General features: G+C 40.7%; 1 protein-coding gene across 1 annotated transcript; it reads right to left on the bottom strand.

Annotated features, from left to right (window-relative positions):
- Window positions 1–13,920: 13,920 nt before the first annotated feature.
- Window positions 13,921–239,264, bottom strand: LOC126354840 (putative aldehyde dehydrogenase DhaS). Its single transcript, XM_050004816.1, has 12 exons — window positions 238,791–239,264; window positions 194,585–194,817; window positions 162,463–162,632; window positions 132,127–132,283; window positions 131,865–132,025; window positions 93,509–93,606; window positions 78,524–78,721; window positions 63,783–64,031; window positions 56,663–56,762; window positions 35,497–35,602; window positions 18,484–18,618; window positions 13,921–14,709 (listed from the first exon to the last, which is right to left on the bottom strand). The coding sequence occupies exons 1-12, from the start codon at window positions 238,878–238,880 to the stop codon at window positions 14,178–14,180; spliced, it is 2,229 nt and encodes a 742-aa protein (XP_049860773.1). The 5' UTR covers window positions 238,881–239,264; the 3' UTR covers window positions 13,921–14,177.
- Between the last annotated feature and the right edge of the window lie 49,094 nt (window positions 239,265–288,358).

Raw genomic sequence — 288,358 nt, forward strand, 5'->3', positions numbered from 1 at the left:
TAACATTGCGTTTCTTTTAGCGACTCTGGCCGCAATTTAACATAACAAATGAAAAAACAACTTATGCTTATACTTTCTAAAGTACAAAATGAAGATACCTCTTCCTATAGTGTGTCGAATTCTCTTCTGGTACCGCATACTGACATTTCTCGGAAACACACTGTTTTTTGTGTTGTTTTGCACTGTTGTCTTCCTTCTCTAATATACTAGCTATCTCAGCAAGCTGAAAACCTTTTCAGTCCAAAAATGTCATTTTTGTACAAATGTGGACTCCAATATCCATGTGTATAAGCTATCACACACTGTGAATGTACACTTAAAGTGTAAAAACTATTGAAAATCATCTTGCGAAGATCACAAAGTCAGCAACATGTTAATGATGCTTTGTGTACAACCATTGAAAATGAACATTTCAAATCATATTATGTGAAAACGTGATTCAATCTAAACTTTTTGTTAAGTGAACTGATTCAAAATGATTACGTTCAATTTAAAAATTAAAAAGGCAGTGGGAAATGATTTCAATCACGACTGATTGTGGAACATAATCTAAATACTTGGGTCCTGCAGTCGAGAATTTAACATATTTCATTTGGCTAGGAAGAAAAAGTTTTTTTTCGCTTCCGGCAAAATTATGATCTGCGCACTTAATGATTTGAAAAGATGCTCCTCAAATACAATCATCGCCTTTTGAGCAATATTTTTGTTTTTAAACGAAATTTTTGGTCGACACAGGCAAATCCAAACGTATTTTTATGCATTGGCTTTAATATAATGTTCTTTACAATGATGTTTACTGCTCCACTGCCTTTTTGAAATAGTAAAATATTACAACCCCAAACTCCACCAGTCTCCAAATAACTACCCCAGTGCCAACATTAAACTTCTATAGAGAGGTAACTAGGCTATTAAGGTTGTGCATACATATTTGTAACTTAACATAACACTAGTCAACGAATTGAAATCGATTTTCCTCTTATTTCTTGTTATGGCCAGTTCATACTGGCCAGCACAGCACCATCACTTCGAGGTGTTTTCACACTGTCTGTCATGTCATGGCACGTAAAGGTCCCTGTAAACGATCAAAGATGTTTGACAAAATTGGTGGCATCTAGCCACGGAGTTGCCAAGCAAGCCTTTACATGTTCAAACTATGTTTGTCAGCTTAACCTCACTTCGAAGCACACACTATTTGTGTCCATGTGCATGTAGCAACTACTACACACTGACACTGCAGTCAGCATGTGTGATAGTCACTCGCATCAAAGTTCGTGCGGGTGCAAAATGAAGACAGAAAATGCCGTCCCTACACCGAGTGTTTTCGCCACTAGGGGTGCGGTGATCGCCTGCAGCAACGCACCACATTTGCTCTTAGAATAGCAAAGCAAGTACTGATTTTTACTCTTTTGTTTTTTTGTAGAGATTCTGTGACTCTTGTTGTTATAGTAACACTTGTACACAACTGTGAATGTGGAGAGTTAATAAATCTGTTTGATGTTCCATCTTGTCTTTGATTGTAAGGAAGTTCAAGTGCGGCAATTTTTCACATAGTTATACCGATCACACCTGGCAGTGTGTCTCCCACCCTTTTGGCCCCACAATCCTGTGTTGTGGTATGCTCAGGTGGAGGCAAGCTGTTCCTATGCAGGAATAACTGGTGGTAACACAAAATTTTCTTTGGTAGTAACCCAGCTCAACCAGTGATATGCTACGGAGGTCCAAGAGATAATAACAGCTCCTCCGATGGAAAACGCCTATGATAGATTAAAAGCAGCGCTCATACGTCATATAGCACCTTCACAGGAAGATCACATTCGAAAGGTATTGACTCAAGAAGAAATGGGCGACAGGAAATCCTCACAAAAAATTGGACATCAGCAGCATTCCTGACGACCTCCTGCGCACCATTTGGAGCAACCGTCTGTCGGCTCAGGTAAAACTCATCTATGCTACGCAGTCAGACATGTCACTGTATATGTTCGCAGAACTTACTGATTGCATTCAAGATGCCATCACACCGTGCTCACAGGTCAGTACAGTAACTGTTCCTCCTAGTCTTATGTCTGTAACCCCTACAGTGTCGCATGCCGATTACGATGCCCTGGCCGCCAAGGTGGATCTCTTAAGTGCACAGATGGCAGCTTTGCTTTCACTTGGTAATAGGAGCCACCATAGTGGACATAGCCGAAGACGTTCAAGGAGTCACTCAGCATACCGCGTCAGAGCCTGGCCCCACAGTTTGCTGGTACCACTGCAGATATGGCGAGCAGGCAGAAAAGTGTACAAGCCTATGCAAATTCCCAAATGGGAATAGCGGTCGTCAGTAGACACCACCAACTGCCAAAACTCCTCTTGATGCCTATTTATAACGGATCGGAGCTCAGGAAGGAAATATCTAACTGATACTCGATCTGATCTGAGTGTTTTGCCGAGAATGTCACCCTGCTGCTGCAGGCCATGCACGGCAATCAACTTAACAGCTGCTAACAATATGGAGATCCCAGTTTATGGTACACGGCCTGAGGATGTGAATCTAGGACTACATAGACAATTTACATGAATTTTCTCAGTAGTGGATGTGGCTGAGCCAATAATAGATACTGACTTCTTAGCATATTTCAGACTTTTGCCTTATGTATCTAATGCTTGCCTTGTGGACAGCCTTATTGGTCTGACAACCACTGGATATCACTGCAATACTAGAACCATCAGCATCAAGCTTGCGCAAGTAGCAGATGAAGAATACCGCGCAATTTTGCAAGATTTTCCATCCTTAACTGGACCACCAGGAGCACCGCAATAGGTGTTGCATGACACTGTCCACCACATGAAAACTATTGATGGACCGCCTATGTCATGTTGTCCATGCAGATTAGTGCCCCGACTCCTCGCAATAGCAAAGGCAAAGGTTAATCTTATATTGAAGGAGGAAATTATTCACCCATCATCCAGTTCGTGGGCATCAGCCTACACATAGTGGAGCCTGCCTTCATTGTGGCAATTATCAAGCTTTGAATGATAGGACTACTCTTGACTGCTTCCCCTGTACCATTATTATGAGACTACAATCAGCTTTTCATGGTTCAACAACATTTAGCATCATTGATTGTGCGAAGCCCTACGTGCAGATCCCAGTCACAGCAGAGGATATTCCCAATATGGCTATAATTACACCCTTCGGATTGTTCGAGCCGAAGTTTATGACTTTTGGGTTGTGGAATGCTGCACAGACCTGGAAGCTGTTTATAGATTTCATCTTGCGAAGGCTACCTTTTTGCTTTGCGTACCTGAATGTCGTGTTGGTCTATTTGGAAACCGCAGAACAGCACAACAGTCACTTACATGAGGTTTTTAAATGACTGCAGAAGTACGGTGTAGTTTTAAACACCGTGAAATGCGTTTTTGGCCAGCGTGAAGTTGAATTCCTGGGCCACCACATATTGTCCTCTGGTTCGGTACTACTACCAGAAAAAGTAGAGGCCATCTTACAACTGCCAAAGTCTACCACTGTAAAAGAGCTCCACAGATATCTCGTGATCCTAAATTTTTACTGTGGTCAGTTACTACGTATTGCCCAGCAACAAGCACTGTTAAATGCAACATTATCAAGTGCAAAGGTACGAGGTAATGTTCCCATACAATGGAATGAGAGTATGGATGTGGCATTCAAAGCAACAAAAGACAGCCTTGCTGAGGCCGCCCTACAAACTCACCCAAAACTTGATGCTCCGCTCACCTTAGTGGTTGATGCCAGCCAGTTTGCAATCAGCTCGCCTTTACAACAAGGGGTAGACGGTGCAAGGCAGCTGCTGGCATATTTTTCACATAAACTGATGCCTTCACAGCAGCACTGGAGCGCTATGACAGGGAGATGTTTGCCATCTACCAATTGATCAAGCTCTTCAGACCACAGGTCGAGGCACGGATTTTGCTGTTTACACTGATCACAAACCATTGGTATAAGCGTTCAGTACGAACAGTGATGAGTGCTCACCATGTCAGTACTCTCAATTCGAGTTTATAAGCATTCACTATGGACTTGCAGCACATTTCTGGACTGACCAATGTGGTGGCCGACTGCTTATTCAGAGTATCTGGTGTTTCACAACCACTGAACATGACAGAGCTAGCAGTCACACAGCAAGTAGACTCTGAATTACAAGCACTATTACGCGACAACAAAACTTCACTAAAATTTGCAACTGGTCGACATTCTGAGTGAAACGGGCGAGGTCTATTGTAATGTACTGTGCGGTAAACCATGACCATATGTACTGACAGCATTCTGCTAGACAGTGTTCAATAAGCTCCATAACCTGTGTCACCCTGGAGTGTGCATAACGGGTAAGCTGGTGTCAAAGAGGTTTGCTTGGCCGGGCATGGATAGAGATTATCATCAGTGGACTAGAGCCTGTCCATGCTGCCAGTTATGCAAAGTTGCCGGCCACATGCACATTCCAATAGTCTAGTTCCCAGATGTCAGCACGTATTTTGCTCACGTTCACATAGATGTGGTAGGACCACTGCCTTCTTCAGACAGCCATCGCTGTTTAATGATGATGATCACCAGGTATACGCATTGGCCGGAAGCAGTGCCTACTGATGACATTTCAGCAGAAATGCTAACAGCAGCTTTCACGTCAACATGGCTAACCAGATTCAGTTGGCCTCTCCATATAACAACCAACAGGGGGAGGCAGTTCAAGTCTGAATTGTTCATGCAGCTAGCCAAGTTCTGCGGATACTCGCACCATAAGACTTCTGCCTACCACCCAGCAAGTAATGGCATGCTGGAAAGGTGGCACCACACTTTGAAGGCAGCACTGCTGTGCCACGGGACCACATGGACTTCAGTACTGCCCATTGCCCCACTTGGTCTGAGGATTTCATTCAAACCAGACACTGAGGTTTCACAAGCAGAGCTTGTATACAGAGTCACTGCATCTACTGGGTCACTCGCGTCGAAGTTTGCACGCGAGTGCAAAATGAAGACAGAAGAATGCCATCCTTACACTGAGGATTTTTGCCACTATAGAGGCACGGTGATTCACCTGCAGTGATGTGCCACATTTGCTCTTAGAATAGCAGATCAACTACTGAGCTTTACTCTTTTGTTTTTTGTAGATATTCTGTGGCTCTTGTTGTTATAGTAAAGCTTGTACTCAAATTGTGAATGTGGAGAGTTAATTTTGTTCATAACCTCTTCAAGCGTAATATATGGCTGGGAAGATGTGATACCTCCACCATTTTGGTAAGTGTCAATGCTATTTTGTTTTTATACTTGATTTTAGTTTTCATGGTAGTGGAAACTCATGGTCTGCCATTTTGTCAAACTTCATGTCAATCAAAATTTCTGCACCGTACACAGTCAAATCTTTGCAAGCACAGTTAAGTTTGAAAAAATGACTGATCATTAATGGGGGCCTTTAGGCCATGTTCACAGTGGCACCAACAATGGTCATCAAATGCTGTCATCAAAAGTTGTCCGATAACATCGGCCGACAGTTTGGTCACTGAGTGTCTCATCTCATTCATCAGTTTTTGACGGCCTCTAAGAAGTTAGGTTAGGTTATATCTATTTAATGTATGAAGTAGGTTATAGTTTAACCTCCATGGATGGGAAGGATACTATGATGCATCTGTGCTTGGAGACAAGTGCTGCAGAGCAGCTTTTGCTATTAAAAGATGCATGTAAATCAGATGTAGCTGTCTCAAAACGAACATGGTGAATACTGTACACTCTGTCCTCAGGCAAATTTTACAAAAACATGAGATGCATGGAAAAACATCATGCCACAAAAGTTAAGAGCACTTTAACTTTGTGATGCCACTTTCCTTCTGTCACCAGCAATTAAAGCCAGAAGGGACCATCACCTTACATCAGAAGGGACCATCACTTCACAAACTAGCAGGCCGCAATTCATGTATTATGAAAATATGTAGTTTCAGTAATACACTGCACTAAAGACATCTCCAAAACATGTACCGTAGTACAGAGTGTGGTTTATTATGCTACACTGGCGGGATGTGCGACTTTGATCAGTAAAGTTTTTGCCAATGAGGTTATGAGCATATAATGGTTAATTTACGTGATGAAAGTATGTGTTAAAAACTGTATGTAAGGAAGCAAGTATTATCTAATTAATCAAAGGTAGATTTGTGGATTTTTGGTTTGACAGCAGCTCACTTTATTCTAAAAATGGTGAAAATTAATGCAGTACTGCACGAGTATTAGGCTATTAGATTCTAGTACACTTCACTGCTCTCTGAACACTTACCCAATGGATCTGAGAAAGGAAGTAACAATATTCCTGGGGGCGGTGTTAGTTCAGATTGAGTGTTGCTTTAATAAAGAAAATCAACAATATTACAGTGACTTTTGTGCACTTGAACAGCTTCAAAATACGGCATAGAAAAAATTAAAAAATTTGTAGTACATGTATTTGAGGTGCAAGAGTGAAAATATTACATTTTAAACTAGTATTTAGAGCATTGTAAATAACATCTAATATATCACACAAAAAATTTGAAACTGTACTTTTCAGAACATGGTATACGCCCAATTATCAGAGAATTTTGGAAATTTGTGGTAAGTTCACACTAAAGACAACACACACGCCCATGCCTGAGGGGGGACTTGAACCTCCAATTGGGGGAGCCACGTGAATCGTGGCAAGCCACTCAAACAAAAAGTATAAATCTTTCTCACATGAATAACACACCAATGTGCTGACATTAGAAATTTCACTGAAAACGATCATTTGTAAAATACATCAGATGTTATTTATTACTTACTAAGCTTCTCTTTCATGTTGTCTTTTAGTTTTCAGAACTCTAACTCTTATTCTACTTCATTTCAATCGCCCTCCCATGGGTAAATATCCCTCCACGGTTATCGAAAGTGCATAGTCATGAAATCAACACCACACTGTGAGCTGTAAGATGAAAATAGCAGAAACAGCAAGCAAAAGGCTGGGCTAGTAACGCAGGCTGTGAAACTTGCCCTGAACATAATACATTTTGAACTATTGACTGCGATGTACATGTGACTCATGGTTTTCAACAATATATTACTATGGGAAAAAATACAAAAAGATCCAATCTGACTCAACAGCATTAAAGAGTATACCACAATTGCAGTGAAAATGCGTCAAACTGTATGTTGAACTTCGCTGCATTTAATATGTTTTGAAATTATGCTCCTCATTTCTTTAAAACAGTTGCTCAAAATTCTATCATTAGCAGCTCATATGACAAACTATCGACCAATCTTGTCAGCTGGGTGGTACTCAATTACGAAAACCAGATCAGATATGGAACAATGGGGAGGAGTTTCTGGAGAGAGGAAGGGGTATTTGATAACAGCACATTTTCCAGTTAATTTGTTTCTAACAGATTTTTTCACTAGGCTGCTTCAATTTGTCTGAGCTCTTGTGCCATGCGCCCACCTCCCCTCCCCCGTCCTTCCCTCTCTTCAATCTAAAACCATTTCCCCTCTTGTAATACCACAGCATCTGAAGCCAGGACAGTTAAATCTTAAAAAATCCATGTATTCATGGACTACCAAATGACGATACATGCACAGTTAAAGGAAAACCATGCAGTATCAGAATTCCATTTATTGGAACAATGTACAACAGCCAGTTTTTTCCCAAATTCTCGACTGTCCAGAGTAGCTCTGTGCATTGGGACACTGAATTAGCAATATCTGTATCTGGAGGGGAGGTGGTTCCAATTCATCCTCCGGCAACCTTGAAAATGGTTTTCTGTGGTTCCCCATTTTCAGATCAAGAAAGTGCTGTGGTTAGTCCCTTACTATAGGCCATATCTAATTCCTTCCAAATTCCTTTCTTTTCTGAAGGATTCCAACTACCTTAAAGATGCTTCAATCAAAAAAGCTATATTGAAGGTGAGACAAACATCCCTTCCAAGGACGTACTGATATATCATACCTTCAAATTTTACTACAAGAATGATGTTTACTGTGAAATGTCTTGTTTGTAATGTTCTTGGAACAGTGAATCCAACTTACAACTCTAACATGTTTTAATACAAGGTATATGCAGAGCAAAAACTCTGAAAATGCACTATGAATTGTGACCACTCTTTATCGGTAAGGCGTCTGGAGCAATCTTTACAAAGGCCTATAAGGTGAAAGTGTCAATGTGTTGCAATATAAACTAAACACTGCAAAAGATGTGGTGTGGTAGCCCTGTTTACACTCATCACTTCTGTACAAATAATACAAAGCATAAAATATCATGTAATTTACCGGACATTTCATTCTGTTGCCAATGTCTCTTTCTTTGCGTGTCCCTCTATGTGGATTTCCTTCTGCTGCAAAATTTATTATTTTTCTCGACTCTTCCTTCTTTGTTCTGTACTTCTAATTCCAGAGAGCAGACAGATAATATCCATACTTTCACACCTCTCTCTCTCTCTCTCTCTCTCTCTCTCTCTCTCTCTCTCTCTCTCTCTCCTCCCCTCCCCTTAACCTCTGCACAAGAACATTATACATCTTCAACACTAGCAAAACATAATATATTATGTACACTGCTGGCCATTAATTGAATATTGTGTACACAGTGGCGCTCCATACTATCATGGCAGGTGCTGCAAGCAGACTGAACATAGTCAAATTTCATAAATAATTTAAGAGTATAGTAGTGTCATTTATTTGTTGACAGCCACATGAACTAGTTTTCTATCTTTCAGACAAATACTTTTTTTAGCTAAAGTCCACCAGGACACACACACACACACACACACACACACACACACACACACACACACACACACACACACCTATATGGCTACATTGTGCTGGGACTGCTGTTCCTATGCCATATGGTCATTCCTTCGGTGGTTTGCATAGCTAGTAATTTGGACAGCTGCCATATTAAGACTGGTGATTGTGCTCTAACTCTGAGGTCTTCACAATGCTACCTTTCAACAAAATAATACAAGATCATATGCTGGCCATTCTGCCCTGACATACCTTTAAACAGAAGTTGCTCAACTGTTGTTCTGACCAACACATTCTCCAGTCCTACCATAGCTAAAAACATTTGGTCATGGACGACTGAGAGACTGGTACAGCACCACTTGTCAGCTTGTATGATTGACAAACACTGGCGCAGAGAGAGAGAGAGAGAGAGAGAGAGAGAGAGAGAGAGAGAGAGAGAGAGAGAGAGCAGCATGGAATGATGTACCCATATGCATCACCCACACTCAGTGTGATCATTGCTCATTTGGGCTAGAGCTATCACTGCTGCAGCATTTGGAAGGTCTGTGTACTAATTTTCGCATCCTGTATATGCTGTATCACCTACACATTAAATTGCACTTTTCCTGTTATACTGTACACTATGTAAAACTCTGTTACTTGCTACCTTTCCTGGTGATGTAATTTAAATTGTCAGCGGTGTACATAGTGTTCAACTATATAAATCACTTCCTTTCTATATTTTTTTTTATCTTGTTCTGCACATTAATGTTTTAATTCTGTTATATCTTGTGCATCTATATGCAAATAAATTGTTATGTCACTCACTGAATAAATTTTAGCTATTTAGACACTAACCAGGAAAGTACTTGGGCTCAAAAAAACAGGCCTGTATGAACGTTTGGTTTCAGGACTATTATGTACCTCTGAATGTGCTGGTGGGTGTCGTTTTTCTGCAAAACTCTGCAGTCATACTCTAGATATCACTGTAGATGTAATTGTAGATGCCATACACAATGCAGCAATCTTAACTATAAATGTAAATGCGCAATGTCAATAAAATGCTGTGAGCAATACAAATGACTGCAAAACGCACTGTGAAGAAATGCAAGTTGATTGCATGGCATATTTGCACATTCTATAATATCAGTGTTGAACGCCACGTCAGTGACACTTTTGAAGTTGTTCACTGGTTCACCAATATCATAGCCAGCATTCTGCCATGCATAACGAAGCATTGGTCTGTATACTCCCGCAGATAACTGATTGTAAATGACAGAATGCCTATTCATGATAAAGAATCTGTCGTGTGATTTCGGCTGCATTTTACTGGAATGTTGTTTAATGAAGTCTGTTATTCTCTTGGCATATATTTTATATTGCCTGAGGAAATACACATCCTGAGGTTGTTCATATTTTGTAGTTTTAGGCGGAGTGATTTTTAAATCTACATGTTTTCCACCAGATGCTTCCAGTAGTACTCGCTCATCCTTATGTCCAGACCAGGAGTCACAAAGTACTAATGACTATCTTGACAAATGTGGATTCAAAACTGTCAGAAAAAATGTCTTCAGATGATGTTTTGTCATCTTCCCACTCACACTTGCATCGACGATGACATTTGGAGGGCACCGCATTTCTATTTCCCTTGAAACGCAGGATCCAAACTTTCCACTGGATTCTTGGAAGCAAATATAGAGTTTGTCTGCCAATTGTCCATCCATTGATATAGCAACATCGATCGCTTAACTATGGGTTGCACACTTAACTGATTGCAACACCGTGACAGTGTTCTCTCCCCTTTCATGGGTAGTGTTCTGTCACAAGAAAGCTCTTAGTTGAACTGACTCTGATCACAGTTCCATACAGAACTAATATCGATGTTTTCTCTCATGATATGCTCACTGACGTCAGCAACAAACGTTTGAGCTCTTTCAATCAGCTCTTCTATGTCAACATTATCTTTTCATGCTTGGAGCATAGTGATATGGCGTGATGTTATCCTAAACTCCTTTTTCAAATTAGTAATAAATCCAAGTGAAGCTGTAAAGTTTGTACACCTGAGAGTTCTGGCTATGTCCAATGCCCAATGTTGTAAATGCCAATAATGAAGGGCGGAGCCGCATTCTCGCGCTTCATCGAATTTCACCATTACACGCTCCTTGATAGCCTTGAACAGCAGTGTACGATTTCCTTTGAAAACTGTATTTCCTTCTCTTTTCTTTGCCACATAATCCAGTATGTTTTTAATATTGCTTTTAGACTTCAGTTTAGGGTATCTTTTCAGAAGCTCGTCGTATGTGTCAAAACCTCTTATGTAATAATCATCGTACATGTTCTCCAGTGTGTTGTCATCAAACGCCGTGATGATACTTGTAACTTTAACCTTCTTGTTGGGAGACGGTTGGTATTCACTGTCACTGCTTCCATCGCCTCTTCCCGCACTTGCCGTAGCACTACCGTTTCCAATGAGTTGTTCGTCATTATCATCTCTATCATCATCATTATGTGTTAGTGTTACAACAGTATCTGTTTCTAACTTATGCTCATCTTTCTGCACTATAATAGATACCAGAAAACATGCGAATGATTCGTCTTCTACACCAATACCATCTTCACGAAGAAGGGTTCTTTGTAACATCATCTAAACCAATCGCAATACATTAGCAGGATTGATTACCAATCGCCGAGCCATCTGACACTTCAATACACAAATAATGACACAAAACACAATTTCAGAGGCACACTGCACCATCCTTACTGGTCCCGACTGGCGTACCAGCAGGTCAGTGTGCAATGCGGCATGGCATATGCAGAGGCCTCTAACGGACGACTGCAGAGATTTGCAGATACGGGAGTATCACTAGTGCAATAAGAGACCTTTACATTATTTCTCACACGATTTTGGTGTATTTGTGTTTGTTCGAGCCCAAGTACTTTCCTGGTAAGTGCATATAAATGCTCCTGATGGGAAATGTAAGTAATCCAGTCAGAATTGGAAAACTTATGTTACTCTTATAAAGCTAATGATCACTATTGGCTACTGTAACCTGATTATTATTGCTCTTATGGGGGCCAATTGTTGGCAGTGAAGAGATTTTCATTTGTTAGTTCTGAATCTGTTTCACTGTTAAGTATTTTCAATTTACGAACAAGGAAGGTAACTGAAAGGTGCTTCTATCATGTTATTAATAACAAAGCCTTTACCTTAAAAGTACTCAAAACAGAAAATATCTACTTTATAGAGGCACTGAAGTCACAATTAAAATGATATAAATGGTATTTTCTGTGAAAAATTCATATTAAGCAGTAAATGAACAAACTTATGAAACATGTTAGCTGTCCTGTTTCTTTCGCTACAGTAGAAGAAAACTAATTCACTTACAGTAAGTATTAGGATGGCACATATGTTAATAGCATTTTTGCTTTGCATGTTGGTGTTCCGGTTGCTATAGCTTTATTTATCAATTGTGTGTTTTCATTTGTAGTTTACTGTTGCTATTTGAGTTTATGTATTGTAATTTGGAGATAGTAAGTGGAGCTGTGGACCTAGAGAAGTGCTAAGTTGATAAATCAGAACATTTCTGACATGTTGTTCTGTTTGTGTTCAATGGAGGAGTGACAGCAGCAGTGGCAGCCAGAAACATCTGTGCCATGTTTGAGGATGGACAAAGAATGGCAAGAAAATGGCTTTCTCATTTTAAGGAGGATTGTTTTGACATTAGTTACTCTCCATGTTCAGGAAGACCTTTCAGGTCTAGTGAAGATCATTTAAACACATTAATCCACAATGGTCTACATCAGTGTACTCAAGAACTGATGAATGTGATCATTCCACCATCTTGTGACATTTGTATGCAATGAGGATGGTTCAAAAATTGGGTGTATGGTTACTGTTTGCTCTAAGCTACAATCACAAAAATCTGTGAGTGGCCATATGTGCACCTCTGCTTGCTTGTCACCAATTGGCTTATGAGCAGTACTGACCATTCCTATCTTGTTTGATTACTGGTAATGAGAAATGGTATCTTTATGTTAACAGAAGGACAACTGAGACATCTCACAGATGTGAGATGGAAGAACACCACAAACTTATGTATCAACCCAACACTTTTTGCAAGCAAAGCCTGATGACAAGTGTAATCCAATTCCAAGAGGGTACATTGACAGGCATATTTCACATGTGGATCCATAGCCTTGACATAATTGCTGTATGCTACAACCATTTTAGATATCCAATGTAGGCTGTCAAGTTATTTATACAGATGAACTCTACTGCATCCAACAACAATCAGGATATAATGTGAAGTGGTGCTACTCCACAATGATGCCCACCCCTGTTCTGCAAGACTAACAAAAAACTCTTTACAAGAGTTTGGTTGGGATGTCATTCCATGTCCACCTTATTCACATGGTCTTGTACCATCACATTTTCATCTTTTCTGCTCTCTATTGAACAACTTTCATGGAACTTGCTTTCTGGATGAAAACATGCTCTGAATACGACTTGATGAGGTCCTTGCCTCAAAGCCATTTGCTTTCTACAGTCGTGGAACTGAAAAGTTACCCCATCATTAGCAAACTTGTGTGTGTAATGAAGCATAATATATTATTGATGACTAAAGCCTCTGTTATGTGTATCTGTTGTGTTTATTAAAGTTATGGAACAACACTACAAACTTATGTATCAACCTAACACTTTTTGCAAGCAAAGCCTGATGACAAGTGTAATCCAATTCCAAAAGGGTACATTGATAGTCATATTAGTCTCTTCATATGTGGATCCATAGCCTCGATATAATTGCTGAATGCTAAGACCATTTTAGATGTCTACTGTAGGCCTGTCAAATTCTATATGCAGATGAACTTTACTGCATCATCCACTACATTACTGGCCAGTAGTTTTGACATGTGGTTATTTTCAAACGCAGTTGTGTAATACTAAATAGTTTTCACATATGACACAAATTTCATTGAAACTGGCAAGTAATGTAATACTCGATGTAATAAAGTTCATCTGTATAAAGAATTTGACAGCTTAGGATGGAAATTTAAAATCGTTTTAGTGTTCAGAAGTTTGTGACTTTACTGCTGTGCACCAGTTTGGCAAAATAAAATGTTGGCTTAAATTATCAAAATGTTATGAGTAAAACTGAGAAGCTTTCAGATAGAAGGCTACTGATGAAAACAAAATAAAAACTTAAAAAATACCTTTCTTACAGGTTCTGAATTACATGTATGAGATATTTATGACAAGTTACAAAAATATATATATGATGAAAGCAAAAACCATTTCAATTTGTTTCAATGAAACTATTCAGCTGTTTGTACAGTTACACTTATATATCAAAATATCACACACCATAGTTTTTCACATTGAAAATATAAATTGCATCTTTACTACCACGTGTGCTTTTTACAATGTTTATATGTTTTTCCATGAATCTACTGTTCAAAATCCTTCAGCAGTGGGTACCCATACTGTTTTACTTACAGTGGAATTATGCTCCCATATTTCATGTGGAACTGTCGATGGTATCTCCCACACTCTTTTCATACCCCAACCAGCCACTTTATTGAAATACTCCCTTCTCTCTGTATCTTCTTTTCTGTACCAAATGGCATCAATTGCTTGATGTTCAGTAAGGGGTGCCACTACCTCATTTCCAGTCAACACTGTAATGACACCTGCTGGTACACCTGCTGCTTGGAGAATTGTTTTCAGCTCATATAACAATAAAGAGCAACTTGCAAGCACAACTAAATTTCCAAAGCATATGGAACTAGCCAAAATGTCAACTCCTAGTTTTTGATCACCGTGTGACAGTATTGCTGCCACAATGCCGACAGGTTCCTTGTATGACAATACATGTTTCTCTCCCACACAAACAGATGAAGTGAGCTGTTGCTTGCCACACACTGATGCCCAGAATGTAAGCCGTTCCACACACCAAGACAGCTGAGACTCTGAGAGCTTAGTCTTCCTATAATGCATAAAACAAGAGTTTTAACAAGGGCCAGGTAGCAATAAAATTATAAAATAAAATAAATGACCGAAAATAAATACATCATACTTCCCCCATGCACACTCACACTGCTTATGTATGAGGGGTACCCATAAAAAAAAAGAATTATTTTTTAAAAGATATATATTTTCAAACTGTTTACAAAACAACCTTATCCCTTTCAAAATACTCTCCATTACAACTAATACATTTGTCCCACCGGTTTGGTCATCGTGATGACTTTTTGTGTGCTGTAGCTACTGTTGATTTTTCACATGCAACAGCTATGTGCAATATCTGACTGCTAGTAGGGGCAAAAGCAGAAATCACTGTAGGTACTGAAAGTTGTCTAAGATGGAAACAAGTGGAGTTAAAGTTTTTATGAAGGACATAAAAGTGTTTAGAAAGGATAGATAAAATTGAGTTGGTGGTGGCGTGTTTGTTGATATTATCTTGAACTCAAATTGAAGTAGATAGTTGCTATGAATTATTATGTGTAGAGATTATACTCAAGAACCATAATAAATTAATAACTGGGTCTTCTACCTCCACCCCCTCCCTCCCTGCCCCCTCCCAAGTCAGATGATACAGTTGCTGAAAGGTTTAAGGAAACGAAAAGGAAGGGAGGTTAGGGTTTAACATCCTATCAGCATACTCAAACTTTGTCAAGGATAAGGAAGGAAATTGTCATGCCCTTCCAAAGGAACCATCCCAGTATTTGCCTGGAGTGACTGAAGGAAATCACAGAGAACCCAAACCTGGATGACCAGATGTAGATTTAAACCATCATTGGGGAAATATTTGAGTCTCATTTCGAATAGGTACTTGAAATGTACAAATCAAGTTTGTGGTGACTTCAGTCTATCTCCAATATGTTGGCAAAAAAACATGTTTAAAAGTGCTGGTAGGGATAAAACATTGTCTGAAACTGTACTAAATGCTTTCTCCACAAGTAATTTTGAACAGTTAGTTGAGGAGCCCAATTGAAGTGTAAATGGCTGCAATAACGTATAAGATCTCTCACCAACAAGTAATCCTGAGCAAATAAGGAGCACCATGGTGGATATGGGAATAAGTGGCAAAGGTTGTTGTAGCAAGACTTACTACTGTAAAATCAAAATCCAACAAAGATAACTGACTATGTAAGCACCAATCACATGTGACTTAAATTCAAAGAAATATTGTTGTCAGCAATTGAGAGTTTTATGCCAAGTAAATTAATAAAAGAATATATAACCTGTGGTACACAAAACATGTCAGGACACGGTTGCAGATGCAATGAGCAAAGCATGCCAGGTTTAAAAGCATGCAAACTCTGCTAGATTGGCAATGTTTTCTAGAAGCTCAAAATTCAGCACAAACTTCCATGTGATACACTTTCAGCAGTTTCCATAACAAAACTGTATCAAAATAGATAAGTCGCAAAGATTCTGGTCATAGATAAAGTATACAAGCACTAAGACACAATCCATACCTTCACTCTGCCATGGCAATGATAATATTACCGAAGACAAGGTCATTAAAGTACAGTTATGAAAGACAATTTTCCAAAAATTTTTCACCAAAGAATATGAAGTAAATATACCATAATTCAAATCTAGAACTGCTGCCAACATAAGTAGATGCCCTCAGTGTAGTGACACAACTTAAATCACAGTCCTGACCATGTATCAGTTAGGTTCCTTTTGGATTATGCTGATGCAGTAGGTCTATTTTTAGCAACAATATACAACTACTCAATCAATGAAAGATCCATACCTAAAGACTACAGAACTGCACATGTCACACCAATACACAAGACCCAAATCACTTACATCAATTTGCAGTAGGATTTTGGAACATATGCCATCTTCAAATATTATTAAATACCTTGAAGAAAACTATTTATTGGCACATAACCAACATGGATTCAGAAAATTTTGTTCTTGTGAAACACAACTGGCTCTTTATTCCCACAGGGAACCTTACATTGAGTTCCTATTTTCAGATTTCCAGAAGACTATGGACACTGTTCCTCACAAGCTGTTTTCAATCAAATTGTGAACCCATGGAGTACCATCTCAGTTTTATAACTCACAATTCATCATAATTGACATAACTGACATAATTCATCTAGTGAAGCAGAAGTAATATCTGCGGTCCTCAAGGAAATGTTAAAGGCTGTCTGCTGTTTTCAGTCTATATAAATGAACAAGAAGACAATCTGAACATCCCTCTTAGATTGTTTGCAGACGATGGGGTCATTTACCATCTAGTAAAATCATTAGAAGATAAAATCAAATTATTTAAACACAACCAGTGACCCCACCCCCCTCCCCACCACTATCAATTCTTTACAGAATCGAACTACCACGTATAAAACTGCTTAGATTCAGATGTGTGATTACTACACAAATGAGTTAATGTGTTTAATATTTGATGTTAAGCATGAGAAACCTTAATTGTTGAAGATGTTAAACTTTGTTTTTCATGAATTTCAATGTTTATGACAACACATCCTCTGAACTGCAATTCACTATGATATTATTTTGCAAGTAAATCCACTGGCATATGTGGATACTGTTACAAAATCTGTTGTGAATAGAATTAGTAGTAAAGAAGTAAAAGATTAAAATGTCATATTCTATGCTGAAGTTTTACTGCATGAAAAGTGAGGTTATCAGTGAGAAAAAGTTTTGAAAGGTATGAAATTATGTGTGAAGTTTGTTGGAAGCAGCTATGTGCTCTTATTCTAAAATACTGGGTGAATACAGTTTGGGTAATTTGCATGCTGTGAGTTACACTTTTTCAAGACATATGCACAGTTTCTAACTTAAATACTTGACTTATTGTGTTAAATATTTAGCACAAGTTTGTATTGCTTAACAAGCAGGCTATGACAGCATTTGAATTTTTAAATTCAATCAATAATTATATGAGATACTGCAAATCAATTTTTCTTTCTCCCTGAAAGTCATTAGATAGACATATTGCAACTGATAATGGGTGACCTCAGCCATTTAGTTATACAGATATTTCTATGATGTGAAAAGTGGCAACTGATACTAAAGACACCACAAGAGTACATAAAACAGTTTATTAAATTTTCATGACACGTTAACTCATAAAAATTTAAAGATTGCCAGTTCAACTAAATATCCAGGGACTGCAATTACAACTTAAATTGGAATCATAACACAGAAAACTTTGGGTAAGAGGTGAACTAAGGACTGCATGTTATTGACAAAACACTAAAAAGATGCAAGAAATCTACTAAAGAGGCTGTCTACATTACATTTGTCAATGTGTTTTGAAATACTGATGCAGAATATGGGATCCTTACCAAGTATGGCTGACAAAGCATCAAAGAACTTCAAAGAAGGACAGGTTATTCTGTATGATCTTACAAAATAAAGGAGACAGTGTCACAAATATGATACCTGAGATGGGGGTGGCAATCTTCAAACCAAAGGAATTTTTCATTTCGAGGCTCTCTCTTCACCGACTTTTCTACTGAAAGTGAAAATATTTTATTGTGTCCCACATACAGAAGGAAAAATGACCATCATAATAAAATAAGAGAAATTTAGAGAGCTCCCGCAAAAATATGTAGGTGTTCATTTTTCCCACATACTATTTAAGAGTGGAAGAAATAGTCTTCAAGTGGTCCTATGAACCTTCTGCCAAATGCTTTAGGTTCAATAGCAGAGTAGTCAGTAAATGCAGTATTCATTATAACACTTACAAAATTTATCAGTACTGTCTATTAGTTACCTCTTAAGGTCATCAGCTCGAGATTGCATGATGTCTATGCACTTCATCAAAATCTCTGTTTTCAGCTGACATGACTTTTTCTCCCACGAGTTTTTTATGTTAAGTGAAACATCCACAGCTCGTGAAACATCATTTCTGAAATTAATAACATTTGCTATGAGACTTTGCGTATGGTTTAGTGTCAAAAACAAAAACTTAATGTTACATTCTAAATGATGTGGTGAAGTGGGAGTATGGGGCAAGGACAGAGGTGGAACTGTTATTTTGGGCTAAAAATGTAAATCAGAAAAAAATAATGCCATCATTATGAGGGTGTTTTACCAGAAAAGAACATGTGGAATCTTAAATTATTTGACCTCTTTAGATAAGTGGCATGCAAAACAATACTAATCACTTTTTAGAACCCAAATAAGTGAAAACTGAATTCCCAAACAAGAAACACATATATTAAAAGTCAAACATGGCAGTATAGGTATAAAATAAAAACTGAAATAAGATAATTGGGAGAAAATAAACGTTTACTATGTGTAGAAGAAGAATTGGTTCCAGGTGTACAATGAAATGTATAAAATAAATAAATAAAAATAAAATACAGGTAGTCTAAAAAACAACACAAGAACAGTTAAAATAAACACAGACTCATGACGACATATTTTATGAGACAGATGTGTGTAGTAAATTCCAACAGAGTCCAAAATAGTGCAGCTTATTCAACATCTACAGTTTCATTTACACTTACAACAGTGCTGACTTCTGCTCAAAACACAATTTGGCAAATAAATAACTTTCAAACATGAGCACTTTTTAGCTAAATTTGGGAACTGCTAGACTAATACTTCAAATATTTTTTTCAGAGTGGCATATGACAAACATTTGCGAGTACTGGATATGGAATGTGTTCACATATATGTGAGTGGCTCAAAGACTTCTTAAGTTATAGAACCCAGTATGTTGTCCTTGATGGCAAGTATTCATCAGAGACTAGGGTATCATCAGCAGTGCCATAGGGAAGTGTGACAGGACTGCTTTTGTTCTCTATATACTGGTACATAAATGATTTGGTGAACAGAGTGGGCAGTTGTTGGCTGATGATGCTGTGATGTACAGTAAGGTGTTAAAGTTGATTGACTGTAAGAGGATACAATATGACAAAATTTCTAATTGGTGTGATGAATGGGAGCTGGCTGCAAGTATAAAAAAATGTAAGTTAATGTGGATGAGTAGGAAGATCAAACCTGTAATGTTTGAATACTATATTACTAGTATCCTGCTTGACACAGTCTAGTTGTTTAAATATCTGTGTGTAACATTGCAAAATGATATGAAATGGAATGAGTATGTGAGAACTATGGTAGGGAAGGTGAATGATTGATTTGTTTATTGGGAGAATATTAGGAAAAAGTGGTTTACTGTAAAGGAGACAGCATACTGAACGCTGATACGACCTATTCTTGAGTACTACTCAAGTGTCTGGGATTCATAACAAGAAGGATTGAAGGAAGACATCAAAGCAATTCAGAGACGGGCTGCTATATTTGTTACCGGTAGGTTCGAGCAACACGCTAGTGTTATGGACATGCTTAAGGAATTCAAGTGGGAACCATTGGAGGGGAGGCAATGATCTTTTCGAGAAATACTACTGAGAAAATTTGGAATATCAGTATTTGAAGTTGACTGCCAAATGATTCTGCTGTTGCCAAAATACATTGCACAGGAGGACCATAATGATAAGATACAAGAAAGTAGGGTGATAAGATATGAGAAAATAGGGCTCATACGGAGCCATATAGATAGTTGTTTTTCCCTCGGTGTATTTGCAAATGGAACAGGAAAGGAAATGATTACTAGAGATACAGGGTACCCTCCGCCCTGAACTGTATGGTGGCTTGCAGAGTACCTATGTAGATGTAGATAAAACAAGTGCTCCATAATGAACTCATTAAAGGGATTATTTTCAACCTTGGGGGTTTGGAGCAAGACTAAAGGTGCAAATAAAAGCAATTCCACATAGATCTTTCAGATTTTTATTACAACAGCTCATCATAGCATTGACTTTGAATTATACAGCAAGATACTACACTTATTTAGAAGAAAATACTAAGCTTGATGAAATACATACTGCACCTATTTTTAATTATACAGGAGTATATATCATGCAAAATACAATCAAAATCATTAACCCACAAAGTGTTACAAACATTTTATAGTATTTTGTGTTACTTAATTTCAGTCTTCATTTCAGCAGTATAACTGTTTGTGACTATCCCAAAATATCTAACAAATTACATGTGTTGTTGTTGTCTTCAGTCCTGAGACTGGTTTGATGCAGCTCTCCATGCTACTCTATCCTGTGCAAGCTGCTTCATCTCCCAGTACCTACTGCAACCTACATCCTTCTGAATCTGCTTAGTGTACTCATCTCTCGGTCTCCCTCTACGATTTTTACCCTCCACGCTGCCCTCCAATGCTAAATTTGTGATCCCTTGATGCCTCAAAACATGTCCTACCAACCGATCCCTTCTTCTAGTCAAGTTGTGCCACAAACTTCTCTTCTCCCCAATCCTATTCAATACCTCCTCATTAGTTACGTGATCTATCCACCTTATCTTCAGTATTCTTCTGTAGCACCACATTTCGAAAGCTTCTATTCTCTTCTTGTCCAAACTAGTAATCGTCCATGTTTCACTTCCATACATGGCTACACTCCAAACAAATACTTTCAGAAACGACTTCCTGATACATAAATCTATATTCGATGTTAACAAATTTCTCTTCTTCAGAAACGCTTTCCTTGCCATTGCCAGTCTACATTTTATATCCTCTCTACTTCGACCATCATCAGTTATTTTACTTCCTAAATAGCAAAACTCCTTTACTACTTTAAGTGTCTCATTTCCTAATCTAATTCCCTCAGCATCACCCGATTTAATTTGACTACATTCCATTATCCTCGTTTTGCTTTTGTTAATGTTCATCTTATATCCTCCTTTCAAGACACTGTCCATTCCGTTCAACTGCTCTTCCAGGTCCTTTGCCGTCTCTGACAGAATTACAATGTCATCGGCGAACCTCAAAGTTTTTACTTCGTCTCCATGAATTTTAATACCTACTCCAAATTTTTCTTTTGTTTCCTTTACTGCTTGCTCAATATACAGATTGAATAACATCGGAGAGAGGCTACAACCCTGTCTCACTCCTTTCCCAACCACTGCTTCCCTTTCATGCCCCTCGACTCTTATTACTGCCATCTGGTTTCTGTACAAATTATAAATAGCCTTTCGCTCCCTGTATTTTACCCCTGCCACCTTTAGAATTTGAAAAAGAGTATTCCAGTCAACATTGTCAAAAGCTTTTTTTAAGTCTACAAATGCTAGAAACGTAGGTTTGCCTTTTCTTAATCTTTCTTCTAAGATAAGTCGTAAGGTCAGTATTGCCTCACGTGTTCCAACATTTCGACGGAATCCAAACTGATCCTCCCCGAGGTCTGCATCTACCAGTTTTTCCATTCGTCTGTAAAGAATTCGCGTTAGTATTTTGCAGCCGTGGCTTATTAAACTGATAGTTCGGTAATTTTCACATCTGTCAGCACCTGCTTTCTTTGGGATTGGAATTATTATATTCTTCTTGAAGTCTGAGGGTATTTCGCCTGTCTCATACATCTTGCTCACCAGCTGGTACAGTTTTGTCATGTCTGGCTCTCCCAAGGCCGTCAGTAGTTCTAATGGAATGTTGTCTACTCCGGGGGCCTTGTTTCGACTCAGGTCTTTCAGTGCTCTGTCAAACTCTTCACGCAGTATCGTATCTCCCATTTCGTCTTCATCTATATCCTCTTCTATTTCCATAATATTGTCCTCAAGTACATCGCCCTTGTATAAACCTTCTATATACTCCTTCCACCTTTCTGCCTTCCCTTCTTTGCTTAGAACTGGGCTGCCATCTGAGCTCTTGATATTCATACACGTGGTTCTCTTCTCTCCAAAGGTCTCTTTAATTTTCCTGTAGGCAGTATCTATCTTACCCCTAGTGATATAAGCTTCTACATCCTTACATTTGTCCTCTAGCCATCCCTGTTTAGCCATTTTGCACTTCCTGTCGATCTCATTTTTGAGACGTTTGTATTTCTTTTTGCCTGCTTCATTTACTGCATTTTTATATTTTCTCCTTTCATCAATTAAATTCAATATTTCTTCTGTTACCCAAGGATTTCTAGCAGCCCTCGTCTTTTTACCTACTTTATCCTCTGCTGCCTTCACTACTACATCCCTCAGAGCTACCCATTCTTCTTCTACTGTATTTCTTTCCCCTATTCCTGTCAATTGTTCCCTTATGCTCTCTCTGAAACTCTGTACAACCTCTGGTTCTTTCAGTTTATCCAGGTCCCATCTCGTTAATTTCTCACATTTTTGCAGTTTCTTCAGTTTTAATCTACAGGTCATAACCAATAGATTGTGGTCAGAGTCCACATCTGCCCCTGGAAATGTCTTACAACTTAAAACCTGGTTCCTAAATCTCTGTCTTACCATTATATAATCTATCTAATACCTTTTAGTATCTCCAGGGTTCTTCCACGTATACAACCTTCTTTCATGATTCTTAAACCAAGTGTTAGCTATGATTAAGTTGTGCTCTGTGCAAAATTCTACTAGGCGGCTTCCTCTTTCATTTCTTAGCCCCAATCCATATTCACCTACTATGTTTCCTTCTCTCCCTTTTCCTACACTCGAATTCCAGTCACCCATTACTATTAAATTTTCGTCTCCCTTCACTATCTGAATAATTTCTTTTATGTCATCGTACATTTCTTCAATTTCTTCATCATCTGCAGAGCTAGTTGGCATATAAACTTGTACTACCGTAGTAGGCATGGGCTTTGTGTCTATCTTGGCCACAATAATGCGTTCACTATGCTGTTTGTAGTAGCTTACCTGCATTCCTATTTTCCTATTCATTATTAAACCTACTCCTGCATTACCCCTATTTGATTTTGTGTTTATAACCCTGTAGTCACCTGACCAGAAGTCTTGTTCCTCCTGCCACTGAACTTCACTAATTCCCACTATATCTAACTTTAACCTATCCATTTCCCTTTTTAAATTTTCTAACCTACCTGCCCGATTAAGGGATCTGACATTCCACGCTCCGATCCGTAGAACGCCAGTTTTCTTTCTCCTGATAACGACATCCTCCTGAGTAGTCCCCGCCCGGAGATCCGAATGGGGGACTATTTTACCTCCGGAATATTTTACCCAAGAGGATGCCATCATCATTTAATCATACAAGTAAAGCTGCATGTCCTCGGGAAAAATTACGGCTGTAGTTTCCCCTTGCTTTCAGCCGTTCGCAGTACCAGCACAGCAAGGCCGTTTTGGTTAATGTTGCAAGGCCAGATCAGTCAATCATCCAGACTGTTGCCCCTGCAACTACTGAAAAGGCTGCTGCCCCTCTTCAGGAACCACACGTTTGTCTGGCCTCTCAACAGATACCCCTCCGTTGTGGTTGCACCTACGGTACGGCCATCTGTATCGCTGAGGCACGCAAGCCTCCCCACCAACGGCAAGGTCCATGGTTCATGGGGGGGAACAAATTACATAATAAAATGTAATTGGATAGAAAAAAAAATCTACTCACCAAGCAGTGGCAGGAGAACATATACAGACAAAAAGGTTTAACTTATTCAAGCTTTTGGAGCCAGTGGATCCTCCTTCCAACAGAAGGGTTGAAGGGGAAGGAAGGGGGGTGAAGGAAAAGGATTGGAGAGATTCAAGAAAATGGGCATATATTGTGGAAAAGTAACTCAGCTAGAGGACAAATGTAAGGATGTAGAAGCTTATCTCACTAGGGGTAAGATAGATACTGCCTACAGGAAAATTAGAGAGACCTTTGGAGAAAGGAAAACTACTTGCATGAATATCAAAAGCTCAGATGGAAACTCAGTTCTAAGCAAAGAAGGGAAAGCAGAAAGGTGGAAGGAGTATATACAGGGTCTATACAAGGGCGATGTACTTTAGGACAATATTATGGAAATGGAAGAGGATGTAGATGAAGATGAAATGGGAGATACAATACTGCGTGAAGAGTTTGACAGAGCACTGAAAGACCTGAGACGAAACAAGGTCCCGGGAGTAGACAACATTCCATTAGAACTACTGATGGCCTTGGGAGAGCCAGTCCTGACAAAAGTCTACCATCTGGTGAGCAAGATGTATAAGACAGGCGAAATACCCTCAGAATTCAAGAAGAATGTAATAATTCCAATCCCAAAAAAAGCAGGTGTTGTCAGATGTGAAAATTACTGAACTATCAGTTTAATGAGTCACAGCTGCAAAATACTAACGCGAATTCTTCACAGAAATATAGAAAAACTGACAGAAGCCGACCTCGGCGACGATCAGTTTGGATTCCGTAGAAATGTTGGAACACGTGAGGCAATACTAACCTTACGACTTATCTTAGAAGCTAGATGAAGAAAATGCAAACCTACGTTTCTAGCATTTGTAGCCTTAGAGAAAGCTTTTGACAATGTTAACTGGAATACTCTCTTTCAAATTTTGAAGGTGGCAGGGGTAAAATCCAGGGAGCAAAAGGCTATTTACAATTTGTACAGAAACCAGGTGGCAGTTATAAGAGTTGAGGGGCATGAAAGGGAAGCAGTGGTTGGGAAGGGAGTGAGACAGGGTTGTAGCCTTTCCCCAATGTTATTCAATCTGTATATTGAGCAAGCAGTAAAGAAAACAATAGAAAAATTCGGAGTAGGTATTAAAATCCAGGGAGAAGAAATAAAAACTTTGAGGTTTGCCGATGACATTGTAATTCTGTCAGAGACAGCAAAGGATTTGAAAGAGCAGTTGAACGGAATGGACAGAGCCTTGAAAGGAGGATATAACATGAACATCAACAAAAGCAAAATGAGGATAATGGAATGTAGTCGAATTAAGTCGGGTGATGCTGAGGGAATTAGATTAGGAAATGAGACACTTAAAGTAGTAAAGGAGTTTTGCTATTTGGGGAGCAAAATAACTGATGATGGTCGAAGCAGAGAAGATATAAAATGTAGACTGGCAATGGCAAGGAAAGCGTTTCTGAAGAAGAGAAATTTGTTAACATTGAGTATAGATTTGAGTGTCAGGAAGTCGTTTCTGAAAGTATTTGTTTGGAGTGTAGCCATGTATGGAAGTGAAACATGGATGATAAATAATTTGGACAAGAAGAGAATAGAAGCTTTCGAAATGTGGTGCTACAGAAGAATGCTGAAGATTAGATGGGTAGATCACGTAACTAATGAGGAGGTATTGAATAGAATTGGGGAGAAGAGGAGTATGTGGCACAACTTGACAAAAAGGAGGGACCGGTTAGTAGGACATGTTCTGAGGCATCAAGGGACCACAAATTTAGTATTGTTGGGCAGCATGGAGGGTAAAAATTGTAGAGGGAGACCAAGAGATGAATACACTAAGCAGATTCAGAAGGATGTGGGTTGCAGTAAGTACTGGGAGATGAAGAAGCTTGCACAGGATAGGGTAGCACGGAAAACAAAAACAACAACAACAACAACAACAACAACAACAACTCAGAACCCTAGGTCAGGGGAGACCTACCGGATGGGATGAGAAAGAAAGACATAATGATTTAAATTTGAAGAGCCATTTTTCTTATTAGTATTTTACATATAAATCAATTCCAAATTTAGTAATAACAATTTCACATGCAATATTCATCATTATTCAAATTTCTGCCTAAAATATTTTCAATTTTTTTATTTTTAATAAAAATTTATTGAAAAGCCATTGAAACAATGCATATCTTCTATCTATGAGCAACTATTTATGAAATGTAAAATATTTTAATAACTGAGACTAGCACAAAATAAATATAAAATATGCAGAAAACATTTAACTGCAGTTCAAAGAAGTGAAAATAAACATCTTTTGTCAGTAAAATAATTACCATCAGAGACCAAAAGCATTTCCTTGTTGATGTAGGCATTGTTCTCTATCCCTCATCACCTTTATCATCTGGCTGTAGTGGCTACAGTTCATTCCACTGATAACATCTTGTAATATGGATGCTCCATGTCTTGGGTTTTCCCCAACATTTTTCCTTCTAATATGTTTTCTTATGAAGTTGTTATGTTGAGGTACCTGTCCATTCAATGTAGTTTTTCTTATTATTGTTATTTTGATCACTGTCCTTTTCTGTTTAGTGTTTGTTTATTAGATTTTCTTTCAGTCTAGGAACTTTGTGTAGCTCTTCTGTGTATCCACACTTTTGTTGTTTCTAAATTTTTCCTCTTCTTGTTTCCCCAGAGTCTGCTTTTCACAAGTATAGCTTAAAATGATTTAAATAAATGTCTTGATGAATTTATTTCCTGTTTCTGTGTCAAGGTGGTTGTTTGTTAATAAATTACTCATATTTGTGAAGGCTTGCTTAGACACTGCAGTTCTTCTTTAAAAATTCGTTACAGTTCTGTTGCCATCTATTGTTGTACTTCTAAATAGCATTTTACCATTTTATTTCTTATCTTAATGTTTACCTTTACTTGTCTGTTCAACTCGGGTATCACCATTATTTTAGTCTGATGCAGGTACAAAAAGTATCAACAACATTACTCTCGGTATCAAGTTGTTTATCAATCAGAAATCATAGTCTGCTTTTGCAATTCTATATTGACACTTCCTTTCCAAACTGCAGGAAGGAACAGCACATGGAACTGCTCAGTACAATTGCAGCACATTTACTTAGTCCTCCAATTCACTCTCAACAGCTGGTAGTATTCTGGCTTCTGTCTGTTTCTCATTCTCTCCATTTCCAGAAGCATGAGAAGACTGGGACTCATATGTGCAGTCATTACAGCTGTGCTTTGAGGCTTACCAGATACATTATTTGGATGTGCAGAATCTTTCAATTGTACATAAGCTTAAAAACTTATCTGTTGTTAAGCGAAGTTAGCTTTGCTAACAAATTCAGTAGGCTAGCCTATCAATGAAATTTCTGTTACCTAGATCCTATTATCGCAAGATTAGTATTGTTGTTGTTGTTGCTTTAGAAATCCATCAGCTACATAAAAGCTTAGGGCAGTCATCTTGAGACTAGGCTGCCAAACTATGAAGGTTAAGGAATAAGTGGAATTTCAAATGTGCAAACTCTGCTTGTCAAAAGATCTATGTAGACTGTCTCATACATGACATCATTGTTTGCTGTTTCTGGTGGGGAAATCCATCAGAATCACATGCAGTTAATGGGCCCTACAGTAAAAGAAGTAATGTTTACTACTCAAGAATGTGAATTGTCACAAGCAGCAGATCAACATCTTCAACAATTATCAAAGGTAGCACCAGTAAATTCCATACCAAAACAATAAGCACAGTCAGTATCACCTCCATCTGAAAATACAGTCCCTTAACATTCCTCAAAACAGATTTGTATCACCCTTTTTTCAGATGAAGTTTTGCATGTATTAATGGTAGTATTCATGCTGTTTTGCTTGTATCACTGGAAGGGCACCACATAACTTTTAAACACATTAAGAACAGCCCAACCTGTGTACATTATCTCAACGATATCATTGTAATGTGTGACACTATACAGGAACATGTTGTAAATCTAAAGATATTATTAATGAAGTTCAAACAAGCAGTCCTAAAATACAACTTGCAAAAATTCCATTTTTTTTTTAAATTAATGTTAAATGCTTTGAAAACATCCTACATAACAAAAGCATGAAAGCCACACAATAAAATGACACAGTGACCAGACAAGCTGCCAAAGCCATTAAGTTAACATTTCACTTCTTTCACAATGTTAATTTTATCCTATGCAACAGAAGTCACACACCTATTAAACATGTGTCTGAAAAGTGGATGTCCTCCAGCTGGGTAGCATAGTGTGGCAAAGCAATTACTACAGACTCAGTCTTCAACAAGCCTTGCAATTTTTAGTGCTGGAGAACAACTGGTACTCCCAAAAGATACCTCATATCTCAATATCACAATATCATAACTCTACCAGCACATAAAAATTCCATAAGATCAGTGCGATCACTTGTGTGCATCTCCTAAATAGATAATTTACTATAGACATCAAAATGCTTACAGACACCTCCAAACAACCAGACCACTAAGTGCACAACAAAGAGCCAAAATGTCTAATTACCACAAAAATAGCCCTCTCAGAAACTGCTCCATGCTAGACCAGACACTTGTGACAGTAAAATGATCCTCAGTTCATTTCACATCTATTTAAAACACTTTGTGAAAGAAATTATGATTGTTCCACAATTATATGCTGAAGTTGCAGCACCATTCGCTACAATTCCACTTCTAACACGAATACTTTTCCAATTATTTTCTGTTCCCCTTTTCCATACACAACACACATACAAGCATATATGAACTCTCCAAATTCTTTTTTTTTTTTTAGGTTTTTTAACTTTATTGTTCAGTGTATAATACACAGCCTCATGATGATAAAAATGTAACTGTAAAAACACTTTGTTTAAAGAGATATTGAACACCTTTCATTCATGAAAACTATGTTGTTGTTGTTGTTGTTGTTGTTGCTGTCTTCAGTCCTGAGACTGGTTTGATGCAGCTCTCCATGCTACTCTATCCTGTGCAACCTGCTTCATCTCCCAGTACCTACTGCAACCTACATCCTTCTGAATCTGCTTAGTGTATTCATCTCTTGGTCTCCCGCTACGATTTTTACCCTCCATACTGCCCTCTAATGCTAAATTTGTGATCCCTTGATGCCTCAAAACATGTCCTACCAACCGATCCCTTCTTCTAGTCAAGTTGTGCCACAAACTTCTCTTCTCCCCAATCCTATTCAATACCTCCTCATTAGTTACGTGATCTACCCATCTAATCTTCAGCATTTTTCTGTAGCACCACATTTTGAAAGCTTCTATTCTCATCTTGTCCAAACTAGTTATCGTCCATGTTTCACTTCCATACATGGCTACACTCCAAACAAATACTTTCAGAAACAACTTCCTGATACATAAATCTATATTCGATGTTAACAAATTTCTCTTCTTCAGAAACGCTTTCCTTGCCATTGCCAGTCTACATTTTATATCCTCTCTACTTCGACCATCATCAGTTATTTTACTACCTAAATAGCAAAACTCCTTTACTACTTTAAGTGTCTCATTTCCTAATCTAATTCCCTCAGCATCACCCCATTTAATTTGACTACATTCCATTATCCTCGTTTTGCTTTTCTTGATGTTCATCTTATATCCTCTTTTTACGACACCGTCCATTCCGTTCAACTGCTCTTCCAAGTCCTTTGCCGTCTCTGACAGAATTACAATGTCATCGGTGAACCTCAAAGTTTTTACTTCTTCTCCATGAATTTTAATACCTACTCCAAATTTTTCTTTTGTTTCCTTTACTGCTTGCTCAATATACAGATTGAATAACATCGGGGAGAGACTACAACCCTGTCTCACTCCTTTCCCAACCACTGCTTCCCTTTCATACCACTCAACTCGTATGACTGCCATCTAGTTTCTGTACAAATTGTAAATAGCCTTTCGCTCCCTGTATTTTACCCCTGCCACCTTCAGAATTTGAAAGAGAGTATTCCAGTCAACATTGTCAAAAGCTTTCTCTAAGTCTACAAATGCTATAAACGTAGGTTTGCCTTTTCTTAATCTTTCTTCTCAGATAACTCATAAGGTCAGTATTGCCTCACGTGTTCCAACATTTCTACAGACTCCAAACTGATCCTCCCCGAGGTCCTCATCTACCAGTTTTTCCATTCGTCTGTAAAGAATTCGCGTTAGTATTTTGCAGGTGGGACTTATTAAACTGATAGTTCGGTAATTTTCACATCTGTCAGCACCTGCTTTCTTTGGGATTGGAATTATTATATTCTTCTTGAAGTCTGAGGGTATTTCACCTGTCTCATACATCTTGCTCACCAGCTGGTAGAGTTTTGTCATGACTGGCTCTCCCAAGGCCATCAGTAGTTCTAATGGAATGTTGTCTACTCCGGGGGCCTTGTTTCAACTCAGGTCTTTCAGTGCTCTGTCAAACTCTTCATGCAGTATCTTACCTCCCATTTCGTCTTCATCTACATCCTCTTCCATTTCCATAATATTGTCCTCAAGTACATCGCCCTTGTATAAACCTTCTATATACTCCTTCCACCTTTCTGCCTTCCCTTCTTTGCTTATAACTGGGTTGCCATCTGAGCTCTTGATATTCATACACTTGGTTTTCTTCTCTCCAAAGGTCTCTTTAATTTTCCTGTAGACAGTATCTATCTTACCCCTAGTGAGATAAGCTTCTACATCCTTACATTTGTCCTCTAGCCATCCCTGCTTAGCCATTTTGCACTTCCTGTCTATCTCATTTTTGAGACGTTTGTATTCCTTTTTGCCTGCTTCATTTACTACATTTTTATATTTTCTCCTTTCGTCAATTAAATTCAATATTTCTTCTGTTACCCAAGGATTTCTAGCAGCCCTCTTCTTTTTACCTACTTTATCCTCTGCTGCCTTCACTACTTCATCCCTCAAAGCTACCCATTCTTCTTCTACTGTGTTTCTTTCCTCCATTGCTGTCAATTGTTCCCTTATGCTCTCCTTGAAACTCTGTACAACCTCTGGTTCTTTCAGCTTATCCAGATCCCATGTCCTTAAATTCCCACCTTTTTGCAGTTTCTTCAGTTTTAACCTACAGGTCATAACCAATACATTGTGGTCAGACTCCACATCTGCCCCTGGAAATGTCCTACAATTTAAAACCTGATTCCTAAATCTCTGTCTTACCATTATATAATCTATCTGATACCTTTTAGTATCTCCAGGATTCTTCCATGTATACAACCTTCTTTTATGATTCTTGAACCAAGTGTTAGCTATGATTAAGTTATACTCTGTGCAAAATTCTACCAGGCGGCTTCCTCTTTCATTTCTTAGCCCCAATCCATAATGAGCTACTATGTTTCCTTCTCTCCCTTTTCCTACTGACGAATTCCAGTCACCCATGACTATTAAATTTTCGTCTCCCTTCACTATCTGAATAATTTCTTTTATCTCATCATACATTTCATCAATTTCTTCATCATCTGCAGAGCTAGTTGGCATATAAACTTGTACTACCGTAGTAGGCATGGGCTTTGTGTCTATCTTGGCCACAATAATGCGTTCACTATGCTGTTTGTAGTAGCTTACCCGCATTCCTATTTTCCTATTCATTATTAAACCTACTCCTGCATTACCCCTATTTGATTTTGTATTTATAACCCTGTATTCACCTGACCAAAAGTCTTGTTCCTCCTCCACCGAACTTCACTAATTCCCACTATATCTAACTTTAACCTATCCATTTCCCTTTTTAAATTTTCTAACCTACCTCCTCGATTAAGGGATCTGACATTCCACGCTCCGATCCATAGAACACCAGTTTTCTTTCTCCTGATAACAACCTCCTCTTGAGTAGTCCCCACCCGGAGATCCGAATGGGGGACTATTTTACCTCCGGAATATTTTACCTAGGAGGATGCCATCATCATTTAATCATACAGTAAAGCTGCATGCCCTCGGGAAAAATTACGGCTGTAGTTTCCCCTTGCTTTCAGCCGTTCGCAGTACCAGCACAGCAAGGCCGTTTTGGTTAATGTTGCAAGGCCAGATCAGTCAATCATCCAGACTGTTGCCCCTGCAACTACTGAAAAGGCTGCTGCCCGTCTTCAGGAACCACATGTTTGTCTGGCCTCTCAACAGATACCCCTCCGTTGTGGTTGCACCTACGGTACGGCCATCTGTATCGCTGAGACACGCAAGCCTCCCCACCAATGGCAAGGTCCATGGTTCATGGGGGAAAAACTATATGCACTTGAAATTTCATCCCCAGCAATAATTATTTTTTAGAATTGATGTACCTTATTTGAGAGTCCTGATTTTTTTTCTAAGGAACTTGTTGTCTCTTCAGAAAGTTCTGTAATTTAAGAAATATATTCATTGAAAATTGTTACCATAAGAAGTCTGAAATGTTTGAATCCTGCAGTGTAATCCTTTCAAAAATCCATGTTGTAGTATTATAACCACTAATTTTCTTGTTTCTAAAAATGAATGATTTTACTAAAATAAAATGTTGGTCAATAAAATATTTAAATCAGACAATTTCTTAGTGGGCCCATTAAATATGGGGGATAAAAGTGCACATCCAAAATTTCACTCACAATAGTACAATCTGCTATTTGTAATACTTTAGAGATATATAATGTGGTGCACATTCAAAATTTCAGTCACGAAATTACAATCTGCTATTTGTAATACTTTAGAGATATATAATGTGGTGCACATTCAAAATTCCAGTCATGAAAGTAGAACCTGCTATTTATACTATTTTAAACATAAGTTATCAGTTGTTAATTAAAATAGCTTCACTGCTTAGTGTTTATAGGTATTCTTTACTTTGACTGCCTTTTATGTCAACATTGAAAATGTAATAACTCTATATTTTACCATTTTGTAAAAGCTGTCTTTTGCATATCGTAAGTAGGTGCTGTGGACAATGCTACAGTCAGCCTGTGTTTAGCAATGATTATGTATAGTTCTATGTGAGTCATTTGTCACTGAGATATAGCCATGTACAGGCATTATGTTAGTCAGTACTGGCTCTCCTATATCTGTGCACCATGATGCATACCAAACCCAGAATAGTGTTAGTACCTTGATCTGGACACAAAAATCTGGTACTGGACAAGCTGTAAACTGCCATTTGACACATGAGCAGTATATATTAATAGCCAATGTCAAGAGTGCTGATCTCGCCAGACACGAGAACCCGCTTCATCTGTGGTGGATAGACAACCTGCAGTCTCTGCTGCAGCTGCTGAGCCAGCAGATACCAATACCGCCACTGCCACCACCACTTTAGCTCCCAGTAGCAAGGTATGACTGGGATCAATTGACAGCATTTACTCTTTCGATGGGACACCACATATCCAGTGGACCACATGCTACTTAGCAGTGGTCTATATCCATCTTTTCTCAGCTACCATGTCACCCCTATGGCAGAGAAGCCACAGAAATGGTTACTTCTGCTCTGTGTACAGGCATGGGGAAACAGTCAGTTTGTGGCCTCATCACAGAATGAGGATTTCAACATAGGGCACTTGACGGTGGGTTGCAAAAATTGCAGTGCCTTGTGCCAATGTAGGAACTGTTCTATTTGTTATATCACAGTGTGTTATCTCATACTGGAGTCCATCAAATCCACACTATTTTAAGAATAATAATTATATTTTAGGGTACATCTGAAGAATGAATCCAATAATGCTGAATGAAAAAGTCTTGCACCTCTGAAAAATTAAGAATAAATGATACTGGCCTAGTAAAACAAATGAATGTCTAGGAGAACTTGGTTTGAGCCAAAAATAAAAGTGAACAATTGTAAACATTACTTCACTTGCACAGTTGCTAAAATGTGTTCCCCAGTTAGTCAGTTATGAACAAGTTGACAGCATTTACACAGTTCAATTTATGGTACAGTATAAAAGCAGCAAAGAGCAAAATAGAATATCATCAATGAAGATGGGACAATGCCAACATTGAGATGCTATGAATGAACAGAGGATTTCCAAGAAATGGACAGTAATAGTCTTCATTATCAATTTGACTAAGTCATTTGATGAAGGGGCATACTGAAAACAAGAGGAAGCTATGAACCATTGAATAAACCCAACATTAAGTTGTTTATGAGTCAGGCTGTCAATTTAGAAGGAAAGTCATACAACACTGTATTGCCACCCAGATGACACATTTTCACTCTTTATATACTGTTATGAACATTGGTAATACTTTTAAGCTGTGTGCCAAATTGGGACATCAACACAGTTTCCTGCCCTTTGTCAGCCATGTGGCACCAATTGGCATTTTTCACACAGACTGACTCAAAGCTTCAAATAGACTCTGGTTCCCCTCCATAACTTCCAAACTCCTACAATACTGCTGAGCTGCAAATACACAGGGGAGGGGTGGGGGGGGGGGGAGGGGAGGTTTTTGGAGGAAAATCATCTTAATCGCAGACTCAGCAACATACCTAACTACTGGGCATTTCCCACACCTAATGGCATTCAGTGCGTCTTGTTGGAACAAATACAAGAAACAGCACATATCTCAAAAACTTACATGGGAAACAGTGACAAAATCATTCATTTGTGGGCATTGACATAAGAAATGTACTCTACAAGCTCTAATGGCTTTCTTTAGAGAGAATAGTAAATATGTAAGTGGAAAATCTTTTAGGATAAAGTGCTATAGTTAACACCACAGTATAAATAAGTGCAACATGCAACACAAACAGCCTGTGTACTTGTGCTACATGTTACAATACTTAGGGAATCGTACGCTTCAGTCAGTTTTGCATCTGTTTAAGCGATGTGCGTGGGTGTTGCTTGATTCTGTCTTGGATCCACATGACTAAGAATTTTATAATATTTCCTCATGATTTTGCTGAAGGGATATTATAAAAGACACAAAACCTTTTGAGGATAAATCCACCATCTTGCAGAGCACATTCAAAGCTTGAGAAGTAAAGCTGCTCTTGTGCTGAAGATTGGGTTGAGTTCTCTAGTGCTTTACTAGGCCTGGTCCCATTTTAAGTGGTATGCTCTTGCCTTCCTCCGACCTTTGAACTGATTTGCATTGCCAGTTATAGGGGAACTTCAAATGTAACATTCAAGTTGAACCACAGCACATATTGGCATTCTTCACATTAACAAATCATAGGCAGAGATGAATGACAAGTGACAGATAAAAATCATAGGTTTTATTGGAATTGAACTTTGAGACTTGAATTTTTAGTCTAGGACTTACCCACAGAATCACACCACGTACAATATAATTCTGTGACGACTAGAAAATCTGAATTTTTATTTACTTTTATCCATTAAGTTATATTTTTTACACTTACTAGTTGTCACACTGTTTAAGCATAAACTAACTGTTTTTTAATATAGGCTGTGTACAGTAATTAACATGACAGAAAAAGTTACCTGCTATTGTTCGCAATGGTGGTGGTGCAGCCACAATTGAGGTTGTCCATTTTGATTTCATTTGCAGTGGGTAGTATCTCTGGAAATATCTTGTACAGTAGCAACCCTGTGAAAATATTGCTATGAAGTGATGATACAGTCAATAGCAGTCACTGTTTCCAACTTGAAACTATGTTTCATTGCCATAAACTCCATAGAATTTAGATTACCACATTTTTAAAAATGTCTCATTCATCTTCAGTCATAGTTTTCTATTGTTTCTCCTGAAAAGCAACTTATTGTATTGCAAAGATAGGTCCATATTTTTTCAGGGCAGTCCATTTCTCATTCTGCACACACCTTCATATATAAAATCACAAAGTGTTAGTTATTAATTAGTTTCTTGTTCCATGAATCATTCTGCATTACAAATTGTAATGATGCAGGAAAAGTCATTTTACATTCAAATCGCAAATTAATTTGTAAATGTGGTTACAATGTGAGTTAGTAATTCTTGCTGACCACCTTTCACACATTACTATAATAGAAATTCTTCTATGGGATAAAAGGAGTTGTCAGGGAGAAACTTTTTCAGTTTGTTTTCAAATTTTACTTAGCTGTCTCTCAGACATTTTATATCACTAGATAAGTGATCAAAAATTTGTGTTGTAGCATTGTGCACCCCTTTTTGTGCTAAAGGCAATCTTAATGTGGACTAATAAATTTCACTTTCCCTTCTGGCATTGTAATTGTGTGCATCATTGTTCTCTATGAACTATAGTGGATTATTTACAATAAACTCCATGAGGAAATAAATATACTGTGAAGCAGTAGTCAGATTGCCCAACTCCTGAAAAAGCTGTCTACAAAATTTGTGGCTGAGCACCACATATTGTTTTTGCAGTATTTTTTAGAGCAATGAAGACTTTCCTTCTTTAAGATGAGTTACCCTAGAATATTATTTTAAATGACATTATTTAATGAAAAAGTATGTAAAATATGTCAACTTAGCAATTTGTCTATCCCAAGATTTGCAATGATTCTAAATGCAATTGTGACTGAATTAAGTTATTTTAGGAGTTCCAAAATGTGCTTTTTCCAGTTTAAATTCTCATCACTATGGAAACCTATGAATTTAAAGTTTATAGTCTGTTTATTATTTCCTACCATGTGTTACACTTAATATTGATGTAGTACCCCTAGATGGGCAGATCTGAATATGATACGTCTTTTTAAAATTGAGGGGGAGACCACTCGCAGACAACCAGTCAGTGATACTTTTGAGAATATTGTTTACCATTTCTCCTGTTTCTGTACATATGCTTGGATTGATTCCAATGCTAGTGTCATCTGCAAAGAGAACTAATTCTGTTTGTCATATATTAGATGGAAAATTGTCTACATATATCAGGACCAACAGCAGTCCTAAGGCTGAGCTTTGTGGGCCCCATATGTCATTTTCCCCATTCAGAACTAAATCCCCAGACTGTATTGGTTTAATTGCTAAATACAACTTTCTGCATTCCTTTGGTTAAATATGATATTATCCCTTGGTTAGCTATACCATCAGTCTCATAAATCTTCAATTTATCTAGGAGAATACTGTGGTTCACACAGTCAAATGCTTGAGATAGGTCACTATTTTATTATTTAATGCTTGTAAAATTTGGTGGGTGAACATGTAAATGGCATTCTCAGTAGAACAAGCCTTTTGAAACCCAAACTGTGATTTGCTGAAGATATTACTGTTGCCAAGGTGAGATACTCTTCCAGACTACGTCACCTTAGCAAAATTTTTGGAAAATGATGACAGCAGTGAAACAGGTCAGTGGTTATTGTGATCTCTCTTACCACTTTTCTTAAAGAGAGTTTTAATAATGACATATTTCAGTCTCTCTGGAAATCTGCTGTGAGTTAGTAATGCATTACATATTTCAGATAAGACTGGGCTTATTGTAAGAGAACAGTCCGTCCCAATAGCTGAGTGGTGAGCGTGATGGATTGCCGTCCTACGGGCCTGGGTTCGATTCCTGACTGGGTCGGGGCTTTTCTCCACTCAGGGACTGGGTGTTGTGCTGTCTTCATCATCATTTCATTCCCATCCAGCATGCAGGACCTGCCCTGCAAAGGGACACCAAACGGTCATTTCCATAGGATAACAAATTGGAAACACCATCAACCACAATTCAGCTATTATTTTTGAGAGAATGTATGATTTTCTTAATTTCAGAAGGTGATACATTCATATGACTGAATTTACGAGAGTTACTTTCATAACATAACGCCGTGATTTTTCTCTTTATCTGTTTGTCCCTATATATTTGAGAAATGATTATGAAATATATTTGCTACCTGTGACTCATCATTTATAGCCCATCCATACTGTTCAATAGTGATGTTATCCAGTTCGGTGGCTGCTTGTCATAATAGCCTTAAGTGTGCGGTTGGAATTATTGATTTCTGATATTATTTTCATGTTCCTTGATTTTTACATAACCTTCTTTCGTAATTCTGAGTACTGTTTGTAGTGTGCAACTACATTAGTATCTCAACTTGTTCTTGCCATATCCATTTCCCTTTTCTTTTCACAATATATGAGGTTCATTCATATGAAACCTGGTCACTGAGTCTACCTTTGCTTACATGTAAGGTGGCGCCACATAACTGCAGGTATGGTGGCGCCATCTATTGGTAGAGAGACTGACTTCTGTGCACCATATGATGTGGCATAGCGCCAGTGTGGTTTCACGCCAAAGATAAGGTGGTCACACAAGTTATTGTCCACTACCGAACATGCAGACGAGTAAACGGGAACAATGTGGAGTGATTCGATTTTTGGCGGTGGAGGGAGTTGGAGGCTGTGAAATATATCAATGGATGACGGCTGTGTACAGTGAGTACAGTCTGAGTCATTCAAGTTTTGTGGAATGGCGCAAACGATTCCTTGAGGAGCACGAGGCACTGGAAGACTATGCTCATCCTGGACAGGCTCATCATGTCATCACACTGGAAATGGTTGTAGAAGTGATTGCTTTAGCCTTGGACAACCTCAGAATCACCATGGACAAGATCCCTCAGTTACTAGGTATTAACAAGGGCGCCACCCACACCATAATGCATCAACACTTGAACTTTTAAAACCAGAAGGAAAGTGTCAGAGCAAGTGGTGGAAACATGCGACTTCACCAACTCCAAAGAAATCAAAGGCCATGCACACCAGTTCTGGTAAGGTCATGATGTCCTTTTTTTTACCACAAGGACCCACTGCTTGTCGATTTCCTGGAACGGAGAACCACCATCAATGCTCAGCATTATCAAGCGACTTTACAGAACCTTAGATGAGCTATTAAGTCAAAACACGGAGGCATGTTGTCCAATGGCATTATCCTGCTGCATGATAATGCCTGCCCACACACAGCCAATGCAGTGGAGATGACATTGCAGCAGGTTAGATGGAAAATGCTGGAACATCCACTGTACAGTCCCAACCTTACACCATGTGATTTTCATGTGTTTGGACCTCTAAAACAGACTATTTGCAGACATTGATTCACAACAGATGACGAAGTGTGTGACTGGGTCATCAACTGGATACGACAGCAGCCTACTAGCTTCTTCAAGGATGGAATCGACTGGCTAGTGTCGCAATGGGATAAATATGCTAACAGTTTTGGCGGCTATTTTTGAGTATGTGTACGTTTTTGAGTTAATAAAATCATTGCTATTACTTTATGCTAGTGACCAGAATTCATTTGAATGCCCCTTATACTTTAATCCCTAGGGATCCATGGTTTTTTACATAGCTGTTTAATATCCTTTCTTATTAGCTTATGCAGAAAGCTATTTTCAAATAGTGTTATGAATTTATCATAGAATAGATTATACATTATATTAAGTATTTGGTTCATAATAAATTTCATCCCAGGTCATCTCTTGCAAATTTTTCTTCAAAACATGTGTCCTGGAGTCATTAATTACTCTAATTTCCACTGAGGAGTATCCATACTGTAAGGCACTACGTTATTTATCCTAACTAACTGTGCATCATGATCAGAGAGAGCATTTGTTATTGGGTAAACAGTTATTTTCTTGCTTTGAGCTTCACCAAAAAACATTATCAACTAGGGTCCTACTGTCTTTATTCAAATGTGTTGGAAAATTGATTACCAAGATCAAATTGTGGGATCCACATAAGATTTCCAGATCATTTATGTTGTGGTTGGCAGGAGAGCCAACACCCTGTTACTAGAGGAGGCCGAAAGGCATGCGATTTAGCTCACGCAGGCTGGCGTGAGGTCTGGAACAGGACAAGGAAATTAGAATTTAGAAACAACGGACGTAGCTGGTGGAATACTTAACTTTAATCCATTAAGGATGAACGTCGCTCTTGACATTACATGATTCACAATCTCAATAGTAACTGATAATGGCGCCTTGCTAGGCCATAACAAATAACTTAGCTGAAGGCAATGCTAACAATCGTCTCGGCAAATGAGAGCGTAGAAGTCAGTGAACCATCGCTAGCAAAGTTGGCTGTACAACTGGGGCGAGTGCTAGGAAGTCTCTCTAGACCTGCCGTGTGGCGGCGCTCGGTATGCAATCACTGATAGTGGGAGCACACGGATCCGACATATACTACCAGACCGCGGCCGATTTAAAAGGCTACCACCCAGCAAGTGTGGTGTCTGGCCGTGACACCACAATTTATCCTATCAGAATCCTTTAGAAAATCTCCACTGAGGTCACTGACACTATTGACTACTTACTGCTGTCTGACAGGCAGCACAGTAAAGACTCCAGATTCCTCATAAACAGTTCAAAATTTCCCAGTGGCGATTTATATACAGGTACAATTAAAAGGGAATTATTTTTCAGTATTAATTCACAGGCACACTAGAAAATCTACTTGTCTTAATGTTTTTGAACTTATGTACTGCCTTGATGTATGTAACAGCTCCTCCTTTTTCTGTATCTGTTCTTCATAAGTAAGCTGCTGAAGTATAATCTTTTATATGTAACTTATCTAATCATGTGGTATGGTGCTCAGACAGGCACAGGATGTCTATCTTTAAAGAGCACTCTAAATTTTCCAACCAGGGAAGAAACTCTTCTTCTTTATTACTCAATCCTCTAGTATTTTGATAAAATAAGCTAACTTTACTTTTCTGTGCACTCTGAAGCATTTTGTGGGGCTGCCTGTTTCAAAACAGAGATCCTGAATCTAACCTTAAAAAAAGCTGCCCCTCTGGCACCAATAACCTCAGGAATCTTTGTTCATGTGATCATGGCCCCAGTATATTATTTGCATGACGCTCAGCCAACCTATCTTTCCCTCTATTATTTAATCACGGGCCATTTTATATCCTCATTCCAGACTGTAGCAACAGGCACAACACTCATATGAGATTCCCCTTCAGTCGGAAGCAACCTGCTCAAATCAGTGTTCACATGGTTCACAGCAGCGTTAAACCGGGGCTGGTCATTGTGCTGCAGGATATTCACAAAACTCATTTGTCTGTGAAACTGCTCATCCTATTCCATCCATGTCACCCATAATGCCATAATTACTGCCCGTAGCCAGGCTGTTCCCTGCTGCACCTATTACGAGAACCTGATCCTCTTTGCCAAAACCTTTGCACAAATTCTCTATGTCCTCTGTCACCTGGCTAAAGCTAGTACTTTGTTCCACAATACATGTGACCCAGTACCCTGTTCCTAAATTTGTGCTGTACCTTCTGGCCTGCAGCAGATGGTTGCTTTTGTACTAACTGAAATGATGAGAGGGGTCATGCTGTAAACTTATTTCTTCTTCTTTTTCATTTCACCCTCTTTGGAGTATGATGAATCAGTCATTTCTTTGTGTATTGTTCCTTCCTTTGTGCGCAGTAGCTCTCTCCTCATCACAGATGATGTGTTTTGACTTCACTTTAAATTTGGCAGAGAATCTTATTTTTTCATCTTTAGTACTTATGGGAGCTCTTTTACAGAGTAACACCTTTCCTGTTTTTTTAATTATCTTAGTTCTTTTTCAATTTCCATAAACTAACTGTTTCATTAGCTGGTTATATGACCATAAAAATGTTGTCTCCTTTTTTGCCTAGTATCCAAGAGTTTTCATTCTTTTGTTGACAGTTTAATTCTTGATTTATACTATTTTATTATCCTGAATCTTTTTAACCTTTTCTTTCTTTTAATTCTAATTTTTCCGTATGGTCTACGCATTCCATACTTAGGTGTTTCCATTGCATAGTATGCTTCTGGCTTGAGCACTGTTTTGTAATGTTTAATTTCGGAAACCCAAGAAAGGGATTTCTTGTTACATGTCTCTTTTGTCGACTGGAAGGCCAATTCAAGTTTATTTTTCCTGCATTCTGTTGTCTTGTAATTCATTGTATCCACATTTCATATTGTCTTCAAGCATGTCCTTTATACACAACTAAATTACTTTAATTAATAAAAAGATACACAGCCACTACATTTAGGAAGGAAACCTGAATACACTATAAATTTATATGATAACCGAAAGTCATACATGTAATACAAATGATGGAAGTAATAAAGGTAACTGCTTACCTGGAGCAACTAAGAGGCAGATAACTAAATTTAAAAAATAAAAGCACTGCTAAACTTTCAGGCAGTATTCTTCTTCACAGATGTTTTGAAGAAGAATCGACAGTAATACAGAGGATCAAATAGGTAAAAAGACGAGGGCTAGTAGAAACTCTTGGTTAACAGAAGATATATTCAATTTAATAGATGAAAGGTGAAAATACACTCCTGGAAATTGAAATAAGAACACCGTGAATTCATTGTCCCAGGAAGGGAAAACTTTATTGACACATTCCTGGGGTCAGATACATCACATGATCACACTGACAGAACCACAGGCACATAGACACAGGCAACAGAGCATGCACAATGTCGGCACTAGTACAGTGTATATCCACCTTTCGCAGCAATGTAGGCTGCTATTCTCCCATAGAGACGATCGTACAGATGCTGGATGTAGTCCTGTGGAATGGCTTGCCATGCCATTTCCACCTGACGCCTCAGTTGGACCAGCGTTCGTGCTGGACGTGCAGACCGCGTGAGACTACGCTTCATCCAGTCCCAAACATGCTCAATGGGGGACAGATCCGGAGATCTTGCTGGCCAGGGTAGTTGACTTACTTACACCTTCTAGAGCACGTTGGGTGGCACGGGATACATGCGGACGTGCATTGTCCTGTTGGAACAGCAAGTTCCCTTGCTGGTCTAGGAATGGTAGAACGATGGGTTCGATGACGGTTTGGATGTACCGTGCACTATTCAGTGTCCCCTCGACGATCACCAGAGGTGTACGGCCAGTGTAGGAGATCGCTCTCCACACCATGATGCCGGGTGTTGGCCCTGTGTGCCTCAGTCGTATGCAGTCCTGATTCTGGCGCTCACCTGTACGGCGCCAAACACGCATACGACCATCATTGGCACCAAGGCAGAAGCGACTCTCATCGCTGTAGAAGACATGTCTCCATTCGTCCCTCCATTCACGCCTGTCGCGACACCACTGGAGGCGGGCTGCACGATGTTGGGGCGTGAGCGGAAGACGGCCTAACGGTGTGCGGGACCGTAGCCCAGCTTCATGGAGACGGTTGCGAATGGTCCTCGCCGATACCCCAGGAGCAACAGTGTCCCTAATTTGCTGGGAAGTGGCGGTGCGGTCCCCTACGGCACTGCATAGGATCCTACGGTCTTGGCGTGCATCCGTGCGTCGAAGCGGTCCGGTCCCAGGTCGACGGGCACGTGCACCTTCCGCCGACCACTGGCGACAACATCGATGTACTGTGGAGACCTCACGCCCCACGTGTTGAGCAATTCGGCGGTACGTCCACCCGGCCTCCCGCATGCCCACTATACGCCCTCGCTCAAAATCCGTCAACTGCACATACGGTTCACGTCCACGCTGTCGCGGCATGCTACCAGTGTTAAAGACTGCGATGGAGCTCCGTATGCCACGGCAAACTGGCTGACACTGACAGCGGCGGTGCACAAATGCTGCGCAGCTAGCGCCATTCGACGGTCAACACCGCGGTTCCTGGTGTGTCGCTGTGCCGTGCGTATGATCATTGCTTGTACAGCCCTCTCGCAGTGTCCGGAGCAAGTATGGTGGGTCTGACACACCGGTGTCAATGTGTTCTTTTTTCCATTTCCAGGAGTGTATGAAAATGCAGTAAATGAAGCAGGCAAAAAGGAATACAAACGTCTCAAAAATGAGATCGACAGGAAGTGCAAAATGGCTAAGCAGGGATGGCTAGAGGACAAATGTAAGGATGTAGAAGCTTATCTCACTAGGGGTAAGATAGATACTGCCTACTGGAAAATTAAAGAGACCTTTGGAGAAAGGAGAATCACTTGCATGAATATCAAGAGCTTTGATGGAAACCCAGTTCTAACCAAAGAATAGAAAGCAGAAAGGTGGAAGGAGTATATAGAGGTCTGTACAAGGGCGATGCTCTTGAGAACAATATTATGGAAATGGAAGAGGATGTAGATGAAGAAGAAATGGAAGATATGATACTGCGTGAAGAGTTTGACAGAGTACTGCAAGACCCGAGTCGAAACAAGACCCCCGGAGTAGACAACTTTCCATTAGAACTACTGACAGCCTTCAGACAGTCCTGACAAAACTCTACCATCTGGTGAGCAAGATGTATGAGACAGGCAAAATACCCTCAGACTTCAAGAAGAATATAATAATTCCAATCCCAAAGAAAGCAGGTGTTGACAGATGTGAAAGTTACTGAACTATCAGATTAATAAGTCACAGCTGCAAAATACTAACGCAAATTCTTTACAGACAAATGGAAAAACTGACAGAAGCCGACCTCGGGGAAGATCAGTTTGGATTCCGTAGAAATGTTGGAACACGTGAGGCAATATTGACCCTACGACTTATCTCAGAAGAAAGATTAAGGAAAGGCAAACCTACGTTTCTAGCATTTGTAGACTTAGAGAAAGCTTTTGACTATGTTGATTGGAATACTCTCATTCAAATTCTGAAGGTGGCAGGGGTAAAATAGAGGGAGCGAAAGGCTATCTACAATTTGCACAGAAAGCAGATGGCAGTCACACGAGTTGAGGGGTATGAAAGGGAAGCAGTGGTTGGGAAGGGAGTGAGACAGGGTTCTAGCCTCTCTCCAATGTTATTCAATCTGTATATTGAATAAGCAATAAAGGAAACAAAAGAAAAGTTTGGAGTAGGTATTAAAATCGCTGGAGAAGAAATAAAAACTTTGAGATTCGCCATGACATTGTAATTCTGTCAGAGACAGCAAACGACTTGGAAGAGCAGTTGAACGGAACATGTATGTAGACTGGCAATGGCAAGGAAAGCGTTTCTGAAGAAGAGAAATTTGTTAACATTGAGTATAGATTTAAGTGTCAGGAAGTTGTTTCTGAAAGTATTTGTATGGAGTGTAGCCATGTATGGAAGTGAAACATGGATGATAAATAGTTTGGACAGGAAGAGAATAGATGCATTCAAAATGTGGTGCTACAGAAGAATGCTGAAGATTAGATGGGTAGATCACGTAACTAATGAGGAGGTATTGAATAGAATTGGGGAGAAGTTTGTGGCACAACTTGACGAGAAGAAGGGACCACTTGGTAGGACATGTTCTGAGGCATCAAGGGATCACAAATTTAGTATTGGAGGGCAGTGTGGAGGGTAAAAATCGTAGAGGAAGACCAAGAGATGAATACACTAAGCAGATTCAGAGGGATTTAGGCTGCAGAAGGAACTGGGAGATGAAGAAGCTTGCACAGGATAGAGTAGCATGGAGAGCTGCATCTAACCAGTCTCAGTACTGAAGACCACAACAACAACAACAGCTAAAAAACCATGTATGTTGTCCAGAAAATCTTGTATTGTTCATATTCTAAGAATGCGAGGAATCAAGTGCTTTCACATATTATTCAAGACATGGAATGTTCTGTTAAAAGTATATTTTTCTAACTGAAGTTTCTAATAAAAATCGTGTTTACACAGGTATAGTTATTTGTGACAGTGAAAAGCTTGGAAACTGCTGAACCATGAATATACAAATTTCCAATTTACTAAAACTCAAAGAAATTTGTCCTTGTGATGGAGTAGAGGGATAGTCATAAATTTTTAATTGTCACCTTGAAAAAACCCATCAGCTTCCATGAAACTTGTGATGGTCTTAGTTCTTCTCCACATGTTTGCATATCAGTGCAACAATTTTTCCCAACAATGTATGAATTGGTTAGCTCTAGAAGTCTGCATTTTGACTTCTCAAGAAATGTTGCACCTCAAAAATCACCTCATTGCCATTTTATCAATTCTTGCCAAAAACTGGCTTCTGGGTGTCATGTTAGATAAAATACAGGAGCATTTGGGGCAGTGAGAGGGAGGAGGGCAGGGGTGGGGGGCAAAATCTAATGGCACTTTTGTGGAGCAAAAACACTCCCTTATCAGGAGATTTTGGTAGCATGCTCCTGTGTCAGTTTGCACCTTATAAACATAATCAATTAGCACCACACCACGACAATCCCAAAAACACAGTCAGCAAAACCTTGCCTTCTGATGGTAAGATTATTGCTTTTTTTGGCGGTGGTGATAAGACATGTTTCCACTGCTTGTCTTCCTCCTTTGTCTATGGGTTATAGTGATACACTCAGATTTCATCCACAATGACTATGTGGTTAAAGAAGTCATCCAGACTGCCCTAAACAGCTGCAACAATTCCACTGCTGCACTGATTTGACAGGCTTTGATGGATGTGAGCAGTAGCAGAATACAGCAGTCAGCAAATTTTTTCATATTCAAAATGTCTTGCTAGATGCTGAAAGCTACCTATGACTGATTTCACTTTTTCACTACCAACATGATCACAATATTCTGGTCTTCAAGCACCAGGGCCTCCACTTCTGTTGTGATTCCCAGTTTTTCATTGAGAAATGACTTGCTACTTTGATCTTCTTCACTGCGACTTGTTTGACCACTTGGAAGCATCTCTGACATCTATCCACTGTGCCATTTGGGGGTGCATCATTACTGTACATTGCCACCAATTCAGCATGGATTGTTGCAGAGTTGATCCCCTTCAAATGGAGAAAACAAATTACTGAGATACTCGCAATGGTTTTAGCTTCAAATACCAGTGTGCTAGGGTATTGTGGCATGAGGTTTTCAATGTGTATGAGAACTGCAGGCAAAAACTTTTTGTCTACATCTCATATTTCAAGATGAACTCAACTGGTCAAATCAAGTTCAGACATTGCTTGACATTAGGATTGCCTAATGTGTAGTTCATTTTTCTGTAATTCAACTATATAGCCTGCATCATTCAATGCACCAATTTGTTTTTAAAAACACATATGAAACAAGCACCAAAAACTACACTGCTGGGAAAAAAATTAGTACACCTGGAAAGGCGACATTGATTTTGATTTGATGACATCATATGCCACCTGAGGGATGGTAGAGGTACTGATAATGGTTTCAACATCATCCATCAATAGATGACATAATGGCACTTTAATAAAGAACATTCACAGCCATAAGGCTCAATGTCGTGCACACGGGTGAATCAACCTAGCAACCATGCTACAAAGGTCAAACTGTGACCTTCTGAGTGGTGGTCCTCTAACAGACTTACAACACAAGTTGGATGTACATTTGTCAGTTGTGCAACGATGCTGGTACGAGTGATCACGTGAACATTCCATGTCCATATACAAGATTCTTGATGTCCATACAGCAAGACACCCACTACGGCCATTATATTGTAAAGGGTAGTAATGGCATTTCATACAGCTACCACAGCACAGATAAGAGGGCTTGTGAGCCCAGACATGTACAACATAAAAGTTACGAACTGACTATTAGCAGTGGGTACGAGCATGCACATCTCTACCCCATCTTCCACTCACACCACAGCATCGACATGCATGGCTCAACTGGTGACATCAAAGGATCACTTGGAAAATGGAATGGAGTACCATGGTCCTCAGCGATGAAAGGCAATTCTGTCTGCTTGCAAGTGACGGTCATTTGCATGTACAGGGTGTTTCAAAAATGACCGGTATATTTGAAACGGCAATAAAAACTAAACGAGCAGCGATAGAAATACACCGTTTGTTGCAATATGCTTGTGACAACAGTACATTTTCAGGCGGACAAACTTTCAAAATTACAGTAGTTACAATTTTCAACAACAGATGGTGCTGCAAGTGATGTGAAAGATATAGAAGACAACGCAGTCTGTGGGTGCGCCATTCTGTATTTTAACAGGTGACATCCATGTCACTCACCTTTATCAACTTTGTACTTGCCAACAGCTACTTCACCTTTGAGGGGCAGGCATACTAACAGACCAAGATGGCTCCTTCCTATGCCAACCTTTTGAGGGGGCTTTCCTGGGATCCATAAATCTTCAGCCCTTGGTTTGGTTTACATATATTGATGATATATCTGCCATATGGACTCATTTTCAGGCTCACCTGTTAAAATTCTTGTAATCTCTGAACACCTTCCCCCAATTAAATTTCACATAGTCCTATTCCAAATCCTGTGCCAGTTTCCTTGATGTTCATTTCACCCTCACCGAAGGCCAGCTACACTCTTCTGTCTACATCAAACCTACTCAGAAACAACAACACTTACATTTTGACAGTTGCCACCCTCTGCCTGTCAAACATTCCCTCCCATTTGAGGCAAATGTATTTGTTCAGATGCAGACTCCTTACAGCAGTATACCACCATTCTCATCTCAGCTTTCATTGGACGTAATTCACCAGCCTAGTTCAAATGGAGATTTCCCAGGCCATCACATCCAATCCTGGAACTGCTCATCCGGCCAAAAAACAACTTCAGAGCTCACCACTTATCACACAGTATCCTGGTCTGGAATGTATTAATCAGCTATTTCAACAAGGCTATGACTTTCTAAAATCATGCCCTGAAATGAGATCCATTCTGTCTGAGATTTTGCACACCACACCTAGAATAGCTTTCCACTGCCCTCCTAATATCCATAATATTCCTGTCAGACCATATGCTCCTTCCACACTCATCTCCCCACCATATAGCTTCTACCCCTATAACCATCCCCACTGCACGACTTACCCAATGCACCCTCCCACCACCACCACCTATACCAGCCCTGTAACTGGCAAAACATACACTATCAAAGCTACAACATTACAACCATGACCTCAGTGCCTGTTTCACCAAACGTGCCATCTGGATTCTTCCCCCAAACAACACTTTCTCAGAACTACACGTATGGGAACTAGCGCTACAGCATGTGTTTGGTTCTTGCCACCCACCTGGCCTTAATTACGTTAATTTCTTCTGTCTCAGCATTTCTTCACAGTAACTGCTCCTTTCTTCACTCCACTTCAGTTTTCTATGTCTTTCATTTTCTTACCACCCCCTCCCATCACCGTTTCATACAATGCACTAAGCTTTCCCCTCTTATTAATGTATGCATGTTGTTTAAGCAGTAATTTCTGTCTTGCATATTACCCTGTTTTCCACCTTCTAGGTCTTGTCCAGTACAGTCCCCAACAATCAGTCTTTCCTTCTCGTCCTCTCTGGTAAGTCAACCCTGACCTGCAGTTGTGGCTGACTTTCCCGAAATCAACCCTTTTGCCTTAGATTATATTAGATTTACTTTCATTCCAATTGATTCATAGTGAGGAGGTCCTCCAGGATGTAAAACATGACAGAAAAACAACAATACATGACAAATATTTACAACTAAAACAAATAAGCTAATGTACCATTCCACAGGTCCCAAGTGGAATGATCGTCATTTTACAAATACTAAAGCACTGAATTAAAAATAAAAAAGTTTTATTTATTTATTTATAAGGTAATAAATGTGTAATACAACTACTGTATTACAATGAACACATTACTACACAGAAATTGTGCAGAAGTTAGATTCTACTCACACACACACACACACACACACACACACACACACACACACACACACACACACATATTTACAATGAACACATTACTGCACTGAAATTGTGTAGAAGTTATATTAGTTGGTTTTACTGAGAAACTCATCAATGGAGTAGAAGGAGTTGGCCATCAGTAAATCCTTTAGGCTTCTCTTAAACTGAATTTCATTGGTTGTTAAGCTTTTTATAGCTGCTAGCAAGTTATTGAAAATATGTGTTCCTGAATAATGCACACCTTTTTGTAAAAGACTAAGTGACTTTAAATCCTTGTGAATATTATCTTATTTCTAGTATTGATTCCATGAACTAAGCTGTTGGTTTGAAAAAGTGATATATTTTTAATGAAAAATTTCATTAAGGAATAAATATATTGGGAAGCAGTAGTTAGTATCCCTAGTTCCCTAAACAAGCTTCTGCAGGATGTTCTTGAGTTCACACCACATATAACTCTTACTGCAAATTTTTGTGCCCGGAAAACTTTAGCTTGGCTTGAATTACCCCAAAAAATAATCCCATATGACAATTATGGAATGAAAGTAAGCATAGTATGCCAGATTTTTCATTTTTATATCCCCTATGTCTGACAATTTGCATTGCAAATAGAGATTTGTTAAGAAGCTTCAGCAGTTCTGTGGTGTGCTCCTCCCAGTTGAATTTGTTATCAAGCTGCAATCCCAAGAATTTAACACTGTCCACTTCTTCTATCTGCTTGTCATTGTATGTTAGGCATATACTCGTGGGACACTCCTTACAAGTTCTGAACTGCATGTAGTGTGTTTATTCAAAGTTCAGTGACAAAGAATTGGCTAGGAACCAGCGATTAATGTCCACAAATATTTTGTTAGCTGATCTTTCTAAGACTACACTTGATTTGCTATTTATTGCAATGTTTGTATCATCAGCAAACAAAACGAACTTGGCATCTGGTAATGTTACTGATGAAAGGTCATTGATAAACGACTGGTTACACACAAGAAAAAGTAAGGGCCCCAAAATGAACCTTGTGGGACCCCACATGTAATTAGTTCCTAGATGGATGATGCCTGATAGCTTGATACATGTCTCTTTCCTAATAAGATCCTTTTTTCCTGGCAGAGATATAAGATTTGAACCATTTTGCAGCATTTTTTGTAACCCTATAATATTCTAATTTATTTAAAAGGATATTGTGATTTACACAGTCAAATGCCTTTTACAGATTACAAAATATACCAGTTGCCTGCAATTTTTTGTCTAATGAATTAAGCACATTTTCACTGTTAAGTGTAGATAGCCTTCTCGATATCAGAACCCTTTAGAAATACAGTGACTTTGACAGTATGTTATTTGAGATGAGATGGTTATAAAGCCTACTGTACATTATTTTTTCTAAAATTTTTGAGAATGATAGCAACAGTGAAATTGGACGGATATTCTGTTTCTTTATCTCCCTTCTTAAACAGTGGCTTAACTTCAGCATATTTCAACCATTCAGGAAATATTCCACTGATAAACGACTGGTTACACAGATAGCTTAATATGTTACTTAGCTCAGAATTACATTCTTTAATTAAAATTGTTGATATTTTATCATATCCACTAGATGTTTTTGATTTTAAAGATTTTATGATGGACGTTATTTCTGCTGGGGTAGTGAGGGTCAAATTCATATTATGGAAGTTACTTGAAATGTCTGGTCTGAGGTATTCCATAGCAGCATCTACTGAACCTGACAACCCCATCTTTTCAGTAACAGTTATAAAATGTTTGTTAAAAAGTTCTGCAACAGTATACACATCTGTCACCAATGTATCATTCACTCTTAATACTATTTGTTCCTCTTACTGTCTGGTTCTACCAGTCTCCTCCTTCACTATATCCCATATTGTCTTTATTTTATTATATGATATGACATCTTTTCCTTGTAATATATTTGCTTTGATGTCCATATTACAGTCTTTAATATTTTTGCAGTAATTCTTGTAATGTGCTATAGCATCAACATCGAAACTTTTTCGGACTGACAGATACAGTTTTCTTTTTGTTTTACAAGATACTGTTATAACCTTTAATCACCAATAATTGCGTGGGTATTCAAACACTCTCTCTTAGAAACAATAGCTGGTTACATGATAACAACTCAGTATCTCGTATTCGACTGCCCTGCAGTGACATGCGGCTGGTGCCGTTCGTAACTAGGTGGCGCTCCCGCGCTCAGCCGAGTTGCGGAGCGCCTCTATCGCCGTTTGCGTGTACTGTCGTGGCGGCACTGTTAAATGTTGTGGCTCTGTCACAACACTTTTCCCCCCTTGAAGGAAAAAAAAAACCTCACTTCCTTGGAGACATGGACAGGGGGAGACATCCATGGCCTCTTGTGAGGCCCCGAGAAGATCCCGCAGAGAGACACGAGAGTATGGTCGAAAATGTCCAGGACGGAAGCTCGTGCGTGGAAGGTGCCTCCTGGACGAGATGATGGGTGAAAATTCCGGAGCAGCATCCATAGGTGTCGTGGACCTGGAGGTGTGCTCCCGCGAGATGGGTCCTGGAAAAGGCGGCATCGAACTGGGGCCAGTTCCGGCATACTCGGAAGCGGTAGCGACGTTGGCTGCATCAACACGTACGGTAGATCGGCAGCAGCAACAGGACTGGCTTCTCGGGCTGGTGGAGGCGTAGGAAGGGGCGGTGGCACCGGCGTGGCCACCACTCGTGGGCGCATCTGGTCTTAATGGTGAACAACCGTGCTGTCATCCGTACGTATTTCACAAAGCCAGTGGCCGCGAAGAGCCTTGACCACCCCTAGAATCCATTTAGGGCGAGATCCATATCCTCGTGACCACACGTCGGCACCCACCGAGTATTTTCCCGCACTAGGGGACACAGCACAAGGCCTGACAGGGTGAAGCAGGTGCAGGAGAGTGCGCGGTTGGCAGCCATGTAAGAGTTCAGCAGGGGTGCGATCACCCAGAGGCGTGAAGTGATAAGAACTCAGAAATTGCAGCAGAGCATCATCTGTGGAAAAATCACTAAGGAATTTTTTCATCTGGCTTTTGAAAGTGCGGACAAGGCACTCGACCTCCCCATTGAACAAAACCGATCACTCGACGCAGGACCAGGTCCCGCCCAGTAGCCGACGTGACCTGCGAACCTGTAAGTGGAAAACCCTCAACCGCATGACGTTCTTCCTCATCAATGTGGAAACAGAGTAGTCCATCATGATTGAAAACCGGGTCGGGGCCCATCAGCAATCGCGACAATGCGTCAGCGTTGGTGTGCTGGGCTGTGAGGCGATAGTGAATCTCAGTGAAAATGAGTCAGGTATAATGCCCAATGTTGCACGCGGTGAGCGACGCCTATGGGCTGAACAGAGAGACTAGCGGTTTGTGGTCAGTGATGAGGTGAAACTTAGAACCACACAAAAAAACGCTGAACTTTTTTTAGAGCATAAATGATAGCGAGCACCTCATTTTCGATTTGAGAGTAACGCCATTGCACATCGTTGAGAGTCTTGGAAGCATAGGCGATGGGTTGTTCCAACCCATCCTCATACAGATGGGCGAGAACAGCCCCTAGGCCATACTGTGACACGTCAGTTGCCAGAACCCAGTGCTGACCCGAACGGAATGTGGCAAGACAAGGCGCCGACTGCAAATGAGCCTTCGGGCGGACAAAAGCCTGCTCACACTCGTCGGACCAACAGAAAGGGACGTTTTTGCATAACAGCTGATGCAGAGGACGAGCTACCGCCACTGCGGATGGAATGAATTTGTGATAATAAGTAATCTTGCCTAGAAATGCCTGAAGTTCTTTGACCGTAGACGGCCAGGGTAAAGCGTTAATGGCCGCAACGTGCTGACGTAGAAGACGTATACCCTCACGGGACAAGTGGAAACCAAGATACACAATGGAGGGTTGGAAGAACTGTGACTTGTCCATATTGAACCTCAACCCAGCTGAATGCAAAATCTGAAACAGTGAACGCAAATTGCGAAGGTGCTCCTCAGTGGAGGCCCCCGTTACACCAATGTCATCCAGATAGTTTATGCAGCTGGGATCGGAAGCCGTGAGCTGTTCCAAAAACTGCTGAAAAATGGCCGGTGTGCTAGCGACGCCAAATGGTAACCGCTGGTACTGATACAACCCACAAGGAGTGTTGATGATGAGAAATTCCTTGGAAGTAGCATCCAATGGCAACTGATGGTACGCCTCCGATAAGTCAAGTTTGGAAAAGAACTGGCCCCCAGCGAGCTTGGTAAATAATTCCTCAGGATGGGGAAGAGGATAAGTGTCAATGAGGCTCTGAGTATTGACAGTGGCTTTAAAATCACCATACAATCGCTGACTCCCATTTGGTTTACAAAGCACCACGATCGGCGATGCCCATTAGCTGGAGGTAACAGGACGGAGAATCCCTGAAGCTGTTAACCTTTCTATCTCAGTCTTGACAGCTGCACGCAACGCCACCGGAATAGGGCGTGCCCGGAAAAACTTAGGGCGAGCCGTAGGTTTAAGAGTAATGTGGGCTTCAAAATCCTTGGCACAACCCAGACCAGCAGAGAACACGGATGAAAATTCAGCACACAATCCATCCAGCTGTTGATACGGAATATCCTCAGATATGAGGTGCACATCATCATCAATGGAGAACCCGAACAACTGGAAAGCATCATAACCGAACAGGTTTTCAGTGCCCGCATGATCCACCACATAAAACGTGAGGTGCCTAACAACAGACTTATAGGCAGTGGAAGCATCAAACTGACCAATGATAGGAATTTTCTGTTTATTATAAGTTCTCAGATTTCGCGTAACTGGAGACAAAGGAGGGGAGCCCAACTCCAAATACGTGCGAGAATTAATGAGAGTTACTGCAGAGCCAGTGTCCACTTGCATGCGGATGTCTTCATCCAGAACACGAACAGTAACAAAGAACTTACTTGTTTGAGAAAGCACACAGTGAACATCCATGTCCGATGCCTCGTCCTCGTTGACAGGAACTTTAGGGGACTGACACATGAAAGCAATGTGGCCTTTTTTTCCTAAATGAATTACACATGGCCCAACGTTTTGGACACGCGGCCCTGTCATGCTGTACGAAACAATGGGGGCAAGAAGGAAGTGCGGAACGGACCTGCTTCTGTGGTTGCCGGTTTCGCTGCGAGCGTTGCGGCCCAACGCGACGTTGTTTACGCGAGTGAACTGCCGCCACATCTTCGTTCCCCTGTGAAACAGGCAAATTGTTCGTGTCGAGAGTTAACTGTACAGCGCCTACATCACACCACGCATCTATTTGCGCGCCAGCAGCGTGAGACACTTCAAAGGATTGTGCGATGCTTAGAACTTCCGACAACAACAGGTTTGGCAGTTGTAGGGCACGCTGCTGAACTTCTTTATAAGGAGCAAGCCGTAGAATAGCATCCCTAACCATTGAATCAGCATAAGACTCATGATGAGTGTCCATGACAAACTGGCATTTCCTACTCAGGCCGTGTAGTTCCGCCGCCCAAGCCCGGTAAGATTGATGGGGCTGTTTACAACACCGGTAGAACGCCACACGGGCGGCAACGACGTGGGTGTTTTTTCGGTAATAGTTAGACAATAAGTCACACATTTCTTGGAAGGACAGAGAGGCAGGTTCCCGCAGAGGGGCTAACAGAGATAGCAGCTGATAGATAGATCCATGGGGAAATCCAAGATAGAAATAACGACTTACACATAGGAGTGTCGACAACGTCGAAAGCCAAGAAGTGTTGCCACAAACGCTTCTCATAATCCTCCCAGTCTTCAGCGGCCTCATCGTAAGGAGGGAATGGAAGTGGAGAAGAGGAAGACAGATGATGAGTAAGCGACGTCGACAACGCCTGAATTGCAGGCATCAGCTGTGTTTGTTGATCCTGAATAGCAGCCGTCAGCTGTGTTTGTTGTTCAATGAGCGCTTGCATAAGCTGTTCCATGTCTGCCCCATCACAAACACGAAAATCCACAATGCAGTGAAAATATCCGACCTCGTCGTCAAAAAGTATTATAACCTTTAATCACCAATAATTGCGTGGGTATTCAAACACTCTCTCTTAGAAAAAATAGCTGGTTACATAACAACAACTCAGTATCTCGTATTTGACTGCCGTGCCGTGACATGCGGCTGGCGCTAGGTGGCGCTCTCGGGTTCAGCCGAGTTGCGGAGCGCCTCTATCGCTGTTTGCGCGTACTGTCGTGGCGGCACTGTTAAATGTCGTGGCTCTGTCACAACAGATACCCCTATTCCTTGAGTAATCCATAGCTTCTTTGTAGACTTTGCTCTAACCTCGGTAAGTTTTGGGGGGAAACAGTGTTCGAATAAGGTAAGCACTTTATTAGCAAAAGTGTTATATTTTTCATTCATGCCATGAGCACTGTAAACATCAGTCCAGTGAATGTCTCTGAGGAGTGTCCTAAAATAATCAATTTTTGGCTTATTGATTACCCTCTTGAGCCCAGATTTAACAGATTTTATATCCTGTTCAGTATTAACATTTAACAGAAGGAACTGCATGTCATGGTCTGAGAGGCCATTGACTATTGGTTTTGTAATATAATTTTGTTCATTGGACTTTTCTATAAAGATATTATCGATGGCTCTTTGTGAGCAATTGGCTACCCTATTGGGGAGCTTTACAGTGGGTATTAAGTTGAATGATAGTGTTACTAACTCAAATAAGTTCTTATTGGGAGAGTCTTTAAGGAAATCTACATTGAAATCATTAGCAACCACTATTTCTTTGTTTTTGGTTGTTAAATGGGCCAGTACAGCTTCAAGGTGGTTTATGAACAGATTTAAGTTACCAGCAGGTGCTTGATTAAACGTAATATTATGAAAGATTTTTTTTGAGACTCTATTTCTGTTGCACATGCTTCCATATGCTGTTCTAGGCTAAATTTATGAACGTCTATGTTCTTAAATTTATGACAGTTCCTGATGAATGTGGCAACTCCTGCTTTCTCCATTTCTGATCTACAAAAGTGAGATGCTAAGCTAAACCCTAGACCTCTCAAGTCCTTTTCCTTCATCCCTCTCCCTTCCCCTTCAACCTTTCTGCATGAACGAGGGGCCACTGCTTGCCTAATTATAGCCTTCTTCTATGTGTGTGTTCTGCTGCTGCTTGGTGATTAGATTTTTATATTATTTTGTCAAATATTGGTTGATTTCACTGGACACTAAAAGGTATACTATAAATAAGCGGCTGTACTTTACCTTCCTTTCCGCAGAAACTTCCATGTCCACTTTTTTTACGTGGTGTAAAAGGGGCTCCTGCAGTAAATTCACCATGACAGTTGACCCATACAATACCCACCTGCACAGGAAATTATTTTTTTTAAAAAATATGCAACATAAAGTTACTGTATTTCAAAAGTGTTACTAATTATTACATTCTAAATTCTAGTTCAGACATTCTAGTTCTAATGTTAAGGAGGACTGAACTTCAAATCTCCCCATTCTGTGTTTGATTTTCTGTGGTTTCCAAAATGGCTCCAGTAACTTCAACTAAGATTTTTTTTAAAACTTCATGGACTAAGCTGTTATTTGTTTCCATTGTTGTATTCTACTTGTTAGTTCACCGGGACTTGATAAAATCTTTGGAGTTTGCAGTTTAGTCCCTAAGAGCGCTCAAGCAGTGATTCAAGCACTGCTCTCATATTCAAGAATAGTGTGGATCAAATCTCAATCTAGTCATATGTACTAAAGCATTTGGTAGTCTGCTAAAGCATTTCTGGATGCAAAGGGAAAGAAAGCCAAATTTTACAACTGAGTATGTGTCATCTTCGTAGACATGGACAATTTTTTCTTAGATTCAAATCAAGTCTAGGATGAATGAGTAGTCATGAAAGGAAGTAGGAAAATACTCTTAAGACACAAACACAAGACAAAGAAGAAAGGTTCTTAATAGACATCAGCAACCAATAGTATCTTTGGGAATGAAAGAAGAGTAGATGACCAATGGAGTGGCAGTGTGATTCAGTCAGTAGCTGTGCAGACATGATGATACATTGGGCATTGCAGCCCACACATATGCGAAGACACCAGAAGAGGCATCAACTGGACAGTCTTGGTGTCCTTGAGTAACTGCAGTGACTGCTTTAATCATATAAACTGAGTGCTGATTAGCTAATGATAAGAGCACTGCCTCTCTTCAAAATGTGTTTTGATTCATTTATGTGTAGCGCTTTATAATGCTATTGATTGGCAAAGGTAAACAGTTCCTTCTTTCTTTTTGGAATGGTTTATGGTGATAGCATATGCAAACAAAAACACGTTATGCTGTTAGAGGAACGAATATAGTGAATTAGTCAATAGCCAAATGGCTGAAATTCTATGCATCTTAACAGGGCGTGCAGAGGATCTCTGATTGTAAGAGTTGGCGTTTGATGAGCTCTGTCAGATTCGCCATCAGGGAAACATATGAAGTATCTCTGCATTATTTTAAATACATCTGTTGCAATGGTGCACTGTACATCTGTGAAGAAGGCAGATCTAAGACAGAAAAATACTGTACAAAATGGGCCATACACAGATGCTTGCCTTACAAGGGAAATACTCCAGAGGAACTTACCAGCCAGGCACACCTGATGTCCTGCCTCACTCAAAGCTGTAATCTGTAACAGAGAGAGAAGCACTGGCAGGCAGAAGCCTGCATCTGCACATCTGGGTACCTGAGGTAATTGGAACACTGACCATGAAAAGCATAGTTCACATTCAGTTTCCAACCCAGCACTCAGATTTAATCTTCAGTGGGTTTTGTAACTTCCTTTACTTGTCAGTCACTTATATTTTATGTCTATTAAACATTTTGATGCATTCTAATACTGTCAGCTGTTTAAACAATTAAATTTTTCTGGGGCCTGTAACCTCGATGAAATGTGAGGCACTGCCTTCCACAAACATGAGACGTGTCATGTCCTCCATTCCACCAATGATACTTCCTCATTGATTAGTAGTACGCCAAATGTAGGCCAGGCATGACAGACACTTTGCTTACCCAGCTGATTTATTTATTTACTATCAAGTTCCCAAGAGTTAAGGAAGTCCGATTGAAATGCAGGTTTGATTTGAGTATTCACTGAGTGAAAGTTGCTTATTGGGAGGGAGGGAGAGAGAAAGAAAGAAAGAGAAAGAGAGAGAGAGAGAGAGAGAGAGAGAGAGAGAGAGAGAGAGAGAGAGAGAGAGAGAGAGAGAGATAAAAATAGCCTTTTATAATGGGAAGAGTTACCCAAAAATATAATAACATACAACATAATCAAATGAAAATAAGTATAGCAGACTAATTTTCGTGTCAAACAATCACTCACTTCAGATACCATTCAGATTGTAAAAATGGCAGCATTAAGTCTTTGAGCAATATCCTGAATGTGGGCTTTCCACCACAGTTTACTATCTATCTGAACACCTAGAAATTTGAACTGTTCAGTTTCACTAATCATAGGTGCATTATGAGAAATTAAAACATCAGGTTTTGTTGAATTGTGTGTTAGAAACTGTAAAAACTGAGTCATACTGTGATTTAGGGTTAGTTTATTTTCTACAAGTTATGAACTTAGTGCAGTCATGAACCGCACTATTTGAAACCTAGCCAATGTTGCACACAACAATCTTTACTACCAAGCTAGTGTCATCAGCAAACAGAAATATTTTAGAGTTACTCACAGTACTAGAGGGCATACCATTTATGTAAATAAGGAACAGGAGTGGCCTCCAACCCTGATTCCTGGGGCACCCCCACTCAGACTCCATATCACGGCCATTCTCAACACTGTGAATAACGACCTTTTGCTGTCTGTTGTTAAAGTAAGAGGTGAACCAATTGTGAGCTACTCCCCATATTCCATAATGGTCCAACTTCTGGAGCAATATTTTGTGATTAACACAATCAAACGCCTTAGTTAAATAAAAAAAATATGCCTAGTGTTTGAAACCTTTTGTTTAACCCATCCAGAGAAAAGATAATATAGCATTTTCAGTTGTTAAATGACTTCTAAAGCTGAATTGTTCATTTGATAGCAAATTATGTGATATAAAATGATCAGTTATCCTTACATACACTATCTTTTCAATAACTTTAGCAAACAGGGCTAACATGTGCAACACAGTAATTTAATATTCTGCTAGGCACTCCATCATATCCATGAGAGCCTTAGTCTTCAGTGATTTAATTAATGACTCAACCTCCCTCTTGTCGGTATCACAGAGTAGTAGTTCAGACATCAACCTCAAAAAGGCATGAGAAGGTGGTAGAAGAGGGGGCTACAGAGGGGATTCTTGTGTCCGAGGCCATAGCTGGTTGTGGTGATGGCATTTGAGTCCCTTCTGTGTTTGGACTGACATAGCTTGTCACCTGTGGGTGGACTCTACCGTTGCTGGCATCCAAGCCTCAGCACTCCCATTGGAGTTTGCGCACACTGCCGTGCCAGGGGTGTAATACCCAGAGGGACACAAGTGAGGTTCTGAAAGCAATGGTGCCAGCAGATGTGGCAAGGTCTGAGGCTGGTGACCCTGGAGGAGCTCCACAGGGCTATGTTTGTTAATGGGTGCATTGCAATAAGTGCTCAAAAACAAAGTCAGGACCACTGTAGTGGCGGAGGATTTGATAGCTTCTTCAAATAAGCATCCCCAGTGAGAGACCACTTAGAACCCAAAAATGGGCCTGATAAATCAAGGTGGGGGGGAGGGGCGGGGGAGCTGTGGTTGGGTAGCATGAGGTACTGAAGAGGTGTGGGGCAGGGAAGGGAAGGGACAGCACAGTAGACATAGGGGAAGATGCTATAGTGCTGCATGCGAGGTGTGCAGGGACATGGATGAAGTGTGGACCAGAGAGCTACAGAAGCATTTAATGCCATTGGTGGTACAAAAGTTCTCAAAGGCAGAGGCTGTGAATTGTCAGACACCAATGGGTGAGGCAACCCTTCAATGGCCAAAACTTGGGCTAAGGCAAAGGGCAGCCTCAGTTGTGCGGATGCTACGTGGACAACATGGATTACTTCAAACAAGCATCTGCAACGGGAGATAACTTAGAACCCAAAAATGGGCCCACAAAATCAAAATGGATGCCGTCTCAAGGAAGGCAAGAAGTAGGCAGGGGAGGGGGTACAAAGTATTGACGGCATGCTGCCTGGTGCTGGGCACATATTGCTCAACTACAGATCATCTTTTTGATGTTCCCTTCGATCCCGGACCAGTACACGTGGTGGCATGCCAGTGTCTTCAAGCAGTACGTACCCCCAATGATCCCAGTGGGGCAAACTCAATAACCAACAATACAGTTCTGCCGGAATAGCCTCTCGATGTGCATCCTTCTCAGTATCCAAAAGAGTAATACCATCCATAGCTCTGGGTTGGTGAGAAAGCTGTTTCCAAGGGTTGACCTCTGTCATCAACCAACAAGTGAGATAATGATGCCAGGCATGGATTACATAGTGGAGAATCTGTCAGCTGATTCATAAAAGAGGTGGTGGCCCCAGTGTCCGCCTGAAAAAGATGTCCTGGTGAGGCATTCGAAGTGTGAGAAACAAATTCTGCATGAATGGATTGCCTTACAGGTTACTGTCTGAAGCACATGTACGATATCCTGGTGTGGTTGCAGCCTGGGGTGGGGCTGGATCAGGCAATTGCCTCATACTGAGTGGAGGTGACCCTCCTTGCCACAGTGTGTACAGGAACCCAAGTGATTTGGACAGTCCACTAGGGAGTGGAAGGAAAACCACTGCTGGCACAAGGGAGCAGCACTCGTAGACATCACTGAGGGGCAACTGGAGGCTACATCGGATATGTATGCTGGTGGCAGAAGTTGCACCCTGCAGTCAACTTCAAATGCCAGTTCTTTAAATTTTCTCAATAATGTTCAACAAAAAGAATGTCATCTTCCCTCCAGGGATTCATATTTGTGTTCCTGAAGCATCTCCATAATGCTTGCGTGATGTTTGAGCCTACTGATAACGTATCTAGAGATCAACACACATTCAGCTGAAGAGTGAAAATTCATACAGGAAACAATGTCCCAGGTTGTGGCTAAGCTATTAGACTAAGTCCTCATTCAGATTTAGAAAAAATGCACACATCCATGCAAGCACAACACACACACACACACACACACACACACACACACACACACAAGGCCACTGTCATCTCTGGGCACTGACATCCTACTTGAGCAGGGTAATGAACTCAGCTGTGGTGGGTAGCTGAGGTACTGAAGAGGTGCAGGGCAGGGAGGGGAAGGGAAAGTGCAGTAGAACTGGAAGAAGATGTTGTAGTGCTGCATGCGAGGTGTGCAGGGACATGGCACGGACAGGATTATGGGCTGCTAAGTGCAACATCAGGATGTTTTGCTACACGGAGGGGGCGGGGGCAGCGGAAAGCAGAGAAGGATACAGCAGGGAACAGAAGGTGTGAGCGAGGCTGGACAGAGAATATGGAGGGGACAGATCCATAAACATATTCCCAGTCATCCACCATCACCTTCACGCAGACTGACTAATCACAAAGAGGCCTCTGTACCACCCAGGACTGGAGCAGCTGAATCACTTCCTACACAAGGGTCTCAACTACCTCTTGTCATGCCCAGTTGAGAGAAATAACTTCCCCACTGTCCTGCACAACCATTCCATAGTAGTATTCTGCCATCCACCCAACTTATGCAGTATTCTCATTCATCCCTATTCTTGTTCTCCTGAGCTATGGTTCAAAATGGCTCTGAGCATTATGGGACTCAACATCTGAGGTCATCAGTCCCCTAGAACTGAGAAATACTTAAACCTAACTAACCTAAGGACATCACACACATCCATGCCCGAGGCAGGATTCGAACCTGGGACCGTAGCGGTTGCGCGGTTCCAGACTGAAGTGCCTAGAACCGCTTGGCCACACATGCCAGCTCCTGCTCTATGGCTCAAATCACTGTAAAAGACCTAGATGAAAGACCCATCTCATACAGCCTCCTACAAACATCTACTCCAGTCCCGTCACAGGCATTTCCTACTCCATTAAAGGCAGGGCCACATGTGAAAGCAGTCGTGTGGTATACCAACTTAGCTGTAACCATAGTGCAGCATTCTGTGTGGATATGACCACTTACAAGCGGTCTGTCCACACAAATGGCTACCACTAAAATCACATAAGAGACAGGTGACCCAATCAGTTGTTAAACCTGTGGCAGAACATGAAGAGCTTGACTTCAATGACTGTACCATCTGTATTATTCCTGCCAACATCAGCTTTTGCTGGCATGTGCAGGAGGAAACTCTCTCTGCAATAAATCTTTCATTACTGTAACCCCTCTGGCCTCAACCTTCACTAGCCCATGTCCTCCACCTGCCCTTTTTCCCTTCTCCACTCATCCAAACCTATACATGCCTACTGTCACTCCAGTGCAGCTCCATAGTACCCCCTCCATTCCCTTCCTCACCTCCTCCTGCACTTTGCAGCCCACCACCTATTCATTTAAGTTGAGACTGCCACTCACCTCAGCACCCAGAGGTGACAGTTGCCATATATGTGCGAGTAACCAACAGTCTAATTTTAAATGTGTGTGACAACTGTTAAACATCTTATCTATGTGGTGAGTAGCAGTCTATTCTCATTCATATGGTTATTCCACCTCAGATTTTTCATTTTTTAATATTTACAAATTTAATTTATTAGTTAATTATTAACAATGCAACAGTCCTTTTTACTAGAGTGCCTTTAAACTTCTTTGAGAAGTTACTGTCATGTACACCACTCTTTAGATTTGTAGGTAGACTTCTTATTGACTTTAATCCTGAGTACTGAGGTCCTTTTTCAAGCACTATCAATCTGATTAGATCAGATTGATGGGATGGAGCATGCTTCTTAATTGGTTCTTCCTCCATGTGTTGGGAGTGTGATATTTGTTATCCACTCTGAACTATATTTTGTGATAATATATTATTATTTTATATATGTATAGATATGTATACAGGTTAAGATTCCTAGACTTAAATCATGATGTAAGAATATCTTAACTGACAAAAAGTGGGAAAAATATAGTTTTGATGGAAAGACATGATAATGATTACATGGCAAGTATAAGTCATAAATTAATTTCTATTCAGTGATTGGGTACCTAAAGTCTCAGAATTTGAACAGGCAGGGGCAATTCATGATTCTGAATTCTGACTTTCTGAGTTGGCTTGTACTTAAAGTGTTAGATCTGCTAAGCTGACTATTAGTTTTTTAATGAGCAACTGGCCTTCGCAACATGATCATCATCAGAATGTATCTTTAGTTAGAGCAGTTAATCTCTTTCTTTTGTTTGCCATGATTCTTTTAATCAAGGTTAAATACATTGCCAATTAGTGCTTACCTCAAGTTTTTTAGTAACATCAAAAGCAAGAGAAATATTCTCTGTCCAGACAGAAACTGCTAAACCATTGAGGCTGTTGTTTGCCAGTGCAATAGCTTCCTTGGCTGTCCTAAATGCAGTAACAGTAAGAACTGGAACACATAAGAAATTGTCCAAAACATTGTTTTCTTCAGCCCCTGCTCCAACCACAACTGCTGGAGTGAAGAAAGAAGTTCTTGACTCATTGCTAGCACAATTTGCCTTAATTATCTGCAACAGATTATATATCAAACAACAAAATTAGTGCTCTTTCACACTGGTCATGAACTTAAATTATCTGGAGCATGCTTGTGCTTCAAAGTTGTTATACAACTAAAAGCTTTTTACGCTGTCTTTAAACTTCCAGTAACAACAGAAATACATTATTTTAGATAACAAAAAAGTATGCTAATGTGATTAAATGATGGCAAAGAAGACATAAAAGCTTACTGTATATGTAAATAATGAAGTTTGTTCGGTCATCTCTGATGTGAGAATTGTCCTATTGTTGATTCAAATAATAATAATATGTTTTGTGTTAGCAGAAGAGCCAACACCGTGTTATGAGTGGAGGCCAGAATACACGTGTTTTAGCTCACACAGGCTGGTGTGAGGAGGGAAGAACTATACTGACATGAGGTCTGGAACATGACAAGGAATGAGAATTCAGAAAGCGGATGTAATTAGTTTGATACTTAACTTTAATCCATTAATGATGAACGTCACTCTTGACGGTACATGATTCACAATATTATCTGTTCAGAATACATTCTTGGAGATAGTAATTATAGTAATTGAAATTTGGCGCCTTGATAGGTCGTAGCAAATGACGTAGCTGAAGGCTATGCTAAACTCTCGTCTCTACAAATGAGACTGTCTGTAGACAGTGAACCATCGCTAGCAAAGTCGGCTGTACAACTGGGGCGAGTGCTAGGGAGTCTCTCTAGACTAGACCTGCCATGTGGCGGCACTCGGTCTGCAATCACTGATAGTGGTGACACGTGGGTCCGACATATACTAATGGGCCGCGGCTGATTTAAAGGCTACCACCTAATAAGTATGGTGTCTGTCGATGACACCACAATATGGTTGAAACAGTTGTTTCCGAACAATTTGTTTATATTATTGTTGTGACTCTTTCAAAGTGCTGCTGCGCAGTTACGCGTGTCCTCTACATGCGGCGCTGTCTGCCAGCCATGCAGCAGCAGTGCCACCTATGCGGCCAGTCAGCCAGCGGCCGATAGACTTGGACTCAGTTATGATTTGATTGTTTAAGTGTACACACATCTTACTCTGTTTATTTGATCTGTGACTTTCACATATTGCGTCTTCCTTGAAATATATTTGTTCAACTTGAAGTTATAACAACTGGCGACAAGGATGGGATTTTCCTTTTCCATCGTTGACCCACATGTTTCCATGGCTACTTTGGAGCAACTATTGCAAGGTCTCATAGAACAGCAAACGCTTCTCACAAATTCGATTCGTGATTTCGTCATGGCATCAAGTGCGGAGCGTCTCTCATCGTTGTCTCTACCTACTTTTCCTCCTTACGACGAGATAGCAGAAGACTGGTCTGATTACGAAAAACGTCTTCGAATGTACTTCTTGTCATTTCATGTCGCAGACCAAGAAACATGTAAGTCTCTGTTCCTTTCATGGATTTCACCTCAAATGTATCAGTTGTTGTCGCAGTTCGCTCCTTTGAAATATCCTGCGTCTTTGTCCTTTGCTGAAATGTGCTCAATTCTGTCTGTCTATTTTCAAAAGCAAACGCATGTGGTAGCCTCTCATGTTGCCTTTTATAGTTGTCAAAAACAACCGAATCAATCCTATCATGCTTGGGCTGCTGAACTTCACGGCCTCAGTAGAAAGTGTCAATTAGTTACTGAAGTTCACAATGAATCCTATGCTGATTCCATGGTATGGGATGCTATTATCCGATCGGTGCCTGACAAAGAAGTTAGGCAATGTGCCCTTCAGTTGACTAATCTGACTCTCAATGAAGTCCATCCATCACTCAGTCTTGAAATTTCTCGCGTCGCTGGAGCGTAATAGAGGCATGGGCCAACGTCGGGGAAATACAACCTCTGTGCGATTTTGACGAAGCCAGCCGACGTGGCCGCAGTACGCTCCCAAGTGCAGCCTCTGCCTAACCGTAAACAAACCGTAAACAAACTGTAAAGAAACTGCAGCAAAACCCATGGCAACTTCCTTCATGTCCACGGTGTTTTACGAAACATTCCCGAGAAGATTGTCCACAATATTGGACTGTGTGTCGCAAATGCAAAAAAAAAAAAAAAAAAAAAAAAAAAAAAAAAGGGGGTCATATGTCATCTGTTTACAAATCAGACCGCATACATGATGTTCATGAATATGACGCTGATTCAGATTCTGTGTTGTCTGTCAATTGTACTTCTTCCCTTTCAGAGAAGTTATTCCTCACTGTCCAAGTACTTGGTCGAGATGTTTGCATGGAGGTGGATACTGGTTCTGCTGCCACTATCATCAATTCTCAGACGTATCTTCAGTTGGGTTCTCCAATCCTGTCACCTGTCACTAGGCAATTACGAACTTACAATAAACAGAAGATTTCTCTCTTGGGACAATTTGATGCTGAGGAATCTTACAAATCTGTTGTTCACACTGTTCCCATATTTGTGGTCGACCATAGTAATGCGGAGAATCTTTTTGGTTTCGATGCCTTTTGCGTTTTTGGGTTCTCCACAGATGACTCTGTCAATATCGTCTCTGATGCTATTCCTTATGCTCAATTGGATTCCTTGTTGATGACATTTTCATCCCTTTTTTCTCCTGGGTTAGGCCATGCAAACAACTTTGAAGATCATATCACAATCAAACCTACTGCTCGGCCTAAGTTTTTTTGGGCTCGGCCCATTCCTGTGGCCCTTCGTGATCAGGTCAAACTGGAGATGGATCGTCTCACCACTTCAGGGGTCTTTCTTTCTGTCACTTCCAGTGAGTGGTCCTCTCCTGTCATTGTCATTGCTAAGCCAAATGGTGATATTTGTCTCTGTGGCCATTTCAAAGCCACTGTAAATGCTCAGTGCCTTATCGACACTTACCCTATGCCTCGACCTGAAGAATTGTTCACTTAACTTGCTGGAGGCCAGTATTTTTCTAAATTTGACCTGTCAGAAGTTTATCATCAACTTCCTCTTGACACTACTTCCCGGCAGTTTCTGGTCCTTAACACGCCTTTTGGCCTCTATCAATACCAACTATTGCCAGTTGGGGTTGCCAGTGCCCCTGCTCTCTATCAGCGACTCTTGGGACAATTATTGCTCACTGTCCTTGGGGTATAAATTACCAGGACGACATTGTTGTCACTGGCTCCAGCACTGACGAACATCTTCAAAATCTCTGCACACTTTTTAATGTCTTACAGACTGCCGGTCTTAAGTGTAATGTTCAGAAATGAAATTTTTTTCAAGCATCTATCACGTGCTTGGGGTTTCAACTCTCTCGGGATGGTATTCGTCCGCTGCAGCAAACTGTCGCTGCGATCAATGCCCTTCCTCACCCTACATCTGTTAAGGAACTGCAGGCCTCTTGGGGAAAATAGCATACTATCACAAGTTTATACCGTCTGCTGCTTTGGTGGCTCAGCCGTTGCATCGCCTGTTGCATAAAAACGTGCCTTTTCACTGGTTCATGTCATGCGATATGGCTTTCCAGAAATTGAAGACTATGCTGAAACAGGCCCTGTGCCTGGCTACTTATCGACCTGGCCAACATCTTGTTCTTGCCAAGGACGCCTCTCAATACGGGGTCGATGCAGTCCTTGCGCACCATTTTTCTGATGCTTCTGAAATCATATTGCTTATACCTCCAAAACGCTCATGGATGCCCAACAAAAGTGTTCTCAAATTGAAAAAGAAGCTTTGGACATTATTTATGCTTTTCATAAGATTTTGTGTTTTTCTCTATGGATCCAAATTTCATCTTGTTATGGATCACAAACCACTTGTTTCCTAGTTTCATCCATCAACGTCACTTCCCAACAAGGCTGCACACTGCCTCCAGCATTGTACTCTTTACTTGTCTCGTTTCAGTTATGAGATTCATTTCTGGCCGATGGCTCAACATGCGAATGCTGATGCACTGTCTCGCCTTCCCATGAGTCCTGATCTGGCATTCAATAGGGATGAACTTTTGTGTTTCCACCTGGATGTTGCCAAGCAGTGCGTTGTGGACGGGTTCCACATCGCCGGGGACCAGCTGGCGGCTGCTACGGGTTCTGACCCTACCCTCTCCTGGGTTTCACGCTGTATTCAGAAGGGCTGGCCAGATCGTCCATCTGCTATAAGACTTCTGATCCGTTGCAGAACTACTATGCTTTGCGTTACCGCTTCACGGCTAGGGATGGTGTTATCCTCGTTTCCAACACAAATGCTTCGCCGCGTGTTATGGTACCTGCATCTTTGTGTTCTTCGGTCTTACGCCTCCTTCACCAAGGGCAGTGGGGTGTCTCTCGCACAAAATCTCTGGTGCGCTGTCATGTGTACTGGCCCGGCATCGACTCTGAAATCACACACATGGTCGCTGCCTGCAGCCCTTGTGTGTCACAGGCTGCCGCCCCAAAGTCATCTTTGTCACTGTGGCCTTTACTTGAGAAGCCCTGGTAGTGTATTCATGCTGACTTCGCGGGACCTTTTTTAGGTACTTATTGGCTTCTCATTATTGATGCCTACTCTAACTTTCCTTTCATTATCTGTTGCACCTCACCTACCACTGCGACAACCTCCAATGCTCTAGCTCACATTTTCTCTTTGGAAGGCCTTCCCTCTACTCTTGTTACTGATAATGGTCCACAACTTGCCTCTTCCGATTTTGTGGATTTTTGTGCCCGTCACGGCGTCATGCATGTCACGGCCCCTCCGTTCCATCCATAGTCAAATGATGAGGCTGAACGGCTGGCACGCACATTTAAGGCTCAGATGAGGAAACTCCTGATTTCTTCTGCTGATGATTCGCTTCTCCAATTTCTGGCATCTTACCGTTTCACCCCAATGGGCGACCACAGCCTGGCTGAGCTCTTACATGGCTGACAGCCCTGCAAGTTACTTCATCTTCTGCGGCCTTCCACCTCATGGCCGCGGGCGCCTTCAGTTGGCCGGTTCACGGCCAGCTACCTTGTATGGGTACGGGGATATGGCAGGCAGCCAAAATGGAGTCCTGCCCGCATCTTACGACACCAAGGCCAATGCCTGTATGAAATCCAGATGGACACGAGTGTTGCAGTGCGTCATTCGGACCAGCTTTGGTCTCGTGTGCCGGCAACGCCTGTTCTGGATGCTGCTACACCATCTTCAGCTCTACCTGACACACGGGATACTGGAATCTCTCATTACTCACTATGCAGTCCTCTCATCATCATATCGGTGCCAGCACAAGAACTGATGCCACCAGGAGACGTGCCCATGCATGAACCAGATGACCATCAACTGTCAGAGCAACTCTACTCGCCTCCTTCTCCTATGGATGCGGACACATCGCCCATGTCTCCTGTTATAACAACCAGACTTGCCATAATGGGCAGATTGGTGCATGGGTGCACGGGGCCCCAGCATATTCGACCCCCACGTCTTCTGTCATCTCAACCCGTTATCATCGGGGACACTTCCGTTCGTATGGGAAGCCTCCTCCTTGAGACTTTACGGCCAGTCAAACAACACCTATGGATGTTAGCAATCTACAGGCCACCTCCATCAAGACTTGTGCAAAAAATTCAAAGGGGGGGGGGGGAGAAGTGTTGTGACTCGCCGATCTTTCAAAGTGCTGCCGCGCAGTTACACACGTCCTCTACATGTGGCGCTGTCTGCCAGCCATGCAGGAGCAGTGCCACCTAAGCTGCCAGCCAGACAGCGGCCACTAGACTTGGACTCAGTTATGATTTGACTGTTAAAGTGTACACATGTCTTACTCTGTTTACTTGATCTGTGACTTTCATGTATTGCATCTTCCTTGAAATATATTTGTTCAACTTGAAGTTATAACAATTATATTCAATATGCAGTGCGGTCTTTCTGTATATTTTGTTTGTTTTTACTTCAGGTTCCATTTGAATCAAAATCTGTGTTCATAGTCAGACATGATACACAACACTGTATCAATATTAGTCAATAATAATACATTACATTATTATAACAGCATAATACAAAAAATCACTATATGTGATTTGTTACTAAATAAGATTCTAGGATGAGCTGTACCCTAGCTTGTAGTATATATGTATATAAAAAGATAAGGCACATGAAGTCAAACATTTTTGTATCAGTTTACACTGAAGCAGTAGTAGTAGTAATAGTAGTAGTAGTCCTGCATGTATTAGGCTTAACGTGTTATGCCTGCTTATAAAGATTGGTCCAAGTCCTACCATGTGGTTTTGGGTCTCCCAATGTTCCTTTGTCCTGTTGGCTTGCATTTTTATAGTATTTTTGGTAGTCCATCATCTTGTATGCTATTGATGTGCTTTTTTGAATTCGTACTGGATTATTATATTTTCTTATTTAGAGATATTAATCCTAAGGCTGCTATTATTTCTGTATTTAACTTTCAATCTAGTAATCCTGATAATTGTCTGCAAAATTTCATTTCTGCACTCTGGACTCTTAGTGAGATCTTTTTAGTTGTCATCCAGGTTTTGGTTCCATACATTACAACTGGAAGTGCCAAAGTTTTGTAAAATTTCAGAAGTCACTTTTATTACTGTGTTTTGTAAGGCTACTAGCCTGTGTTGTGTATTTCTTGTACAATGAGGCCTATTCTTTGACCCGTGCGGGCCGTTTAGCAGCACAAGCCCTACATGAATACTGTAGGACCTTGATAAGCCAGCATGCTCAGGGATCTGTCAATACCAAGTTATCAAATGCATTGGATCATCAAGATCCTATTTTTTTAAAAATGGGGTAAAAAAGGATAGAAGCAAAAAGTACAGTTTAAAGTACAAAAACAAGTATATCAACTGTTACTTATTAAACACAACAGGAGAGATCACAATATAAAAAATTAAAGTGTGTATTACTTTTATGTAAAAACAAAATACAGGTATAAGCCAAATACAGTATTGCTCTATGTAAAAAGGTTTTAGAAGATTTCAGTATACTTGGTGATTTCTTGTACACTAGTTACAAAATAAAATAAGAACCACTGATTTCAAAAGATCAAGAATGAGCTAAATTGCCGAGGATGTGGAATATGTCAGATTAGTATCTATCACTGATGGTATCGCTGAAATGTTCTTCTAAGCCTTCTAGAACATCACAGGACATTAACTTGTTTTTGGATTGAACCCTTTTTTAACAAAAGTTATTGTTATTATGTGCAAATTCATAACTTCAGAAGTATTGTATTGTTGGCTACTCTCAGTGAATTTTCCAAAAGTGTTTTTTACTTCTGAAGCCACAGTTTAAGGGATGTGAGTTGTAGACATTTTTTCTTCATCACCCTCAATTTCTGGTGTTTCCTGTGGACTGAAAACTCTTCACAATATCATATTGTCAGTTAACACTTCTTTGGTAGATAAATATTTGATAATGTCAATCCATTCATCAACTTCTGCTGCTGAAAATGCACTCAGTTCATTAGTCAATGCAGAAGTTCTTCCTCGAACAATTTTAGAGAGATCAGTTATTGCCTTACCATCACTCACATCACTTTCCATCTCAGCTTCTTCGACCAATTCAGGCTGTAATTTTCTCCAGGCCCTGTGCAAACTTTTATTTTTCACAGAGTTCCAAGCAAACGCAGCCATGAAAATAGTGTCTTTAATGTTAAAACTGCATTGGAACTCTTTACGTACTGAGCTTAGCAGCTGTACCAGTACTTGAAATTCCGTATGGCGCCTTGCTCCATGGACTGAAATAGTGTCATAACATTGGCAGAAAGATATTGTGATGAGTATTACCTGACACAGGCTCTGATTCTTGAGGGTGAGCTCTTAAATTATCAAAAATGGGAACTGCCTTAGAATTTGTAGGAAGATCTGTTTTCTTTTACATTTTTTCAGATCTTAAATGATGTGGTAAAAGAACCATTGTTTGAACAACTTGGCTTTCATCCAGGCATTAGACTGTGCACAGTAAGTAACTGGCACATGCTGCAACTTTTAGAGGTCTAAGTTCTTGAAATTTTCAATCACAAACAAAGGCAGTTTATGATTGCCTAAAGTATTTCCACATGCTAAGGCAGTTACTCTGTCTGAATTGTTTTTAAAGTCTTTTGCACTGAACCTCTTAGCTCCTACTAGAGTTGCATTTGGCAAACGCCAGCATAACAGGCCAGTCTCATCAGCGCCAAACTAAAAATGCCAGAAAATTTCTGATGTGTGCCGGACTATCGGGTCTGCCGGATTATTGAGTGCTGGATTATCACGGTCTTACTGCATTCTGTTTACACAGTTCCTGTCAAAAAGTTATCTTTGAAACTGCATTCTTTAGACACATGATAAATCTTGCAATCAATCTGATGGAAGTGATTTTGTTAAATGTAGGAACCACTGGAATGTCCTCAAGTCTCTAACAGTAAGCTTGGTGTTTCTTCCAGTATGGTGTTCTTAACATAACTGCAAACATTGTCAGAGAGCTATATATACTAACTCTAGTTACCCCAAGTTTCTGATGGTAGCCATAGGTCTATCAGCCAATGGAAATAAAATCAGACATACCTCTTACAAAGGAACCATCCTGACATTTATCTTAAGTAATGTTGGAAAATCTAAATCTGCATGGCTAAACACTGAATGGAACACCATAACCCTGGCACACTAACAATGCAATTATTTTTAAACTATTATTGCTAAACTATTATTGCTAAAGTCGGCTGTGCTGTCAGTACTGCTGGGTTGCTCAACAACTGAGATTCCTTACATCCACTGAAAGAAGGTGCAAATTGCTTTAAGTGTGAACATTTTAGGTTATGCTTTATCGTGACTGTTATTGACATGAAATGAAACAACAAGTTTACTGTTACCAGTCACTGTTTATTTATCTCCACAATGCATTTCAAAGGTTTAAACCTCCATCATCAGGTGGATTTACATTTGTTAGTATGACATTTGTTTGTGTGTTGTGTTACAATTTTTTGGAGGAATTTGTGGCACTGTCTAGTGGAGAAACAAAACACTATTTCAGAACATGGTATTGGGTTTTTTTTGACAAAAGAATACCACAACTTTAGGAATTTAAAACTCTGCAACAACAAAAGGCAGAGCTAAGCACTATCTGTCGGCGAATTAAGGGAGCTATAAAGTTTCATTTAGTTGTACATTTGTTCGCTTGAGGCGCTGCTGAATAGGCGTCAGCGTCAGTTGATGCTAAGATGGCGACCGCTCAACAGAAAGCTTTTTGTGTTATTGAGTACGGCAGAAGTGAATCGACGACAGTTGTTCAGCATGCATTTTGAACGAAGTATGGTGTCAAACCTCCTGATAGGTGGTGTATTAAACGTTGGTATAAACAGTTTACAGAGAATGGGTGTTTGAGCAAAGGGAAAAGTTCTGGACGGCCGAGAATGAGTGATGAAAATGTAGCACGCATCCAGCAAGCATTTGTTCGCAGCCCAGGAAAATCGACTCGCAGAGCTAGCAGAGAGCTGCAAATTCCACAATCAACTGTATGGAGAGTCCTACGAAAAAGGTTAGTTATGAAACCTTATCATCTGAAATTGGTTCAAGCACTGTGTGCAGCTGATAAGATTAAAAGAATCGATTTCTGTGATTTTATCCTTGCTCAAATGGAAACAGATGAATCTTTCGTTTCAAAGATTGTGTTTAGTGATGAAGCAACTATCCACACTAATGGGAAAGTCAACCGTCACAATGTCTGTATATGGAGCACTGAGAATCCGCAGAAAACAATTCAGTATGAACGTGACTCGCCTAAGGTGAACGTTTTCTGTGCCATTTCAGCCAATAAAGTTTTTGGTACCTTTTTCTTCGAAGGTGCCACTGTAACTGGACTACAGTATCTGGAGATGTTAGAGAATTGGCTGTTCCCTCAGCTCGAACAAGAAGCACAACAATTCATATTTCAGCAGGATGAAGCGCCACCACATTGGCACTTATCTGTCCGTAACTACCTGAACGTCAACTACCCGAGGCTATGGATCGGCCGCCAGGCAGCCCGTGACAGAGCACTTCATCACTGGCCTCCAAGAAGCCCTGATCTTACCCCCTGCGATTTTTTCTTATGGGGGTATGTTAAGGATATGGTGTTTCAGCCACCTCTCCCAGCCACCATTGATGATTTGAAACGAGAAATAACAGCAGCTATCCAAACTGTTATGCCTGATATGCTACAGAGAGTGTGGAACGAGTTGGAGTATCGGGTTGATATGGCTCGAGTGTCTGGAGGGGGCCATATTGAACATCTCTGAACTTGTTTTCGAGTGAAGAAAAACCTTTTTAAATACTCGTTGTAATGATGTATAACAGAAGGTTATATTATGTTTCTTTCATTAAATACACGTTTTTAAAGTTGTGTTATTCTTTGTGAATCACCCTGTATATCTGTAAATGAGGTCAATCTCTTGTACACTTGGTGGTGATACTCCTTTCTACATTTATCTGTCTAGGAGATACATAGGATAATTTCCCATGTATTTCTACGTATTCCTGCTTTAATATATCTTGCTGCTTTATTTACATTAATTTGTGCTCTGTAAGTCAAGATGATGGTGTGTGTGTGTGTGTGTGTGTGTGTGTGTGTGTGTGTGTGTGTGTGTGTGTGTGTGTGTGAGAGAGAGAGAGAGAGAGAGAGAGAGAGAGAGAGAGAGAGCGAGAGAGAGGGGGGGCGGAGGGGGGGGGGGGGGGGGGGGGAGAGAGAGCTTATGGGTGCTCAACAGCAAGTACTATCTCACATGCGCTAAAACACTGGAGAAAGTGTACATGTAGCTATACAGGAGATTAATACGCAGATAAAGTGATAAAGAAGCTAAAGGAAAAGATAGGAAAATGTCACTGGCTGACCACTTACAAAAAAACATGGGTGAACCAGTCACCCTATTAACAAATTAAAAACATCTCCATAAAATCTTGGGAAAAATGTTGGACATTTCACAAAACTTTAAAATGTGAACCATTTATTTGAACATTACTCAAAATATAGGGCAGATCTGTCGACAAATCTGCTGCAGCCCACAGGCTGGAAAATACAACACAGCACAAATAAAATGTGACGCATGGTGACCTGTACACCACAAACACCACACATTGGAGGGTCCCTCACTGGAGCAAGAAGCCATGCATCATAAGGCTGTGGCCTATGTGGAGATGAGTAAGGAGTACTTTGTCCTGTCAACATGCCTGGAAGGATGTATGCTATGGCCACATTATGGGCATTACTGGATGGAACTTATGTTCCGTCACTTCCAGCCACCCACCTTCCCACTGACATGTGACTTTGTACTTCAACAGCAAGATGGTCTTTTTTAATTCATAAATAAATGTTTAGATAATACCTGAAAATTGCTTCTTAACCTCTGTTTCTGAGTGCAATTAGAACTTCCTGATTGACCTTTATTATAATTTTCTACTTTGTATTCTTAATCATAGTTTGTGGTCCTTAATTATACAACATAATAATGAATTAAATTTTTTGACTCATTCTACATCCATGTGTTCCCATGCAAAAATGGATATATATCACAATAATAATAATAATAATAATCTTGAAAACAAATAATTCTTCATTTAATACAATAAAGAAATGCTTTCTTATTTATTTAATCACAGAGTTGTTTTCAGATTCTTAAGCCACTGTCAGATGCCAATGGAAATACTAGTCATACAGATTCAATCTTTACAAAGGAAAATGTTACATAAGTTGAAGTAGATGATATAAAGGCAATATTGTTGCTGTAGTAGTTATTGTGGTCTCCAGTCCAAAAACTGATTTTATGCAGGTCTCCACACCAGTCTATCTTATGCTAGCCTCTTCACAAGAGCACAATTTTTACAACTCACACCCACCTGAACCCGTTTATTGTAGTTTCCCAGTACACTTTTTACCCCCACTATTTCCCCGATTACCAAACTGACTATTCTTTGATGCCTCAGGAGTGTCCTATCACCCAAACTCTTCTTTTAGTTTAATTGTGGCATAAATTTCTTTGTTCTCCATTTCAGTTCAGTATGTCTATTCTTTCAATCTGAAACTTCCCATCTAATCTTCAGCTCTCTTATTTAGGACCACATTCCAAAAACTTATATTCTCTTTTTTTACATTGTTTCTTCTCCACTTCTGAATTCTGTACAAGGTTACAATCTGTACCAATAATTTAAAAAAGACTTCCTAACACTTAAAACTATATCAGATATTAAAATGTATCTCTTTTTCAGAGCCACTTTCATACGCTATTGCTAGCGTGCATTCTACATCCCTTCTACTTCAGCTATTGTCACTTATTCTGCTGCCCATATAGCAAAACTGATCTGCTACTTTTAGCAACTCTTCTTTATAAGACCTAATAAATTTTGTATAATCAATTATGCTGCTATGAGTATTATTTTTATTGGATATTACTATTTTACATATGTTTTCAAGTCCTGACTTCCACGCAATGTTGGTGTTTCCATTCTGTCTATTTGCTTACTGATTATATTCTTTTCTTGTTATTCTAGTGTTGTGAGTTATTGTATGTTCCAACACTTCATTAATAATGGTCAGAAATAATCCTCAATGAACAAATTGGCTTAAAATATAAATGCTTCATTGAAAACTTTCTTGACATTTTCCACTGAGACAAAATGTAAGTAACGCAATACCAAAGATATCCATTCAATAATACTCAAAAACATTGCTGATAGAATTGTCAACAAACAGACGTAACTATACAATATTGCTGATCTTTTGACATAATTGCTGTCACAAAATTTCTACATAAAATTAAGCTTGTTTCTTTTTTAAAAATTTTATTGGTGGATCTAGATTTCACCTAGAAACTAGCCATTCTCAATGCACTATCATTTTTGATCAAGATACGTAATGCCTGTTGCTCAGGCTTCAACCACAATTCATTGAATTGAATTGAATTTAAAAAGCACAACTGATAGCTGAAATCTATTATTTACAAGTCAATATAACAGTCGCTGTGTGCAAAAGCCTTCTGAATGGAAGGTAACCTGACAAAAGATTATACTCAGTAAACAAACAAATAGCAACAGAAACAATGCATGGAGGTCAAGACTCGAAAATGTATCTAAAATCATATTATCCATAAGTAACTAACATGTGATATACAAATATACAAAAATTTATAAGATGTTCTACAACAGGTAATCTGATGATTTCTGTACATTGGAAATAAGCCTATAATTCAAATGTACATAATACTCATAGCAGCATAAATGGTGATACAAAATTTATTATGTCCTTGAGAGACATTTATTATGCACCAGGCCCAGAGGATTACAAAACTTTTCTTTCTGTTACACAAATGGGTCTTAAGCTGATTTTTCAAATAGTTTTGTATAACTCAGCATATTCTGTTATATCTTTATCAATATTTGATTCAAGTTATTGTCTTCTTCATAATAGCTTGTCCCATTTGAGATTTCTTTTTCTTTGGTTTTCTTTGTATTTGAAATATATCTGGTGTACTGTTGATTTATTTCATCTTGTAAATCATCTTACTCTGAAATAGATTCTCATCATTTACATTACTGTCTGCTTGCTCAATGAATCTGTTTCATTCCAGCTTTGTAGCTATTTGTACTTCAAATCTTTCAAGTGTATGATCACTTTTGGACTGGCTGTCATATGCTGTATAGTTTTGTTATTGCTGGATGAAATATAGTCGCTTACAATTTTAGTTCCATACAGGCCTTGGGAATTTCAGGACGTCCTACCTAAAATCATATCCTTATCCCCCAAAAGAAGAATCCCTGAATTTTATCTACTCCCCTCCAGCTCTCTTGTTGTTACTCTGTCCTTAATTTTCATTCTCCACCCCATGTCAGCCTCAATTCAACTGTACTCCCCTTTCTCCCAAAAGTCTCCCCCCCCCCCCTCGCTTCTGCTCTCACTCTCACTGTCACTCTCATTCACTCATTCTCTCTCTCTCTCTCTCTCTCTCTCTCTCTCTCTCTCTCTCTCTGACACACACACACACACACACACAATTTCACACTCATTTTGCCACTGCTATTGAGAATCACTTGTCTCCTTTGCTGCTTCTGATTCCCCATATCTTCCTACCTCTCATCTTTTTAGTATTTAAGGTGCCAGTCTGTGCATTGTTCAATCTTGATTCTGTAAGAATGTAAAGGGTATCTTCTCTTAACCTATGTTTATTTCAACTTTCAAGTTAGTTCTTTATTTTCCAAAATTTCACTAAGCAGTTAAAATATGAAATAACTAAAAATATGAAGAAAGAAACTGTTCTTTTTTTATTCAGCACTTCTAACAGATTCCATGTGCAAGTTCTATAGCTCTTCCCTGAAGTCTAGTTCAAAGAAGTCACTCTCCGACACTATTTAATGTATCCTATATAATGAATGGGTAACTTAAGTTACATCATATATTGAAGGAAGGTAAAATTATTATATTGTGTTTCATCTATGAATTAATATTATGAAAAATATGTTATTATGAAGTGTCAAACACAGTGAAAAACACTGAGTGCATACTACTGCTAATTTTAGGGATCACAGATTGTATTATTATACATGTCTGCAAGAAAACCAACTACCCTACACGTACCTGAAGACCTTTCTGCTGGGCTCTGTTTAATATTTTCATCACCTGTTCCTGTACATTTCTCCTCACTGCAGGTCCAATATCTGCAGCCTTGTCCAAGGAAGAACCAATATTTAATGGGGACATACGTGATTCCAATTTTTTTACAACTTCAGTGAAGACTGATTCTTGTACTAAGAGGTTTCTCACTGACCATGGAACCTATAACAACAAATACTTCATTTTAAATAATAATAATAATAATGGATAATTTGTCCATAATAACTTTTACAGTTGTGGGCATAGTCAGTCAGTACATACATGAACAATAATAATAGTTTAGTGGTAGAAATAAAGTATATACAACATTAAAAATCCTTGATGGAGTACAAACATTTTGCAATTAACAGCTGCTTTAATTTTATTTTAAATATGTTTCCTTTTAACATTTTTATGGTATTTGCCAGTCTGTTGTAAAAAAATCTTCCAGCAGAAAATGGATTTTGATCGGTTGCCTTTTTTTTCTGAATTTTATGTGGTAATCCTCTTTCTTCCTTGTATTATAACTATGAATAACACTCTTTATTGTACTGTGCTCCATATTTTCTTTTCCAAACAGTATAGTCCTTAGAACGTATAATGAATACACTGTTAGTATATTATACTTAATGAAGTATTCTCTACAGGATTGACATTTACTAATATTCACTATTATCCTAATTGCTCTCTTCTTGGCTCTAAAAGCCCTATCCATGTATACCGTTGGTGCCCCACCCCAAATCTCAATACCGTATTGTAGCTGGGAGTGTATAATACCAAAATAGATTTGTCTTAAGACTAGTGACGCAATTATGCTAGAAAGGCGTTTTAGCAGGTAGGCATTACACAAAATTTCTTTACACATGTAGCTGATGTGCTCCTTCCATGTAAGATGTTCATCAACTATAATAACCAGGAATTTATGTTTATCAATTGTTTCAATTGATAACTCTGGCTCAGTATCTACTTGTCTTGATTTGTAATTTAGCATAAACTCCATTAGCATTGTCTTTTCCTTATTTAATGCCAATTTAGTTTTAGTTATATATTCTGTGATGAGGCTAGTGTTCTTCATATTATTTTGCATTGTTAGCTGTTTTGTAGGGCCCCAGTTTATGAAGGAGGTGTCGTCAGCAAAATTCACAAGGTTTGCATTTTTTTGAATTATTATATCATTGATGTACACAATGGACAGAAAAGGCCCAATAATACTTCCCTGAGGGACTCCACAGTTGAGAATTTTATAAGATGATTTTACTGTTTATATAAATCCCCCGGTTGTACGATGCAACTTAACACATTGTCTCCTGTCAGCAAGGTACAATATTAACAAATCTAATGCCACTCCTCTGACCCCATAAGTTTCTAACTTATGTAGAAGAATGGGGTGATTTACAGTATCAAAATCCTGAGGTAGGTCTAGAATGGCTAATATGCTAATATGCCTCTCTTTCATATCATAATCTGAGTAGTAGAGAATGTACTTATAAATATTATAAGACAATACAATTAAATATTTCAGGTTTGTCTCCCGCAGACTTATAGTTGGCCATTTCAAACATATAACAATGCTCTGCAGCTAAAATGAATAGATATAATTGCTCATACAGTTAATGGAAAACCATGCATAGATGTCCTGGATGTCTGGCTGGATAACAAGCGCAAACTGAATATGCACATAAATAAACAAATGAAGAAGTGCTTTTCAGCATGTGATTCTCATAGAAGTATGTCCTACTTGACTCAAAGACTGGGGTATTGTCATATTTTACTTACATCCAGTTCTTATTGACCTGCACACTTAGTAATAATTCAGTAAAAGCAAGCAGTAAGAATAATGTGTACAGTGTGTATCAATCTTGTAGAGACTCATCAAATATCTTTGACTTATTACACTCATTTATCTTTAGATTTACACCTCAAAGGCATGTGTTACTAGGGATATAAAAGCAGTACTAAAAGGTAGGCCAGGGACTAATTAATGATGAAAAATGAGGAAAGGCTGATATGTGGTCATTATAAACACATAACAACAGCTTTCTTACTACTGCTTTTTTTCTACTGTAAGTAAGCACTCTCACATGTACAATGACATGACTTACAAGTGCATCCACATGTTGTTGCTATGGTATTGGTCGTTTATGTGTGATGGCTCAGGCTGACAGGAGTGGCAAGAGAAAAAAGGTAAATGGCAACTGAGAGAGGGAGAAAATATATTTTGATCAGTGACTGGCTCATAGTGGCTATGGGTTTGCTGGCATCACAGTAAGCATGGTACATGTGGTTCTGGACTAGCTGGACATAATATTGTCCATCTATAAAGGTCCTAGCAATGTTATCAACACGTTTGGCCAACTCTTGCTTCCCATTGTAGGTGTGATGTGATGCCCACTGGTACTCACGTCAAACACATCAATCACCAACAGTAACTTCATTTTCACTGTTTCTTCCATTCCATGTTAAAAAGGCCCAACACACAGCCTTTGCATTCATGGCACCATATTAGAATGGGAATCAGGAGATATGTTGACAACATTAACACAGAGGTAAAAGCAGACAATTCCTTGCCCACTTAATATGAAAACATTTCCCATTCCTTTCTGAAACTCAACAATATCTTGCAACACTGCTTCAACTACTTACGACAAACTGTGACTAACTGCAGACTCAGTCACACAGTCATTAAACAAGCTATGCACCATGACACCAATGGCTTCTATAGCTGCTTTATGGGCAAGTGAAGCCGTCTCCCCAGTACCACCTCTTCAGAAATACATATATGCAAACTGTCCCTGCATCATTTCCTCTGTTCTCGCAATCCCTTTGGCCTAAACCTCCTTCAGTCCCCTTCTTGCTTCCTTATTCTCAGCAACACTTTTCTTCTCCTGCTATATCCCACATCATTCCAGCTCCAGTCCCAACTCACTCTCTCACAAAGTTTGGAGAATGATACATTTTCAATCCTCATTTTGCTACTTTCATGGAGAAATACCTTTCTCTCTCTCTACCATTCAGTCATTTACACCCCACCCCTGTTGTCCCATAAATCTTACCCCTTCCCAATTGCCTCTTGACTTTTCTCCGCTCTACTCCTGTCAGTCTGAGCAGCCATTCATAAAACAATCAGTATTGTTACAGTAGTAGGTACTTACACTAGAGAAAAGTGATAGCTGAAAGCTAGTAACCCTTCTGTGATGCTGTATGTTTATAGGTTCCACATACCAATCAGCTACAAGTAAATACTTCCATTTCTTGATTTCTATTTAATAATAAAATTTAGTTTCATACAAGCTGCATACCCAACAAAGTACAAGACAAGAAATTAATTTTGATGTGTGCTGTCTCTTTGTCTAGCATTCATAATGTGGAACTGTATTATTGTGCGAAGATCTACAACAAGCAAAAAGTTTAGAATCACTGCTAATATAAAACACAAATTAATAATTTTTGTTAGCAATTCTTTCTACAAATTACCTGATTATATGGACTCAAGGACTGAAGTTCCTCTTTAGCAATACAGGACAACCTCTAATGTATTGCTCCTACAGGATTAGATTAATTGCTGCATGCACAGAGGCAACTGAACAGTCATTCTTCCTGTGCTCCATATGTGAATGCTTGGTCGGTTGGTTGGAATAAAAGATGGGGAAAGGGACCAAACTATGAATTCATCAGTCCCTTGTTCTGAATAAAATAATGCCACAAGTGTGGGGGGAAAAAAAAAAAAAAAAAAAAAAAAAAAAAAAAAAAAAAAAAAAAAACACGAGATTGACAACTCAACGTGGAATGAAAGGAAAAATCACAAGTATGATGAATGGCAACAAACATGTAAATGGACAAAAGGGGGACAAGAAAACCCCAGAAACGCAAGAAATGGGATGAAGAGATTAAAACAACAAAGTAGATTACCATGGCTGGCTGTCCATGAGAATAAAAAAGGAGAAGCCATCCACTATGCAATACATTACAACCTCCTCCCAAGAAGCACTAAGGTGGAAGACACAGAGGGACAAAGGACATGTGCTAAAACTTAGATAAAATGATAAAACCTACCCTCATGAATAAAACATAACATTAAATCAGATGCTGAGGTGTTGTCAGATAAAATTAAAGGCAACGAGTCCGGTAACGCAAGATGTCATCGCTGGGCAGTCAAAGTGGGACAGTGCACCAGAATATGAGCCACTGTCAACCAGGCACCGCTCCGACACTCAGGCAGGTCTTCACGGTGCAGGAGGTAACCATGAGTTGCCCAAGTGTGGTCAATGCGGAGCCAGCAGAGGACAACTGATTCCCTGCAAGATATCCATATGGAAGACTTCCACACATTTGTAGTCTCCTTAATGATTCACAGTTTGTTGTGTATACTGTTATGCCATTCCATTTCCCAAAGCTGAGAAACACTTTGGCTTAAGTCAGAACACAGGTCAGGTTCACAAGCGGTTTCTGCATAGCCTCTTTGGCCTGCCTGTCGGCAAGTTCATTGCCTGGGATGCCGACGTGTCCTCGGGTCCACACAAACACCACTGAACGATGGGACTGGTCCAGGGCATAGATGGACTCATGGATGGATGCTACCAAAGGATGGTGAGGGTAGCACTGGTCGATAGCTTGTAGGCTGCTCAAGGAATCAGTAAACTGAAGAAATGAGTCCCCGGGCATGAACAGATATACTGAAGGGCACAAGAGATGGCCACCAGATCAACAGTGAATACACTGCAGTCATCAGGAAGGGAATGCTGTTCAAACTGGCCTCTAATGATGTAAGCAAAGCCAACATGATCAACAACCAATGAGCCATCAGTGTAAACCATTTCAGATCCCCGGAACATGTCAAGAATCAAGAGGAAGTGACAGCAGAGAGCGGCAGGAGTAACTGAGTCCTTGAGGTCATGCAAAAGGTCCAGACAAATCTGCGGCGTAGGTGTACACCATGGAGGTGTATGTGGACAGACCTGGATGGGAGGTGGTAAGTGGAAGGACTCCAGTTCAGACAGAAGGGATCACACGCGAACTGCAACTGTTAGCCCTGACCTGGGCCGCTGATGCAGGAGATAACCTGCCATGGATGGAAAAAGGAGACGGTAGTTCGGATGTTCAGGAGAACTATGAATGTGTGCAACGTAACTGGCGAGTAGTTGTGCACATTGGATCTGCAATGGAGGAACTTCAGCCTCCACCAGGACACTGGTCACTGGACTCATTCCAAAAGCTCCGGTTGCTAGACGAATGCCACATTGGTGCACTGGGTCGAGTACACACAATACTGAGGGCACCACCAAACCATAAACCAGACTCCTATAGTCAAGGAGGGATTGAACAAGGGCTTTGTAGAGCTGCAACAGCATAGAGTGATCTGCACCCCAGTTGGTGTTGCTCAGGCAGCAGAGGGCACTGAGGTGCTGCCAGCACTTCTGGTTAAGCTGATAAAGGTGAGGAAGCCAAGTCAATCGGACACCAAAAACCAGTCCTAAGAACTGATATGTCTCCACTACAGTGAGTGGATAATTGTTAGGGCAAAGTTCTGGTTTCAGATGAACGGTACGACGCCAACAGAAGTGCATGACACATGATTTAGCAGCCGAAAACTGGAAGCTGTGGGCGAGAGCACATGACTGCGCATTGTGGATGGCTCCCTGTAGGCACTGCTCAGCAACACCAGTGCTGGTGGAGCAGTACAAAATTCAGAAGTCATCTGCGTACAGATAGGGTGAGACGGACGGCCCTACAGCTGCTGCTAGACCATTAATGGCCACTAAAAATAATGATGTACTCAATACAAAGCACTGTGGGACCCAATTCTCCTGGATATAGGGGAACTACGGGAGGCACCAACTTGTACATGGGAAGTACAGAGCGACAGGAAATTCTGGATAAAAATTGGGAGGGGACCTTGGAGACCCCACCTGTATAATGTGGCAAGGATATGATGTCACCAGGTTGTGTCATACACTTTGCGTAGATCAAAAAAGACGCCAACAAGGTGTTGGCATCTGGAAAAGGCTGTTCAGATGGCGGAATTGAGGGACACAAGATTATCAGTGGCAGAGCGACCCTGGCAGAAGCCACCCTGACTTGGCAACATATGTTCCAGCAGCTTACAAAGAACATTGGTGAGGCTGATGGGCCAATAGCTACCCACATCAAGGGGGGTTTTACTGGGTTTAAGCACTGGAATGATTGTGCTCTCCTGCCATTGCAATGGAAAGATGCTGTCGCAGCAGATCTGGTTGAAGATAATGGGGAGATGGCGCTTGTAGTCAGACAAAAGATGTTCAATCATCTGACTGTGGATCCGATGTGGCCCAGGAGCTGTGTTGGGGCAATGTGCAAGAGCACTGAGGAACTCCCACTCTGTAAATGGGGCGTTATAGGGTTCACTGTGTCATATAGTGAACAAGAGTTTTCAATCCGCCATATGTGGGTGTGAAATGCTTGGGGGGGGGGGGGGGGGGGGGAGGGGGGGCATAGTTCTCTAACACAGAGACTCAAGCATAGTGCTCAACAAACTGCTCGGAAATCACGTTTGCATTGGTACATAGCACGCCATTGATGGTAACATCAGGGACACCTGTTGGGGTCTGGTACCCAAAAAGATGTCTGATCTTCATCCAGACTTGGGAAGGTGATGTATGGCACCCAATGGTGGACACATACCTCTCCCAACCCTCCTGTTTTTGTCGTTTTATAAGCTGGCATACATGAGCATGAAGCAACTTAATGGTTATCAGATGCTCAATGGAAAGGTGTCGCTTATGTCACTGTAGAGCTCACCAATGCTCTGTAATTGCCTCACTGTCTTTCGCTGGGGGCACCCTAAAGAGTGAGGGATCACGTTTTCTGCCGAAGAAACAATTGTGCTAGTCACCTGCTCAACCATCACATCAATGTTACCATGAGGGGGAAAGTCAACGGTGACAGCTGAGGTGAAGGCTTCCCAGTCTGCCTTGTTTAAAGCCCATCTGGATGCTGTGGCAGTGACAGGAAGATGGGGAAGTTGTCACTACCACACAGGTCATCACATGCTCTCCAGTGGATAGATGGGAGAAGTCCTGGGCTACAAATTAATAAATCAATGGCCGAGTATCTACCTCGAGCCACACTGAAATGTGTAGCAGCCCCAGTATTTAAATGGCAGAGGTCGAACTGATACAGTAAAGTTTCAGCATCTTTGCCTCGGCCAGTAAGCATGGTGCCACCCCACAAGGGGGTTTTGGGTGATAAAATCTCCCAAAAGTAGGAAAGGTTTAGGGAGTTTATCAATCAGTACAGTTAATACATTCAGGGGTACTGCACCATCTGGAGGAAGATATACATTGCAGACATTTATTTCCTGCATCTTCTGTATTCTGACAGCCACAGCTTCAAGGGGGGTTTGAAGGGGCACCAGCTCACTACCGACTGACTTTAGGACATAAACACAAACTCCAGCTGACAATCGATTATAGTCACTACGGTTCCTGCAATATCTCTTATAGCCACGGAGAGCAGGTGTCTGCATTACTGAGAACCAGGTTTCCTGGAGGGCAATGCAGAAAGCAGGTGTAAAGCTTAACAGTTGCTGTAGCTCAGCCAGGTGGTGGAAAAAACTGCAGCAATTCCACTGGAGGATGACATCATCATGAGACTGGGAAAGCATGGAACATTCAATGACGCAGTTTTACACCTCATGGTCACTTTTTGCCTGAGCACTCTATATCAATTGTGTCTGTCTGAGGGTCTGGTGAGATCCAGGTCCTTAGTGGATGCCAGAATCTCCACCTCATCCACAGATGCAGAGCTTGCAGGTAGCGGTGGTGTGGGTGCCACCAAAAGTTCCCTGTTCTTAGGGGTCTTCTTTTCGATTTCTCACCCTGTTCCTTGGGTTTCCCTGGTTGGGAGGACTTCACTGAATCTGTCTCAGGGACTGAGGATGAGCGTGAGGCCCTACGACCATCTGCTTTTGGACTCTTCAGCCACTGGCAGATGTCATCTTTCCCACTATCAGAAACATGGGAAGGAAGTAACCCAAGGGACCCCATACTAGTAAGAGGAGCCGAAGAAGCCTTACGCTTCTCTGGCTCAGAAGTAGGGACTGAAATTCCTGATCATTCGGGGGTGTTGCTCCCAAAGAAGATGGTGTGGGAGCAACAGGGAGGGAAGTGCTCCCACCATCAAGGGGGCAGGTGTAGCCTCCCGGTTCTGAAAGGAATTTGAGGAACTGATGGGGCGAGAATTGTCTCAGTGTAGGTCAGTCGGTCCAAAGTCTGATATTCCATGATTTTCCTCTCTTTCTGTAGAATCCTGCAGTGTGGTGAGCAAGGTGAATGATGCTCTCTGCAGTTGACACAGACGGGAGGTGGGGCACATAGAGTATTGGGATGCGATGGACATCCACAATCTCGGCAGGTGGGCTTGAAGTACAGCGCAAAGAATATGGTCAAACTTCCAGCACTTAAAGCACCACATCGGAGGAGGGATATATAGCTTGATGTCACAGAGGAAGACCATCACCTTGACCTTCTCGTGCAATGTGTCACCCTCGAAGGCCAAGATGAAGGCACCAGTGGCAACCTGGTTATGCCTCGGACCCAAAGGGCACGCTGGATGAAATGAACACCTCACCACTCAAAATTTGCACGCAGCTCATCGTCAGACTGCAAAAGAAGGTCCCTGTGGAATATAATCCCTGGACCATATTTAAACTCCTATGAGGCATGATGGTAACGGAAACATCCCCCAACTTGCCACAAGTGAGTAATGCCTGTGACTGGGCAGAGGATGCTGTTTTTATCAAAACTGACCCAGAACACATTTTGGACAACCTCTCCACCTCCTCAAACTTGTCCTCCAAATTCTCCACAAAAAATTGAGGCTTCATGGACATGAAAGATTCCCCATCAACTCTCAAACATACGATGTACCAAGATGAATAAGCTTCACTGCCATCCTTAGCCTGGGGTTCCTCCGATGGAGAGGAATGACTTGGGGTCATATTTCTTAGCATTAAAGTTAGATTTTGCCCACTTAGAGACTTCTGGTGGAGGACCACCAGCAAAAGATGACTACATGACATGTCATGTCATTCACCCTGATGCCACCCACTTCAGCAGTGGCCCTCCCCACGGGTGCCACCCAGCCATAGCAAAGGCCACCTGGCAGGATGGCGATTGCTGTCTCAATGCTCCAGGGTAACAGACATCTACTCCGTATCATACATCGTGAGTTAATGGCGCAGGCATGAGCAGAGTGATCCCTATGTTGTCAGGGGGCTACAACCAACAGGGTGTGTGGTGGCCCCACCACAACAGCCTGGCTACCGAACTGGATATGAGGTACAGAGAAGTCCATGGTCATCTCAGCACAGAAAGTGACACTGCATTGTACACGGTGGAAAATGCACACAGGAAAATGTCCTTGCTCAAGAGATGGAGAATGGGCAGGACTGCAATCCGACGATAAGAAAGTGGGCTAAAGATCTCAGTGCATGATGAACACAATGTACCGTGTAAGGTGCCCTTCTCCAACTGGCTCGGTCTTCAGGAAAAATTTTGAAAAATGGAGATCAAACCCTATAGGGGACCATCACATAAAGGATGAAACATGTGAGACTCCTTTTAGTCACCCCTTATGACAGGCAGGAATACCTCAGGCCTATTTTAAGCCTCAGACTTGCAGGGGGACATATGTGTATGGAATGGGTGGAACACCTAATAACTGGTACAATGAGACAAACTCTCTGCCATGCGCTACACAGTGGTTTGCAGAGTATAGATGTAGTGGCAGATGAGAATGAAGTGCATGACAATTTGTGATGATCATTTTAAATAGGTCTGCATTCTTATGGCTGGTCCATGATAAATATGGATGTGGCTTATGTAGACATTAAGCTATCAAGAAAAGATAAGAAGAAGCTATTGAAGAGAACTGAAGAGTTTCACAGTTTTGCATTTCTGTTAATTGTATTATATTAAATATAGAATAAGGAAACAAAAATTGTCATTAGCAGTTTAACAATAATCAATTGTTGGCTTCATATTGTACTTGTCAACTTGTTCCACATCCTTGTGTATAGTCACAATTGAGTTTCAGAATATAAATGAATGAATTTTAAAACTCTCCATAAGTTTCACTGATATTTCTTTTCTATTAAAATGCTGGAAGCACAAACTTAGTACTAACTCACAAACTTTGGGGATATCTAATGCAATTATGTCACAAAGTCATCAAACAGTCAGACTTTGGAAAAATTCTGCTTATAAATAACAGTAATACTAATTCGTGCATTGTCTTATAAAATTTCTATTCTCATTAAAGAAAGCAATGAATATTTTTAAAATTAATTCATGTATCCATTCATTCATATTCTGTATATCACATCATGAATACCTACAGGGAAGTGGAACATAATGAGATTTTCCTCTGCAGTGGAGTGTGCACTGATATGAAACTTCCTGGCAGATTAAAACTGTGTGCTGGACCAAGACTTGAACGCAGGACCTTTGCCTTTTGCGGACAAGTGCTATAACACTTGCCCGCCAAAGGCAAAGGTCCCGAGTTCGAGTCTCGGTCTGGCGCACAGTTTTAATCTGCCAGGAAGTTTTACACTAACATAGATTGCATACCTGCATGACTAATTGACTATTGCTAAATAGCTGTAAACTACTTGTGCTTAAAACTTCCTGACAGATAAAAACTGTGTTCCAGACTGGAACTCAAACTTGTAACCTTGCCTTTTCCAGGAAATGCTCTTACCAAATAATCTATTCGGATACTTATTTATTTGTTTTATGTAAGGATGACCCATGTTGTGAATATATCACACAGGAGATGGCATGTGTCTGTTTTACAAGTTTGATGAGGTTACATTCTATGGTATTACGTAAATAGTAGTGATCAGTTTCATATTAAAGTACCTGCAACTTAGGTATATTACAGAAAAATAAGTATTTAAATATGTTTACAATAATAAATAGATATGCAAGCAAATACATACCTGGAAATGCATATGAATGTTACAGGTGCATGGACACTACATATTGTGTTTCAGGGACTCTTCTACAGCATAAAATGACCATTGCAATAGAAACTGCTTAATTTTTTTTTAAAGAGATCCTCATCCACTAAACTAAACACTTAATCTGTGAAGGGAGGGCATTAAAAACCTTACTGCCTGTGAAACGGACTCCTTATTGTACCACACTCAGTTTTGAATGCTGATAGTGGATACTGTCTTTTCTTTTAGTATTGTGACTATGATACACACATACATACTGCCTAGGAGAATGTACAGGGTGTCACAGTACCAATGGTCAATTTTCAGGGATATGACAGGAACCCTTATTTGAAGCAAAAAGCTTTGTATGAATGTACGACCCGTTCTGAATGGTTACCGAGTCATAGCACATTTAATGACATACATTCTTGGGCTAGAAGCACGCATGTATGTGTCTTATCCACCCAGCCTCTTTGACATTATGTTCTAGCCAAACCTACCTCATTGCTTTCAACCTCTTTGCTTGTGATGTCTTTCTACCATTAAACTAGCCGGTTGTATACGATGTGTTGTGAGTGATGTAGGGCGAGGAATTAAGAGTGTATCAGAGGGAAGCATTGGTTTACTTTGTTCGTCCACACACTGTTTAAAATGCCACACATCTACACTAATAAAGAATATGCATATATAGTATATGTTTACAGATTCTGTGATAGTAGTACCCCTGCTACTGTTGAAGAATACAATTGGCACTTTCTGACACACCAAATTCCTGATCATAGACTGCTCACCAGAGTGTTTTTCAACTGAAACTATGTAAAAAGCATTTTTTAATGTTTTTGTAACTGTTATATACATGTAAATCTGACAATGTTCAGAATAATATAGAAAATAAATAATAATTTACATTAAACGTGCTCTATCTTGGAAAAATCTTCAAATTATCATTCATGTCATATCCCGGAATATTGACTATTCCTCCTCCAACACCCTGAATATTGTGCAGTGAATGTCAGAATTTAAAGTTCCTTAAAAGTGTTTCTGCTTGATGCTTTAGGGTGATCTCCATGTGAGATCCTTCTGTTCACACAGCACTTTTCTAGGCAGTGGCTGATTTCTCTAAAACATGATTCCAGATGCCATAATGGCATGAAAATAATGATAATAAGCTGATTTAAGTGTTTCCATATTTATGTAACAGCAAATGGTGCAAAAAGTGTACAGTGCAGAACACAGTCTTTAGCAAAGATCCAGGATTTGATTTTCCCAGTTTAGATTCCTGTCAAAATGGAAGCCCAGATATTTTGAAGTATCCACCCCAACTGTCTGATGGTCACCTGGTTTTTCTCTATTTCTTCATCTTCAGAGGATTTGTGACACTGAATAAAGTTTATTTTACTGTAATTAGCAGAAAGATCTCTTGTATTAAACCAGTTGACAATATCCATAAAAATCTTATTAACTGACATATTAAGTTTGTCTAATGAATAATCAGTAAGTACTTTAGTTTCATTATCAAAGATGGTGAATTTACAATATTCTGAATGAAAAGGTAGACCATTAATAAAAAGAATAAAAAGGGAGGGGGAGGCAGAACTGAACCCTGAGGCACTCTGCATGTGACAGTACCCCATTCTGATGATGCCCATACTCCTTCTCTGACTATTCAATACAACTGTCTTCTTTCTTTTAGGTACAAATTGAACCACTACCTAGTTGCATCACTTCTACCAAGATATTTAGCTTTGTGTCCTCACAGATTTCATCAGTACCTCTTTCCTGTTTACCAAACTTTACAGAAGTTCTCCTGCATACCTTACACAAGTAGCACTCCTGAAAGAAAGAGCGCTGCAGGGAAGGGAAATGGCTTTGTCACAGTCTAGAAGATCATTTCCAGAGTGAACTTTTCAGTCCACAGCAGACTGTACATTGCTATGAAACTTCCTGCAAGGAATGGAGAAGGGGGAGGGGGGGGGGGGTTGAGGATGGGTAGTCATTAGCTGTGCCTACACAGCTCATGCAGTAAGGAGGCATTGCCTGTAAAAGATGAGATTCTGGGTTCAAGTCCCGGTCTGGTACACATTTTTAATCTGACAGAAATTTTCATAACACTATATTCTACACTGCAGAGCATCATTCTACTTGCACTTACTCATGTTAGATTTAAAATAGTGATATGTGATTTATTCATCTCGTTACATACAATTTTCAAATCATTTGATTTGACATACAGGAGACATGTCGAGTTGCTACCAGCACTTTGAAAATAGCTGCTGCTTCCTCAGTTACATTAAACAGATTCTGGTTTATTATGAACTGTCAGAATAGAAACCTCATAGGACTCCATATTTTATGTTCCAAATTATTGAATCTAGCATTTTTCTTGAAGGTCAGTTTGTCAATTAGAACCTCTGCTAAGTGTGCTGGAAGTTAAATCACACCTATGCTAGTGGGATGTTAGTATTGGCGCAACATTTTAGTTCCCTGAATACAATTCTATGGGATACACAATGAAAGACTTTGACAAAGTCACAGAATATCACAGCAGCATCACATTTTTGTTACCCCCTATGCAACTTCAAATGCAGGGTTATATACAGCTTTCTCTATACAGAAAACTTTATAAATGCCAACTTGATAGGCAGTTAACAAATATTGCTCAGAAAAATGATTCCATATTCCATTGTTGGCTGCTTTTTTGAAAATGTTTTGATAAGAATGGAAGGAGTGAAATGGGTATCTAATTACAGATGAGTATCCTATCTCTATATTGGTTAGTATTTTTGTTACTATGACATATTTAAATTTTTGATGAAACAGGTAATGATTACAAAAATATCTCAAGTCTGGAACTGTAGGTCCAGAATATGATTTTACTACTCTGTAGGAAACACCATTATAGCCTAAAGTTCTACTGGTTTGCAGCAATTTAATATTTTTTGCAGTTTTGTTAGGGGTTATACTATTTTAACTAATGGCTGTTGGTGATGAACCCAGGTCAGTAAATCCAATGCATCCTTATTTGGTTGCTTATTAGCAGCTAGAATGTTTGCAGACAGTGACAGGAAATAACCACTGAATTTGTTGGCCAGTCTTGTCATTTGTACCACACTTCCATGTATTGTTTGGTGATTCAATTTTATTACAGTGCTGTAGTTATTTGTTTTCTGTATAAAAATTCACCATGTTGTTTTAGGTTTACTCTTCAAGTGCTTTATTTTTATTCACAACATTTGAGTTTCATTTTTCTGATTACAGACAGGAGACTTTCACACTATTGGCGGTTTGTCTGACAATTATGTAGTGTTCTGTGGCATAAGGATTAGCACCGCCAGTCACAGCTGAAAGATCCTGAATTGAATACACAGTAACCACCTCAGGTATTTCTATGGAAGAAAGATGTGGTATGTGGCTCTCAAGACCAAAGGAGTAATTGTTTCAATTAAATAACTATCAAAACTGACACATGAACTGCAAAGATGGCATCAAACAGAAAGACCTACCCCACTCTGTGGCCATACAAGATATCTTCCTCGATACACTTCAGTCTCCTGTGTTAACCAGATCTTATCCTTCCCATTCTGTCTAACTTCATCTGTAATTCCTATAGAAGAAAACAGAGCTCGGAGTGCTTACAAATAGTTATTTTTTATATACTGTTCTGTAATACTCACTTTAAGGCCAACAATGATTATAACTTTTTCTGTGGTATGTTTCTTTTTTGGTCTAAATCAATTACACACACACACACACACACACACACACACACACACACAGAGAGAGAGAGAGAGAGAGAGAGAGAGAGAGAGAGAGAGAGAGAGAGAGAGCAGTTACAACATCACGATACAAACAACTTTCAACAGGAACTTGCTTGTAAGCATAAAACAGGAACAAAAAGTCAACAAACATACTTGAATATATAAACAGCCAATCAGGTCTAAACTCAAAAACACCGATGACACACATATTGTGAAATATTGCATATAAGTAGTTACCTGGCCCTGATAAAACCATGATGCTTTTATAGCCTCTTCCACAGCAGAATTTAGGTCAGCGCTGTCAAATACAACCATTGTTGATTTTGAATCAACCACTGTGAAAAAACCAAAGGGTTATAACTAACTTTATATTGCCAGTTACAGATAAATACCCTAAAAACAAATTACTTTACAGAGCTATCATAACACCTTCAGAAAAGACCAAAGCATAAGCAAGTTTTAACACAAAAATTATTTGTGGGTCCACAGTATATTGTTATCACTAAAGAAATGAATGTAAAACTCAAACAGAAACAATAAAACACCATTTCCATTTTTTTGTACAATTTGTTTTTGTTGATATGCTTTCACATTTTTTACTTCATAACTGCACAATTTACTTAGGAAATAATTGCAAGCTGAGATACTGAATCATAACATTATTTAATGTTATTTGAAAGCTACTGACTTTTCTGATTGTCTGTCAAAAATGGTACAAACTTAAAGAAATTATAAAGAAACTCAAATCATGCATTGCTAATATGTCATGATTTAAATAATGTATTTTGCATAATATAAATAGTAGAAAGGACACAGGTTGGTTGGTTTAAAGGCGGGAGAAGGGACCAAACTACGAGGTCATCAGTCCCTTGTTCCTAATAAAACAATGCCACAAGTGTGAGAATAAAACGGACAAAACATATAACACAAACCGGAAAGAAAGGAAAAGCCATAAGAACGAAGGGAAGGCAACGAACACTAAAAGGAACAAAAGAGGACAAGAAACAACAGAGACACACTAGAAACAGAAGATAGTAAAACATGAAAGCAGATTACAGTGGCTGGCCAACTATGAGAATAAAAAGGGAAAGTCAGCCACTCTACAACACATTAAAACCTCCACCCTAAAGCACTAGGGTGGAAGACACAGAGGGACGAAGGACATGTGCTAAAACCTACATTGTAGTATAAAACCAAATCTCATAGATAAAACATAAAACTAAACCTGCTGTGGAGACATTATTGCCCAACATCGAAGGCAGGGTGCGGGGAAAGTTAAAAGTCTACCGCAGAGTGGCTAAAAGTGGACAGTTCAGCAAGAGATGGACGAATGTCATTTCGTAGCCGCAGTGACACTGAGGTGGGTCCTCATGCCGGAGTAGGTAATCATGCATTAGCCACGTATGGCCAATGTGAAGCTGGCAGAGGTCAACTGATTGCCTGTGAGAGGCCTGCATGGAAGACTTCCACACATTCATAGTCTCCTTAATTTACATGCAGTTTGTTGAGCATTCTGTTATGCCATTCCATCTCCCAAAGCCAGGAAACCCTGCAGTGTAAGGCATAACGTGGGTCAGCTTCGGAGATGCCTATCTCCAGAAGCAGTTTCTGCATCGCCTGTTTGGCTAGGCTGTCAGCAAGTTCGTTGCTGGGAATTATGATGTGTCCTGGGGTCCACACAGACACTACAGAACGGCAGGACTGTTCCAGGGTAAGATGGACTCCTGAATGGACACTACCAGAGGGTGGTGAGGGTAGCACTGGTCGATAGCTTGTAGGTTGCTCAATGAGTCAGTACACGGAGAAATGACTCGCCGGGGCATGAGCAGATGTACTCAAGAGCACGAGATATGGCCGCCAGCTCTGCAGTGAAAACACTGCAGCCAACTGGCATGGAGTGCTGCTCCATATGTCCTCCATGAACATATGCAAAGTCTACGTGACCATTAGCCACTGAGCTGTCGGTGTAAACCACTTCAGAGCGCAGGAACTTGTCAAGAATCGAGAAGAAGTGACAGCAGAGAGCGGTGGGGTTAACAGAGTCCTTAGGGCCATGCTAAAGGTCCATACAAAGCTCCAGCAAAAGCATACACCATGGAGGTATAAGTGAACAGACTGCAAGTAGAGGTGGTAAAGGGAAGGACTCCAGTTTGGAGAGAAGGGACCGCACACAAACCACAATCGTTAGCCCCGATCTGGCCCGTCAATGCGGGAGATGGACTGCCACAGTCAGTAAAAGGAGATGGTAATTCAGATGCTCAGAGGATCTATGAATGTGTGCTGTGTAAGTGACGAACAGTTGGGCATGTCTGATCTGCATTGGAAGGACACCAGCCTCCACCAGTATGCTGGTCACTGGACTCGTCATGAAAGCTCCTGTTGCTAATCGAACCCCACAGTGGTGCACAGGGTTGAATAAATGCAATGCTGAAGGCACTGCTGAACCATAAACCACACTCCCATAGTCAATTTTGGATTGGACAAGGGCTCTGTAGAGCTGCAGCAGCATACAGCGATCTGCAACCCAACTGGTGTTGCTCAGGCAACGGAGGGCATTGAGGTGCTGCCAGCACTTCTGCTTAAGCTGACGAATATGAGGGAGCCAAGTCAATCGAGTGTCGAAAACCAATCCTGGGAATTGATATGTCTCCACTACAGTGAGTGGATCTTCATTAAGGTAAAGTGCGGGTTCTGGATGAGCGGTACGACGCCGACAGAAGTGCATGACACACATATTTGCAGCTGGAAACTGGAAGAAATGGGCTAGAGCCCATGCTGCACCTTGTGGATGACTCCCTGGAGGCGCCGCTCAGCAACAACAATACTGCAGCAACAATACGAAATGCAGAAGCCGCCTGCATACAGAGAAGGTGAGATGGAGGGCCCAACAGCTGCTGCTAGACTGTTAATGGCCACTAAAAATAGAGACATACCCAATACAGAGCCCTGTGGGACTCCATTCTCCTGGATAGGGATGGAACTATGGGTGTCACCAACTTGGACATGGAAAGTATGGAGCGACAGGAAGTTAAGCATAAAAATCAGGAGCGGTCCCCGGTGACCCCACTCATACAACGTGGCAAGGATATGATGTCACCAAGTCATGTCGTACACTTTACAGAAGTCAAAAAAAGACGGCAATCAGGTGTTGCCATCTGGAAAAGGCTGTTCAGATGGCAGACTCGAGGGACACAAGATTATCAGTGGTAGAGTGACCCTGGTGAAAGCCACCCTGACATGGACCCAGCAAGCCACGTGACTGCAGGACCAATCCCAACCGCTGACATACCATACGTTCCAGCAGCTTACAGAGAATGTTGGTGAGGTTGATGGGCCAATAGCTATTCACATAAAGTGGGTTTTTACCGGGTTTGAGCACCGGAATTATGGTGCTCTCCTGCCATTGCGATGGAAAGACACAATCACTCCAGAGCCGGTTGAAGATGACGAGAAGATGTCGCTTGTAGTGAGATGTTAAATCATCTGGCTGTGGATGCGACCAGGCCTAGGAGCTGTGTCAGGGCAATGTGCAAGGGCACTGAGGAGCTCCCGCTCTGTGAATGGGGCATTATAGGATTCACTGCAGCGAGTAGTGAATGAGAGGACGTTCCCTTCCCAACACCATTTGAGTGTGCAAAAGGCTGGGGGGGTAATTCTCCGACGCAGAAGCTCGAGAGCAAAGTGCTCAGCAATTGTGTTTGTGTTGGTACATAACTCACCATTTATGGTAACACCGGGGACAGCTGTTGGGGCCTGGTACCCAAAAAGACATTTGATCTTTGCCCAGACTTGGGGAGGTGATGTGTGGCACCCAACGGTGGAGACGTATCTCTCCCAACACTCCTTCTTCTGTTCTTTGATAAGGTAGTAAACACGGGTATGGAGCATTTTAAAGGCTATGAGATGCTCCAAGGAAGGGTGCCGCTTATGCCACTGTAGAGCTCGCCGAAGCTTCTTAATTGCTTCAGTGACTTCCGGCGACCACCAAGGCACTGCCTTACACCATGGGCATCCTAAAGAGCGAGGGATTGTGTTTTCGACTGCAGAAACGATTGTGTTAGTCACATGCTCAACCATCATATTGATGTTACCGAGTGGGAGAGATTGAGCAGTGACAACAGAGGTGGAAGTTCCCCAGTCCACCTTGTTCAAAGTGCATCTGGGCAGGTGTCCATGTGCCTGATGTTGGGGCAGCAACAGGAAGATGGGGAAGTGGTCACTAGCACACAGGTCGTCATGTGCTCTCCAGTGGATAGATCAGAGAAGTCTTGGGCTGCAAATTGATAAATCAATGGCTGAGTAACTATTACGAGCCACATTGAAATGTGTGGCAGCCCCAGTATTTAAGATGCAGAAGTCAAATTGCGACAGTAAAGTTTTGACATCTCTGCCTCGGCCAGTAAGCATGGTACCACTCCATAAGGGTTATGGGCATTAAAATCTCCCAGAAGTAGGAAAGATTTAGGGAGTTGATCAATCAGTGCAGCTAATACATTCAGGGGTACTACACCATCTGGAGAAAGATATACATTGCAGCATGTGAAGGTTGCTGAGTGTGGACCGGTTACTCCTGTAACCAAAATTGCAGGTCTGAAGATGGTTCTAGAGGAACTGAAACCAGTCACGTGAATAAATATTTTGCACTCAAGACAGATAATAAGTAATGTTGCATAACAAGTGATTACGGTATACCTGCAGACATTATGTCTGTTTTTGCAAAATATACATTGCAGACAATTATTTCCTGTGTTGTCCTTATTCTGACAGTCACAGCTTCAAGAGAGGTTTGAAGGGACACATGTTCACTACAGACCGAGATTAGGACATAAACACAAACTCCACCTGACACTCAATTATAGTCGCTAGGCTCCATGTAATATCACTTATAGCCATGGAGGGCAGGGGTCCGCATTGCTGGGAACCAGATTTCCTGGAGGGCAATGCAGATAGCATGTGTAAAGCTTAACAGTTGCCGTAGCTCAGCCAGGCGGTGGAAAAAACCGCAGAATTTCCACTGGAGGATGACATCATGAGACTGGGATGGCATGGAACATTCAATGATGCAGTTTACGCCTCAGAGTCACTTGCTGCCACAGATTTATTGCCTGAGCAGTCTATATCCATTGTGTTTGAGGGTCTGGTGAGATCTAAGTCCTCAGCCGACACCAAAATCTCCATCCCCATCCTCAGCCGCAGAGCTTGCAGTTAGCGGTGGTGTGGATGCCATCGCAATTTCCTTGGTCTTAGGGGTTTTCTTATTGGATTTCTCTTGCTGCTCCTTGGGTTTCACTGACTCATTCCCCCCATGAACCATAGACCTTGCCGTTGGTGGGGAGGCTTGCGTGCCTCAGCAATACAGATGGCCGTACCGTAGGTGAAACCACAACGGAGGGGTATCTGTTGAGAGGCCAGACAAACGGGTGGTTCCTAAAGAGGGGCAGCAGCCTTTTCAGTAGTTGCAGGGGCAACAGTCTGGATGATTGACTGATCTGGCCATGTAACAATAACCAAAACGGCCTTGCTGTGCTGGTACTGTGAACGGCTGAAAGCAAGGGGAAACTACAGCCGTAATTTTTCCCAAGGGCATGCAGCTTTACTGTATGATTAAATGATGATGGCATCCTCCTAAGTAAAATATTCCGGAGGTAAAATAGTCCCCCATTCGGATCTCCGGGTGGGGACTACTCAAGAGGAGGTTGTTATCAGGAGAAAGAAAACTGACGTTCTACGAATCAGAGCGTGAAATGTCAGATCCCTTAATCAAGGAGGTAGGTTAGAAAATTTAAAAAGGGAACTGGATAGGTAGGAATTAGTGAAGTTCAGTGGCAGGAGGAACAAGACTTTTGGTCAGGTGAATACCGGGTTATAAATACAAAATAAAATAAAAGTAATGCACGAGTAGGTTTAATAATGAATAAAAAAAATAGGTGTGCGGGTAACCTACTACAAACAGCATAGTGAATGCATTATTGTGGCCAAGATAGACACCAAGCCTATGCCTACTACAATAGTACAAGTTTATATGCCAACTAGCTCTGCAGATGATGAAGAAATTGATGAAATGTATGATGAGATAAAAGAAATTATTCAGATAGTGAAGGGAGATGAAAATTTAATAGTCATGGGTGACTGGAATTCGAGTGTAGGAAAAGGGAGAGAAGGAAACATGGTAGGTGAATATGGACTGGGGCTAAGAAATGAAAGAGGAAGCCGTCTGGTAGAATTTTGCACAGAGCATAACTTAATCGTAACTCACACTTGGTTCAAGAATCATAAAAGAAGGTTGTATACATGGAAGAATCCCAGAGATACTAAAAGGTATCACATAGATTATATAATGGTAAGACAGATTGTAAGGCAATTCCAGGGGCAGATGTGGACTCTGACCACAATCTATGGTTATGAGCTGCAGATAAAAATTGAAGAAACTGCAAAAAGGTGGGAATTTAAGGAGATGGGACCTAGATAAACTGATTAAACCAAAGGTTGTACAGAGTTTCAAGGAGAGCATAAGGGAACAATTGACAGAAGTGGGGCAAAGAAGTACAGTAGCAGAAGAATGGGTAGCTCTGAGGGATAAATTAGTGAAGGCAGCAGAGGATCAAGCAGGTAAAAAGACGAGGGCTAGTAGAAACCCTTGGGTAACAGAAAGAAAAATACAAAATTTAATTGATGAAAGGAGAAAATATAAAAATGCAGTAAATAAAGCAGGCAAAAGGGAATACAAACGTCTCAAAATGAGATCAACAGGAAGTGCAAAATGGCTAAGCAGGGATGGCTAGAGGACAAATGTAAGGATGTAGAGGCTTATCTCACTAGGGGTAAGATAGATACTGCCTACAGGAAAATTAAAGAGACCTTTGGAGAAAAGAGAACCATTTGTATGAATATCAAGAGCTCAGATAGAAACCCAGTTCTAGACAAAGAAAGGAAAGCAGGAAGATGGAAGGAGTATATAGAGGGTCTATACAAGGGCGATGTACCTGAGGACAATATTATAGAAATGGAAGAGAATGTAGATGAAGATGAAATGGGAGATATGATACTGCGTGACGAGTTTGACAGAGCACTGAAAGACCTGAGCCGAAACAAGGCCCCGGTAGTAGACAACATTCCATTAGAACTACTGACGGCCTTGGGAGAGCCAGTCCTAACAAAACTCTACCATCTGGTGAGGAAGATGTATGAGACAGGTGAAGTACCCTCAGACTTCAAGAAGAATATAATAATTCCAATCCCAAAGAAAGCAGGCAAGGCAATGGCAAGGAAAGCGTTTCTGAAGAAGAGAAATTTGTTAACATTGAGTATAGATTTGAGTGTCAGGAAGTTGTTTCTGAAAGTATTTGTACGGAGTGTAGCCATGTATGGAAGTGAAGCAGGGACGATAAATAGTTTGGACAGGAAGAGAATAGATGCTTTCGAAATGTGGTGCTACAGAAGAATGCTGAAGATTAGATGGGTAGATCACATAACTAATGAGGAGGTATTGAATAGCATTGGGGAGAAGAGGAGTTTGTGGCACAAGTTGACGAGAAGAAGGGACCGGTTGGTAGGACATGTTCTGAGACATCAAGGGATCACAAATTTAGCATTAGAGGGCAGTGTGGAGGTTAAAAATCGTAGAGGGAGACCAAGAGATGAATACACTAAGCAGATTCAGAGGGATGTAGGCTGCAGAAGGTACTGGGAGATGAAGAAGCTTGCACAGGATAGGGTAGCATGGAGAGCTGCATCAAACCAGTCTCAGTACTGAAGACCACCACCACCACCACCACAACAACAACAACAACAACAACAACAACAGTCTCCTGGACTGAGGATGAGTGTGAAGCCTTACGACCAGTTGCTTTTGGGCTCTTCAGCCTCTGGCAGTGTCGTCTTTCCCACTAGAAGAAATCTGGAAAAAGAGTGATTCAAGGGACCCCTTACTAGCAAGAGGAGCCAAAGAAGCCTTATGCTTCTCTGGCTCAGAAGTGGGGTTTGAAATTCCTGATGATTGGGGGTTGTTGTTCACGAAGTAGGTGGTGCGGGAGCAACAGGTAGGGAAGTTCCCCCACCAATACGAGGACAGGTGTAATCTTTCAGCTCTGAGAGGTGACCTGGGTTGGTGGAGCTGATGGTGCCAGAACTGTTGAAGCAGTGGCAAAAGATGATGTCATATGCTCAGGATGCATGTGTTCAAATTTTCTGATAGCTTCAGTATAGTTCAGTCAGTCCAGGGTCTTGTACTCCATGATTTTCCTTTCTTTCTGGAGAATCCTGCAGTCAGGCAAGCAAGGCGAATTGTGCTCTCCGCTGTTGACACAGTTGGGAGGTGGGGCATATGGAGTATTGGGGTTGTGATGGGAGTCCGCAATCTCGGCATGTGGTGCTGGAAGTACAGCGGGAAAACACATGGCCGAACTTCCAGCACTTAAAGCACCACATCGGGAGGGGGATATAGGGCTTTACATCACATTAGTAGATCATCACCTTCAGCTTCTCGGGAAATGTATCACCCTCAAAGGCCAAGATGAAGGCACCGGTTGCAACCTGATTATCCTTCAGACCCCTGTGGACACGCCGGATGAAATGTACACCTTGCAGCTCTAAATTGGCACGCAGCTCATCATCAGATTGCAAAAGAGGGTCTCTGTGAAATATGATACCCTGGACCATACTTAAGCTCTTATGGGGCATGATGGTTTTGATCAAGACTGACCCAGATCTCATTTTGGACAAGCCCTCCACCTCCCTGAACTTGTCCTCTAAATGCTCAACAAAAAATTGAGGTTTCATCATCATGACAGATTCCCCATCAGCTCTCGAACATAAAAGGTACTGGGGCGAATAAGATCCACTGCCATCCTTAGCATGACGTTCCTTCCATGCTGTGGCCAGGGAGGGGAATGATTTGGGGTCATACTTCTGTGTGTTGAACTGAGCTTGTGATTGCTTAGAGACTTTGGTGTTTCACCACCAGCAAGAGATGATGGACTAAGCTTCATCACATGTCATCTGCCCTGATGCCACCCACTCCAACCAGGGTCCCTCCCTACGGCTGCCACCCAGCCGCAGCAAAGGCCACCTGGTGGGATGGCCATTGCTGGGAGTCCAGATGCCCCAAGGGGAGGGCATATGTGGGGAGTTAATGGCGCAGGCAACAGCAGAGCAGTCCCTGTGTGCTCAGGGGGCTACAACCAACAGGGTACATGGCGGCCTCACCACAACGGTCTGGCTACCATGCTGGATATCAGGTGCAAAGAAGTCCATGGTCATTGTCAATGCAGAAATCAACACTGAATAGTGCATGGTGGAAAACGCACCCAGGAAGGTGTCCTCGCCCAAGAGATGGAGAATGGACAGGACTGCAATGCAACATTGAGAAAGTGGGCTAAAGATCTCAATGCACGATGGACACGATGCATCTTGTAAGGTGCCCTTCCCCTATTGGCTCGCTCTTAGGGAAAATTTTGAAGAATTGAGGTCAAACCCTGCAGGGGACCATCACACAAAGGTCGAAACGTGTGAAACTCCTTTTACTCACCTCATACAACAGGTAGGAATATCTTGGGCCTATTCTAAACCCTGGACCCACAAGGGGGAAGGACACAGGACAGAAGGGATTGGAGAGTACAGAAAAAGAATACTGTAATCACTTAGCCTACCGTGACATATTGTCTTCGTGCATCTGTTGTGGATATTACAGCTAACAGATAATATATGATCTTTACCCAGTGAGAGTGTGTGAGAATTAGACTCCTTTGGCTATGGCAGTCTGAAACTGAACTTGTTAGTGGAAGTCACACGTACATATGGTTGCATTGATCTTTCAATAGTCGTTGTCAGTTTGTATTCCCACTCACTGCCACGAAGGACATTGAAAGTGTGACAGAGTCCCATGCATTATGAAATATGATCTTTAAAGATGAAGAAATTCTGATCTTTGTCTTTATACAGAATCAGCAAACTATGAAAACACAACATAAAAATGATATACAGACTGAACAAGAAATTCAGTGAATGGCTTGACTGACCATTGTCAAACATTTGTTTTGAGAAACCTTCAGGATGCACAAGCATAAAAAAAGGTGATAGCACAACACTATGCAGATGTTGGATACCTGTCATACAAAGGTTGACAACTGTAAGTAACAAGTGCGAAGGTACACTAAAATGACCCTGGGCAATGTCATGATGGGGAGGTATAACCTCTGAATGCCTGCTCAACTTCAGTCCATCAAGTGCAATGGGAAATAATTCTTTGAGAATGATAGTCACTCCTAATGGAAAATATCTGGTTATTAAACAGCTGTCAGATAAAGAACTCAAAACAGACACCTCCATGTAATATGGCAAACAACATGTGAACATTTGATGAAATATAGAAAAACAAAGTTTCCGTGTGCCATGCAGCAGAAGATACAGACACAAACATAATTTCATAAACATTAACTATTGGAGAAAGAAGTTCCTTATCTGGTAAGGTTTAGAGCTTGATTAGTACAGTCTTCCAGGAGCTACAATTGAAGGAGATGACATGACAGGGTGAGGAATAAGTTTGCAATGAAATGCTGTTTATAACGACAAAGTAATAATCAGAACATCAGAAATAAGGGAATACTAAGTTAAAAACAGAACCACAGGGAAAGGTGATGTGAAACTATCTTAGGTGGTGTGCAGAGAATAGTGGGTACGATAGATTTAATTTCAGTGTATACTTCACAAGTGATATACTCCCTTGCACTTTGGAGAACATATGTATAGGGAATTGTAGTTTGAAATTATAAATCAAGATTCTGGTTGATCTGAAAACCTTTCTTTAGTATGTCCCTGAGATATCGATATGAGAGCTGAAAAGAAAGCAAGCACAGAGATTTGAGTGATGCCACCAGTGAATACTTCACAGCTCCGCTGCTGATGCGACCAATGATGTTGCACATATGTCACAAATCTGGTGACTGGCCAGATACAAAGGACTGACTGACACTCCTATTCAGTGGACATGTATTTGTGTTAACGCTTTCTGATACTGCCTTCGTGGGCTACAGTAGTACCTGGTCTTGACTTTAATATATGCTCGGCTTGTGCTATGAACTACTGAACAAATTCTTGGACCTGAGAAGAAACATCATCATTCCATGATATTTACTGTTACACCATTAGGAGACATATATCTCACAGTCCCTCTTTGCTTATGACAGTCCTAAACAAAAATATATATTCACAGAAAAGAAAATTTAATAATTAATTATCTTCAAATAAAACTTTAATGTTATTTTTTAGTTATTTAATTTCGATTCACAAACACACAATGTATATATCTAAACCAGCTTGTTTTTTTTAAAAAAAAAGTATTATTTTTTACTTGAAAATCACTGCAAAAATAAGATATACACCATAACTGATGTACATTGTAATGTAACAGAACAAGATTTGCCAACTGAACAATATGATACGATTAATACACATCAGACACTTCAATATTTCATTTTTGTAACTAATCTTTCAATTTTTATATTGCTTCATAGTATTACATTAGTACCATTAATTTATGCTAATTTTTCTGTCATTTTTCATGTACTTACAGTAATTGTTCTATAAATGAAATAACTGACAGATGAAAAAATAATAGGGTACATAAGACACTAATTAATGTTATAAATTCATGCAATTTACATAAAAACTTTCGTTTTGAAAAAGTTACAATTATTGGAAGAACATTCATACTAATTAATATTCTAATTCTTGGGGATCAATGCCAAAACCCAAAGTAAATACGAAAAAAATATTTTAAAAAAATAATAATATAGAAAGGATACATTGCTACTCGCCACACAGAGGAGGTGCTGAGTCACAGGCAGGCACAAAGAAAATGGATATAAGAAACATTTAAGATTTCAGATGAAGTCCTTCCAAGGAAATAGAACTTTCACACATTTCATACAACAATGACTCACACACACCTGTCTACTATTTCTGGGTGCTACAGTTCAAATAAGATCTCATCTGAAATGAGCAGCAATCTACTGGGATGTTTGGGGGGGAGGGGGAGTAAGGAAGAGGTACGTGGCAAGGAGGGGGAGGGATAGCAGGGTAGGGAGGTAGGGAGGTGGAAGGTGATACTGCTGTCTGTGGAAGCCTGCAGGGACTTGTTGGAGACAGGAAAAAACTGATAGGTGCAGTATCGGGATGATCCGCTGGGTAGGCTGGGGGAAAGGGGAAGGGGAAAAGGATGGAAGAGAAGTAGAGAAAAAAAAAGGACTTGTAGATGCATTGGCAGGGTAGAAGGCAAGTGTGTACTGTAGTGGGAGCAGGGAATGTGAAAGGCAGGTGGAGGTCAGGGACTAGCAAATGCTGAGGTCAGGAGGGTTATGTGAATGAAGGATATGTTGTATGAAGAATTCCCATCTGTGCAATTCAGAACATTGGGAAAGATCCAGACGGCACAGACTGTGAAACAGTCATTAAAGTGAAGCATGTTGGGTGCCATGTTAAGCAACTGGGTGGCCCAGTTGTCTCTTGGTCACAGTTCAATAGTGGCCATTTATGCAGACTAGCAGCTTGTTAGTAGCCATCACCACATAGAATGCGGCACAGTGGTTGTAGCTAAGTTTGCAAATCACATGGCTGCTTTAGTACCTGCACAGGCATGACAGTGATCGCTGTGGAATCATCACTGTCGACATGAATGTAATTACACCACCTGACAGCAGGTCAATTTCAAGGCAGGGAACCAAATCCCAGAAGAGGGAATGAATCTCAATGTGCAGATCAGTCTGCAGGAGAGCTGACTGTCATACACAAAGTAGAGAATGGACATGGAGGAAGATACAAAATGTGACCATCAGGAACAACTAATGACTGAGTACATGGAACTGGAGCATTGTGCAAGGCAAAGGCTCAGTCCATGGCCACTTACACCAGTGTTAGACCTGCCAGCCCAGGCCTATTGCCAATGGCAGGTAAACAACTGGGTCAGTACCTCTGCCCATGCCACGCATCACACAACACCCTCTGTGACAGCGTTATGTACTATTCTGGTGCAAAACCCATGCCAGCTCCTCTGCATCCATCTTTATGTCCTTTGGTGGGGGTACAAAGCTGCTTTCACAGGTGGTTCTGCCATTGGTAGGATAGGACATGTCAGTGACAGGACTAGAGTAGGGGTATTGGGAGGAAGTATGGGATAGGTCATGCATCTGAGTCTAAAGTAGGATATGAGCCAAAAGAGAAAGGGGTGAGAACAGAGATAGAGTATGGGCACTGGTTGGATGGGCAGTAGAATACAATTGTGGGAGGTGTGAGGAGGCTCACAAGACAAATGCTCATTTGTAGCCGGATTGTAGGTATGAGAAGGGATGGTAGGTGACTGGTGAGACAAGGCATGGGAGATCTGTTTCTGGACGAGATTGGGAGGGTAATTTTGGCCTGTTAAGGCCTCAGTGAGACTGTGGGTACATTCGGAGAGGAACTGCTAGTCACTACATGTGATGACCATGGGTGACTAAGTTGTACTGAAGGGACATCTTGGTGTGTAATGGGTCCTAGCTGTCGAAGTGGGGGTATTATTGGCGGTTGTATGTCTGACGTAGACAGAGGTATTGCTGTAGATATCTCTGAGTGGGAGGTTGACACTGAGGAGGTGGCTTGCTGAGCTGAGGAGGGCCACGAGAAGTGAATGGGAGAGAAGCTGTTGAGGTTCTTGATGAATGTGGATAGCTCATCCCTATCTGCTGTCCAGGTCATGATGTCATCAGTGAATCTGAACCAAGTGAGCGGTTTGAGATTTTGGATGGTTAGTTTTTCCCCCCCATGAACCATGGACCTTGCCGTTGATGGGGAGGCTTGCGTGCCTCAACGATACAGATAGCCGTACTGTAGGTGCAACCACAATGGAGGGGTACCTATTGAGAGGCCAGACAAACGGGTGGTTCCTGAAGAGGGGCAACAGCCTTTTCAGTAGTTGCAGGGGCAACAGTCTGGATGATTGGGAGAGCCAGTTCTGACAAAACTCTACCATCTTGTGAGGAAGATGTATGAGACAGGCGAAGTAACCTCAGACTTCAAGAAGAATATAATAATTCCAATCCCAAAGAAAGCAGGTGTTCACAGATGTGAAAATTACCGAACTATCAGTTTAATAAGTCACAGCTGCAAAATACTAACACAAATTCTTTACAGACGAATGGAAAAACTGGTAGAAGCCGACATCGGGGAAGATCAGTTTGGATTCCGTAGAAATATTGGAACACGTGAGGCAATACTGACCTTACAACTTATCTTAGAAGAAAGCATTTGTAGACTTAGAGACTGGAATACTCTCTTCCAAATTCTAAAGGTGGCAGGGGTAAAATACAGGGAGCGAAAGGCTATTTACAATTTTTACGGCAACCAGATGGCAGTTATAAGAGTCTAGGGACATGAAAGGGAAGCAGTGGTTGGGAAGGGAGTGAGACAGGGTTGTAGCCTTTTCCCGATGTTATTCAATCTGTATATTGAGCAAGCAGTAAAGGAAACAAAAGAAAAATTCAGAGTAGATATTTAAATCCATGGAGGAGAAATAAAAACTTTGAGGTTCGCCAATGACAGTGTAATTCTGTCAGAGACAGCAAAGGACCTGGAAGAGCAGTTGAACGGAATGGACAGTGTCTTAAAAGTTGGATATAAGATGAACATCAACAAAAGCAAAACAAGGATAATGGAATGTATTCGAATTAAGTCGGGTGATGCTGAGGGAATTAGATTAGGAAATGACACACTTAAAGTAGTAAAGGAGTTTTGCTATTTGGGGAGCAAAATAACTGATGATGGTCGAAGTAGAGAAGATATAAAATGTAGACTGGCAACGGCAAGGAAAGCATTTCTGAAAAAGAGAAATTTGTTAACATCGAGTATAGATTTAAGTGTCAGGAAGTCGTTTCTGAAAGTATTTGTATGGAGTGTAGCCATGTATGGAAGTGAAACATGGACGATAAATAGTTTGGACAAGAAGAGAATAGAAGCTTTCGAAATGTGGTGCCACAGAAGTAGGCTGAAGATTATATGGGTAGATCACATAACTAATGAGGAGGTACTGAATAGAATTGGGGAGACGTGAAGCTTGTGGCAGAACTTGACTAGAAGAAGGGATCGGTTGATAGGACATGTTCTGAGACATCAAGGGATCACTAATTTAGTATTGGGAGGCAGCATGGAGGGTAAAAATTGTAGAGGGAGACCAAGAGATGAATACACTAAGCAGATTCAGAAGGATGTAGGCTGCAGTAGGTACTGGGAGATGAAGAAGCTTGCACAGGGTAGAATAGCATGAAGAGCTGCATCAAGCCAGTCTCAGGACTGAATACCACAACAACAACAACAACAACAACAACAACAGGAATGGTTTCTCTAGATGGCCCATGAACAGGATAGCATATGATGGTGCCATGTGAGTGCCCATTGCTGCACCAGGGATTTGTCTATAGGTGACTCTTTCAAAGCCGAGTTAATTATGGGTGAGGGCATAGCTGGTCAAGGCACCCAGGTCAGAGATTATAAGTTTGGCATCAGTCAGCCACTCAGAAAGGTAGCATTTAATTGCAACAAAGCCATGGGCCTTGGAGATGTTAGTGTAGAGCAGATGGCATCAACAGTGATGAGCACAGCACCAAACGGTAAAGAACAGGAACTGCTGAGAGTCGGTGGAAGACATAGTTGTTGTCTTTTATATAGGAAGGTAGGTTACAAGTAAGATGCTGAAGTTGTTAGTCCACAAGGGTAGAGACTCTCTGTGGGGGCACAGTAACTAGCCACAAGGGGATGTCCTAGATGTTTGTGTTTATGAACGTTATTTCTTGAAGCCTGTTGAAAGTAGGAGTGCAGGGACTGGTGGGGTTGAGGAGAAGAATAGACTCAGGGGGGAGGTTCTATGATGGAGTCAAGGATTTCAGGACGGAGTAGAGATCCAACTGGACTTCTGGAATGGGGTCAATGTGGCTGGGCTTGTAGGTGGATGTATCTGACAGCTGGTGGAGTCCCTCCACCAGATAGTTGCTGCACTTCAGAATCGCATTCGAGGAGACTTTCTCGGCAGGTAGGATTATAAGGTCAGGATGAGTTTTTAGGTGGTAGATTGTAGTTCTTTCTGCATATGAAGAGGAGACCCATGGTCTAGGGGTAGCGTCTTTGATTCATAATCAAAATGTCTTCGGTCCCGGGTTTGATCCCCGCCACTGCCTAAATTTTGATAAATAATCAGCATTGGCGGCCGAAGACTTCCGGCATAAGAAGTCAGCCTCATTCTGCCAACGGCCTTGTCAAAGAGGGCGGAGGAGCAAATAGAGGTTCAGGGCACTCTCTTGTCCTGCGGGTGGGAAATTGCCCCTAAAGGCGGAAGAATCAGCAATGATCAACGACATGAGGATGCAGAAGGCAATGGAAACCACTGCATTAAAGACATGTAATGTGTATCCACAGGACTTGTGGCCTGTAGTTGAAGAAGTGTCATGATGATCTCTCCATTGGCAAAAGATTCCGGAATAGTCCCCCATTCAGATCTCCGGGAGGGGACTGCCAAGGGGGAGATTACCATGAGAAAAAGATTGAATAATCAACGAAAGGATAATGTTCTACGAGTCGGGGCGTGGAATGTCAGAAGCTTGAACGTGGTAGGGAAACTAGAAAATCTGAAAAGGGAAATGCAAAGGCTCAATCTAGATATAGTAGGGGTCAGTGAAGTGAAGTGGAAGGAAGGCAAGGATTTCTGGTCGGATGAGTATCGGGTAATATCAACAGCAGCAGAAAATGGTATAACAGGTGTAGGATTCATTATGAATAGGAAGGTAGGGCACAGGGTCTGTTACTGTGAACAGTTCAGTGACCGGGTTGTTCTCATCAGAATCGACAGCAGACCAACACCGACAATGATAGTTCATGTATACATGCCGATGTCGCAAGCTGAAGATGAACAGATAGAGAAAGTGTATGAGGATATTGAAAGGGTAACGCAGTATGTAAAGGGGGACGAAAATCTAATAGTCATAGGTGACTGGAATGCAGTTGTAGGGGAAGGAGTAATAGAAAAAGTTACTGGAGAATATGGGCTTGGGACAAGGAATGAAAGAGGAGAAAGACTAATTGAGTTCTGTAACAAGTTTCAGCTAGTAATAGCGAATACCCTGTTCAATAATCACAAGAGGAGGAGGTATACTTGGAAAAGGCTGGGAGATACGGGAAGATTTCAATTAGATTACATCATGGTCAGACAGAGATTCCGAAATCAGATACTGGATTGTAAGGCGTACCCAGGAGCAGATATAGACTCAGATCACAGATCACAATATAGTAGTGATGAAGAGTAGGCTGAAGTTCAAGACATTAGTCAGGAAGAATCAATACGCTAAGAAGTGGGACACGGAAGTTCTAAGGAATGACGAGATACGTTTGAAGTTCTCTAACGCTATAGATACAGCAATAAGGAATAGCGCAGTAGGCAACACAGTTGAAGAGGAATGGGAGTCTCTAAAAAGGGTCATCACAGAAGTTGGGAAGGAAAACATAGGTACAAAGAAGGTAGCTGCGAAGAAACCATGGGTAACAGAAGAAATACTTCAGTTGATTGATGAAAGGAGGAAGTACAAACATGTTGCGGGAAAATCAGGAATACAGAAATACAAGTCACTGAGGAATGAAATAAATAGGAAGTGCAGGGAAGCTAAGACGAAATGGCTGCAGGAAAAACGTGAAGACATCGAAAAAGATATGATTGTCGGAAGGACAGACTCAGCATACAGGAAAGTCAAAACAACCTTTGGTGACATTAAAAGCAATGGTGGTAACATTAAGAGTGCAACGGGAATTCCACTGTTAACTGCAGAAGAGAGAGCAGATAGGTGGAAAGAATACATTGAAAGCTTCTATGAGGGTGAAGATTTGTCTGATGTGATAGAACAAGAAACAGGAGTCGATTTAGAAGAGATAGGGGATCCAGTATTAGAATCGGAATTTAAAAGAGCTTTGGAGGACATATGGTCAAATAAGGCAGAAGGTATAGATAACATTCCATCATAATTTCTAAAATCATTAGGGGAAGTGGCAACAAAACAACTATTCACGTTGGTGTGTAGAATGTATGAGTCTGGCAACATACCATCTGACTTTCGGAAAAGCATCATCCACACAATTCCGAAAGCGGCAAGAGCTGACAAGTGCGAGAATTATCGCACAATCGGCTTAACAGATCATGCATCGAAGCTGCTTACAAGAATAATATACAGAAGAATGGAAAAGAAAATTGAGAATGCGCTAGGTGACGATCAATTTGGCTGTAGGTAATGGAAGCAAGGCTAAAGAAAAATCAAGACACGTTCATAGGATTTGTCGACCTGGAAAAAGCATTCAACAATATAAATTGGTGCAAGCTCTTCAAGATTCTGAAAAAAGTAGGGGTAAGCTATAGGGAGAGACGGGTCATATACAATGTGTACAACAACCAAGAGGGAATAATAAGAGTGGACGATGAAGAACGAAGTGCTCGTATTAAGAAGGGAGTAAGACAAGGCTGTAGCCTTTCGCCCCTACTCTTCAATCTGTACATCGAGGAAGCAATGATGGAAATAAAAGAAAGGTTCAGGAGTGGAATTAAAATACAAGGTGAAAGGATATCAATGTTACGATTCGCTGATGACATTGCTATCCTGAGTGAAAGTGAAGAAGAATTAAATGATCTGCTGAACAGAATGAACAGTCTAATGAGTACACAATATGGTTTTAGAGTAAATCGGAGAAAGACGAAGGTAATGAGAAGAAGTAGAAATGAGAACAGCAAGAAACTTAACATCAGGATTGATGGTCACAAAGTCAATGAAGTTAAGGAATTCGGCTACCTAGGCAGTAAAATAATCAATGATGGACGGAGCAAGGAGGACATCAAAAGCAGACTCGCTATGGCAAAAAAGACATTTCTGGCCAAGAGAAGTCTACTAATATCAAATACCGGCCTTAATTTGAGGAAGAAATTCCTGAGGATGTACGTCAGGAGTACAGCATTGTATGGTAGTGAAACATGGACTGTGGGAAAACCGTAACAGAAGAGAATCGAAGCATTTGAGATGTGGTGCTATAGACGAATGTTGAAAATTAGGTGGACTGATAAGGTAAGGAATGAGGAGGTTCTACGCAGAATCGGAGAGGAAAGGAATATGTGGAAAACACTGATAAGGAGAAGGGACAGAATGATAGGACATCTGCTAAGACATGAGGGAATGACTTCCATGGTACTAGAGGGAGCTGTAGAGGGCAAAAACTGTAGAGGAAGACAGAGATTGGAATATGTCAAGCAAATAATTGAGGATGTAGGTTGCAAGTGCTACTCCGAGATGAAGAGGTTAGCACAGGAAAGGAATTCGTGGCGGGCCGCATCAAACCAGTCAGTAGACTGATGACCAAAAAAAAGTGGTTGGTTTCTTTGTAGAGGGATGTGGGGAATGATGATGAGGCAACGTTTGAAGTTACAAAATTCTGGAAAGTTAATTGGGTGATTTTGCTGCAGTGTGGGTGTATCACAGTTGGATGGAGGAGTAAAGTGTGTCAGGCAGGAGTCAATAATGGTTTTGGATTGACTGATTGGTAGGATTAGTCATAGAAAAGTGTTGTCATTGCAGGGACTGGAAGAAAGAGAGGAGGTCTTTATGTGTCCCACCATGATGGAATTTGGGAAAGGGGCAAAAGGTAAGGCTTTTGGAAAGGACTGATACTTCTGTGAGACTGAGGCTTTTAAAGGACAGATTCATTGCTGTGTTCCAAGTCTGTTTAGGTTCTGGGCTCTATAGGATGGTGGGAGTGAATTTCTGAGGATGTGTTAAATGTAGTGGGTCTGCAAGGTAGGATTTGGTGGCCATTGGGGGTGCAGTGGAGATTTGAAGGAGTCTACTGTAGCGGTGGAGGATTGTTACACAAAGAGGGGAGTATGAGGTGAGCAATCTATCATTTCCATATCGTTATTATTCTATCCTGGACGTTCTATTCTTTTAAAATATTCTGTATTTGATAAGACTAGTAATTCCATAAAAAAGAAAAAGTAACTGCAACTGTAATCTACATGAACCATGGACCTTGCTGTTGGCTGGGTGGTTGGCGTGTCTCAGCGATAACAGATAGTCGTACCATAGGTGCAACCTATCAGTATCGCTGAGACATGCAAGCAACACCATCAACGGCAAAGTCCATGGTATTTGTTGAGAGGTCAGACAAACATGTGGTTCCTGAAGAGGGGCAGCAGCCTTTTCAGCATTTGCAGGGGCAAAAGTCTGGATGAATAACTGGTCCGGTCTTGTAACATCACCAAAATGGCACTGCTGTGTTGGTACTGTGAACAGCAGAAAGCAAGGGGAAAATACAGCCATAATTTTTCTCTTAGGGTATACAGCTCTACTGTATGGCATCCTCTCCAGTAAAATAATCCTCCATTCAGATCTCCCAGTGGGGCTGCTCAGGAGGATGTCTTCATCAGGAGAAATAAAACTGGCATTCTATGGATCAGAGCACAGAATGTTAGATCCCTTAATCAGGCAAATACGTTAGAAAATTTAAGAAGGGAAATGGATTGGTTGAAGTTAGACACAATAGGAATTAGTGAAGTTTGGTGGCAGCAGGAACAGGACTTCTGGTCAGGTGAATACAGGGTTATAAATACAAAATCAAACAGGGGTAATGCAGGAGTAAGTTTAATAATAAATAAGAAAATAGGAATGTGGATAAGCTACTATGAATAGCATAGTGAACACATTATTGTAGCCAAGAAAGACACAAAGCCCACACCCACCACAGTGTATATGCCAACTAGCTCCACATGTGATGAAGAGATTGAAGAAATGTGTGATGAGATAAAAGAAATTATTCAGATAGTTAAGGAAGATGAAAACTTAATAGTGATGGGGTACTGGAGAGCAGGAAAAGGAAGAGAAGGAAAAATAGTAGGTGAATATGAACTGGAAGAAAGGAATGAAAGAGGAAACTGCCTGGTAGAACTTTGCACAAAGCATAATTTAATCATCCTTAACACTTGGTTTAAGAATCATAAAAGGAGTTTGTATACATGCAAGAGGTCTGACTGATTATAAATGGTATAACAGATTTAAAAACCAGGTTATAAATTGTAAAAAATTTTCAGGGGCGAATGAGGACTCTGACCACAATTTATTGTTCATGAACTGTAGATCAAAACTGCAGAAATTAGAAAAAGTTAAGAAATCAAGGAGATGGAAACTGGATAAGTTGAGTGTGTACGTGTTTAGATCTGATGGGCACCCAACAGTGAGGTCATCAGCACCCTTACACTTATGAAAACAAACAAACGTGGAGATGAACTAAAAGTGTTGTACATGCATGCACTCGAAATGACCACACAGTCACTCTGTATTGCATGCACTCTCACATGCAGTAATACCAATTAGGAGGGAAGAGAGCTAATTAAGAAATTCAAACACAGAGAAAACAAAACACCGAAGAACTAAAAGCAAAGCACAGTGAAAATGGGACTGACTGGCCACTTACAAAAAAATAGGGTGAGCCAGCCACACACTAAGAACATCTCCTTAAAATCTTGTTAAAAACATTGGACAATTCACAAAACTTTAAAACCCTAACCACATTTGTTTGACCATTACATAAAGTAGATGGCAAATCCGCCGCAGTCTGTGGGCTGGCAAATAAAATTCAGTCCAATAAAATGTGGAGCACCATGATCTGCATGCCACAACACCACACACTGGAGGGTCCTCTTGCTGGAATAAGAATTCATGTGTCATAGGGTTATGGCCTATGCGAAGATGAGTAAGAAGGACCTTGTCCCATCGATGTGGCTGAAAGGAGGTTCTCCACATCCGAGTTGTGGGTTTAGTGACATGGAGCTTGTTATCAATCACTGCCAGCCACTCATCTTCCCATCGACACATGACTTTGTACCTCAACAGCAAAGTCCTAGTATGCAGTGGGATAACACACTGAAATACTAGAGGATCACACACGCCTCCTTGTCTGCTTGATCTGCCCTTACAATCCCCACAATTTCAATGTGCCCAGGTACCCAGCAGAAAAGCACCTCCTTCCCCAGTCATTGTAGTTGTAAGAGGGCATTCTGGATATTCTGGGCTACTGTATCATCAGGGTACAAACACTAGAGAAAATAAAGGGCGCTCAGAGAATCTGAGTAGACAAGAAATCTAACACTGGGAAAACATCTCATCTGCTGCAAAGTTCACAAGATTGCATATAATTCTGTGTTGAAGATGGTAAATTCTGGAGGCAGTCTGACCTTGAGGAAATGATCTGGGAAAGCGTCAGAGCAACCAACAAAGTCCCCCTGCTTCGACCCATTCATAAAAACAGCTATATGGTGATGGTACTTAGATAAAATATCAGAGAATATCACATTAAAAATGGAAGCAGGAGTGCTATTTCTCCTTGTTTGACGCCCTAACCGCCGTCTGCTTCACGTCTGCTGTGCAGCGAGCTACCTTAATTTAAGTATTATCTGTATTTTTCTTACTTGTCACTTCTTCTTCTGCGTGTTTTTGCTTTTAGGAAGCTTTAATAGTAGAGTGCTATTAAGTGTTCCATAGATCTCGTGTTTGTTTTGAATACAGTCAGAGAGTCCCTTTAGTCAGCCATAGTGCCAGTAGTGTCAGTGTCGCCCTAACCGCCGTCTGCTTCACGTCTGCTGTGCAGCGAGCTACCTTAATTTAAGTATTATCTGTATTTTTCTTACTTGTCACTTCTTCTTCTGCGTGTTTTTGCTTTTAGGAAGCTTTAATAGTAGAGTGCTATTAAGTGTTCCATAGATCTCGTGTGTGTTTCGAATACAGTCAGAGAGTCCCTTTAGTCAGCCATAGTGCTCGTAGTGCTAGTGTTTGTTTTCAATACCGTCCAGAGACAGGTAGTGCTATTTTCCTTGTTTCTAGAAGAAGTGGTTAGCAATCACAGTTTAGTCAATAATCAACCGCCTTTAGTGAATTAGCAGTCTAGTTAAAAGCTGATTAACACTCTATAGTAAATTGATTTCTTAGGATGGCTAGGATGTGTGGCTGCTGTGTACGGACGCAGGAGGAGCTGGCCACTCTTCGCGAACAGCTGAGCGTGTTGATGGCTGCGGTCAGCCGTCTTCAGGCTGCTGCCTCGGAGTGTAGCGGCAGTGGGGAGTCTGGTGCGTCGCATGGTGCACCCCAGGTGTTAGATGCTTCACCCACTGTCCCTGCTGTCGAGACATCTTCGCGGGTACCGGGCGCGGTTGGGCCACCCTCTCCCCAAGGGGAGTGGCGGGTTCAGCGGCGTTCGCGGCGCACGAGGCGGAGGGTCAATGTGGAGGCTGGCCGTGTGGCATCGCCCGCTCTGCCTGTGAGTGGACATGTGGCTGCTCCTTCAGCAAGGTCCGAGCAGACACACGGGGGGAGGGGTTTATTAGTTATTGGGAGCTCCAACGTTAGGCGGGTGATGGAGCCCCTTAGGAAAATAGCGGAAAGGTCGGGGAAGAAGGCCAGTGTTCACTCTGTCTGCTTGCCGGGGGGTCTCATCCGAGATGTGGAGGAGGCCCTACCGGCGGCGATAGAGAGCACTGGGTGCACCCGACTGCAAATTGTTGCTCATGTCGGCACCAATGACTCTTGCCGTCTGGGTTCAGAGGTCATCCTCAGTTCGTACAGGCGGTTGGCGGAGTTGGTGAAGGTGGAAAGCCTCGCTCGCGGGGTGGAATCAGAGCTAACTATTTGTAGTATCGTTCCGAGAACCGATCGCGGTCCTCTGGTTTGGAGCCGAGTGGAAGGCTTAAACCAGAGGCTCAGACGATTCTGCAGAGAGCTTGGGTGCAAATTTCTCGACCTCCGCTATCGGGTGGAGAAATGTAGGGTCCCCCTGAATAGGTCAGGCGTGCACTACACGCCGGAAGCGGCTACGAGGGTAGCGGAGTACGTGTGGAGTGCACATGGGGTTTTTTTAGGTTAGAGAATTCCCTCCCTAGGCCCGACAAGACGCCTCCTGAGACGCGGCAAGGCAGGAGTAGGCAAAATGCAACAAGGAATAACAATATTAATGTGCTAATAGTAAACTGCAGAAGCGTCTATAGAAAGGTCCCAGAACTGCTCTCATTAATAAACGGTCACAACGCCCATATAGTACTAGGAACAGAAAGTTGGCTGAAACCAGACGTAAACAGTAATGAAATCCTAAACTCTGATTGGAATGTATACCGCAGAGATAGGCTGGACAGTGAAGGGGGAGGCGTGTTTATAGCGATAAGAAGTGCAATAGTATCGAAGGAAATTGACGGAGATTCGAATTGTGAAATGATTTGGGTGAAGGTCATGGTTAAAGCAGGCTCAGACATGGTAATTGGATGTCTCTATAGGCCCCCGGGCTCAGCAGCTGTTGTGGCTCAGCACCTGAAGAATAATTTGGAAAATATTTCGAGTAGATTTCCCCACCATGTTATAGTTCTGGGTGGAGATTTTAATTTGCCGGATATAGACTGGGAGACTCAAACGTTCATAACGGGTGGCAGGGACAAAGAATCCAGTGAAATATTTTTAAGTGCTTTATCTGAAAACTACCTTGAGCAGTTAAACAGAAAACCGACTTGTGGCGATAATATATTAGACCTTCTGGTGACAAACAGACCCGAACTATTTGAATCAGTTAATGCAGAACAGGGAATCAGCGATCATAAAGCGGTTACTGCGTCGATGATTTCAGCCGTAAATAGAAATATTAAAAAAGGTAGGAAGATTTTTCTGTTTAGCAAAAGTGACAAAAAGCAGATTACAGAGTACCTGACGGCTCAACACAAAAGTTTTGTCTCAAGTGCAGATAGTGTTGAGGATCAGTGGACAAAGTTCAAAACCATGGTACAATATGCGTTAGATGAGTATGTGCCAAGCAAGATCGTAAGAGATGGAAAAGAGCCACCGTGGTACAACAACCGAGTTAGAAAACTGCTGCGGAAGCAAAGGGAACTTCACAGCAAACATAAACATAGCCAAAGCCTTGCAGACAAACAAAAATTACGCGAAGCGAAATGTAGTGTGAGGAGGGCTATGCGAGAGGCTTTCAATGAATTCGAAAGTAACGTTCTATGTACTGACTTGGCAGAAAATCCTAAGAAATTTTGGTCCTATGTCAAAGCGGTAGGTGGATCAAAACAAAATGTCCAGACACTCTGTGACCAAAATGGTACTGAAACAGAGGATGACAGACTAAAGGCCGAATTACTAAATGTCTTCTTCCAAAGCTGTTTCACAGAGGAAGACTGCACTGTGCTTCCTTCTCTAGATTGTCGCACAGTTGACAAAATGGTAGATATCGAAGTAGACGACAGAGGGATAGAGAAACAATTAAAATCGCTCAAAAGAGGAAAGGCCGCTGGTCCTGATGGGATACCAGTTCGATTTTACACAGAGTACGCGAAGGAACTTGCCCCCCTTCTTGCAGCGGTGTACCGTAGGTCTCTAGAAGAGCGAAGCGTTCCAAAGGATTGGAAAAGGGCACAGGTCATCCCCGTTCTCAAGAAGGGACGTCGAACAGATGTGCAGAACTATAGACCTATATCTCTAACGTCGATCAGTTGTAGAATTTTGGAACACGTATTATGTTCGAGTATAATGTCTTTTCTGGAGACTAGAAATCTACTCTGTAGGAATCAGCATGGGTTTCGAAAAAGACGATCGTGTGAAACCCAGCTCGCGCTATTCGTCCACGAGACTCAGAGGGCCTTAGACACGGGTTCACAGGTAGATGCCGTGTTTCTTGACTTCCGCAAGGCGTTTGACACAGTTCCCCATAGTCGTTTAATGAACAAAGTAAGAGCATACGGACTATCAGATCAATTGTGTGATTGGATTGAGGAGTTCCTAGATAACAGAATGCAGCACGTCATTCTCAATGGAGAGAAGTCTTCCGAAGTAAGAGTGATTTCAGGTGTGCCGCAGGGGAGTGTCATAGGACCGTTGCTATTCACAATATACATAAATGACCTGGTGGATGACATCGGAAGTTCACTGAGGCTTTTTGCAGATGATGCTGTGGTGTATCGAGAGGTTGCAACAATGGAAAATTGTACTGAAATGCAGGAGGATCTGCAGCGAATTGACGCATGGTGCACGGAATGGCAATTGAATCTCAATGTAGCGAAGTGTAATGTGATGCGAATACATAGAAAGATAGGTCCCTTATCATTTAGCTACAAAATAGCAGGTCAGCAACTGGAAGCAGTTAATTCCATAAATTATCTGGGAGTACGCATTAGGAGTGATTTAAAATGGAATGATCATATAAAGTTGATCGTCGGTAAAGCAGATGCCAGACTGAGATTCATTGGAAGAATCCTAAGGAAATGCAATCCGACAACAAAGGAAGTAGGTTACAGTACGCTTGTTCGCCCAATGCTTGAATACTGCTCAGCAGTGTGGGATCCGCACCAGGTAGGGTTGATAGAAGAGATAGAGAGGATCCAACGGAGAGCGGCGCGCTTCGTTACAGGATCATTTGGTAATTGCGAAAGCGTTACGGAGATGATAGATAAGCTCCAGTGGAAGACTCTGCAGGAGAGACGCTCAGTAGCTCGGTACGGGCTTTTGTTGAAGTTTCGAGAACATACCTTCACCGAAGAGTCAAGCAGTATATTGCTCCCTCCTACGTATATCTCGCGAAGAGACCATGAGGATAAAATCAGAGAGATTAGAGCCCACACAGAAGCATACCGACAGTCCTTCTTTCCACGTACAATACGAGACTGGAATAGAAGGGAGAACCGATAGAGGTACTCAGGGTACCCTCCGCCACACACCGTCAGGTGGCTTGCGGAGTACGGATGTAGATGTAGATGTAGATGTAGATGGCACCAAATCTAAAATCACTCTGGGTCTCTCCAGTAACCAGAGCAGCAGACGGATAAAACCATGGATTTAGGGTTGTACCGGCTCCATGCCAAGTGACTCCAGTACATGCTGCACGCAGATCCCAAATGGCTACATGGCTTGTGGATGGTTGGAAAAAAGGTGTTCCAGAAGTGGACAAGCAACAGTATGATGTGCAGGCGAAATTGTAGCCGCAAGGAACTTACACGCCTGACGCATCATGAGGAGCCAGATGGTAAGTGGCAGTTCCCCAGCCTCAGCACAGATGCTAGGTATGGGACTGGTCTGATAAGCACCCGTGGCCAGCCGAATCCCCTCATGATGGACAGCGTCAATGATACGTAAGTAAGAGGGCCTTGCTGACCCATACACCGTGCAACCAGAGTCCAGCCACAAATGCACAAAAGCCAGATAAAACTGAAGGAGACGCACCCTGTCCACTGTCCAAGACCTGTGCCTAAGGCACTTTTTGATGATGTGTAGTGCCTTCAGGGTTCTGGCTTTCAAGTCTCACAGGTGAGGTAACCATGACAACTGGGAGTCAAAACTGAGGCCCAGAAACTGCACTGTGTCTCTAAAATATAGGATGGTGTCCCCCATATTTAAGGCAGGCAAATTAAAAAGATGAAGAATGATTAAAATGAACACACACACACATCTGCAGAAAACTGGAAAACCATCTTTGCAACACACTCCTCTAACCTCTGCACTGGAAGTTGCAATTGATGGCTTACCATTGCAACACTGGATGAGGAACACAAAACAGCAAAATCATCTACAAATAAGGAGCACTGAACAGGACTCCTTACTGTAGATGTGATACTGTTGATGGCTATGGCAAAGAGGGCAACACTTAAAGCACTGCCCTGAGGAACACCATTGTCCCGCTGAAATTGAGCAGACAGCAAGTCACCAACTTGGGTCCAAAAAACTGAAGATCGGGAGGTGGCCACGAAAGCCCCAATGATACAGTTGTGCGATAATACAGTGTCTCCAAGTATTATCACATGCCTTACTTATATCGAAGAATATGCCGATACAGTGATGCTTACAGAGGAAAGCCTGCTGAATAGCTGCCTCCAGGAGGGTCAGATTGTCGACAGTGGACTGAAATCTTTGGAATCCACACTGAGAGTGATGAAGGATTTGCCTGGCTTCTAACAACCAGACCATAAGATGGTTAACAGTTTACTCCAGGGTCTTTCCTACACATCACATTAAGGCAACACTCTGATAACTACTAAGATGTACAGTCCTTTTCTGGCTTGAGGAGGGAGATCAGAATTGCCTCCCTCCACGAGTTGAGAAAGTTGCCTGTCTGTCATATTAGATTCAAACATTTGAGGAGGATTGCCTTTGATGCCACTGGAAAATGTCAAAGCACGCAGTACCAGATTTGGTCGTGACCAAGTGCAGTGTCAAGGATCTCAGTCAGTGCCAATTAGAGCTCCCGCAGGGAGAAATGGGAGTTGTAGGCCTCAGAACTTTTGGACCTGAAGTCCAGCTTTTCCCCCTCTACAGTCACACTATAGTGTCAAAACGCCAGATCCTGGCTTGCACTGGCATTAGTTTGTGCAAAATGTTTGTCCAGCATCTGAGCAATGTCTCTGCATGTTGTCTGGAAGCACCCCTGTTTCAACACTGCTGCTATCGGTAAATCGCCGAGTTTACCAGGAATCATCCTGATGACTTCCCATACTTTTATAGAAGGAGTGGAAAGATTGATGGAATCCAGGAACACTTGCCATGACCCTTTCTTACTCTCCCTAATGATGCGCCGAGCCTTGGCCCTCATGATTAGAAAGGCCCTAAAGTTGTCTGCGGTTGGTTGGCATTTAATATGTTGAAGAGCCCCACACCTTTCCCGGATCGCGGAATGGCACTCATCTGTACACCAAGGTACTGATTGCCTCCTAAGATGACTGTGAAATGGAGAGGTCAGCAGCATGATGGATCACTCGTGTGATGTGGCCCACCCATCCTTGGACGCTGTCACAGTGCTCAAACACAGCCAGCTGGCTGAAACGTGTCCAGTTATCTCTGCTGACCATCCAGTTTGGGGGCTTAACTTCAGGTGGTGAGCCATTTAGTAGGCGAAGGCAGATTGGGAAGTGGTCACTGTAATGAAGCCCGTCAATGACCTCCCACTGAAAAGAGTCAGTGAGGGCGAGAGAACAGAAAGAGAGGTTGATGGCTGAGAATGACCCAGTAGCAGTAAACAAATGTGTGTGAGTACCTGTGTTGAGGATGCACAACAGCTCATGAGACATCAAGAGGTCCTCCAAAACCCGACCCTCAGGGCAAGTATTGGTCGAGCCACACAGGATATGATGGGCATTGAAGTCTTCCGGGAGTAGGAATGGTCTCTGGAGTGGTGCAATATGATCTGCGAGAGCCTCAGAGTCTAGTGCATCTTGCAGAGGTAAATACAGTGAGCAAACAGTGAGCCTTCAACACACATGAATTTGAACTGCAACTGCTTGCAGGTCAATAGCCACACGGAGAGCAGAGGAGTGGTGCACATTAGTGAAAAACACTTTAACACCTTCCCTTGGCCCTTTCCCCTGATAGGTCCTCCTTGCGGTATAGAGTATATCCCTGTAGCACAGGGACATCTGCATATTTAAAATGCATTTCTTGCAACGCAAGACACGCCTGTGCTAGGAGTTTCAGTTCCTCCACATGAGTCCTGAACCAATTCATGCTCCACTGCAGAATGCCATTGGTTGTTGTTGTTGTCGTTGTTGTGGTCTTCAGTCCTGAGACTGGTTTGATGCAGCTCTCCATGCTACTCTGTCTAGTGCAAGTTTCTTCATCTCCCATTATTTACTGCAACCTACATCCTTCTGAATCTGCTTAGTGTATTCATCTCTTGGTCTCCCTCTACGATTTTTACCCTCCACACTGCCCTCCAATGCTAAATTTATGATCCCTTGATGCCTCAAAACATGTCCTACCAACCGATCCCTTCTTCTAGTCAAGTTGTGACACAAACTTCTCTTCTCCCCAATCATATTCAATACCTCCTCATTAGTTACGTGATCTATCCACCTTATCTTCAGCATTCTTCTGTAGCACCACATTTCGAAAGCTTCTATTCTCTTCTTGTCCAAACTAGTTATCATCCATGTTTCACTTCCATACATGGCTACACTCCATACAAATACTTTCAGAAACGACTTCATGATACATAAATCTATACTCGATGTTAACAAATTTCTCTTCTTCAGAAACACTTTCCTTGCCATTGCCAGTCTACATTTTATATCCTCTCTACTTCGACCATCATCAGTTATTTTACTTCCTAAATAGCAAAACTCCTTTACTACTTTAAGTGTCTCATTTCCTAATCTAATTCCCTCAGCATCACCCAATTTAATTTGACTACATTCCATTATCCTCGTTTAGCTTTTGTTGATGTTCATCTTATATCCAACTTTTAAGACACTGTCCATTCCGTTCAACTGCTCTTCCAGGTCCTTTGCTGTCTCTGACAGAATTACAATGTCATTGGCGAACCTCAAAGTTTTTACTTCTTCTCCATGAATTTTAATACCTACTCTGAATTTTTCTTTTGTTTCCTTTACTGCTTGCTCAATATACAGATTGAATAACATCGGGGAGAGGCTACAACCCTGTCTCACTCCTTTCCCAACCACTGCTTCCCTTTCATGCCCCTCGACTCTTATGACTGCCATCTGGTTTCGGTACAAATTGTAAATAGCCTTTCACTCACTGTATTTTACCCCTACCACCTTCAGAATTTGAAAGAGAGTATTCCAGTCAACATTGTCAAAAGCTTTCTCCAAGTCTACAATTGCTAGAAACATAGGTTTGCCTCACGTGTTCCAACATTTCTACAGAATCCAAACTGATCCTCCCCGAGGTCCGCATCTACCAGTTTTTCCATTCGTCTGTAAAAAATTTGCATTAGTATTTTGCAGCTGACTTATTAAACTGATAGTTCGGTAATTTTCACATCTGTCAGCACCTGCTTTCTTTCGGATTGGAATTATTATATTCTTCTTGAAGTCTGAGGGTATTCCGCCTGTCTCATACATCTTGTTCACCAGCTGGTAGAGTTTTCTCATGACTGGATCTCCCAAGGCCGTCAGTAGTTCTAATGGAATGTTGTCTATTCCCGGGGCCTTGTTTCGACTCAGGTCTTTCAGTGCTCTGTCAAACTCTTCACGCAGTATCTTATCTCCATTTTGTCTTCATCTACATCCTCTTCCCTTTCCATAATACTGTCCTCAAACACATCACCCTTCTATAAACCCACTATATACTCCTTCCACCTTTCTGCCTTCCCTTCTTTGCTTAGAACTGGGTTGCCATCTGAGCTCTTGATATTCATACAAGTGGTTCTCTTCTCTCCAAAGGTCTCTTTAATTTTCCTGTAGGCAGTATCTGTCTCACTCCTAGTGAGATAAGCTTCTACATCCTTACATTAGTTCTCTAGCCATCCCTGCTTAGCCATTTTGCACTTCCTGTCGATCTCATTTTTGAGACGTTTGTATTCCTTTTTGCCTGCTTCATTTACTGCATTTTTATATTTTCTCCTTTCATCAATTAAATTCAATATTTCTTCTGTTACCCAAGGATTTCTAGCAGCCCTCGTCTTTTTACCTACTTTATCCTCTGCTGCCTTCACTACTTCATCCCTCAAAGCTACCCATTCTTCTTCTACTGTGTTTCTTTCCCCCATTGCTGTCAATTGTTCCCTTATGCTCTCCTTGAAACTCTGTACAACCTCTGGTTCATTTAGCTTGTCCAGATCCCATGTCCTTAAATTCCCACCTTTTTGCAGTTTCTTCAGTTTTAATCTACAGTTCATAACCAATAGATTGTGGTCAGAGACCACATCTGCCCCTGGAAATGTCCTACAATTTAAAACCTGATTCCTTAATCTCTGTCTTACCATTATATAATCTATGTGATACCTTTTAGTATCTCCAGGATTCTTCCATGTATACAACCTTCTTTTATGATTCTTGAACCAAGTGTTAGCTATGATTAAGTTATGCTCTGTGCAAAATTCTACCAGACAGCTTCCTCTTTCATTTCTTAGCCCCAACCATAATCACCTACTATGTTTCCTTCTCTCCCTTTTCCTACTGACAAATTCCAGTCACCCATGACTATTAAATTTTCGTCTCCCTTCACTACCTGAATAATTTCTTTTATCTCATCATACATTTCATCAATTTCTTCATCATCTGCAGAGCTAGTTGGCATATAAACTTGTACTACTGTAGTAGGCATGGGCTTTGTGTCTATCTTGGTCACAGTAATGCGTTCACTATGCTGTTTGTAGTAGCTTACCCGCACTCCTATTTTTTAATTCATTATTAAACCTACTCCTGCATTACCCTTATTTGATTTTGTATCTATAACCCTGTATTCACCTGACCAAAAGTCTTGTTCCTCCTGCCACCGAACTTCACTAATTCCCACTATATCTAACTTAAACCTATCCATTTCCCTTTTTAAATTTCCTAACCTACCTGCCCGATTAAGGGATCTGACATTCCACGCTTCGATCTGTAGAATGCCAGTTTTCTTTCTCCTGATAACGACGTCCTCCTGAGTAGTCCCCGCCCGGAGATTCGAATGGGGGACTATTTTACCTCCGGAATATTTTACACAAGAGGACACAATTGCCATCGCCATTGGTGCGGTTTCAATTTACCCCTGCCTTTGCACTGGGGAGGTGAAGCACTTGAAGAGCAAGAGGGAGATGAGGAGCTACATGGATCCAATGCATCCAACTCCATGATATCTTCCTCATCAGTCAAATGGGAAAGAATGACATCTGATGGCACTTTGGACAGCTTTCGACCCAAGCGTCATGAGCCTTTCTCTGCACCCTGTCCCTTCTGCACCCTGTCCCTTCAAGGATGAGGGGAAACGGGGCATTGAGAGGCACTCTGCTTTTCTTGTAACTCTGGATGCTCACTGTGGAACTGTTGTTGGTCTTTCCCGGTGCAGCTGCCTGAATTACTTGGTCCTTACTCTTTTTCTGTTGACATGTACACATGCAAGTACAGGTGCTTTTAGTGGATAAAGGCACAGTAAATGTTGTCTATGTCAAAGCATCCACTTGGGAATAGGTTTCTGCATCATGGAAGAATATGAGATGGCAAAGACAGGGGGTGTCCCCACCTTATATTCATTATTGTCTTGATATAGGGGATCTGCTTGGTCACTTTTGTCTCCTGTATTTTGTGTTTTTCAGCAAAAACAGGCAGTCTCGGCTCCAGACTGCGTAGCCCAGAGCAGTTGATGCAGATCACCGGAGACGGGCAGTCAGTCCCAGTGTCTTGAGTGGCTTTTCTACAGTTCCTGCAGATCTCTCCGCCTCCAAATCTCATGGTTGTATGGCTGAAACACAGGCATTTACAGCACACACAAGCATTTACAGCACCGCACAGAGTTTGGAATGTAAGGCTGAACATTAAGTCAAAGGAACCCTGCCATAAGATGTTCAGGCAGTGTTAGAGGATTGAATGTGACAATGAAAGTGGCAGTCTTTTCAACTGCTCCCTGATTCCTGTGCATTCATTGCTCCAAATCGACTATTCCCTGTGTTGTCATTTCTTGCTTCAGTTGTGCTATGTCCATGTCCATGATACCTTGACACGTGACAATGCCCTTATTGGAGTTTAGAGAGGTGTGCATCTCAACAATGATAGTCACCCAGTTTTTGCAATTTCTTAAGAAGGACTACCTACTTTGACCTGTTAGTTCTGACCAAAGGTGAGCCATTACACATTCATTTTATAAATTTTAATGTTTCAGCGAGGCCTTCCAAACCCTTATGGATATAAAAGGGGGGCACTATTTCAAATGTCCCCTCCTTTCTCTTTATCACCAGGAACACATTGTTATTAATGACTCCATGAGCCCTGTTACTGCAGTCCAAAGTGTTCTTAGTATCAGGAAGACTAGCCTCTCTCATTCTTTTGGATGAATGGATGTGAATACTCCCAGGCAGTACACCCTTTCCACTGGGAGGAGAAGAAAATGATTTTTAGGGTTCCATTTCAGTCCCAAGAGCAGGTAGAGAAATAAAGCTCCACTCAAAAAAAAAAGGTTCAAATGGCTCTGAGCACTATGGGACTTAACTTCTGAGGTAATCAGTCACCTAGAACTTAGAACTAATTAAACCTAATAAACCTGAGGACATCAGACATATCCATGCCCAAGGCAGGATTCGAACCTGTAACTGTAGCGGTCGCTAGGTTCCAGACTGTAGCGCCTAGAACCGCACGGCCATTCCGGCTGGCAAACATTTCAAAAATCAGGGTGACAGCAAGTGCAAAAAGGCTAAGCAGGATGGCTAGAGGACAGATGTAAGGATTTAGAAGCATATTTCATTAGGGAAAGATAGCAAACCCCTACAGGAAAGACGCCTTTGGGGAAAAGAGGAGCTGCTGGATGAATATCAAGAGCTCGTATAGGAAATCAGTCCTAAACAGAGAAGGGAAAGCTGAAAGGTGGAATGAGTATATAGAGGGTCTATACAAGAGAGATATATTTGAAAGCATTATTAAAGGAAGGGAAGAGGATGTAGATATAAATGAAATGGGAGAGACATGATACTGTGAGAAGAATTTGACTGAGCTCTGAAAGATCTAAGTCGAAACATGACCCTGAGAGGAGACGATATTCCACCAGAATTGCTGATAGCCTTGGCAGAGCCAGCCTTGACAAAACTTCCCATCTGGTATGCCAGATTTATGAGACAAGCAAAATACCCTCAGCCTTCAAGAAAGATGTAATAATTACAATTCCAAGGAAAACAGTTGCTGATAGGTGTGAAAATTACCAAACTACCAGTTTAATAAATCATGGTTGTAAAATACTAACATGAAATATTTACAAAAGAATGGAAAAACTGGCAGAAGTTGATCTTGGGGAAGATCAGTTTGGATTCCAAAGAAATGTAGGAAAATGTGAAGCAATACTGGCCCTCCAACTTATCTTAGAATAAAGGTTGAGGAAAGTCAAACCTACATTTACAGCACTTGTAGACTTCGAGAAGCTTTTGACAATGTTGACTGGAATACTCTCTTTGAAATTTTGAATGTAGCAGAGGTAAAATACAGGGAGCAAAAGGTTATTTACAACTTGTACAGAAACCAGATGGCACTAATAAAAGTTGAGGGGCATGAAAGGGAAGCAATGGTTGAAAAGGGAGCAAGGCAGGGTTGTAGCCTATCCCAGATATTATTAAATTTGTAAATTGAACAAGTAGTAAAGGAAACCAAAGAAAAATTTGGACTAGGAATTAAAGTCCAGGGAAAAAAAATAAAAACTTTGAGGTTTGCCGATGATATTGCATTTCTGTCAGAGGCAGCAAAGGACTTGCAAGAGCAGCTGAATGGAATGGACATTGTTTTGAAAGGAAGATATAAGATGGACACAACAAAAGCAAAACATGGATAATGGAATGTAGTTGAATTAAATCAGATAATGCTGAAAAGCTTAGATTAGGAAAAGAGGTACTTAAAGTAGTAAATGAGTTAAAGTTTTGGGGCAGCAAAATAACTGATGTTGGCCAAAGTAGACAGGTTGTAAAATGTAGAATGGCAATGGCAAGAGCGGGATTTCTGAAGAACAGAAATTTGTTAACAACAAATATAGGTTTAAGTGTTAGGAAGGCCTTTCTGAAAGTAATTGTCTATAGTGTAGCCATGTATGGAAGTTAAACATCGATAATAAACAGCTAGACAAAAAGAGAAGAGAAATTCAAAATGTAATGCTACAGCAGAATGCTGAAGATTAGGTGGGTAGATAATGTAACTAATGAAGATGTACTAAACAGAATTGGGGAGACAAGAAATTTGTGGCACAACTTGACCAAAAGAAGGGATCAGTTGTTAGGACACATTCTAAGACACCAAGAGATCACCAATTTAGTATTGGAAGGATGTGTGGGAGATAAATATCATAGATGAAGACCAAGAGATGAATACAGTAAGCAGATTCAGAAGCATGTAGGTTGCAGTAGTTATTCAGAGGAGAAGATGCTTGCACTGGATTGAATAGCAAGGAAAGGTGCATCAAACCAGTCTTTGGGCGGAAGACCACAGCAGCAGAAATCATATTAACTTAAAATGTCAAGTAAACTTTAAAGTAAATCTTGCAACAAAATCAAATGGATTATAAAATTGTAATTAAATTATAAGTTTTAACAAATAAGTACACTTTTGCTAATTGTCAATGAGTTATAAATTTGATGTGGCTGTACCCAAGGGACTGTTTGAGTCTCTATCAGTCTTGGGGTCAGAGGTAGAGGATCATGTAGTAACAGAGTCTGAGTTAACTTTGTTTGATACAAAGATGAATAAATGAAGAATGTTAAAAAACTGAGTTGTCACAAAAATTTTTATCAAACAAAATGTTATAGTGGTATGGAATAATAAAAAATGACATTAGGATTTTTTCAGCAAACAAAGATTATGTATAAATATAACCAACAATTATCTTCAACCTTGATTCAAAAAGATAATTAACTAATTATTAACATAATGTTTTCCTGCTCTAGAATTTGTTGCAAGAATCATGATCTAATTACGTGAACATTTTAACTAAATTCTTTTACTTGATTTTTGTCTATATTTAGGGAAAGACCCTTACAATATACACATAGGCGAATACAGCAATACCTAAGAGAATGAAACAAGAGAAGAGTATGAAATAGTGCACCAATGAAGCTTATTTAATGAAAATTGTCAGACAAAGATGAAATATAAGAGTAAATAGCATTATTTTTTATCACTGTAAAAAGCATAATATGAAAATGTCTGACAAAGTAATTAACCATAACCATGTAGTATACTAAAAAGGCCAATTCAACCATGAACTGAATCACAGCCAGACTGTTGAAGAATTTGCATAGTCAAATATATAAAGTCATGCCGATTAGTATATGGATTGACCGGTGTTGGGATTCAGAGAAATAGAATTGCAATGGAATTTTTGAGCATAAGGAAGGCTCAGAAAAAAATGCAAGAGGCTGTCCCATGAAGGGATATTCTCACCATTCACCAGCCTTGCACTAGAACAGTTTCATTGGTATCCACCATGCTGAAACCTGTTGTACCATCACTGAATAGACTTTGGGTGACAATACAATAATCAGACACTTTGCAGAAGAAGATCACCTTTCTTATTCATACATTCTCATGCTCTCTTTCTGTGTCCATATTTCCATTAGCATCCCAGTTCCCTTATAATGCATCTCTTTTACATTAGATTGTAAGTACAGGATTTGTGCTGAAAGTAATGCATCACATAATAATCATTATAATTTTTTTAAATTCATTGATTGTATAGGTTCAACAACGAAATTTTTCAAAGTATGGCCTTTCTACATCAGCACACTTCTGCCAGTGTGATTTCCATTCATCATTAGCTTTCTGGAACACCTCAGTTGGGATGCTCTCTAGGGAAATTGTGAACATAGCTTGTACATTGTCCACTGACTCAAGATGCTTTGCTTTGAGGTTCCTTTTCAGTTGCAGAAATGAAAAAAAGTCTGCCGGTGCCAGGTTGGGACTGTAGGGTGGCTGTGGCATTATTGTCACGCTGGTCTGGCTGAGGTAGGCCATGACAACAAAGGTGGTGCAACCCAGCATTTTATCACAGTGAAGTCTTCATGAAGCACAGAGCTCCTTTCAGATATGGGCAACCCTGTGATTAAGTCTCTGGAGCACATCCTTGTAAAATTGAGCACTGACAGTCCGGCCAGGGGGTAGGAACTCATGGTGTGTATCCCCTCTGCATCAAAAAAGAGCATGGATTTCACCTTTGACTTGCTCATGTGATGCTTTTCCTGGCAACGATGACATCATATGACATTCTGCAGTCTGTCTCCTTGACTCTGAAGTGTACTGAAAGACCTATGACTCATCCATAGTGATCGCACTGTCTGGGGAATTGGTATCATCTTCACAGGGTCGCTCAAGTTCTTCGCATACATCCATTCGGTGTTGATTCTGCACATTGGTCAAAACTCTGGGCCCATGTTTTGCATACATCTTCTGCAAGGACAAGTCTTCTGATACAGTTTCATGAACAACCATTTTTGGCAAGTTCATTACTTACAACATTAAGTGAACACTCATTCAATAATTTGAATTCAGTAACTCGTGCACGTGAGTCAGATGGTCGACCATTCACATTGTTGATGGGTGTCCAGTGCAGGCCTTGTCAGTGACCTCCTCCCATCGTCACTAAACATATTTTTGTCACCCATTCTGGAAAGGCAACCCCTAATGACTTCCTTAAGCATTTCAAAAGTTTCCACTAGTGTCTTGCTGAGCTTCAAGCAAAACCTTATCACATAGCAGTTTTCTACATCATGAGTTTGACACAACAATTATACAGAGGTTCACAGAAGAAGCCATTCTAATCTTCTAGAGTGTGGAGGTAACTGAGTGACCTACCACTGGGAAGTCAAGGGTCCCCCACACCCTCATGAACTAGTCCGACTGCTCTGCGATGTATAGTCCCATCACAAAAAAATGTGACACATTACTTTCTGGACACACCTTGTATATTAAGTGCCTAATTTAAAAAAATTGCTTTAACATCAATATCAAGAGTAGATTTCTGGTAACTCATTACATCTACATTTGGAATAATAGACACACATAAAATATGAAATAAAAAAGAAATAATTAAAATGAATGGTAGTTCTGAGTACTACTGTACACACTTACACATATTAAGGGTCTTGGAGCTTCCAGAAACATTCTGCCTTATGTTCTTGCCAACAGCCATAGATCCAAAGTAGGCTATGTGAGTTACAAGACAATTTCTGACCAAACAGTCACCTATATCAGAAGCTCCAGGAAGTACACTAATCGCTCCTGCAGGAAGCCTAAAAAGAGATATTAAAGACTGTAGTGAAGTAACATATAGAAAATCTGGAATGACTGTACAAAAGAAATTACTTGCAAACAGCACACAGAAACCACTTACCCTGCTTTAACACACATGTCAACAAAAACAAATGCTAATAATGGATGGCGTTGTGAGGGCTTCAAGCACACAGTACCCCCAACAGCCAGAACAGGAGCTATAAGCCAAGCTAGTCCTGATAATGGGCATGCTGCTGATGTTACTACTGCTGCAGTGCCTGTGATTTGTAATAGAGCACAAATATATTACATTTAGCAAGTAAAATATGTGCAGTCAGTAAAATATCTATATTATTAAATGGCTAAAATCGTCACGCAGACCTAGTCACAGTCTACCTATCTAGTGGATTACAGGGACCAAAAAACAACAAACTTAAAAATTTAAAATGCTTTCATAATCTACACTCCTGGAAATTGAAATAAGAACACCATGAATTCATTGTCCCAGGAAGGGGAAACTTTATTGACACATTCCTGGGGTCAGATACATCACATGATCACACTAACAGAACCACAGGCACATAGACACAGGCAACAGAGCATGCACAATGTCGGCACTAGTACAGTGTATATCCACCTTTCGCAGCAATGCAGGCTGCTATTCTCCCATAGAGACAATCATAGAGATGCTGGATGTAGTCCTGTGGAACGGCTTGCCATACCATTTCCACCTGGCGCCTCAGTTGGACCAGCGTTCGTGTTGGACATGCAGACCGCGTGAGACGACGCTTCATCCAGTCCCAAACATGCTCAATGGGGGACAGATCCGGATATCTTGCTGGCCAGGGTAGTTGACTTACACCTTCTAGAGCACGTTGGGTGGCACGGGATACATGCAGACGTGCATTGTCCTGTTGGAACAGCAAGTTCCCTTGCCGGTCTAGGAATGGTAGAACAATGGGTTCGGTGACGGTTTGGATGTACCGTGCACTACTCAGTGTCCCCTCGACGATCACCAGAGGTGTACGGCCAGTGTAGGAGATCGCTCCCCACACCATGATGCCGGGTGTTGGCCCTGTGGGCCTCGGTCGTATGCAGTCCTGATTGTGGCGCTCACCTGCACGGCGCCAAACACGCATACGACCATCATTGGCACCAAGGCAGAAGCGACTCTCATCGCTGAAGACGACACGTCTCCATTCGTCCCTCCATTCACGCCTGTCGCGACACCACTGGAGGCGGGCTGCACGATGTTGGGGCGTGAGCGGAAGACGGTCTAACGGTGTGCGGGACCGTAGCCCAGCTTCATGGAGACGGTTGCGAATGGTCCTCGCCGATACCCCAGGAGCAACAGTGTCCCTAATTTGCTGGCAAGTGGCGGTGCGGTCCCCTACGGCACTGCGTAGAATCCTACGGTCTTGGCGTGCATCCGTGCATCGCTGCAGTCCGGTCCCAGGTCGACGGGCACGTGCACCTTCCGCCGACCACTGGCGACAACATCGATGTACTGTGGAGACCTCACGCCCCGCGTGTTGAGCAATTCGGCGGTACGTCCACGCGGCCTTCCGCATGCCCACTATACGCCCTCGCTCAAAGTCCATCAACTGCACATACGGTTCACGTCCACGCTGTCACGGCATGCTACCAGTGTTAAAGACTGCGATGGAGCTCCGTATGCCACGGCAAACTGGCTGACACTGACGGCAGCGGTGCACAAATGCTGCGCAGCTAGCACCATTCGACGGCCAACACCGCGGTTCCTGGTGTGTCCGCTGCGCCGTGCGTGTGATCATTGCTTGTACAGCCCTCTTGCAGTGTCCGGAGCAGGTATGGTGGGTCTGACACACCGGTGTCAATGTGTTCTTTTTTCCATTTCCAGGAGTGTACTTCTTAACAGTTGCATACAAATTGGGGAGGGGGGTGTCAGTAACTGACCCCAACGAAGTTTTTAGGCTAAAACTCCTGTTTTGTTCAGTAGTATTTAATAAAGAGTAGTATTTAATAAAGAGTAGTATTTAATAAATAGTAGTATTTAATAAATACATGACATTTATCGTAATTATAATTGCTACAAACGACAATAAGAACAGCTTTTGGTTTACACTCATTGTTGAGTTATAGTGATTGTTATAACTGCAGGTGTAGCAGACCAACAGTCGCCACTCGCAGTCAACCGGTAAACAGTGTGGTGAGTGGAAGGTAATATATTTGTGGCACTTCACAGAATGTACAAGAAGATGAAATTGACAGATGACGAAATTAGAAATTTGCTTGAGAGTTCAGACAATGAATTTAGTGATGAACTATCCAATAGCTCAAGCACTGAAACTGAAGATGTAGTCATGGAAATTCTAGATCAAGTAGTTTCTGACAGCAGCGAGTTGGATGAAAATGAACAGGGTAATTATTGATTTTTATTACTTTTTGCAGATATTATGGAGTATATTAGGATGTGTGTCTCGGTAGAGTGCTTAGTTTGCTAGCATTTGGTTCTGTTTTCATATTTTTATAGATATTCAACCAACAAGAAGACGACCCAGGCCAAAAGCACAAATAGATCAACTTGAAAAAGACATGGTGGCCCCTTCAAGTATGATATGGAAGAGAAGCCCTTACGTAAATCAAAGGAGAAGGTCTGTTGCTAATGTAATGAGAACCCCAAAAGAAACTAAGCCAGGGATAAAACCTGATACACCAGGTAAAGCTTTTCTCATGTACTTCGATGATAACATCCTGGATAACATTTTGATGTGTACCAATAAAAAGCTTGGAAATCTTAGGGAATCATCTGAAGATATTTTCATAAAAATTCGAAAGCATTTGAAAGGGAAGAAATTGTGTCAGCAATTGGAATTCTATTGAACTGTGGAGTCCATAGACAGAACAAGGACAGTTTACAAGATATATTTAGTAAAGCAAACTTTCCGATGTACCGTGCTTCATTTTTGGAGCATAGACTGAGGCTCTTACTGAAGTGCTTGTGTTTGGATGACTCTCTAACTTGAGCAGCTAGAAAACAGACTGACAAATTTGCTCCTATCAGGGATATATGGAACATGATAGTTTTATAATCCTAGTGAGTCAGTCACAGTGGATGAAGGCCCCCCTCAGGGAATTTCCAGCTATTTCTAGAAAACTTGGATGCTTTGTTGTGCTATCTGTCAGACAGGGGGAAGCAAATTATCATTTGTAGGGATTTCAATGTTGATTCCCTGAAAGAGTGTAATAGGAAGAATGACGTTGTAGTATTACTCAGTTCTTTCAATTTGCTCCGTCATTGATTTTCCTACTCGGATAACAAAGAACAGCAGGACATTGATAGATAACTTTTTTATAGACCAAGAAAAGTTTAAGGACATAAATGCTTATCCTGTTGAGAATGGTCATTCAGATCATGGTGCACAGCTAGTTACAGTACATTACATAGCTCCATGCAGTATATCAAATCAGAATTTCAAAGCAGTGCACTCAATTAACAATATAAATATTGCAAACTTTAGGGAAAGCCTACAGCAGCTAGACTGGGATGAAGTGTATAAGGAACCCAATGCAAACTTGAAATATAACTTATTTCATGATACATTTTTAAGGGTATTTGAAAAATAGTTAAACATAATTCCAAGAAAACATATAAAAAAACCTTGTCTAACTAAAGGACTAAGAATATCTTGCAACTGTAAAAGAGAACTGTATCTAACAGCAAGATGTAGTACTGATCCTGAAATTGTTCATTATTATAAAAACTTGTGCAGTCTAAGAAAAGTTATTAAAAAGTCCAGAAGCATGTGTATCACATCTGAGATCAGTAACTCTGATAATAAAATTAAAGCAATTTTTAATATTATTGAAAGGGAAACAGGGCAACCAAGAGCACAGGAAGACTTTAGTGCCATAAAACTGAATGACAAGTGTACTAACAAACAATCAGAAATTGAAAATATTTTCAATAATCATTTTTTAAATGTTGTGGAGAAAATAGGATCTAGATCTTCACTAGAAGAGGCAAGGCTACTAATAGAAAAGGCCATACCTGTTTGAAACATATAAAAAAACCTTGTCTAACTAAAGGACTAAGAATATCTTGCAACTGTAAAAGAGAACTGTATCTAACAGCAAGATGTAGTACTGATCCTGAAATTGTTCATTATTATAAAAACTTGTGCAGTCTAAGAAAAGTTATTAAAAAGTCCAGAAGCATGTGTATCACATCTGAGATCAGTAACTCTGATAATAAAATTAAAGCAATTTTTAATATTATTGAAAGGGAAACAGGGCAACCAAGAGCACAGGAAGACTTTAGTGCCATAAAACTGAATGACAAGTGTACTAACAAACAATCAGAAATTGAAAATATTTTCAATAATCATTTTTTAAATGTTGTGGAGAAAATAGGATCTAGATCTTCACTAGAAGAGGCAAGGCTACTAATAGAAAAGGCCATACCTGTTTGAAACAACTGTATTTCCGCCAACCTCTCCCTCTGAAATCAGTAAAATAACAAACTCACTGAAAAGTAAAAGCTCTTATGGAATTGATGGCATTTCCAGCAAGGTACTTAAAGCTTGTTCCCCACAGATAAGTAGGATTCTCAGCCACGTATGTAATAGCTCTTGGGAGCAGGGTGTTTTCCCCAATAGACTGAAATACACCATTGTAAAACCATTGCATAAAAAGGGGTATACATTGGATGTCAACAACTATCGCCCAATCTCTCTTCTGACAGCTCTATCAAAAATTTTTGAGAAAGTAATGTATTCAAGAGTAGCCTCTCATATTTGTAAAAATAAAGTACTAACAAAATGTCAGTTTGGTTTTCAAAAAGGCTTTTCAACAGAAAATGCTATATATGCTTTCACTGATCAAATATTAAATGCTCTGAATAACCAGACATCACCCATTGGTATTTTTTGTGATCTCTCAAAGGCCTTTGATTGTGTAAATCATGGAATTCTTTTAGATAAGCTAAATCATTATGGTTTGATGGGGCAGAGCACAAATGGTTTATTCATACTTAACTGGAAGAATGCAGAAAGTTGAAATAAGTGGATCATGTAATATTAAAACAGCTGATTCCTCAAACTGGGGGGCTATCAAGTACGGTGTCCCACAGGGTTTGGTCTTAGGTCCTTTGATATACATTAATGACTTACCATTCCACATAGGTGAAGATGCAAAGTTAGTTCTTTTTGCTGATGATACAAGTATAGTAATAACATCCAAAAACCAAGAACTAAGTGATGTAATTGTAAATGATGTTTTTCACAAAATTATTAAGTGGTTCTCAGCAAACGGACTCTCTTTAAATTTTGATAAAACACAGTATATACAGTTCCGTACAGTAAATGGCACAACTCCAGTAATAAATATAGACTTTTAACATAAGTCTGTAGCTAAGGTAGAATTTTCAAAATTTTTAGGTGTGTCCATTGATGAGAGGTTAAACTGGAAGCAACACATTGATGGTCTGCTGAAACGTCTGAGTTCAGCTACGTATGCTATTAGGGTTATTGCAAATTTTGGTGATAAGAATCTCAGTAAATTAGCTTACTATGCCTACTTTCATTCACTGCTTTCGTATGGCATCATATTCTGGGGTAATTCATCATTGAGTAGAAAAGTATTCATTGCTCAAAAACGTGTAATCAGAATAATTGCTGGAGCCCACCCACAGTCATCCTGCAGATATCTATTTAAGGATCTAGGGATTCTCACAGTAACCTCACAGTATATATATTCACTTATGAAATTTGTTGTTAATAATCCAACCCAGTTCAAAAGTAATAGCAGTGTGCATAGCTAACACACCAGGAGAAAGGATGATCTTCACTATGCAGGGTTAAATCTAACTTTGGCACAGAAAGGAGTAAATTATGTTGCCACAAAAGTCTTTGGTCACCTATGAAACAGCATCAAAAGCCTGACAGATAGACAACCAACATTTAAAAATAAATTAAAAGAATTTCTAGATGACAACTTTTTATACTCATTGGCTGAATTTTTAGTTATAAATTAAGGGAGGAGAAAAAAACCAACTTAAACATTAGTGTCATGCAATATTTTGTGTAATGTAATATCTTGTACAGACATTTTTTATTAACCTGACGCGTCCCACATCATTACGAAGTGTCGTATTCATGATCTATGGAACAAGTATTAATCTAATCTAATCTAACTTGTGACCTTCCATGGGCGATGCCCATTCAGGCTATATATTCCAACAAAACCAGGAAAATATGGAATGGAGGTGAACCTGTTATGTGATTCAGATACGAAATACTGCTTCACTGCGGATCCCTATGCTGGAAAGCATGCTGATGAGAAGAACCATAACAGTGGCCCTGAAATAGTTAGAAGATTGATTGAAATGTCTTACTTGAAACAATCTGGAAGAAATGTTACCATGGACAGAAGGTTCACTACTGTTCCACTCGCATCTGATCTTTTGAAAGAGAAAATAACTACATTTGGTACTATTCGAAGTGACAAATGTGATGTTCCTGCAGAACTCTGTCCTGTTTCTCTAAAAAAAGCTACACCGGGAACAATCCGATTTGCCTTTAGTGATGATGCCACTTTAGTCAGTTACATGCCATGAAAGGAAAGGTTGTTACAGTATTGTCAACCCAACATCATGATATGAATGTGACAGAAGAGAAAGCAGACATCATCCTATTCTACAATTGTACAAAGTCAGGAGTGGATACATTCGATAAGTGTGTAAGAACGTACAGCTGCCATCAAGCAACGCGTCGATGGCCAGTGGCGGTGTTTTTCAACTTGATTGACATTGCAGCATACAATTCATATGTTGTATTTCAAGATACACACAAGGAATGGACGAAGAATTACCTGACAGAGAGTTCTGGAAGAAAGAAGTACCTGAAAGATCTTGCTTGTGAACTTTGTGACCTCAACATGAAAAGACGAGCTCAAAATGCTGTAGGCCTACACTCAAAATACACTACAGCATTATCAACTTTTGGGTATGAGTGTAATCAAAATCAAGGTGCTGCAAGCAGAAGAAACAACATTACGGAGCAGTGATGGAAAGTAACACGAGCATCTGTGCATAATCTGCCACAGAAAGGATGCTATTACTTATGCACCAGAAGCAAAGACCGTAAGTAAGTGAAGGCTTGCAGTTCTTGCAGGAAGTATATCTGCCCTGCGCACACCAAGAAGGAAGTAGTAGTTCGTAGTGTAAAGTGTTCTGAATGTGAATCTGAGTAATCCTTGTAATTGTGAAATTAATACAAATAAATGTAAAAAAAAAACTATTTATTTTTTACTAAAAATGTCCCAGAAACCTTTTCCCAGTAATAATAATCAACATTTTAATCTTCTAATCTGCCAAAATTATGGAAATACATAAGGAATGTGATTTATCCTAGATAGAGAATGTGTGATGGTTGTGGGATCAGTCGCTGATCCCTCCTATTGGTGTTGGCCAGTGCAACATACAGCATTGGTCTGCAACTGTTAAGAAGTATGATCTTATATTCAAGGTTTAATACAGTAAGTCAATTTAGAAACTGTGTATTTACATCTAAATCTACAGGGTGTGCCACGTAAAAATGGCCCACCGTAGGCAACGATAATGTTACAGTGCATGCACATGCATCAGTAATAATGGAAAACTAGAAACACTGTCCACACAGTCATGCAAAACTAACCATTTCCTTTGATGTTTTTGTTTTGTTTGTTTTGTTTCATTTTAGGGCACAAAAACAACTAGGGACATACATGCCCATGTCAAAATTGTAGAACATGAAGACAAAGAGAGGAGTTAAAAACAACTACATGTCAATCCTAATCGATGGAAGAGAAAACAGCTAAAAACAGGGACTTGGAGAAAGGTCTATAAAATACGCCATAGAGGAACAGAGGTCCAGAAATAAAAATTAAATGGCCTTCACCATGTTGCTATGATGGACAGAAAGTAAAACGCAGTCAACAGGCCGCATATCATTTGCTAAAATGGCCGATAACTCAGATGTCAAACAAAAACAAGAACATAAATTGTTAAAAAAAGAGCCTTCCTTCAGGAAATGGTGGATGGTCAAAAGTTGAGTCTAATGTGCACAAAGTGGTGGGGGAGCACCATTTAACAAATGTCGGTGGCTAAAAAGACATTGCCCAATACGCAACCTAGTTAAAATGACCTACTCACGGTGAGAGGGCCAAGAGGAGGCTGTCCAAGCTGCTGGGAAAGGCTGACAGGCCAGAAAGGACAGAAGGAATACTCCTCTGAAGACTTCTTATGTCCTTCCAGCAAACAAACATCTGAGTCTTCCTCTGCCAAATGGAAGGGCTTCAAGAAGTCAAACAAAGGCAAACGGTATTCTTAATCACTGACTTCGAGGAGAGACAAAATGAGGAAAGGGGGAAGAGTGCTGAGTTCCAGCCTTCAAAGGCTCACTGCTACTGGGTGCAGAGGCTGGAAGATTTTGCTCCAACACATCTACAGAGGTGTTGGCAGTCTCCCTCTGTCAAACTGTGGAGTCCAGTTCTGAAAAACGGATGGTTTGACTGAGGCAGAAATCCAAATGCACCTCCCTGATCAGGGTTTCAATGCCATCCATCAGGTGATGAAAAAGGTAGATGCATCCTTAGTACCCACATGCACTTTTTTCTCACCTTTGATAGAATGGTGCTTCTGTCCAAGATCAAAGTAGGCTATAAAGTTATCTTAGTCTGACTGTATGTTCAGAACTCGATGCGGTGGTACCAGTGTCATGGTTTCAACCACACTTGAATGTCTTGTTGACACCTGGCCAAATGTGTAACCTGTGTAAGGATGTGTAGGAGGGCGATTGTTTGCCTCCTTCTCCCCACTGTATCAACTGTAATGGTGACCATGCCGCCTGTTTTTGAGATTGTTCCATTTATCTTGATGAGTGGGTTGTCCAAGAGATCCGAGTGAAAGAAAAATTGCCTTACCCAGTCACTTGTAAGTTGCTGGCTAGTCGCAAACCCAGTGTTCTACAAACTGGCACTTACAGTACTGTTCTTGCTACATCTCGCTCCATGAAGCACATGAGCAGCAGATATGCAACCTCTAATTCAGGACTGCAGTTGTGAAATCGCCAGAGTCATGGTTTCATCGCTGTCTCCTCATGCAGCAGTGCAACAAGCCTCCAAACATTTGCCCCATGGGGCAAAGTCACCTGCTACACAACTGACAGGCCAGAAAGGACAGAAGGAATACTTATGTGAAGACTTCTTATGTCTTTCCAGCCAACAAACATCTGAGTCTTACTCTGCCAAATGGAAGGGCTGCAAGAAGTCCAACAAAGGCTAACGGTATTCTTAATCACTGACTTCGAGGAGAGACAAAATGAGGAAAGAGGGAAGAGTGCTGAATGCCAGCCTTCAAAGGCTCACTGCTACAGGGTGCAGAGGCTGGAAGATTTTGCTCCAACACATCTACAGAGGTGTCGGCAGTCTCTCTCTGTCAAACTGCAGAGTCCAGTTCTGAAAAACAGTTGGCGATGCACACCAGCAACACTGAGGTCAGCTGGTCAAGGGTATCACAGAGCAACACTGTCAAAGAGGATCTTCAAGTCAGTGATTAAGAAGACTGGTTGCCTTTGTTTGACTTCTTGAAGCCCTTCCATTTGGCAGAGGAAGACTCAGATGTTTGTTGGCTGGAAGGACATAAGAAGTATTCACATAAGTATTCCTTCTGTCCTTTCTGGCCTGTCAGTTGTGTAGCAGGTGACTTTGCCCCATGGGGCAAATGTTTGGAGGCTTGTTGCACTGCTGCATGAGGAGACAGCGATGAAACCATGACACTGGCGATTTCACAACTGCAGTCCTGAATTAGAGGTTGCATATCTGCTGCTCATGTCCTTCATGGAGTGAGATGTAGCAAGAACAGTACTGTAAGTGCCAGTTTGTAGAACACTGGGTTTGCGACTAGCCAGCAACTTACAAGTGACTGGGTAAGGCAATTTTTCCTTTACTCGGATCTCTTGGACAGCCCACTCATCAAGATACATGGAACAATCTCAAAAACAGGCAGCATGGTCACCATTACAGTTGATACAGTGGGGAGAAGGAGGCAAACAATCGCCCTCCTACACATCCTTACACAGGTTACACATTTGGCCAGGTGTCAACAAGACATTCAAGTGTGGTTGAAACAATGACACTGGTACCAGCGCATCGGGTTCTGAACATACAGTCAGACTAAGATAACTTCATAGCCTACTTTGATCTTGGACAGAAGCACCATTCAATCAAAGGTGAGGAAAAAAGTGCATGTGGGTACTAAGGATGCATCTACCTTTTTCATCACCTGATGGATGGCATTGAAACCCTGATCAGGGAGGTGCGTTTGGATTTCTGCCTCAGTCAAACCATCAAACAGCCTAGTGTAAATAACACCACAGGAATAACTGAGTTCTATGGGCTTCAACACAAACAGGATAGCCATGAAGAATGAAGCTGAGAATCAGAAGTAGTCTCCAAAAGCAAAGTTCCATTGCGTGAATGAGAGTAGGATTTCACAGGGCCGGCAATTGCATTAACACCTTTCTGAATAAGAAACAGATTTACTGTTGCAAAGGACCAAACATCTTCAGTATGTTAAACCACAAGGAACTGTGGTGCAGCTGGCAGGGTCTTTGAAACAGGATCTTCATTCTGTTTACATTTGGTAGACATGGACTGTGAAGATCCTGATTGGCTCATTGTGAGAAAATCCCCCATGATTGCCAGCGCCTCTGATGACACTTCTTCCAACTGGGGGCACCCGCCTTAGGTGATTGTCCATGCCTCAGGTCACACCTCTCAAACACCTGACAGAATGAGCAATTGGCAATGTGAGGTAACAACTCAGGCAATCACACCTCCCTGGGCCTGGCATGTACCAGGGGGTACGTGCGAACCCTACCTGTCAACCCGGGTCTGCGAATTATGTGTTACCCAATTACCTGTTACATGGGCTGGCCTTCAGGAGTACACAGGGAGGAGGAAGAAAAAGATAAGCCTCAAATGCTGAAGCAGACGAAGGATATGAGAAAGTAGATGAAGAATGGAAAAAGGAATGAAAACCAGTGGTGAGACTGTTCTTATGACAGCTACTGAAAATGCGGAACACATTCCCAAATACAATCCAGACATATTCACCAAGGGAGGGGAAAAGGAATAGCAAGCGAATAGACATGCGGCACATAAAGAAAAGATGCTGCAAAGGTTGGGGCCCTGTGGTAGCCAAGTACGAACTGGCCAAAGACCAGAGAGCCCTGTGGGGAAGAGGGGTTCCTCTGATGTACCGACACTGTCCGGAAATTTGTTGAAATGTAAGGCAGCTGCAGCCACAGCCAGTGAAACTTGTTGAAACCAATTGAGAAAATGCCACACATTATCTGCACCATTGTCCCATGTACATGAGACATTTACACCAGGGAGGACAATCAGCAAAGGCTTGTGGCCTCCTTGGTCACCAGACTTGTCCACTTGTGACTTTTACTTGTGGGGCCTGTTAAAGGGAAGAGTATACAAAACTAATCCACACACAATTGAAGAACTCAAGAACCAAGATGTCATCAATAGTATCACAAGAAAAGAGCTGACAAAGGGTATATATGAATTTCCACAAGGGTGCTCACATGTGTGCTGAAGTTAACAGAGGATACTTTCAGCACACACTATGAAAGTGCGTAAACATAATCATATTGAATACTCTCCATTTCATTTTATGTTCATGTGTTGACTTTATGGGCCAGTTTTACGTACCCTGTAAATTGCACAATACTTGCTGCAATGTGAAGCAAAGGCTACTTTGTGTACACCGTCACTTAATCCTTTCCTGTTCATCACAAATGGTTCAACAGAAGAATGATTGCTAGTAAGCCTCCACTTGGGCTCGAATCTCTCTCACTTTATCTTTGTGGTCTTTTTGCAAGATAAATGCAGCAAGAAGCAATACATTTGTTAACTCTATTTGGAACATATGCTCTAGGTACTATAACAGTAAACCATACAGTGATCCTTCTCATCCCATCCAGTAAGTCTCCTCTGACCCAGGATTTTGGGTGACCTTCCTGAATTGCACCCCTTTTCCTAAACCTCTCCTGTCCTTTTACTTCACCCCTTTTCCTTCCCCTTCAACTCTTCTGCCAGAAGAAGAAACCACTTGCACCAAAGGTTTGTAAAAGTTAAACCTTTCAGAGTGTGTGTGTGTGTGTGTGTGTGTGTGTGTGTGTGTGTGTGTGTGTGCGCGCGCTTGTTTTCTCATGCTGCCATTTGTTGAGTAGATTTTTTATGTATCAACTTACAGTATGATTTGCTATGGATCACATACCAATGAACATTACTGATGTATTGTTCAAATGTAGTGTTTGTAGGTTACTTTCTTTGTTGACAGATTATTTTCAGTGAATGTCAGTTAGGAATTTGCCTTTGCTGCAAATAGTCTAAGTGGCCGTACCAATTTAAATTGATCTGCACATGTACACCTAGATATTTTATGGAAGAACTGCTTTCAGTGATTGTTCTGAATCTGTGTAATCATACAACAATGGCTCTTTCTGCCAATGTATACGCAATACATCACATTTGTTTATGTTGAGGATCAACTGACACTCAATGCACAAAGTGTAGATCCTCAGCTGGTCTTCCTGTACTTCATTAAAATTTACTAGGATTGTGGCTCCTCTGTACAAAACATCATCATCTGCAAAAAGCCTCATGGAACTTCCAACATTTTCTGCTTTGTCATCTCTATATATTGTGGAAAGTAATGGACCTAAGGCACACCCTTGGGGTATGCCCGAAGTTACTTTTACATCTGTAGACTTCTCTCCTTTGGAATAACATGGTGTGTTCTGTTTGCTAAGAAAATCTTCAAACATACAGTTGGTCTGATATTCCATATGCTCATTAGGTGGCAATACAGAACTATATCGAATACCTTACAGAAGTTAAGGAACATGGCATCGACTTGGGCACTGGTATTTACTGTCTTCCGGATATCATGGGACTAATGGAGTGAGAAAGGTTTTACACAGTCTTTGTTTTTTAAATCGCATTTTGAGTTCTGCAGAGAGGATTTCTGGTGTCCAAAAATGACGTAATACATGAGCATGAAATGTTTTCCAAATACTACAACAGACTGACATTAGAGACATAGGTCTACAGTTCTGTGTATCTTTTTGACAACCCTTCTTGAAAATGGGAATGACCTGTGCTTTTTTCCAATCATCAGGATTTCCAATCATGGTACAATGATGCTACAAGACTCAATGTACAATCATATTGGTATCACATCAGGTGCAGTGGCAGGTGCAGTGGTATTCTCTCTTTTGGGTGATTTAAGTTGCTTTTCCACCCCATGTTTGCATATTTTTGTATCTGCCATTTTGTCATATGTCTGATGGTTTAAAGGAGGTTCTACCATGCAGCTTCTTCTGTAAAATAGTTTTAGATAAAGATGTTCAGTACTTTGGCCTTTTCTGTGATATACTCTGTTTCAGTGCCATTACGGTTGCAGAGTGTCTGCGTAGATAGCTCCAATCCATGTACTGGTTTAACATTAGACTAAAACTTCTTAGGATTTTCTGTCAAGCCAGTAGATATAATTTCACTTCTGAATTCATTATGGCTCTCCTTATACTAATTTTGGCTTTTTTTTTTTTTGAGACTTTGGCTACATTTAAATTTTCAGTCAAGCTCTCTTTGCTTTTGTAGTAGCTTTCTAACATGGCTGTCAGATCACAGCAGGTCTTTTCCATCTCTCACAATTGTGATTGGCACATACCTGTCTAAGGCATGGTGTACAATGTCCTTGTACTTTCCATTAATATGAACATTGTCTGTGATGGAAATTAAAATTTCATGCTGACTGTGCAATCAGAAATCCGTTTCTTGTCACTCTTGCTAAGGAGAAAAATCTTCCCACATTTATTTGTATTCCTGTTTACAGCCATATTCAGTAATGCTGTAATGGCCTTGTGATTAATGGTTCCTTATTCTATGCTAACTGAGTTGCAAAGTTTGGGTCTGTTTGTCATCTGCAGATCTAAGATTTTATGAAAAGGAAAGTTGCCACTCACCATATAGAGGAGATGCTGTCTCAGGTAACTGAAACCAAACTCCGAGCAGCAGCACCAGTGCATGATGGGAGTGGTGATTGGGTGGGGGGTAAGGAGGAGGTTGGAGGGGGAGGGGGAGAGGGAGGAATAGTATGGTAGGGGTGGCAGACAGTGAAGTGCTACAGGTTAAATGGAGGGCAGAGGAAAGGTGGGGAGGGGCAGGGGAATAGTGGAAAAGGAGAGAAGTAAAAAGACTGGGTGTGATGGAGGAATGACAGCTGTGTAGTGCTTTGAAGTCATTACCTACAAACAAATCTGAGACACAGCTATGAGTACCCACATGGCACCATCCTATGCCAACCTATCCAAGGGCCATTAGAGGAAGCCTTCCTGAAAACCCAGAATTATAAACCCCTCACCTGGTTCAGATTCATTAATGACATCTTTGCAATCTGGGTTGAGGGTCAGGACACCCTATCCACATTCCTCCAGAACCTCAACAACTTCTCCCCCATTTTTTTCACATGGTCCTACTCCACCCAACAAGCCACCTTCCTAGATGGTGACTTCCGCCTCAAAGATGGCTTTGTCAGTGCCTCCGTTCATATCAAACCTACTAATCACCAGCAATACCTCCACTTTGATAGCTGTCACCCACTACATACCAAGAAATCCCTTCCGTACAGCCTAGCCACCCATGGTCGTCGCATCTACAGTGATCAGCAGTTCCTCTTGAAATATACTGAGGATCTCACTGAAGCCTCCACAGACTTTAATTATCCTCGTAACCTCGTACAAAAACAAATCTCCCATGCCTCATATTTCCAGCCTCCCACTAACCCCCAAAGTTCCACCGTCCGGCCACAGAGGAGCATTCCACTTTTAACTCTGTACCACACAGGACTCAGGACTGGGTTTTAACTACCTCATGCCGTGCCCTGAAATGAGAAACACCCAGCCCACTATCTTTCCCATCCTTCCCACAGTGTTATTCCACTGTCCACCGAACCTACACAATATACTTGTCCATCCTTCCACAACCCCTGCTTCCAACCCCTTAACTCATAGCTCATACCCCTGTAATAGGCCTGGCTGCAAGATCTGTCCCATACATCCTCCTACCACCACCTACTCCAGTCCAGTCACAAACATCACCTACCCAATCAAAGGTAGGGCTACCTGTGAAACCAGTCATGTGATCTACAAGCTAAACTGCAACCACTGTGCTGCATTCTATGTGGGCATGACAACCAACAAGCTGTATGTCTGCAAGAATGGCCACTGAGAAACTGTGGCCAAGAAATAAGTGGACCACCCTGTTGGTGAACATGCTGGCAAACCTGACATCTTTCATTTTAATGACTGCTTCACAGCCTGTCCCTTATGGATTCTTCCCATCACCACCAGCTTTTCTGAACTGCTCAGGTCAGAACTTCCCCTGCAGTATATCATATGTTCCCATAACCATTCTGGCCCCAACCTTTGTTAGTCACTGTCTTCACACATCCAGCCCCTTCCCTGCTCCCATTCCAGCTCTACACAGCCATGATTCCATCATCACACCCAGTCTTTTTACTTCTCTCCTTTTCTGCTATTCCCCCCCTCCCACCTATCGCCTGCTCTTAGTCTAACCTGCAGCACTCCACTGTTTGAAACCCCTACCATACCATCCCTCCCTCTCCCTGCCCCAGCCTCCTCCTTACCCCCTTGCAGCATTTGCATTATTTTGTGTGTGTATATGCGTGTGTGTATGTGTGTGTGTGTGTGTGTGTGTGAGTGTGTGTGTGTGTGTGTGTGTGTGAAAGTCTTTTTGTTGTGCCTATCTGTGACTCAGCATCTCCATTATATGATGAGTGGCAACTTGCCTCTTCATAATACTGTTAGATTTCATCCTGGATTTCCCATTGTTTGATCTAAGATATTACCTTCGTGAGCCAGTTCTCTGGTTAACTGCCCAAGGTAATTTTTGGATAATGCATTTAAAACAATTTCACATGATACCCTGTATCTACTACCTACCCTGATCACTCAGATCTCTCAGTCTATAGCTGGTAAGTTGAAATCCCCACCGAATACTACTACATGACTGGGAATTTTGCATGAAATATTCTCCAAGTTTCCTATCAAACGTTCCGCCGCTATTCCTCCATCAATAAAAGCATTCAATGACCATGTTTTACCCACATTCAACACTTTTGTTCATCCAAATTATTTTACATTCAGATTCTGTATCAGTCTCACTATATGATATCACATTTTTTTTATGGCTAGAAACATGCCTTCATCACCAGCATTCAACCTATCTTTGTACTATACTTTCCAATTGGAGTTTAGAATTTCATTGCTATTGACACCTGGTATCAGCCAACATTCTATCCTTTTGACTAAGTGGGCACTGTTTATGTGTATAAGTGAGACTAGTTTTGGAACCTTTCCACAGATTCTCCTCCAAGTAACTAGTGCTATATTAACAGCTTCCTTCTCCAAACAGACATGATAAATACTATCATGTATGAAACCAGAATACATCTTACTGGATATGAGGAGGAATTTCTATACCTTAAAATACACACATGTGCATGCCACATGTACTCCGCTACCCTAATAGCCACTTCCGACGTGTAGTGCAGCCCTGAAGGAGGTCCTAAAATTCTCCACCCAATAGCAGAGGTCAAGAAATCTGCATCCAAGGTCATGCAAGCCTTTCATTTAAGCCTTCCACTCTGCTCCAGACCAGAGGATCACAATGAATTCTAGGAATCGTGCTGCAAAATGATAGCTCTGTGTCCACCCTGTGGGCGAGGCCTGTTGCCTTCTTCAGATTATCCATCTCCTTGTAGGAACTGAGGTTTGCCTATGAACCCAGGCAGCAGGCATTATTCATACCAATGTGAGCCACAAATTGCATGTGTGTGTAGTCAGTGTGCTCAATCACTACTGGTACAGCCTCTTCCACATTTTGAATAGGATCATCCAGCAGGCAAACAGAGTGGTTACTGGACTTCTCCCCTAATTGCCCACTATTTTCCTGAGGGTCTCTGTCACCTGCCTAACATGGTAAGCGATTCCACCCTCTGCACTTCTTGGACCTCTCAGGAAGATCGACCACAGTCCCAACAAGTGAGGTGCCCTGTGCTGGCTCAGATGTACTTTCAGTTATTGACAGTACCTCAAACCTGTTTTTAAGATATAGGGGACAGTTGTATGACCAGTACCAACGTTCACCTTCTGTCCAGAGATTCGTGACCCTGCCACTTTTTGCCAATCACCGTCAGGTAATTGTTGACCAGCTGGGATGTACTAAACGAAAGACATCATGGCATCAAGGATCCCAGGCAATGCTATAGGCTCCACAGCTGCCAAACCATTTGTCTCAAGTGCCCCAACACCACCACAACCCAGGTCAGCAGCCTGTATCCTGTTGACTGTGCGCAACATAGCTTCCAGCTGTATGTCATGAGGCAACTTAACTCATGGTGTGTTAATTACCCAGACTCTGTCCACCCAGTATTTGACAAAGAGAGAACATTACACATAAATTCAAACCTTTTCAAAACTTTTTTATTGCTGACACCCCACAAAATAATAAAGGAAAAAAATATATATTGCATACTACATTTTCACTGTTCATACTGTAGAATGTCAGCACCGGGCACGATGTTGCAGTTTATTATTTATCTACTACTTAATCCATTCACAAAATATTTCTTGCAGACAGAATCCACATATACTGTTGAACATACCTGCAGAATTATATCATTGTACAACACAGGGTTCAGAAGATATGATGTTATAAACATTGAGATGTGTGAAAAAGTACATTTTCTTAAAAGTGAGTGCAAACTTTGCAGGAATATGAGTTCTCAACACAGGATGTATAAATATTTAAATTATTTCAAAAAACTGTGTTGTACAGTAGTTCTCTTATGACTATCACAAGAGAAAGTATGGCAAAATGTTACTTTTTAAATGGGCCTATGGGAAGTGAAAAACATTGTTTGTAAGAGACTGATAAAACCGGTATAATTAGGGTTTTGCTTCTTCAACTGTAAAGGATTTACATGCTTAACATCAAATGTTTAACACATTAGCTAATTTATAAAGTAATCACACCTTTGACAATTTTTATGCACGGGTGTTCATTGTTTAAAGAAACATGTTTTGGAAAGTTACTGGTAGAGGATAAGAGGGTAAAGTAAAATAGAAAGGACCAACTGATGAAGGAACTTAAGGTGGAACTGCTGAACAAAACATCCCACAGTCCATGAGGTCACTAAAAATGAAGTACTAGCTGAGATTGAGGAAAGATAAGGAAGGAAATCAGCCACAACTTTTCGCAGGAATCATACAAACATCCACATTAAGCAATTTAAGGAAACTACAGAAAACCTAAACATAGATCACCAACCTCCTGAATATAGATCCAAGCCTTACTACCGTGACCACCCAGTCATTAACAAAAGGTTAAGTTGATATTGTTCTGTCGTAACAATGCTTGTGGACTACTGTAACACTGAACCGGCACTATGTGTATAGCCTGCTACGAATGGTGTGCTATTCTAGCCAAATGCAAGTTTTGAAAAACCGTTATTTAAAATTTAGATAAAAAATAATGATCAATAAGGAAAGTGAAAGGCATTAGCAACAGGAGGTAATCCAAGAGTAATTTTATAAAATTTAAAGTTGTGACTGTTCAAGGATTATTATTTTAGTACATCTACCAGCAGACATGCAGAAGGATGCAGATGAGCTGATGTAGGTCTCACAGTGGAGTAGTGAGAAAGTTCTCACAGATGGTGCGTGTGGGTTGTGGTATTTCCAGACCTGCTGACCCAAGTGTTTACTAGTCAGAGGTGGTAGTTCAGTTCTTATTCTGAGTCCAACTAGCTCAGACCTGGCTTCCTCATTTCAGCATCCTCTCTGTTCCATGTGCTTATTTTTTTCTGGAGTTCATGTTGGTCATGTTTGTGTCTTTCTCCATGGCTCTCTCTATTCTGTGTTTGGACACACTGCTCCTCCACAGACTGACCACACGCCAAGTTTGTGTTCCCCTTTTGGGACCTAGCTCAATGGTTTCTAGATGATGCATCCACCATTGGATAAAATGGTGGCCTTTGCACTAGTTGGACAGTTTTGTAGAATTGTCACATCAGTGCAAATACAAAAGTGGCAACATGAGTGTTCTTAAACATGTAATGCTTTCTCATATAGCTGATTTATGGCCAGCATGAGCTCACCATTTATTCAATGCTGGCAGTAATAGTGCAACTGCAGGATCAATAACAACAGCTGCAGCAGGAGTACCATAAAATGTAGCAGGAGGATCTGTACATGCTGCTCAAACAGAATGCAACAAAAATGATCCACTCTCACTTCATACTGATGGTAGAGCAGGCATCTGTAGAGAAGCCACCCCCCCCCCTCCCCCCGAAACACCCCTAAAGCCATTTGTCAGTTTCAGTGAGTCTACAAGTTGGGAGAATTACCTGCACCAGTTCTTACTGCACTGCCAGTTAAAGCATATTGTTGATCCAGCTGATAACGCCACTTCATTATTATTCAGCAATGTGGGGTTGCATGAAGTAAGGCAAAATTGAAGCTCTGTCAGTCACTCATGCAGTATTTTGGACATCAAACCAATGTGTCGGTGACTCGGTTGCAGTTTAACCATAATCATAAATGACCTAGGCAGTCGTATGTGGACTGGATCACCAACCTGCAAGATCTCTCAGGCAAGTGCAGTATGAGTGTCCCCAATGTGCTACCTCATATGTGGACTTGCCAACTAAAGATGTGGTTGTCTGATTAGCACCTGACCCCTAGGTCCAAACTAGGGCAGGGTCCTGTCTGAACTTCTTTAGCCAAAGATCCTCAGATTGCAGGATCACATGAACTTACAACAGCAGCAAGGAATGTCCTTTACAACAGTTGGCAGGTGGCAAAGTTGGATAAGTATAGTAAACAGCACGTGGTACCCCGTGGCTTTGGCCAGGTAGTCTTGCCTTTCACTGAGTTACCAGTGACGCTCCCGTTGATGATTCGAGTGTGGTGATTTGAAATTACTGTCCATCTCCTTCCACAGCTTTGTGGGTACAAGTAAATCAAGAGTTTTGATCCCACTCATGACAGTTTTTGGGCTCCTTCTGTATCTGTTTCCACTAAATGGGCAAGCCAGGGGTCCTGCCCCAATTGTCATTTAGAGCATCTCAAAAAGGATTGGCCCCCCTATACAACATATGTTGGGTGTGCCAAAAGGTAGGCCATTTAGCATCAGTTCGTGACAGTAAGCAAGCTACAGGACAGTCACTGGAGGTGTCAGCGTATTTCCTGAACTCAGAGGTTGCCTCCGATGCCCCACAAGCTAACATTGGTTGTGGGTGGATGACTGCTTGAGGCTTGAGTTTCAGATCAATGTAGAGGTGACAGTAAGCCTAATTAATGTATATTTGTACACACTCTTAGGCAGCCCTATATCAAGTTGTAAACAGCATATTCCATTATGGATGCAGATCTCTGTCTCCACACATTATAAGAATGTGGAACAGCAACTTACACTGTTGGTGGTTCATTCACAGATGCTACAAAATATTTGTAGGCTTTGGATTCCACATCATGGATGAAGTCCATTTAGTGTCTTAATCAATCATCTTTCAGGATTTTGACTCTATACAAGGTCATACAAACAGCTGTTTGCAAATATCTCAGGCTGGAAACATAATTTCAAGATCCAGATCTCCCCCCAGATGTCAGCACTACCTAAATTTTGTACCTCACCCCTTTCCCTTGATCATGAGAAATTAGATCAAGGCTGAGTTGCAATGTTAGCAGGAACTTGGCATAGTTTTCCCTATTCTGTTAGGCCAGTGGGCCACTCTTTTGGTGGTGATTTAGAAGCCAGAAGGCACCATATGTATTTGCTGCAATTTTAAACAGATGGTCAACATGCAGTGGTGTGGACTTGTATCCAATTACTTCCAGGTGGAGTTGTTCATGGAGTTGTCAGAGTGCCAGTTCTCTTCATTCATCAACTTGCATCACATATAGCTGCATTTGTCATTGAAATTGGCTTCTCAGCATTTCTTAGTGCTTTACCAGTCTAATCACATGACTTCTGGAATTTCATCTGCAATGAAAATTTGTCACCAATTTCAAGCAGTTGATTCAGGACATTTGTTATTGCGTCAACTAGCTCAGTGACACGGGCTCCACGTGAGAGGAGCATTTGTGAAAGCTGCAGGCAGTTTTCCAACACTTTATGGAGACTGATCTCCATTGCAAATTGGTAAAATGTAATTTCTTTCCTTCAAAGTGCACTTTCAGCCTTGGTTAGAAATAAAAGTACATGTTTCAGTGTTTCTGGAAATTCAATCCCTACAGGAGTGCAATAGGGGATGAAAAGTTTTAAGAAAATATTTTGTTATATTAAAAGAATTTTAAAGCTAAATTTATGAAAATTGGTGTTTCACTTCTTGGTTAGATATAAAGAAATATTTGTTAGAAGATGAAAATTTTTATGGAAATATTTACACAAGAAAGAAAAAGGTATGATTAATGAAAACTTTGGACTACAGCTACCAGAATCACTTTTTGGTCAGACGTATATTTAGAAAAGACTGTACTTGTATGGCCTTAATTAGTGTGAATAGCTTAGAGGTTGTTGAAATTTGTGAACATAAAAATTTGATTGAATAAAGACAAAAAAGTAACAACAACAAATATCTCTGCAGGTCATACAGTCTACATGAGCAAATCAGCTGGTGCTAAGCTAATATAATATATGTAACACTGAGGAATACATAAATTATATCCATTCACACTGATCTGCCATTTATTCAAGAATATGTGTGGTGTGTTTACTATGCCTTTCATGTAAAAAATATTTCTGTTGTTGCTTATCTGTTTTTATTGTTTCAGTGGAATCAGATATCCTGCAAGATTCCAAAGTGACTTTTATTGTGTCTGTACATAATTAGAAACACACATGTGCTTCCAAATAAAATGAACTCTCTCCTGTGTGACAGGTTGTATACCTCTTAGGAAGTGACTTGTATGTACCATTGTACAAAATTATTAAAGGATGAGTTATTATTATTATTATTATTATTATTATTATTATTATTGCTGCTGTTGCTGCCACCATTGTTGTTGGTTCACGTGCCAACAGAACTGGCAGCAGCTGCGAAACACTGTAAAACAAGAACCGTTGCTCACAATGGTGTCAAATTTGAACAGGATACTATCAAAGAAGGAGGGAATAATACTGAAACAAAAAAGATTTAATGGAAAATTTGCCACTAGATGACACTGTAAGCACTGTGGTATAAATGGGTTGTGCTACAAATGACAGATAAATCACAATGTATGGCTACAGTGCAAATTGCACACTCAACCAACTGTACTGTGCAATATGCATGATTGCACAAGTCTGGCATTCAACAGTTTTGGCACTGTTAGTTAGGTAAGCCCATCCTCTGTAGCATGGTCATACCACATTGGATGGGAAAAATCAGCTTTTAATTGTCCTGGGACCAAAACCAACATAAAAAGTGACAATGAAATTGGTTTTGTAGTTGTCCTGAAGCCAAAAACCACATAAAAAGCAACAATGAAATGGGTTTTAGTTGTCATGAGACTGGCACAAGATGATCAATATATTGCTCACCATTTTCTGTCACAAGCTGAAATCAAGAAATGGCATATTCCACAACAGATTGAAATGTCTCAGGGGCCATGTTAAGAGTGTGCTGCACAATGCGTGCATTTGTAATTAGAGCACTAAACATAGTATATTTCTGATAACCCCACAGCCAGAAGTCACATGTATTACGATCAGGTGATCTGGACAGATGAGCTGTAGCAAAATGACAGCTAATAATGCTAATATTTTCAAAATACCTGTGCAGCAGCTGCTTCATTGGCTGTGCAATGTGCAGAGGAGTGTCATCTTGCATAAAAATGATCCTATCTACACATCCAAGGTGTTGAAGGGTTAGAATGAGATAGGTATGCAAAATAGTCTGAGATTGTTTACCAGTGACAGTACATGTAACAAGACCCACAGAGCCCATCTCCCCCCAAAAAATATAGCCTGTGATAAACAATGCCTTCAACCGACATCTCACAGTTACCTTTGCAGAATTAAGCAGTACTTGTTGATGTGAAAATGGATTTTCTGTTGCCCATATTCTGCAATTCTGTTTATTGTCATGTCCTTGGAGATGGAAATGGGTTTCGTCTGCCCACTGAATGTTGCATGGCCATTCATTGTCCACTTCTATGTGAGCAAGAAAGTCTGCAGCAAACATTTGTCTTACCGGCAGGTCAGCATGTGCTGGATCAGTTGCTTTTCTCTCTCTGCCACACTGCACTACAAAAGAACATGTCTTTTTGGATTTCATAATCATTTTCTACAGACCCTTGGCAGACATCAGACCAACATCTGTTTTCATAGCTCTGAATGCCCACAATTTCCAAAGAGCTTCTGGTGCACAGTCGCCATTCTTGTAAAAGAGCTTTACCAGTAGTACACGATCCTGCATTGAGACAGTCATTCTGAGCATCTGAGATACAAAAGGAGGAACAGCTGTGCACCCCATTTCTTTTAGTTTGCATATTACACTGCTTGCAGGGCCATCTAGTGGTACAATTTTTATTAATTGCTTTTTTTCTTTTTTCCAATAATGTTTCCCACCTTCTTCGATAATATTCTGTTCAAATTTGACATCACCATGAGCAGTGGTTTTTTTTCCCTACAATGTTTTGAAAATGAAACTTCAATTATAATCACCCTACACTTTAAATAGGAAGTAAGTATTAATCTCTTTCCAAACTCAGTTAAGAAAATATGTGGTAGTTTGTTAAAGAAAAGAGAAGTTCATCAGAGACAGACATTGCAGAAATGTATTAAAACAGTATTCAAATGCTTGGAAACATAACATCAATGTGAATGTCATGTTTTTGCTTAAGCATTCCTGTATCTCATGAATGGAAAACACCTTTTGTTATTGATGTATTTACCATCAGAGATTCTGTTTCCTACTGACCTCAACATCAAACTTTGACCATTGTTATTTACAGAGGACTTCTGAACCAGTCATGTATTAATGCCTTGTAATAACTCAGTTCATTACAGTTGGTGCAATGACTTAGTGTGATAACTTTAGTACGGGAGGCAACAGACCTCAGCCAATCTTGCAACTGGCTAATGAAATATTCCTCCCCCTCCCCTTCCACCCCCAAATCTCTCTGACCTTATTTATTGTTACTGCAAATTGAACTTTGATTGGGACCAGAAGTCAAAATTAATCAGCAAATTGGTTAGAACCATCAGTACATGGGGTATGAGAGAGACCTTTCCAGATGCTGGATGTATAAGGATAGTAGCATTAATGACTGATTTTGCAAGGTTCTAATCTAAAAACTGATAGGATTATAAAGTTAGCCATAAATGAAACTTTTCTGTTTCCTGTTAAAAATTATTGCAAAGAGGAAAACAAAACCAGACATTTTCACAGCACAGCTTAACATGTTCTTTCTCACAGCTACTTTAACAGAACGTCTTTGTTGTATAGCATGTCTGTATCTCAGTGTTTTAACGTGCGTGTTGTCAGTCAGTCAGTCAGTTAGTTAGAAGACCAAGAATGAATTCATCAACCCAAATCTTTCCTTGAATTTGTGCATATTGCAACAAAACAATTTCAGTAAGATCATGAATTTATTGAAATGAAATAAATTGGAATTAACTGTTTTGACTATAATTTGTGGTGTTTTTAATGTGATCATCACAATGCTTGGTGATGAACAATATTTTTTGTCTTTCTGTCCAAACAGAAAACGAACAGTGCTGATGGTTTACTGACTCTTGAGCATGCCATATACAACTGCTCATAGGTTATGTTGTTGTGGTCTTCAGTCCAAATACTGGTTTGATGCAGCCTTTCATGCTACTCTATCCTGTGCAAGCCTCTTCATCTCTGAGTAACTGCTGCAACCTACATCATACTGAATCTGCTTAGTGCATTTATTTCTTGGTCTCCCTCTATGACTTTTATCCTCCAGTACTGAATTGGTGAGCCCTTGACACCTCAGAACATGCCCTAACAACCAATCCCTTTTAGTCAAGTTGTGCTACATATTCCTCCTCTTGCCAGTTCTATTCAGTACCTCTTCATTAGTTGCATGATCTACACATCTAACCTTCAGCATTCTTCTGTAGCATCACATTTCACATTTCAAAAGCTTTTTTCTCTTCTTGCCTAAACTGTTTATTGTCCATGTCTCACATCCATACAAGGCTACACTCCTTACAAATACTTTGAGAAAAGACTTCGTGACACTTAACTCTATACTCAATGTTAACAAACTTTTTTTCTTCAGAAACACTTTCCTTACCACTCCCAGTCTACATTTTATATCCTCTCTACTTTAACCATCCTCAGTTATTTTGCTGCCTAAAAAGCAAAACTCATCTACTACTTTAAGTGCCTCGTTTCCTACTCTAATTCCCTCAGCATCAGCTGATTTAATTTGAGTACATTCCATTATCCTCATTTTGCTTTTGTTGATGTTGATCTTGAATCCTCCTTTCAAGACACTGTTCATTCTTTTCAACTGTTCTTCCAAGTCCTTTGCTGCCGCTGACCAAATTACAATGTCATCGGCAAACCTCAAGGTTTTTATTTCTTCTCCCTGGATATTAATTCCTACTACAAATTTTTCTTCGGTTTCTTTTACTACTTGTCCAATGTATAGACTGAATAACATCGGGGATGGGCTACAACCCTGCCTCACTCCCTTCTCAACCACTGCTTCCTTTTTATGCCCCTCTACTCTTATTACTGCCATCTGGTTTCTGTAGAAGTTGTAAATAGCCTTTAGCTTACTGTATTTTACCCCTGCTGCTTTCAAATTTTCAAAGAGAGTATTCCAGTCAAAACCTATATTCTAAGATCATTTGGAGGGTGAGTATTGCCTTTCATTTTCCTAAGTTTCTCCAGAATCCTAACTTATCGTCCCCATGGTCAGCTTCTACCAGTTCCTCCATTTGTCTGTAAAGAATTCATGTTAGTATTTTCAGTAATTTTTACACCTGTCAGCACCTGCTTTCTTTGGAATTGGAATTATTATATTCTCCTTGAAGTGTGAGGGTATTCCACATGTCTCACACATCTTGCCCACTAGATGGGAGAGTTTGGACATGGCTGGGTCTACACCTGAGGCCTTGTTTCCACTAAGGTCTTCCAGTGCTCTGTCAATTTCTTCATGCAGTCTCACAACTCCCAGCTCATCTTCACCTACATCATCTTCCATTTCCATAATATTTCCCTCAAGTACATCGCCCTTGTATAGACCTTCTATACTCCATCCACATTTCAGCTTCTTGTCTTTGCTTAGGGCTGGTTTTCCATCTGAGCTCTTGATATTCATACAGGTGGTTCTCTTTTCTCCAAAGTTCTCTTCAATTTTCATGTAGGCAGTATCTTTCTTACGCCTAGTGATATATGCCTCTATATCATCACATTGGTCCTCTAGCCATCCATGATTAGCCATTTTGCATTTCTGTTAATCTCATTTTTGAGATGTTTGTATTCCTCTTTGCCTGCTTCATATACTGCATTTTTATATTTTCCCCCTTCATAAACTAAATTCAGTATCTCTTGCGTTACCCAAGGATTTCTACAAGCCCTCATCTTTTTCCCTACTTGATCCTCTGCTGCTTTCACTATTTCATCTCTCAAAGCTGTTCATTCTTCTTCTACTGTATTCCTATCCCCAGTTATTGTTAATTGTTCCATAATGCTCCCTCTGAAACTCTCTACAACCTCTAGTTCTTTCAGTTTATCCAGGTCCCATCTCCTTAAATTCCTATTTTCGGCAGTTACTTCTGTTTTAATCTACAGTTCATAACCAATAAATTGTGGTCAGAGTCCACATCTGCCCCTGGAAATGTCTTACAATTTACAACGTGGTTCCTGAATCTCTCTCTTACCCTTATACGATCAATCTGAAATCTTCCGGTGTCTCCAGGACTCTTCCACATATAAAACCTTCTTTGATGATTCTTAAACCAAGTGTTAGTGGTGGTTAAGTTATGCTCTGTCCAAAACTGTAGCAGGTGGCTTCCTCTTTCATTCCTTACCTTTTCCTCTCTTACTCTCCCTGCTATCAAATTCCACTTCCCCATGACTATTAAATTTTCATCTCCTTTAACTATCTGAATAGCTTCTTTTATTTCATCATACATTTCTTCAATATCTTCAGCATCTGTGGAGCTAATTGGCATATAAACTTGTACTACTGGGATTGACATGAACTTTGTGTCTGTCTTGGCTACAGTAATGCATTCACTATGTAGTTCATAGTAGCTTATCTGCATTCCTATTTTTTATTCATTATTAAACCTACTCCTGCATTACCCCTATTTGATTTTTTATTTATAACCCTGTATTCACCTGACCAGAAGTCCTGTCCCTCCTGCCACCAAACTTCACTGATTCCCACCATATCTAACTTAAACCTATCCATTTTCCTTTTTAAATTTTCTAACCTACCTGCCCGATTAAGGGATCTGACATTCCACATTTCGATCCATAGAACACCTGTTTTGTTTCTCCTGATAATGACATCCTCCTGAGTAGTCCCTGCCCAGAGATCCAAATGGGGGGCGCATTTTATATCTGGAATATTTTACCCAAGAGGATGCCATCATCATTTAATCATACAGTAAAGCTGCATGCTCTCGGGAAAAATTACAGCTGTAGTTTCCCCTTGCTATCTGGCCATTCACAGTACCAGCACAGGAATGCTGTTTTGGTTGATGTTACAAGACCAGTTCAGTCAGTCATCTGTACTGCTGCCCCTAAAACTACAGAAAAGACTGCTGCTCCTCTTTAGGAAAGAGGTCATGGGTAAAATGTGGCAATTCAAGGTCTATTCTGCACACTTTTTATACAAAAATATCATCCAAATTTCCGAATTTTCCAGTGGATTTTCAAAACATTTTCTTACATAAAGTCCATGCGTGTGTGTGTGTGTGTGTGTGTGTGTGTGTGTGTGTGTGTGTGTGTGAGTGAAATTCACATATGTATCAGTAAAGTATGGTACAAAGTTTGTAATTTTTTGTCAATTGTAGGCCTAAAAATTATAACATATACTTTCTTTGCTTTGTTTCAATTGCTCAACTGAAAACTAACATTGCTAGTGCAAACGAATTCTAACAGATTGAGATATTGTTTCCATTTTGGTCGTTTTGAGAGCTTGATTACTTTACATATGACATGCTGTCAAAATGACGAAACAGGACACAGAAAACAGACAGTAAAAAATGCATTTGCACTAGCAATGTAATTTTCAGGTAGGCAATCGAAAGAAACTGAACAAAACACACGTTATAACTTTTAGGCCTACAATAAACAAATGATTGTAATCTTTGTATCATACTTTACAAAAATGTAGTAGACCCCACAGAAGGAGACACATATGTAATGAAAAATGTCTGAGTGAATAAAAAGGAACTGTTGTAAAATTGAAAGTTTTCCCAGTGAATTAAACGTTTGAAGAGATTTTGGGACTGCAGCCAGTCATCATCAACTTCATTCCATGATATTTCAACTGGACAGCAGCCAGTCATCTTCAGGTGAGCCATCAAAGACTGACGAAGATGTTCTCCACTCTGCCTAATATAGCGTGCTGATAATACTTCTGCACCTGCATCAGAGTCACAGCAACAGAAGGACCACATTACCCAGCGGAAGCACCCCCACTGCAACGATCAACTATCTTCGGTGAGCGGCACCACTGAAGGCAGCCAATCCTTGCAGTTCTATCAGCGAGGGCACTGCCATCGGGCAGTGTGGTCCTTCTATCACCATGACTCTGAAACATGCATGGAAATACTATCAGTGCGCTACATTAGGCGGAGAGGAGAACATCTTTGCCAGTCTTCGATGGCTCACCTGAAGATGACTAGCCGTGTCCAGTTGAAATATCGTGGAATGAAGTTTATGACAAGCAGCTGCAATCCTGAAATCTCTTCAAACAAAAAGAAATTGTGTTTGCATAAGGCAGATTTGAAAATAATCCAAATTATATATACTTACTTACCAAAGGGTTGGGGGATAGGGGAAAGGGTGGAAAAGAAGTGTAGCCCTTTATGCGTCAATAACTGTATTTCACTCATCCAGTATGGGAGAATGACAGCACTTAGTGACAAACTTTACACATAATATAAAATTTTTCAAAAAATGTTTCTCATTGATAACCCCCACAAAATGAAGAAAAGAAAAAAGTTTATCACTTACTGCATTTACACGGTACATGCAGTAAAAGTGCCACATGAAGCATGACTTCTAATATATTACTTCTTTATTACTGCCTGTACTCACAACTCATTTTGCAGTGAGTATTCACATATGCCACTGAATCTACCAGCAAATTATATCACTGTAAACACACAGTACAGGAGATATGACATCAAATATTGAGTTGCATGAACAGCTGCATCATACATGACTTTTTCATTTATTATTTCTCTGCTACTATCTCTATTCACAAAACATTTCCCAGAAAGTAGGTATGTATGCCACTGGATGTACCTGCATAATTATATCATTGCATGGCACACAGGTCAGGAGATACAATGGCATGAACATTGAGCTGAGAAATAAATAAAACTGCAAGGCGAAATGTGCTAGAAATACAGGTGAGATATGTGTACAAATATATGTCAAACATGTTAACTAGGAAAAAGTGATACCTAACTCGATTTTATACATGAAAAATGTGATATGATTCTCAGCAAAAGACTTGTCAATATTATTTGAGGAATTAGAACAGATTTGCAATTTTGTATTACTGAAAAATGTGTACTATTCCACTATATAAACTTTAATTTGTTGCCATTTAACTTAAGAGTGATTTTTTTTATAACAAAAAATTAGGTTTCCTATGCCTTTGCTATTTTCATTCTACCTCATCTCTGTTGTTTTAACATGTGTTGGCAATGTTATTCACATTGCATGTGAACGTGTTTGATTTATTTTCTATTCCAGAGAAATCTACTATAAAAAACTGTCAAACAATTTCTCAAACATGTTTAAAACCTACCAATGAACTTCTTGGCAACACTTCTCCACCAATCCACCCATGGTGAAGAAGTGTTCCCTAGAAGTATATTTGTAGGTTTTAAAAATATTTGATTAATTATTTGCAATGACATTTCAAAACAAAACACAAAATCTAATTTCATTTTATGAGAAAAATTGCCTTTGGCTTTCAAGGTGGTTATAATAAAATGGTTATAAAAGAATGTGGTGTAATGACAGAAAATCTGTTATTGATAAACATCAGATTCTGAAAACTAGGATACAAAGATATAGATTGAGTCCAGTCTTTGATGCAGTGGTGAATGTACTACGTACCAATTGCTTTTTCTTGAGTTTCCATTAGTTGTGCCCAGCCTGCATAATACATGAACACATTGGCAGCTAAAGGAACATCCCAATCTCTTGTTACTCTAATTTTTATACCCATGCTAACAGCAGCTAATTCTGAAATCAGCTGGGAGTTCTGTTGCAACTGCTTACTAATTCTGTAAGTTATAAATTAAAATCAATGATCAGTTAAAATTTATCTAATGTTATATTATTTCATTAGATAGAATATTTACACAGTAGATGCAGATTTCGCTAAGAAATGACTTTAGTGTAGCATTTTAAAAGACAAACAGGTATTTAGAAAAATGATTGTTATAGTGTTGTTGTTTTTGTTCTTGTTGTCATCAGTGGTGGTGGTGGTGGTGGTGATGGTGGTGGTGTGGGTTTGATCCCTTTACACTGCACTATTCTAAAATATTGTAAGCCAAGTGTGGTTAAATTCATGACAAAAATTTGCAGTCAATTAGTTCATACATACTTAAGACAAAATAAAGAAAAGATCAACAAGGAATTGACTAAACTGAAAGTAAGCAATTTTGGCTGATCATCACACTAAACTTGGACGAGCCAACCACTCTATAACCCGCAAAAATCTGTAGTCTACAAACTTATAACAAATCAGAAACTACAACAAACATTTGAATCATGTACCATATTCATTTGTCATTACCTAAAATAGAGGCCAGGTTACCATTTAAAACAGCGACGTAGCAATGTCACAGTCACCACATGTGACCTTACTGAATTGATCTCATCATTGACAGAACAAAGAAGAAGACTACCACAGCTGGACAGATCTCCTTAAGCTTCTGACTTGTTAGTGCAGTAACAGCTCATAGCATAACAGCACATTTCACCACAGTGTGTCCCTGACAAGCTTCCTTAGCCTGCACCATCTTGCTCATTTTCCTATATTTAAATATTCTCTTGTACCTCGGGTACCTAGCAGAAAGCTAATTTTTTCCTTGATTTTGTAATGGGAGAAGAACATTGAATCATTAGGGTTTCTTTCTTTGCTGGACACATCTCTTGAATAACTTGTAAGGCACAATGTTCCACTGACACCCCAAAGATGGTACATAAATCAAAGCCTGAAGGTATCATACAAGATGACTGCTCATTCACCTTCGTGAGGTACTCACTGTTTATGATGATCTAAAGAACAAATGTAGTTTATTACATGCTATGGATGCAATAAATATTTTTCCTTAGAAACACGGAAACACAAAGTGAAATTTTTTGCTTCCACAAAAGATAATTAAGAAACTCACGTTTTATACAGGGTGTCCCAAGAGGAATGGTCAATACAGAGAGAAGTTCGTTTGACCATGTGGACCACAATATACTTCCAGCATGACAGACGTCCTCTACATTTACCAGACATGAGAAGAAATACCTCAGCCACACTTACCCCAATTTCAGGATTGGTCATGGTAGTACAGTTAAATTGTTACTAAAATTGCTAGACCTTATACCATTAGATTTTTGTTTATGGGGTTGGATGAAGTTTGAAGTGTACAAACAATGTGAATACGTGAGATGAACTGCTTCATTGCATCATGGATGCTGCTGCACTCACTGGGCAATGTGCAGCAGCAATCAGATGCGCAACGAAAACACACTGCCCAACTGCACTGAAGTTGATGGTGGGCTGTTCAGACATTTGTTGTGAACTGTACAACAGTTGTAATGTGACATGTTTGATAATATTAGTGGTGAATGTGATACAAACATGCATTTTTCAGTTGGTACTTTGCATAACACAGAAAATAAATAACAATATATTAAAAACAAAGATTTCAAGGCTTACCAAGCGGGAAAGTGCCGGTAGATAGGCACAATGAATAAAACACACAAACACACACACAGAATTTCAAGCTTTCGCAACCGGCGGCTGCTTCGTCGGGAAAGAGGGAAGGAAAAGGAAAGATGAAAGGATGTGGGTTTTAAGGGAGAGGATAAGGAGTCATTCCAATCCCGGGAGTGGAAAGACTTACCTTAGGGGGAAAAAAGGATAGGTATATACTCGCGCGCACACACACATACACGCATATCCATCCATACATACACAGACACAAGTGGACATATTTGAAGGCAAAGAGTATGGGCAGAGATGTAGGTCAAGGCAGAAGTTTGGAGGCAAAGATGATGTTGAATGACAGGTGAGGTATGAGTGGCGGCAACTTGAAATTAGCGGAGATTGAGGCCTGGTAGATAACAAGAAGAGAGGATATATTGAAGGGCAAGTTCCCATCTCCGGAGTTCGGATAGGATGGTGTTGGTGGGAAGTATCCAGATAACTCGGACGGTGTAACACTGTGCCAAGATGTGCTGGCCATGCACCAAGGCATGTTTAACCACAGGGTGATCCTCATTACCAACAAACACTGTCTGCCTGTGTCCATTCATGCGAATGGACAGTTTGTTGCTGGTCATTCCCACGTAGAAAGCATCACAGTGTAGGCAGGTCAGTTGGTAAATCACGTGGGTGCTTTCACACGTGGCTCTGCCTTTGATCGTGTACACCTTCCGGATTACAGGACTGGAGTAGGTGGTGGTGGGAGAGTGCATAGGACAGGTTTTACACTGGGGGCGGTTGCAAGGGTAGGAGCCAGAGGGTAGGGAAGGTGGTTTGGGGATTTCATAGGGATGAACCAAGAGGTTACGAAGGTTAGGTGGACGGCGGAAAGACACTCTTGGTGGAGTGGGGAGGATTTCATGAAGGATGGATCTCATTTCGGGGCAGGATTTTAGGAAGTCGTATCCCTGCTGGAGAGCCACATTCAGAGTCTGATCCAGTCCCGGGAAGTATCCTGTCACAAGTGGGGCACTTTTGGGGTTCTTCTGTGAGAGGTTCTGGGTTTGAGGGGATGAGGAAGTGGCTCTGATTATCTGCTTCTGTACCAGGTCGGGAGGGTAGTTGCGGGATGCGAAAGCTGTTTTCAGGTTGTTGGTGTAATGGTCCAGGGATTCAGGACTGGAGCAGATTCGTTTGCCACGAAGGTCTAGGTTGTAGGGAAGGGACCGTTTGATATGGAATGGGTGGCAGCTGTCATAATGGAGGTACTGTTGCTTGTTGGTGGGTTTGATGTGGACGGATGTGTGAAGCTGGCCATTGGACAGATGGAGGTCAACGTCAAGGAAAGTGGCATGGGATTTGGAGTAGGACCAGGTGAATCTGATGGAACCAAAGGAGTTGAGGTTGGAGAGGAAATTCTGAAGTTCTTCTTCACTGTGAGTCCAGATCATGAAGATGTCATCAATAAATATGTACCAAACTTTGGGTTGGCAGGCTTGGGTAACCAAGAAGGCTTCCTCTAAGCGACCCATAAATAGGTTAGCATACGAGGGGGCCATCCTGGTACCCATGGCTGTTCCCTTTAATTGTTGGTATGTCTGGCCTTCAAAAGTGAAGAAATTGTGGGTCAGGATGAAGCTGGCTAAGGTGACGAGGAAAGAGGTTTTAGGTTAATCCTACTCCCAACATCACCACAGCCGAAGCCTAGGCTATCCGTGATCTGAAAGCTGACCGATCCATCACCATTCTTCCGGCTGACAAGGGTTCCACGACCGTGGTACTTGATCGTCGGGAGTATGTGGCTGAGGGACTGTGTCAGCTTTCAGACAACTCTACATACAAAGTTTGCCAAGGTAATCCCATTCCTGATGTCCAGGCGGAGCTTCAAGGAATCCTCAGAACCTTAGGCCCCCTACAAAACCTTTCACCTGACTCCATCAAACTCCTGACCCCACCGACACCTCGCACTCCTACCTTCTACCTACTTCCTAAAATTCACAAACCCAAACATCCTGGCCGCCCCATTGTAGCTGGTTACCAAGCCCCCACAGAACGTATCTCTGCCTACGTAGATCAACACCTTCAACCCATTACATGCAGTCTCCCATCCTTCATCAAAGACACCAACCACTTTCTCGAACGCCTGGAATCTGTACCCAGTCTGTTACCCCTGGAAACCATCCTTGTAACCATTGATGCCACTTCCCTATACACAAATATCCCGCACGTCCAGGGCCTCGCTGCAACGGAGCACTTCCTTTCACGCCGATCACCTGCCACCCTACCTAAAACCTCTTTCCTCGTCACCTTAGCCAGCTTCATCCTGACCCACAATTTCTTCACTTTTGAAGGCCAGACATACCAACAATTAAAGGGAACAGCCATAGGTACCAGGATGGCCCCCTCGTATGCTAACCTATTTATGGGTCGCTTAGAGGAAGCCTTCTTGGTTACCCAAGCCTGCCAACCCAAAATTTGGTACAGATTAATTGATGACATCTTCATGATCTGGACTCACAGTGAAGAAGAACTTCAGAATTTCCTCTCCAACCTCAACTCCTTTGGTTCCATCAGATTCACCTGGTCCTACTCCAAATCCCATGCCATTTTCCTTGACGTTGACCTCCATCTGTCCAATGGCCACCTTCACACATCCGTCCACATCAAACCCACCAACAAGCAACAGTACCTCCATTATGACAGCTGCCACCCATTCCATATCAAACGGTCCCTTCCCTACAGCCTAGGCCTTCGTGGCAAACGAATCTGCTCCAGTCTTGAATCCCTGGACCATTACACCAACAACCTGAAAACAGCTTTCGCATCCCGCAACTACCCTCCCGACCTGGTACAGAAGCAGATAACCAGAGCCACTTCCTCATCCCCTCAAACCCAGAACCTCTCACAGAAGAACCCCAAAAGTTCCCCACTTGTGACAGGATACTTCCCAGGACTGGATCAGACTCTGAATGTGGATCTCCAGCAGGGATACGACTTCCTAAAATCCTGCCCCGAAATGAGATCCATCCTTCATGAAATCCTCCCCACTCCACCAAGAGTGTCTTTCCGCCGTCCACCTAACCTTTGTAACCTCTTGGTTTATCCCTATGAAATCCCCAAACCACCTTCCCTACCCTCTGGCTCCTACCCTTGCAACCGCCCCCGGTGTAAAACCTGTCCTATGTACCCTTCCACCACCACCTACTCCAGTCCTGTAACCCGGAAGGTGTACACGATCAAAGGCAGAGCCACGTGTGAAAGCACCCACATGATTTACCAACTGACCTGCCTACACTGTGATGCTTTCTACGTGGGAATGACCAGCAACAAACTGTCCATTTGCATGAATGTATACAGGCAGATAATGTTTGTTGGTAATGAGGATCACCCTGTGGTTAAACATGCCTTGGTGCACGGCCAGCACATCTTGGCACAGTGTTACACCGTCCGAGTTATCTGGATACTTCCCACCAACACCATCCTATCCGAACTCCGGAGATGGGAACTTGCCCTTCAATATATCCTCTCTTCTCGTTATCTACCAGGGCTCAATCTCCGCTAATTTCAAGTTGCCGCCACTCATACCTCACCTGTCATTCAACATCATCTTTGCCTCCACACTTCCGCCTTGACCTACATCTCTGCCCATACTCTTTGCCTTTAAATATGTCCGCTTGTGTCTGTGTATGTATGGATGGATATGCGTGTATGTGTGTGTGCGCGCGAGTATATACCTATCCTTTTTTCCCCCTAAGGTAAGTCTTTCCACTCCCGGGATTGGAATGACTCCTTATCCTCTCCCTTAAAACCCACATCCTTTCATCTTTCCTTTTCCTTCCCTCTTTCCCGATGAAGCAGCCGCCGGTTGTGAAAGCTTGAAATTCTGTGTGTGTATTTGTGTGTTTTATTCATTGTGCCTATCTACCGGCGCTTTCCCGCTTGGTAAGTCTTGGAATCTTTGTTTTTAATATATTTTTCCCATGTGGAAGTTTCTTTCTATTTTATTTACAAAATAAACAACAATGTACATTAAACATGATAAATTCTTCTCGGGTTGAGAGCCGAGTCAATGCGTTGTTCTCCAGCAACGTTTCAGCAAGTTTCTTACTTGCCATCTTCAGGCGAAGAGGACAAGTAAGAAAGTTTCTGAAACGTTGCTGGAGAACAACGCATTGACTCCGCTGTCAACCCGAGAAGAATTTATCATCAAGATTCTCCGAGAAAGCCTGCATTCTCATATACATTAAACATGCTCTATCTCAGAAACCTAAAGAGTGCTACATATGACCATATGAAGTTTTTTGCTTCAAATGATCATTCTTATCATGTCTCTGAATATTGACCATTCCTCTAGGAACACCCAGTATGTGTAGTGAATAGTGATTGGTTTGGTTGAGAAACTCACAATGAGACATAATTTCATGTACCATACAGAGAGGTTTCAATTTTTAGAGCTCACTTGAACAGTTACTTGAGATTTAATGCAATAATGGCTTGAGGAAAAAACAGTGCATAAGAAATCACAGAATAGATACACAGGCTAAAGTATTTACACAGCAGTTCGTGTAGCATTGCCTATAATGAATCTTTGCAGATCTATTCAAATTGTTTTATTTTTCCATAAATTCTTATTTACTCTACTCTCTGTATTTCCATCTATTTTCATAATATCTGATCTAGATTTCCTGCTGGAATGCTTAGAACATTGTTTCTTTTATTATAAAACACACATCTGATTTTTACATTGCAGGAGACTGACAAGTTCAATGCTTCACTAATAACGAGGAACATTGTATTCCCTGCCTCATATACTGTATCTCATTTTCATTATTAAATAAATGTGTCACTCTTACATAATCACTTCGAAAATAAGTATACTTCTTATTTAAATCTTATTAGCTAACTAAACAGATAGACATTTCTGGAATGTCTTTTCTATATAAAAACGATTCCATGTTGCACCATTGTTCATTTTATATCATACTCTGTAATAACAAAATTCAAAACACAGAAAAAGCAGTATTGCACCATGAATTTACCAATAGATGACCAAGGCAGAATTCAGTAGTTATTGACCAATTTTATGGTCCAGGAGCAATGTTCATAGCAAACAGTAAGTAAAAAATAACTATGTTGTACAATGTCAGTTACTGATGGCTGCACACACAAACACTGCAGGAGTTTTAGCATGCACCATTTTTAATGTGCCTAGTGCATAACATACCTTCACTATCACACCCATTTTGCATGCCCTGCTCAAGGGAATCAGAAAGTCTCTGACTGAGACTAGGTAGGACATACAAGGATTGTGAACAGTGTCAGATGTAGAGTAATCAATGTGAAGGACACGGGGATGCTGTATACTTTTGTGAGACTGTGTTATCAGAACCTGACAAAGTTTCAAAGAGGCTTCACTGTGGGGCTACATTTGACTGGCTGATTTAATTGTGCAATATCCAGGTTAGTGGGGCATTCAGATGTGATAATATTGTGAAATATTGAGATTTGTGAGGCATTCTGGTATGACAATGGCCCGATGTTCAACTACTCAGGAATGGGAGGACAGACATATTCTCAATCAAGGTCCCATATGAAAATGTCTGAGAATTGCTGTTTTGTGCACCAAGCACATCGTAACCTTTTCACATCTGACTCTACCACCTGAAAACAAGTAAAAGGACTCACTCCAACATTTTGTGTCAACCTGTACCATTCGCTGGAGATCAGCAGCAGCCAGACAAGGGAATTGCCATCCTACATGGAGGCTCCCATTAACACCAGAACAGCTGCATTTGGAGTGTCACTGTGACTGGGAAGCATGAACAGCCAATGAATGGCATCACACTGTGTTCAGAGGTGAATTGCAGTTTTGCACTATCCTGAATGACCAATGTCACCACGTATAGTGGCACTCTGGGGAGAGGTCCATTCATCCAATATTGTGGAAAGGCACAGCAATGTTACTCCTGGCACCATATTGAGGAAACCATTGAGTATGACTTCAAGTCACAACTGGTATTGATTGAAGGAACTTTGATTGCATAACCATACATCACAGACATCATGTGTTCTCACATGATGTGACAGTATCATGGTATCATTTTTCAAGAGGACAGTGTTTGTTCGCACATGGCTCTATGAACTGTTTGCAGTATGTTAAGATACTCTCAAGAGCAGCAAGATCCCCTGTTCTGTCCCCAGTAGAATGTGCGGAACAGGCTCAGACATCAACTCTGGCACAGCACCAGCGTCCAGGATATCGAGGAACAGTTACAACAGTTGTGGCTCAGCTTGCCTATGGAGAGGGCACAACAGTCTTATGACACTCTTTCACACTGAATCAGTACATGCATCTAGGCCAGAGGGGTTGCATTGTTATAATGATGAGTGGGCTCATATTGCTAAGTTATTTCTAAATTTGACTCAATGTTGTAATCATCAAATTAACATACACCTTCTCAACCCATGAAATCTAATTTTGTTTCCACCCACCTTTTCCAGTGCTTCACTGTTTCCATCAGGTATGCATTTTAAGCTTCACACAGCAACTATAAACAGTTGAAATAGCGTTACACAGATTTAAGGGATATCCAGTGTTTCTCGAGACTAATTTTGATTTTCTGCCAGTTACTACTAACCAAGAGCACCTAGAGTTGTTGATGTTCAGCTGTGCATTATTTCCCACAGTAAAATTCCCTAAGAGGGTTCTAGGACATAGCACAACAGCTACTGACAATTTGTTTTAAGACCTAACAATCTGCAGTGATTTAGCAGCAGCCCCAATAGTCAACAGTTTATCTGACCATGATGTTCAAGTGTCGACTACAAAAATTATTTATCAGCTGGGTACAGGTTATAAAACAAAAGTATTGTTTTGCAGAATCATAAACTATACTCAAAAGGGGACCACACGGCAATTGGATTTTTGTAATTTTTTATATATGTAGTATTTGAAGTTCAGCACTCTAATATTAATCTCTCAAAGTAGCAAAATAGTTTTCTCTCAAAATACTTTGATTTAACTCTAGAAAATTCTTGAGAAAATCAATACTGAAGTTTTCTGACTATCATTAATATGCTAAAGCAAGTTCAATTTTTCTTGACAGGGTACTTGATTGCATGGTAGAGTGCTTGCCCATCATTTGTAATTCTATGTTTGATTCCTGGTTGATGCAAAATCTTAGACATGGGTGCATGTTCTACCAGCAATCCCATTAAGTTTAAAATACATACCGATAAAAAAAAATCAATTGTGCTCACGACTCATAATCGTTGGTTTGAGCATTGTTTTGTGCTCTCTCTCTCTCTCTCTCTCTCTCTCTCTCACACACACTCTCTCTCTCAAATCAAAACTTTATTACTTTTTGCTTGCTCCCTATGTGATAGGAGGTACTCCTACACATTTGAGAATTGTAGACAAGGTACTTAGAAAATGGGTTTGTAAGTAGATAGGTAAAACCACAAGGCTTTGGAATCCAAATGAAGAACCTAAATTAAAAGTCTGGGAACCTGGAGAAAGAAAACCACCTGCAGATGGTATTGCATCCCTACATCAATGGGGTTGCTAGATCAGGTTCTTGAATCAGTAGTGACAATGTCACCATGGATAAATGGAATATTGTGAGATATTACTTGTCCCTTTCAGAGCAAAAACCACATGCAAAGAGCACATTGAGGCAATTTAGCCTGTTGCAGTGGTTCATTCCCTCAAAGTTGTCTGTCATTTTCAGGTACTGTTAGCATACACAGAAAAATCGAACACAATTTTCTGAATGCTTTAAAACATGATCTTTCCAGATGGTATTAGTTTATTATTTAATCAATTTTGGAAAACAGATGTTTTAAATCTAATTGAAAATGTGATCAATTTTTGTAAATTTTGTGGAAACCATGCTTGAACAGATTTTATAGAAATTTGCAAAGCAATACCTGTATGTTATTTTGTATTGGAAAAACTTTTGTTGCTAAGTTTTTGCACCCAAACTTTCATGTTTATCATGCCTTTAATCAACAATATATAAGACAACAAAGATAAAACACTATTTGAAGAGCAGTTTTTCCAACTACTTTACTTCAACTTATGTAGATTGTTAGCCCACGTTGGCAACATTGTTTTGAGAAGCTTAATACACATTGTTTCTAATGAGACTGGTTTTGAAGCTTTAACTGAAAACAGTAATTGTACACGAAGTGTCAAATATACATTATTTTCACATTTTCACAAAAATCATCACCTTGCCAACAAATTTATAGACTACTAAGTTTCACGTTCACCACGCATTTACTCTATGAGATATAAGGATCCAAAGTTTACATTTTTTATGTGATGCAATTTTCATGCCCCCATTTTATTCATATTATCTAGCATTGTTAGTCCACATTGGATGATGAAATGTCCATTTTATGGCTGTTAAAACCCCAGTCTTTCTAATGAGCTCAGTTTGGAAAGTTTTACATCAAAACTCATGATGGTTGAGCAGAAAAACATTTCAAAATTAGGCAATCTTACACTGAATGACCCTTATGCCATCTAGTTTTTATGGAGTAAATTGTAAGGAAGCTGCTACTTGGAATAAGATTCATTTCAAAATTAGGCAATCTTACACTGAATGACCCTTATGCCATCTAGTTTTTATGGAGTAAATTGTAAGGAAGCTGCTACTTGGAATAAGATTCAGCCTCCTTTGTTTTACTGTAAAATTGCCACTTATCTTCTATTAGGAGATGAATATTTACTTCATTACAACAGAATTTTTCAAAGAAAGTATTTTTTCCATCTACGGCTGATACATATCTACAGTATTAGTTGTCATACAGCTATATAACAAACCCTGCTACTTGCCATGCACCTAACACAACATTTCAATCCCTGAATCTACATACTCAGATAATTTGTAGAAAGACTTGCTAATGGGATGTGTTTCTTTCATTTTCTTTTGGACTGAATTTTTTTGCTTAATCTTAGATGGAAGCTTGTTGAGCATCTTACCACCAGAATATGTAACTCCATTGTGGACCCTCGACAAGAATGTAAATTCTACATGAGAATTATTTTTCTGTCTTGCATTGTAACTGTGTACATCACAGTCAACTGAAATAATATTTATTATCAGAAACAAGAACCATTAAGGATTAAATGTGTTGGGAAGTAAGTGTAAGAACTTCAAAATTCTTATATAAGCTTCTGCAAGGTAAATGATTGTCTGGTTTACACAGTATATTACTGCTCACTTCTGCTAAAAAAAACTCTTTATTTACTTTCAGTGCACTGTCACAGAATGTAATTCCATAAGACAGCAGGGAGCAAAACTACAGTATGCAAAATTAGACACCACTCTTATCTTTAGCTCAACACAATGAGAAATGCTTGAAGGATGTAACATGCAGAACTGAGCTTCTTCACTGGTTTATCCACACATTGATTCCATTTTAATGCATACTCCAGTGGTCCCCAAGGAACTTTACACACTGTGCATCATTCAGTGTATGGTCATTAATGCTAACTTCTGGAGTTAGAAAGTCATTATTGTTTGTCTGAAACAGCATAATATGAGTCTTTGTGTAACTAAGAGTTTTAGCTGTGGAGCACTTGTAGGCCTTTTCCATTGAGCTCTGTCTGTTAAGAGTTGAGTTTGGACCTTGACTAGTATGTGCCATCAGCAAATATTACAGTTTTTGAACTGCCCTTTAAATCATTGATATATGTCAGAAACAAGAATAGGCCCAGTATTGATGAAGTTGTCTTGCTATGGCCTGGAAATGAATAATTACTGTTCCAGATTAGAATTACTTATTTCTAAAAGCTCAGAAACACTTTCAGCACTCATTTTACTCAATTGTTGGCAGGGAGAGGTGTAATGGGCCTGACTGTACAACTTGAATGTAGGAAGTTATGTACTAACAAATATATACCAAACACAAAGAGAGTCTATGGGAGGAATTAAACTTCAAGATATGTAAAGCACAGATCCCCTATTTTTAAGCCAAATGGAAGGAAACATTCAGAAATTTTATACAGAGTGGAGAAAAATTCTGTCACAAAATTTTAATCCTTGATAGCTGACGCCACTAGAAACCAAAATTACTAATGATGTGTAGGTCAACAATGAACAATTTTTAAACTATGGAAGCTTGGCACCATGTGCTCCGATTGGCCACAGGATTTCCCTGTTGCCAGATGCTCTGGACAACATATGATCGTGAAAGCTTTGCACGCTGGAGATCGCAGTGTATCCAAGACGGCCTGCATGCTCAGTGGTAGCACACCAGCCTTCAACTCTATGGGCCTGGGGGCGAATCTGCCAGGATCCCGATACATCCATTGTAGTTTCATGATAAGATGTGCTGGAAACAAACTGTCAACAGCTGTTAGTTCGCATACAGAAAGTCTTTTACAAATTGTGTTGGCCCTTAAAAGGGCTTTTTTTTTTTTTTTTTTTTTTTTTTTTTTTTTTTTTTTTTTTTTTTTTTAGCTAGAACATTGTTTACTTAAAGCAGGTGCTCGAACTGGCAACCCTCTGATGTGACACAAGCTTTGTAACATCGAATGGTGTTTTGCTGAACTCTTTCTAGGATTCCTGGCATTGCTCTGATGTGATTAATTAATTCCTCTTTGTTTCTAGGTGGTTCACATCCAGGTGGGTGCACTAGAACCTTGAAGAATCCCCACAGGAAAAAGTCCAGTAGAGTGAGGCCTGGTGATCATGGGGGCTATGACCTACAAGCACCTCTGCCATTTACCTGGCTATCAAAGAGTTTATTTAAATGTCTGCACACAGCACGACTGTTATGTGCTTGTTGATTTTCTTCTTTTGTCTTACTTTTTCTTGATGATTATTATGAGAAGTGATTTTACACAACCCAGATGTGATTTACTTCCATTTCATACATATTTATTGTTAATAAACTCTTTAGACAATCAGCTTGTCTGCCACGAAAAATTTCAGTTTAACATCACAGGACAGTAAGCTTCATAGGCTACGATCAGCCTATAAAATATTAGCAAGCTACATAATTAAACATGCTGTTTTGAACAGAGCTTTACAGGCTTATGAAGAGTTTGTGTGTTGACAACCGAGTGTGGACTGACTCCAGAACCTTACATGTCAGATGCTCATCTCAGACTACCTAAAGCTTTGTGCATGATGCCTACATATTGATGCATGCATTACAAAAATAAGCAGAGTGTATGTGTATATGGCTGGGATCTCCTCCCAAACCCCTGGATCAATTTTAACCAAAACTGGTACAGAAACAACAGGCCTCCCAAGTATCAGCACTGTGGGGTGTATACCCTCCTAGCTCCAGTAGGAGCCAAGATACAGGCAAAAACTCTTTTTTCCATCTTCTGTCATACAGTCTGCCATGCACAAAAGACATGTTGTGCAGGAACAGTATCAGCCTCCCAGATCACCTGCTTTGCAAGGCAGTCTACATGTTAGGGGCAGGAAGCACTTTTGCAGGCCTAGACATGTAGGCTGCCCTGAACAGCAGGTGTATTGTATAGGAGTAGTATTGCCCTGCTATATAGATCTGCTTTGCACAGCAGCCTGTATGTCAGGGGCAAATAAATTATTTGCAAGCCCCTGATGTGCAGCCTGCCCTACATGACAAGCATGTTGTGGAAGTGGTATAGGTCTGCTTTATTGAACTGTGCCAATGGGCATGGCTGGGGACAGGCTGAGAGGAGGGGATGGGCACACCAAGGGGGAGGAGGAAATGGTTAGAGATAGGGAGCTCTTGATATTCATACAAGTGGTTCTCTTTCTTGCAAAGATCTCTTTAATTTTTCTGTAGGTAGTATCTATCTTACCCCCAGTAAGATAAGCCTCTACATCCTTACATTTGTCCTCTAGCCATCCCTGCTTAGCCATTCTGCACTTCCTCTCGATCTCATTTTTGAGGCGTTTGTATTCCTTTTTGCCTGCTTCACTTACTGCATTTTCGTATTTTCTCCTTTCATCAATTAAATTCAGTATCTCTTCTGTTACCGAAGGATTTCTAGCAGCCCTCGTCTTTTTACCTACTTGATCCTCTGCTGCCTTCACTATTTCATTCCTCAAAGCTACCCATTCTTCTTCTACTGTATTTCTTTCCCCCATTCCTGTCAATTGTTCCCGTATCCTCTCCCTGAAACTCTGTACAACCTATGGTTCTTTCAGTTTATCCAGGTCCTATCTCCTTAAAATCCCACCTTTTTGCAGTTTCTTCAGTTTTAATCTACAGTTCATAACCAATAGATTGTGGTCAGAGTCCACATCTGCCCCTGGAAATGTCTTACAATTTAAAACCTGGTTCCTAAATCTCTGTCTTACCATTATCTAATCTATCTGAAACCTGTCAGTATCTCCAGGCTGCTTCCATGTATACAACCTTCTTTTATGATTCTTGAACCAAGTGTTAGCTATGATTAAGTTGTGCTCTGTGCAAAATTCTACCAGGCGGCTTCCTCTTTCATTTCTTCCCCCAATCCAGATTCACCTACTACGTTTCCTTCTCTCCCTTTACCTACTACTGAATTCCAGTCACCCATCACTATTAAATTTTCTTCTCCCTTCACTACCTGAATAATTTCTTTTATCTCATCATACATTTCATCAATTTCTTCATCATCTGCAGAGCTAGTTGGCATATAAACTTGTATTACTGTAGTAGGCGTGGGCTTCATGTCTACCTTGGCCACAATAATGTGTTCACTATGCTGTTTGTAGTAGCTTACCTGCATTCCTATTTTTTTTTATTCATTATTAAACCTACTGCTGCATTACCCCTATTTGATTTTGTATTTATAACCCTGTATTCACCTGACCAAAAATCTTGTTCCTCCTGCCAACGAACTTCACTATTCCCACTATATCTAACTTTAACCCATCGATTTCCCTTTTTACATTTCTAACCTACCTGCCCGATAAAGGCATCTGACATTCCACACTCCGATCCACAGAACGCCAGTTTTCTTTCTCCTGATAATGACGTCCTGAGTAGTCCCCACCCAGAGATCCGAATGGGGGACTATTTTACCTCCGGAATATTTTAGCCAAGAGGACGCCATCATCATTTAATCATACAGTAAAGCTGCATGCCCTTGGGAAAAATTACAGCTGTAGTTTCCCCTTGCTTTCAGCTGTTCGCAGTACCACAACAGCTAGGCCGTTTTGGTTAGTGTTACAGGGCCATATCAATCAATCATCCAGACTGTTGCCCCTGCAACTACTGAAAAGTCTGCTGTCCTTCTTCAGGAATCACATGTTTGTCTGGCCTCTCAACAGATACCCCTCCGTTGTGGTTGCACCTACAGTACGGCTATCGGTGTCGTTGAGGCACGCAAGCCTCCCCACCAACGGCAAGGTTACTGTATTGTAAGAGCTGTAAGATGCTACAGACTATAAGACACATCTTACTTTTCAAGCGATTTTTTTAAATAACAGTTTTAGTGTTTTTATCATTAGACTGCAAAGACAGATTAAAAAAAGGTCTTAGTTTATAAAACCAAATTGACCTTTAAAATCACTGAAAATTGTCATCTGAACATTCATTTCTTTTTGTTCTTGTTCTTCTTCTTCTTCTACTACTACTACTTCTACTTTTTCTTCTTTCTCTTCATCATCATCATTGTGCTCTTCATATATAAGATGGTACCCACTGCCATCGAAAATGTTATTTGTGCCGCACTTCTTGAAAGGATTTAACAATAATGTCTTCTCTCACTCTAGACCACAACTGTTTTATCCACTGACACAACTGTTTGAGTGTATACCATATTAAAGCTTCCTTCTGCGTGAATTCATGTTGGATTTCATCTATCACCCATTAGTTTCATTCCTCTCTCATATACATTTTAAATGGTTTATTTACCAAGACATCCCTCCCCCCATGAACCATGGACCTTGCTGTTGATGGGGAGGCTTGTGTGCCTCAGCGATACAGATGGCCGTACCGTAGGTGCAACCACAACGGAGGGGTATCTGTTGAGAGGCCAGACAAACGTGTGGTTCCTGAAGAGGGGCAGCAGCCTTTTCAGTAGTTGCAGGGGCAACATTCTGGATGATCGACTGACCTGGCCTTGCAACATTAACCAAAAGTTAGATATAGTGGGAATTAGTGAAGTTCGGTGGCAGGAGGAACAAGACTTTTGGTCAGGTGAATACTGGGTCATAAATACAAAATCAAATAGGGGTAATGCAGGAGTAGGTTTAATAATGAATAAAAAAAATAGGAGTGCGGGTAAGCTACTACAAACAGCATAGTGAACGCATTATTGTGGCCAAGATAGACACAAAGCCCATGCCTACTACAGTAGTACAAGTTTATATGCCAACTAGCTCTGCAGATGATGAAGAAATTGATGAAATGTATGATGAGATAAAAGAAATTATTCAAGTAGTGAAGGGGGACGAAAATTTAACAGTCATGGGTGACTGGAATTCGTCAGTAGGAAAAGGGAGAGAAGGAAACATAGTAGGTGATTATGGATTGGGGCTAAGAAATGAAAGAGGAAGCCGTCTGGTAGAATTTTGCACAGAGCATAACTTAATCATAGCTAACACTTGGTTCAAGAATCATAAAAGAAGGTTGTATACATGGAAGATCCTGGAGATACTAAAAGGTATCAGATAGATTATATAATGGTAAGACAGAGATTTAGGAACCAGGTTTTAAATTGTAGGACATTTCCAAGGGCAGATGTGGACTCTGACCACAACTTATTGGTTATGAACTATAAATTAAAACTGAAGAAACTGCAAAAAGGTGGGAATTTAAGGACATGGGATCTGGATAAGCTGAAAGAACCAGAGGTTGTACAGAGTTTCACGGAGACTATAAGAGAACAATTGACAGCAATGGGGGAAAGAAACACAGTAGAAGAAGAATGGGTAGCTCTGAGGGATGAAGTAGTGAAGGCATCAGAGGATAAAGTAGGTAAAAAGACGAGGGCTGCTAGAAATCCTTGGGTAACAGAAGAAATATTGAATTTAATTGATGAAAGGAGAAAATATAAAAATGCAGTAAATGAAGCAGGCAAAAAGGAATACAAACGTCTCAAAAATGAGATTGACAGGAAGTGCAAAATGGCTAAGCAGGGATGGCTAGAGCACAAATGTAAGGATGTAGAAGCTTATCTAACTAGGGGTAAGATAGATACTGCCTACAGGAAAATTAAAGAGACCTTTGGAGAGAAGAGAACCACGTGTATGAATATCAAGAGCTCAGATGGCAACCCAGTTCTAAGCAAAGAAGGGAAGGCAGAAAGGTGGAAGGAGTATATAGAAGGTTTATACACGGGCGACGTACTTGAAGACAATATTATGGAAATGGAAGAGGATGTAGATGAAGACGAAATGGGAGATACGATACTGCGTGAAGAGTTTGACAGAGCACTGAAAGACCTGAGTCGAAACAAGGCCCCGAGAATAGACAACATTCCATTAGAACTACTGACGGCCTTGGGAGAGCCAGTCCTGACAAAACTCTACCAGCTGGTGAGCAAGATGTATGAGACAGGCGAAATACCCTCAGACTTAATTCCAATCCGAAAGAAAGCAGGTGTTGACAGATGTGAAAATTACCGAACTATCAGTTTAATAAGTCACAGCTGCAAAATACTAACGCGAATTCTTTACAGATGAATGGAAAAACTGGTAGATGCGGACCTCGGTGAGGATCAGTTTGGATTCCGTAGAAATGTTGGAACACGTGAGGCAATACTGACCTTACAACTTATCTTAGAAGAAAGATTAAGAAAAGGCAAACATACGTTTATAGCATTTGTAGACTTAGAGAAAGCTTTTGACAATGTTGACTGGAATACTCTATTTCAAATTCTAAAGGTGGCAGGGGTAAAATACAGGGAGCGAAAGGCTATTTATAATTTGTACAGAAACCAGATGGCAGTCATAAGAGTCGAGGGGCATGAAAGGGAAGCAGTGGTTCGGAAAGGAGTGAGACAGGGTTGTAGCCTCTCCCCGATGTTATTCAATCTGTATATTGAGCAAGCAGTAAAGGAAACAAAATAAAAATTTGGAGTAGATATTAAAATTTATGGAGAAGAAGTAAAAACTTTGAGGTTCACCGATGACATTGTAATTCTGTCAGAGACGGCAAAGGACTCGGAAGAGCAGTTGAACGGAATGGACAGTGTCTTGAAAGTAGGATATAAGACGAACATCAACAAACGCAAAACAAGGATAATGGAATGTAGTCAAATTAAATTGGGTGATGCTGAGGGAATTAGATTAGGAAATGACACACTTAAAGTAGTAAAAGAGTTTTGCTATTTAGGAAGTAAAATAACTGATGATGGTCGAAGTAGAGGATATAAAATGTAGACTGGCAATGGCAAGGAAAGCATTTCTGAAGAAGAGAAATTTGTTAACATCGAATATAGATTTATGTATCAGGAAGTCGTTTCTGAAAGTATTTGTATGGAGTGTAGCCATGTAAGGAAGTGAAACATGGACGATAACTAGTTTGGACAAGAAGAGAATAGAAGCTTTTGAAATGTGGTGCTACAGAAGAATGCTGAAGATAAGGTGGATAGATCACTTAACTAATGAGGAAGTATTGGATAGGATTGGGGAGAAGAGAAGTTTGTGGCACAACTTGACTAGAAGAAGGGATCGGTTGGTAGGACATGTTTTGAGGCATCAAGGGATCACAAATTTAGCATTGGAGGGCAGCGTGGAGGGTAATAATCGTAGAGGGAGACCAAGAGCTGAATACACTAAGCAGATTCAGAAGGATGTAGGTTGCAGTAGGTACTAGGAGATGAAGAAGCTTGCACGGGATAGAGTAGCATGGAGAGCTGCATCAAACCAGTCTCAGGACTGAAGACAACAACAACAACAACAACAACAACCAAGACATCAGAGATTGTAATTGTGAAGTAAGTCCTCCCAGAATAACAGCAAGCTCTATATTTTCCTGTCTCATTCTCTCTTTCACGGAATTTTTCAAATGATTAATAAAATGATCTAGCGCAAGAAGAGAATTCTTCTTCAATAAAACACCCTTCCTTCTCTCCTACATTCTGATAATTCATAATTTCATACCAGTGTCGTCAATCCAGTTCTTGTCCTGTACGTGAACAACAACAGCTGGCGGTATTTCAGGCATGTGTGAGTTGTTTCATGTGTATGTATGTGTGTGAGTGTGTGTGAGTAGCAACTACACTTTTCATAATATTGTTATATTCCATCCTGGATTTTCCACTGTTTGATAACAGTGTAGTGCATTTTTTCATCTGCACTTGTTTTTATAGCTACAGTTTTGGCATCTTTCATGGCAGCAGTTCTGTTACCCAGCACATCAAATGTCAGAAGAGTTTCGTCCACATTTGTTGTTTGACTTAGTTCCACACTAGTTTTCTTTTGATGTTGAATAATACAGTGACTGAAGTGCTCTTGTGGAGTTTTCTGAGATATTTTGGTTTGGTTTGCTTGCTAAGTCCATGATGCTTCATAAACTTGTAGCACCAACAAATTCCACCCTCAAAGTGTTAAGTTTCATTGTAGAGTCAGCTTACAAGAAGGTATTTGAATCATTATTGTATTAATTCCAACACTATTTTGAGGGTGTTCTTATATCCATTTCAATACACCATCTTCTAGTTTTGGCCATTTTGCATTCAGTCCTCTATTTGCACATTTAGTCTTCCTTTTTTTCACTTTTTCTTTATTAGCTCACCAATTTCAAACTTTTTTTTTGTGTGGAAGGCCAAAATGCTGCTCAGTTGCTTTTTTCCATGTTGTTCTGCATATGCAATTTATAGCCCACATCATATGAATATGTTTTATTTATTGCCATTAGGAAACTAGCTACTAAGAAAAATATTGTACTCTTACCTACAACACAAATCACTTTCAATTCAGGTTCACTGGCATCATAGACTGCAATGACGCATCATAGGCTAGACAGCATCCTGGGTTTGTCATAGTGGGGCAAGAGGGAGACAGTGTTAGTAAGCTTGTGAATCCCTGCAACTTATGCTCATCGTATTGGTGCACTGATGCTGCCAGTTGAATCCACTGTTACCCGATGGAGATAATTTTTTCTGTGGCATTGAATATATGGCCATTTTTTACATCTGGCAGGAATTTTAAATCAAACACAGAACTTTCTATATTAATTTTGACTATACGATGCACTTGAATTTTGGAGGCAATTTTTTGGAGAAAACAGTGTATCTTATAGTCTGTAAAATACAGTAATAGGAAATGAGATATCCTTAACTTACTCTAGCTCATAAGCTGGCACATTCTTAATGATAACTGAAACACAACAAAGAAAAATAGCGAGGCACAATAATGAGGGAGACACTACAGCAGGGGTCAACAGTAGCAGTAAATGTTGCTGTATGAAATAGGAAATACTTTTTGTGGAGCAATTATGAATAATAGAAGAAGCAGAGAATAGTTACAACAGCCTTTTATCATCTGTGAAGATATATAAAACATTCTCGGTATTCCTGCCGCGTCAGTTCTGGATAAAATCTCAAGCTTTCGACAATTACCTCCATCGTCATCATCAGGAGCTGACTGTGTTCACTGCTGCTGTAGTACCGTCTATATAGCCCGAAGACAGCTTCTGATTGGTCGGCTTATGATTGGTTGGCAATTACGTACTGCTGTCGCAGACGGTGTCACTGTGTGGACCAGTGGCGCCACCACTTCCCTTTGAACATAAACATTGGAATGAGCATCTATGCTGCTTCTCTGCATCACTCGTTTCCATGCACAGCTCAGATGGTATCCACTATCACAGTTAAAGTTCTTTTGGCTCATTCTTATTTCAACAGCCTCCTTAATAACAGACTCCCAGTATGTGGAGGCATGGGACAGAATTTTAGTTTTATCGAACAATATTTTATGTTTGTTCATGAGGCTGTGCTCCGCTTCTCTATTTTTAATATGGCGTTGGTGTTCTGCACAGCGGTCGGAAACGGTATGAATAGTCTAACCTATATAATTGCTTCCACACCCACAGGGTATATTATAAACTCCAGGGACCATGAGGATGAGATTGTCCTCAACAGGATGCATCATCTCCTTAATTTTCTTAGGAGGATGAAAAATTGGTCTTATACCTTGTCTATGCAGGACTCTTCCTATTTTGCTCGAAATTGCGCCACAAAAAGGAAGAATCACAATCAGTGTTTCATCCTGTGAGGTTGCAGCATTTTCACATTTCCTTCTTTTGGAGAATGCTGCCTTTATATCACGTGCAACATAGCCATTCTTTTGGAACACATTCTTCAGACTGTTAATCTCGGACCTTAAGTGGTCCTCGTCAGAAACAGTTTTGGCTCTGTATACCAACATGTTCAAAACAGCTCTCTTCTGAGCAGGATGATGGAAACTCTGTGCATTCAGGTATAAATTCGTATGCATTGACTTACGGTATACAGACTGCCCAAGACACCTGTCCGCCTGTCGTTGTACTAAAACGTCTAAGAAAGGCAGTCTACCTTCTGTCTCCATCTCGACAGTGAACCGGATGTTCAGTTGCATGCTGTTCATGTGTTCCATGAATTGTTCGAGAGCTTCTGCGCCATGTGGCCAATTCATAAATGTATCGTCAACGTAACAATACAATAAAGATGGACGGAGGGGAGCCGAATTTAATGCACGTTCTTCAAAATTCTCCATAAAAAAGTTAGCCAGTGATGGAGACAACGGAGAGCCCATAAATTTGTTAGCATACAAGAAGTAGGTGGTCGTCATCACGTGTTGGAACAACTTTATAGTTTCAGGAGGAAAAAGATCCGCCAGCATTTTCAAAGTGTCCTCCACAGGAACTTTTGTGAACAGCAATACCACATCCAGGCTGACTAAAATGTCATTTGGACCAACTCTAATCTCTTTGATTTTCTCAATGAACATCTGGGAGTTTTTGATGTGATGTTCACACCAGCTGACTATAGGAGTCATCAACTTTGTTAGGTATTTGGCCACCTTATAAGTAGGAGAAAAAATTGCACTGCTATATAGAGGCTACTACAGCAGCAGTGAACACAGTCAGCTCCTGATGATGACGATGAAGGTAATCGTCGATAGCTCGAGATTTTATCCAAAACTGATGGGGCAAGAATACCGAGAATGTTTTATATATAAGTGCCGTCACGAAAAACTTCATTTCCAGCTGTGAAGATGGTTGATGTTCAGTAAGAGTTGTCCTGGATGCTGTAAGGAAGAGATAGATCACTGTTGAAGAACTCCTGCCTGGATTTGTGGAAGTTCAGTATATTACCACTACAGATCTTACACCAGGGCACTAGCAGCTGCCACTAGCTAAAGAATCCAAGCAGTGCACTGCTTTCCTCTTTGAAGGAATGAGCTATCAATTTAAGGTAACATGTCAGTTTCAACTTCTATTAGAGCTTTAAACCAAGTAATAACTGGCAACAATATTTTGACATGTGTTGGTGACAGAGTTATCCTTTGTTCTACATGGTATTATCACTGTGAAATTATGGAGACACTGTTTCAATGACTGCAGGGCCAGTTTAAGACCAAAGTGATGAAAGCTTCCACTTGTGGTGCCACGATAGGAGGGGTACCACAGGCATCACAGTTATTAGATTTTTACATAGGATTATCACAATTAGTGGAGAGCAAGAGGGAAAAGAGAAGGGGACAAATTATAAACCATTTGTGTGGAAAAATATTCTCAAAGCAGCCCTGAATGACTGACAAGTGAAAGAGTAACTATCAAATTAAGCAAATCACAATTTGGGGATTTGGAAGATAAATTTTTAGGCTGTATTATCAATAGGTGTGGTATTGTGCCCAGTGCAAAGATGTTGTTTGTTATAAGTAAATATCCTGTGCCACAAAATAAGATTCAGTTAAAAGTTTTTTAGGTACAGTAAATTTTTATTTTAAGACTGTAAATGGTCAAACTATAAAAGCTCCTGAGTTATGTAATTTAACTAAAGCTAAAAGAGACTGGAGGTTAACATGTGTCCACAGGGAACATTCTGATAAAATTTAGAACTGCTCATGTAATGTGCCATTATTATTTCATCCAGCTTTCGAGTATTGTTTCTGGATGTATACAGATTGATCAGATTTTAGGTCAGGATGTACTATTTTTCATATTATTAAAGAACATGTTTTGAATGGCATTGCCCAATTGCATTTACCAGTAGATTACTAACTAGACAAGCATGAAATTATGGAATTTTAAGAAATTTAGATATCTACTAACAGGGACTGAAACTAAGTTCTTCCTGATTACAAATCTCTCCATTTTTAGTGAGTAATACACTATTACATTCAATACTTACTAGATGAGCCTTGGACCTACATGAACTTCATTAAAGATAAGATATACAGGGTGATTCAAAAAGAATACAACTTTAAAAATGTGTATTTAATGAAAGAAACATAATATAACCTTCTGTTATACATCATTACAAAGAGTATTTAAAAAGGTTTTCTTTTTCACTCAAAAACAAGTTCAGAGATGTTCAATATGGCCCCCTGCAGACACTCAAGCAATATCAACCCGATACTCCAACTCGTTCCACACTCTCTGTAGCATATCAGGCGTAACAGTTTGGATAGCTGCTGTTATTTCTCATTTCAAATCATCAATGGTGGCTGGGAGAGGTGGCCGAAACACCATATCCTTAAATACCCCCCATAGAAAAAATCGCAGGGGGTAAGATCAGGGCTTCTTGGAGGCCAGTGATGAAGTGCTCTGTCACGGGCTGCCTGGCAGCCGATCCATTGCCTCGGGTAGTTGACGTTCAGGTAGTTCCGGACAGATAAGTGCCAATGTGGTGGCGCTCCATCCTGCTGAAATATGAATTGTTGAGCTTCTTGTTCGAGCTGAGGGAACAGCCAATTCTCTAACATCTCCAGATACTGTAGTCCAGTTACAGCAGCACCTTCGAAGAAAAAGGGACCAAAAACATTATTGGCTGAAATGGCACAGAAAACGTTCACCTTAGGCGAGTCACATTCATACTGAGTTGTTTCCCGCGGATTCTCAGTGCCCCATATACAGACATTATGACAGTTGACTTTCCCGTTAGTGTGGAAAGTTGCTTCATCACTAAACACAATCTTTGAAACGAAAGATTTATCTGTTTCCATTTGAGCAAGGATAAAATCACAGAAATCGATTCTTTTAATCTTATCAGCTGCAGACAGTGCTTGAACCAATTTCATACGATAAGGTTTCATAACTAACCTTTTTCGTAGGACTCTCCATACAGTTGATTGTGGAATTTGCAGCTCTCTGCTAGCTCTGCGACTCGATTTTCCTGGGCTGCAAACAAATGCTTGCTGGATGCGTGCTACATTTTCATCACTCATTCTCGGCCGTCCAGAACTTTTCCCTTTGCACAAACACCCATTCTCTGTAAACTGTTTATACCAATGTTTAATACACCACCTATCAGGAGGTTTAACACCATACTTCGTTCGAAATGCACGCTGAACAACTGTCGTCGATTCACTTCTGCCATACTCAATAACACAAAAAGCTTTCTGTTGAGCGGTTGCCATCTTAGCATCAACTGACGCTGACGCCTAGTCAACAGCGCCTCAAGCGAACAAATGTACAACTAAATGAAACTTTATAGCTCCCTTAATTCGCCGACAGATAGTGCTTAGCTCTGCCTTTTGTCATTGCAGAGTTTTAAATTCCTAAAATTGTGGTATTCTTTTTGAATCACCCTGTATTAAAGGATATGAGAATGTTGTGTCAAGTGCATTGTCTCTGTAAGACACACACACACACACACACACACACACACACACACACACACACACACACAGCTTCAAAAATTCAAGAAAGAGGGTAATTTCTCATTTACTTTGTGGAGAACAACCAGTATCTTATGGATATTTGCCCTTCTTTTGGAAATATTGGCACACATCAAAGGGAGGATAAGCATTGCCACAGAATAATCGAACAATGCCATGATAAATCTTGTACAAACATTGACATCTCTTAATAGAAAGAATAAATCAATATTCTGTTTAAGAAAGCTTAGAACAATAAAAGATGCCTCTTATGTATTGTAGAAAAAGGAGTATAGTTTTTAAATCGTACTTCAAGATGGGTTATGCCCACTTTTGAGCTAATAAGTGGTTGTTACACTAAGTTAACACTATTATTTCAATATTGTGACTATATAGGTCAAATAAACCCTACATAGGTGCAGTGTATGTCAGAAAATTAAAGTAAGCACTATGTCCCAACATACTGAATTGTTTTCTATAATACCCACTGGTTTATGGGACGGGCTGGCTGTGAATTTTTTTGGTCTATTGCCTCATGCTTAGGGAGGTCTACTATATACCTTAGCAACACTAGAGTTGCTCGTGGTCTTGTGATAGCATTCTCGCTTCCCACGCACAGGATCCCGGGTTCGATTCCCGGCGGGGTCAGGGATTTTTCCTGCCTCAGGAGGACAGTGTTGCTGTGTCATTTTCATCATCATTATCATTCATCCCAATTATGGTCGGAGGAAGGAAATGGCAAACCACCTCCACTAGGACCTTTCCTAGTACAGCGGTGTGGGTCTCCCGCATTGTCCCCTACACTCCTCAGAGTATGGGACCACCACCACCACCACCACCACCACCACCACCTCCTCCTCCTCCTCCTCATCATCATCATCATCATCACCACTACTCGGATAGTCATGTCTGAGAGACCATTATTTTAAATATGTTTGTAAACCAAGGAGACTCTTTGTGTCACAAGCAGCCAAGAATTTTTGGTATGGGCAGGAGTGAAACAAATACTGATATCAATTACCATCCTCTAGTGTACCCGATGGAAAGATTGAAGAGAGAATTGGGACTTTTGGCATGAATTTATTGTACAGAAAGACATTCAAAGAGGACTGAACTAGTTATGGAGTGCAAAAAAGTATTGAGTGAATTGTCACATCCCACATGAATTGTCACATCCCACAATCTTAATGGTATCCAATGAAGAAGGTGGACAAGTGAATGAAGGAAATCTGCAGTTGCAGTGGGCTACCTGCCCAGAAAAAGGAACTATATCAGAACAAGAGAACAGAAAATTCACAGCCAGTTTCATAAAGTAGATGAAATCTGAAAGAAACAGTGGAACATGGGTGCACCAGTCACATTCAATATGGAGGATATGGTGGTGGTTTCTAATCATCACTTGAGTTCCAAACCAAATGAGCAACCTAAGAAATTTTTTCCTTTGTATGAAGGAATATTCCTTATATTTTTTTGGTACATTCTACTAGCGACAGAGAATGTGGGTTACATAATTGATTTAAAGAAGTTTATAGCTGGAGATTCAGATCCATCGGCTCTTAAGAAAAATTCAAGAAGAATTGTAGCAATCAGTTTTATTTTCTGGTGAAATAACCTTGAACAGTGTATTGTTACTAATTACAAGTTAATTGTGATTGATACTTTGACAGAGGGAAATAACAGTCTTTTGTGTTATGTTAAGTTTTATCTTTTTCGTTTTGGTTAAAATATACGTAATAAAGTTTTTATAGGTGTACTTCATATTGTCTGGGGGTTTGATTACATGTAGCACATGTTCAGATTTTGTTGATATATTGGGAGGTAAGTTCTTTTTTGTGGTTTAACATATAACATGAGCTACAGGACACTCTACAGTTAGCAACAACTGAATAATACGAGACACCATTGGTGGAGTTAACATACAATTCTGGGTATGACAGGTTGAACACTAGCCAAATGGAACTTCATACTTAAAAATATGATTAGATGGGCAAATAATTATGTGAAGACTGCCTTACTTTACTATTTCCACGCTGAAATGCATCAAAAGAAGTTCTGAAAATATACTTTTAGGCAAGAGGAATCATATGATAGTTTGTAAAGAGAGGAGGTGGGGGGGGGGGGGGGGGGGGGGGGAGTAGACCTAGGTGTATGGAGTATTTTTAATATTTTGGAAGACGAATTGCAACTTGTGAGTAGCTATAAAAAAGTTCCAATTCTGACCCTGTTAAAAATCTGCATAACACTGACTCCAAACCATTTTCTAGAAAGACTGACTACATTATATTGTTTCCTTTCCTTGAGAGTGAGGGGGTGAGGGCTTGGCCCTCCTCTTGCTCTCAGGTATGGACGCCTTTGTTCTTCTGTAAATATCAATAAACTCTGTAATTCTATATATTTGGTCACATTAGGCAGTGAGAGATGGTGGAATTGGATGTGTGTGTGTGTGTGTGTGTGCAGATTGAATATCTGACTGATACATTGAATATCTGACATTGAATATCTGGCTGGCATGATATGTAGCCCTGTGCAAAATTACTATTAATCTGATTTTCTGAATAATAATAATAATAATAATAATAATAATAAAGAGTAATCAATTGATTACAATTGATTAAGTTTACTATTCAAAACCATGGATGAGCATTTTGGAGGCATCATATGTGAGGGTACAAACTTTTAGGGTCTTGCCTCTTTAAGAGAGATATAAAGTAAGTCGATATCCATTAAATTATTACTAGTTCCCATATACTGAGTTTCAGAATTCCTCCAAGTCACAGGGTAGCAGCACAGATCCTGTGGTACTCATATGCTGAGTTTAAACTTAGGGATACGAGCCCTAGGTGCTGGCCACTTCTAAGTAGTAGGGTGAAGGGTCTGTAATATGTGCTTAAACACATGAAACAAAATTATCTACATGACTACTCTGCAATTCACATTTAAGTGCTTGGCAGAGGGTTCATCGAACCACAATCATACTATCTCTCTACTATTCCACTCCCGAACAGCGAGCGGGAAAAACGAACACCTAAACCTTTCTGTCCGAGCTCTGATTTCTCTTATTTTATTTTGATGATCATTCCTACCTATGTAGGTTGGGCTCAACAAAATATTTTCGCATTCGGAAGAGAAAGTTGGTGACTGAAATTTCGTAAAAAGCTCTCGCCGCGACGAAAAACGTCTATGCTGTAATGACTTCCATCCCAACTCGTGTATCATATCTGCCACACTCTCTCCTCTATAACGCGATAATACAAAACGAGCTGCCCTTCTTTGCACCCTCTCGATGTCCTCCGTCAATCCCACCTGGTAAGGATCCCACACCGCGCAGCAATATTCTAACAGAGGATGAACGAGTGTAGTGTAAGCTGTCTCTTTAGTGGACTTGTTGCATCTTCTAAGTGTCCTGCCAATGAAACGCAACCTTTGGCTCGCCTTCCCGACAATATTATCTATGTGGTCCTTCCAACTGAAGTTGTTCGTAATTTTAACACCCAGGTACTTAGTTGAATTGACAGCCTTGAGAATTGTACTATTTATCGAGTAATCGAATTCCAACGGAGTTCTTTTGGAACTCATGTGGATCATCTCACACTTTTCGTTATTTAGCGTCAACTGCCACCTGACACACCATACAGCAATCTTTTCTAAATCGCTTTGCAGCTGATACTGGTCTTCGGATGACCTTACTAGACGGTAAATTACAGCATCATCTGCGAACAGTCTAAGAGAACTGCTCAGATTGTCACCCAGGTCATTTATATAGATCAGGAACAGTAGAGGTCCCAGGACGCTTCCCTGGGGAACACCTGATATCACTTCAGTTTTACTCGATGATTTGCCGTCTATTACTACGAACTGCGACCTTCCTGACAGGAAATCACGAATCCAGTCGCACAACTGAGACGATACCCCATAGCTCCGCAGCTTCATTAGAAGTCGCTTGTGAGGAACGGTGTCAAAAGCTTTCCGGAAATCTAGAAATACGGAATCAACTTGAGATCCCCTGTCGATAGCGGCCATTACTTCGTGCGAATAAAGAGCTAGCTGCGTTGCACAAGAGCGATGTTTTCTGAAGCCATGCTGTGATGAAATAATAAAAATGATAAGTAGAGTAATGGACATAGAAATGTTTGGAATTGGACTGTACAGATGTGTAACATGTTGTACTGAGCTCAGCTCATTATCTGCAACTGAATATTATTAAGCAATAGAAAATCCAGGGTGGAATGTAACAATATTATGAAAAGGAAAGTTGCCAATCACCATATAGTGGAGATGATGAGTTACAGATGCGCACAAGAAAAAAACTATCACAAATAAGCTTTTGGCCTGCAAAGCCTTTGTCAAAAATAGACGACACACACACGCACACACACACACACACACACACACGACTGTGTGTTGTCTATTTTTGTTGAAGGCCTTACTGGCCAAAAGCTTTATTTGTGACAGTATTTTTGGTTATTAATGAGACAGTATATATTGTAGAGTACATTTTGGTAATTATTAATATTTTAACAAAAGTATTTAATTTTGATTGCAGCTGTGTACAAGGGACATGAGTGATGTTCCAGACCAGAGATGAATAGTGTTGCTGCTGCTGCTGTATCCCAATTCCTGTTCCACGAGTTCTGCAGATGTGGATTCATACTGAAATAGTCACAGCATTGTAGGAAATGTCCTTGTTGGCACTTGTCTGTCACACTCGATAGTCAAAGTTGGAAACTCTGTGAAGACACTGTAGAACTGAAGCAACAGCAAAGCTGCATAAGTACGGTATGGAAAAGCGAAGCTGTGGAGAACAGAGTACCATCACATGTGAAATATTAGCAAAGTAAATCAAAACTCAAATAGGACAAAAGTAGTATTCAAGTAGTTTTCGACAGGCTGAAAATCCAATAGCAAAATTCCATAGCATAAACAATGAACAACAACCAGATTGTATACAGGTATCAAAGTTGTTTATTTATGGGTTCAACACAAACACTGCAAACTGTGTCAGAGCTCTGAGGCAGCTTTGTAACTGTGCCTGGTACATCAGAGATCCCACTTATTGCACTGATATTATATTCCCCGCATGAAAGTACCTGAAAGTCTTCAAGCCAGGGGCTACTAGCATGTCTGCCACCTCATCTCAGGTACTAACACAGCCACAGGAAATTAATGTTTACATTCACATTAAGCAGTGGGTTCCCTTGTAAGTGCAGGGGCAAGTCAGATAACAGTCTGAAGGAATGTATAGGCATACTACAGCCAATATGAGCCACACACAGTTAAGCAGTGTTGCATTCAAACCATTCTTCAGACTGATTATTGCTTCGTTTCAGGTAGCAAAGGAAACCTTTTAATATCAGTTTTTAAGCACTATGTGCTATGTCAGGATGTGTGGCCCATCACCATAAAAGACCAGTGAGATGAGTGGCTGAAGTGTGGCCTGGTAGATGCCTTGGCATCGCAAGTCAAAAACAAACAGTTATGAAGCAGGACAACAAGAACGGGTTATAATCACAACACTGCCACTATGATCTGGGATGCCCGGAGTGTCGATAAGTGCATCCACTTCACCATAAGAAAGCAGGATTATTGCAAACTACATGCATCTGTGATATCACACGGCCCTAAGTAGTTCATGCTGTATCCATTCACCCACACTTATATTTAAGGCACCACATGGCCACAGCCTGGCAATTGCATCCAATGCACCATCCTGGATGCCTCCACCAATGGAGTCATCATGAGCCGTCAGCAGTACTCAGTGGATTGCAGCTACAGGACTTGGCATCCATGAACTTCAATTCTGTTCTATGGCAACTAATTCTGGATGTTATCCAAAACTGTGGTCTGTCTGGACATCTACACTCATGCTCATAAATTAAGGATAATGCTGATACATGGTGAAACAACACTCTGGTGGGCGATTTGCAGGTTTAAATCACTTCGGGGTATGACCACGCGGTGCATTTGACCTGAGATCATCGCACAGTGGCGCTGGCAGCTGTCCACGTACGCAGAGGTGCGTCAGTGCATGTCAGAGTACGGTGCAGCAAGTAAGTGTACAGTTGTTTTCAGAAGTGCTAATGGTGACTGTGTGTTGAAAATGGCTCAAAGAACACACATTGATGACATTATAAGGGGTAGAATACTACGGCAACTGGAGGCTGGTCAAATACAGCAGGTCATAGCATGGGCCCTCTGTGTGCCACAAAGTGTGATTCCAAGGTTATGGCAATGATTCCAGCAGACAGGAAACATTTCCAGGTGCTACAATACGGGATGTCCACAGTGTACAACACCACAAGAACACCGATATCTCACCATCAGTGCCCGCAGACGGCCGTGGAGTACTGCAGGTAGACTTGCTCGGGACTTTATCGCAGCCACCGAAACAGTTGTCTCCAGACACACAGTCTACAGGTGACTGAACAGACTTGCTTTATTCACCTGGAGAGCTCCAAGGTGCATTCTACTTACCCCTGACAGTAGAGCCCATAAAGCCTGGTGTCAAGAACACAGTACATGGTCATTGGTACAGTCATACCAGGTTATGTTCACCAACGAGTCCAGGTATAGTCTGTACAGTGATTCTCACTGGGTTTTCATCTGGCGTGAACCAGTAACCAGATACCAACCACCTAATGTCCTTGAAAGGGACCTGTATGGAGGTCATGGTTTGATGGTGTGGGGTGCGATTATGATTGGTGCATGTACACCCTTGCATGTCTTTGACAAAGGAACTGTAACAGGTCAGGTGTATTGAGACATCATTTTGCACCAGTATGTCTGCCTTTTCATCTCTGGTCTGGAACATCACTCATGTCCCTTGTACACAGCTGCAATCAAAATTAAATACTTTTGTTAAAATATTAATAATTACCAAAATGTACTCTATAATATATACTGTCTCATTAATAACCAAAAATACTGTCACAAATAAAGCTTTTGGCCAGTAAGGCCTTCAACAAAAATAGACAACACACAGTCGTGTGTGTGTGTGTGTGTGTGTGTGTGTGTGTGTGTGTGCATGTGTGTGTCGTCTATTTTTGACAAAGGCTTTTCAGGCCAAAAGCTTATTTGTGATAGTTTTTTTCTTGTGCGCATCTGTAACTCATCATCTCCACTATATGGTGATTGGCAACTTTCCTTTTCATAATATTGTTACATTCCACCCTGGATTTTCTATTGCTTAATAATATTCAGTTGCAGATAATGAGCTGAGCAAGGGTAGGAGGAGATAGATGGAAAGTGGTGGGTGAAGGAGATGGACAGAGCATAAGGAGGAGATGGACTAACAGAAGATTGGAATAAATATGTACCTGGGCAGCAGCAGGTACTCAGCTAGTCAATGAATATTTCCAATAGATGAAAAATACATTATTAATCAGTATATTTTAATTTACACAAGCAAGGAAATAAGTCAAAAAATCTAACAAAGTTCAATTCCAAACTCAAAACAGTATCTAGCCTTATTTAAAGAACATATCTGAGTATTATGATAAACTTTTCTGGAATTATCTACACAATAATAATGAAATGAAATAATATACTTTAGTAGACACACCTGTAAAGACATCTATTTCTTTCATGCCCATTAAATTTTTTCCATTGATTTTCTACATCAACAGAAATTTGCACAGCAGAATTTACATGTTTTTCAGAGCTGTGAGTGACTGTTGTCAGCACTTCCCCAGAGTCAGGAGAACACACTTCGGTGGCATTAGTTCCCTTTTCGCTATTACTTTCAATCCACTTTCCATTGATAAATGGACCAAACTTTTTTCCTGATAGCCATGCCTGTATGCAAAAAATAAGCAGCATTAAAAACAACTTGAATAGGTCATGATAAAAGTAATAGTGTGCTTGGAGGTGAGAGGAGAGGGGGGCCGGGAATGGCTTAAGAAAGAAGAGAATGGATGTAAGGAAAAAAGGTCACAGTTTAATGGTTTGCTGAGAGCTCGATCATTAGTGATGGTGCACTCGTATAAGGACAGGGAAGAGAACCGGCTGTGCCAAAGAATAGACAATTAATACACAAAAAATTAAGGTTTCCTTTTTATAAGACTTCACTGCTAATTTGCTGATATAGAAGAGTGTAAGTATGATGTTCTACTGTTTGCCAAAATTGCGCTTATTACACTGCATCGTAAAATCGTCACATGTAAACAAAGAAACTGAATGTTATAAAAGCATAGCTAGCCCATGATAACACCATAAAGTTTCTGGTCAGCTAAAGCACTGATCCATGCTTTTTTTATTTCAACTTGCAATTGGGATGAAAAGAAATGTGAAAGTAGTTGTTATATGACTATAAATGTAAATGATTAATTCATAGATATGTCAATTGTGAACTAAAAGAGCATGTTGAATCTGGAAAAGCATTTATCTCTTAGTAACATGTCATACCTGTCACAAAAAAAAGAAAAAAGCTAATATTCTATGAAGGTTTTTGACAGGAAAAAATGCTTAATATCTACAGCTGGACAACTTGGCTTGGTTAGTGGTAATAAACTATATGACTCAGTCTATCTATTAGTGAAAAAATGTATAAAAATCCCTACAGAAGCTGCTGAATTAAGCTTCATATAAAACAGATATATGTGGCACGGCACTTAAAGTTACAAAATTTATAGATGTCAGCGAGCAGAAAGAGAAGGTCGGCCTTGTAGCCTTCAGAATTCAGAAATGGTCTGACTTTGAACAATTATGTGATGTCCTTTAAGATCATGTGAGAGACCTGTTCTGCAGTGATGTAATTGCCTATGCTATGCTCATCCTAAGAAGCAAAGCAGTAACCAGACATCCGGTACACACTGTGCTGGTCTCCAGGAAGTTAAGGAATGTGAGAAATAGACAGCCACTATTTGTGATCATTGCTCATTCGGCCAATGTTCAATGTACAGAATGTTCAAAATACCTCTGACAGATGAAAATTATGTAGTGTGTGCCATTAGAAGACACAACATACCAGCATGCAATGACTCAAATGACCACCATAACACATACAAATGTCTCCACAAGAAAATTTGTGAAATTTCTCACATACATAAAATTCTGACCAAGAACAAAATCACAAAATGAAAGACACATTTGTAACAAGTCAGTCGCCTCATCAGACACCTTGTATTTAAACAATATCAGAAACTCAAAACAGTGAGTAGAATCACACCCACAACAGTTCAAGAAGTAACTGTGAGGCAGAGAGGACACAAGCAAAAGCAGCGGTGAGACTAAACAGTGCCTGAAAGAGGAAACTCAATTCCAGATAATACATACTAAAGCTTTTGGATGCTTAACAAAGACCATATGACTCCAATAGTAATCTTTATCTGTTTCCATTGCAGCCTACATACTTCATTAAGGTCACACTGTACCAAATGGCTTAATCAATGCAATTTACTATGTGGAAGTTACTTCAAACTGTAATAATATGAAGTAACATGTTGCTAATTCATTATTGAGTAGGAGACTTCACAATGGTGGGTTTTGTTTAAAATACAGCTTAATAAGGAGTAAGAAAAACACCCTTCTTAATTTTATATATTTCAAATATCAGCATGTGCTATATCTGAAACACAGTTATTACTAAATAAACTATTTCTGTTTCTGCTTTTAATTTAATGTGAGCCAACATAGATTTTGGATATGTGGCAAGTGCACTCATTGTAAGAAAATGAAACTCGTACAAAATCATAAGATATAATCATCAACATGTACCACTTCAATGTGCTACCATATACATGTATGAAAATAAATAAAAATAATGTCAGTACACAGATCATAAAGAGAGACTGTAATAAAACAGAAACTGAAAATGCTGATCAATTCATTAGAATATCAGGTAATAAAATAAGGAGACTATCACTCACCATCCTACTTGTGATTGAAACTGAGGCAACAGTCATCGGAAAAAGATAGCTGAGATTGTAGATGAAGAAAATCTAATCATGCTAAATGATGGTTTAACAATTAGGCTAACTGTACAAACCCATGAGAGTGCAACAATTACACATAAGGTGTCCTGTGGGTAAGCACTGTACTTTACTTGAAAGGTCACAGAAGAACAGTTTGGATCTGACCTTCTGACAGTTAGTTAGTTAGCTGCATGTTCCATAAATCATTTGAACAATTCTTTTATCAAAATGATGTGGATTGGGTCAGTTTACTGGTAATGTATACATCTACATCTACACTCTGCAAACTATGTGAGGTGCATGGCAGAGGGTATGTCCTATTGCACAGTCATTAGGGTTTCTTTCTGTGGGAGTGTGGGAACAATGATTGATTGATTGCCTCTGTGCATGCACTAATTGTCCTAATTTATCCTCATGATCCCTATGTGAACAATATGTAGGGGATTGTAGTATATTCCTAGAGTCATGATTTAAATCTAATTCTTGAAACTTCGTTAACAGACTTTCTGGGGATACTTAACATCTATCTTCAAGAGTCTTCCAGTTCAGTTCCTTCAGTATCTCTGTGACACTGTCCCATGGATCAAACAACATGTGACCACTCGTGCAGCACTTCTCTGTATATATTCAATATTCCCTCTTAGTCCTACTGGTATGGTTCAAACACACTTGAACAATATCCTAGAACTGGTCACAAAGTGATTTGTAAGCAATCTTCTTTGTAGCATGAGTGCACTTCCCCAGTATTCTACCAATAAACTCAAGAATGTCATCTGCTTTATGCATGACTGAGCCTATGTGGTCATTCCATTTCATACCCTTACAAAGTGTTACACCCATGTATTTGAATGAGTTGGCCAATTCCAACAGTGATTCATTGATACTATGGTCATAGGATACTATGTTTTTTCATTTTGTGAAGTGCACAATTTTACATTTCTAAACATTTAAAGAAAGTTGCCAATCTCTGCACTCCTTTGTAATCTTATCAAGATCTGAGTGAATATTTTTGCAGCTCCTTTCAGATGGTACTTCATTATAGATAACTGCATTATATGGAAAAAGTCTGAGGTTATCATTAATATTGTCTGCAAGGTCATAGATATACAACATGAACAGCAAAGATCCCAACATTTCCTTGAAGAATCTGCTCGAAAGTCCCAAATTAGTAAATTTAATGATGTCATCCAACTTAAATATGAAAGTTATATGTCCTATGAGATTAAACGGCTGTCTTGATCAGGTTGCTACTGATACTGATTGCACTGTAAAAATTATAGATGTTGGTTTTTCAGATCACAGTGCACTAACAATATATTTTAATCCACCACTCAGTGTACTCCCAACAGGGGAAACAGTTATTAAATGTAGAAGTTATAGTGATAGCAACATAAACAACTTTGTACTTAGCTTAGAGAAAGAAGACTGGCAAAGTGTATTTACTTCCTCAACAACAAATGAAAAATATGAAAATTTTCTGCAGATATTTGAATATTACTTTAATTGCCATTTCCCGGAGAAAACAAAGACTTTCACTAACAAAAAACAGAATGCTTGGGCCACAAAAGTTATTAAAACTTCATCAGAAAAGATGAGGCTTCTGCACAGACTTAGCAAACTGGACAGTGGCAAATCCAAAGAGTTCAAGGTATAGTATAAAAATTACAAAAACACATACAGGAGAATTATCAAATGGGCTAAAAAGCTCATAGTGGCAAAACGATTAGGTGCTCTTCCAACAAATGTAAGACCATCTGGGGTATAGTAAATGAACAGACTGGTGGAAAGTTAAGGATACGGGATAAAATCACACAAAATATATAAGGACAAAAGATTGAAAATGCACATAAAATTGTCAATAAATTCAACACCTATTTTTTCAGAAATTTCCACAAATATCCTAACCAACTCTTCAAATACTATTCACCCTCCTCCCACAAGTGTCCTGACTAACTCTCCAAACACTACACACTCTTGTCTCAAAAATAATAGTCCTCTGAGCTCCTTTTTCCTATTTCCTACAACACTGTACGAAATTGAAGATATTATTTAAAAAAGAGTCAAAATGATTTATTCTGCAGGGCATGATCTGATACCCTGCTTCTTACTTCACAAGTGTTCAAATTACATCAGTGGACCCCTGCCAAACATCATAAATACCTCATTTCTAGAGGGAACATTTCCAAACCAGCTAAAACTTGCTAAATTATACCTCTCTACGAGAAGGGAGAGAAAACGGACATGACAAACTATAGGCCAATTGCTATACTATCTGCCTCCTCAAAAATATTTGAATACTGTATGTTAACTAGATTAGAAATATGTTAAAATTCTAACAACATAATCACATCTTCCCAATATGGATTTCGGAAAAATAGGTCCACCGCACATGCTTTGTATGCATTTCTAGAAAAGTGCTCAAATTTTGTTGACCATAAACAATCTGCTGTCGGTATATTTCTTGATCAGTCCAAGGCCTTTGACATGGTTGATCACAAGCTGCTGCTTATGAAAAGCTCATAAGCATGGGATTAGAGGTGTAGCCCACAATTGGTTCCATAGCTACCTTTGTCAAAGAAAGCAATATGTAGAAATAAGAAAATCAGAGACATTCAGGCACTGCAGGTTAGATATACTACATACAATAAATGGCGTCCCTCAGGGATCTGTTCGTGGCCTTGTTCTTTTCATATTGTTCATAAATGATCTCCCAGAACACATACCAAATGCCAGCTCCTTTCTGTATGTGGACAACACAAATATCCTGATAACCAGTAGAGGTGACACATTGCAAGATGCAGTTAATGAAACTACTTGTCATTTACAATCGTGGATTGATGCAAATAGACTACTCATAAATACTCAAAAAACTGTAAGTATGAACTTCCATACTAGACAAAATCTAACCCCCTTCAATGCAGTTATAGTTAGCATCAGAGATGACATTACGAATAGGCAGGACACCAAATTTCTTGGACTTACCATCAGTAACACACTAAATTGGGAACCACATATTGAGGCATTGTCACAAAAGCTTAGCAAAGCCTGCTATCTATTATGATCATTAAAAGACACAGCCAGTGTAGATACCTTGAAGCTGGTGTACCATGCCCTGTTTGAGTCTGTCTTGAGCTATGGCCTAATCTTCTGGGGAAGGAGTTCTGATTCTCTCACAATTTTCAAGTTACAAAAAGAAGTAGTAAGGATAATGAAATGAAAATAAGAACTGAACACTGTAAACCACTATTTCAACAGCTAAAAATCCTGCCACTGCCATGCCTTTATATATTGGAACTAGCTTGTTTTACAGTACAGCACTTGGACGCCCTCGACAGAAATGCAGACCACCACACACGACACCAGAAAAAAAAACACAGTTACAAATTATAGCCCACAACACAAAATTATATGTGAATTGGGTTAAATGTATGGGAATTAAAATATACAATCGCGTCCCAACAGACATGAAAACAAGCAAAAACCCAAAAATAATGAGAATTAAATTAAAGGAATTGCTACTAAATCACTGTTTCTATTCCATACATGAATTTCTTGAAACAAAATTTTAATTACTTGCCATAAGCTGTTTATTCAGTTGTAGATGTTTCTACTTAGTAAGATAATTTAATTATTGTATCTTATCTATATTCTGTCTGTATCTCATATATGTATTCTGCTATGTGAACTGTTGTTGTTGTCTTCAGTCCTGAGACTGGTTTGATGCAGCTCTCCATGCTACTCTATCCTGTGCAAGCTTCTTCATCTCCCAGTACCTACTGCAACCTACATCCTTCTGAATCTGCTTAGTGTACTCATCTCTCGGTCTCCCTCTACGATTTTTACCCTCCACACTGCCCTCCAATGCTAAATTTGTGATCCCTTGATGCCTCAAAACATGTCCTACCAACCGATCCCTTCTTCTAGTCAAGTTGTGCCACAAACTTCTCTTCTCACCAATCCTATTCAATACCTCCTCATTAGTTACATGATCTATCCACCTTATCTTCAGTATTCTTCTGTAGCACCACATTTCGAAAGCTTCTATTCTCTTCTTGTCCAAACTAGTTATCGTCCATGTTTCACTTCCATACATGGCTACACTCCAAACAAATATTTTCAGAAATGACTTCCTGACACTTAAATCTATATTCGATGTTAACAAATTTCTCTTCTTCAGAAACGCTTTCCTTGCCATTGCCAGTCTACATTTTATATCCTCTCTACTTCGACCATCATCAGTTATTTTACTTCCTAAATAGCAAAACTCCTTTACTACTTTAAGTGTCTCATTTCCTAATCTAATTCCCTCAGCAACACCCGATTTAATTTGACTACATTCCATTATCCTCGTTTTGCTTTTGTTGATGTTCATCTTATATCCTCCTTTCAACACACTGTCCATTCCGTTCAACTGCTCTTCCAAGTCCTTTGCCGTCTCTGACAGAATTACAATGTCATCGGCGAACCTCAAAGTTTTTACTTCGTCTCCATGAATTTTAATACCTACTCCAAATTTTTCTTTTGTTTCCTTCACTGCTTGCTCAATATACAGATTGAATAACATCGGGGAGAGGCTACAACCCTGTCTCACTCCTTTCCCAAACACTGCTTCCCTTTCATGCCCCTCGACTCTTATGACTGCCATCTGGTTTCTGTACAAATTGTAAATAGCCTTTCGCTCCCTGTATTTTACCCCTGCCACCTTTAGAATTTGAAAAAGAGTATTCCAGTCAACATTGTCAAAAGCTTTCTCTAAGTCTACAAATGCTAGAAACGTAGGTTTGCCTTTTCTTAATCTTTCTTCTAAGATAAGTCGTAAGGTCAGTATTGCCTCACGTGTTCCAACATTTCGTCGGAATCCAAACTGATCCTCCCCGAGGTCCGCATCTACCAGTTTTTCCATTCGTCTGTAAAGAATTCGCGTTAGTATTTTGCAGCTGTGACTTATTAAACTGATAGTTCGGTAATTTTCACATCTGTCAGCACCTGCTTTCTTTGGGATTGGAATTATTATATTCTTCTTGAAGTCTGAGGGTATTTGGCCTGTCTCATACATCTTGCTCACCAGCTGGTAGAGTTTTGTCATGACTGGCTCTCCCAAGGCCGTCAGTAGTTCTAATGGAATGTTGTCTACTCCGGGGGCCTTGTTCCGACTCAGGTCTTTCAGTGCTCTGTCAAACTCTTCACGCAGTATCGTATCACCCATTTCGTCTTCATCTACATCCTCTTCCATTTCCATAATATTGTCCTCAAGTACATCACCCTTGTATAAACCTTCTATATACTCCTTCCACCTTTCTGCCTTCCCTTCTTTGCTTAGAACTGGGTTGCCATCTGAGCTCTTGATATTCATACACGTGGTTCTCTTTTCTCCAAAGGTCTCTTTAATTTTCCTGTAGGCAGTATCTATCTTACCCCTAGTGAGATAAGCCTCTACATCCTTACATTTATCCTCTAGCCATCCCTGTTTAGCCATTTTGCACTTCCTCTCGATCTCATTTTTGAGACGTTTGTATTCCTTTTTGCCTGCTTCATTTACTGCATTTTTATATTTTCTCCTTTCATCAATTAAATTCAATATTTCTTCTGTTACCCAAGGATTTCTAGCAGCCCTCGTCTTTTTACCTACTTTATCCTCTGATGCCTTCACTACTTCATCCCTCAGAGCTACCCATTCTTCTTCTACTGTATTTCTTTCCCCTATTCCTGTCAATTGTGAACTATGTACCATAATATTTTAATTACTTGTAATAAGCTGTATATTGACTTGTAGATTTTTCTACTTAGTAAGATAATTTAATTATTGTTTGTTACTCATATTCTGTCTCTATCTCTTATATGTATTCTGCTATGGGCAGTATGCACCACCATCATCTCTCATCACACACCACCTTTTTTTTTTATATTTTGTCTATATATCTTATATGTATTCTGCTATGTGAGTTATGTGCCACTACTGTCATCTCTCATCATATACCATCTTAAAATAATTTTTCAAATTGACTTGTCCTATATCACGATGTGCTTTGCTGTACGAATTGTGTGATCTACAGAACCAATAATAAATCAAATCAAATCAAATGAAACATACTTCCCTGGGGCACACCTTAAGTTATTTCTGAATCTGACGACATTTCTCCATCCAAGGTAACATTCTGTGTCCTGCCTACCAAAAAGTCCTCAATCCAGTCACAAATTTCATTTCATACCCTATATGATCATACCTTTGACATATGAATAGGTATGGCACTGACTCTAATGCTTTTTGGAAATCAAGAAATACTGCATCTACCTGACTGCCTTGACCAAAGTTTTCAGTATGACATGTGAGAAAAGTGAGAGTTGGGTTCCACATGATCGATGTTTTCAGAATCCATGCAGGTTGGCATTGAGGTCATTCTGTTCAAGTTATCTCTTTATTTTTGAACTCAGAATATGTTCTAAAATTCTACTGCAAATGGATGTCAAGGATATTCGACAGTAGTTTTATGGATAACTTCTACTACCCTTCTTATAGACAGGTGTGACCTGTGTTTTTTCCAAGAACTGGGCATGGTTTTTTGTTCAAGGGACCTATGATAGATTATACTTAAAACGGGCCAATCAACCACAGATTCAGTATAGAATCCGACAGGGATTCCATCAGGCCCTGGAGCTTTGTTCAGTTTTTTTTTATGATTTCCACTGTTTCTCAACACCACTGACACTAATACGTGTTTCATGCATCTCTTCAGTGGTATGAGTATTAAATTGGGGCAATTCTCCTGGGTTTTCCTTTATAAAGGAGCACTTGAAAATGCAGATAAGCATTTCAGTTTTCGCTTTGCTACCCTCAATTTCGAGTTCCTGTCATTTGCTAGACACTGGGCACTTGCTTTTGTGCCACTAACAGCCTCTACATATGACCAAAATTTCTTTGGGTTTTGTGAAATGTCATTTGACAATATTCTGCTATGGTAGTTATTGAAGGCATCACACATTGCTCTCTTGACAACCAAATGTGTTTCATTCAGCATCTTTCTATCTATAGTCTTGCACTTTGTTTCACACCTATCATGCAGTAGTCTCTGTCTCTTTAGAAGTTTATTTATAGTGACTTCATACTTGGAGGTGCCCTCCAATTATACATACCTATCCAGTAGATATTGAACTATTCATCTAAACTTGAGCCATAGTTCCTCTCATGCTCCTGCCCTGTGCTAAAAGTTTCAAGTTCCTCATTAAGATATGACACTACTGATTTTTTATCTAGTTTACTGAAAATATATATCTTTCCGCATGTTTTAGTTGTCCTTTTGTTCTTTGTTAATCACTGTTGCCACAAACGTGTCATGGTCACTGACACCAGTTTTGATGTACACATTCTCAAAGAGGTCAGGTCTATCTGCAGGAATGAGGTTCCTAACTAGTTGATCTAGGTATTTTTCAGAGAAGGCATTTAATAGTGTTTTACAGGATGTCTTATCATGCCAACCACTAACAAAACTGTAATTTTCCCAATTAATTGTTGGATGATTAAAGTTTTCACCAATGATTGCAGTATGATTTGGGAACTTACATACAAGTGAACTGAGGTTTCCTCTAAATTTTTTGATTACATTAGGAGATGAGTCTGGTTGGCAGTAGAAGGATTCAATTATCATTTTATGCTCTCCCCTGATACTGAGTCTTGCACAATCTCACATGCAGCTTCAGTTTTTATCTTGGTGAATTTGAGCTACAGTTAATTTTGTGTTAGCAGAAGAGCCATCACCGTGTTACAAGGGGAGGCCGAAATGCACACATTTTAGCTCATGCAGGCTGATGTGAAGAGGGAAGAACTATACTGATGTGAGGTCTGGAACATGACAAGGAATGAGAATTCAGAAAGTGGACATAATTAGTTTGATGCTTAACTTTAATCCATTAATGATAAACGTCACTCTTGACGGTACATGAGTCACAATATTATCTGTTCAGAAGACATTCTTGAAGATAGTACTTATAGTAACTGAATATGGCAGCTTGCTAGGTCGTAGCAAACAACGTAGCTGAAGGCTACGTTAAACTGTCGTCTCTACAAATGAGAGTGTATGTAGGCAGTGAACCATTGCTAGCAAAGTCAGCTGTACAACAGGGGTGAGTGCTAGGGTCTCTAGACTAGATCTGCTGTGTGGCAGTGCTCGGTCTGCAATCACTGATAGTGGCAACACGTGGGTCCGATGGACCGCGGCTGATTTAAAGGCTACCACCTAGCAAGTGTGGTGTCTGGCGGTGACACCACAGTTAACATTAATGAAAATGTTATTTTATTCTACTCACACAACTACAAACAAGTTTTTTTTTAAAGCAGAAATACATCACTGGAATACAAGTTGTCCAGGAAAATCATTTTAAATTAGATTTAAAACTTGCTTCACTCTCTGTCAGATATTTTATGTTACTGGGCAAATGTTGAAAAACAAATTTTATGGCTGCATATTGAACTCCACTGTGAGCATCTTTAACAATGGACAATAAAGTTCATTTTTCCCTCTAGTGTTGTAGGTGTATACATCACTGTACTTCTCAAATTGTGATAGATTTCATTACCAAAAATATGTATTGTGATGGCACAGTTAAAATCCCTAGCTCCTTGAAGAAGTACCCACATGATGTTTGCTGGTGAACACAACATATTACTCTTATTGCTCACTTTTGTGCAATGAACACTTTTTTTCTAAGTGATGAGTTAATCATGAAAATTATTCCATATGACACTATTAGGTGGAAATACACAAAATAGGTCAGGAGGTTAATACATTTGTTTTTGAGATTACCAATTATACAAAGAGCAAAAATTGCTGAACTTAATTGTTTGAGAAGCTCAGTAACATGCTTGTTTAAGTTCTCATCAATGTGTATACTCAAAAACTTGGCGCACACTACCCTACTTACTGATTCCTACTCTTGAGCTGCATCAGTTGCTGGTGTGGCTCTATTTGTTGTACAGAACCGAATGTAGTGTGTTTTTCAAGATTTAAGGAGAGTCTACTTTCAGTGAACCAATTAATAATTCTTTGGAAAATATCACTTACTAACTCTTCTGCTTTCTCTCTAATGAGATTTATTATAAGGGTAGTATGGTTTGCAGAAAGTACCAATTTTGCTTGTTGAATGTTAAATGGAAGGCCATTCACATGCATAAGGAGTAGGAATGGACCCAAAATTGAACCTTGTGGGACTCCATTTGAGATTTTTTTTTTTACCACAGTCACTAAAATTTTCTACCTTCCAGACATAAAGCAGAAACAACATGTGGTGCCATCTGGATATGCTATAGGTGGAACACAAAAACAGGAGATTGCCACAAGTATATGATCACAATTGTGAATAAGGTAAGGAATTTTTCAGAAAGCGCAGCAAGAAGAATAGACTCAGTGTATTCTACAGGTTGTATTGATGCAGCCACAACTGTCTTAATCCCAGAAAATAAACTTTTTGCTTCAGTGACAAAATTACCAGATGAGTGGTGAGATGATGAATGCAAAACTGCACTAGTGGTACAAAGGAAGGCACTCCAGTTATACAGAAGGCAAGTACCAATAAAATACCTTTTAAATGTAAACAGATTTTAATTGAAAACAGGGAATGTTCAGAAATAAGAATACATCCATATGGTTAAACTTCTAAAGCTATCAAATCATTTGGCAAAGTTGACAAACCACAGCCTTGTATATACACGCTTCTGAGATAGAACACAAGTAATGTACACTTGTTTTTGGGTTAGTGGCATGCATGTACGTGTATTACTGTAATTGCTGAGTTGTTCTTGGTAGTACAATTAACTGGTCACCAAGATTACCAGACCTTGCACCATTAGATTTTTGTTTATGGGGTTGGGTAAAGTCTGTGGTGTACACATGAAAGACAAATGCGCAAAATGAACTGCTTGGTCACATCAAGGACACTGCTACCCTCATTAGGACACAAGCTGGGGCACTCAGGTGACAACACAACAGCCTCTTTCAAGGTGCAGAAGTTGATGGTGGGCTGTTCAAACATTTATTGTGAACTGTAAAACAGCTGTAACATAACATGTGCAATAATGCCTCAAGATGAATAAGTTAAAAATATATATTTTTCATTTGATACTTTGTAAAATGCATGTTTTAATTTACTAACTGTTGTACATGTGTAACTTGACAATGTATGGAATAATACAGAAAATATATAGCAATGTAAGTTAAAAATGTTCTATCTCAGAAACCATTCAGAACAGGGCATAAGTCTATATGAAGTGTTTTAATTGAAATGATCATTCCTGGCATGTCCCTGAATACTGACCATTCCTACTGGGACACCATGTATGTGGCTGCAGGGCACCGTGAATACAAATATATGTGGCAAAAGATTGAAGGAATACATATAGCCTGGATCAATGATGGTACAGCAACACTTAATAACAAATTAATACAGCACTTTCTGAAATGTTTGCTTCCAGATTCATTTGACCAACTTGTTGACATGTTGTTCAAAGCAAACTATCATTTTCTGAATGATTGCTTCACTTTAACAGGGGACCCTGGTATGTTCTCAGGCTATTGCTGTAAGATGATCAGCTTTCTGAGAATTTAGAGAGCAGCCCTGATAGGAAATGTGCTGAAAATACAAATGCATTAATACCTAGGAAATCATCATTATTTGAGAAGACCAAATTAATGGGGAGGGTGACATACCCCAATCATCCATGCAACTGCAACATAGTAGCAATTAATTGTACTGCATAAAATATTATCACCACTCTTACTTGTTGCAGTGTGCATAAAAGTATATTCAGTTGCCTCATTTTCCTGTTCACAGAGATCATGTCATATCAAATGGTAGAAAACTTTTTTCACAGATTGAGCCACCTTACTTTGTGATGAGTGTATGGGACTATGCTACAGCCTAGGTCTGCCAGCTTCTACAACCATTTCTAAGAAAACCGTTCCACTCTTGCAGCAAAAAACATGCTCACAAAATCTGTAGACATAACTACCACACTATCTGTTAATTTTCAAGTAATTACATTTGTTGTTATAGTGGAGACTCATTTCTATGAACCCCCACTCCCCCATACCTGTGCTATGAAGGAACATAACTAGAGCAAGCAAAAGACCCATATTATGGTAGGTCTTACAGGCCAATTTCATCAAGCTCATGGCTCAGCAAAACTCTGGAACATATTGTTAAAACGTAACTGTAATTGTGGCACGACCACAATCACTTAGTGCCTGACAAAATTACACCAAACTTTAATAGAGAGAGACACTGGCCCAGGAAATGATTTTATACATTACAGCATGCTATCTTCACTAGTAGAGAAGGAAAAGAGGCACCTGTGTAAACTTTTTAACAAGATATGGAGTAGGGAAATTTATATTCTCAAATGGGAGATGATGTGAATAATTTTGACAAGAAAACATGACAAACCAACTAACAAAGTACACTTCAACAGGACAGTAATATTAGTGATTGCTGGTAGCAGATTATTGGATCAGCGGCCTCAGTGAAATCATGTTTTTTTTTTTTTCTACTCTTCTTTCCAAGTCTAGAAAATCTTCCTGAGGTCATTATCTCAGGCAATGGTCCACAATTCACATCAGCCAATTTCCAACAGTTTTATCCACCAATGGCATAACCACGTGATCACTGCACCCTTCCACCCACAGTCCCTTTCCACCCATAGTCTAACAATGAAGCTGCACAGTTCATTCAAATGTTCAAAAGTCATATGGAGAAACACCATTGCTTCCACACATGGGGCCAGGTATTAAAAAAATTTTCTGTCCTGCTACCACTCCTTGCCCCATGAAGGAAAGTCACTGGCAGGATTGTTACACAGTCGATGGCACCATACCCAGTCAGATCTTCTGCAGCTGCTGTGAAAAGAATTTGTTCTGCCAGGTCGGACAAAGTTTTGGCCACGGGATGAAGTCTTTTGCAAAGTCTTTGGCAAGTAACAACATTGGGAACATAGGTTCATTGCCAAAGCAATTGGACATTCCTCTTGCGTCATGCATGGTTCTGCTGAGCTACTGCAGTGGCACCAACGCCAACTCCACCATGCATATGAGTAGGTCAGTGATTCTGATGCAGATGTTTGTCTACAGACCCAGCACGTCACTTGGGCCCTCGTCTGCAGTCACAATTGTCTCTCTGCACATGACGAACAACGCCTCGCTGTCACCCCCACTTATGTCACCAGTACCGGCACCAGACCAGTTGGTCGAACTGATGTCCATGGACAAGCTGCCCATGGAAGGTCATGACACCACTGCGGAAGGGGCCTCTTGCTGGCCAACTGTACACAGCATCTACATCTCTAGATGCATGTGTGCACTCTGCATCAGGTTTTTCGGCTAGTGTTCCCAGATGTCCTCACTGTGGATATGAGGCTGAGGGCAGGGAGGTGCCATCAGCAACAGAACCATCTGTGTCTGCATCCAGCCCTCCCCCCCTTAACAACCCCCCCCCCCCCCCCCCCAAAGTCGTTAGATATCGCTTTGCTACATCAATGTTGGCAACATGAATCAATAACACACATATTAGCAAGGGCTCACTGCAATCCTCAACATACGGGAGGCACTCCAGAAGATCAAGCCTCCCCTCTCAGCATAGCAGTGCCCTCACACTGAGGTAAATATGGTGTTGAGCTAGCAAGAGCTCCTCCCAGTCTTGAGACCTCAGCTACAGGAGATATCACTGAGTAGGACAATGACAGTTAATAGCTTTTGATGTAACATACTTCATAATTGTTGCATTTTATACTGCAAGAGAACAGTTCGTTAACCTGTGCAGTAAGTGATGCTTTCCTAGACCGCAACAGCTGTAAATTATCCAGTATTCCTTTGGCAAAGAAATGAGTCAAGGTTAGGTAAATCTTTTATTCATTTACATAATAAAATGAACTATTATTTCGTGTGTTCTCGTGTGATGAGCTTTCTCGCAGAGCAATCAAACACACAATTTTGGCCAGACAAAGTCGTTTCACCTGGTCACAACAGAGACATAATATTTTGTAGTGATCAACTTTATGAGCACAGACAACAATAAAGTGAGAGGCATCAGACAGAGCAGAGAGGTCAAGGGCAGTACAGTGGTAAGTATTGTGCCAGCTTCTGTCCAGAGATAATGTAATTTAAAACCAGGAGCAAAAGGGGATAGGAGAAAACAAAACAGACAGAGAGAGAATAATTATACAAGCCAGGATAATAATAATAATAATAATAATAATAATAATAATAATAATAATAGAAAAAAATGTAAAAGCTAATAATAACAAAAGAAGATGGAAGGGGGGGGGGGGGGGGGTGATGAATTGTATGTTAGCAGGGGATGTCCAGGAGGCTGCCAGGAAATGAAGTTCTCAACTCTAGAGTTCAGGGAAACTAGTACCAGGTGAGATAACCCAAGTATTATGTATGGTGTAGTAGGTAGTCCAGTCCTTCTCTCATGTCTTCCTGTTTACCTCATTAACCTACACTAACACTTTTAGCAGCAGCTTCTCCTGTTATGCATTTGATCCCACCCTGGCAGATTGAAACTGTGTGCTAAAGCTAGTCTTGAACTCAGACATTTGCTTTTGTGGGCAAGGGCTCTACCGACTGAGCTACCCAAGCATGACTCTCAACCCTTCCTCACAGCTTTACTTTCGCCAGTAACTTTTCTCCTCCTAGCTGTGAGGACAGGTTGTGAGTCATGCTTGGATAGCTCAGTCTGTGAACACTTGCCCAGAAAAGGCAAAGGTACCAAGGCTGAGTCTGACGGAACACAGCTTCAATCTGCCACGAAGTTTCATGTCAGTGAACACTCTGCTGAATGAACATTTTATTCTGGATATCTAACAGGGTCTTACTATTGTTTATGACAATTTTTTCTTAATCAGATTCCTCTTGCTTTTATGTAACAGTGATGAAAACTGACAATTCATAAATCTAAAGTTTATCTGTGACCTCCGTACTCCTCTGTCACTATGACAGCATATCGAAATCACAAACATGTACTTACACTACAGTGATACTGTTATGAAAACTTCCATTATCATTTTGCTTAGATCCTTTTATTGTACCAGGTGATGTAGTAAGTACTTCTATGATTACATAATGCTCTGTAATCAAGAAATAAACTTTGTTCTCAGATGCTGACCATGAATTGTCAGTGTATTTTTGTAGAAGACATTTCTTTCTTCAAAGATGGTATTTAAAAACTCCACTACACCCACCAGAGCTCAGAAGCCTCATCAACAACTTGGAGTATACGCAGGGCTGAGCCCCAGCTACTCCTCCTCTGGCATGACATTCACATCCTGCAGGTTGCCGCTCTTCGCTCCCGCAGGTGCTCCTCCTTTGGTGACAAACAGATGCATGTCTCAATAGTACTTGCTGTGTTTGTATTTAATGCTGACTGCAAACGTTCTGTTTACTGGCCCAGTCCTAACAAACAACACCAGGGGCCACTACCACCGATACAGGCAGCACACACAGCAACAATGGCACTGGACTATCTTATGTCCATGGAACACATGATACTTGAAAGCTCATAGATATTCCTCTACCACAGTATACTTTAGCTGTGGCACAGGCTCCAGTGGCCACTTTAAGTAACAGCTTCGCTCCAGACACTCACGCTGGTCGCCTATAGCATCCCATCTGTTGCTGCAGAGCTGACTCTGCACCACACTGCATTGCTCTGCTACGTCACCCAGAAGTAGTCAGCACTCTTCCTCAGATCCACTGCTATGGTGAACTTGTGCAGCAGTGATTACATCATGACTTGCGTCAGTGTCATGGCCTGCATCACAATCCAGATCGCGACAAACTGCTATGTTCACATTAATCAAAGACAATCATTTCTGTAATCATTTTCTTACATGGAACTTTACTTTTTGATACTGAGACTGCAATAAATATTAGTTCTCAAACTAACGTAGAATTGTCATTCACTGTGGTGCAATACAGACTACTGTTTAACCTATGGATATACGAGGTGATTATAATTAAAGTAAAACTTTCAAACCACTGTAGAAATAACACCACTGGTCAGAATGACATCAAATTGCAACAGAATATTATTGGAGAAGGGGGAAAACGTATGACAGAAGAAAAATAAAAAGTTACAAAATTTAGCAATAGTTGGTGCTGTATGCATCAGAATTTAATAGTGGTTGAATACAAATGATAAATGAATCATACAACAATACCTAAGGTGTACGTTTAATGTTAAAGAAACTGTACTATTCAGTGTGTATGGGTGCACAGGTGTGATACTGTTAGCTACATTAGCCCGCCCATCACAGCAGGGTCATATCACATTTGATGGGAAAAATCGGTTTTTAACTGTCCTGAAGCCAAAAACCGCATAAAAAGTATCACTCACATCAGTTTTTAATCCTCCTCAGGCCAAAAACTGCATAAAAATCATCAACCACATCAGTTTTTAATTGCCCCGAGGTCAAATACCACACAAAAAGCATCAATCGGAATCAAATTGGATTATTAATTTCCATATGACTGATGCAAAACATGTTCAATATGCTATCCACCGTTTTCTGCAACAAGTGCGAAATAGAGAAACAGCATGTTCCACTACTGATCGAAGTGTTTCCAGAGCCATGTTCAGAATATGTTGTGCAATGCGTGCATTCAATGCAGCTAAGTCTGCAATCGGAACACCAAACACAACATCTCAGCCAGAAGTCACACGGATTAAGACCAGGTGATTGGGATGGTCATGCTCTGGTGAAATGGCGGCTGATAATTCTAGCATTTCCAAAATGGCACTTCAGCAGCTGCTTAACTGGTTTTGCAATGTGCGGAGGTGAGCCATCTTGCACAAAATTGATCCCACCCACACATCCACTCTGTTGGAGAGCTGGAATGACGTGGTTGCGCAAGACACTCTTTGTGCTTACCAGTGATGGCACAGGTAAGAGGACCAGAAACACCTGTCTCCTCAAAAAAAATATGACCCTATGATAAATGATACCATAAACCCATACAGCACAGTGACCTTTTCAGGATGAAGTGGTACTGGTTGATTTGCCTGTGGACTTTCTGTTGCCCACTTTCAACAATTCTGTGTAATGGCATTTCCTGTCAGATGGAAACAAACTTTGTCTGTTGACAAAATCTTCCACAGCCAATTATTGTACACTTCCATGCGAGCACGAAATTCTAAAGCAAAGGTCTCTCTTGTTGACAGGTCATCAGGAAGCAACTTGTACACATTGGTAATTCTAAATGGATAGCAAAGAAGTCGTAGGAGTTTGCGCACCATGCTCATGGGTATCTCCAGTGTTCAGGTAATTCTTCATGCACTACACATTTTCACACCACCACTCATCTCCTCCTGCATTGCTGTGGTCAATGCTTCCACTGACATTGAATCAATTCGTTTCCTCCCTCTACCAGTTTGTACACCAAAAGAACCCGTCTTTTCAAACTTCCGAATCATTTTCTCCAGACCCATGGCAGTCATCAGACCAATGCCTTTTGTTCAAACCCTTCAGTGTCCAGAACTTCTGTGGAGTGACTCATGCACAGTCATCATTCTTGTAATACAGCTTTACAAGCAGAGCGTGAGCCTGCATTGAGTCAGTCATGGCAAACATCGCAGACACGAAAGGAGGAAAAGCCGTGTACCCAGCGTGTTTATACCATCTTCAATGGGTCATGCACATGACAGGTTTTTTCATTTACGTATTCTGACACATCTATTGATCAATTTTCACACTATTTTTTTTCTTCTGCCATATGTTTTCCCCCTTCTCCAATAATATTCCATTACAATTTGACGTCGTTCTGACCTGTTATTTCTACAGCGGTTTGAAAGTTTAACTTTAATTATAATCACCCTGTAAAACAACCAATGGAAAAAGAGGAATGAAAGGTCTGTAATTTTAAAAAAAGCCAGCTTTCATCTGAACTGGATGATAGAATCCTGTAAGGCAGATCAAACAGTGAGTGGACATGCATGTCACATGGTCTAAGGAGATAGATGAACCTCATCAGCAACAGTAAGATCTTCCATCTGATTGACTATGAAAGCAATTTGTTGTCATTTTAAGATAAATCTGCCTTTTTTTTTTTTTTTAATCCCAAGATGCAGCACTTTACACAGGGGATCAAAGGCCCCTCCCAAAAAAAAACTGGCAAACTATATAATTTATGAGATGTATGGGAAAGGAGAGACATCCTTAAATTGGCAATAAAGAAAACCGGAAATGCATAAAAATGAGAATTCATTCAAATCTGAAGAATATAGGATTCATACACGGATCTTGGCACCTTAAACAGATAAAAACCTACAATGCACAGAATTGGCTTGTGTTCCAATAAAAGCTCACAATTAAAAATTGTACATCTCCATCAGAACATATCTTCCTTCTCTCATTTAAAACAGCAAACAAATGTACAATTATCAATGTACATGAGCCTGTGAACAATAACAATAAGAAAAAGCATAAAAATTGCAGAATTTTAGGAGTCACTAGAACTTCAGGCTTGAAAAATACTACAGCACCAAGTTGAGAGACTTTAATGCACAGTTTGTAGAAACAATGAAATAGCCTACTTTAGAACCTTAGGTGGTTTTCCAGCTCACAAATCCACTAATTATAATGGTCCATGTCATATCACTTTCTGCAAATTATTTGCCCTAAAATAAATGTCAATCTCTTTCAGAAAATTACTGAGGAAGCAAAACACCTGGCCATCTTGTAATATACTTTTAGGTTCTTAGCAAGTTGAATTATGTGGTATAATAAGGTAAAACCATAGAAAAATAATTAATGTAACAGTAAAATGTGACAACAAACTCATGCAAATTAGTATTTAATAATAAAATATCGGAAATTCCATGACTGACACACCAAGGAGAAGTGAGGAAAGGCAACAGTTCACATTTCACTGATTAGAGCTTAGTGCACAGAACTCTTAACAGAATATTGTTTGTTGTTGTTGTGGTGGTGGTGGTCTTCAGTACAGAGACTGGTTTGATGCAGCTTTCCGTGCTACTCTATTCTGTGCAAGCTCCTTCATCTCCCAGTACCTACTGTAGTCTACATCCTTCTGAATCTGCTTAGTGTATTCATCTCTTGGTCTCCCTCTACAGTTTTTACCCTCCATGCTGTCCTCCAGTACTAAATTGGTGATCCCTTGATGCCTCACAACATGTCCTACCAACCGATCCCTTCTTCTAGTCAAGTTGTGCTACAAACTCCTCGTCTCCCCAATTCTACTCAATACCTCCTCATTAGTTATGTGATCTACCCATCTACTCTTCAGCATTCTTCTGAAGCACCACATTCCAAAAGCTTCTATTCTCTTCTTGTCTAAACTATTTATCGTCCATGTTTCACTTCCATACAAGGCTACACTCCATACAAATACTTTCAGAAGCGACTTCCTGACACTTAAATCAATACTCGATGTTAACAAATTTCTCTTCTTCAGAAACGATTTCCTTGCCATTGCCAGTCTACGTTTTATACCCTCTCTACTTCAACCATCACCAATTATTTTGCTCCCCAAATAGCAAAGCTCCTTTACTATTTTAAGTGTCTCATTTCCTAATCTAATTCCCTCAGCTTCACCCGACTTAATTCGATTACATTCCATTATCTTCGCTTTGCTTTTGTTGATGTTCATCTTATACCCTCCTTTCAAGACACTGTCCATTCCGTTCAACTGCTCTTCCAAGTCCTTTGCTGTCTCTGACAGAATTACAATGTCATTGGTGAACTTCAAAGTTTTTATTTCTTCTCCATGGATTTTAATACCTACTCTGGACTTTTCTTTTGTTTCCTTCACTGCTTGCTCAACATACAGATTGAATAGCATCGGGGAGAGGCTACAAACCTGTCTCACTCCCTTCCCAACCACTGCTTCCCTTTCGTGTTCCTCGACTTTTATAACTGCCATCTGCTTTCTGTAAAAATTGTAAATAGCCTTTCGCTCCATGTATTTTACCTCTGCCACCTTCAGAATTTGAAAGAGAGTATTCCAGTCAACATTGTCAAAAGCTTTCTCTAAGTCTACAAATGCTTGAAACGTAGGTTTGCCTTTCCTTAGTCTTTCTTCTAAGATAAGTCGTAGGGTCAGTATTGCCTCACTTGTTCCAACATTTCTACGGAATCCAAACTGATCTTCCCCGAGGTCGGCTTCTACCAGTTTTTCCATTCATCTGTAAAGAACTTCTCGTTAGTATTTTGCAGCTGTGACTTATTAAACTGATAGTTCGGTAATTTTCACATCTGTCTATACCTGCTTTCTTTGGGATTGTAATTATTATATTCTTCTTGACATCTGAGAGTATTTTGCCTGTCTCATACAACTTGCTCACCAGATGGTAGAGTTTTGTCAGGACTGGCTCTCCCAAGGCTGTCAGTAGTTCTAATGGAATGTTGTCGACTCCCGGGGCCCTGTTTCGACTCAGGTCTTTCAGTGCTCTGTCAAACTCTTCACGCAGTATCATATCTCCCATTTCATCTTCATCTACATCCTCTTCAATTTTCATAATATTGTCCTCAAGAACATCGCCCCTGTATAGATTCTCTATATACTCCTTCCACCTTTCTGCTTTCCCTGCTTTGCTTAGAACTGGTTTTCCATCTGAGCTCTTGATATTCATACAAGTGGTTCTCTTTTCTCCAAAGGTATCTTTAATTTTCCTGTAGGCAGTATCTATCTTACCCCCTAGTGAGGTAAGCCTCTACATCCTTACATTTGTCCTCTAGCCATCACTGCTTAGCCATTTTGCACTTGCTGTCGGTCTCATTTTTGAGACAATTGTATTCCTTTTTGCCTCCTTCACCTACTGCATTTTCGTATTTTCTCCTTTCATCAATTAAATTCAGTATCTCTTGTGTTACCCAAGGATTTCTACTAGCCCTCGTCTTTTTACCTACTTGATCCTCTGCTGTCTTCACTATTTTATCCCTCAAAGCTACCCATTCTTCTTCTACTCTATTTCTTTCCCCCATTCCTTTCAATTGTTCCCTTATGCTCTCCCTGAAACTCTGTACAACCTCTGGTTCTTTCAGTTTATCCAGGTCCCATCTCCTTAAATTCCCACCTTTTTGCAGTTTCCTCAATTTTAATCTACAGGTCATAACCAAAAGAGTGTGGTCAGAGTCCACATCTGCTCCTGGAAATGTCTTACAATTTAATAAAACCTGGTTCCTAAATCTCTGTCTTACCATTATATAATCTATCTGAAACCTTCTAGTATCTCCAGGGTTCTTCCATGTATACAACCTTCTTTTATGATTCTTGAACCAAGTGTTCGCTATGATTAAGTTATGCTCCGTGCAAAATTGTACCTGGCGGCTTCCTCTTTCATTTCTTCCCAATCCAGATTCACCTACTACATTTCCTTCTCTTCCTTTTCCTACCGTCAAATTCCAGTCACCCATGACTATTAAATTTTCATCTCCCTTCACTACCTGAATAATTTCTTTTATCTCATCATATATTTCATCAATTTCTTCATCATCTGCAGAACTAGTTGGCATATAAACTTGTACTACTGTGGTAGGCGTTGTCTTCGTGTCTACCTTGGCCACAATAATGCGTTCACTACGCTGTTTGTAGTAGCTTACTCGCATTCCTACTTTTTATTCATTATTAAACCTACTCCTGCATTACCCCTATTTGATTTTGTATTTATAACCCTGTATTCACCTGACCAAAAGTCTTATTCCTCCTGCCACCGAACTTCACTAATTCCCACTATATCTAACTTTAACCTACCCATTTCCCTTTTTACATTTTCTAACCTACCTGCCCGACTAAGGGATCTGACATTCCATGCTCCGATCTGTAAAATGCCAGCTTTCTTTCTTCTGATAACGACATCCTCTTGAGTAGTCCCCGCCCGGAGATCCCAATGGGGGACTATTTTACCTCTGGAATATTTTACCCAAGAGGACGCCATCATCATTTAATCATACAGTAAAGCTGCATGTCCTCGGGAAAAATTACGGCTGTAGTTTCCTCTTGCTTTCAGCCGTTCGCAGTACCAGCACAGCAAGGCCGTTTTGGTTAATGTTACGAGGCCAGATCAGTCAATCATCCAGACTGTTGCCCCTGCAACTACTGAAAAGATTGCTGCCCCTCTTCAGGAACCACACGTTTGTCTGGCCTGTCAACAGATACCCCTTCGCTGTAGTTGCACCTACGGTACGGCAATCTGTGTCATTGAGGCACGCAAGCCTCCCCACCAACAGCAAGGTCCATGGTTCATGGGGGAGGGGGGAACAGAATAGTAACAGGACAGAAATAGAACTTTACTAAATTTTGTTCTACCAGCATTTTATAAGAGCAAGTGGGAGTACTTACACTAAAAAAAATGGTCAGGAGATCAAAGTCAGTAATATCTGCGCTGTTGAGGAATCATATGCACCATCCATCAATAAGCTACAACTAAGTGGTTGTCTTTTCTTATTTTTGTTCACTAAGTTACTGTTTAATAATAAGCTACAGCTAAGTGGTTGTCTTTTCTTATTTTTGTTCACTAACTTACTGTTTAATAAGTTGAACAATGTTGTACTCCTAGCAAAAACACTCTTTAATGAAGTTTGTGGTACGTAACATGCACTTGTTTGAAACTGACAGCTGCATACATATGAATAACAAGAAACAGAAGTAATCTGTACGCAAGAAGCATTTCTACATCTCTATAAAAGCGTATGTAGTTAAGCAACATATGTTTCTAACATATTTCCACAAGAACAGTAATTTTCAAGCCCATATTAAAGCTTTTCTCACTGCAAACTCCCAGTTTCTGAAACATTACTAAATTCCACTTAAGCATGATGCCAATGTTGTAACTTACTAAGAGAATTGAATTTAGCAAATATAACTCATAAATAAGTACTCATAATTTTTGTGGGTCCAGTCATCCTGGTACAAGTTTCCCCAAATCAAACAACATGCCTGTTACCTTATTCATTCCCTGTTAATCCTTAATAATCTGAAAGTCACATTATTATCTTTTGATGCATCTGATTATCATTCATTCACTTTTGTGGCACATCTCATGAGCAAGTGGCAGCATTACTCTGTTTCTAGAGAAGGCTAGGTCACGTGTTCTGTGTGATACAAGAACAGCATTTGGCTGTATTTCACTTCACATTTTACAAGCAAAACTGTAGTTCTATGGCATACAAGTAGCAATTCCTTCCAATTTAGATAACACAAGACACTTCATCTCAATGAGAAATAGGCATTGTCCATTAGTTAAAATTAGTGCAGGAGCTCTGCAACACTGTACCCTCTGAATTTTCTGTTTCACTGTTTCAGTGAATGATCTGTCTCATTCTACACCTCCATCTATACTCTGCAAACCACTGTGAGGAGCATGGCAGAGGGTATTATGTATGTTAGTCTGCTATATGGTATTCTGATGACACAACACTGCTTACCGTATATCAAGACTTTGTAGCTGCAGATCAAACGGCTCGGAAATTACTTAATTCTGCACTGAAAAGGTTTATGCCTATTAAATCCTCTGCAATCCATACAAAACTCAGTACATTCTTTTGGAATTGTCACAGGCTTTGGAAAAGAAATATATAAGAAACTTTTAGGTTCCCACATAAACTCAAAACTTTGCTGGGAGGTACATATCAATTATATTTGTGAAAAGATACCCCTTGCAACTTACCTTATTTGAAAACTAAGAAATATGGAGACAATGTATATCTTTGTATAACATACTCTGGTCTCTTCCAATCACATATTTCTTATGACCAGCATGGTTATGGACATTATCCTCACACCCTTAATACTTCCACAATATAATACAAAACCTGTTCATATAACATGTAAGAAGGGTAATACGGAACACTACTGTAATCTCTTCATTAAGTTGAGAGCGCAAAAACTTGTCAATATGTGTATTTGTTTTTCTGCAGTTTATACCAAAATCAATAATAAGAACTTATTGTCAGGAAACAAATTCATCATTCTGTGAACATCAAGATATGCTGATCTCACTGATCTATAAACTCTGCATCTATACTCTAGCTACTGCCTTACGAAAGCTTTGCACAACTGAAGCACATATGCCCTGTCTGCTTCCCACGATAGTCTCAAAGACAAATTACTATGTTCTGCACTTTGAAGAACTGTGGCTTCAGGTAATTCAGGTATGGTAGGCAGGACAGCTTTGAATGAAATATGATGCACAGAAAACACACCTAATCTTTCAAACTTAAAATGGTGTTGCTCTTTTGAAGGTTTAGTAAATTAAAAATTTAATGAAAAGTTACAATCAACTTGCACACACTTATCTGTAAAAATCTAAAATTAGTATAAGCAGGCCCTCTTCCACATTCCTAATAGTAAGTGGTAGCTTTCAAGTTTTGGTTGCACCATTGGAAGAGGAACAAAAATACTGCAAAAGTATCCACAAATAAGAACACTGTATTGGATTTGAATCTAGTTATTATATTATTATGGCAACGGCAAAAAAGGGTTACACTTAAAATATTGCCTTGATGGACTATACTCTCCTGCCTAAATCTTTCAAATAGAACTTCAACTTTTTGTGGATGCAGTACAGATTGATGTCCATGGAAGTCCCACTGATGGAACTGCTCAATCATATTGTGCCTCCAAGTCGTAAAATACCCATTTTCTGTATTAAAAAATGTGCCTATTAGATATTGTCTCTGCACAACCTCCAACAGGGTCATGTTTTCTACATTGGATTGCTACCAACAGAACCCACACTGACAGCAACTACAAAGCTTTCTGGTCTCTATGATTCACACCAGGCAAACGATTTATCATATGCTACATGGTCTTTTCTACACAGCTAGATGAAGTGACATTTTGATTACTACTGATACATATCTAATCCTTCCTCTGTCCGAGAAGGGTATTCAAAACTGCCTTCCTCTATGATTACAGAAACTGTGCTGTGATTTAGTATTGGTGAAATTATTTGTCATTGTCTTGCAATGTCTCCGTGTGTTGTTTGAGAGACTCATCCTTTAACACACCTCTTACATATTGGTCTGCAGTGTTTCCCAGAAATGTTCTATTGGCTTGTTGCAATTGAGATGAGTTAGTGGGACAATATAATAATTTCAGGAATTCTTATTACAATCACTTCTTGTTCTCCTTAATGTGATGCATCTTCAGAAAGTACTGAGCCTCTTGACGATCAAAGGATTTTTTTCCCACAAAGTTGACAGCACTGCATTCAATGACAAGGTGTTGGCAGTAGAATGCACACTCTTTTGTCTTCAGCTGCCTGAAAACTCTTTTTGTAGTGCCATACTGAAATGAGTGTGTGTATTCTGAATCCCAACAGCTGCAGGATGAGGAGTGTAATCTGGTTTCTTTTTGTAAGCAGAAACACACAACTGCAGATTTTTGATTAAATCAAAATTGTTAACGGGGATGGCATAATGAATTGCACTAATGTGTACCCATAGTGTCATTAGTTTAAAGCTGGCAGAACGAATGTTTATGATAAACAAAGGAGTGGGCATATCTCAATGACATGGCGAACAAGATCAAAGAAATGCTTTATGGTGACAGTCGACTGACTTTTGAATCAGATGAGTGCAATGCTTCCAGAAATCCCCAGATCTCTTCTGCATGAAATCTTTACTGAAATATTTGGTTTTTGAAAACTGTTGGAAGACAGGTTTCAAAACAGCTCACAGATCAACACAAAGTCAACAGTCGCATTTTCACCGGAATTTCTTGAACTGTAAGGTGGTCATTTCCTTGACTCTGACGATAAAACATGGGTAGCCCTTCACACCCATCCAATGAATAAACAGTTAGCAGCATTCCATCTCACTATCAGTGAAACAATTCAGAAGCACTCCTTTCAGACAAAATAATCATGGCCTTTTGGGCCATAAAGGAATTCTCATTAAAGTTTTCCCCATTGGGAAACAATTAATGCTGCACATTACTGTGAAACCTTAAATAAATTATGGAGCGCGAAATAACACAAAAGAATGTTAATGTTCATGAAGGGAGTGTGCTTGTTGCACGACAATACATGTCATCATGTAGCACACGCCACAAAGTAACTGTTGTGTTCATTTACATGGGATATTACGAACAAGCACACTCACAACCCTGAGCTAGCACCTTCAGATTATCATCTTTCTGAACCTGTTTACAGGTTGAAAAAGTTTTCTACTAGCAGTGAGGTCATGGTAGCATCAAACAATGGACCACTTAGGCTAGTTGTCCGTAGATTTCCTTGATGAGGTATTAGAAAACTCATAAAAAAGACAACAATGTTGAAAAATAGTGTTTGATGTACATCTGTGGATTTGTAAAAACATGCACTGCTTTTTCGATTTTTAAAGAATTGAATAGTCCCAGTTGCTGGAGATGCCCGATGATACTCTGCAGCTGGTCATATTGACACACTCTTAGACAGAGGATGCTTACTTTACTGCACCCTCGCACATTTGGTGAATTTAAAATTGTGATATCAGCAATAGCCTTTCAACCTCACTATTGACCCATTTCATAATGTTTCTAACATCTGTCACTCTTTCACTGGACCACTCCTTTAGCAATTCCTTTGCATCAATATCCATAATGTCGTAACAGGAGACTGCACCAATATTTAATTAGCAATTTCACTTTTCCATCACAACAGAAAATTATCTTAATTTTTTGTATTTAAGCATCTGACTAGCTTGTTTGTCAGTGGATGTTTCAGTATGTAATGCATCATACACAAGAAACTTCATTGATTTTAGGAACACCTTTATACACTGACACTTGCTGAACATAGAAAGGTGACACTTAATTGACATTTATTGCCATTTAATTTATACACCACATACCTGACAAAAATACATTTTAGTACTGATGTACCCAGTTACTAGTGACAATTCTAATGTCTGACATTGATTACTGTGAAAGGCTAGCTTGTAAAAACTCTCTTTGGTGGGCGGATGTTAACTACAACCAACTGCTGGATTTATGGCATTGAGAATCATGAACCAGTCTGACCACATAAGCAGCTCGGGAAATAAGCATTCACCCATACAAAACCCTGCTTGTCTGGGTAAGTCTTATAGAACTAGGGTGTGGCATGTTACCCACAGGATGCCCATTAATGACTATTTTGTCTCAACAGGTCCCCACACCCCCTGTGACACACGATGTTTCATCACCAAGCTACACAGTTGCAGTTGTCACTGAAGCATGCACAGAGTTTACAGGGCTAAAGACAGTGACAGCGTCCACTAGTTCCTAGGTCACGAACCCTGGGTCTGCAAAACCCGTCTTAAGCCTAGACATACAAAATTCTCTGAGGTGTTCACCATTTGGCAGAACCCAGGAGGCATGTGTGGCTTGTTGAAAGTCATGGATGTAGGGAGCATTCCTCATTGCTAATCCAATCAATTTGAAGTATTAACTAAATACAACAGTGTAACACATTACCAGTGAGAACCTCCCACCATCACTACACCTCACCTGCAGATCAAGCAGGAATCCGCATACATGCAGATATCAGTAGTACTGAGTATGCAAAGTATAAAAGTGCAGTGCATTGGTGGAGCTGTTATTTGTGCTCAGGTGATTCATCTGAAAAGATTCTCGATGTGATTATGGCCACACAACAGCAATTAACAGACTGACCACAGAATGGTAGTTGGAGCTAGGCACATGGGACATTACATTTTGGAAATCATTAGGGAATTCAATATGCTGAGATCCACAGTGTCAACAGTCTGCCAAGAATACCAAATTTCAGGCATTACCTCTCACCACACACAGTACAGTGGCTAATGGCCTTCACTTAACGACTGAGAGCAGCAATGTTTGCATAGAGTTGCAGTGATAACAGACAAGCAACACTCAGTGAAATAAACACAGAAATCAAAGTGGGACATACGACAATCATATCCATTAGGAAAGTGCAGCGAAATTTGATATTAATGAGTTATGGCAGCAGATGACCGATACCCAGGTGACTGGAAAACCATGGCCTGATCAGAAGAGTCCTAATTTCAGTTGTAAGAGTTGATGGTAGGGTTTGAGTGTGGCGCAGATCTCCTGAAACCATGGACCCAAATTGTCAACAAGGCACTGTGCAAGCTGGTGGTGGCTCCGTAAGGGTGTGGGCTGTGTTTATAACTGAACCAATCACTGACTCAAAATGGTTATATTCGGCTACTTGGAGACACTTTGCAGCCGCTTGTGGACTTCATGTTCCCAAACAACAATGAGCCATGTCACTGGGCCACAACTGATTGTAATTGGTTTGAAGATCATTCTGGACAGTTTGAGCAAATGATCTGGCCACCCAGATTGCCTTACATGTATCCCATCAAACATTTACGGGAACATAATTGAGGGGTCTGTTTGTGCACAAAATCATGCACTGGCAAACTTTTGCAATTATGGATGGCTACAGAGGCAGCAGGCTCAATATTTTTGCAGTGGACTTCCAACAACTTGTTGAGTCCATGCCACCAACTGTATCAGCCAAACCTCTGGCTCTTTGAGGTGAACTGTAATTGATGTGCAGTATGTAGTAATTCGAGAATTTCCATGTAAACTGTGGAACTACTCAACCTTTTGCCGCCTCAAACATGTAATGTTTTAAAGGTAAGTGTGAGAGAGAGAGAGGCTATTTATTGTGCAACACATGCCTGTGTGTGAAGGAAGGACGTTTATCGTGAGAAGACAGGAGCTGCATCAGACGAGCGACGCTGACTAGTGCTTGCTGTTCGCGCCATAGAACTTACATGTATCAAGAGACTCTTACTTGATCTTGGTGTTAGACTTGCTAGAAGCAAGACCTGTTTTGGAATTTCTGGTGGTTATTAAACCAACCACATTGCAATTATACTTAATAGTATCTGATGGTTAATGGCTTAATTGACTTGCAAAAGTTTGTATGCTTATAAGAAACTCATGGGAATGAAAGTATACCAGAACTGAACCCGAAGTATTACGCGAATACCAAATTATTTCAAAAGAGAGAGAGAGAGATTGTCTTTTTTAGTTCCTCTAACCAGCATTATTTCTTCACAGAACAAGTTGTGGAGATTGACACAGCTGCATATCCAGAGAAGAGGATCAGCTAAATGTTTCAAGTAAGTCAACTATAGTAAGAGAAGTGTGAAGTTCGCAATCCAGTTTTTTACCGCTTCTCTTGTTGCCAAAACTGTTAGAACGTGGCGACTGTGACAAGACCAGGACTCGAAGAAGGAGGAATTTTGAAACGAAATCAAGATAAGAAGATATTGTGAGTTGCCATAGTAACCAATAGAAACAAGACAGGGAAATTTTTTCATATTGTTGGATTCTGCATAAACAGTAAAAAGCGGTGAAAATTAATTAATACCATACAACAAAAGACGCAACGAAAATCTCAACCACTTAGACTAAGAAGTGTTATGATGAGATCTATTCAATGACGAAGATCCAGTGTGGAGAGTAAGCAGCCAGCACACATATCGCAGGGGAGTGGACCCAGTAACTAGCAACCAACGCTAATGACGCCAATTGCTGCTCAGCGGTGCTGACTACAAATCCGTTCACCGACACTGATGCTGAAACCAACTTTTGATGCTGTTGGCACCCATGCTGTTCACCAGCACTGATTCCACACCTGCTCATCAACACAGCCTAAAACTCTACACCGGGTGAGCAAAGGATAATTCTTTGAGTGTGAAGTAATAGACTGTTAGTATAGTTACGATACTCCAAGGTGATTTTTTTTTAATGATAACTCAATCTAAAAGTAAGAAAAATATGGATAATACTCAAAAAACTGTCAAAACATCGGAACTAGCCATGGCCATGACATTGAGAAAAGAAATGCCGGACTGCTGAGGTAGCAAACTTAATTAAAGCACTAAGTCTTAAATTAGATAAACAAAGAACACAGTCAAATGCCCAAATTACTACTTTGTCTCAAGTTAGACTCAGTGAGTACTCAATTGAATGCTAAATTAGATGAACAGAAGGTGGATTCAGCTGCTATAAGGAAGGAACTAAGTGCTACTTCAAGTGAAAAACTAGAAGCACAGGGTGAGGTTTTAAATGCTAAGTTCAATGCCTTAAATGATACAGTGGAGAGTTTGCAATTACATTTAAAGAATGAATTAAGTAATTCCCTGACTATCCACGTAAACCGACTGTTCACTAACCAATTTCAGGACTTAGCTAAAAAGTTAGAATTTGACATTGAAGACAAATGTAATAATAAAGAACTCGAGCTCAATGAAAAAATAAAATCTTGTGAAAATGTATGTAAAGTTAAATTTAATTCTGTAAGACAGGAAATGAATACTTTGAAAGAGAGTACAGATTGACCTAAGGAAGTAAGGTCGATTATTCAATATTCAATCGAAAATCCCAGGTGTTACTACACATGTTGTTAGTTCAATGAGTAGATAATATAGGATGAAGTTTTAAAGGAGAAATAGCCAACTTTGAAATTATAAATGTAAGTAGTTGGTGGAACCATTTGAACTAATTAAAGATGGAGAAGTTACCAAGAGTATAATCTCCTGCAACATTTCGACGGTTGCTTTTTACAAACTTAAGGATAACAGCAATGTTATAGATGACTTGTCGGAAGAATTCAAATTTATCCAGGATACAGTATAAAATAGAATAACTTTACCTAATGTGTTACCGAGTAAAGTGGTAATTTTTTTGTTGTGGGGAGACTTTCACACAAAATTTAACGAGATGTGCTGCTTTTCACTTTCTCAAGTGAGGTTAATGTCAGACCCATGGGATCTGGGCAGAGTCACATCTGTTCCCCAGGGACGTTAACATTCTGTGTTTATGGACGGAGTGATGACCATCGGATTCCGAGTTGTTTTCGGTGTTTGTTCTATACTATTTTTCTGCACCAAATTCCCTTCAAATCTTAAACTATTCTGTAATCTATTATTGAATTCTTAAACTATCCTATAATGTTAGTACCTAGGAAACTAAATATGACTACAAGATTATAAACTTAAGAGAATCACAGGTAAACAGTGATCTCTAAACATGACATGCAATGAATAGTACACAGTATTAGTGGAAAACATAATACGATGATACTATTCAAACAGAATGATATCAAGATGACATGAATTGAACATAATCTTTTATGTGTGTATAAAAATATAGTAAAAGCTTAATGTCTAAACAACTATTTTATCATAGTGTACAAATTTCTATTTAGTATAGAATATTTTGCACCTTTTATTAAATGTGATGTAGGTGGGAGGGTTTGTACTGGTTTTGGAAGTGGTGGGTATTATAGATTAAAGCATGATTTACACTAATAAATAAATCATGGCTAACACAGAACACACAACACACCTTTCAAACGACTCTCGCCAACAAGTGTAACTGATTGGTCACCATTTGCCATTCCATAGGTGTTGCTAAGATTTTCTTTGGGGACTTCAAAGGCAAAGCTGAAAATGTCGGTTCTGTAGGAGACATTTAACACCGTACCTCCTATAGCTTCTCACTCAAGTACTGACAAAGTAGGGATCCTGGGGAAGAGGGGGTGGGAAGGGTCTCCTGTCTTTGGGGCCATCTTCTTTCTTCGGTCTTAGCAACCATTTCTACTTTTCCTTTTCTTACTTCTCATTTGAATACCTGTCTATCTTTCCCTTTTTACATATTCACATACTTCTATTGCAGAAGTTGTTCTCATTTTCCATACATTATAATAACCTTAAACCTATTTTATATAAGCAGGCCGAAGAATCAGGCTACACAAACACACTTACGCATACATACAAAAAATACAACTACGCAAACAATGATCTTACACATCAAAAGGGGAGAACCGTCAAGGGTTGTAGTGGGAAAGGAATGTGTACATCAGGAAAGGATGCACACGTTGTCGTTTACTGTGACGGTTCTACATGGCACACATCGTTATATAGGGACACTTTAGAGAAATATGCACACATTGTCATTCACTATGACAGCTCTACATTGCCTGGGTATGTGAAAGAAACTATAGAAGCGTCATTGTTCTTATATATATTCATAACAATGATGATTCTATATCACATATATACATAAGGATATAAAAAAAAAACGATGATAATTCTACATCAGCGATACATAAGAAGGAAGTGTGAGTAATTAAGGAGAGCATAAGGCAAGGAGGAATTAATGAGCATATTCCAGGGAGGAACTAATTGTGATAATTATTCAGGAATGTCAGTCGAATATTTGTTCTGATGATTTGTAGGATAATGGGAAAAGTATAACATAAGTAAATGTATGATATATTAAATAGTGTATATAAATGTGGTGTCTACTGGAAGCTTAGAAGTGGAAGGGTAGTGGAGGACTCTAGGGGATAAGTGAAGTATTAGGAAGTGAATATTAAGTGAGAAATAGATTTTGTAATTTTACCAGAGAATATTTAATTATAGTGTACATAAAGATGTATACTCAGGTAATGAACCTAGAGACCTACTCATAAAGGATAAAAAGGACGCATCCAGCATTTATTGAATGTAAAGGGCATATAGGCAGACCTAAGAAAGGCTGACCGATACTGTGCGGACAGGGGTGCCAAGAAGGGGATTAACCAGTACCATAGGCATATTGGAATTTAGAGGGGCATACCTACCGAAATGGAAGGAGGAAGGGCACTCATAGGGTCAACCCACGTGTAAGGTATAGATGCTGATCCGAGGGTAAAAGGACAGTATCGTGACAAAAGTCACACATTTTATAGGAATTATTCCAGTAAGTTTGAACTCTATATTTCACTATCATTATTATGTTTTCTTAGTGTCAATAGGAACACTTTTATTTTGCACACAGTTCCTCCAGACAACAGACTCCTATAAGTAATGAGGCCATTACACACTAAAGACGTAGTAAAGAGAATTAGAATAAAGGATGAAATATTCAAGGGTCCTAGATACCTGGAATTTATGATTGGAAAAAGAGCAGTAAGCAAAAATTTTGGTCATCTTGATTTTTAGATATTGAAAGAGCTAACTCTAATTGTAGTAGAATGGAAAAAAGGAATGACCAAGCAATAAAAACAAGAGTATTTACGATTATTAACAGAAAAAGATATACTGTTGAAAAATGAAGCGTTATCCTAGGTCATATTAATATACATGGTAATTATGTATAAAATATCACATGTTCGGTTTAAAGAGGGGGATATGTAGTGATTCGAGAATTTCCTTTTAAATTCTGAAACCACTCAACCTTCTGCCACCTCGAACACACAATGTTTTAATGATAAGTGTGTGAGAAAGTGAGGGCCTATTAACTGCGCAACACATGTCTGTGTGTGCAGGATGGACATTTATCATGGGAAGACAGCAGCTGTGTCAGACGAGTGACGCCGAAAAGTGTTTGCCGCTCACGCCATAGAACCTGTATGGAGGGTGCAAGGAGAAACTACGTATTATTCCTTGGTGGCTGAATAATTGTAATTGTTACAGACAATTGAAACATGATGTGTCTAGAGACTCTTACTTAATCTTGGTGTTAGACTTGCTAGAAGCAAGACCTGTTTTGGAATTTCTGGTGGTTATTAAACCCACCACATTGTAATTATAGTTAATAGTATCTGATGGTTTTCGGTGTAGTTGACTTGCTAGAGCTTGTATGCTTATATGAAACTCATGGGAATGAAAATATACCAGAACTGAACTCAAAGTATTATGTGAGTACCAAATTATTTCAATAGAGAGAGTGTCTTTTTTAGTTCCTCTAACCAGTATTATTTCTTCAGCGAAGAAGTTGTGGAGATCAACGCAGTCACATATCCAGAGAAGAGGATCATCTAAACGTTTCAAGTAAGTCAACTACAGTAAGAGAAGTGTAAAGTTCGCAATCCAGTTTTGTACTGCTTCTCCTGTCACCAAAACTGTTAGTACTCGTGTGATTGGAGGAAGAGCAGAATACTGCAAAACCATCCACAAATAAGGAATATTTGACTTGGCCCCTTATTGTGGAAGAGTGACAAACGCCATTCTGTTGAGGGAACAGGTCAGAGTATGTAGCACTTATCGAAATCTGAAATGTTGTTCAGCAAGCAAAGACTGCAGCAACCTGGGGATATGCAAAGGAAATACCAATTTACACAGTTGATGGACAATATTGTGTCTCCAGAAGGTATCATATGCTTTCTCCAGATCAAAGATGCCAATAAACTGCTATTTGTGTGGGAATGACACTTGTATTGATTTCTCTTATTGGTGGAGACTGTCAAGCATGAACTTGTATTTCCAAAATCCATAATGGAAATGACTGAACAATTCCTCGGTTTCAAGAACCCACACCAGTCATTGATTTATCATCTGTCAAGGGTGTTTCCCATGCAGCTAGTGAGTGAAACTCTCCTGGAGCTATATGGAGAACTGTCCTTCCCTGGCTTGAGGAGTGGAGTCAGAATTGCCTCCCACCATGGACCCACATAGTAGCCTTCAGCTCATTTTCTGTTGAATAGGCAAGTGGCATAGAGGGACTTAGGAATTCTTTTGTCTCCATTCTTAGGTGCCGTAGTATGCCATAGAATAGAGTCCTGGAGAAGCATTGCATGCAGCACTTAGCACAGACAGTAGTTCACTCCTGGAGAAAGGGCAGTTATGTGGCTCTGAATTGTTAGACAAAAAGTCTAGTCTGTGTGATCACTGGTATAGATATGTTAAATGTTACAGAATTTAAGTTAGCCTCTGACTTCTGTAGAGAAAATATGGGCAAATGAGGAGTTGGCACATTTGACAGAAACTGTTTTAACTTCAAGAATACTGATATTAATAAATTTTGCTCAGAGCAGCACTTAATAGCTTTTGTAACAGTAGAGGTAGTGGTGGTAGTAGTAGTACATAATAAGTCCTTTATAATAGCAAGTATATACAGAGCACCTTCAGGAAAATTCAACTTCTTCATAAGAACTTCTGTTGCCCCATCTCACAGTAAAAAAACAATGAAATAATGGTTGCTGGTGATTCTAATGTGGATGTATTGATTAGCTCTGTCAGTGAATAACTATTGCAATCAGTAACACTGTGATTCAGTTTAATTCCTACTGTGATCTTTACAACTAGAGTATGTAAATGCTGTGATACTGCTGTTGGTAATATCTTTATACACAAAACTAGGGAAAAAAGTAACATCACAAAACCAATAGTAAATGGGCTATCTGATCATGACATGCAGCAGCTTATGTTAAATGTTGAAATGTGTCAGGATATAATATCTATTAAATCTAGATAAAGGAAACTAATAAATCAGTCAAAAACTGAGAATTTTGGGAGACTGCTCAAAGACATGAACTGTATAGATATTTACAATAATTCTTACTCAAATAAAAAATAAAAAGCATTTGTTAATAAAGTACTTCCTCATCTGAAAATTGTGCAGCAAAATGGCTGTCTTATGTAACTAACAGGAAACAAGGTGTGTCACTGTAAAATATATGTGGAGTAAGCAGTCAGTCTTCATCTGATTGGGAATTAACTACATGAAGAGTTCCCCAAGATTCTCTCTTGGATCCACTGCACTTTCTTGTGAACGTTAATGCCTGTCTGTTACAGTGTCAGATTCTAAGTTTGTTTTGTTTGCAGATTATACAAACATTACAATAAATAGCAAGTCGAGAACAGATTTAGAAATGGCTGATAATCAAATTTTCACTGACATAAATAAATAGTACAAAGCTATTTCACTGTTGTTAAACTCTGAAAAGATCCACTATTCACATTTCAGAACATGTAAGAGATTTCCTTGCATCTAACATATGAAGACCTGCAGATAGAAGATGCTGACAGTGTTAAATTTTTGGTTTACAACCCAAAAATAATACATTTAGTTGGGAATGGCATACCACAGAATTGCTGAAGACCTAAACAAGTCTGTATTCGCAATGTGAATGACGTCTAAATATAAAAAATACTTGCATACTTATCTCACTTTCATTTTATTATGTTATATGGGATCTTATTCTGGGATAACTCATCAAACCAACTAAAGTTTTTAGAGTGCAGATGTGTGAAATAAGACTCATTTGTGGTGTAAATTCAAGGACATCATGTAGAAACCTGTTCAAGGAACTGGGTATTCTAACCACTGCTCCTCAGTATATTTATTCCTTAATGAAATCTGTTACAAATAATGCGTGTAATTCCAACCAATAGCACAATACACACAATATCGATACTAGGAATAAGCACATTCTACATAAAGACCTAAAAACACCATCCTTGGTCCATAAACAGGCCCAGTATTCAGGGACACACATTTTCAATAAATTGCCAGCAGCTGTTAAAAACTTGGTTTCAGATAAATCACAGTTTAAACAAAGTTTGAAGGACTTTTTGATAGGTAACTTCTACTCTGCAGATGGATATCTTCGCAGGGACTGATTGACCACTTTAAATAAAAATATCTGTTAGAGTTCACGTTTGACACCACTTTGTCACAACAGTCAAGACAGGCATTTTGTGTATGATAAATTTATTAAAATGCATAACTATGTTTCATTCTGACAGTGTATTTATTAATTCTGTAAACATTAGCAGTTCCAGTTTACTGTAATGAATTTACGTATCTTGACAGTCTCATGACAAATGATCAGGGAAGTATTATACTGAAATGAGCTATATTTTTTTTTTTTTTTTTTTTTTTTAAACGTTATACTTCCTGACATGTTCCACATCCATGATAATTATCTCATTTTTGGGTCTCTGGAACAAAAAATTGAATCTAAGCTAATCTAATCTGTTTCTCCATGTATTCTCTATGTTGGTGGAATCAATTATTTATGTAACATGTGGAGGTCAAGTCACAAAAGTGTTTGTCTACACTATTTCCCTAAATGATGTCTCAAGGGCAACATTTTTCAAAATGGCACACACTGTGCCTCGACTTTTAATTCCCGGTTTCTTCTGAGTTGCTCATGTTGAATGGTTAAGGTATGTTAAAAATTCTCTCCACACATTCCATTTTCACATCTCGGTGAGACGTCTAGCTTTAGCCCTCACTTGCTGAAAGGCTGAGAGATTGTCTCCGCTGGGTCTATTTTGAAACTGATGTGACTCAGCAAGCCTGTGCCTAATTGATAACTGGCATTCCTCATTCCACTACAGGATGGCTTTTCTGATAGTTTAACTAGAAGATGAAGGAATGGAGGAACCAGCAGCATGGTGCATCACATTCATTATATGCTCCACACATTTCTGGGTGCTGTTGTTGTTTTGGAATATGGCCAGTCAGCTGTACAGAGGCACGTGCTCTCTGCTGAACATCCACTCAGTGGCAGCTGTTCTGACATTTTAGTCACAACTAGGTGAAGCCAGATGGGAAAGTGGACACTTTAGCACTTTCCTCATAATGGTATCTACAAAGGCAGGGGAACATGGGGAGAGATCTATAGTGGAGGATGACCCACTGGACATGCAGTATGGAGATGTCCTCTGATACTAGCATCCTCTCAGTTACCTGATCTTTGTGGCAGGCAGTAGCAGAGCCCCAGAGCACATGGTGAACACTGATGTCCGTCAGTAACTGGATTGGGCAGGAGTGTTGTTTCATGTGAACAGTAAGTGCTGTGTCGTCAAGCAGGTCCTGCAGTGGGATGTGCATGAAGCATACGATGAGATGACACATACACTGCTGCTGCGCCATTTGTAACTCATTGGTGAAGGTGATGGGCAAGTAGTGGCATGTTTCGCTGATGAACACAGCTACACCATCTTTTACTTACTCACCAAATAGATCATCCTTACCGTGTAGGATAAATCCTGGCTACATGATTATTCTTGGTCTTTAAGTATATCTGCTGAAGAAATAGACACATAGACTTTTCTTGTATTATCAGTTTCAATGCCTCTAGATGTGTCATACAACCATTCCCATTCCAGTGAAAGATGAGATCCACTTTAACCATTTGGTTAACCCTCACTAATTACTTTAGCCTTGGAGCGGAGTTCAAAATGTTAGGAGGAGGGGTAGATGGACTTTATGGAGCATCTGAAAATATTTCCAGGTCCATTGAATGTTCTTACCCAGCATATGTTAGAGGGTTTGATATTGTGCTCTTTAGGTCTGGTCTTTCCGCTCAATGATTTCCTTTTCTATGGTGAGGGAGGTAAATAAGTAGATGAAGATATCTTGGGACCAGACTTCATTTTTGAAGCAGAAGTCATCTTCTCCTTTGTTCTCAACACTGGTGTGTCAGGGAACCAAATAATAGCAGCAGTGCCTTGACAAGTACAACTACAAGCACAGATAGATGTACTAGTACATGCATTAGGTGTCCGCATTGAGGCATCAGATTTGGCAACTGGTTGCTTTACAAAGGCAGGAAATGTGATTGTTAATACTGGAGGTTGCATAGCTTTGAAAATTTTTTTTGCCTCCATGTACAGTAACTTCCTGATGACCCAAAACTCCTCAGTTTTCTGTTACTGTACATAGAGAGTACATTTCTTTAATAAGACTGGATGTCCGGATGAGCAGTTAACACATGGGTGGATTGGGTGCATGGTTAGCCTGGACCATGAGTGTCTAAGCCACATCTTTCACAGGCTGGCTTCCCTTTGCACAATTGATAGTTTGGCCAAATCTCTGGCACTGAAAGCAGCTCATTAGATTGGGGACATATGGATGGACTCAAAGACAGCCTTTCTGTTCTCAGGTAACATGGGCAAATTAAAGCTGAATATCAAGACAGGTGTTTTTTTCTAATTCACAACCTATCTGTTTTAAAACATTTCTCACCTCGATTACACCTTAGTTTTGCAATTCCACCTAGTTCATTGGGATTCAGATACATAAGGTCACTAAGTGACTCAATGCCTGTGCTATAATTGTGAGCATTTCAGCAACTATAACATGTTTCCCATGTTTTGAGCTTTACAGTAACTTAGGTAATTGACTTGACATCATTGTCTCTGTTACCAGGTGGCAATCAATACCTTTTAGTAGACTTAGGATCTACAGCAATTACTTCTGCACCCTTTTGTGCAGAGACTGGGGATATTCTTTCAAATATGTCCTCTTCCCTTCTAATAACAATGAACACATTTTGATGCATTAGCATTGTTCAGTTGCTGCAATTCATCTGTAGCAGATGTGTCAAGTAGACTGTTCACCCAAGGTCCGTTTGTGGAGTGGGTACGAAAACTCTATAGTGACCCACCACTTCTACTGGGAGTTTGATGATTGTTGTTATTGTGAGCCATTTTGGTCCCACAAGACACTAGGGAATCATTTGCCCATCCAGACATAGCTCTGCTTGGCTAAGTAAGCCTTTTACAATTGAGGTGTGATGTATTTCCCAGAGGTCACCCTCTAACAACTGTTCTGCCACAACAGCCATACATCTCATTGGCACACAGCACAATTTAACAGCGAGAACTCTTTATAGAGGTTTGTATGATTGTAATGCACGGACAATTATGCCAATTCTCTGTGACACGCAATGTTCCACTGCCGTACAACACAGTGGTCATGCATTGAGGTTACAGTTACAAAGTACTGTCTCCAGCTCAGGCAACCTGGGATCACAAAACCTGTATCCAGTCACAAAAAATGAGCTCCCTGACATGCTTATCATTTGGCACAATACAGAGAGGAGGTGGGGGGGGGGGGGGGGGGGGAGGCAGCATGTGCGGATTATCAAATGGCACAGACATGGTACACGTACCCCAGGTAGGGTGGGACCAAGGAGTGGTAGACATAATAGTAACAAAAGTGAAAGCCAAGTGATCAGGATATGTAGCCAAGCAAATAGATTTTGTAAGGACCAAGAAAATAATTTTGGAGGATAACAACAGAGAGGAAAGGCAAGACAACAATTCAAAGTAAAATAGGTCGATCAAATTTGAAAATGTGCAGGAGCAACATACAAGCATGTGGCTCAAGAACTTAATCAATAGGTATGATTGGAGGACACTTATCTAGCAGAAGATAAAAATGGATTCTGTTGATGATTATCATTAAAGAGTAATTGTACTGGCAGAGTAAGAATTCCAAGATCCCTGAAGAGTCCTCTGCAAAATGGTGGTTATTATTTTACACAATGTTCCAAAAGAAAATTACACCAGACAAATGAAAATAAGTAAACTAAGCATACACCATTGTATTCACATAAACACAATGTGAGAGAGATGTAATCAGATACACACAATGTGAGATTCTTAATTAGTTTATTTGTCGGTTAACTCAAGTGTAACCTGTTATTCATTTGAACTCCCATATAATGGAAAGCAAACTGTTTGCTGTGAACATGTAAGCCCCTTCAGGAATTCAATGCAGCATACCTGTGTTTAAAGACCCAGTCTGTACTTATTGTAGTGAAACTCGATATTTTATGTTTCCCCAATATGAGATTAGCTTAATTTCTTGATGTGGCGGTATGTTTTTTGCTATAAAGGTAAGTACACAGTCATACATATGGGATGATGTTAATGCCATAATATTTTAGTTTTTCAAATAGAGTTTCACAACCTTACAATCAAATGTCAATAATACATTAACAGGATAGCATTTGAAGATTTCTGACACATTAAAACTCTGTGCCAAAATGGGATATAACCAAGATCGCAGACCTTTGTATAAATTGTACAACACACATCCCACAGATAAACTCAGATTTTTTCACTTGTTTTCCTCCATGCTACCACTTTAGTTGTTGAGCTCAGGCAGAAAACAAAGGTAAAAAAAACAAGAGAAGTGCATGCTCTGTGTTTTCAAAGTACTGTTCTCATGAACAGCAGAGTTAAAAAAACTTGAATAATCATCTGAAAGTCTTCTCTGTGCATCTGTAATTGAGCATTGCCTCTTTAATATTGGTTGTCTGTGCTCTCTTTTTTAATATATTTTGCATTAGGAACTTTCTATTATCATAACACAAGCCAAAGCAAATATTAGTTAAACAGGAGTCCTGATACATAACAAATAAAAAATAACTGTTGTTCATGAATGTGTAAGGAAAAATTTACACGTGTAAAATGGCCCTTCAAAAAACAAAATATCACTAGAAAGTTCAAATAAACACTACAAGATGTGAATGAGTCCCTTCTTCCTCATTTCCTAGCAGCATTAAAACTTCAATTATGTGTCAACCTACCTGGCCCACACATATTGCTCTGTTTAAAAAAAAACACCTCTTTAAAATGTGTACTCATGATTTACTGATTCCAACCTAGAGGTAAATAATATTTTATCAATTCTACAAATGTGAAAGGAAGAAAGAAAGATAATGGTTTAATATCCCATCAGTGACAAGATTATCAGAGAAAAAGCACAGACTCATACTGGGAAATTATGGGAAAGGAAGTGGGCTCTGTTTTTGAAAGAACATGCCTTTGCCTTAAGCAAATCAGAGAAATCACAGAAAAATGGCTGGATGGGGATTTGAACTGCCATCATGCCAAGTACAAATACAGCATCTTACCCACTGTGCTAACTCATTCAGTACAATTTTACAAAATGCCTAAAAAAACATAAATGAACAGCAAGTTAATACAATGAATGAAGCACAGATTTTTCCCCCATTTCAAAGTAGCACCTTCCCTGTTAATTGTACCTTGTTAAATTTAGTCTGCAAGAGCACAAGTGGTTTATAAACATTTAATGATAATTGACAATGAATTTGGATAAGGTAAATACGCACATTTCTGAATGTTTTACTTCAGTGATGGGATGTATGAAACATGGCGATGGAGTAACAGTGCAGAGTCACAGTGACCAGAAGAAAATAATGGAAAAATGTCAATAACAATAACAGATATCACAAAAGCCAAAAGAACATTAGAAATCTTGGGTCGTCATGCACTCAGTATGCATTAATACTGTAATAACCTTGTGAGTATATTTCAAAATGACAGTACCACAAGGAAAGAAATTATTACACAACTGTGGCACAATTTAGATGGACATTTAATTGTTCAAACAGTTAATGTGTATCATACTTTTTACGGATAGCCACAGTACATAAGAATATTTATCGTAACTGTGTTATACAAAAAATTGTACGGAGTTGTCACAGCAGACCAAATGTCCTTCTTATCATTGACAAATACAGAAGGAACGATTGCACAGTGATCAGTGAGGCCGTAAGATGACAACATATATTGCATATGGTTCCTTGGACACAAAGTACCACCGACGTGCTGAAAATGTCATTCCACCATTTCACTCTTCCATCACACTTCCACAATGTAATTACTGTAACAAATCAAAAGTTGTGTAAGCAAACAATAATTGTGTGAGGTCCACGGGTATCATACGTCCTGTTAAGGGGCAAAATTCCACGAATTGTTGACATGAAGCAAGGCAAAGAATAAACAGTAACCAAATTTAAAATTCAGCATAATATGGTGATAGCGACAATCCCAAGGTTTAGAGGATAAAGACGTGTAAGAGGAATGGTTGTTACATTCAAAATTTTAATGCTTTACATGAATGTTCTTGTATGGCAGTATATCTGCTCTTTGACAGCAGTCGCAGCTCATGAACAAATAAAAACTCCATTCTGAATTTCTTTGCTCTTTTTTGTGCTGTCGCACGTCCAGTGCAATGGGTCTTATCAATATAGTGAAAAACATTTAGATCATTCCAAAAGAACATGTATCCTTTTATTGTACTGCTTCGTCAAACATAAAGCGAAGTTACAAAAACACACAATAAATACCTATGGCAGTTGCCACTTTAGGCAAAAAAAAATCACTACTTTTAAAATCATGATTTTCAAATAAGTAACGCTGAGTAACGAAACATTTTTCCGGGCTCTCATTTCTATTAAGTCCATAAATAAGGCGGAGCACTCACACCGTCTCTGTGCCCCAAGCAAAAAATAAGTGTTTCATAGCGTATTTCGTTCGAGAATTAATATACTGACCGTAGCTAAATTTGCTTTGTCGAGCATTTCACCATATTCCATTGTCTGCATAATATGTGGGATATTGCTTGTACCTCGGTTGCTTGTCATCACTATATTTTAGTTTCGATGCCGCCGTCTCCTGATGCCCACAGACTAACAACAACACTTTTATCTCATGTGATTATGCGCTACAGCATAGGAGATGCTAGGATGCATATCCATATGAACTGATAATGTTTCGCTCATAAAACGTGTTTTTTACTATCGCAATTCCACCTAAAATTGTTAGCAAGAAAAAAATGAGTTAATTATAAACCCAATTAAACTATCTTGCTGTGTATAGCACTACATTTTTGCGTTCCATTTTCATAATCAAATGACTGCTTTTAACAAGTTGATCCCAAGCGCATGGATAACTTTGGAGTGAACATGCAGATGCGAAGAACCCATCCACAGAGTATTTCTACGCTATGGCAGAAGCACGGCCTCCTACAAAACCAGTTTTTTGTCAAAATATATTTGGCTCCCTGGTCACGTGACGACAGTTGGGTGTAAGGCTTCAAACAAATAGAAGCAAAGGCATTTGCTATGTTCGAGAAAGACGTCACAATTCAGACGTAAGTGTATTTTTTATTTTAAAAAAAGAACGAGAAAAGAAGGGATTATCATTGTACTGCACTTTAACGTATGTATAATCCCGGAAATATAAATAATGGATGTAGGAGTACAGGCTGGAGACGCATGGTTGACGAGACATCGGAGTTTGGGTCTGGGCGTGAGTCGTCCACGGATAGCCAAATAATCAGGCGACCGCCCACACTAAGCGGGAAATCTGGGTTCGAGTCCCGGTCCTACAAAAAATTTTCATTGTCGTTGTTCCTTTCTACAACTAATGATTGTTCATATTCACAGCTGCGAATATATTTCGTAACGGCTGTAGTCGTCGCAGTGCCTGTTCGCATCGTAATTCAGAATAACACAGGCAAGGCAAAATCGTAGGATCTCTTGTTGGGTCCTTGTCTGATGGTCGCGACAAGCGACCGTTCGACCGTGTCAGACAGTTTACATTACTATCATAAGATAACGCTCGGCAGTTGTGCTTTAGGCATCACCGCGAGAAAGTCACGCGTATGTGCAACACCGTGGCCGCTACTACTATTAAACCACAAGTCATTATGGAGTTCTTCGAACTCCATAAGGATTTCAAATGTTTTTTGGAATACTTCTGACAAATAGCATTGCAACAAGAATGCCAGAAACCATGCGCTAAAAATCCTTGCAGAGAAACTAAAGACAACTGCACCTATCTGAAACACAGAGGAAGGAGACATGCGGCGTTATATGACGAAAAGATGTGCTACAGGTAATATAACAAATAAAGAAGTTTAATCGAGAGGGCTGGCAAAAAATAACAACTGTGATATACGGGCGGGCTGTTGGCCGATCTGAGTGCTCGACAAAGCCCTTTTATACCCTGCTAATCTGTTAGGAGATTGTCAAAATAGGTGATTACATTACAGTAAACTGGAACTGCTAATATTTACAGAGTTAATATGCCGACAGAATGAAACATTGTCATGCACTTTTAATAAATTTATCATATACATAATACCTAATCTTGCTGCTGTGACCAAGTGCTGTCAAAACTGAAATCTAACAGACATTTTTGCTTAAGCTGTTCTAACAGTCCCTGTTAAGATGTTCGTCTATAGAGAAGAAGGAGTTGCCTATCAAAAGGTCTTTCAAACTCTGTTTAAAACCAAGTTTGTAATGGTGGCTTGCAATTTGTTTAAAATGTGTGTTCTTGAATATTAGACCACTTTTTGGACCAAGGTACTTAATTTTAGGTCTTTGTGTAGATTGTTCTTATTCCTAGTATTGATACGATGTATTGAGCTATTGGTTGGAATCAGAGATATATTACTTGCAACAAATTTCACTACGGAATAAATATACTGAGAGGCAATGGTTAGAAGGAAAAGTTTCTTGAACAGGTTTCTACATGATGTTCTTGAATTTACACCAAAAATGATTCTTATAACAAGCTTTTGCTCGCTAAAAACTTTTCTCGGTTTGATGAGTTGTCCCAGAATATGATACCATGTGACATAATAGGATGAAAGTAAGCAATGTATGCTAGTTTTTTATATTTTTATCTCCTACAACAGACATCATTCACATTGCGAATACAGACTTGCTTAGGCGCCTAAGCAATTCTGTGGTATGCCCTTCCCAACTGAATTTGTTATCGAGTTGTAATCTCAGGAATTTAACACAACCAACCTCTCCGATCTGCATGTCTTCATATATTGTACACATGCTGGAAGGAAGTCTCTTAAGTGTTCTGAACTGCATATAATGGGTCTTCCCTAAGTTTAATGACAGTGAATTGGCTTGAAACCATTTATTAATGTTGATAAAAATTTGATTAGCAGCTATGTATTTCTAAATCTGCACTTGACTTGCCACTTAATTCAAGGTTTGTGTCATCTACAAACTTAGCATCTGCAATGCAACAGAAGAGATGTTATTAATGTACACAAGGAAAAGCAATGGACCCAAGATGGAACCTTGAGGGACACCACACGTAACCCATTCCCAGTCAGATGAAGACAGACTGCTTACTGCACAGGTATTTCGCAACGATGCCCTTTGTTTCCTGTTAGTTAAATAAGACGAAAACCATTTCGCAGCATTGCCTATGAAACCATAATATTCTTATTTACTTAAGAGAATGCTGTGATCCACACAGTCAAAGGCTTTTGACAGGTCATAGAAACAGCCAGTAGCCTCTAATTTATTATCTAATGAATTAAGTACCTTCTCATTGTAAGTGTAAATAGATGTCTCTGTGTAAGAACCCTTACGATGCCCAAATTGTGACTTTGACAAGAAAACTAACTGTCCCTGTTACATCGTAATAAATGAACATCAAACACTGATCAAAAAAGGCTTATAATGAGCAACAACGAGATGTTTACATAATTCATGGCCTATAACAATAAACAACACAGCATACAACACAGGCTCCCATGGCCAGTATTTGCGTCCTGGATGATTTTTGTTTCATGGTCATTATACTGCGCTCTGAGATCTTTTTCTGTACCTAACGTCTCGTCTTCCAAAGCTGGAGACATCACCAGAGCCCATAAACAACTCAGAAAGTAGTTACAATCTCAAAAAAGTCAACAAGCCGAATTAACAGACGTATTCACGCCATGTTCGAGACGTCGTCAGACCACTGTTTAATTGCATAGTTAGGCCAACGTGTTATGGATCTTGTAGAAGGAAGAGTTGGCGCTGTTTGCTTTATTTGCAAATAAAGACTCATAACTTTTTAAATTTTAGTCTTTTTTTCTATTGAAGTTGTTTATGTGCTTTTGAATTTCTGTGACCTATCTGTACATTCTAGCATAGTGGTGATTGGGCCTTGATAAACTGTAGCATCAAATAAACGAATTTCGTGATATTCAAATCCCAGTGCTTGATAACACGCATAAATAGTCAGCAGCAGATCATGCTTGGGTACATATGAACAACTCAGTTTGTTGAGCTTTTTTGAGATTTTAAGTGTTCTGGGAGCTGTTATAGGATCTGATGATGTCTCCAGCATTGGAAGACGGAGCCTTAGGTAGAGAAATATGTCTTGGACCTCAGCCTAAGGACCCGAAAACAAATATCACCAAGGAAGTAAACAACGGAGGCAGTCAATACAGACATGCAATGTTACTCATAATCTGTCTTAATTGCAATCAAGACAGATTGTAAGTAACACTGCATAAAAAAGTGATTGCGGTATTCCTGCAGACATTATGTCTGTTTTTGCACAGACATGCAAGGTGGCATCCAATATGGGCTGTGCACTGGGAGTGCAAGGCCACTTTGCATTTTTTGAGTAATTAGGACAGTGCATTAAGAGCAAATACTTTGTGGGCAGAATTTCGTGTGGGATTTTACACAGGTAGCCGATGACGTGAAGCCTGCCACATGTTAGCCTAAAGGTCGAATTTTACAACCTACAGTACCACAGGAGGTGTTGTTTCCGCCAGGCTGGTCTCCAGTGGCAGGGCTTTGATGCTGCCCGATGGGCAGGCGACGTTTACAGCCGAACACTGTGAGGCAAGCAGAACTTCTCCCCAAAGCGAATAATGCTGGGAGCCGCTGTTTCCACTCACCCATGTCGCCCTGGGCTCACAAAAGCATCGCAAGCGCTACTGCCAACAAGGAATGCAAGGAATGTACCTCCACAAATAACCCACTTCTTTTTTTAGCATGAGTCAGAGGAGCGAAATGTGTCTGTTTATATGCTAGCGCCAAGGAATCGTCTGGAAAGTTTTTCAGACGAGCTGCGTATCACAGAGGCGACTGCTATTGGCCAAGTCGATGTGATGTAAGCAGTGTTTCCCGCACACCCACAGTCAGATGGGAGAAGCACTCATTGGTTAAAAATTTGTTAAAATGTTATGACTGGACAGCTGCAGCTGCGGAGCACAAGCTGCATTAGATTTTGGTAGAAATTAGAACACTCGCACTTCAGCATCTGTCCAGTAAGGACGCAATATTCCCTACCGGGCGATGCAGAGCAGTTGTGTCCCTTATCCAGAACTCATGATAATATCATGGAATCATGTCCTGTACATGCAGCATAGTAGTTGCAGCAACATCACACCTGATCAGCATGATAGCATGACAAGGACAGCCAGCTGGGGACCCCATCATTGACCAGAAGAGCAGAGCAGGTAATATATGGAGATCCACCCACAGCACGATCAGCCTTGCAGTTTATACAAGTTAAACGGGTGGCCATTGACCCATTGAGCATTGCAGCTCATTCTCATATTTAGTTCTGTGATTAGATAGATTGTGATGGAAAGAAAATGACCTCGAATCATGTACTCTCATTCAGTCTAGGGGAAGTGCTAATATGCATTGTTAAGTTTTATAGTTGTAGATTTGTGTTATACTCCTTTCTCTTTATTGAGATAATAATTTGTCCTCATTCAAGAGGCATTACCTCGTTAATTCGATTTGTTAATTTATGTAAACTGTCAAATAGAATAAATCTGATTATTTTTTCTAATATTTCAGACTACATATATTGACACTCCAACCCTTTCCTACCACCAAGGTAGGAAGTTAATTTTATGTTAATAATTTACATGTGTAACTACTTCCAATTCGATTATTCAACAGACCTGGCTTGCATAGTCAGATGTCATTAAGCACATAAGAATCGCATTGAGGGAATTAATAATATAATACCAAGTTCAGTAAATAGTTCATTTGTGTATTACCTCACAGTACCAAAGAACTCGGTGGTCACTTCCCATAAATGGCCACCCACGTTTTAAATACGTATCGTGAAGTCTTCTGATACAAAAAGATTTGTTCATTTTTCAGTGTTTTAAAATAGATTTTTTTTCTCACACTCCATCACTTAGCACACCAATAGTTTTTCATAACTGGCTGAGCAAAGATCCGCATTACTGGTACCTTAACTGCTTGTGCAAATTTCCTAATATGATGTGTTTACTTTTCAAAATGTATTATTACCTTCTGTAGTAATAGTTCTGTTCTCGTGGCTTCTGCACCATGTCAATGAAAAAATGCTGTGGCACAATGGCGTTGCATCAACGTTGCGTCGTTAATATTCTAGTTGTATTGGGTATGGGAGTACACGGTTCGGTTCTTTAACGTATTTGCATAGGAAATACAATCAGTCCGAAATGCTATGCTGTGCTCACACCTGGTAATGCCAGCCAGTTCTGAATGCTGACACAGGGCCGTGCTAGACTCCTCAGACAGGGAAATCAAACAACTATAACAGACATCATGTAGCGACTCGACAGAGGAGGTGAAGAATCTGTAAGCGGCAGTATCGAATTTATGTTTGAGGTGTTATCCAGTCTGCCAACTATGAATCCATTCTCGGAACATACAGCCATGTGACTCAGAGTAATGAGATCACAGTTTCTCTTGAAGGTCATTTACCGTCACAAGACTCTGCAAACGTAAGTGAACACATCCAACAACATGACAGTTCGTGTATAATCATAACTGGACACAAATCATAAATCCAGTCACTGACAATAACACATAAGATTTTGCCCAGATCCATCCCCAAAGCAGGTGCCATACTTACAGTGCACTGGAGTCAAGGGTCAACTTGCCATCCTTGCCGAATGAGTGAAGCGACGCAGAGGGTAATGACTTCATTGCATTTATGAAGCAGTTAGACGAAAAACGAGAACTGCAACACGAAGCAGAATTAGTTGAACATAAAGCGACAGACGAAAAACGAGAACAGCGACAGGAAGCAGAATTAATCGAACGTAAAGAGGCAGACGAAAATCGACAGCAGCAATGAGAAGTAGAATTAGCCAAACGTAAAGCAGCAGACGAAAAACTTGAAGCTCAATCGAGTAAGATTAATGAGGAACTACGTCAACAAAACGCTGACAACCATGATGCAGTAACTACAAGCGTACACATCAAAGGCTGCCTTGTCACATTCTCCTAAAGGCTTAGCAGTAACCAGTGACTATGACCTAAAGGAGCAACATTTCAGTCTCTACTGTACGGAGGGAATCTCGTTTAAAGGAGACATGACTGTGACCATGAAGGATATCCACAATCAACAGAACAAGGATACTAAAATGGTCGCTCTCAAACTAAAATACAAGGACAAATGGGAGATGAATATAAAACAACATTACCTCCTCAGGAAAGATAATTTCACCGTGGGTGTATTGACGATGCAGCTTGGACATTGTGCATTCCTGAACACGTAATGGAGAGAGAGTCATTTCGCACACACATCTGAGCCATAGACACATAGACACATTATTGCCGGGAAGTGCTTCATCAAGCTGAGGATCCTCATGTACTTCAACAATGTGGAAATACACGTTAGACAAGTGCTATTGGTATGCAAGTCTTGCCAGAAATCTAAACATACCCCCAGGCTGTGGCTAAGCCATGTCTCCGCAATATCCTTTCTTTCAGGAGTGCTAGTTCTGCATGGTTCGCAGGAGAGCTTCTGTAAAGTTTGGAAGGTAGGAGACGAGGTACTGGCAGAAGTAAAGCTGTGGGTACCGGGCGTGAGTAGTGCTTCAGTAGCTCAGTTGGTAGAGCACTTGCCCGCGAAAGGCAAAGGTCCCGAGTTCGAGTCTCGGTCGGGCACACAGTTTTAATCTGCCAGGAAGTTTCATATCAGCGCACACTCCGCTGCAGAGTGAAAATCTCATTCTAGATACCACAACAAGTATGCAGGCACCTCTCTACTCAGTCATACCGAACAAGCTAGAACACATGGCTGGAACTGGTCTCATGGGACTAATGCCATAGACGAAAAGAGGATTCTGCCACATACTTGTGTTTTTGGAACTAACATCTAACTTTCTTAACTCAGTTTCCTTGAAAAGTGCAACAGGTTCTACGTATCAAAAGCCTTTAATAGAGACATTCTGCCATAAGTCAGACATGTCTGTAAGATGACATCAAACAATGATCCACAGTTTCGCTCTAACCTCTGAAAGGATATGTTACAAGGGCACAGAGCAAAGCTTGTATAAGTACGAGTATCCTCCTACCATCCCATGAAAGAGCTCGGGAACCTGTGTAGGACATATTGGTCAAAGCAGGACACATCCTGGGATGTCTTTCTCTAGAATTCCAGTACATGTTGAATGAAACCCCACACAATGTAACCCATATTGCCCCTCTAACTGTACTCAGAAATAAACAATCCATTGACCTCATTCGAAAGTTAGTGAACTTTCCACTAAAGTCCACTGCTAGTCCTCACAGACAAATGACATATAAGTAGTAACAAGTTTTGCTTGTATATATTAGGGTAAAGTTTTTGTTCTTTTCTTTTGATCATGCAGTTGCGATGTGAGTACAAACTGGTTTGTCACTGGTTCCAATGGTATTCTAGTATTAGGTTAGGCTCCAGTTTTTTCCTTATCTTAGCGCCATAATTAAAATAATATTAAGATTTCTCTTTTTTCTGTCTGAATTTTGTTAAGTGAATTAGTATTCAAATGTTACTTTGGTATCGTTCGAGTTGTTTTCACCAGCACAAGTTTGTACACGTTGGTTGAGCACTTCACTTTAACTGGGAGAGTTGCCACTGACAATATTCATTAACGTAAGGAGTTCAGGTAATGGAGCGGGGACTCTGGTAAGGAAAAATATGTGGAAGGCTTTGGAGGAGGCTGCTGTGCCGAATTATGACGTTAATGAGTTACCGTGCTGCTTCTGTACCCCTTTACGCAAACAGCAGAGGGAAACTGGCGCTCAAAACTCGTTATTTCTGGGTCGTGTCAATGTTGAGGTACCAATAACGTAATGGCCCCTATGACAGAAATATACCCTAGTTGCGATACGCAATGGCTTTGAGGAATGAGCACCTATGGCCTCGTTGTTACAAGAACAGCCATGCTCTGCTCACTTTCTTCGCTTGTGTAACTCACCAGTACCTTAGGTGCGGATAGAACGTAGTATTGTCTTCAAGTGGCGTCGCCCATTAGCCACATAGTGGCGACTATGAACAACATCGGCACTTTACTAACCACTTTAGGCACAAACCTTCCCCACAACATTAATCGTAACCAAGCAAATTGTTCAGGAACTGCAAGTGCACATGCACTGTAGTTTGACCAAAATGATATGCGACGTATCAACAGTTCCACTGTTTTTAATGTCACTTGCAAAATTTTCAGATACACGACTCGCCTGACAAGATGGGAAGGCCAACTACAGAGCTGTATTCAAGCACGCTGCACAGACTGTACAACCTTACAGTGAGCCTTCTCCGCAAAGTAGTTGTCAAACACCAGAGTGGACAACTCAGCATTCAGCGAAATGAATAAAAAACTTACACAGTTGGGACCCCTGTCTTGCCTTTTAATGTGCAGTTTTCATATATTCTTATCTTGCTTAACCATGTAATCTTCAGTAGTTGGCGAGCAACAAGAACATGGCGCCAGAGAAAAAAATATAGATATTACAGAAAGTTTTTTTAATAATAATTACTTTTACATATTTTGAAGTAATTTACATAGGCTGCAATATTTCAAGTACTATTATCATAGCATCACTAATTATAGCATGAAGTTCATGTACACTAAATTTACAAGGTCACATGCTCAAAGGTACTATGGTTCCTTTAAATGGTGCTGCACATATTTTCCCACATGCGTTCCTTCATCACACAAGCTCTATAACTACATGGGTACCAGGACATAGGTTACTTTGTTAATGTAATGTAAGCAACGACAAGTAGCAGCAGTGATGTGAAAAAATTTATGGTTCCCGGTGCTGTGCTAAGAGAGATGGCTAAGGTACAAATGGTTCAAATGGCTCTAAGCACTTATGGGACTTAACATCTGAGGTCATCAGTCCCCTAGACTTAGAACTACTTAAACCTAACTAACCTAAGGACATCACAGACATCCATGCCCGAGGCAGGATTCGAACCTGTGACTGTAACAGCAGTGTGGTTCTGGACTGAAGCGCCTAGAACCGCTAGGATGGCAAAGGGGTGAGCAATGAGAGTGTGCTGCACTGCATTAAGTGCAAATAATTTTGCAGACAGAGTTTCGTGTGGGATTTTAGTCAGGGAGCTGGTAGCGTGAAGCCATACACACATTAGCCTGAAGGTCAAATTTTACAACCTACAGCACCCCAGGAGGCGCTGGCCCCACCAGGTCAGTCTCCAGCAGCGGGTCGTTGATGTGGCCCAACAGGCGGGGGGCGTTCCCAGCAAAACACTGTCAGGCAAGAGGAACTTCTCCTCAAAGTGAGTAACGATAGGAGATGATGTGTCCTCCTCGCCTATGTCGCCCTGGGCTCACGAAAGCGTCGCAGACGTCGTTGCCAGCACAGAATGTACCTCTAAGCTTTTTCAAGCCAAGTGCAAGTCTTAACCAGGTGGTAGAGGATATATGTTCCTTGTGCAAGGGATTCACAAAGCAGGATCATGTGATGATAGTGGGTGGAGTGGGAAACAGTATTGATAGGGATCAGGGCTACAGCATTCAGTGTGACTTGGTGAAAATAGCCTCGGCAACGACCCATACCAATGTTGGGCTGGTGCCTGCTTTCGTGCGGCAAGATCAGCCCCAGCTGAGCCGCTCTGCATGATGGTAAATATGGAGTTGGATCAGTTGCGTAGGGAGGCCACTCTGTCAGACATTGGATTGGTTTCTTGTCAAGGCTATTGATAGGGGGGATTTCACAAGGCATGGCCTACATCTCAATAGGAAAGGGAAGGGTAAACTGGCAGGGTTGTTAGCGAAATCCATAAGGGGGACACTAGTACTCATGGATGTAACTCTTTTTTAGACTAATATCAGTGTCCATTGAGAAGTTCAGGGAGGCAGGTGCTAAAGTGGTACAAAACTCACAAAATTCTCACAGCAGGAAAGTAAATAATAATGTTATCATATTTAACCAAAATATTGGTGGATTAAAGAAAAAAGTAGATTCTCACAAAAGTAAAGTAAAAAATAATGTTACCATTTTTCACCAAAATATTCCAGGATTGAAGAATAAAGTACACTCCTGGAAATGGAAAAAAGAACACATTGACACCGGTGTGTCAGACCCACCATACTTGCTCCGGACACTGCGAGAGGGCTGTACAAGCAATGATCACACGCATGACACAGCGGACACACCAGGAACCGCGGTGTTGGCCGTCGAATGGCGCTAGCTGCGCAGCATTTGTGCACCGCCGCCGTCAGTGTCAGCCAGTTTGCCGTGGCATACGGAGCTCCATCGCAGTCTTTAACACTGGTAGCATGCCGCGACAACGTGGACGTGAACCGTATGTGCAGTTGACGGACTTTGAGCGAGGGCGTATAGTGGGCATGCGGAAGGCCGGGTGGACGTACCGCCGAATTGCTCAACACGTGGGGCGTGAGGTCTCCACACTACATCGATGTTGTCGCCAGTGGTCGGCGAAAGGTGCACGTGCCCGTCGACCTGGGACCGGACCGCAGCGATGCACGGATGCACGCCAAGACCGTAGGATCCTACGCAGTGCCGTAGGGGACCGCACCGCCACTTCCCAGCAAATTAGGGACACTGTTGCTCCTGGGGTATCGGCGAGGACCATTCGCAACCGTCTCCATGAAGCTGGGCTACGGTCCCGCACACCGTTAGGCCGTCTTCCGCTCACGCCCCAACATCGTGCAGCACGCCTCCAGTGGTGTCGCGACAGGCGTGAATGGAGGGACGAATGGAGACGTGTCGTCTTCAGCGATGAGAGTCGCTTCTGCCTTGGTGCCAATGATGGTCGTATGCGTGTTTGGCGCCGTGCAGGTGAGCGCCACAATCAGGACTGCATACGACCGAGGCACACAGGGCCAACACCCGGCATCATGGTGTGGGGAGCGATCTCCTACACTGGCCGTACACCTCTGGTGATCGTCGAGGGGACACTGAATAGTGCACGGTACATCCAAACCGTGATCGAACCCATCGTTCTACCATTCCTAGACCGGCAAGGTAACTTGCTGTTCCAACAGGACAATGCACGTCCGCATGTATCCCGTGCCACCCAACGTGCTCTAGAAGGTGTAAGTCAACTACCCTGGCCAGCAAGATCTCCGGATCTGTCCCCCATTGAGCATGTTTGGGACTGGATGAAGCGTCGTCTGACGCGGTCTGCACGTTCAGCACGAACGCTGGTCCAACTGAGGCGCCAGGTGGAAATGGCATGGCAAGCCGTTCCACAGGACTACATCCAGCATCTCTACGATCGTCTCCATTGGAGAATAGCAGCCTGCATTGCTGCGAAAGGTGGATATACACTGTACTAGTGCCGACATTGTGCATGCTCTGTTGCCTGTGTCTATGTGCATGTGGTTCTGTCAGTGTGATCATGTGATGAATCTGACCCCAGGAATGTGTCAATCAAGTTTCCCCTTCCTGGGACAATGAATTCACGGTGTTCTTATTTCAATTTCCAGGAGTGTAGATGAGCTCCTGGTTTGTTTAGATGACATTGAATTTGATAATATAATAGATGTACTATGCCTGTCTGAGCATCACATTGTGTCTGATATGGAAAAGGTAAATATCAGTGGTTATAAACTAAAAGCACATATGAGTAGAGAGAATAATGTGGGAGGAGGAGTTGCCATGTATGTCAAAAGTTATCACTGTGTAGAAAGCTTAGATAAAAAAGTTTTGTCTAGAGCAAGAAATAGAAGCATGTGCCTGTCAACTTATACTAAAGGACGGCTCTTTTATAACTGTAACCGTATTTAGGTCCCCTTCAGGAAAGCAAATTACTATTTTTGGGGACTTCAATGTTGATTCACTGAAAGAGTGTAATAGGAAGAATGACCTGGAAGTCTTGCTCTGTTCTTTCAATTTGACATCTGTCATTAATTTTCCTACTCGGGTAGTAAAGGACAGCAGCACATTGATAAATAACACTTTTATAGACCAAGATAGGTTTAATAACATACATTCTTGTCCTGTTGAGAATGGGGTTTCTGATCATGATGCTCAGCTAGTTACAGTATATAACATAGCTCCATTCATTAATTCACAACTACTCTCCAAAGTTGTGCATTCAATTAATGACTCAACAATTAGAAATTTCAGAAAAAATCTTCAGCAGTTAGACTGGGATGAGGTGTACAAGGAACCCAATGCTAATTTAAAATATAACTTATTTCATGATACACTTGTAAGAGAATTTGAAAACTGTTTCCCCAAGAAAGTATTTAAATATAATTATAAGAAACCATGCAAAAAACCTTGGATTACTAAAGGAATAAAAATATCTTGTAACCACAAAAGGGAACTGTATCTAACAACAAGAAAGAGTAATGACCCAGAAACAGCCAAATATTATAAAAACTACGGTGCTACACTAAGAAAGATTATTAAAAAGTCCAGAAGGATGTGCATCATGTCTGAGATTAATACCCCTGATAACAAAATAAAAACAATTTGGGATATTGTTACAAGGGAGACAGGACAACAAAGAGTACAGGATGACAGCATCACCATCAAAGCAAATGGAAACTTGATAAACAACAAGCTGGAAGTCGAAAACATTTTGAATAATCATTTTTTAAATGTTGTAGAGAAAATAGGATCTAAATGTTCATTAGAAGAAGCAAGGCAGTTAATGGAAGAGGCCTTACCCACACCATTCGATACAATTGAAATTCCACCCACCTCTCCTTCTGAAATCAGAAAGATAATAAACTCTCTCAAGAATAAAATCTCACATGGAATTCATGGCATTTCCAGCAGGATAATAAAAGCTTGTTCTCAAGAAATAAGTGTGATTCTTAGCCACATATGTAATAGCTCTCTGAAGCAGGGTATTTTCCCAGATAGACTGAAGTATGCCATTGTTAAACCACTGCATAAAAAAGGAGATACGTCTGATGTCAACAACTACTGCCCAATCTCTCTTCTGACTGCCTTATCCAAAATTCTTGAAAAAGTAATGTATTGTTGAGTAGCTTCACACCTTTGTAAAAATAAAGTTTTAACAAAATGTCAGTTTGGTTTCCATAAGGGTTTTTCAACGGAAAATATTAAATGCTCTTAGTAACTGGAAGTCACACATTGGGATTTTTTGTGATCTACCCACGGCTTTTGATTGTGTAAATCATGGAATACTTCTAGATAAGCTCAAGTAGTGTGGTATAAATGGGACAGTGCTCAAATGGTTTAAATCATACCTAACTAGAAGTGTGCAGAAAGTTGAAATAAGCAGTTCACGTAATATGCAAAAAAACTGGTGATTTCTCAAACTGGGGAACAATCAAGAATGTGGTGCCGCAAGGTTCGGTCTTGGGTCCTCTGCTGTTCTTAATATATATTAATGACTTGCCATTATATATTGAAGAAGATGCAAAGCTGGTATTGTTGCCAATGATACAAGTATAGCTATCACACCCGACAGACAAGAATTAATTGGTGAAATTGTAAATGATGTTTTTCAGAAAATCATTAAGTGGTTCTCTGCAAATGGGCTCTCATTAAACTTTGACAAAACACAGTATATTCAGTTCCACACAGTAAATGGAATGACATCATTAATAAATATAGACTTCGATCAGAAATCAGTAGCTAAGGTAGAATATTCAAAGTTTCTAGGCGTATACATTGATGAGGGGTTGAACTGGAAGAAACACACTGAGGGTCTGCTGAAACGTTTGAGTTCAGCTACTTATGAAATTAGGGTCATTGCAAATTTTGGCGATATACATCTGAGTAAATTAGCTTACCTATTTTCATTCTCTGCTTTCGTATGGCATCATGTTCTGGGGTAACTCATCATTGAGTAAAAGAGTGTTCAGTGCACAAAAGCGTGTAATCAGAATAATTGCTGAAGCTCATCCAAGATCATCCTGCAGACACTTATTTAAAGTCTAAGTAGGCTGTTTAGATTTTTTTATTGGTAACTCCGCCGCCACGTAGCGCTCTGTATGAAAATCACTGGCTGTGCCGTGTGCAGTCTGTGGCTGGTTTGCATTGTTGTCTGCCGTTGTAGTGTTGGGCAGTGGCAGCTGGATGCTAACAGCGCGTAGCGTTGCGCAGTTGGAGGTGAGCCACCAGCAGTGGTGGACGTGGGTAGAGAGATGGTGGAGTTTTGAAATTTGTAAGAATTGATGTCATGAACTGATATATAAATAAATAATGACTATTAAGGTTTTGAAATTATTGGAAGAAGCTATGACGATTTTGAGATTTGGCTGAGGTTTTATGATGTTATGATGACGATGTGTATTACGCTGTTGCGGTATGTTTATGATCAATAAGCTGGTGCTACACGATTTATTTGATTATGCTATGCATCTGTTATGATGAAATATTGAAGAAGTGTCGACGAATAAGGTAAGGAATAATAAGTAGTGGTTTGGGACTCTGATTTGTGAAAAAGGTTGTTGGAAACCAAGAATCGTACTTTAAGAGTTATGAAATGTATGTAAATGCGTGAATGTATTACAATGCTGACGAAAATTTTTTGGACACTGTTATATTTATAGGATTTTGTTTCTACAGATTTGTAACGCAAATTCTTGACCTGTGAAATATTTTTATATGAGACTGCCACTGTAGCGGAAACTGGTGTCGTAAATATTTCGGTAAGGAAGTTAAATGACCACCTGACGTAATGCGTCGTGGGCGCCCAGCTGGGCGACAGCCACCAGGAAACAAGCAATTAGTGTGTGCCTTTCAGAGGCACAAGAAAAAAAAAGGGAGGCCATTATCCTCGCTATTGACATTCCTTCGTAGAAAGCATAGCAAAAACGATACGCCCATTACTTGAAAAAGATACTTATTTACTTCTGCACACCTGATAATGACAAGCGTCTTTCTACGAGAGTTGAGAGTATTTGTACTAACTTATGAAATGTCACTTGACTATTGGATGATATTTTTTATGCTTTGCCTTTCATAGTTGATTATTTCATTTGATATCTGGTTTCCAGCTGTGTTGCAGCATTGGTTTTATAAAATAAAATTAAATGCATTTGCTAATGTGAACACTTTCTGTCGACAGATCTATTAAATAATTATTTTATGATACACATTCTTCGAAAAAGGAGCTCTTGGAATGGAAAGAGCAATAAGAAGCGACTAATAACAGTAACTGTATATATAATTTTCTTTTCAAGTACTTGGTAATTTGTTGTAGCATTAGTTTTTGTGGTGCACCACTTGGACATAATTGCATAGACATTAAGATGTGAATAGACATTGTCCTTATCTGCATTGTTGTCTTTAGTGTAACATTTTTTCTGCTTGAGCTTTGTCAGGTTTAGGTATAAGTTATAGCATTTGCTGCTGCTGTTTGCCATTCATAGTGCTACAGAATGTCACTTTGTATTACTAGGTTAAGCCAGTTTTATTACTGATTTATTTTTCTTGTTTGCTGCGCATTGCCTTATATTAGTTGTAATATTGCTGTCTTTTTTTGCCAATTTCCATTTTTTTATCATTGCTGTTTGTGTAAATTGTTTTGTGCTGCTGCATTGCCTCGTCCCTTAGTTAAGCATCTGAGCTCAGTAGATTTAAGTTAGCTTAAGAGGGGGTAGCCTATATAAGAGAATGAGTTGCGATGGATTTGAAGAAATGCACTGAGAGGTTATATGAGAAAAGTACCGAAAGCAGGTATAGATAGGACTTTTTGGAAATAATGAAGAACGAAGGGAGATCTCTGAGAAGTAAAGAAAGCTTTGTTTGCAAAATACTGCAATAAAACAAACTCTGTCCTTTCCTTTAGTGTTATCCCACTATGTGTTTGTGTACCCTTGTGTATTTATTTTCTTCCTATCTCTGTGTACTGTTTCATAGAATTTTTCTGTTCTAATACTAAGCTGCATTCACTATGATGAGGAATACTGTTATCCTCAAATATAATTTACATCAATAATATGTTATTTACTTTGTAAAGTTGTTTAGACATTATTTATTCTATTTTGTTTTAATGCTCATGTGTGAAGTTGATGTTTCGAAATTTATTCTGATTTTTTATGTATGTGCTCTTGTCACAATTCCTGTAACACTGATGTATAAGTTATTTCGATTCTTTTATAAAGCCTGTTTTACTGCAAATGTTATCTGTACTATTATGTTCTTCAATGATATATTTTGTAGCTTTGTTATTGTATTCTCATGTTATAAAATTGTAATTGACATCTGTTCATCAAATTAAGTAACTTGTAAGTTACATTTCACTGCACACATTTCTGTTGGTCATAGTATATGGACAATATGTGAGAAGTAGGGACTGATAGTGTTTGCACATGTGTTAATAATTCAGTAAGGGACTGGATAACAGCATTGCTGGTTCTAAGGACATGTCAAAAACAACTTTGTGAGTGCACAAGTGGTGCTTTATGGACTTGCTATATTCTCCACTAGACTCTTCGATGGTGATTGTGCACCTGCACAGTCGCAACAGATGGCTGCTGACCATCTCTACCAGGACTGAAGTGGGTCTACACCTTTGATGACTCACCAATACCATTATTTCTACAAGGACTGCAGTGGGTCTGCACCTCTGGTGGCCCACCAATACTGTAATCTCTACGAGGACTACAATGGGTCTACTCTGTGTTGACCCACCTACCAATATTCTTCAAAACTTCGACTGACTCTGCTGTGGGTTTGCTCTGTTGTGGCCCATTACCTGTCTGCATGTCAAGAGTCAGCACTGTCTTTCCGTTGGAAGGACAACACTATTTCTTCAAGACTCAATGGAAATCCACTACTTCCATGTGCATTTTCTTTTACTGCTCAGACATTGAGCAAAAACACTGCTGTTATGCTGTGATGAACGATCAGGACTGTCTTTATGGACTGTGAGAAAATTTTAGCTTTTGACCAACATTGTATCAGTAAGTGTGTGCATTTGATATCTTTGTTATTGTAATGATGAAAAATTTTATCAGATCATTATTGGCCAGTGCCCAAAACAATTTGTAAAATTTTTTGTGGGGAGCATGGGGGTTATGTAAGTAGGCTGTTTAGGTTTTTTTATTGGTAACGCCGCCGCCACGTAGCGCTCTGTATGAAAATCACTGGCTGTGCCGTGTGCAGTCTGTGGCTGGTTTGCATTGTTGTCTGCCATTGTAGTGTTGGGCAGCGGCAGCTGGATGCTAACAGCGCGTAGCGTTGCACAGTTGGAGGTGTGCCGCCAGCAGTGGTGGACGTGGGTAGAGAGATGGCGGAGTTTTGAAATTTGTAAGAATTGGTGTCACGAACTGATATATATATTATGACTATTAAGGTAAATACATTGTTTGTTCTGTATTAAAATCTTTCATTTGCCAACTATACCTATCAGTAGTTAGTGCCTTCAGTAGTTTGAATCTTTTATTTAGCTGGCAGTAGTGGCGCTCGCTGTATTGTAGTAGCTTGAGTAACGAAGATTTTTGTTAGGTAAGTGATTTGTGAAACGTATAAGTTAATGTTAATCAGGGCCATTCTTTTGTAGGGATTTTTGGAAGTCAGATTGCGTTGCACTAAAAAATATTGTGTGTTAGTTTAAGCACAGTCTTGTATAATTTTTCTAAGGGGACGTTTCAAAAGCGCTAGAAATCTTCACTGTAGCCTCACAATATATATATTCACTTATAAAATTTGTTATTAACAATCCGAACGAATTCAAAAGTAATAGCAGTGTACATGGCTACAACACTAGGAGAAAGGATGATCTTCACTACTCAAGGTTAAATCTAACTTTGGCTCAGAAAGAGGTAAATTATACTGCCACAAAAGTATTTGGTCACTTACCTAATAGCATCAAAAGTCTGACAGATAGCCATATAGCATTTAAAAGAAAATTAAAAGAATTTCTTAATGCAACTCCTTCTACTCAATGATGAATTTTTGGATATAGTGAGTGTCATGTGATATTTTGTCCAATGTAATATCTTGTATAGACACCTTTTATTAAACTGACATGTTCCACATCATTACGAAGTATCGTATTCATGATCTATAGAACAAGTACTAATCTAATCTAATCTAAACCCACACCCCCTTCCTCTTTTTTAGTTTGGTACAGAGGAGCAGAATGTGTCTGTTTGGACGCTGGCGCAAAGAAAGCATCTGGGAAAATTTTCGGATTATCTTTTCCGGTATGTCAGCCTACATATTTTGACAGTACAACCTCCTCCTAAGACCAAGTCACAAATTTTGACGAGGTTAGCTTTATTTAATAATGTACATGCATAAATACTTTCTATGAGCCAATCAACCTCACCCAACCCGATTCTTCACCAGAATCCTGTTCTGTATAGTCAGATGTCATTAAGTGGATAAGAACTGCATTTGGGGGAATTTACAATAGAATTCCAAATTCAGTAAACAGATCAGTTGCATATGGCCTCATGGCAGCAAAGAAGAACTCGTAGGTCGCTTCCCAGACAAAGGTGTACCACATGAACTAAACATTGATTAAATAGGGGATGGACAAAAATGTGGAAACACCAATAACAAAATACATTACCACACCTAATACAGTGAGGGAAACCCATTGGCATTCAAAACAATGGATAAATGTAAGTCCTGTATGGTTTTCAAGGGAATCTTACGCCATTCTTCATGCAAAATAGTGGCACGCACAGGTAATGATGATGGAGATGGTTAGCAGTCACCCGCCCGTATATCGAAAGTAGATCACAAAGGCTCAATAATATCAGATGTGGTGACAATAGTGGTCAGGAAAGATGAGACAATTCATGTTCTTACTCTCACAACCAGTCTTGGACGTTGTCAACTGTGTTAACAGGGGTCCTGTCGCCTTCAAACACAGCAGCACCATCGGCCAACAAACGATGTACCAGATTGACCTGATCAGCCAACCGTCACATAAACTTTGGCAATCGCGCGATCTTGCAGAGTATTCATGAGGCCTCTGTATACAACGATGTGGCTGCCAAAATCATACCAAATCGCCGCCATGTTTCACTCTTAGGACGTGAACTCGGCCAGAATCTCGAAAGAATCTGAAACAAGATTCATTCGATCAAATGACTTTCTTCCATTCGTCCACAGTCCATGTTTTACGGTTTCGGTAGCACGTTTTTTCTATTATGGGCACTTGCATAATTGATGAGTGGTTTTTGGAGTTCCATCTCGCGTTGCAATTCCCAATTCCTCCTTATGAATCTCTTTTCGGGTCATTTCAGTGCAGGAAGGTTTCACGACTGCTACATTCACTTCTGCAGCGACTTTTGCAGCTGTCGTCCTCTTGTTTTTGTCACAATCCTTTTCAATGTAAACTGTCATGACATCTTACCACATGCTTTTGTTGGCGTTGTGACTTATTGGATAATGTTTCTTCACTTTCCTTGTATGCTGTACAAAACTTCGATGTGATGCCTCTTGAAACACCAAACACTTCGGCTCCATTGATTACTGGAGGCTCTTCCTCACGAGCACCAACGATTTCCCACGTTTGAATTCACTTGTCTGCGACATATTGCACTCTTCTGACCAGATCTGACAGCGTATTAAGGATCCTGCATAGGTGCCATTCATGGTCAGATACAACATCGTAATCTGAGGCTTCGTTAGCTATCTGCATTTATGTTCAAGCATGCATTTCTAACGCTGTTTCCATATTTTTATCCAACCCATATGTATTTACACCATCATGCTCCAAGTAAGTGAAATTTTATGGATTTTATAAACATGCACATTAAAGTCCTGGAGCTCAGGTACATGGCAAATTATATTTTATACTAAACTGGAAAATGAGGGCTTTACACAACGATGCTACCTGAAGATTAAATGTATGGTGTTAGAAGTGATAGAGGCATCACAAAATGCAAAACTGTAGAATGCTGAACAGATGGAAGTACGTGCATCCATGTATCTCTTGAGTAAAACGTCATAGAAATTGAAGGCAGTGGGGATAGGAGTAGGGCGGTAAATTTCGTTCTATGCTACTTTGTTAGTGCGAGCTGCGTACATTCAGGGGCAAACTTCATGATTTATGATCCCCTCTCCCTTCCCTGAATCACTGTTCTGTTAAGTGGTTTATGACCCCCTGAGGGTTGATTTATGAACCCCCTGGGGATAATTCATTCTTCTGAGAAATGCCCACCCCTCCCCTCCCCCTCCTCCTCAACCATCCCTCTAGGAATGCCTCCACCAATACAAGCACACTTTTGATATCAAATTAATTGACTAATTAATTGAATCAATAAATTCACTAACTCATCCCCCTCTGGGAAATCCCACAGTCCTCCCCTCCCATCCCACACCCCCCTCCCCTCCCCCATCTGGACACTGATGGGAATAGAACTCTGTCTGGAGAGGAAGGATATCTTGATAGGAAACTGAAGTCAGTGTCAATGACATAGCAGAGACTACACTGTTTATTTATAAAATCAGTTTTCAGGGATTGGCTCTCTTTATTTGGTGGGAAAATCTTGCATTCAGCAACTACATGTCCTATTTATGTAATTACAATGCTGCAGATTGGAGGTTTTGTCTTGTTGGAAATGCAAAACTGTAGAATGCTGAACAGATGGAAGTACGTACATCCACATATCTCTTGAGTAAAACGTCATAGAAATTGAAGGCAGTGGGAATAGGAGTATGGATCACCTTGACGTGCAGGGATCGACTGAGCTACTGCACAATGCCACCACCAGAGGACATCCCACACCCCACCCCACGCCCCCTCCCCCAACCCTCCCAGAAAAAAAAATGGCAGGAAAAAGACTTAGTCTCTGCTGGAGAGGAAGGATCTCACATCACGAAATTCAAATGAATGTCAGTAATATAGGCTGTCCGGTTAGCCATGTGGTCTAACACAGTGCTTTCTGGGTGTGAAGGCGTGCCCGACCCAGGCACCAATCCACCCAACAGATAAGTGTCAAGGTCGGGTGTGCCGGCCAGTCTGTGGATGGTTTTTAAGCCAGTTTTCCGTCTGCCTCAGTTAATGCGGGATGGTTCACCTTATTCCACCTCAGTTAATGTCGGCGAATGCTGCGTAAACACTGTCTCCATGTACGTGTACATCATAATTACTCTACCACGAAAACATTTGGGGCTACACTCGTCTTGTGTGAGACGTTCCCAGGGGGGTACACTGGGGGCCGAACAGCAAAATAACCCTGAGTTCGATGTGGGGCGGCAGTGGGATGAGTGAACTGCTGTAGGCTGTTGTGAGGTTGTGTACCACTGTGGGCTTAGGCGGGGACAAAGCCTCTCCATCGTTTCTAGGTCCCCAGTTCAATACAATACAATGCAATACAATACAGTAGTAATTTAAAGAAAACAACCCTCAGTCCCTATTTTTAACGAATTAACCGGGTTTCGACACTGCTAGGAGTATCTTCCTCAGAATTTAAATCAAAGAATGGTCTAAAACATGGTCACAGAATTATGACTAAATACTTATGGTACAGAGTATAGGTACAAAATCATCGTGAAAGATTTGCACTACTTAAACGTCATTTATAAAATAATAAATATGCCGAAAGGGCGTTAGTCACAAAGAAATTTAAGATAAAAAATTGTGATGGCGAGCCTCTAAGGGCTGCTCGCTACTTGCGTGGTTACAGGTTGCAAGACGTCCGTAAAATAACAACACAGGAACTCTCTCCTGTGATGGATAGTCTATGGGATATGGTCCTCCTACAGTATAGTGCGACAAAACTTTACACAAGTCTGTGCAAGCAACTTCGATCATTGGTCACCTGCTAACTACAGCTACATATACCACCACATTTTTTTTTTTTTTTCACCACAACTTCGAGATCTGTTTCAGGTGCTAATCTGACATTAAGACTTCTCAATCCATTGGCTCTCATAGAAAACTGGACATCATACAGTGTAAATTATACTACTGCTGCTTCCACAACACACACAGGATGACTTAAATAACAGACGGAGGCGATGCGTCTTACTGATAAAAAAATCTAGAAGACATTGCGACATAAGGAAACTGGAAGATTTTTGTGGCATTGCGGGGCGTTTCCAAACAGCTGTCCGAGGGTGACTGATAACCTCTACATTTAAAGTCATCTTTCACAATGACATGGTAGAAGATGTCTGGATGTTCAATTTCGATTGATTCCTGATGTTGCAGTCATGTATGTGGTCACGGTTTTGGTACAGAGCATCCCTGGAGGGAGTTGCTCCCACTAAGACTCTCTCTCCATCTCAAGCAGGTGACGTCAGTCAATCATTTTGTGGTAATCAACAATGTACCAGTGGAGACGAATGTGATGGTAAAGACACCGTTGATGTACTGTAATAAGCACCACAGTTCATATTGCGATCAATTTTAGCACTTTTACCAATTTTTCCGTAATTTCAACACCAACCAATGATGCGGCAGCATGATTCCCAGTTTCTGTATCAGCGCTAAACCACCCCTCCATTACTTTACGAGTATCATATAGTAGATATCTAAAGTAGATAGATGACTGTGCAGTACGTCCATTCGTTGTTTATTCTCGAATATATATATATATATATATATATATATATATATATATATATATATATATATACTCCTGGAAATGGAAAAAAGAACACATTGACACCGGTGTGTCAGACCCACCATACTTGCTCTGGACACTGCGAGAGGGCTGTACAAGCAATGATCACACGCACGGCACAGCGCACACACCAGGAACCGCGGTGTTGGCCGTCGAATGGCGCTAGCTGCGCAGCATTTGTGCACCGCCGCCGTCAGTGTCAGCCAGTTTGCCGTGGCATACGGAGCTCCATCGCAGTCTTTAACACTGGTAGCATGCCGCGACAGCGTGGACGTGAACCGTATGTGCAGTTGACGGACCTTGAGCGAGGGCGTATAGTGGGCATGCAGGAGGCCGGGTGGACGTACCGCCGAATTGCTCAACACGTGGGGCGTGAGGTTCCACAGTACATCGATGTTGTCGCCAGTGGTCGGCGGAAGGTGCACGTGCCCGTCGACCTGGGACCGGACCGCAGCGACGCACGGATGCACGCCAAGACCGTAGGATCCTACGCAGTACCGTAGGGGACCGCACCGCCACTTCCCAGCAAATTAGGGACACTGTTGCTCCTGGGGTATCGGCGAGGACCATTCGCAACCGTCTCCATGAAGCTGGGCTACGGTCCCGCACACCGTTAGGCCGTCTTCCGCTCACGCCCCAACATCATGCAGCCCGCCTCCAGTGGTGTCGCGACAGGCGTGAATGGAGGGACGAATGGAGGCGTGTCGTCTTCAGCGATGAGAGTCGCTTCTGCCTTGGTTCCAATGGTGGTCGTATGCGTGTTTGGCGCCGTGCAGGTGAGCGCCACAATCAGGACTGCATACGACCGAGGCACACAGGGCCAACACCCGGCATCATGGTGTGGGGAGCGATCTCCTACACTGGCCATACACCTCTGGCGATCGTCGAGGGGACACTGAATAGTGCACGGTACATCCAAACCGTCATCGAACCCATCGTTCTACCATTCCTAGACCGGCAAAGGAACTTGCTGTTCCAACAGGACAATGCACGTCCGCATGTATCCCGTGCCACCCAACGTGCTCTAGAAGGTGTAAGTCAACTACCCTGGCCATCAAGATCTCCGGATCTGTCCCCCATTGAGCATGTTTGGGACTGGATGAAGCGTCGTCTGACGCGGTCTGCACGTCCAGCACGAACGCTGGTCCAACTGAGGCCCTAGGTGGAAATGGCATGGCAACCCGTTCCACAGGACTACATCCAGCATCTCTACGATCGTCTCGATGGGAGAATAGCAGCCTGCATTGCTGCGAAAGGTGGATATACACTGTACTAGTGCCGACATTGTGCATGCTCTGTTGCCTGTGTCTATGTGCCTGTGGTTCTGTCAGTGTGATCATGTGATGTATCTGACCCCAGGAATGTGTCAATAAAGTTTCCCCTTCCTGGGACAATGAATTCACGGTGTTCTTATTTCAATTTCCAGGAGTGTATATACAAAAATATGTCAGACAGCATCCTATAATGATATACATATTTCTAGCACTTCGATCATAGTGCGTAATTTACGATTAGGATTGCCCATCTTTCCGCATGCGGATGGGAGTCACATTCTTAGCATAAAGCTGTAGGTTGAAAGATCTCACTGCAACACTGTCACCAATTTAATTTCCAGCTGACCAGAAGTACGAGGCTACTATACATGCTACATTCCACGGCTCACGAAGGAACACAGTCCGTTACTACTGTTCAGTGAAGACTTTTCTGCACCAATCTTACTCACGGAGCCCATCCAAGTGCACACGATGTCTCCAGATGCGCGCATGTCGAGGAGGTTAGCACCCCTTATCGGTGTATAACAGATGTGAGAGTGGTACGATGATATAACAGATGGTTACGAAGAAGAAACGTGTGGTGGGGCTCCAGACGGACGTAGTTTGAAGCATTTTACGTAAATAACTACACTGTCAATTCAAAACTATTGTTCTAGTTTCTGGGGTCAGCACCAAGAAGCTACTGGTAAGAGAGAAATGATCGTGGAACATCAACACATGCATTCCTAAGGCTACACAGTTCCACACTTAAAACATGCTATAGTGCTAGAGCGGTAGGCCTCTGACCTATTAGTCGTGTCGAATGCAACGCTGTTAATATTCCAAAGTAAGAAATATACAATGGATGGCATACATTCTCCTTGCAAGTTTCTCTACACTGGTGACAAACAGAAAAATGATAAAACCACTACCTTGCAAACCACAGAAAACGATTCTTTGTAACACAAACAACACATAGGTTTCCAGAGGTGTATGACACCTGCTGTTTACGAAGTTCAAGTCCCATTACAATTCGAAAATTCTGATATGTTCACTACAGTCCCATAAAATGATTGTCAACAGCCGAAAATGCATATAAAGAAACACTGATATCTTACGAGGAGATAAACACCATGATCGGTAGCCAGAGGAGATGTAACAGTCTTACCTCAGGTTACAAACTGCCCTGGTAATCTTCCTCTTGCACACAGAAGTCACGGTCCGATGTTAGGCTGTACTGCTCATGAGCAGGATTATACTGCTGTTTCGCCTTGACATCCCCTCTCTCTACTATTAAAGCGTGAATATGTAGCATCAGTCTACTCTCCTCCTCGAGAGCAACCAGATTTGTTGATGTGTTTAGTGCTCCTTTCATGGTATTTATCTCTAATTTTATGTATTCTCTGTTAGTTTCCATAATTTTGCTAGATTTTCGCGACTTCACATATTTCACGGTATTTCCTTCATTTTTTTGTATGGGAGAGGGTAGGGGGTGGGCAAGGTGTTGCTAGAGGGGGAGGGGTTAATTAATTAATCGATTTAATTAATTGATCAACCAAATTGATATCAAAATTGCGCTTTTATCAGTGAGAGGAGTTCCCAGAGGTGCAGGTCAGGAGGAGGGGGAGGGAGGAGGAGGAGGAGGAGGAGGAGGAGGAGGAGGGGAGAGGTGGGTATTTCTTTGAAAACCACTCAACCAAATGGTAGGTTATGGACCTTTCAAAAGGACGGAATATCCGCAGGTGGTACAGTACTCTTAGCAGAAAAATAGGTTAAGGACCTGTCACTCAAAAGAAAACAATAGGTTTGACCCTGAATATGAGGTTGCCCACGAATGTAGGCAATCCACACTAACGAAATGCATTATAGTGAACTTTGTCCCACTACTACTGGCGATTTTTCATTGCAGCGATATCTTTTAATGAAATTTCAGTCATCCACTTACAAAGGGAGATATAGCCGTCATAATAAAATCAGATGTATACCCGAACTTATAAAGTGATTCATAGTATGTTGATGTTTACTACTTCTCTGGGCTGTTAGCTTAATAGACTTTGTATGTGGTGAAGCATTTGGTTACTTTAAGCAAGTTTAGAAGTGACGAGGCACCCTGTGACAGAAGTAGATCTTAGTTGTCCTTCATGAACAAAAAATGAGTTTAATATTCTAGTCCTGTGATGCAGGTCGTAACAGATATTAAGCTGATTACAACGGATTTTTTTCCTGATGGGAGAATATTTAGAAGAAATATAGCCTGTGCCATACTGTTACAGGATTTTCACAACACGTAACGATACTTTAGCTGTGTGAAAACGTTTGTATGCCTCGATTTCCTCTTTCTTTGAAAATAACTCGTAAAAAGGGAGAAATCTACATTTCACGTGAGAAACTCGAGGTCTATGAATATGCCCGTCTCGGATCGGGTAAAGTGGACTTTTTAAGGGCAGAGGGGGGGGGGGGGGGTGTCTATGTCGAAATGGAATTGGTTTGAACTACTGTATGCATCCAAGCTGCAGCTGCTTGACTCACAGTATGCTGTGACTGACGGCAGGAGTGATTACTAAGAGTCTCTGACCGAAGTCACAGGTTAGCTCAGCCTGTGATGGGAGGTTAGGTACAAAGAATGCTACAACCTGTCTGCTCTTGCCCACGGCAGTGGGGGCTAGCAAAGTGACCAGTGCGCTGGTTGACCGGCGACAGAAATGGATGCGTTTTTTGCATGAGAAGATTCAAAATGACGGGTGTTTGCACTGGACGATTATTCTCCCCATGTAAATTGATCAGTTGACTACTTGGTGACAGTCCCTCCAAGCTCTGAGTATTCGGCACGACATTCATGTGGATGCTGGGGGATGGGATATCAGCTGCCACCATAGCCGACATGTGTGTGGGTCTCTCCTGACCAGCGCCCATGAGACGATGCGATGTCCCTCCCGGCCGCTGACGGCGTGTCCGCAGCTCCCGGTAGTCGGCGAGGGGTGTGCTTTTCGCGATCGCGAGTTTATGTGATTGATACGTTTTATTTCACCAGATATGTTTAGTGGGTGCTTGTGTTGTCAAACGTCGGCGCATTCAAGACATCGAATATATTTCGCACTGTGATCTTTTTGTGGCGGAAATTGCACTGTTTGATTTGCATAATGTTTGCATGCAGTATTCAAATGGTGAAAATATGTTTTATTATGAAGAAGGACCATCATAAGGTGGAGGTGTTTGTTTTAAGTGCTCTATTTGACTGTTGTAAATTGTTAAACAATTAATTTGATAGTGTAGTACAAATGGACTATTTTGCTCTATTTTTTTTATACCGAAATTGCGTCAGCTCTTCCTCTTTCCCCAGTATTAGCCAGCAGGAACAGAGTATTCTGAGGCGAGATGATAACCTCTGTCTGATTGTTTCCAGACGTTGGTTCACACACACAAACAGTAATTAGCCTCTTGAGAGAGACAGAGACAGGAAGCGAGTCTCGAATTTTGGTCAAAAGAATGCTGCCCCTTGATGTTTTATTTGGGGTCGCAAGATCAAAGGAGGCCGACAACTGGTCCGTGGTATTTAGTATCGTGATCTGTAATTAGGGCCTTGGACGGTTTCTGACCTACTTGGCGGCAGCCGGACAATGGCCCAAATGGTGGCTACTATACCTCACTTCTTTCTGTTAGTCATGCTTACCGTCATTGCCTCATGGGAAGAGGGTGTAGGGGGTGCAGAGGTGAGCTCAGCCCAAGTGGGGGAGCCTTGTCTTCCACAAACTGATTTAGTAAAGAATGACATTGATTTAAAGTTCTTGTCATGAGATCCTTCCTCTCCAGCACAGACTGAATCTTTTTCTCGCCAATTTTTTCTGGAACGGTTGGGAAGGGAGGAAATGAGGGGTGGGGTTATGACACCCTCTGGTGGCGACATTGTGCACTAGCTCAGTCGATACCTGCATATCAAGGCGAGCGAGCATATGTGTGAAAATTTTCCAATAAGACAACACCTACAATCTGCAACAGAGTAATTATGTCATTAGGACATGTAGTTGCTGGACAGTGTAATACTTGCAACTTCAACACCAACAGCTCTGCACAGACTGAGCAATTTTCCCATCAATTTTTTTCTGTTTGGGGAGAGAGGGCTAGGGGATTTACCAAAGAGGGAGGGGTTAATTAATTTATCGATTTAATTATTAATCAATAAATTTAATATCAAAAGTGTGTTTGCATTAACAATTGGATTTCCCAGAAAGGTTGGAGAGGAGGAGTAGTAGGGGGTTTGTCAGAAGGATGGGTTATCCCCAGGGGATCATAAATCAATCCCCATGGGGTCATAAATCAGTTAGAATAACTATAGGTTCAGCGGAGGGGTCATACATGAACCAAGTTTGCCCCTGAATGTCTGCACCCTGCACAAACAAATTGCCTGTAAAGCAGTTTGTCCTATGACAGAAATCGAATGAAAAACGTTGGTGGAGTGTTGGGCATGCTGAAATGATACTGCGAGAATGAAATGTTTTGAACCTCATGGCTACATACAATTGAAATTCCAATGGTAATCAAACCCTCAAGATAGTAATAATAATGTCGTGTGACATGGCTCGCTAGGAAACCCCAAAGCATAGGTTCAGCTCCTTTTTTTGGAAACCTTATGTGAGTAAAACACGCTGAGTCGAAATTTCTGAAATAGAAAGGACAAAAATTTGTCGAGGCGTCCTGGCGTGAAAGAATTCGAAAATCTAATGCGTGTCTGAAAGTAGACGTTTGTGCTAGCTCAAACAGAATGAAACTGGACATCAGCAGAATGCGCGATGACAATGAAAATTCGCAGAACATCAATGAGTGATGACAATGAAAATTCGCGGAACACAGAGTGCACTCGATAACCTTTGTAAATAAATAAAGACCATGATGTATTAGTTGCACATGGTGTTTTAGCGCAGCCCCAACGATGCGAACTATGAAGATAGAAAATAGGAAACCCAGACATTCCGACACATTGGGTTGGCACAAATATAGACGTTCACAGGGACTTACGTGCAGTATTCATAAAAGTGAGCGGCGAAATAAAACAAAAGGGGAACTGCAAAACAACGAGTAGATCTTTCTACACATAAAATCGATCTTTAAGTCCCAGCAGTTCGGCAGATGATAAAGTGAAACATTAATCAAACTTTCATGTAGAGGAAGGAATGTTACTACCAGTCGCTGACCAAAGGATTGAAGTTGCTCATCAGCGCCGATCATGGGTTGTGCGGAAAAAAATCTGAAGTAAGGCCACTGGTGCAGAAACTGAAATTAATGACCACAAAGAAATACGGCACCTTTCATCAGCTTGAGTTACCCATACGGACGCGATTTTGGTTTCAAATTAAAGATTGTATGCGACAGATATTTAAAAAGACTTCCGGATGGAAGATTTTAAACACCTGGGAACGCCTCTTATTGCGATTACAAAAGACGAGGGTACCATCAGTGAACAGAATAAGTTACTGAATGGAACATATACTGGGAATCTTCTATGCTTTGAAACCGGATTTTTTATCTTATACAACGATACATTTAAGACATTCACTCAGGAAAAAGTTTCCTGTCAATCTGACGTATTAAAAATTTATTAAAGACCGGTAAACCCTGCCATAAGTGAGCATTGCACTTATCGACTAAGCTTCCCAGACACGACTCAAGAACTGCCCTTAGTGCTTCATTTCTGTCATTACCTCTCGACTAATTTCAAACTTGACAGAAGCTCTCGCCCATACCTTGGTGGACTATAATCCTAGATCAAAGAATATTGCACAGAAATGGCTTGTTTCCAGGATGAAGTTTTCAGTACACTGCGGAGTGTTTTGAAACCTTTTGTCAGATTAAAAGTGTGTGCCGCGCCGCCATTCAAACCTGCAACCTCGCAAGCTTTAAGGATCGGGTTCCGATACAGCACACCGTTTTATAAAGCGTAGAAGTTTCAAAAGAGCACACTTCGTTGCGGAGTGAAAATTTCGGCATGGAAGTTACCCAGCAGTTAGAACCGGAAACACTGTTGGGCCCTGTAACAGATACCACGATATTTGCGTAGCTTGATAACAGCTGGGGTCGTTTATCAGACGATAGCTAAGCAGATATGTGTGTGGTAGCCAAGACTGGGGCGCTGATTCAAGTGATCGAAAGTTCTCCACGAATATGTGACTATTTATAGAGAGAGAGCCGTAAACGGAAGTAGTAGGACATTAGAGGTCTTTAAAGCACTTTCTGAGGTGTTTACATTGGAGCTAAAACTGCGAGTGTACTGCAGCATGTCGCCTGGGCAGGTTAATTTCAGGAACTTGCTGCAATTGCTTCCAAAACTGCTTCCACTAGAGTCACGTTGTAATACACGCAACTGGAATTAAAGTCGTGCTTGAAAACCAAAGCAGCCGCCACCGTTGTTGCATTATTGTCACTGAGAAAATTCCCGATGAAAAACAAAACGTTAAGAAAAAAGAAATGTTTCGAGAAGAAATTGATAAAGAGGCGTTCATGTTTAGGTTTTCATGAAACCCTATTGAATGAACTAATATCAGAGGACATAGCTCAGATAAAAACTTTCTGCCGGCCGGGGTGGCCGAGCGGTTCTAGGCGCTACAGTCTGGAACCGCGCGACCGCTACGGTCGCAGGTTCGAATCCTGCCTCGGGCATGGGTGTGTGTGATGTCCTTAGGTCAGTTAGGTTTAAGTAGTTCTAAGTTCTAGGGGACTGATGACCTCAGAAGTTAAGTCCCATAGTGCTCAGAGCCATTTGAACCATTTTTTTAAAAACTCTCTAAGAATGTCGTAAGCAAGTTTCGAAGATCTCTTGTCTGTTGCAGAATCAAATATTCGAAAACACGATACAAAAATACGGCAAGCTATATCACCAAGAGATAGCCTTTTAATTACTCTTCGACCTCCGAAAACAATATTTATTACTTTTATTACAAATGTAATGCATATATGTTTATGCTAACATTAAAAATTGTCTAAAATTTAAAGACGTCTGTACTGTCATTCTACTTTCCCTTCTGGTGAAACAGCGTAATCGGTAATTTCATTTCACTTTGCCCTTGCTGAAGATGGCTAATTATACGGGGTGTTTCGCAATCTATGTTACACACTTCCAGACTTGTAGAGGGGACTAAGTAGATTAAGTCTTACATAGGAACCCATCTCTGAAAACGTCATCCAAGGACGCTACACAGCTTCAAAGTTACAGGCGCCGGCGCCTGTAAACGTATGTATCTACAGAGTGATTCCGTGATGAAGTTGAAAACTGTCCAGGAGGATGCACAAGGATAAATGTATCAATTTGAGACAAGGGTCCCTGTAACGGAAGTGGACGAGTCGGAAGTTATAAGTTAAATCCGTTCCGGTAGCTCTGACAGTGGTATACATGTACTGGCGCTGTTGTTGCTAAGATTGAAGGCTAGGCAACTTTCAGAAGTAGTAATATGGACCAAACAAGGAAAAAAACGATCAGTAACCATGGGCTGTAAAACGCATACTTTAAAGCTACAAGCACTTGTTCATCTTCGCTACTGTGGATCACATCTCCTCTGTTGAACAAATGCTCATAGCTTTTATGGTATGCATTTCATATCTCATGTTTTGAAGACTTTTTTTCTTTTTGTCGGCCATACTACAGCCTCTGAAAGTACCTACCCTATAACCTTAGCAACAACAGTAGCAGTACAAGTATTCCACTGTAAATGTATCAGAACGATTGTCGCCTACAAGTACACGGTGTACAACTTTGTTCCGTCATATTTTCCGCAACACTTAGGCAATGAAAGAAACTGGTTACACATGTATCATTTAAATTATTTTCCATCGCTGGCCACTACTTTCTCCCATCTTTCGGGTAGTGTAAGAATCCCGCGTCGAAGAAATTGCTCATCTTTTGAAGCGATCCACGAATCGATCCAATTTGTGACTTCTTCATGAGATTGGAAGTGTTGATCCGCCAGGCCATGCGCCATTGATCTAAACAGGTGATAGTCAGAGGGAGCAATGTCTGGAGAATACGGCGAGTGGGGTAGGACTTTCCATTTTAACGTTTCCAAGTACGTTTTGACCTCTTTTGCAACGTGGGGCCGAGTGTTGTCGTGCTGCAAAATCACTCTATCGCGCCTCTCGCTGTATTACAGCCGTTTGTCTTTTAATGTTCTGCTCAAACGCATTAATTTCGTTCGATAACAAGCGCCTGTGATTGTTTCACTTGGTTTTAACACCAAATAGTACATGACGCCTAGATGGTCCCACCAAATGCAGAGAATGATCGTGGAGCCGTCAATATTCGGTTTGGCCGTCGACGTGGAAGCATGGCCGGGATATCCCCAAATTTGTTTCGTTTAGGGTTATCGTAATGAACCCATTTTTCGTTCCCGGTCACAATGCGATGTAGAAATCCCTTCCATTTTTGCCTGTGAAGCAACTGTTCACAAACACTCAAACGCCGTTCAACGTCTCTAGGTTTCAGCTCAACGGGACCCAAGTTCCTTGTTTCTGAATCATGCCCGTAGCCTTGAGACGTCCTGAAATGGCTTGCTGTGTCACTCCCACTAATCGTGCCAATTCTTCTTGAGTTTGACGCGAGTCTTCACTCAGCAATGTCTCCAATTCTGCATCTTCGAAAACATTCTCTCGTCCACCTCTATTCCGGTCTACGACGTTAAATTCACCGTTCTACAAGTGTTGAAACCAGTCACGACACTTTCTTTCATTAATAGCGTCCTTACCATACGTACTTGAGAGCATTCAATGAAACTCAGCCGCTGTTTTCTTCATATTGAAACGAAACAGTAACACCTCCCATAAATGACGAGAGTTAGGCTCGTAAAGTGACGTTTTCAATCAAGAACAACTTTATGATGCAGTCACAATTCGACGAATGTTTGAATGAGGTTATGTTGACCGAGGTCCAAGCTAACTGCCTGACGTCTGCGATCTGTTTCTTTCGACCGCTGCTTACCGTTGTCGCCACCTATCGGCAAACGGCGGAAGCAAAGTTGTACACCTTGCATAAATTCGTTCGTTTGCGGTACAGGGACCGTTACCTCAAATTATCATTCTAGAAAGTTTGTAACATCATCAAGGGATTACCCTGTAGATACAGGGACTGGCGCTACAGCTACGACGCTCTGTAGGGCCGTTGGATAACGTTACCGGACATGGTTTCCTACGTAAAACCTGATTTATTAAGTCCCCTCTACAACTTCTAGAAGGGTGTAACATTGGTTGTGAAACACCCTGTATAGTCTCTGGGTTCCAATGGTTGATTCCGCCCTTCTGTCTTTGCGCCTGTCTCCTTCTCGACACCGACATTTTTGTATCGGTACTGAATACAAAGAAGTTCTTCAAGCTCTAGAAAAATTTCGGCAACTGGCAAGGTCGACAAGAGTTTGCAGCAATAGGAAAGAAAATGTTTCCGTTAATTTGAGGAAGTTACTTCTGGAAGTTGGAGAAACTTGCGGAAGGGCTAGCTGACACACGCCTCTAGAGAATGAACCCTTCTCGGTTTGGGGAAGGTTTGGGGTGGAAATCGACAATGTAATTCTTTTCTCTTTTTTTTCTTTCAAAGGAACCATCCTGCCATTTGGTTTGTGTAATTTATGGAAGCCATATAAAAGTGGAATCATTGTAGTCTGACGAGGATTTGAAACCTGGTCTTCCCCTATGCTAATCTAGCTCGTGTTCTCGCTGAGCGATTATTACATTAAGATCCGTAAAAAAAGGTAAAATTTATATCAACCTGAAGGCTGGTTTCAACATCGAGGTACTTTACTAGACATAGAGCTAATGCCAGCGCCTTTTTAACCCGGCTTGACTGAGGTCGGGTATGTCATACCCGAGGTGTTTTTGAAGCGCTGATTATTGAATGTCATTGTTGACAAACAAATCTTGCTGTCACACTAGCTGAGAGAGGGGCCCAAGATACAGTGTTGAGTCTGTCGTTTGCACCAGCGTCACAGGGAGATACACGTGTGCAAAGGCGACCAGGGTACGTCACACCCGACCTCGTAGTCGGTGTTACACTTTTGAGCTGTCAGCAAGTTAATGAGAAGTATAGTTATTTATAGTATTCTTCGGTTTATTTTTAGATTATAATTTCTCAAAATATCTTATGAAGAAAGTGAACGTCGGCTACAAGCACCACTAGAAGAAGTTTAAAGAAAAAACTGTTCAAATGCTAGTTCCTGTGTGAGAGCCATGAAAATACTGACAAAATTTCTCAAAGAAGTGAAGAAAATGATTCGGAGCAAGAGGATATTTTGTATGATTCGGAAGAGCCAAAATCTGCGTTAGCGACTCCTAGTCAGTCACCCGAGGTACAAAATGGATCGTCCTACGCAAAGTGTTCCTATTCGTTCAGACAACATGATTACCAATTCTCCAGGCGTAAAATGTGCTGCAAAACATGCCAAGACAAAGACTGAATGCTGGAATCTGTTTATAACAAACATACAAACACACAAATAGTCAAGTAAGGAATATCAGGGGAAAACATACAGAACCATTTATGGGTCTTTTGTATATAGCGTGCCTAAAACGCTCAAATAGACAAAACGTGAACGATTTGAGGCGTACAGATGGTACTGGAGTTGCCATCTTTCGGACTACAATGTCACTGCAAAAGTTTTACTTTCTCCAAAATTATTGCCGGCCGCGGTGGTCTAGCGGTTGTAGGCGCGCAGTCCGGAACCGCGCGACTGCTACGGTCGCAGGTTCGAATCCTGCCTCGGGCATGGATGAGTGTAATGTCGTTAGGTTTAAGTAGTTCTAAGTTCTAGGGGACTGATGACCTCAGCGGTTGAGTCCCATAGTGCTCAGAGCCATATGAATCATTTTGAACCAAAATTATTTGAGGTTCGACGATAAGAACACCCCGACGAAAGGAAAAAGACTAACAATCTGGCTGCTGTAAGAGAAATTTTTGATAATTTTGTTGAACAACACTATATGCCATCTGAGATCCTCGCCATTGATGAGATGCTGTTATCTTTCCGATGGACATTTCCTTTCCCTGTATACACGCCAAATAAACCAGCCAAATACGGCATAAAAATACATGCGCTTGTAGATGCGAAGACATTCTACGAGTATATCCTCTAACTGGAAGTAGGGAAAATAACAACCAGGACCTTACCATCTTAGTAATAAAGCATATGATATTGTAAACCGTTTGTTGGAGCCAATAACGAAACCAAATAGGAATTTATCAAAGCTAGACATGATTGTCTCAATGGGAATTCCGCGATCGTTCATTAAATAAAATATGGCGTTTCAGTTTTCGATCGCTATTCTTTATTTTCAATTACCGGTTTCGGGCTATCTGCCCATCTTCAGATAATATATTGTAGTTGCAGAGTAACTTGTCCGTCCAGAACACTCGGTTCGCTGTCATAACTCGACAGCGAACCGAGTATTCTGTACGGACAAGTTACTCTGTAACTACAATATATGATCTGAAGATGGGCAGATAGCCCGAAACCGGTAATTGAAAATAAAGAATAGCGATCGAAGACTGAAACGCCATATTTTATTAAATAGGAATTTGATGGTCGATAAGTGGTTTACTAGTAACCCCCTTATGATCCATCATTGACTTCTGTCGGTACAGTCCGTAAAAACAAGTGTACCTGCGATTTTCAAAAAAGGAACAGAAGTATACAATTCTCGATTTGGGTTCTAGAATGACTTTGCTTTGATGTCCTATGTACCTAAAAAAAATAAACTTGTGCTGGTTATGTCAACTTTACACCACGATAAAAACATAGATCAATTGACAGGTGATAAAAGAAAACCGGAAAAGATTACTTATTGCAGTGCAACTAAAGCCGGTGTCGATGTCGCAGATGAACTGAGTGTTGCCCGCAACAGCAATCGTTGGCCTATGACAATTTTTTATGGTATACTCAATATGGTTGCCATAATTGCCATCCAGTCTACTCAGAAAATAACAAAGATGACAAAACACGCATGAAGCGCCGAGATTTCATTCGTAATTTACGTCTGAATCTGATAAAGACAGTCTTCGCTTTAGACAAGAAAACGAACGTCGTACAAGGGAAATTCGAAAGAGGACTGCTGATCAACTGGGAGAAACTTCATCGTCAGTTCCAAAAAAATGTGACTGGTAGATATTTCAGGTGTGGTGACTGTACTCGAAAAAATGGATAGGAAAACAAAACATTGTTTTTCGAAGTCTGAGAAGCCAATATGAGTGGAGCACGCGATTTTTATATGCGGAGAATGTGCTGATTTATAGGTGTAATGTTGGTGCTAAGCTAATTGAACTCATAAGACCTTTTATTTTCTTTTTCTGTTTTATAATTAGAAGATAATATCATTTTGTTAATTAATCAAAGAAACTGTAATTTTGTTCGAATTTTGTATGAAAAAACGTTAGATTTCTGAAACTTGTACTTTTTCTGAGAAAATAAAGGTTTTGTTTCTTAAACAGAGGATTTTATTTACTCACCTGGTTTAATAGACGCTATCATTAATTACCCATTATAAAATACTTCATACACGATTATAGTATCAAAAATTCGTCATCAAAGTTTCGGGTATCACATACTCACCTCACAGCTGGTGTAACAATTTCTCACCTCATTCACGGTTTGTTAATGACTTACCCAGTCAGTTGTAGGGGGACCATCAGTTTAACGGTGCAACTCGGCGTTTTCCAAATGGTTCAAATGGCTTTGAGCACTATGGGACTTAACATCTGAGGTCATCAGTCCTCTAGAACTTAGAACTACTTAAAGATAACTAAACTAAGGACACCACACACATCAATGCCCAAGGCAGGATTCGAACCTGCGACCGTAGCGGTCGCGCGGTTCCAGACTGAAGCGCCTAGAACCGCTCGCCCACAGCGGCCGGCGGCGTTTTCCACATTAATGAAATATCATCAGTGGTGAAAAAGTGGGAAGTGGCACATAAAAATGGTAGGTCTGTCCGGAGGTAAACTTAGGACCTTTTAATCCGTAACACAGCACTTCACAACTTTTTTCCTCAGTAGTTTTGTACGGTTGTTGCACGACATCTACAGATTCCATCGAGGAGAACTTCACTCAGTTTTATTATTATTATTATTATTACAGAGGGAGGTCATTCCCCCGAGCGAACACATTGAGCTGCCTTCCTGGCGAAAATTTCATTCGCCGTCAGGATTCGAGCAGGCGACCTCCGAATCGGGAGCCACCACAGAGGGGTGCGGTAAGCCGCGTACACATTGAGCTTCACACATATTTCCAGCTACTTTATGTGGTCACCGTTAGGAAACATGTTTCGAAACCTGGAAACATTTATCCGTAGCAGTATTGGTATATATCAAAGAAAACAATGTTTTACCGTTACATGACATCGCTGCACGGCGCTAGTGTATTTTATGTGTCGATTTGTGTAGTCACTTGTACTGAGTTGTTTGGATCTTTGTTTCCCCTTGGTGTATTACGTTTCTCAGAAAAAAATGCTGTGGACGAGGCAGCAAACTCTCGAGTTGTTATCATTGTGCCAGGCTGAAAGCTGCTTATGGAATATATGAAGCAAGCAGTGCAAGAATAACAACAAAAACCAAGACGCTCTGCAGAGAACTTCTGCTACATTTGTCAGAATACTGACGAAGACTGCGTAAAAGAAAAAAGGTCGACAGTGCGGCTGGTCCCGGCGGCGGTTCGAGTCCTCCTTCGAGCATGGGGGTGTGTGTTTGTCGTTAGGATGATTTAGGTTAAGTAGTGTGTAAACTTAGGGACTGATGACCTTAGCAGTTAAGTCCCATAAGATTTCACACACATTTGAACAAAAAAGGTCGTTTTTCGTAGCTTGCTTCGAAATGCGAAAATGTGAAATACTCAAGGCACTGGAATGTATCGTCCGTTGCCAAAAATCTAAGACTAACAGCATGTTTGGTCGTAATTGCTTTCCTGACATTTCTCCCCCCCCCCCCCCCTCTCTCTCTCTCTTACACACACACACACACACACACACACACACAACACACACACACTTTCTCTCTCTTTTTTTTATTTATTTTACAAATGGTGCTACCGTAGATAATATCCGAGTGAAAGTGAGGAAACTAGAGTTGTCTTCCAGTTTGTTTCCCGTAACATGTTAATACCGCAAGTTCTATCTGATCTTATCAACCCTTACCAACTACTGTACCAACTCTCCTTCATCAAAATAATATTGTTCTTTTAAAGCCAATTATAAAATTCCTTGATAAATATAATCTTATTCTGTAAACGTTAAAATACTGAGAGACGGCTGTATGACCTTCACGCCAAAAGTCACGATAAACAAATTTAAAAAATGAAAAACGACGACGACGGTGCCTTTCGTTTGGTTTTGTGTGAACCTGCGTGTGTTAATAATGCAGCAGCACATATTACAGTTTCTTCGTCTCTGGACATGACGTTGCAGGCAATACGAAAGCAATACAAAAAACAGTGTTGCAGACGACGCAATCACACTGAAGGTTGTTAGCTCCAGTTTGGACAGAAACAGAGATAAGAAACAAAGTCGGAAAGAGATACGAAACACTGCAGGTCAATGTTTCCAACTGAAACAAGTTTTCAGTGGCGGTGTGGACGCGGATTTAGCGACCTCTGCTCCGGAGATTGGTCTAAAGGAGCCTCTGAGCCTTGCTGTGTATTTCTTAAATATTAGCGTCCACAGCCGGAGAGGTCATACTTACTAAATCACACACTTATCGAGCACAGCCTAATAGTCCGGAATATTTTAATAAGTGTAAGCAAGGCAGAACGGATAAAAAAAAAACTCGTAAGTGACATGGTAGAAGCCTCGCCCTGTATTCCATGAAGATCCGTGTAGATTATAAGGACTAAAAGAAGCATGTCAAAAAATCGTAAGTCTCGGAAAAGAAGGCAACATCTGATGGCAAAATTGTTCTTCGCACAATAAGAGAAAAAGGCACAGAAAATAATTTTGTGTACGTGTTGCCCGACTTAGGAGAATGTTAAAAGGGGACGAGTATGCGGACTGGAGAAGTCAATCGGAAGCTTTGCAGGGTCGAAGGCCAGACAGACAAATTACAGTATTTTTTTATGTAATCAACTTTTGTGGGACGAAATTTCTTTGTTCTTCTTCAGAATTTGGGGAATTGGGGGCTAATCTATATGACCAAAGGCAAACATTTTTGTCTGTTTTTCCAGTTCCTTTCTTGCTGCGAAGTAATTCTCCATATTTTTGCTCAGTTTTTTTTCCACACGTTTTTTGTTTTGTTTTTTTTGTCTCCTGAAAACCCTTGAAATTTTTAAATTAAATTTCAAACGTAATTTTGACTTCAATTACGTGTTCTGTTATACAGTTCGTATCATATCTTTGTTTATATTTTGTTGCCACTGATTGTCATTTTAAAACATTATATTGGACTACCACAGAGGAACTGTAACTGCATTTCATTTTCTCCCAATGTCATTGATTTCTGGGAGTGAGTACACTTTTTTTATCTCTGTATAAGGCAGCTGTCGTAATATTATATTGTTTGTTTGGTGTTACTCTCGAAAGCAAATCTTGTGAGGCTAAGGGTGAGATTTTTATAGCATCCATCGGTTATTTTACTGCTTTCCATGAACGATTTACGAGTACATAATGTGGATATTTTAAGTAAACACGCTTGTTCTGTAATGCATATACTTTTTTTCTGACAAGGACACGCCCTTCTAATAAAATATTGCCACGTTAAGTGACAAGACCCCCTGCAAACAATTAACGACGTACATGCCTCAATTCCGCGAATAATCACAGTTGTATGGCAGCTCGGTGGTGCACTAACGCTCGTCTCGTTTGGATGATGTTGGTAACGATCTGTATCTTCCCGTCGTGTCAGGTTCTCGGACTCGCAGACATGCACCTGCAGACAGACGCAGTCACCTACACTCAACCTGGTGATCCTGCGCTGACAACGCAGCACTCGACGCCGCTGCCGACACAGCTTTGCTCGCCTGTCCTCAAGTTGCCGTCACGCACTCTCATCGACTTTACACACAATTGTTACACACGCATACACACGGCCCTCAAATTTTTGACTATGATGAAACAGAAAAATATTAGGTTGGTGCATAAGTTCGTGGCAGTTTTGTTTTGCATATTGGTATTCCGGTTGCTATTTGTTTCTTTATTGAGAGTAGTTTTTAATTTGTAGTTCGCTGTTGCTATTTGAGTTTACACATTGTCATTTTGTCATCTGGAGATAGTGAGCGGATCTGTGGACGCTAGAAAATGGACTGCCAAGTGGAGAAATCGGAACGTTTACGACATATTTTTCTATTTGAGTTCAACAGACGGGAGACAGCCATAAAAATTTGTGCCGTGCATAAGGATAGTGCCATTGGACAGAGCATGGCAAGAAAATGGTTCCCTCGTTTTAAGGAGGATCGTTTTGACATTAGTGACTCTCCACATCCAGGAAGAAAATCAGGGTTCGATGAAGATCGTTTAAACGCATTAATCCACGATGATCCACGCCACTGTACTTGAGAACTGGCAAATGTGATGAACTGTGATTATTCCACTATCGTGTGGTATTTGCATCCAATGGGGAAGGCTCAAAAATAGGGCGTATGGCTCCAGAATGTTCTAAGCCAAGATCACAAAAATAAGCGGTTGGCTATATGTGCATCTCTGATTGCTCGTCATCAAATGGTTCGTGATCAACACCGAGCATTCCTATCGTGCATCGTTGCTGGTCACGAGAAATGGTGTCTTTATGCTAACATAGCCGGCCGGTTTGGCCGTGCGGTTATAGGTGCTTCAGTCTGGAACCGCGTGGCACCTACGGTCGCAGGTTAGAATCCTGCATCGGGCATGGATGAGTGTGATGTCCTTAGGTTAGTTGGATTTAAGTAGTTCTAAGTTCTAGGGGACTGTGCTCAGAGCCATTTGAACCATTTTTATACTAACACAAGGAAACGAATGGAATAGTTGAGCTCAAACAAAGCAGCAACTCCCCGTACGAAGACCTGCGCGCATCCACAAAACTAATGTTACACATCGGGTGGTCGGCCTCTGTGGCCGAGCAGTTCTAGGCGCTTCAGTCCGGAACCGCGCTGCTGCTACGGTCGCAGGTTCGAATCCCGCCTCGGGCACGGATGTATGTGATGTCCTTAGCTTAGTTAGGTTTAAGTAGTTCTAAGTCTAGGGGACTGATGACCTCAGATGTTAAGTCCCATAATGCTTAGAGCCATTTGAACCAACTGAACCACATCTGGTGGAATAGCGACATCGTGGTGTACTACGAACTGCTGCTCCAAGGTGTAACCATCACTACTGACATTTGTGGTCAACAATCGGGACATCTTGCAACGCAGTCCAAGAACAACGACGAGGAACACTGCGCGAAGTAATAGCTACCCCACTGGTTCTCCCGCCCGCACTCTGCTAGACTGGGTTGGGTGGGGAAGCCATTCCGCACTCACCTTGTTCACCTGATATTGCGCCCACAAATTTTCACCTTTCCCGCTCTCTATCGAAGAACCTTCAAGGAATTTCCTTTCTGGATGAAAATGCGCTCCGAAGATGGGTTGACTAGTTCTTCGGCACAAAACCACTTGATTTCTACAGTCGCTGAATCGAAAAGTTACAGTAGCGTTGGAAAACTGTTGTTAATAATTAATGCCACCACCAGGGCCGACTGTGGGGCTCCACGGCGACGCCGCACACCCAAGTTTGAAGAGGATGCAGTCCATGCAGTGGAAGAGGACGCGATGACAAGTACCAGAAACTTTGCAGATAGACTGATTATGAAATACTCAACTGTGTGGTGTGTTCTGCGTGAACAGCAGCTACACCCTTACCGCCCCCATAAGGTACAGGTAATGCATCCACAGGATTCTGGCTCACGAGCCCACTTCTACAGGGGGCAAATCGTTGTATGGACACGCCCTACTTCTCATAGCGGAACCTTTTCGCTGATGAAGCCACGTTCACCAGGGGAGGTATTCTCAATCCCGGTAACATCCTTTGGGCTGATGAAAACCCGCATGCTGCACTACCCCATGGGTTTCAGGAACGATACGGTCTGAACATTTGGACAGAGGTCCTGGATGGAGATGTGCTCGGGCCATACCTTCTTCCACCACCTCTCTCAGATGCCACTTACTTGTCATTACTTGACGGTGTACTGCATGGGCTCTTGAGAGATGTGTCACAGCATGCGCGTCGAAACATGTGGTTCCAAAGCGATGGAGCACCTTCTCATTTTTCACGTGCTGTCTGAGATCATCTGGACCAACGATTTGGGAGACATTGGGTAGGTCGCGGTTGCCCAATTGCTCGGCCTGCATGTTCTCACGGCTTGGACCCGCTAGACTGGACTGTGGAGTCACATGAAAGCCTGGATTTACGATACCCCCATGCAATCCGAGGATGACCTTTGGCGCGGTTGGCTGCGAGGGATGCTGGAGGACCAGGGACTGGTGATCGTGTGTAACATGCTACGGAGGTACTGTACCCATGTTGACGTCATTGGTCGTCACATTGAGCCCTACTTGTAAAGGACCAAGACGAAAAGCAGCAGTACTCAAAGAGCAACGTGTGTTGTGGTTTCAGCGTGTGGAGAGAAAACGGCACCTTTCCGGACAATTCCTATAACCATGTTGTCCCCACTACAAGCACTAAAAATCCCTTAAAAGAACGTGTCTGAAAAATTATAGTCCAATATCCTTAATATCGGTTTGCTGCACAATTCTTGAGTACATTCTATGTTCAAAAATAATAAAGTCCCTTGAAATAAAAAATGTTTTCTTCCCAAATCAGCCGCAGATTTAGAAAGCGTCGCTCATGCGAAGCTTAGCTTGTCCTTTTTCCTCTGTGACTGTAGGAAGATATAGGATAACTAGACAGAATTTGTATTTGGTGTAATGAATGGCAATTTGCTCTAAATGTAGAAAAATGTAAGCTAATGTAGATGAGTAGGAAGAACAGTCCTGTAAGATTCGGTGACAGTATTAGCGGTAAGCTGCTTGATACAGTCATATCGATGAAATATCTAGGCATAAAGTTGGAAAGGGATATGAAATGGAACGAGCAGGTAGGGACGGTAACAGGAAAGACAAATGGTCGGCTTAGGTTTCTTGGGAGAATTTTAGGGAAGGATGGTTCATATGTAAAAGAGACCACATATAGAACACTAGTGCGACTCATTCTTGGATACTGCTCGAGTGTTTGGGATCCCCACCACGTCGGATTAAAGGAAGACATCGAAGCAATCCACAGACGGGCTGCTACGTTTGTTACAGGTAGGTTCGATAAACACTGAAGTATTATGGAAATGCTTCATGAATTTAAAAGGAAATCCTTGGAGGAAGACGACGTTATTTGCTCGAAACACACTTGAGAAAATTTAGAGAATCGACGTTTGAAGCTGATTGCAGAACGATCTGCTGCTGTCAACGTATATTTCGCGTAAGAAACACGAATATAAGATAAGGTTCGTACGGACGCGTGTAGGCAGTCGTTCCCTCGCTCTACTTCCGAGGAGAGCGTTAAAGGGAATGACTAGTAGCAGTACAAAATGCCCTCCGCCATGCACCATCTGATGACTTGTGAAGTATGTATGTAGACGTGGATTAGTAAACCAATTTCATTGCTCGTTAATAGGACTTGAAAAATGGAGTGAATGTTATATTGTAAACTTATTGCTATTACTATCATTATTGATCATGGTGTCTTTCTTACTGCAATTTCATAACTGGTATGGCCTAGTATTTTGTTTTATTCCTTTCAATGAGGCATGAGTGTGTTATGAAGTTTTCTATTTCAATACGTCATTGCCACTGATCTCCAACTGGGTTAAAAAGCAAACAAATAAAAGAAACGAATAAATAAAAATTATGAAAGCTGTCCGTGTTTGTGATGTAAACTGCAGCTGTCTCCTGTATATTACTAACGGGAATCTAATCTCGTTTCGATCTTGTCTAAAAATAAGCAAGGCCTCTACAAATTTCTACTATAGTCAAGTATGTATCAGATTGAACATGAGAAATATCGAAGTACACTGGGGGTACGTTCTAGTGTCGACGCAGTACATGCGATGCAGCTCAGTGTCTACTGCGAGTAAAACTTTACACTATTGTCTTCTTAGGTTTAGAACATTACCACGCCAGCGGGTCCCCATTTCATCTTTTCACGAAAGCATCAAGGCTGGTTATATTGGAAAGAAAGTAGGAATCTTAAGCTGATAGCAACGCCATTTAAATATGTATTACCAGCTCATCTGTACAAATATGCCTACAGAAACAGGACATTCTCTTCCTGAGGGAACAACACAGTTTTGATGGGACGTGTGCAGTATACCATTCTCCTGATCATTAATGTCTGCTTTATCTGCTAGTAACTCCTAACTTGTCGTCAGAGAGGTAGTCTGTACCCCATTCCATTCATTCAAAAAGAAAAAAAAAATCTTTCTAACACAGGTAGTCGAACCAAGATGTTCATCTAAGGCGCTGACTCTCCAACTATGGAATATACCCAATTAATACACGAAATATAAAGAAATAAAACAATAGCAAAAATTTAAAAAACACGTAACTAAGTAAATGTGGGACACCAGAAGGTGTCACAGCTTCGTCGCTCCTCCACAAAAAACGTATTTGCTGTTTGAAAACTAGAATTTCTAGTTCAGTAATGGAAACTAAGCGGCTCTGGTTCCGATTTAAAAGGGTTGCCTGCGAAAAGAATACAAACGACGAAGAGGAGTAAGACGATAAAAGCTCCTGCGCTGCAGTTATTGACATTCGTGTGTCAAACTGGGTTGAACAAATTTTGACAATTACCACAGAGCCGAGTTCACTACATTGTGTGAATTGCAGGACACTCCGTATCAGTACTGCTGGAGCAAAGCCGATAATTTAAATTTGGGTCAGAAAATATTTTCTTCTGTAGTTCGTCTTTGAAATTACCGTAATGCCGTAATGTTTCTCACATCACTCGTTCCGTTACGCTACTGTCCTGAAAGTTACATGTGCCCCACCGTACGCCGTGATTACGGTATTAAAAATTACATAATTAGTGTGTTTCTCTTATTCTAATTATATTTAAGAGAGTACACGCATGAATTCCCAACAAATTGGATCACTGAGTGTAATAATGCACCTTTCATCGGTTGGCAGATGAATCAGTTAAAATTATTCGTAAGAACTGATTTTAGTTCTTAATTTATTTTATACAATGGCAAAATTGTATGAGTGCATTAAAAATTTTCTAGTCTATACCGCTAGTAAAAATCCATCTGGTGTCCACTGTAATCTATCTTTCTCATCCGTAAAATGAAGTATCTTCCTGTTATATACGTACGGATTCCCTTTCTAATATCGTAGGAGCGATCAATCCCACTGTTCTACTAAATCACTAGCACTTTAAGTCTTAAAAGCTTGAAATAAATTCAGCAGGCTCTCCATTAACAGCGTGTGATTATTCCATCATAGTTCGGCGATATATATATATATAAAATTCTGTTATAATTAGATCGAATATTGGCGTTCATAACTCCGCCTGGGGTCAACCGCCTTGCAACAGTCACTAGCATTCCCAAGCCCGAAAGAAGGAGGAGTCTTGGGTATTTGGGTAACAACCGAATCCCGTAAAAAACTCTGTTACGAAACACAAACTTGCCTCGGACACAGATGGACACAATAGAAAACGAAGTGTGTGAAGGAAAAACGGCTTACGATTTGGAAATTTTAATTTCGGATTTTGGAATGTTCGAAGCATATGTAGACCAGGAACCATCTCAGAAATTAAGCGACAAACTAGACTTGGTGGCAGAACAAGAGACAAGACGGCTGGGTGAGGGTACTCACAAAGAAGATGGATACGTACTATTTTGTGCTGGATGTGCAGATAAACTTGAATTCGGCACTGGTTTTGTTATATATGACAAGTAACGAATTTGGTTAAAGAATTCAAATCTGTTAACAAAACAATATCCTACATCGTACTCGGAAACCAAGTGTCAGACATCACTCTTATCAATGTTCACAGCCCGACAGTAGATAAAACTGAGGAGGAAAAGGAAGAGTTCTGTGACCAACTAGAATAAAAGACTCAGAGCACACCAACTAGAAGTATCAAGATAGTTCTGACAGATTTTAATGGAAAAAGCAGGTGAACCATAATTATGTATACTAACTACAGGAAAGAACAGTTTACTTGACGAGATAAAAGAGAATGGTCAGCTATCTGAAAGAACTTGAGAGTAAGTCGGACTTACTTCGAACACAAGACAGTACATTAAGGAACCTGGTGCTCATTGGATAGAAGAACTAGAAACCAGAAAGATCATCTATTGGTGGACCATCGCTATAGCCATAGGCATAGATATCAGGTCGCATAGAGGAGCCGACTGGAGATCATACGCTTCCTCGTTGTGTATAGGTTTGAAACAATGTTCACCTACACTCCTGGAAATGGAAAAAAGAACACATTGACACCGGTGTATCAGACCCACCATACTTGCTCCGGACACTGCGAGAGCGCTGTACAAGCAATGATCACACGCACAGCACAGCGGACACACCAGGAACCGCGGTGCTGGCCGTCGAATGGCGCTAGCTGCGCAGCATTTGTGCACCGCCGCCGTCAGTGTCAGCCAGTTTGCCGTGGCATACGGAGCTCCATCGCAGTCTTTAACACTGGTAGCATGCCGCGACAGTGTGGACGTGAACTGTATGTGCAGTTGACGGACTTTGAGCGAGGGCGTATAGTGGGCATGCGGGAGGCCGGGTGGACGTACCGCCTAATTGCTCAACACGTGGGGCGTGAGGTCTCCACAGTACATCGATGTTGTCGCCAGTGGTCGGCGGAAGGTGCACGTGCCCGTCGACCTGGGACCAGACCGCAGCGACGCACGGATGCACGCCAAGACCGTAGGATCCTACGCAGTGCCGTAGGGGACCGCACCGCCACTTCCCAGCAAATTAGGGACACTGTTGCTCCTGGGGTATCGGCGAGGACCATTCGCAACCGTCTCCATGAAGCTGGGCTACGGTCCCGCACACCGTTAGGCCGTCTTTCGCTCACACCCCAACATCGTGCAGCCCGCCTCCAGTGGTGTCGCGACAGGCGTGAATGGAGGGACGAATGGAGACGTGTCGTCTTCAGCGATGAGAGTCGCTTCTGCCTTGGTGCCAATGATGGTCGTATGCGTGTTTGGCGCCGTGCAGGTGAGCGCCACAATCAGGACTGCATACGACCGAGGCACACAGGGCCCACACCCGGCATCATGGTGTGGGGAGCGATCTCCTACACTGGCCGTGCACCTCTGGTGATCGTAGAGGGGACACTGAATAGTGCACGGTACATCCAAACCGTCATCGAACCCATCGTTCTACCATTCCTAGACCGGCAAGGGAACTTGCTGTTCCAACAGGACAATGCACGTCCGCATGTATCCCGTGCCACCCAACGTGCTCTAGAAGGTGTAAGTCAACTACCCTGGCCAGCAAGATCTCCGGATCTGTCCCCCATTGAGCATGTTTGGGACTGGATGAAGCGTCGTCTCACGCGGTCTGCACGTCCACCACGAACGCTGGTCCAACTGAGGCGCCAGGTGGAAATGGCATGGCAAGCCGTTCCACAGGACTACATCCAGCATCTCTACGATCGTCTCCATGGGAGAAAGCAGCCTGCATTGCTGCGAAAGGTGGATATACACTGTACTAGTGCCGACATTGTGCATGCTCTGTTGCCTGTGTCTATGTGCCTGTGGTTCTGTCAGTGTGATCATGTGATGTATCTGACGCCAATAAAGTTTCCCCTTCCTGGGACAATGAATTCACGGTGTTCTTATTTCAATTTCCAGGAGTGTACATGCAGATGGAGAAGAAGGACACACTAGAACCTGATTAAAATTTTGGGAAACTCCGAGAAAGGATAATTGAAGAACTGTATGCCATAGAGATCAAAAACCGGTTTGAGGCTCTAGAAAACCTAGAAACAAGAGAGAACTTTGAGGGAAAGTAAACAGAAACAAAGACCACGATAGTAAGTGAAGCGTAATAAGGTCGGGAAGAAAGAAGAGAATCAAGAGAGATAAATGGTTCAACGGGACATCCCAGAAGGCTACAAAAAAGACAATGAAGATGACGAAGCGGTGGCTGGTTCACAGACAAATTTTTCTCAATATGAGAACGAAGACGAAGCGAATCCTGAGAATAGAGAAGACAATATATCTAACCAGTTTATCAGTAAAATATAATCAAAAAAATAATTCAAATCAATTTTTCCACTGTGTCACAAATTGGAAACGTAAATTTCGGAGCGCAACCGCTTTCACTAGAGGTAAGAATGGCAACTTGAGAAATGACAAAGAAGGAATAATACACTCCTGGAAATTGAAATAAGAACACCGTGAATTCATTGTCCCAGGAAGGGGAAACTTTATTGACACATTCCTGGCGTCAGATACATCACATGATCACACTGACAGAACCAGAGGCACATAGACACAGGCAACAGAGCATGCACAATGTCGGCACTAGTACAGTGTATATCCACCTTTCGCAGCAATGCAGGCTGCTTTCTCCCATGGAGACGAACGCAGAGATGCTGGATGTAGTCCTGTGGAACGGCTTGCCATGCCATTTCCACCTGGCGCCTCAGTTGGACCAGCGTTCGTGCTGGACGTGCAGACCGCGTGAGACGACGCTTCATCCAGTCCCAAACATGCTCAATGGGGGACACATCCGGAGATCTTGCTTTCCAGGGTAGTTGACTTACACCTTCTAGAGCACGTTGGGTGGCACGGGATACATGCGGACGTGCATTGTCCTGTTGGAACAACAAGTTCCCTTGCCGGTCTAGGAATGGGAGAACGATGGGTTCGATGACGGTTTGGATGTACCGTGCACTATTCAGTGTCCCCTCGACGATCACCAGAGGTGTACGGCCAGTGTAGGAGATCGCTCCCCACACCATGATGCCGGGTGTTGGCCCTGTGTGCCTCGGTCGTATGCAGTCCTGATTGTGGCGCTCACCTGCACGGCGCCAAACACGCCTACGACCATCATTGGCACCAAGGCAGAAGCGACTCTCATCGCTGAAGACGACACGTCTCCATTCATCCCTCCATTTACGGCTGTCGCGACACCACTGGAGGCGGGCTGCACGATGTTGGGGCGTGAGCGGAAGACGGCCTAACGGTGTGCGGGACCGTAGCCCAGCTTCATGGAGACGGTTGCGAATGGTCCTCGCCGATACCCCAGGAGCAACAGTGTCCCTAATTTGCTGGGAAGTGGCGGTGCGGTCCCCTACGGCACTGCGTAGGATCCTACGGTCTTGGCGTGCATCCGTGCGTCGC

Source organism: Schistocerca gregaria, chromosome 3 (assembly GCF_023897955.1).
Source record: "Schistocerca gregaria isolate iqSchGreg1 chromosome 3, iqSchGreg1.2, whole genome shotgun sequence".
Lineage (NCBI taxonomy): Eukaryota > Metazoa > Arthropoda > Insecta > Orthoptera > Acrididae > Schistocerca > Schistocerca gregaria.

Excerpts from the sequence above, each read along its gene's own strand:
- LOC126354840 (XM_050004816.1), bottom strand. The coding sequence starts at position 238,880 with ATGACAAGCAACCGAGGTACAAGCAATATCCCACATATTATGCAGACA. Across the intron at positions 194,818-238,790 it reads ACAAAGCAAATTTAGCTACG|GCATGGCTATCAGGAAAAAA; the intron begins GTCAGTATATTA and ends TTTTGCATACAG. Across the intron at positions 162,633-194,584 it reads AGAAATAGATGTCTTTACAG|AATTAGTAAGCAGTTGCAAC; the intron begins GTGTGTCTACTA and ends TATAACTTACAG.